Below are 217,500 nucleotides of genomic sequence, written 5' to 3' on the forward strand. Positions count from 1 at the left end.
TTGAACTCCTTATGGGCGACCCATGCATATCATGTGGTCTCAGAAGGATTCATCCCTCAAGAACACCGGCATCGGAAACCTGTCCATCAGGAAGTTGGACAAGTCAATTGACAACATGGTCCTTTATGACACCTTCTCCACCTTTGGGAAAGTCCTTTCCTCCTAGGTTCAGGCTTATAACTGTTTGGTTGCTAATAGCATCTGTATAGCATGATCAGCAGTTTTTCAACACCTTTTAAAACTCGGTTTGAAATAAATTCTGTGGGTTGACATGACGTGTCTCTCCTGAAGGTTGTAGTTAATGAGACCAGTTCAAAAGGGTGCAGCTATGTCCATTTTGAGTCTCTGGAGGCAGCGAATATGGCGATAGAGCGGCTCAACGGCAAACTGCTGAATGGCCACAAAGTGTAAGCCACATGTAAATTACTACATTTTACCTTCCTGGGTTCAGATGACATTTGCTCTTTTGTGCTTAACTAATTGCATTTGTTTGTTGTTTTATCTTTATATTTTTGATACAAAGGTTCTGTTTCTGGTGGTATTTCAGTCAACAACAATTTTGGTGGTGTAGGCATAAAGATTAACAGCAGTGTTTAGATAAAGACTCTAAGAGCAGTGTCTCTGTTGTGTTACAGGTTTATTGAACGCTTCAAGCCCGTGAAGAGCACAAGGCTGAGGTTTGTCCCCACTCCCAAGTCTTCACAAACATCTATATCAGGAACCTGGGTGAAGTCATGGATGACACAAAGCTGAAAGGCAAGTTTGCTAAGGATCCCTAATAGACAGTTTTAAGAGTTATATACACAATTATAGACTCAATTGTGACTCAAAATTTGAGCAGGTAAACACACACACACACACACGAGTGATGACAGAGTAGATGATTAGTGCCTTACTGACTCTGAAGAATGTATCTACTATGAAAGTCTTCCTCAGTGCTAAGTTTTCCTCATGGTTATTATGTTTGGCATGTCCTAATGTGTCTCCACGTTGTCTCCTACAGGTGAAGATGGAAAATGGCCGCTCCAGGGGGTCTGGCTTCATGCACTCCTCATCTTCCCAGAAAGCAATGAAGGACAAGAATGAAATGAACGGCAGGATTTGGAGCAGGAAGCCAGTGTGTGTTGGTGTGGCTCAGTGTAAAGAGGAACTCCCGGCTTGTCTTGCCCATCAGAACATGCAAAGGACGGCGAGCATGCAGGTTAACACCGTATACAATTTCTACCAACCTGTACCACTTAGGGTCCCTGGCTGCAAAAAATTTTAGCAGCCCCTTTAGCCACCCCAAGTTACCACAAGAGGCTATACTGCTAGCTGGATAGCATAACTGCTCCCTGTGATTCTGATCTGAAATAATGTGTATTAACGTGTGTTTGTGTGTGTGTGTGTGTGTGTGTGTGTGTTTGAGTTACAGAGTCAGAACCTGAATCTGCAATGGACTGTGCAGACCATCCAGCCACAATGTGAGTTACAGCTGTTGTAAATCAGTGTTACATTTGTTACACAGTGTGTGTTTGTTCTAGTCTCTCCATGGCTGTGTCACATACTACTGTACTATCACATACTACTGTACTAAATAGTGTCTTAGCTTGATAGATCAGGGTTTAGCAGCCAGGTCACTCTGACTGAACCCCCCTGTGAGGCTACTGAATGCTAGTGTACATAATGTTTTTCAAAACAGTAACTTTTATGTAACAGCTGAACATTTGAGCCAGTTATAGTAGCTAACAGTTTTTACTGATTAGTTTTCACCACAAATGTACTCGCATAGCAGGATATGGTTTAGGACACAGCCTGTAACTATATGTCTTTGTCTGGTGCTTTTTTTCTGTAAGCAGATATCCAGAATATGCCCGATGTGGTTGAACCTGCACCGGTGCATCAGCAGCCCACTGGCACCATCACACCATCAAGCAGTCAGGTGACATGTGTGATGGTAGAGTGTACAAATATAACTACACCAACATCTGTGGATGTTCTAGTGGCAAACTCGGTGTCTGCTGTAGAAAAGTATCTAGTTGTAGACAGTGTCCCAGCTGAGCACCTAGTTCCATCAGTAGAAAGCATCCCAGTTCTATTTCCAGCTGCAGATGGGGCTTCCAGCTCCAACTCAAGCTCTAGATTCAGATGTTACATGTCTGCCTTCTACTTCTATGGTGTATGAAAATGACGTGCAGCAGGACAAGGACACAACAGTAAGAGCAAAACACAGAGCAGTAAACACACACAATATTCTGCATGCTTAATATTACAATATATCATATAAGTGAGTAAAGATATTAGTCTAATTGTGTGATTATAATTTTGATAATAATAATAATAATAATAATAATAATAATAATAATAATATCCTATGTTCCTAGGATATACCCATGTGTCCACCAGCTAAAAAGTGCCTAACCATCTACATGTTGGAGTCCGTGCCGGTAGATGACCAGATCCAGATGGTGCGTGAGTACACGTATATACACACAAACACACACATACATATGGATCATATACACTCCTGCTGTGCAGCTCAATATTTTAATTCCCCATTATGGTTTGGAAAGTGTTTCCTTGTGTTGACTGAAAATTTCTACAAGCACCTGCTTTCAACTGCTCTTGCTTTTTCAATAAGCAGGCATAGAAAGATTCTGGAGCCTGAGCCCCACCCATGTTATGTGATTGGATGGCTGGGACCATTCACTCTATCTCTAGTCTCTCTAACTCTCACACACATCTCACTCTCTTTCTCTGCAGATGATTATATGTTGCCACTGGTCGAGAAAATCCACCCAACTCATAAGATCTAATAAGATCACCTGGGTGCTTTTGGAGGGTGAGAACAATTTCAAGATCATGGACATGATCAGATATTCCGAGCTCCTGCATGCCAGGGTGAGCACACACACACATGCACATTATTATTATTATTATTATTATTATTATTATTAATAATAACATAATTTTTTAGGAATTATTTGTGAAGTGGATATTCAAGCATTATACCGAGTGTTTTATATCTGATTCTTAAAATTTTTTAACAGTGAAATGATGAATTAGCTTGGCCATGTGGAAGCAGAACCGGACACACCAATCCCTCATCCCTCACGTGTTTGTGTTTGTGCTTGTAGGTGGATGAAATAGACATTCTCCTGAAGACAAGAGATCTTTAATGAAAATGATAATAGCTTATTTGATACCCAACAATATTTTGTTTACATGTATCATTACATCACAATTTACACAGTTTACACAGGGATAAAACATTTGAGAGGTACATCAACAAAGTAGACACACACTCACACTTTGTAGTTGTGAAAAAGATACATGCTGTGTAGACTAAAAACGCTCTGCATTTCTCTTTTAGGAAACCCTAAAGATGCTTTATAACAACAATGACAATAGTAAGAGGAAGAAGAAGAGAAAGAACAATAAATAAACATTGTACCCAGCATTACAAATATTATAAAGTGGCCTGGGTCTTGATTATTGTAATTTAAATTAGAATTTAAAGAGAAACTTTGTTTAAAATTGAAATAGAAATAGTAAATTTATTAACTCTAGATTATTAAAATCTTAAGTATAACTGAGAAGAATAATAATAATTGATTGTGGTTTATATGCATTTAAATTTCTCAATGTCCATGAGGAATATTTTCCTGAAGACAACATATTAAAGCCACATGCTGAACCAAAACTTGGCCCAGTAACTCACCAGATAACCCTCCAACCCCTGCCCCAGGAGAAACATAAGTGATACAGTATTTATAGTGCTGTAAATGTTACAGGGGCACACACAACACTCCTGATGAATGAGAACATCAGGAATTCTATTCTCCGACCTGTCTATAATCGTTCAGGGTAAACATATGCCAGGTGGGCCAGGTTTGAGAGAAGGTGACTGTTTACTGCTCTATAGCAAGCTCTCAGTTCCAAGCACTGTCTCCCCTTCAAAACTGCACCCCTAGATGCACAAGCCAAACAGACAGAGGGAGAAACCCCCTGGAACCTATGTCCTGCCCACCCATAATCCCATTAACAGTACAGAGGACTTTGCCCAGTAGAGCCATGTATCAGTGGTTTTTGTGAAGTCCTTCAGCCGTGCATCAGTGGCCTTTGTGAAGACCATAACCTTGACCCTGAACTGCTGGACATGTCCAGGTGTTGCTTCAAAAATAATGTGGGCTTTATAGAGTAGTTTTGAGGGCAAGGCTGGCCATGTTAGGGTGGAACGGTATCCATCCCATTCTGGAAGGTGCTGCTCTCATTTCTTTCAGCATAGCACATAGTTTCAGAAAAGGCCTATTTATTAAGTGACAATCCAGAGACAAGGCGATGGAGCAGACAAGCAGGCTAAACCGACTAACTGCTAGCTGCAATATCGAGACTCTGTCTGTTCCCCAATCTAAAAAAAAACAAACATAGAAATACTCAAAGTTTGTTTTAGTAACGTAATTAACATCAAATTAAATCATACTGAATGCACAGCCAGCACATTTGATCTGAAGCTAGGACTGTTAAATATTACGTCTCTTGCGTCTAAAGTGCTTATTGTTTATGAAACGATTACTAATCAGGAGTGTAATGTACTGTGTTTGACAGAAATGTGCATTAAACCAAATGAGTATGTAGCATTAAATGAAACTAGTCCTCCTGGATAGAGTTATATACATCAGCCCCGTCCTAACTAGCAAAGGAAGAGGTGTTGCAGTTATTTATAATGATAATCTAGGCGTTACACAAAAACCTAGTCATAAATTCAGTGCATTTGAAGTTCTTTATACTAACATATCTAGCCATAAAAAAATAAGTCCACTCATGTAGTAGAATGTAATAGGATCCACTCATAATGGTGGTCACACTCTTGACCTAATACTAACATTCGGACTAAATATAGAAAATATAGTCAAATTTCTCAGATCATTATCTCATCTCACTTATAATGTGTCTTAATCATAATATACAGTCATGTGAGAAAATAAGTGCACCCCATGAAAATTGTTGGCTTTTTTGACATATTTGGATAAGCAAACATTTGATCATCTCTGAAACAGTGCCTATTAATAAAGTTCATATACTTGAACAAAACCACAAGGAAAATTTGCTTTTTCAATCATTTATTCAACAGAAATAGTACACCCTTGGCCTCAGAAGCTAGTATAGCTTCCTTTAGTAGAAATAACTTCTTGTAGGCGTTTTGCATTGTCCACCAGTCTCTGACATCGGCTTGTTGGAATTTCTGTCCACTCTTCCACGCAATATTTTTTCAGTTGCAAGATATTTGAGGGTTAAAATCCCCCCACAATAATTCAATAGGATTCAAATCCAGGCCTTGAGTAGGCTATTCCATAACCCTCAATTTCATCTTTTTGAGCCATTCCTTGGTGGATTTGCTAGTGTGCTTAGGATTATTATCCTGTTGAAAAGTCCACTTTCAGTTCACTTTTCAGAGGCCAACTTTTGGACAGATGGCCTCACATTACCTTCAAGCACTCTAATATGATTCAGAATTCCTAGTTGGATCAATGAATGCAAGCTGTCTAGTCCCAGAGGCAGCAAAGCAACCCCAAACCATAACATTTCTACCACCATTCTTCACAGTTGGTAGGAGGTGCTTCTCCTGAAAAGCTGTCTTTGGTCAGGTCCAAACATGTCTGCTGTTACTGTCGCCAAACAAAACAAATCTTTGATTAGTCTGTCCAGAGCACATTATTCCAAAAGACCTGGTCTTTGCCTATATTGCCTATAATTCACACATTTAAAATCTGTATCCTGTGTTCACATGTTGCTGTAAAGCTGCTTTGAGACATTTTCCACTGTTAAAAGCACTATACAAATAAAATTGAATTGAATACATGCTCATTGGCAAACTGTAGCCTTCTCTAATGTTCTTTTTAGATATCAAAGGCTTTTTCCTGGACATGCAGGTTAAATTTGTGCAATCTCTTTCTGATTGTAGAAGCATGCACTTTGACATCAACAGTTGCAAGACTTCTACCAGATCCTATGATGAAATTTTGGGGTTCTTGGAGACTTCTTTTTGCATCAGATGTTTTGCTCTTGGGCTGAATTTACTGGGACAGCCAGTGCTGGATAAATTGGCAGTCATTTGAAATCTGTGCCAATTGTAGATGATTTTCCTTACAGTGGAAGAATGCATTTAAAATAATTTGGAGATCTTTTTAAATCCCTTGCCAGACTCATAGGCATCCATAACTATTTTTCTGATGGCCTTATAGAACTCTTTAGATCTTGGTATGATGACGCCACACACATCAATAACAAATACCAGACACTAGATGTGAGAGGTTTAAACAAGACAGGTTCCACCTGCACTCCATAAGCAGGTTCTAATCACTGGCACCCGATCTTGAACACCTGTGACTGATCTGTTTTTTGTTAATTTAAATTGTGAAAATGTCAATTGTCATTTGATAGACTATCAGCTGTATTAATAGGCACTGTTTCAAAGAGTATTAAATGTTTGCTTGTCCAAATATGTGTAAAAAAAAAAAAAAAAATTCCATGGGGTGTACTTATTTTTTCACATGACTATGCACCTTGCCACCTTGTCAAATGTACATTCAAATCTGCTACTGCAAAGAGTTATATCAATAATCTAATAGTTATCAACTATGATTGGTTCACTGTCTGATTCTAAAGAAGTTGATCATGTATTTAGCGTTCTGCTACATGTATAGATAAGGTAGCTCCACTTTAAAAAAAAAATTGAGAGAAAAAGCTAACACCCTGGTATAATGATCACACATGCACCTTAAAACAAATCAGTCAAAAAGTAGAACGTAAATGGCGTCAAACTAATTTGTTAGTATTTGAAACAGCATGGATAAAGAGCCTCCTGAACTATAGAAAATCTCTTAGTGCTGCTATATCAATGTATCTTTCCATCCTAATTGAAGATAACAAAAAATAATCCTAGATATTTATTTAATACTGTAGCAAAATTAACTAGGAAAAAGACCACAACACAAACATGCACACAAACATGATATAGCAGTGATGCCTGGCAAAATTTATCAGGCAAAAAAATTCAGACTATTAATTCAAAACAGTTTTATAACTAACCCTGTAGATAATAATATAACAATACAGATTAACTATTGGAATGTTTTACTCCCTTTCAAGAGACCGAACTAATTTCACCAATTTCCTCATCAAAATCAACATGTATACTAGGTCCCTTACCCACATGTTTCTTCAAACAGATAATTCCCGAAGCAATCAAACCTCTTCTAAAAAAATAATCAATTCTTCCCTTAGCACTGGCTATGCACCTAAATCATTTAACCTAGCAGTTATCAAACCCTTAAATAGAAAAAACTGATTTATCCAACTACAGACCAATATAAAATCTCCCCTTTATCTCCAAGATCTTAGAAAAGGTTGTAGCACAGCAGCTATGCTCGTACCTACATAGGAATAACATTCATGAAATGTATCAGTATTTAGGATTTAGGCCTCATCATAGCACAGAGACAGCGCTGGTTAAAGTAGTAAACGACCTTTTATTGGCCTCTGATCGGGGTTGTCTTCTTCCTTGTTTTATTTGACCTTAGTGCAGCTTTTGATGCTATTGATCATACTATCTCCTTGATAGGATAGAAAATTTTGTTGGCATTAAGGGAATGGCTCTCTCCTGGCTCAGGTCTTATTTGACCGATCACTATCAGTTCGTAGTTATAAATGGTGACTACTCCATGCATACCAAGGTTAAATTTGGTGTTCCACGGGGTTCTGTTTTAGGCCCACTGCTTTTTACTTTATATATGCTACCTCTGGGTCAGATTATTCGTAGACATGGAATTAGCTTCCACTGTTATGCTGATGATACAGTTGTATGTTTCAGAAAAGCCAGATGACAGCAGCTTAATAAAGTTGAGGAATGTGTAAAGGGCATTAGACATTGGATGCTTATTAACTTCCTTTTACTTAATCCTGATAAGACAGAAGTACTTGTAGTAGGACCACATGTAGCTAGAAGTAAGCTTTCTGATTACATAGTTAGTCTGGATGGCCTTTCCGTTTCATCATGTGCAGCAGTAAAAGACCTTGGTGTGATTATTGACCCCAGTCTTTCATTTGACGCTCATGTAGATAATATTACTTGGATAGACTTCTTTCATTTCAGATATATAGCTAAGATAAGAAGTATAATGTCACTACATGATGCAGAAATATTATTTCATGCTTTTGTCACTGCTGGACTAGCTCCAGTTAGTCCAGAATGCATCTGCAAGAGCCCTTACTAGAACCAGAAAGTATGACCACATCACCCCTATCTTATCCACACTGCATTGGCTCCCAGTAAAAGTTCACATTTATTATAATATACTACTACTGACCTGTAAAGCACTAAATGGTCTCATGCCAAAAAGCAAACTTTTGGTCTTCTATGATCTGACACGCCTACTTAGATCAAAAGCTGCAGGCTATTTGTTGGTACCTCGAATAGTGAAGGCTACAGCAGGGGGAAGAGTTTTCTCTTACAAAGCCCCACAGTTATGGAACAGCCTTCCAATTAGTGTTCGGGACTCAGACACAGTCTCTGTGTTTAAGTCTAGGCTGAAAACATATTTGATTACTCAAGCTTCCCATAAATATTTTATGGTAATCTTTTATGCAATGTACACAGTCTTATCAATCACGGGATAGTAAGCATACCTAATAATCTCTCCCTCTCTTTACCTCCCTCCCCCTCTCTTCTTCTGTTGAGCCAAACATGATTTTATGGATTTGCCAGTGATCCTGACTCTTTCTGCTCTCCAGACCTGCCTGATCCATCCTGATGTCCTACCTCTGGATGGAGCTCTCATCAACTGGTGGCTCCAGCCTGGAGATTGCTTAAGATGGTACCGCTTGAAGTATCATGAAATGGTTTTGGACCTCAATTCCACATGGACATTCTTGCTGTGGTTGCTGGGACTATGCTTGCTACTGTGGCCTTGGGACTGCAATTACCACATGCAGTTTTGCACTCAGGTCTCCTTTGGTGAACAGTGCACTAGTTCAACAAACAGACTTCATGTAAAAACTGTAAAAACCATAATGAACTTTCTTTTACTTTCACATTATCTGTTGTTACCCAGAAGAGGATGGGTTTCCTTCTGAGTCTGGTTCCTCTCAAGGTTTTTTCCTCATATCATCTTAGGGAGTTTTTAATTGCCACTGTCGCCACTGGTTTGCTCAATAGGGATAAATTCACACACTTAAAATCTGTATCCTGTGTTTATATGTTTCTGTAAAGCTGCTTTGAGACAATGTCCATTGTTAAAAGTGCTATACAAATAAAATTGAGTTGAATTAAATTGAATAGTTTGGTTAGCTACTGCAAATGGACAGAGCAATGTTTGCCAATTACCATAAAAAAGACATAAAAACTAAAAACTGTTGAAAGGGAACAGCTGAGAGTTGTGGGCTCTGTCTAATCAAAGGGCAAGGGAGAGAATCATTTCATGAATCCTCACCTAGGCTCACCATAGGCAAACCCTAACTTCAAATATAAGGAAATGTATTAAATAGTATATTTTATGTATTACATATCAAAGAAATAAAATATATTATAACAGAATATTGGGTTAACACAACTCAGTTTGTATGAGAACTTATCTACTAGTTGCGTTGGCTAGATGACTATACTTATGACTCTTGTGCCTCATCCATAAGACAGTGCATCATGACATCTAATTCCTAACCCTGATTAGCAGTATTACTCTGAAATGTTACTACTGAAATGCTTGATATCCATATCCATATAAGAGGGATCAAAGTCTAGTCACAAAATGTTTTGTGTATGCAGCCAGACGCACATCACCACTTCAACCAGTCAACATTGAAAGCTGGTTGATACAGAGCACATTTTTTTTTAATGATAAGAAAGCTTTTACTTAAAAATTAAAAGCTTTAATCTTTTTCTAATTAAAATGATCCAGATCCTTATCTGTCATGAATAATAATAATAATAATAATAATAATAATAAATTAATGAATAATAATCATATATAGGGTGCACAATCCAGGGTGGGTCATAACGTATCAATTTTTTGGTAGGACACATCACACCATCATGTCAATATTTTCCTATAACAGCATGCACCGCCATGCTTTATTTATTAGATAACTTACAACAATAACCACTGTGATAGTTGTGTCAATAATAATAATAATAATAATAATAATAATAATAATAATATAACATTGTAAAAAAAAAAAAAAAAACCCTTGAGCTGCAAGGCAGTAATGCAATATTGCAAGACTCATAATTGCCACCCATAACTATTTGTAAAAATTTCATTTTTTGTTTCTGCTCTCTGGCCTGCTTCTGAAAATATAGATATACTGTATACTGTCACTAAACACACAAAACAATCACACACGCACACAAACTGTAAGAATAGTTGTGGTAGGCACAGGATGAGGCACTGAAATAATAGCTCCAGTGTCGTGGAAGTTAATGGCCAATCCCTCATCCAACAGCTTCAGCCCACCCAGCAGTGTTGAAACCACCCTCCCTCCCCCCATGTTCCTTAACCTCAAGTCCTGCAGCAGCACAGACCTCTATTGTCCGTTCATGCACAAAGACTGTTTGTACACACGTGCATTTCATTCTGTCGAAGACCTCTAACACAGTCCCACCAGAAAAACTGTATGCATCCTGGTACAAAGAAACAACTTCCTTTAAGGTAGTGTTTTTATTTTTTTATATTAATAAAAACTCTGCTAAGTCACTTTTGGTATGAACATGAGTGTGTATAGTTTGCTAATTGTGCTGTGCAGTTTAACAGCTTTTTGATTCAGCCCTTACACCTTATATAGTCTAACAATCACAGCTATGCCTCATAAGAATGCAGTCACAGTTACATTGATGTTGTTCTTTTCAATGTATGTTCACTGTTACTCTCATTTACAACATAGTGTTTAGAGAAAGATTCAATCTCTTCTTATGCATCTTGGGAGCTACGCCTGAATATTCAACATGGAGGTAAACGAGTCACAACTTGAAATACCAGTCAAACAGCAGTGTCCAGTCACAGTCAAAATTTAGCCTACATTGTATAAACCTAATCAAAACTAGAACATCTAATCCCAAGAAAAATGGATTTACTAATTAGAGACATAGAAAAATTTAGCTCACTGCAGGCCTGTTTGAAATCTCTATCTTAAACTTCCTCTCAAAAAATAATTAAATCTAGCCGAATTATAGTCTCTGAAATGCATCTAATGCTGACTTCAGCTCCATCAACTGGACTGAAATATTTTGCTATTAAACTCTCATTTAACTAACATAATCACCAACAGTAATGATACAAAAAAAAACTCAACTAGATGCAATATGCTCAGGAGCAAGTTTTGGAAGATATCTTTAGGAAGATAATTTTTTAAACAATGACTTTTAGTGTGAGTTAGACTCTGACAGATTCTTCATTATCACAAGTGAGTGGCTCTAGTTTAATGTCTACTTTTTAAACCTAGGTAGTCTCATGTTTACAGCTATAACATGTCGATTCTTTAATTCGACAGACAAGAATTCATAATCACATTAGGTATTGACATGACCTTAGCAGGATGGGCATTCTGACACATCAATACATAGTGTAAAATTGAAATATGCTAAAGAATATTTTTTATATGATAATTGCATTTATTGTGATCAAGCAAGCAAATGGATAAAGATGGAAAGTCTACTGAGATTATGCCAGTCAATAATTGCCTCTATTCAAAGATGCATCAGATCATTTACTCTTTTCTTAGTTTTAAAAGGGCTCAGTTTACCTGGAGTTCTATGAGGAGAGACTTATAGTCATTTCCTTTATCTGAAGTTGCCTCATGTTTTGTATTGTTATATGAACCTGACTCTGCGTGGAATTTGGCTGCATTACCATCAGGTGGTGGTGGTGGAATTCTCTTTCCTCTTCGACTGGCTATTGAAGGAAGGGGAAAGCAGAGGGTGTTGTGGCAAGAGTGACTTTTTTCTGCTGATATGACATGGGTTGGAAAGTAGCCATTCCTCTCTAGGGCTCAGCTTACTTTTTTTATTTATTCTTTTAACTTTTTTATTAATTTATAGGCTCTGTGTATTTAATCTTCAGACCAAAATGACTTTGCTATCTTGACTAGCTCTGCATTGGTGGTCCTTTTAATTATTATATTATTGCTAGACCAGCCAGAGTCCCTGCTTGCTCTCTAATCATAATGTACACCTTTTTAAACCACTCTAGGTAAGCAAATATCTAATAATCCGTTCTGTCTCATACTGCCCGATTTGTGATTTGTGTGGTTTTTAATTTAATTTAATTCTCAACAATGTTACATTATACTGTCCACTTTTTCAATGTTAGCTCAGGGTCTGAGCACTCTTGACTGATGAGTACGAGGATAGTATGTCACACATCATTTGACTCAATAGCATCCAGGTTGGGGTCTGGTTAAGCTTCCACCAGCTCACAGAAAGAATTAGCATGTTACATTAGCCATTATAGCCAATATAGCTTAAAATGGCAGCAGCTAGAATGGGCATCAACCTACGTTGGGGATCATGATCAGGCTTTATCTCATGCACCCTCTACATGCCTGCCTTGTTATCTCTGATGACCAAAGGTGTCCTCCAATATTTGGATAAATGGTTACTATGTGTATCCGCCAGAGAGCAGGCCATTCAGCACATGTACAATCCTCATGCACAGCTCGGATCTGTTGTCAGAACAGAGATCCGTTGTCAATTCAGTGAAAGGCAGCACGTTTGCCCAGGAGACTGGCACTTGCAACCAGAGGTGGTTCAGCAGATTGGGGAAATTTTGGCCGGACACAACTGTTTATAGCTGCCAAAACGTAAGTGTTAACTTGTAATGTGGATGTTCTGCAATATTACACCATCCAAGCATAAATTATTATTATTATTAGCACACCTTAAAGAGTTTTATTCCTTTTATACCACAGCAACTTGCCAAAGATTACAATTTATTGTGTGTCACGGATATGTGAGCTGAGATGGATGCAAGTGCAGTTTGAGTGAATTTTAATAAAAGCCAGCAGAGAACTCCAAAACATAATACAAAATCGTGGTCAAGAAATAGTCAAAGGTGATGTACAAACAGGGCATAGAAGGCAAAACAAAACATCTGAATATATATACAACAGGCAAAAGATCCAGGCAAAAACTGAAATGATCAGTACAGGCTTAAGCACGGCTTGATAAAGCCAGTTGTACTAGACAAAGCTGAGCATTTACTTTGCAGTTGTGAATGAACAAAATTCTCTTTAAATAGTGTGTGTGGTGAGTGTGAAATGGGAAACAGGTGACTGGGAATGTGTTAGCAGCGGTCTTTGGGATGTGTATCTCGTGGAGCCATGTTTGTACGCCACGGTGTGTTCTGGGAAATGGAGATGGTTGATGGTGCAGACCTGACAGAACCTCCCCCAAAGGGCTCACTCCGGGAACACTACTCTTACGGGGTCTACCTCTAGGCCGTGGGCCTGGCTGCTCCGAGATTCTGGCGTGAATTTCACTGATAAGAATTTGATCCAAAATGCAGTGTGTGGTGACCCAGCACTGCTGATTGGGGCTGTACCCCTCCCACTCTTTTAGTATTTTAAATGGCCATTTCTGGTGTGAGAGATCTGAATGTCTTTTACCAGGTACACAGGTTGGCCATCTATGTCTAGTAGAGCGGGAGGGTTGTCAGATGGAATGTTAGAGGCCAGTGGTCCCTGGATGACTGGTTTTAGATGGGAGACATTGAAGATGGGTGCTATGCGGCAGTGTTCGAGGGAGCTCCAGCTTATAGGTGATGGGATTGATCTGTTTGAGTATTTTATATGGCCCAAGTTATCTGTGATTAAGTTTCCTACTGGTCTGGGATTGTCTGAAGTCTTTCGTGGCCAGCCATACTCTATCTCCTGGTTGGTAGTTGGGGTTTTCTCCTCGATGTCAGTTGCCCTGAATCTTCTGGGTTTGGGCTACTTGTTGGAGTCTTTGGTGAGTGCTTTCCCATACCTGTTCGCTTCTTTGAATCCAATTGTCTACAGCCAGTGAGTCAGTGGGATTGGTGTTCCATGGAAATGCCATGGTTCCATGGTTTTGTGCGTACTCTGCCCAGAATAGAATCTAGGCCCAGTCTCCCTGATTCTCTGCACAGAAAGTTCTGAGAAACCAGCTGATTTGCTGATTGACCTTCTCCACTTGACCATTTGACTGGGGATGATAACCGGATGTTAGACTCACAGTTACCCATAACTTGTCCATAAAGCTGGCCCATACCCTGGAGATACTTGGTCACTGACAATGTCCTCAGGGATTCAAAAGTACCGGAAGACATGGGTGAACAACAGTTCAGCAGTTTGGAAGGTAGTAGGCAGATTACAAAATGGGGTGAGACGAAGAGACTTTGAGAAACGGTCCACTATGACCAGGATGGTGGTGTGACCTTGTGATTATGGTAGGTTGGTGACAAATTCAACGGAAATGTGGGACCAGCGTCGTTGGTGTGTGGGCAGTGGTAAAAGCTTGCAGACTGCCGGGGCTCTGGTACTTTGGCCTGTGCGCATGTGGAGCTCGAGGAGACAGCTTGGTGTAGGTCATTTTGCATTTTGGGCCACCAATACGTCTCTGTAACAGGTGGAAAGTACGTCTGGTACCTGGGTGGCCAGTGGCTAAGGAAGTGTGTGCCCATGACATTAGTCGGGCTGAGGTGGGTTGGCACAAATGTCCTGTTCAAGAGACAGGCACATGGACTTAGGCATCTGGGTATGCGGGCGATGGTTTGGTTGACCTCCCATTCCATTTCGCCCATGAGACAGGATGGAGGTAGTATGGGTTCTCCACTGTTCTCTCGTGGTTCGGCTGTGTGGGTGTGGGAAAGAGTGTCAGCCTTAATGTTCTTGGAACTGGATCTGCAGGAGAGGGAGAAGTTGAATTGGGTGACAAAGTATTTTTCAACGGATTCTGCTTATTATTATTATGGCTTGGGTGTCTATGGCAGCCCATAGAACCATGTGGTAAAAAGTTGTGAAATTTGGCACAAGTTCAGGACATATTCAGCTACAAATACACCTAATCTGGGCCCCAAGCTCTCAAAGCTTTAGTGCCACCATCAGGTCAAACTTTGGCCAAATTTCAAAGTAAATTTATGCACATAACTTTTAAAAACGTGTGGCCAGAATTTCAATGGCAATGGTGTCGCTAGATTCCTTGGATCATGCTGAGTTCAGTGGACCCTATGACATCAATTTCTGCCTAATTAGAATTTTGCCCATCTTGGATTTTTTTAAAACCTGTTTTTTTTCTACTCCTATAAATTTTGTCCAAATTTCACTCATAATATCATCAAACCAAAGGTATTGAATGTAATTTTGATTTTCAAAACTGTTCACTTGTAACAAGCCAACAAATCTGAAAATGAAATTGCCAAACAAGCTGTGTCTCATTAATGACTTTACGCATTGTCCTGAACTTACGAATTAAAAAAATTCTTTATTAAGGTAGCAGGGTAGTGATTGAAATAAAAAAACTAAGTTGTGGTAGTATGTTATTTTTGTCACAGTAATTCTTCCAAGAAGTTAAATAGGAAGCAGGTTCCAATCTTCCAAATCTTCCTTAATCTTTTTAAGAAGATGGGGGTAGTTTATATAAAATAAATATTTGAGCTTGGGAGATACATTCACCCCAAGATATCTGAATCCAATCGGAGCCCAAGTAAAGGGCAAAATGTTCTTTAACTTACTGGAAACTGACATATTCAAAGTAAAGGCATTAGACTTACTTAAATTAATTTTATAGCCTGATACCAGCCCCTATGTAGGCCAAATTTATCAGAAAGATTACCATTTACACAGATTTGTGCCTATGGGTCACTGTACATAGATTTTATCCACCCAATACATCTATCACTAAAGTTGAATTTCTTCAGGACTGAGAATAGATATGACCACTCAGCCCTGTCAAATGCTTTTTCTGCATTCAGAGATATTACTAATATTGGTCGATTGTGCAGGGCCGACTGGTCAATTACATTCAATAACCTCCGAATATTATCAGAGGCTTTTCGTGCCTTTATAAAACCAGATTGATCAGGGGTTGATAAGCTGGGGGCATTAAATCTTCCAGCGAGCAAGTAACTTACAAGATATTATCTTAAAGTTGACAGGGAGTAATGAAATTGGAAAGAAGAGGCACATTCAGCATCATCCTTGCCTTTCTTATTTATCAGTGTTATTACGGCTGTCCTCATTGTTTCAGGTAGAGTTCCATTTTGGACAAAATATGCAATCATAGGCATGAACAAAGGTTCAATTTGAGGCCAGAAGGCCTTATAAAATTTGATGGGGTACCCATCTAAGCCTGGTTATTTTCCAGAGGGGAGTGACAAGATTGCTTGAAGCACCTCCTCCAGAGTGAAAGGAGTGTTTAGCTGCTCCCTGTCTTCTACCGATAATGAGGGCAGAGATTTACTCTCTAGAAACGAATGAATATCTCAGAGGTATTTTCTGATGTGTACAACTGTGTATAAAAGCCATGAAAAGAGGACTTGCATGACATATATAACATACTGCTTGCATGTCACATTTTAATCACGCTGTTGCATTACATATACATTTTATTGTACATTCAGCATATTCTGTTTTAAGTTGATAAGCTAAAAGACTGCTTGGTTTGTTACCATATTCATGATAGTGTTGCTTGGTGAAAAATAGGAGTTTTTTGGCATGCCTAATCTGAAGCAAGTTGAGACTGTTCCTGACAGTATTAAGCTTCCTCAGGTTAACTTCCGTCTGTGATTGTTTGTGAAGCTGTTCTAGATAAATAAGCTCCCTTTTCAGGTGCTCAGTCCACTCAGTAATAGACTTTTTTCTTATAGGTGTATATGAAATCAGCTGCCCTCTAATCACCGCTTTGGCTGTGTCCCATATCACTGCAGGAGCGATGGGGAGACAGCATATCCTTCCTATATTGTACCAGCTATTGTCTAATATTGTTACAGGCATCCGTATCCATGAGAAGCTAAGAATTAAATTTCCAGTACCTAGTTGGGTGCATCTGTTGGTGCAGGGATAACCGAAGGTGAACTGGCGCATTGTCTGATATTAGAATCGTACCTATACTGCAGGAGGTTACAGAGGAGAGATATGCCTGAGGTAAGAGGATGAAGTCTAGTCAAGAGTATGTTTTGTGTCTCCCAGAGTAAAAGGTGTAATCTTTCAATGAGGGGTTAAACTCCCTCCATACGTCAACAAAGCCTGCGTCACTGGAGGCTGTCTTTATAGCCTTTGATGCATTGGGATTGGATACAGAGGGTGAAGAGTTATCTAAGCTGCTATCTATGCATCAATTAAAGTTCCCAACAATTATCCCAAATTCCGCATTATATTGCCAAAATAGGGTGATAATTTTCGTCATAAATTTGGGCCAGTCCGCAGTTGGTGCATAGACATTAAGCAATGTGAGTTCTTGACCATAAAGTGTTCCACAAATTAGTACGTACGTACCCTCACAGTCATTATATTGCTCTTTAAATATAAAAGGAAGATTTTTATGGATGAGTATTGCCGCCCCCCTCTTATTACTTGAAAAATAAACCTGTCCTACCCAGTCCCTCTTAAGTTTTCTATGCTCCTCACTAGACAGATGGGTTTCCTGAAGTAGAGATATATCCGCCTTTTCTTTTTTTTAAGAAAAGTAAGGATTCTCTTACGTTTAATCGGGTGACCTAAGCCTCTGACATTAAATGACATCACATTAAGTGTACTAACTATATATAAGTATCATGTTTGTAACATGTAACATGTGACTGAGGAACCCATGAGCTGGTAAGGAAAAATAAAAGTATAAAATATAAAGAACATGAAGACAACCACCTCCCCCTCCCCAAGAACAACAGCCTAGTCCCCAAATGATCAGGCAGACCTATAACAGCAGGTATCCGCTAAGTCCTTAACTAGAACGGCAGATAGTAAGTACCCCCAAAAAACGCACATCAAGTTTACATGTACATAAGGTTTTATATTTACTCAAACAAACAGAAAAAAGGGATTAGCTTAACTCCCATTATGAATATGTGTAAATATATTAAAAGAAAAGAAGAAAACAATTGTAGCATGTCTATGAATGTGCAGCTCACCACGTTTGGGTGCATGGTCCCAGAACATTTATTTTATTTATAGTTGATATATCTCTAACTACTGCTTTTAAACAAATGCTGTTTTTGTATTGTAGACAGCTGTTGAGGTGCTGTCTGCATTCACAGACACTTTAAGTACATTGTGGTCCTGGGAGCTTTCCTACTGGCTTCCAATATATATATATTTGCGCCCCCCCCCACTAATATTGGCACCCTTGGTAAATAAGAGCAAAGACAACTGTGAAAAATTGTCTTTAATGTTTAACCTTTTTATCTTTTGTTAAAACAATTTACAAAAATACACTGCTCTCATGGATATCAAACAATTGCAAACACAACACGGGTTTATCAAAAAAATATATATTTGTTAAATATAGGTGTGCAACAATTATTGGCACCCCTAAGAATTCATATGAGAGAAATATATTTGATGTCTATATCCATTGATATTTTTCACTTTTTTAGTATACCTGGGTGACTAGAAACAGGAAATTGTTCAACCATGACTTCCTGTTTCACAAGGGTATAAATATGAGGTAACACATTGGCCAAATTCCCTTAGCCATTCATAACAATGGGTAAGACCAAGGAATATAGTTGTGATGTGTGACTAAAGGTTGTTGAGCTTCACAAAATGAGAAGTGGCTAAAAGAAAATAGCACAAGCATTGAAAATGCCCATTTACACCATCAGGGCAATAATTAAGAAGTTCCAGTCAACTGGAAATGTTATGAATCAACCTGGAATTGGACATGTGTCTATATTGTCTCAACAGACTGTGAAGAGGAGTGGCCAAAAAATCTCCCAGGATCACAGCTGGAGAATTGCAGAAGATAGTTGCATCTTGGGGTCAGAAAGTCTCCAAAACTACAATCCGAAGTCACCTACATCACAACAAGTTGTTTGGAAGGGTTTCGAGTAAAAAGTCTCTACTCTCATCCAAAAACAAACTCAAGCGTCTTCAGTTTGCCAGACATTAGTGGAACTTCAAATGGGATCGGGTTCTATGGTCAGATGAAACCAAAATAGATGTTTTTGACAATAAACATCAGAGGTGGTTTTGGTGCACACAGAGCAATAGCTATATGGAAAAGTACCTCATACCCACGGTTAAATATGGTGGTGGCTCTTTAATGTTTTGGGGCTGTTTTTCTGCCAGAAAGCTTAAAATGGGCCATGGTTGGATCTTCCAGCAGGACAACGATCCAAAACATACATCAAAATCAACACAAAATGTTTACTGACCACAAAATCAATGTACTGCCATGGCCATCCCAGTCCCCTGACTTGAACACAATAGAAAACCTGTGGGGTGAACTGAAGAGCAGAGTCCACCAGCGTGGACCTCGAAATTTGAAGGATCTGGAGAGAGTCTGTATGGAGGAATGGTCTCAGATCTCTTGCCATATACAGTGGGGGAAATAAGTATTGAACGCGTCAAAAAGTTTTTCAGTACATATATTTCCAATGAGGCTATTCACATGAAATTGTCACCAGACATCAGTATTAACTCAATAAATCCAGAAATATAAAGAGTTCACAACATTAAAGTCTACAAATGAAGTTATGTGTAATAAAGTGGAATGACAAAGGAAAAAGGTATTGAACATGCTAAGTAAAAGCAGTTCTCCAAGGCAAGGTAAGGCAAGGAACCAGCTGAAATCAGTAAGTAATTATACCTCCTATCTATGCAAATTAATATCAGCTGGGTTAGTAAATTGATGCTCTATAAAAAGGCTTTTCATGACCAAGGTTTCACACAAGAAACATCTCATGATGGGTAAAAGCAAAGAGCTCTCCCAAGACCTTCGCAACCTTATTGTTGCAAAACATATTGATGGAATCGGAGACAGACGTATTTCAAAACTTCTGAATCCTCCAGTAAGCACCATTGGGGCCATTATCCGCAAATGGAAGCAACATCACTCCATCATCAACCGGCCATGCATAGGAGCTCCTTGCAAGATTTCTGACCAGTCAGATAAATAGTCAGAAGAGTAGCCCAAGAGCCAAGAACCACTCAGAAAGAGCTCCAGAAACACTTGGAGGCAGCAGGTGCCATTGTCACAGAGAAAGCATTAGGCAATGCACTCCACTGCTCATGCTCACCCCGCAAGAATCCATTAAAGAAAAAGCATGTTGAAGCTTGTTTAAAGTTTGCTACACCTCATTTGGACAATCCTATGAAATACTGGGAAGGTGTAGTCTGGTTCAACTTTTGGTTGTCATACTACACACCATGTTTGGAGAAGAAATGGCACTGCACATCACCCTAAAAATACTATACCAACAGTGAAGTTTGGAGGTGGAAGCATCATGGTGTGGTGCTGTTTTTCATCGCATGGTACTGGCAGACTTCAGATAATTGAAGGAACAATGAATGGAACTCTGTACCGGAAGATTCTTGAGAAGAATCTGCTGCCATCCCCCAGGATGATGAAGATGAGACGTGGGTGGACCTTCCAGCAGGACAATAAAGGAAACTCTCAATTGGTTTCAGAGAAAAAAAAAATCAAGGTGTTAGAATGGCCCAGTCAATCACCTGACTTGAAGCCATTTGAACAGGTTTTAAAGACAATATGTTTAAAAGAATGGGCAAAATGATACGTCTGAATTGCCGATTAATTTCTTCATACAGGAAGCGTCTTGAAGCTGTCAAACAAAGGCTTGTTACAAACAAAGGCTTCTCCAAGTATTAAATAAATTTCAGTTAGCGTGTTCAATACTTTTTTTCCTGTGCCATTCAACTTTATTACACATAACTTAATTTATGGACTTTAATGTTTGGATTTCTTTATATGTGTGGATTTCTTGAGTTAATACCAAAGTTTGGTGAATAGCCAAAGTTTGTAAATACCCTCAATGGAAATATATTTACTGAAAAATATGTTGACGCGTTCAATACTTATTTCCCACACTGAATATATACATACATATGCTCTGTAAATAAAGAGTTTCTGGTAGTTGTTGAATGTTTTTATGTTAATACAAATATTTGCATATGTTAAGAAATTTGATGGAAATAAATGCAGTTGAGTGTGAAAGGACATTTCTTTTTTTGCTGAGTATATATGCATGGTGGCGCTTGAAAGTTTGTGAACCTTTTTTTCATAAATACATCACTAAAACATCATTAGATTTTCATTACATAGATAAAGAGAACCCAATTAAACAAATGAGACAAAAATATTATATTTTTTCATTTATTTACTGAGGAAAATTATCCAATATTACATATTGTGAACCTTTACATTCAGTATCTGGTATGACCCCCTTATGCAGCAATAACTGCAGTTCAGCGTTACAGAATGTTACAGAACAGCTTCAACTCTGGAATGTTGGTGGGTTTCCTCACATGTATTGATTGCTTCAGGTCTTTTCACAGCATTTCTATTGGATTAAGGTCAGGACTTTGAATTGGCCATTCCAAAACATTAAGTTTATTTTTCCTTAACCATTCTTTGGTAGAACGACTTGTTTCCTTAGGATCGTTGTCTAGCTGGATGACTCACTTACTCTTGAGATTCAGTTCACGGACAGATATCCTGAAATTTTCCTTTAGAATTTTATGGTATAATTCAGAATTCATTGTTCCCTCATTGACGGCAAGCCGTCCAGGCCCAGATGCAGCGAAACATGCCTAAACCATGATACTACCACCACCATATTTCACAAATAAGATAAGGTTCTTATTTTCTAATGCAGTGTTTTCTTTTAAAATTCTATTTTGGCCTCATCCATCCACAAAACATTTTTCCAACAGCCTTCTGGCATGTCCACATGATCTTTAGCAAATTGCAGATGGGCAGCAATGTTCTTTTTGGAGATCAGTGACTTTCTCCTTGTAGCCCTGCCATGCACACCATTGTTATTCAGTGTTCTCCTGTTGGTAGACTCATGAACATTAACATTAGCCAATGTGAGAGAGGACTTTAGCTCCTTAGAAGTTACCCTGGGTTCCTTTGTGACTTTGCTGACTATTACATGGCTTGCTCTTGGAGTGATCTTTGTTGGTCGAACACTCCTGGGGAGGTTAGGTCTTGAATTTCCTCCATTTGTACACAATCTGTCTGACTGTAGATTGGTGTCTAAACACTTTAGAGATGGTTTTGTAACTTTTTCCACCTTGCAACAACAACTTTTTCTGAGGTCCTCAGAAATGTCCTTTGTTCATGCCATGATACACTTCCACAAACAAGATTAAACTTTGATAGATTCCTGTTCTTTAAATAAAACAGGGCACTGACTGTCATCCCACTGATTGAAAACAACTGACTCTAATTTCACCTTCAAATTAACTGCTAATTCTAGAGTTTCACATACTTTTGCCACTAACAGATATGTAATATTGGATTATTTTCCTTATTAAATAAATGACCAAGTATAATATTTTTTGTCACATTTGTTTATTTGGTTTCTCTTTGTCTACTTTTGGACTTCAGATGATGTTTTAGGTCATATTTATGCAAATATATAGAAAATTCTAAAGGGTACATAAACTTTCAATCACCACTGTATATATAAAGCCCTCAGAAACAATCCCACAATGTGAAGTATTGTCCAGTGTTCTGTACCTGATATACCAAGCATTTGTTTACAGTATGCGATTCTCTGGATCAGGATCTTGTTTTTGGAGCCCTGGTTTATCGTTTGCCTGCCTGTTTTTTCAATAAATGCATTACTTGCTAATTTGACCGCCAGTTTTCTTTGAGTGTACTAATTTCACGCAATAGCTTGCTCAGGGCATAACGCGCACCCTCACAAACATACTAATTGACATCATTTACTTGCTCTGTGGCAGAACATAGTGCTTAGTGGTCTGTGATTGGATGAATTATTCATATCACTTGTTAATGGTTTCTCCTGCTCACTTGAAAATTACATTCACAAAATACTGTGGGGGGAAAAATTAAGACATTTTTATTTAAATATCTCTTGTACCTGTTGCCAGTTTTGCAACTTTGTGTCATAAATTTCTGTCATCTGCTAGTGTGAATGCAGGGTCAATGTAAGTGATGCATGTGCTCTGTATTTTCAGATATATGTCTTAGGGATTATCATTGCAACATGTGGCAATCTCCTTATCAGTATTTCATTGAACATCCAGGTCAGTGTGGCTCTAAGGTGAAAATGTATATGACTGTCTAGATTATAGCAGATAACTACTAGTATCTGACTGCTAACTACTGTTCTCTGTACAGAAGTACACCCACACACGCCAGTCCCAAGAAGGCACCAAGCCATACTACACCAGTCAACTGTGGTGGTATGGAATCCTACTCATGGGGCTTGGTGAACTTGGTAACTTTGCTGCATATGGATTTGCACCAGCTTCCCTCATTGCTCCTCTCGGCTGTGTGTCTGTCATTGGTAAGCCCTACTGCCACAATCAGCTAACAATGAAATGACTGCAGCAGTGTTGGCCCTCTAGAACATGCGCCAAGCTTTATGTTTTGCTCCTCCTTTTTCACACTGCTTTTGTATTCTTCAAATTAATTAAATTAAATTTTATTTCTATATTGTTTTTAATAGAGATTCACCGATGTATAGGCCAATAAACGGTATCGACCGATAGTTTAGAAACATCGGATGATCAGGGCCGATTATATCCTGTCAATCAAAAGAGGACGGGAAAACACATTGATTTCGTGCTGTGTGTAAAGATGATGTCTCTTGTGTGGAATGACGACAAAACTGCAGTTTGTAAACTCTGCTCAAATTGTACACTGGACACTGCAGCAGTGAAGCAGGAGTTTTGGTGTCGAGTGTAAATAATTTTTTTTGCTGCGCTGCTCCAGCTGCTTGTGCTGAATTAAAGCGCCAGTACACCACTGAAAGATTTAAATGAAGATGAGCTGACAAAAAGGTATATATTGCACAGAAAAAATTTATTTGTAGAGCAGTATGTTTCATATCCAGTTAATGTTAATACGAGTTAATATAATCAAAAAAAAGTTTATATTATATATCACCAGTTTGATGTTCAGTGATGAAATAGAAATGCTTTTGTTTGTGGTGAGTGAATGTGAAGCCTAACAGGAGGGGTTTTTTTGGAATTCAGTTAATGTTAATATGAATTAAAAACATTCAATAAGTTAAGAAATCTCCATTTAATCTTCAGAATTTAGTTAATGTGTTAATGTTAATTTGAGTAATGTGTTTTCTGATTATGAGACCAGTTACTGTAAAACAACTTGTTGAAATGCAGAGAATAAAATTTTTATTTGCATTTTTTTCAGAATTGTGGAATTAACTATCATTGTGACAGAACTATCGGTATAGGCCGATATCACCCTGAATAATTGGTTATCGTATCGGCTGAGAAATTTAGTATCGGTGCATCTCTAGTTTTTAAAAAATGTGACCAATTGTAAAAAATGTATGTACATTTGTACACTACATCGTGCTGTTGTATAAAGCAGGGAGTCAGGAAATTATAATAATAAGCAGTGACCTCAGCCCCGTGCTCTTGTTCTCTATTGGCCCACAGAAAGTTACATTCCCCCTTCAGTTACACGAACACTGCGAGAAAACAGTTATACAGTATCTCACAAAAGTGAGTACACCCCTCACATTTTTGTAAATATTTCATTATATCTTTTCATGTGACAACACTGAAGAAATGACACTTTGCTACAATGTAAAGTAGTGAGTGTACAGCTTGTGTAACAGTGTAAATTTGCTGTCCCCTCAAAATAACTCAACACACAGCCATTAATGTCTAAACCGCTGGCAACAGAAGTGAGTCACCCCTAAATGAAAATGTCATGTGACTTGTTAGTGTTACAAGGTCTCAGGTGTGAATGGGGAGCAGGTATGTTAAATTTGGTGTCATTGCTCTCACACTCCCTCATACTGGTCACTGGAAGTTCAACATGGCACCTCATAGCAAAGAACTCTCTGAGGATCTGAAAAAAAGAATTGTTTCTCTACATGAAGATGGCCTAGGCTATAAGAAGATTGCCAAGACCCTGACACTGAGCTGCAGCACGGTGGCCAAGACCATACAGCAGTTTAACAGGACAGGTTCCACTCAGAACAGGCCTCGTCATGGTCAACCAAAGAAGTTGAGTGCACATGCTCAGCGGCATATCCAGAGGTTGTCTTTGGAAATAGATGTATGAGTGCTGCCAGCATTGCTGCAGAAGTTGAAGCGGTGAGGGGTCAGCCTGTCAGTGCTCAGACCATACGCTGCACACTGCATCAAACTGGTCTCCATGGCTGTCGTTCCAGAAGGAAGCCTCTTCTAAAGATGATGCACAAGAAAGCCCGCAAACAGTTTGCTGAAGACAAGCAGACTAAGGACATGGATTACTGGAACCATGTCCTGTGGTCTGATGAGAACAAGATAAACTTATTTGGTTCAGATGGTGTCAAGCGTGTGTGGCGGCAACCAGGTGAGGAGTACAAAGACAAGTGTGTCTTGCCTACAGTCAAGCATGGTGGTGGGAGTGTCATGGTCTGGGGCTGCATGAGTGCTGCCAGCACTGGGGAGCTTCACTTCACTGAGGGAACCATGAATGCCAACATATACTGTGACATACTGAAGCAGAGCATGATCAGTATGCAGTATTCCAGCATGATAACGACCCCAAACACACCTCCAAGATGACCACTGCCTTGCTAAAGAAGGTGAGGGTGAAGCTGATGGACTGGCCAAGCATGTCTCCAGACCTAAACCCTATTGAGCATCTGTGGGGCATCCTCAAACGGAAGGTGGAGGACCATAAGGTCTCTAACATCCACCAGCTCCGTGATGTCATCATGGAGTAGTGGAAGAAGACTTCAGTGGCAACCTGTGAAGCTCTGGTGAACTCCATGCCCAAGAGCGTTAATGCAGTTCTGGAAAATAATGGTGACCACACAAATATTGACACTTTGGGCCCAATTTAGACATTTTAACTTAGGGGTGTACTCACTTTTGTTGCCAGCGGTTTAGACATTAATGGCTGTGTGTTGAGTTATTTTGAGGGGACAGCAAATTTACATTGTTACACAAGCTGTACACTCACTACTTTACATTGTGGCAAAGTGTCATTTCTTCAGTGTTGTCATATGAAACGATATAATGAAATATTTACAAAAATGTGAGGGGTGTACTCTCTTTTGTGAGATACTGTACATAAGTTTTCAGACAAGTTTGTTTACTTTTTCTTAAAGTTAACAAAAAATATTTTCAATATTAAATTCAAAATATACTTATGACTCTGAATGCTTGTACTTGTTTTTAATCAGTGACTTTCTTGTCTGCTCAATGTGCCTCCAAGTATTAGATTAATTCAATGCTTAAACCAGTGTATTTATTTCTTGCTTCTTAGGGAGTCTTTTTGGCAGGCCATATTATGCTATAAATGGTATTCAGTTTGAATGCATCTACTGAGAAAATCTTTTCTGATTGTGTGTCCTGTATAGAAGTGGCACATTGCCACTGGGGTGTGAAAACTTGCTGTGTGAAAACTGTCAAATAAATAATATTAACTATAATAATAATAATAATAATAATAATTATTATTATTATTATTATTATTATTATTATTGTTGTTGTTGTTGTTGTTTGTTGTTGTTGTTGATATACATTTAATAATAATAATAATAATAATAATAATAATAATAATAATAATAATAATAATGAATCTGATCTGTATCTGATTACAATAGTACTTCTCAGTTCACTCAGCTTTTTACTGGTACATTCTTCAATTGACAAAATATTCACTGTTGCGTTGACTAATAAAGTCAAATTGACCCAACTAATAATAACTTGTTCAGCCACAACTACCGCAGAACCATCCCATTGGCATAGATGAGAAATATACATTTATCAGCTGTAGCTCATTAAGTCAACTTTAAACTGCTTGTTCAGTTCATTAATATACACTGGGGGAAATAAGTATTGGAGGCGTCAATATTTTTTTCAGTAAAAATCTACATCTGTGTATCTACATCTGTGTCATCTGAAAGTTAAATTTTGCTCTCATCTGACCAGACTACACTCTCACAGTAATTCATAGGATTGTCCAAATGAGTTGTAGCAAACATTAAATGAGCTTCGACATGCCTTTTCTTAAGTAATGGAGTATTGCGGGGTGAGCGTGAGCAGTGGAGTGCACTGCCTATTGCTTTCTCTGTGACAATGGCACCTGTTGTCTCCAAGTGTTTCTGGAGCTCTTTCCGAGTGGTCCTTGGCTCTTGGGCTACTCTTCTGACTCCCTGGCCAGAAATATTGCAAGAAGTGTCTGTGCGTGACCAGTTGATGATGGAGTGATGTTGCTTCCACTTGCGGATAATGGCCTCAATGGTGCTTACTGGAGGATTCAGAAGTTTTGAAATACATCTGAATCCGATTCCATCAGTATGTTTTGCAACAGTTAGATTGCGAAAGTCTTGGGAGAGCTCTTTGCTTTTACCCATCATGAGATGTTTCTTGTGTGACACCTTGGTAACGAAAATCCTTTTTATAGACCATCAATTTACAAACCCAGCTGATATTAATTTGCACAGATAGGAGGTATAATTACTTACTGATTTCAGCTGGTTCCTTGCCTTACCTTGCCTTGGAGAACTGCTTTTTCTTAGCATGTTCAATACCTTTTTCCTTTGTCATTCCATTTTATTACACATACAGTAACTTTATTTATGGACTTTAATATTGAGAATATTTTATATTTCCAGATTTCTTGAGTTAATACTGATGTATGGTGAAAATTTCATGTGAATAGCCTCATTGGAAATATATTTACTGAAAAAAATGTTGCCACTTTCACTACTCATTTCCCCCACTGTAATTATATTGTGCAAACACAAAATACCTATTGTCATTGGATTATTTTTATGAAAAGGAAGTTTTAATGCTTAGCGCATTATGTCACCTGAATTTCATGCAATTGTTATTTTGTGAGCATTTTAGTAGAATTTTAGCATACAAACAAATTGCATTTTAGGATAATTAGAGGGGGAAAAGTATAAACAACAAATCTCTGTGTTATTTTTTAACACATCTTTGTGTGGAAATGTACTAACAGACAGCATGTGTTAAATGCACTAACACACTTACACAAAATCTGTTGTCCTTAACTAGACACAGAGGTTTGTTAAAAATGAACTCATGATGTATTAAATATTTCCACACAAAGATGTGTTTAAAAATAATGCACTGCATGTGTTATATGTACTAACACACTGATTGTGTTGAAATTTGAAAACAACACAAAATGTGTTGTCCTTAATTAGACATGCAGGTGTGTTAAAAAATAACCATCATGTGTTAATTTTTAACACATGTTTTAAGAGTGTGGTAAATCAATACTGTGCTATTTTGGTCAAGTCTGACACCTCTGTGAGTCCTATGATACCCTTTATGATCTCGATATAGATGAGATTTGATGGCTGCAAAGTTTTTTTGAATGAACAGGACCAATCAGGTACACGACAGGTGAATGAGTAGTTTGGAACATTACTGTGTAGTTTCATATGCTGAGTAAAACCTAATATGGTATGACTCCTGTTTACACAGTATGCAGTGGTACATTTCGTTGGTGTTGTTGTTGTTAACGTCTAGTTCTAGCCAAGAGAAAAATAATGAGAAATATGATAAAACTTCATAACTGAAACTGTGTAGACATCTTTCTCAACAAACCTCGTCATCTTAGATAGCAAAATCCATTAACACCACAATAAATGCACTCAAATAAGCAAAACCTCAAATCGAATGAGAAACCGGCCACAGCATGTTTACATATTACTAATCAAAGTCTAAATGCATGCACAATACTCTCATCAGAGTTTCTTCTCACCTGAAGTTCAGACAAAATGTTGTGATTCTCTGCACTATGCGCCTTTAAAAAATTCATGAAGTTAGCCAGACACTCCTCCTAACTCTAATAAAGAAAAAAATTGAAGACACTAACACAATATCACAGGATGATAATGCAGATAAATATCATGCTTTTGTTTTAAAATACAAGTCATTAGAATGCAAAACAGTTAAATCTTTAACGGTTCATTTAAATTAGCTCATTACCTACTTTTGTTATGGTTTCTGTTTGAAATATCGTTCGCTGCCTTCCATATGACTCTCATTCAGTAAAATAAGCATTTAATATGACATTTTTATTTTATTTTATTAATTTAAGTTCAATGAACTTACTGTATATACTGAACAGGTCTCGTCATGCATTTTCATGCTCGTCCGTGCTCCCCCAATGATTTCAAATGCACACACAGTCACATAATGCCAAAATCACATTATAGCCTACAGCTGTGCTCATAAACTTACATAGGGCCTACCCATTGCAGAAGCTGCAAAATGGTAATAATATATATATATATATATATATATATATATATATATATATATATATATATATACACACACACACACACACACACACACACACACACACACACACACACACACACACACAAGGGACCATTAAAATTGCATTTTGTTTTTTGTTTTTTTCATTTCATACTGCCCTAAATAAGCTATTTCACATAATGGATGTTTAAATATATTGTCTACAAGACATAATAATATCTGCATTTACACAAATGCACCAGTTCAAAAGTTTACATATGCTTGATTAATACTGTGTTTTGTTATCTGGTTGATCAACAACTGCTTTTTATGTTTTGTGATAGTTCCTGAGTCCCTTGTTTGTCCTGAGCAGTTAAACTGCTCACTATTCTTCAGAAAAATCCTCCGGGTCCTGCACATTCTTTGCTTTTCCAGCATCTTCTGCATATTTGAACAATTTCCAACAGTGGTTACATGATTTTGTGATCCATCTTTTCACATTTAGGACAATTGTGTTCCCTTTCGAGTCTCAAGGTTTCTTTCTCATATCATCTCTGGGAGTTTTTCCTTGCCACCGTTGCCTCTGGCTTGCTCATTAGGGATAAATTCATACATTTAAAATCTATATCTTGACTTTTTTATATTTCTGTAAAGCTGCTTTGGGACAATGACCATTGTTAAAAGCATTATAGAAATAAAACTGAATTGAACTGTTGTGAAAGGGTTTTTCTTCACCCAGGAAAGAATTCTTCTGCACATGGCTTGCATGGTCTTCTGGGCCTTTTTTAATTCATGAGCTCAACAGTGCATTCTTTCTTTTTAAGAATATTTGCTTTGGCTGCACCTATGTTTTTGCTATCCCTCTGATGGATTTATTTAAATTTTTCAGCCAAATGATTGGCTTGCTTCACTGGCAGTGACAGCTCTTTGGACCTCATATTGAGAGTTTACAGCAACAGAATCCAAAAGCAAATTCCACATTCTAGACATTTTATCTGTTTTCTTGTAAATTAAATAATGAGGGAATAGCATACACCTAGCCATGGAACAGCTGAGCAGCCAATTGTCCAATTACAACCCCAATTCCGAAAAAAATTGGGACAGTGTGGAAAATGCAAAAAAAAAAAAAAAAAAAGCAACAAACAAAAAGAGTCAAGTGAAAATTCAGTTCACCCTGTACTATATTGAAAACACATTATTAACACATTATTTGATGTTTTACTTTGTGAACTTAATTCATTTGTTAACTTAAATACTGCAATTTCAGCTCCAATATCCTGTGGTAGACAGCTAATAACAATAACTTTACCAGTGTCCCTATGTACCTGACAAAGAAAGGCCTTATGCTTAATTACTTAACATAATGTCCAAAATAAGCCATTTATACATTTTAAATTTGAAAAGTTAACTAATCTCTCTCTCACACACACACTCTCTCTCTCACACACACACTCTCTCTTTCACTCTCTCTCTCTGTCTTTGACAGCCAGTGCTATAATCTCTGTGGTTTTCCTGAAAGAGGTTTTACGAGCCTCTGATTTACTGGGTAAGTTCTACAAGCTCACTTATCATGGTTCATATTATAGTTAAGGGAGGTATTATGTGTGAGCAGTTATAAATAAAAAAAACTTTGTGGCATGATTTCAGGGCTTCAAAAAAATTCATGCTCTTGTTCATAGGGGGTGTTCTTGCTCTAACTGGTACATTCTTGCTGGTGACCTTTGCTCCGCACTCTGCCCCCCATGTGACAGCCAACATGGTGGAGCGCTGCCTCATCAGCTTGCAGTTCCTCATCTACTTTGTATGTCTCTCTAACTGATCAGGTTCCACTGGATGTAAATATTACAATCACAATGCTCTGTTTGGTCTTGCTTTCAGAATCTTTTCAATTAATTGTACGTAAAGTAAATATTTTTTTAAACAATTCACTTGAAAATGGAACACATTTACTGCATTGTTAAAAGTGGCAAACAGTGAATGTAGGTACTGTATTTTTATATTCCTGTTTTATATTTTAAATTGTTATTTATTTTTGTTGCCATTATATGAGATTACAGTTTTGTGCATAGCATGACAATTTCTTACCACTGTCAGTGTTTTCTGGTAATCTGTTTTTGTTAATCTTTCCTGTAGTTTTTTGAAGTGGTTTTGTTTTGTGTCCTGCTCTACCTGTACAAGTGCAGGAATCTGAAACACATTGTTATTGTGATGCTTCTGGTGGCTCTGCTGGGTAAGAGTATGCACAGCCCATATTGCCAGTAAACTACTGGGTCCTAACATTGCTTTATAAACAGCATTTTGGAAAAATTTGTGTGTACTTCAGCCTCTGTGACTGTGATCACTGTGAAAGCTGTGTCTGGAATGATCACAGAGACAATTCGTGGGAGCTATTTACAGCTCACTTACCCCATCTTCTACATCATGTTTATCATCATGGTAGTCTCATGTGCCTACCAGATTAAGTGAGTTTGCAGGAGTATTTTCCATTCTATTATAAAATGATAATTATTATATTATTAAATTATAGCCACAAGTGTCTTGTGTTAGTCCTTTGACTGACTAATTAGACCTCCAAAATTTTTTAAAATTTATATTATTATTGTGATTTTATTAATTATTTTCTACTTCTTTACAGATTTCTCAATGAAGCTATGAAGATGTTTGATGCCACAGAAATTGTTCCCATCCATTTTGTTTTCTTCACAGCCAGTGCTGTAATAGCAGGTACTACAACATATTTGTTTTAATTTTGAATTAATCAGCATAATTTTAATCCATAGCTGATGGGACTACAGTATGGTATCCAATACTATCTATACTATATAAATACTTTTTCTCATCAGACCCCATTGAAATAAAAATTGCCCATGCTTAATTGCATGGGATGGAATACTTGTCAGTCTAAAGACAACATTCAGCCAGCACACTGCACAGAACCTCATCAAAGCTTTATACCAGCAACCTTATACTGAGTCCAGAAAGTTGCTTATGAAGTACAAAGCAGTCACCAACAGCAGAACCCAAACGGTATAAACTATGGTTTTATAGAGCAACAGAAAACATTGAATATATACACATATTGTATAAGGGTGTTTTCACATATAGTTCTTTTAAAATTAACCATACCCAGTCCTGTTAAAGTGGACCTGAAAGTCAACTAGCTGGAAATGACCTCAGTGCTTTTGGTATTCACAATACAAACGGACTTAGCTCTAGACATTTTTCTAGACATTTTAGCATTGATGAGCTCTTGACCACTTCACAACACAGCTTTACCACAGTTCACAACACAGCTTTACCATAGCATAATAGCTGATTAACACTGATTTATGGATAATGTCATTCAAAATGCCTGCTTTATATCATACTACCATTTGGCTGTAGATGAAAATTAGTGAGAGCAAAACAGAATTGAAGTGTAATACAAGAAACATCTTGGGAAAAGAAGTAACAAAGTTTTTTTTTTCTATTCTGATCCATCAAAACCAATTCATGCTTCATGCCAAATACTGACTGTTTTGCTCATGCAAGTAATTGGCATAGTATATCACAAAAGTAATATACAGTAACTAATGTTCCTGTCTTAGATAATAATAATAATAATAATAATATTAATAATAATAATAATAATAATAATAATAATAATAATAAAATTATTATTATTATTATTATTATTGTTGTTGTTGTTGTTGTTGTTGTTGTTATTATTATTGTTATTATTATTATTGTCTAACTTCTTAAGTGCAGTAACATAGTGCCACAATGCCTCTTATTATCTCTGGTGATGGTCTGGGTTTGTGTGGGTCATTTTAAAGGGGTCTGAGTTCATTTGTTGTGTTAACATATATGCACAAAAAAAAGCTGAGTCATCAATCTGAGACCACATGGAACACTGAAATGAACCTCTTATGAAAACACCCTAAGACGCTCTGATCCATGACACCAGACTTATTAATCATCTCTATTTTGCTCATACACTCCCCAAAATCACATTGTGACTGATTATTCATTCTCTTTCTATATTTGTGCACAGAGACAGTGTTCATCTGAAACAATTATCTAAGTGATGATGTGAAATTGTTCTTTCATGTCAAAAGAGTAAAATATATATATATATATATATATATATATATATATATATATATATATATATATATATATATATATATATATATATATATATATATGATACACCAAACTGATATATTTTGTTTCTTTTTAGGGATTTTATTTTATGAAGAGTTTTATGGTTTATCTCTGATATACATCATCATGTTTGTGCTTGGGTAAGCATTGAATTAAAAGTTACAGTGCATGTGAATATTTTTTGCACATTGTATATGGACAGGATATTCCTGTGTATTGACTATGGATGCTGTTCTTGATCATTATTAGGTGCTTGTTAGCATTTACTGGAGTGTTTCTGATTGCTAGAACACGACCTCAAATCAAAATGGACAGAGTCTTCATCTCTATGGGTAAAATCTCAGGTATGTTTCTAAAGGAATGGCAAAAATCCACTTAGCTACAGTGTTACTCGAGTGCTCTGCAGTAACAGTGTCATGTGTTTTCCAGGTAAAAGCAGCAATGCTAACATTCAGCCAGAGAGAAAGGACAATAAATATGAAGGTCTGGCTTCCAAACTTGTGTGCAACAGTGGAATGCAGCAAGATGACATTTAGATCACTACCTAATGGACTATTGAGCATAGTGAAGTGTGTGTATGTGTAATACAGAGAAGCCTAGTGTGGTAACTGTCTGAATGCCAAATGTGGGCTGTATACTCATGTATTAAGCTTCATAAAGAAGCCATGAATTAGAATTGGTTGTCCTTGTTTACATGATTATTCAAAATGACTGGATCAGCACTCTTCCTCTGACATACACAGTTCTGATTGGAACAAGCTAAAAGATATTTGTCAGATACATGAAATGCATCTGTAAAGGGGGGGCCACTTTAATTCAGAATAATCTATATTAACAGCATTCCTCTAATAGTTTATATAATGGGTGTTTCTAATTTTTATATATATATATATATATATATATATATATATATATATATATATATATATATATATATATATATATATAAAAACATATATATATATATACATATATATATATATATACATATATATATATATATATATATATATATATATATATATATATACACGTGTATATATATATATATATATATATATATATATATATATATATATAATTTTGTTTTATTCTGTAATAAAGTATAGTAGTATAAAGAATGCTTGCCTGGTTATTGCTGAAATGTAACAAAGTTAGAATCACTTTCACTATCACTGTGAAAGATTGAACCACGGTCATCAAATAGGACTTCACTGTATAGACTAATCTTAAATGCACACACACAATTATTTTGTAAATGTTCCTTTGTATTAAAATGTTTATAAAATATCACTATGTGCAAAAAAATGCCCTTGGTAGCTGATAGTAATACATAAGCCAGGATTAACATTTCAAATATTTGCATTTTCTGAGATAATCAACAACATAATACTCATATTAATGTATTTTGATTTATCAAACAGCATGGTTATTGGTAGTACTCCAGTAGTGTTCCCCAGAAGGCAAAAAAAATGTGCAACACACGCCCGGGACATTACACCACCCTTCCCCAGAAAAACTCTTCTTCCACATTCATAACTTCCTGTTAAAGTGGTATTTGGAAGGTGGTGGAAAAGTGATTGGGGAAGAGGTTCAGTTTTAATCAGATCTCAGAACATATAGAATTTTTTTTTTTTTTTACAGAATTGTTACAAAATGAAAAATCTCATGTGAACATGCCAGCCCAGTGTCTGTGCCTCAGAAGAGTGTGTGAGGGGTACTGCTATAAATCAGTTGGGACATATCAGTTGGGATAACATGGAAGTCAAATTAAATGTTGCAATATAATTCATTTTGTGCAGTTTTTGCACATCTAGCACTGAATCTGTGTTTGTGAGATCACATTACATTATGTAATAGCTAAGCTAATCACCAAGCCAACAAGCTAGCTATATTTACATGTAAATTGATAAACAAAATTGAAGATGATGAGGACTTAATTAAAAGGTAAAATTATTGCATGCACTGTATGACATGTACTGTACAAGTTTGGGTTAGATGATATATACATGCATAGTTAACTTACGAGCAGTATTAAAATAAACTTGATTTGAAGCCATTTTGAGCGGTTATATTTCCGCCTCTCACTAGCTTTGTTTACATGCAACCTAATAATTCCACTGATCAATATGAATAAAAAACCTTCAGGTGTACACTTCAAATGAAGGCAATCCAAACTGAATTTCTATCTGATCTAACAAGGTGGGTAATCATTTTAATAATCTGAATGATAGCCATGTACATCTTTTGTGTCTGATTACTTTCGTATCGCAACATGTGTGTCTCTTCTTTATGTGCGCTTGAGTCACAATGTGCTTTTTGTACAATAAAATGGTCAGTTTTGGAGTTTGATATTTACTCACTTTAACCCCTTTGTTAAGTGTATATAAGTACATGGGTCACACTGTTTGAAAAGTCTTGTAGGCTACTAAATTTGTGTAAGTTCTGAGCATTTTTAATTATCTGTTTTATTGTGCACTTTTGCCTTTTTGCCTGTGTTTTGAATTATTCTTTGGATTACTGTTTTGGCCTTATTTTGGATGAAGATTTATTTTGACAGTTACCTGATTGCTTTGTGTTTTGATTTGTAATTGTTAATAAATCTCATTCACCTGGATCCTCAAGTCAAGTGAAGTGGGTTTTTATTGTCATTCCTCTATATAGCTTGTATACATTGGAACAAAATTACATTTCTTGATGACCATGGTGCAACACAGAACAGTACAAAAGACTACATAAAGTGCAATATGCAACAGTGTGACATGAGTACAAAACACTAAATACACAGGACAGTAAATACACAGGACAGTAATTACATATAACATGGACTGTAAACTGTAAACTATTGTGTAATGTAGCAGCACAAATATAGCAGCAATACTGGCAGCAAAAACAAGTTCCATAATATAAAGTGGCTGATGCAGCTATGTAAAGTGCAGTGTGCAGTGGTACTGAGTCTTACTGGGTTAGTGCATGTGCAGTGGTATGAGTCTTACTGGGTTGGTGTTTTGACCAGCCCAGGTGAGCGTTGGGAAGCAGCAAGGTGTTGAATAATCTGACTGCCTCAGGGAAGAAACTGTTGCGGAGTCTGCTGGTGGTGGCACGAATGCTCCTGTACCTTCTTCCAGATGGCAGGAGGGTGAATAGTCCATAAGAGGGGTGACGGGGTCATCCGCAATACTGGTGGCTTTGCGGATGCAGCGGCTGTTGAAGGAAGTGTCAATGATGGGTAGAGAGACCCCAATGATGTTTCAGCTGTTCTTACAATTCACTGTAGGGTCTTGCGGGCGGAGGCTGTGCAGTTCCCATACCGCATGGTGAGACAGTTGGTCAGGCCGCTCTCTATCGTCCCTCTGTGGAAAGAGGTGAGGACGGGAGGGGGAAGTTTGGCTCTCTTCAGCCCGCACAGGAAGTGGAGATACTGCTGGGCCTTCTTGACTAGGCAGGCAGTGTTCAGAGTCCAGGAGAGGTTCTCAATCATGTGCACACAAAGAAACTTGGAGCTTTTGACTCTCTCCAAAGTTGCTCCGTTGATGTGCAGTGGTTAGTGGTCCACTTGGGTTATTCTGAAGTCAACAATCATCTCTTTAGTCTTATCAACATTAAGAGATAGATTGTTGCCGTTACACCATTCTGCGAGCTGGTTCACCTCCTCCCTGTGTGCTGAGTTATCATTGTTTCTGATGAGGCCCATCAGCAAACTTGATATCATTAGAACTGAACTTTGCAGCACAGTCATGAGTCAGCAGGATAAACAGCAGTGGACTGAGCACACAGCCCTGGGGGCACCGGTGTTCAATGTGGTGGTGCTAGAGGTGGAGTTGTCAATCCTGATGGACTGGGTTCTCCCAGTCAGAAGGTCCAGGATCATGTTGCAGAGGGAAGTGTTTAAACCCAGCAGGCTCAGCTTTATTGTCAGTTGTTATGGGATGATTGTGTTGAATGCTGAACTGAAGTCTATGAACAGCATCCTTACGTAATTGTCCATTGGACAATTACGTGGGTCAGAGACAGATGGATGGTAGCAGATATGGTGTCTTCTTGAGTGGTTGGGATGGTATGCATACTAAAATGGGTCCAGTGTGGTGGGAAGACTGCTCTTTATGTGTTTCATGAGTAGCTGCTCAAAGCACTTCATGATGATATGTGTGAGTGCAACATGCCGGTAATCATTCAGGCAGGACACAGATGATTTCTTCGGCAAAGGGATGATGGTGGTCGTCTTGAAACACACGGGGACAACTGCTTGGGTCAGGGAAATGTTGAAGATGTCTGTGAGGACATCTGCAAGCTCATCTGCACATTCCCTGAGCACCTGACCAGGTATGTTGTCAGGATCTGCAGCTTTCCATGGGTTAACATTGGTCAGAGTTTTCCGAACATCTACCGCAGACAGACTAAGTAACTTGGTCAGTGGGAGTTGGGGTGGTCTTCCTTGCTGGCATGTTGTTCTGTACTTCAAACCGTGCATAGAAATTGATCAGTGCATCTGAGAGTGAGGCATCATCAACACAGACAGGTGGTGTAGCTTTGTGGTCTGTGATGGCCTGAATGGCCACATACGCTTTGTGTCCATGGTGTTTATGACGTGACTGGATTCTTTCTGTGTAGTTGTGCTTTGCCTCTCTGAAAGCCTGGGTGAAGTTTTGGTCCTTGCTGTGCAGTTTGCCGCCTTGTCATCCACGGTTTCTGGTTTGCACGTGTGGTGAAGGTCTTGATGGAAGTTACATCATCTATGCACTTGCTGATGTAGCCAGTCAGGGATGCAGTGTATTCTTCTGTTTGTGTTCTTGCGGTATGTAGCAGCCTCCCTGAACGTATTCCAGTCTGTGTGCCTGTCAAAACAGTCCTGAAGTGCTGATATGGCTCCCTCAGGCCAGGTTCTCACCTGTTTCAGAACTGGTTTGGCACATTTAAGAAGTGGTCTGTATACTGGAATTAGCATAACAGAGATGTGGTCTGAACCGCCGAGGTGGGGGCAGGGTGCAGTCTTGTAAGCACCGTGAATGTTGGTGTAAACAAGGTCTAAAGTATTTGTACCACAGGTTGCAAAATCAACATGCAGGTGGAATTTGGCAGCAGTGATTTCAGATTCACGTGGTTAAAATCTCCGTCAACAATGAAAAATCCATCGAGGTGCTCTGTCTGTAGTTTACTGATAGCCCTGTCAAATTCACTTAGTGCTTCCCTTGCATTAGTGCTGTATGGAATGTACACCAAAATAATGAGCATGGTGGTAAACTCTCTGGGCAAGTAATATGGTCAGCATATCACAGTCATGAACTCCACCAGCAACGAACAGTAGCTTGAAAGCACGACGGCAATCCTGCACCATTCATTGTTTATGTAAACACACAGACCACTGCCACGAGTCTTACCGGACAGTGCTGCTTTCCTGTCAGTGCATTGTGCAGTTAGCCTGGCTAGCTGAAAGGCTGTGTCTGGAATGCTGTCATTAAGCCATGTTTCCATAAAAATGAAAACACAGCAGTCCCTGATTTCATGCTGGGTAGTTAGCTGTAGACTGAATAAGTCCAGTTTATTGTCAAGAAAGAAACATTTGATAAGAGCCCAAAGTCATGTAGCTCATCTTTTAGTCCATTGTTTATTCCTCCTGAGCTTTGTGCTTCAATGTTCAGCAGAAATTGTCGATGATAGCACTGATGTCTTCCAAAGTACATCTGTTTAAAATGTCCCCCAATTGGTGTAAGCTACGCCTAACATGCACCATATTAGTGGACCCAAAGTGGCTGCTGTGTTCTACCGCACCGCCATCTTGGACCATGTATCCATCCTCAACACACACTCAAGTTCTGCCTATTACAAAATAACAATAATGGATAGGAGTCTATCACCAACCTGCAGGACAGGTTACTTGTAGTTCTGAATATTCTCACAAGCTGTGAATATTCTCACAAGATGTTTCCATATAGAGTCATGTGAAAAAATAAGCACACCCCATGGAAAGTGTTTTTTTGTTTGTTTGTTTTTACATATTTGCACAAGCAAACATTTGATCATCTTTCAAACAGTGCCTATTAATAAAGTTGATATGCTTGAATAAAACCACAAGTTAGCTTTTAATCACTTATTCAACAGAAATATCAATAGATGTGATATTCCTTTGTGGAAAAAGTAAGTACACCCTCAGAAGCTAGTATTGCCCCCTTTAGCAGAAATAACTTCTTGTACGCACTTTGTATAATCGTTCACCAGGCTTGGGGGAATTTTTGACCACCCTTCCATGCAATATTCTTTCAGTTGCAAGATATTTGAGGGATTTCTTAAATGTACTGCCCGTTTCAAATCCCGAACAACATTTCAATGGGATTCAAATCCAGGCTTTAACTAGACCATTCCATAACCCTCTATTTCTTCTTTTTGAGCCAATCCTTGGTGGATTTGCTACTGTGCTTAGGATCATTATCCTGTTGAAAGGTCCACTTTCATTTCATCTTCAACTTTCGGACAGATGGCCTCACATTATCTTCAAGCACTCTTTGATATAATGCCGAATTCATAGTTGAATCAATAAATGCAATTTGTCCAATTCCTGAGGCAGTGAAGCAACCTCAAACGATAATATTTCCACCAACGTGCTTCTCCTGAAAAGCTGTCTTTGGTCTGTGCCAAACATGCCCACTGTTACTGTGGCCAAACAACTCTTGGATTTGTCTCTCCAGAGCACATTATTCCAAAAGACCTGTTCTTTGCCTATATACTCATTGGCAATTGGCAAACTGTAGTCTTGCAAAGTCTTTTTCCTGGCATGCCTCCCATGCAGGTCAAATTTTTGCAATCTCTTTCTGATTGTAGAAGCATGCACTTTGACACCAACAATTGCAAGACTTACTAGCAGATCCTGTGATGAAATTCTTGGAGACTTCATTTGCATCAGACTTTCTGCTCTTGAGCTGAATTTGCTGGGACAGCCAGTCCTGTACAAGTTGGCAGTCATTTGGAATCTGCGCCATTTGTAGATTATTTTCCATACAGTGGAATGATGCATTTCAAATAATTTGGAGATCTTTTTAAACCCCTTGCCACACTCATAGACATCCACAACCTTTGTTTGAAGGCCTTATAGAACTCTTTAGCTCTTGTCATTATGACACCACACACCTCAGCAGCAAAGGGAACACCAGACACTAGATATGAGAGGGGCTTAAATAAGATAGGTTCCACCTGCACCCCCTAAGCAGGTTCTAATCACTGGCACCCAATCTTGAACACCTGATTCTAATTTTATGGATTTGAAGGTGTGATAAATGTAAGGGTGTACTTTTTCCATGTGACTGATCTGTTTTTTGTCCATTTAAAATGTGAAAATTACTAAAAAAAAATGTCAATTTTATGCGTCATTTGATAGTGTATCAACTTTATTAATAGCCAGTTTCAAAGAGGATCAAATGTTTTCTTGTCCAAATATGTCAAAAAAGCCAACAATTTCCATGGAGTGTATTTATTTTTTCATACACTGTAGTGTACTTGTGACAAGTGTACAAGGAGAGAAGAAGAAAGGGAAAAATATAGGCATAACAGATGTATTATTGTTAAATAGATAGTAGAGAACTCCAGTCCAGATTAATTTCATCTATCACATGTACTGTAGTAATTTGACTGGAGATGTGATACATTTAATTATTTATTTAGTAACCCACAGCAGCTAGTTTACACTTGGACCTGCTCTCATCCTCTGTTGGGTACCAGCAATGAGAGTCCACTGACTCCTGCAACCCTGCAGTGGCTGGGGTTGGTTTGCTGACTGGGAATTGAACCTGGGCTGCAACAGTGAGTGCACCACATGCTAGCCCCCGCTCCACCAGGGAACCTAACTAGGAACACTATTATCACAGAAAATTAAGAGCAACTGAGAGAAAGTGGACAAAATCACAACTTGATACTGATCTTCTCTCATATTGCGCTCCACTGTAAAAAGGTTCTCAGCGAATGTGACAGCTGCTAAGACATTTTTCTACAAGGAAAACCTGGAGGTGGGTTGGAAAATTTGCATACAATCCACACAAGCACCACACCAGTTTTTCCTCACTTCTCAACTCTCCATCTCCTCTTTTACCCTCCTACCTGAGTGCTGATGCCTTTGCCGTTCTTCTTTGATCATAGGTCATGTTAGGTCTTATCATCACATCAGTTTTCTTACCACTGTTATGGTGATGACCCTCAACTCATCCTCTCTTTTTTCCCTCTCAGACACTCATGTGGATCTCAGACTGCCAGGTAACTATTATGCAAGCAGCTCATCAGCTGAAACTAAATCCTAGAAAGACTGAGCTGCTTTCATCAGAGGCACCACTCGCTTCACTATGCATTGTTTTGATACACCCACCAGGTGGTGATGGCACTGTAGTGCTTGGGCCCTTCATCTCTGCTTGCAGCTATAATTTTTTTTTACTGTTATTATTTTTATTATTATTATTGGAGAAGCCACTCAAGCCCTCTAGCACCACCAATAGGGCAAAGTTGGATATACATTTACAACAGTAATTCTGCAATGGAATGTCAAAAATGTTTAACCACGACACCATGATGTTCTGCCTTATTGCATTTTCCACCATTTTGATATATATTCAAAAAGACCTCACCCTAAGGGTTTCAAGGAGGTTTGTCTAAATTAACTTTTACGTGGTGTTACAATTCCCAAATTTTTTAACTTGCTAGTAACTTCTGAACCACTCAACATTCTGTCAAGATTATTAGTCCTCTGAAGGTGCTGATGATGTGGATGTAACAAATTATTGATTTTTCAAACAAAAAGTCAGCCATTTTGAATTATATCAAAAAGTATCCCCCCCCCCAAAAAAAAACATGAAATCAAGATTCTTGTTTCTATTGATTCCCCTGAAGTATTGGTGATTGTTAGAATTTTAACCAAAAATACTTCATTTGTAATACCACAAATTTTGTTGAATAACCGTGAAATATGGAAGAGAGGATTGAGAGACCAACCCAAACAAAAGTTCTTTCTAACATTTTTTATATGATGGGACAGTTTGTCCATAAAGCTCAAATGAATTTGACGGTGAAGTCGCAAAACAGGATGTGAGGGTATATCTCAGCAAAGATGTGACTGATTTTGACCCACCTTTGTAGATAAGTAAATGATGAGTTAAATTCCCTCTGAAAGTATTGGAAAAGCAAAACCACTTGTTTAGTTTTTGATGCACACTGAAGACATTTGGGTTTGAGATCTTAAGATGAATATGAGACAATAGATCAGAATTTCAGTTTTCATTTCCTGGTTTTTACATATAGATGTGTTAAACAAATTAAAACATGGCATACATGTTTTAACCCACCCATTTTTTTTTTTAAGTGATCAACAATATTGGAACCTGTGAGAAGATGACCTTGGGAGCAGAAAGGTAGAGGCCACACCAGAAAGATTATTTAAATATATAACTTACGTCAAGTCTTCTGTCTGTACTTATACTTTTGCTCACCTCACAATTAGGTAGTCTGATACAAAATATTCTATGTTTTATGTTCTTTAACACATCTAGATGTGTTAAAAACCAGCAAATAAACACTGAAATCTTAAACTCTCGTCTCATATCAATCTTTTGATCTCAAACCCAAATGTCTTTGGTGCATAGCACAAACAAATGAATTGGCCTTGACATTCCGATATTTTTGGAGGGGACCGTATCTGAATTTATATTAACACTTTAATTAGTGATTACTATGAATTTAATTTTCAGTGTAAACTTTTTTTCTTTACCCAATTTAGTTTCACCTTTTCACTGCATAATCTGCATGAACTACTTTTAATCTTTAACCTGTTGTGCATTTTTAATCTTCAGTTTCACTCAACAATTGAAAAACTAATATTAGATTTCATAATCAATGCTATATTAAGTAATAAATCATTCATTCACCTGTCATGCCAGTGTAACTTTAATGTGTGCATAAGTCTCCCAGCAGTGTGCATTATAAAATTACATTCAAGTCAAACTTAAGGCCAACCGCATCAAGGGGAATGCCACCACCAATACTAGTTCATCTTGTTACTAATTTGTATGCCATAAAATAATAATAATTTAAAAAATACAATAGAATCAAACATTACACTATAGATGAACTATTTCAGACATTTGTCCTACCGGTGACCTTGACCCTATTTGGATCCATTTCAAAATGTCATCAGTTCATCTGCTGGATACAACCACAGTTCCATATAAATCTTAAACATTCAACCACTCATTCTTGAGGTATCACGCTAGTGCGAATCTTGCCTGGATGCATGGATGGATGTACAACCTAAAAACATCATTCTCAGTGGCAGAAGCATAACAAATGACTGTTTGAAATGTTTTATGAATAAGACCCCAAACCTTCCAAAAGTACAGAACTCTGCTCATAGCCTACAAAACTTTTAATGTGTAGTGTGTGAAGCCCAGTCTAGACTATAAACTTCAGCATCATAAAGTAAACTCTAAATCTAAATTAAAGCTGCAAGCAGTGATGAACGGTCCCTTGCACCCGGGTGCAGGTTGGGGCTGCTCTGCCAGGGGAACGCCATTCCATTTTTTAAATTTTTTTATTTATTTTTTTTTAGCACTTATATGTTGTTAGGCGTGTATCACGATGTAAATATATTAGCATGTATATGTCTTCAGGATAGGATTCATATAAAACATGTTAAGTTTGGTGCAGATTGGGCATTGTATGTATAACAATTTCCACACCCATGCTGTGTAGCAAAAACACAAAAGTTTAGCAATTTAGTATCGTCAAGACCTTTTGATGAGACTGAACGAATATGATATGATGTCAACCCAATTAAAGCTCTAGGAGGGGTTTGTTAAAGTACGATGCCAGGAGATGGCAAAATCTGAGCAAAAATTTAAGAGAAAAATCAAAATGGCTGACTTCCTGTTCACTTTAGGGCATCAGTTCAAGAAACTTTTTTTTGTAAGTATTGGCATGTAACACATGTACCGAATTTCGTGCATGTAGGTCAAACGTAGAGCAAGGCGCACGTCATTGAAATATTATAGGTGGCGCCATCGAGCCATTTTGCCACACTCAATTCTAAAACCTGCATCAGATGTAAATTTTCACCACTTTTGAGGCATGTGCAAAGTCTCATGAGTTTTCTAGCATGTTTAGGCCTCAAAAATGTGATTCGTTTCATATCGAATATTGTCAGGTCGTCACGAACACGCCCTTCAACTCAAAAGCTTTGCAATCCAATATCGCCAAGGTGTTTACATTAGACTGACCAAATATGATGTTGAAAGTATGAAATCTCTAGGATGAGTTCGTTATAGATAAATAGACCCTACTACAATTTATTTTTTATGGTTTTGGCAGAAATGTTATTGACATTACCAGTACTAAACTTTAACTCATGAACCAGAAACTAACAGCCTTTTTATGAAAACAATTTGAACAAATCAGCTGTTTCACTACATTGTTACTTAAGTCCTACTTTAATAAGTGTTTATAAAGAGGATCTCTCTCTCTCTGCTAAGAGCCCCCTCAACTGCAATGCTCCAGATTAGTGAAAATCTTCATTGAGAAAATCCACATCTCAATTGATACTTTATTTAGTATTGCATGATATAAGCTACAGCACGACTGATTATAGCATCGGGATTCGCCAACTACTGTGATAACTATTAAGTCAGACGATTTAATAGTCTGTGGGAACATGTGCTGTCTGGAGTTTTAAGATTGACAAAAATAATGTGTGCTGTATTACATAGTTTCTTTTCACCTATTTTTTCTACTTTATCCAAGCAGAATTTCCAACGGCTTTAATGCAGATCTGTATAAAACAGAAATATGATCTTAGATGTACAACTGTGTTGGAACAGTAAACTGAACTTCAGGTACTGATGCTGATCCATTTGTGCGGTAGTGGTGCAGTGATTACGCAGTGCTTCAGGCTTCTATATGGAGTCTTGCGAAGCGGTACTGGAGGGAGGTGGGATTGCGCAGAAGCACAATGCCTCGCTGATCGGGTGATTGCCCAAGAAGTGTTTGCAGGAGGCCCACCAAACTTACAAATCCTAAAGCCTCCCCCGTTCCTGTTGCCAGGGAGAAATCGCCCTGCACCACCCATCCTAGGGTCATACGGGAACAGTGAGATGACATATTGGGCAGTAGCTTAGTCCACAATCCTTGCACTAAAGTTGAATTACTGCAGCCAGTAAAGGAAAGAGATTCAACACAGGAGTGGCTAGGATCTGCAGTAACTGATGCACTGGGCTTGGGGAGAGGATCTCTGAGCACAACAGAAGGGTCAGAGTGTTGATTAATATGGAAAAGAACACGTTTTTTTTCCATCTTGGAAGCAGAACTAGCATCATCCGTTTCAGGAATGTTGCAGTCTTCCTCTTCCTTAAGAGCAGAACAGCATAGTGCCGCTTCGCCTCTCTTGCCCCTCCTCTTCAGCTGGTGCTTTAGGTGGTCTGTGTGTTGCGGTTCATTGGGGCCACACCACTGGGGGTCTTCACGCAAGCGTAGCAGGTCTTCAGTGGTGGGCACACAAAGCATGGCATGAAGTGCAGGCTGCCCCTTACCCAGAGCACTCAAACGTACCCACAACACACAGCGCTTCCACTCTGCCTGCAGAGATATGATAACGTCAGGGCATAACGGCAGCGCACAGGAACCACCCAGTGCTTTCCGAGTGTATGAAGATGGCCGACACCAGACTGACAGTTGCCTCAGCACCTTTCGGCTCCTACACAGAAAATCCATAACTTCATTGAGAAAATCCACATCTTAATTGATACTTTATTTAGTATTGCATGATATGAGCTACAGCATGACTGATAGTATTGGGATTCGCCAACTACTGTGATGACTAATTCAGACGATTTAAATGTCTGTGGGAAAATGTGCAGTCTGCAGTTTTAAGCTCAACAAAAATAACCAGTGTTGTATTTCATAATATGTTTACTTTTCATCTATTCCTTAGTGCTATATGAACCTATATACACCAATAAGCTATGACATTAAAATCACTGACAGGTGAAGTGATTCCTTGGACCAATTTTGGAAGGTACTAGGGATGCACCGATACCACTTTTTTTCAGACCAAGTACAAGTACTTACATTTGGGTACTTGCCGATACCAAGTGCCGATATGAGTACTTCACACTTTTCGGAATGCCCCATATCTGAAGCATGTCATCAAATGCACCTGCTATGGCTTGGCCAGTGTGCGAACCCGTAAACTGCGTTGCTTGTAAAACGACTCTCTGGGGAGTAAAATCCTCATTAATCCACAGTGCTGTTAAACTTAAGAGACATTGGGCTGACTCTGCTAGTCCAAATATCAGTGGTGAAGCTGAAGGCCGAAATGTCCTACAACACATTCCTGATGTGCTTTTTCACCAAGTCATGCAGCTTTGGTAATGCGGTATCTGTAATGTGGTGACGGCTAGGAATCTCATACTTTGGCTCATGTACACAAAGAAGACGACGAAATCCTGTATTATCTACAACCGACAACGGTTGGTCATCAAGAGCAATGAACTGGGTAAGAGCTTCTGTTAGTTTTACTGCCCGTGGGTTGTCTCTGGACATTTTCTCTCGCTAAGTTGAGAAGCAACCAACTCTCCAAGTTGGTTGCTGCCAAGTTGGTTGTTGCTGTTTCCCACTGCTAGTGTGAGATTTATTGCTCTGTTTTATATTTTGTATAAGAGTTTTAAATGCTTTATTTTATTTTCAATGTTTATGTGCGATTAGGCAAATTTATATTATGAGTCATTTATATTTCAGTATAACTGTGTTGAGTATGAGAAGTAGTGCTGTTGCGCTTGTGCGAGTGACATACTGAGTTCATGTTGGGGTAGGGGGACATGCGCAAGGGGAGAGCGTGAAAAAGTCAGTGATCCATGAGGAAATGTGGCTCTGACAAAGTTAGTAAAAGCTTTATTTGTACGTGTGTATGCCTGCATTATTCGAACCTGGTTAGAGATTGGACTGTCACGAGTTCTCCTTAACCCCTCTTACACTAGCATTAGCAAACTCTTGGCACTCGGTGTTATGTTTGTTCTTTAGATGTCTAATCAAATTGCTTGTGTTAAATTAGCTATTTTTTTTACCCCTACTCTTAACAGTTTAGCAGAGCATAGTTTGCAGTCTGCTCTACTTTTACCATCATCACTTATCTTAAAATATCTCCAAATTGCTGACATTGCTCCTCTTCCGATTACCTGCTCAACTGACGAGAGGTTAGGATATGTCATGTTGTCAAAGTGGTATCGGTGCGGTTGTATCGGGGTAGTTTTACAAGTACGAGTACAGGAGCACAGTATTGGGATCGGTATATCCCTAGTAGGTACTAACCACTACAAGACCAGCTGTTTTGGAGATAATTTGACAGTTTTCCAGCTATCACAACGTGTCCCTTGTCAATCACTCGGATCCTTACGCTTGCCCATCTTTCTGACTTCCAACACATCAACTTCAAGAACTGACTGTTCCCATGACAGGTGCCATTGTAATAAGAAATTTTTTATAATTTTTTTTTATTATTATTTTTAAATGTTATTCACTTCACCAGCCAGTGGTTTTTAAGTTATGGCTGTATATACAAGCATGAATGCATACAGAGTCCTGTGAAAAAAATAAGTACACCCCAAGGAAATTGTTGGCCTTTTTTATTTATTTTTTTTACACCACATATTTGGACAAGCAAACATTTGATCATCTTTGAAACAGTACCTATTAATGAAATTGATATACAGGAACAAGAACACAAGGAAAATTAGCTTTTTAAATTATTTACTCAAGGAAAGTGATATTCTTCTGTAGGAAAAAGTAAGTACACCCTTGGCTTCAGAAGCTATTATTGCCCCCTTTAGCAGAAATAACTCCTTGTAAGCATTTTGCATAATTGTCCACCAGTCTCTGACATCAACTTTCTGGATTTTTTGACCACTTTTACATGCAATATTCTTTCAGTTGCAAGATGTTTGAGGGTTTTCTTGCATGTACTACCTGTTTCAAAACCCACCACAAAATTTGAATGCGATTCAAAGCCGGGCTTTGACTAGCATATTCCATAACCCTCCATTTCTTCTTTTTCTCAGTTGAATCAGTGAATGCAAGCTATCCATTCCCAGAGGCACCGAAATAACACCAAACCATAACACTTCAACCATCATGCTTCACAGTTGGTATGAGGTGCTTCTCCTGAAAAGCAAGCTGTCTTTGGTCAGGCCAAACAACTCTATCTTTGATTAATCTGTACAGAGCAAATTATTCCAAAAGGCCTGGTCTTTGCCTATGTGCTCACTGGCAAACTGTAATCTTGCTTTAATATTCTATTTTGAACGAAGCCTTTTTCCTGGCACGCCACCCATGCAGGTCAAATTTGCGCAATCTCTGATTGGAGATGCACACACTTTGACACCAACAGACTTACTAGCAGATCCTGTGATGAAATTTTGGGATTCTTTGCGACTTCATTTTGCATCAGAGTGTCTGCTCTTGGGCTGAATTTGCTAGAATGGCCAGTCCTGGACAAATTGGCAGTCATTTGAAATCTGTGCCACTTGTAGATTATTTTCCTTACAGTGGAATGATGCATTTCAAATAATTTAGAGATCATTTTAAATCCCTTGCCAGACTCAGAGGCATCCACAACCCTTTTTTCTGAAGGCCTTACAGAAGTCTTTAGATCTTAGCATGAGGACACCATACTCCTAAATAGCAAAGCGAACACCAGACACTAGATGCGAGAGTTTTAAATAACACCTACAGTCCCTAAGCAGTTCTAATCACTGGCACCTAGTCTTGAACACACAATTCTAACTTTATGGATTTGAAGGTGTGATAAACATAGGGTGCACTTACTTTTTCCATGCAACTGATCTGGTTTTTGTTAACTTCAAAATTGTATGTATTATTTGATAGAGTGTATAACCATTATTAATATGCACTGTTTAAAAGAGGATCAAATGTTTGCTTGTCCCAATATGTCTGGATTGGACTGGGAAATTGGTCAGATTTGGGGGCAAGGTGGATAGAGCCAAATACAGGGCTATCCTAGAAGAAAACGAAAACTTCTACAAGAGGCTTGAAACTAAGCATACTGCCAAAGCTACACTGCAGGGGTTCAAAAACAAAACTGTGAATGTGTTACAATGGCCCAATCAAAGCCCAGACCTCAGTCCAATTGAGAATCTGTGGCAAGATTTAAATTGTTTTTCACCAGCTCCAATCTCCATCCAATTCAACAGACCAAATTTACCAACAATAATAGGCATAAATAAAAAAAATTAAATAAATAAAAAAGGACCCAGATGTGCAAAGTCGTTAGAAACAAATTCCAGAATGTATGTTAATTAGTTGACTAGTTGATTTCTCTCCACCTTATTTATTAACACTTATTACATTTTTTAACAAGATTTAAGACCTGAAAGAATTACTATGAAATGTGACAACTACTGTACCTTAGAACAATAAAGGCAGATGCTGGGTTCGGGCCAGCTCCAGAGAGTGATGTCATGTCTTTTATTTTAATTGTCTTGGTGTCTTGGTTGTCTTCATGCTGTTTCACTCCCTTCTCCCATTCCTCTACCAGTTGTTGCCAGGGGCACCGGAAAGGAGTCGCGCAGCCATATTTGATGTAGTTTGTGCGTTTGGAAGGTGGGCGTCTGCGGGTAATCACAAGGTAATGCTAAATGTATCAATCATCACAGGCTAAATTGAACTATTATATCAAGAAAAACATTGACAAGCCAAAATTCTAGTTTTCTGCTAAAACCTGTCAAGCCAAGAATCCCAAAAAGTATTATGTCCTCCTCTTTAGGAAGCTACAAGAAAAGGAATCCTAAGACTTGAGACTCCAGAAGAGATGCACTACACAAGGTTATAACAACAATTCAACAGTAGACAGTGTCGGAAATGACATACTTTAATAAAAGTTTTTGCACCTCTTAAACTTTTCCAGCAGTTCAATCTCCTGCTGCTCCTGGAAGCGGACACCTGCAGGGCAGTCTGGGTAATCATGAGGAAAATGGGGCATCCTTTTATACTGGGAGTGTTTTAAACTCATCTGGAGACCCCCAACACGTACACCACAGTACACCTGACACACAGGGTTACATAAGTCAAGGGCATGACAGTACATACACTATATGGATACCTGAAAGATCCCATTTAATGGCATTTTCCTTATTACCAGAGTTGGGTATAACACATTACAAAGTAACGCATTACTGTATTCTAATTACTTTTTCTGACAGCACAGTAATGTAATGCATTACATTTTAAATTTATGAAATTTGATTACATTTTACTGAGGTCAATAAAATTACTTTACTTGCATTACAAATTTTTGTTTTCTTAACAATAAATAAGTAAAATTATTTTTTTATAATGAATCATGTTTTGCACAGCTGCCAGGGGCGTAACCTGGCTTGGGCATGCTGGGCTGTAGCCCTGAAGATATTTTCTTTAGCCCCGAATAATTTTCCACTTAGGAATGGTTTGTCACTATGTAATAGAATGTGAGTAAAAGAAGACGGTAGTGTTGTAATTTTATATCTTCAGTGAACAGAGGCGAGACCACTCAGACAGGGTTTACAGGAAAATACGTGGAAACACTCGTCTTATTGGGCGACAGCTCTCAATTCTTCCAAACGCTAACTCACACTGTCAGTGTGAGGAAAAATGTATATATATGCAAAATTTTTATTTTACCAGTAAAGGGGTTGAAACTGAGACAGTAACTAGGGCTGTGACTGTTACCATGACCTCGCCACCGCGGTGATGGAGTGCCACCTGTGGTGGTGTCAAATCACACACCACATTAATGTTTCTGCTTGAGTGAGCACTATAACAAGTACAAAGTACAATGTTTTGTATACAATAATAAAACAACAGTTGCTATATTAATTTGTATTGACAGCCTACCATATGGGGGGAGATTTTATATTAATACACAAATTATGTAATCATAACCAAACCTTATATGGTGTCTGTTAGTTTGGAGAGTGTTCGTTTGAGCTCGGCAAAACCCAGTCAGGAGGTTTCTGCAATTTTACTTTGGGTTCTGCCGCCACGATGGATCTTGTTGGGAAACCAAATGTTACATTGGCGATCTGAGAACATTTTGGATACGTGCCTAACAAACAAACTGAACCAATCAATTTGGACGAAGTCATATGTTGGTTAAACGGGCAAACACAGCCTACAAATCTCAGGATCCATCTCCAGGCATGACACTCGGCCGCGTTTTTTTATTTTATTTAATATTTAGCTTTTTAAACATATTTAGGTTACCGTCTTACTGGTATTTCTTTCAAAGTTTCATAGGCTTATGGTATACTACACTTGTAAAAGAAATAAAGTATTTGTCAGTGAAATGTGCATGTTTCACTTCTCTCCTCTGCACCTCAACCACAATAATGTATCCCACAGGCTGTTTCTCAAAGCCTCATTTGATTTTTATATTATATTATTTTATATTATATTATATTATATTATATTATATTATATATATATAAAAAAACATTACACACACATACATATACATACACACACACACACACACACAATCTCACAAAAGTGAGTACACCCCTCACATTTTTGTAAATATTTGATTCTATCTTTTCATATGACAACACTGAAGAAATTACACTTTGCTACAAATGTAGTGAGTGTACAGCTTGTGTAACAGTGTAAATTTGCTGTTCCCTCAAAATAACTCAACACACAGCCATTAACGTCTAAACCACTGGCAACAAAAGTGAGTACACCCCTAAGTGAAAATGTCCAAATTGGGCCCAATTAGCCATTTTCCCTCCCTGGTGTCATGTGACTTGTTAGTGTTACAAGGTCTCAGGTGTGAATGGGGAGCAGGTGTTTTAAATTTGGTGTCATTGCTCACACACTCCCTCATACTGGTCACTGGAAGTTCAACATGGCACCTCATGGCAAAGAACTCTCTGAGGATCTGAAAAAATTATTGTTGCTCTATATAAAGATGGCCTAGGCTATAAGAAGATTGCCAAGACCCTGACACTAAGCTGCAGCACGGTACCAAGACCATACAGCGGTTTAATAGGACAGGTTCCACTCAGAACAGGCCTCGCCATGGTTGACCAAAGAAGTTGAGTGCACTTGCTCAGCATCATATCCAGAGGTTGTGTTTGGGAAATAGACGTATGAGTGCTGCCAGCATTGCTGCAGAGGTTGAAGGGGTGGGGGGTCAGTCTGTCAGTGCTCAGACCATACGCCGCACACTGCATCAAACTGGTCTGCATGGCTGTCATCCCAGAAGGAAGCTTCTTCTAAAGATGATGCACAGGAAAGCCCGCACACAGTTTGCTGAAGACAAGGAGATTAAGGACATGGATTACTGGAACCATGTCCTGTAGTCTGATGAGAACAAGATAAACTTATTTGGTTCAGATGGTGTCAAGCGCGTGTGATGGCAACCAGGTGAGGAGTACAAAGACAAGTGTGTCTTGCCTACAGTCAAGCATGGTGGTGGGAGTGTCATTGTCTGGGGCTGCATGAGTGCTGCCGGCACTGGGGAGCTACAGTTTATTGAGGGAACCATAAATGCCAACATGTACTGTGACATACTGAAGCAGAGCATGATCCCAGCATGTATTCCAGCATGATAACGACCCCAAAACACACCTCCAAGACGACCACTGCCTTGTTAAAAAAGCTGAGGGTGTAGGTGATGGACTGGCCAAGCATGTTTCTAGACCTAAACTCTATTGAGCATCTGTGGGGCATTCTCAAACGGAAGGTGGCAACCTGCAAAGCTCTGGTGAACTCCATGCCCAAGAGGATTAAGGCAGTGTGGGAAAATAATGGTGGCCACACAAAATATTTACACTTTGGGCCCAATTTGGACATTTTCACTTAGGGGTGTACTCACTTTTGTTGCCACAGGTTTAGACATTAATGGCTGTGTGTTGAGTTATTTTGAGGGGACAGCAAATTCACACTGTTACACAAGCTGTACACTCACTACTTTACATTGTAGCAAAGTGTCATTTCTTCAGTGTTGTCACATGAAAAGATATAATCAAATATTTACAAAAATGTGAGGGGTGTATATCACTATATATAATATAATAATAATTTAAAAAAAATATATTTTATATATATATATATATATATATATATATATATATATATATATATATATATATATATATTTTACACACACATTTTTTTAAAATTATTATTATTATATTATATTATATATAGTGATATCAATTTCACACCCAATCTCTAACCCCTGCTCCTCCCCACCACCACTCTCCACAGGGATTAGGTCATTAACCTGGCGGTGGTTAAAAAAAAAATTAATAAAATATAAAAACTGCCACAGCCCTAACAGTAACATCCTCTCATGCTGAGCAGGAAAACAAGGTGTGTAAATGAGTTCCAGTTTACATGAACATCATATGAGCAGAGCATAAAGAAAGATAATGTACTTTGCATGGCAAAGCAGCTAAACCCATAGCTTAGTTGTGCCTCCCCTTGGCTAGTGACACCAAACAAAAAGAGTTTAATATTTTAATCGGTCTGGTAGTCCTACAAACAGTGACAACACCCGAGGCAAGTTTTAGGACAAATCCAACTTTTTCTGATCGTGTCATACATTGACAACCAAGTTACCTGAGTGTACATAAAATAAAACTTTGGCTACTAGCTGAGCTGGGAAAAAAATGCATGGAGAAGAATCTGGGCCCAGCCCTGATGATTACAGTCCAACTAACGCCCCTGGCGGCTGCTTCAGTTAATAAGCAATGAGAATACGCTTTAATGAGTCACCTGAGCATGTGCGCTAAAATTACTGAAAGAACTATTCACTTTGTAGTGTATTTTTGTAGTTTGGTAGGTTTTGAAAGTAACTTGAAAGTAATTAGTAATCTGATTAATGATTACTGCATAAAAAAAGTAATGTAATCAAATTGCAATTTTAAAGTTATCTGTAATGGATTACCTTTTTTGAGTAACTCACCCAACATTGCCTATTACTGAAAAGATTCATCAAAGCTCAAACCACATAACTTCATACCCAGACCTCCTAACAAGTCTGGTACCTGAATGGTTGACATACTGGCATTTAAAAACAATTAGGGGCTGGTAATTAGCAGTCGAGTAGATTAACTGTGTGGGATAATATCAGCTAACCTGCAGTTTATTAAAATTTTTACAGGTCTTTGATCACAAAGTAAACGTTTCCAGGTTGCCAGGTACTTCTAAAGCTTTGTAGGATAAAAAGAAGCTTGTCTTTACCAAAGGTACCCAAAATGCCATGCCCCAACCCTTGGGCAGGAGCAAGTCCCAACCGGATCCCCATCCAAGCCGCTCCTCTCCCAGCTGTTTCCCTGCCTGGTTAACCAGCAGTATTGGCACTCGGCTCTGTGCAGGGGTCAGCAACCTGGACCCTGGAACTAACAACTCCCTCTTCATCCTGTTCAGATCCTGACGCATGCACACACTTTTAGTTCACTCTGAGCACGAGGTTAACAAAGGTAAGCCCTAGTAAACTACAGGCACAACAGAACACCATTTGATATCCAGACACAGAATACATGCATTCAATTTTGTTTTTACTGTGATTAATGTACTGGTGCCATTACAGGCCAACTAATTCACTGATCCACACTCAGTAGCTAATCTTTCGTGTAATCAATCTATAGTACCGTAATTTTCGGACTATTGAGCGCACCTGAATATAAGCCGCACCCACTAACTTTAAAAAGAAAAAAAATTTTGTACATATATAGGCCGCACTAGTCTATAAGCCGCAGGTGTCCACATTGTAACATGAGATATTTACACAGAAAGATGTTACACACAGATTTTTTTTAAACTTTTAATTAAATACGTACCGTAAATGCTTTTTTCCGAACAGTGCCTGTAACACGGCTGGTTAAAAAATTAAAAAATACAGTTGCCTACCAGGAAAAGTCATTGATCGCTATCTTCATCTTCCTCCTGCGCACTAAAACCACTAAAGTCGCCTTCTTCAGTGTCGGAATTGAACAGCCTCAGAATTACCGGTACTTTGTCACACACTTCCTCAGTCTCTCTTTCGTTGTCGCTCTCAATGTCACTTACGTCTCGAGGCAAATTCGCCCTTGAGCTTGTGCTGTCCTCTTCATCACGCAGCAGTCCAGCCTTTCGAAACCCGCTGGTGATGGTAGATTTTATGACACTGCTCGACGCTGTTAGGATCCACCGGCAGACTGGAGCAAAAGTTGCTCTTCGCATGCTATTTCCTTCTTCGACAGCCAGATCGATCGCCTTTAACTTGAAAGCTGCATCATATGCATTTCTTCGTGTGTTTTCCGTGATGAGGGGGTGTGCATGAAGCGCAAAATGACTGATCTGAAGAATTTAGTGTGAGTGCGTTTGATTTAATTTGAACCACTGAATCCACCGTGACCTGTTCAGTAATTTCATTGGTCCGATGTGACGAGGCTAAATGTTTTGGCGGCATGAAGCGCGTTAGCTCGTAAAAATCCATAAATTAGCCGCGTCATTGTTTAAGCCGCAGTGTTCAAAGCGTGTGAAAAGTAGCGGCTTATAGTCCGGAAATTACGGTACACACACTAACATAAAATAAGCCATATGTCAGAGTTGTTTTTTTTACGTTATGTGTAATAGGAAACTTACTGGGACTGTCAAACATTTTGTTAATAGCAACCTCTACAGAACTGAGACTATGTACAATAGGACACAGGTATTCAGCCAAGTTGAACTGAATTGGATATGAAATAGTAACCGTAACGTGGCAATGCACACTGTGTGAAGTAAGCATTTTTTTTTAAGAAACCATGCAGTGCCTTTGTGTGTATACGTGCGTGTGTGTTTGGTTGGTTTTAAGAGGGGGATTAAGAGAGTGGAATTGTGCATCTGTGTGTGGGGTACCTGTTCTGAAATCTTGTTGTTTGTAACATTCTCTCGGACAGATTTCTCCCATAGGGCACTTTGAGCACAGACAGAAGAGACTCCTCTCAGTGCCAAATTTCTTCTTTGTTCCTCAACACCACCTACCACACAAAACCACATCCACACACACAAAAACCAGCCAGCATTGATAAGAAATCTCCATCATGTTTCACATTTCAAAACAAAAACAGGGTTGTGGCAATGACCAGGAATGGCTGATATTTTGGATTGGTGTGCACTGCTCATTAACGAGTATCTGTATTTGTATCTGTACAGGGCTGTGAAAAACTATTTGCTCCACCCTGATTTCTCCTATTTTTGTGCATCTCTCATATTAAATTGTTTCAGAAACTAAAACAAAATCTAAGATAAAACAAAGGCAACCTGAGTAAACAAAATAAAAATTTTAAATGATAATGTTAATTATTGAAGCAAAAAAAGTTATTCAATACCAGCTGGGCCTGTGTGAAAATCTATTTGCCCCCATAGTTACTAATTCCCCAAAAACATCAGTATGGGAAGTGTTACAAAGCTATTTCAAAGGCTCTGGGACTCCAAAGGACCACAGTGAGAGCCTTTATCTCCAAATGGAGAAACTCGGCACAGTAGTGAACCTTCCCAGAAGTAGCCAACCTTCCAAAAGTCCTCCAAGAACACAGCAATTACTCATCCAGCAAGTCAGAAAGTGCCAAGGACAACATCAAAGGAACTACAGGCCTCTCTTGCATTAATAAAGGTCACTGTTCATGACTTCACTATCAGAAAGACACTGGGCAAAAATTGCATCCATGGAAGTGTGGCGACGCAAAAACCACTGCTAACCCAGATGAACATTATTATATATGCAGTGTTATTACATAATTATCCTCTGCTTATCCATCTACCCATCCATCTATCTGTCTAATGTATCTATCTATCCATCACAAGCATTTATAATCAAATGATTATTTGATTAAAACAAATTAACCAAGGCATAATAACAGTCCAAATGAATGCATACTGTAACTGATTAAAACTTACAGATCATTTAATGTGAACAACCTTGTTGTTGATAATGGGAACTATTAAAATAAAATGTAACTAACATAAAACAAGGCTGTTTTTCGCCAACTTGTATTTTGATAGTTATGACTAAATTGCAGTGCATTAGCTAGCTAACTACAATATTTGTGGAGTGTTGTTAGCTAGATTACATCATATTATCCTACTGCAGGTTAAAATTGCATTTCCTTCCGGAGGTAGAGGACGAACTGATATCACCGCCTGGGGCTTCAGTTAACATTACTTTGTCAACAGTCAACTGTTTCAGTCGAAACTTCTGTTTCTGTCACACAGTCTTTTGAAATAATTAATAGGCTTCATACTTTCCGTATGTTATTAGCCAACTTTAGCCATCTATCTAGCTCACTGTGCATTTACGCTAGAGCACCCTGAGAGTGGATCACCGATCACGTGATCTATTTATTTTTCCCAACAGACAGCATTGGTTCAGTGCAGTGACCACATCGTTGTTATATCAACTTGTTGGAAGAAAAATAAATAAATAAATTTGAGGCGGCTTGGGCTGAATTTTCTAATACTTAATCTTATTCACACATATGCTCTTAAATACATTTTACAGTTCGCACAGATCTATTTTTAGTCACAAATGCAAGTGAAATGCTCGCATTGTCGGGCCCTGCCAGGTATGCACTGTTAGATTGATTTGTTTAAACAATAGCTCCGAATGTCTATTCTTGGTTTGAGCCCTGGATTTCTCCTGTGAAGACTGCATAAACCAACATGAAAACCAGAGAGTTGTCTATAGAAGAAAAGCAAACCATTTAACAAGTTAAGAAAAGAGGGAAACTTGATCAGAACCATTGCCTAGTATTGGGCTTAGCCAGTACAACAATTTGGAGGAAAAACAGCCACAGCCAAGGAAAAACAGCAGTTGATGACAGAAAAATTGTGAGTTTTTTTTTTTTTTTTGGGGGGGGGGGGGGGGGGGGTAAAAGTAGGTAGATAGATGGATGGATAAATAAAAGTCAGTGACCTCAACAACCTCCACAGGGCAGGGGTGAAGGTACCATAATCCACCGTTTTAAGAAGAGCAGAAATATAGAGCCTATACCACTAGATGCAAACCACTCAGCAGTAAGAATCGGAAGTTCGCAAAGAAATAGTGAGAAGTTCTGAAACCGGGTACACGGTTTCTTAGTGGTTAGCAGCTCCAGGGTCCAGAGTTTGAGTCCCGCCAGGGCCATGTGTGTGCTGAGTTTTCAAGTTCTCCCCCTGCTGCGGGGGTTTCCTCCGGGTACTCCGGTTTCCTCCCCCAGTCCAAAGACATGCATGGTAGGCTGATTGGCGTGTCTAAAGTGTCCATAGTGTATGAATGGGTGTGTGAGTGTGTATGTGGTTGTGCCAAGATTAACCTCTACCAAAGTGATGGAAAGGTAAAAGTGTAAAGAAAGAACAAAACATACAAGCTAATCAGTCAAGTACGGTGGAGGTAGTGTTATGGCTTGGGGTTGCATACCTTTCTCTGGAACAGGCTCACTATTCTTTACTGATGATGTAACTCATGGAGGTAGCAGCAGAATGAATTCAAAAGTCTACAGAAACATTCTGTCTGCCAATTTACATCCAATCTATTTAGGACAAACTTCCAGCAATAATCCAGCAAGACAATGACCCAAAACACACTGCCAACACAACAGGACTTCATCAGGAGAAAACAGTGGAAGGTTTTAGACTGGCCAAGCCAATCACCAGACCTTAATCCAAATATGCATGCGTCTTATCTCCTGAGAAACCCCCCAAAACAAACAACTGAAAGAAACTGTGGTACAAGACAGGAATAGAACAATGCAATAGTTGATCAGAGGGTCGCTGACTTGATGCAGTTATGGTAAGAAAGGAATATGTACCCAAATATTAAGTGTTACTTTAAGACAATCTGTTCCAATACTTTTGCTCACCTACTACCTGTGTGGTCTGCCACCAAAGATGCCATGTTCCAAGTTGTTTAACACATCTAGATGTAAATATCAGGAAATGAAAGATGAAATTCTGATCTATCATGTCATCTTTCGATCTCAAACCCAAATATCTTCAGCGTATAGCAAATACAAAAAGAACTGACTTTGCCATTCCAATCCTTTTGAAGGGAGCTGCATTTCTGCTGGGCTCTCCACAAAAATAATTTTTAATTAACTACAAATATTGTAAAAGTGGTACATATAATGCATGTTTTCTGTCATTTTTACATGATTGCTCTCGATCGTTATTCATATGGTCATTATAATGAAATGGCACTTCTAGGACTCCATTTTGACTTGCAGAAGCACTGGGAGGGTATCCCAGCTTTATAGTAGTGTCAGATAATGTGACCAGCAAACTTCTCTCATTTGTATGAATGTAACAAACCTAAAAACCATAAATCGGTTAAAATAACACATTCCTGGTTTGAGAAATACATCACTGCTTTGAAAGTGTTAGCCTGCTTACTAAGTCACATTATATAGGAGACAGAAAGCTTGCCAGAAATATCCACATGGCATCCAGTTGACAAGCCGAATAAAGTAACGTTCTGCAAATTGCTTTTTGCCGTAATAGTTTTTTTCAGTGTTTTCCACTGTTTCCAGAACATAATGGTAGGGTTAACGTGACAAATATATACACTGTGTAAACCCGTTTTCATGAGTGTGTTCACCTTGTGTCCGGTGAAGGTCAGGCGTAACTTTTCCCCGTTTCGCAGACAAAGACAGTCTTGGGTCGTCTACAGTCAGCCCCAGAACACACCCTGGTGGGAGCTCAGCCATAGAGTATACACCTTATTTGTAAATAATTTTTAATTATTTATTACACTTTTTATATTCTGCTAAAGGAATCACAACAGTTATATATTTATTTATTGATGAGCTAGATTTGCTGCACCAAGGGAGAGGAGTTTCTGTAATGCTCTTCTTTTATATTAAACTTGTTTGAACAAAAACTGCCACAATAAAGCTAATTATGGCATGTTAGTGATTGGTTCCTGGAAAATAAGAGTGAGATGGCAATAAAAACAGTATACCTCTCAGCAGCTGAAAAACATCTGTTTGTTGGCGATGTAGGGACATGCTCTCCTCTTTCTTACACTCCTCTGGCCACCAGAAAGGGGAAGATGTCATTTTGGTATTACTCTTTAAAAAAAATTTAAAAAAAAAAAAATAAATAAATAAATAAATAAATAAATTAATTAATTAAAATAGTGATTTTTGCAATATGGTAAGACCAGCTTAGACATGAATGCTAACAGCACTAGCATCTGTACTGAGGCATCACAAGGACACCAGCACCTCTGTATTAACAGGACCCAAGTTAGCTGTTTACCGCACAAGCTGGAACTCATCTCACCTCACAGTCAGTTGCTGGTACAAGTATCTCAGTCAGAACCGAGTGGGAGAGCGGACCAATCAGACGATACCGTACGATTTCCATGGTGAGATCACTGTAAGGAAAACCAACATGTAGAACTCACATTTGATTTTTCTTAATATACATGTGATGCCACTAAATTGCTCACCTGATCACAATCTCAGTATTGCAGGAACTCCAACTAACAGGAGTCGTAAGTGATCGCGTGCCATTACCCACAATTTTTCGGACAGGGCAGTCATTCTCATTGTCAGCTTCCAATTTTCTCTTTCTCCTGGTACACTGTGGCTCAGGGCTGAACTCAGAAAGAACAGGTGAAATAAGACTTGCTTCTACCAGGTTCTCTGATGGGACCACTTCTACACCAGCTGGACCCACTGCCTCAAAGCACTGGCACACTGCCTGCAACTCTGGTAGAAGATCCTGAGATACAAATGTACACCAAAACATGCAGTTGCTTTGCCACTTTATTTGATGCACCTACCATATGGCTAAAGTATTTGGACACCTAACAATCATACCCATTTGTGCTTGCTGAATATCCTATACAAGATAAAATAGTGTGTATGAATTTTGGAAAGAAGTTAAGGTTATTAATAATTGTAAAGTACCACTGCCAACTACCATTGATGGGGTTGTTGGGGCAATATTACCTTGTGGAGAAAATATTATGGGGAAATTTTTTATTGTGTTCAGAGTCAAAGTTGGTCATGTTACGAATGATGGTGGTGTGATTATTAGACCTGTTGAGGTCAGTTACGCAATTGAGAAACTGGCAGTGAATAAACCACGTGGTACATATCAAATAACAGCAGAACATTTGAAGCATGCTAGTACAAAGATTTTAGTGTTACTTGCTTTGTGTTTCACAGGATTCTTAATTCATGCTGTGCTACCTGATTCTATGCCAGTAATTAAATATAAAACAGGTAAAATATCTGGTACAGAAAATTATAGGCCAATTGCTTTGGCAAGTATAATTTCTAAAGTATTTAAGCGAATCCTTATGGATAGGCTCAAAGAATATTTAGTAATTACAGATAATCAATTTGATTTTAAAAGTAAGCATGGCACTGATTTATGCATATATTCATTAACCCTTTTACCCCGTATGGCCGAAAAACCGGCTTGCCCGTCTTTGATCTATTCCCGTAATAATAATAATAATAATAATAATAATAATAATAATAATAATGATCATCTTTATCTTAAGGACGATATACCGGCTTGGTCGTCTATGCCAAATCCCCGTAAGGCCGATATAGAGGATTTACAGTGTAAACGTTATCTCCGTAAGGCCGGTGTACCGGCATTACTCCGCTATGATTCCTTACTTATTTAATTATTATTTTTTAACCCGGAAGGTTGATGACGTCATGACATCGGGACGTGATTATGACATTACGCCGGCATTAAGATGAAGATCCAAGCGTGAATATTGGTGTACTAGTAGAAGTGAACTAAAAATGCCAAAGTGAAAAGCTAATCGTGTTCCAGCTAAAGTTAAACGTACAGTGAACACAGGTACATCTAAAACAGTGGGGAAAGAAAAAAAAAGGAAAAAAAAAAAATCATACACAGTTACACAGGCGAGAGCAAGGATTCTAGATAGTGACAGCAGTGAAAGTTCAGGCGATGTTGAAACCGAAAGAGACGCAAACTCTCCTGATTCAGACCCTGATCAGTCTTCATCTTCAGCATCAACCAGTGCGACTGACACTGCAGGGGTCTGGAGTCATAACCCGACCATCTCTGTGCATTCGTGAAAACACTACCTGCTGGTCTGATTAGTACCAGAAACTTGACTTTTGGCGCTAAAAGGCATTTATTTATTTATTATTTACTTGAATTTATTCAAAGGCATTGACTACACTGATGCTCGTATGGTACTTCTGAGTATAAGGATTTTAGCGAGCATTTTTTCGTAATTTCTCTGGTTAAGAATTGTGCTCTAAGTTTAGTAAAAACACTGAACTGCTTCATTTTCAAAGTAATATTACAAAAATACATTATAAGTTGTTTCAAGGCCTAAAAATGTTCAAATTAAAATGTTGATTTTGGCCCAGGAACTCAGGGTTGGCGTGCTGTTTCTCTGGGGAATATAGGGTTATGGGACATAATACTGTGGGAACTTGGGGTAAGAGGGTTAAAGGAAGTGTTTAGTAAATATAATAGACATAACTACAGTATTTGTGTGTTTTTAGATGCACCTAAGGCAGATTGTTATTAAATTTAATACTTTAAAAAAAAAAAAAAAGTGTGATTATGATTGTTAAAACAAAAGATGACCTTAAGCTAAATTTTCCTTCTTTCTATATAGGTGACCAAGTTTTAAACGTGGTAAATAAAGTACTTGGGTCACATCATTAGAAATTATTTAAATGAAATTTAAATTTCACGTGTCAATTAAGTGGGTTAAAAAAAATAGTATCATAATAGTCTTAAATAGTATTACATTAAGTGATTTTTCCTGCTTTTGGAAGCATTGGAATCAAAGTTTGTGTTTAAATAATGTCTGTTGTTCATAAATATATGTTTGCATGTGTTCTTTTTACTTTTTGATATGGACCTATGGGTCTGTAATAAAGAATTAATTGAATAATATATAATAAGAGGTATAGTATTTTTTTAAATAGATGCTGTCATTTTATTCATCAATTTCACTCATTAATTTCGGCAGAATCACTTTCCAGGAATTGCATAAAAGTGGCCTGTTTTCTGTCATCTTTATCTCCCTGTAGGAGGTCGAATGAGTTTCTATGAAGACTGCCCACTCAAGGGGAAAAAAAAAAAAAAAAAAAAAAAGTTATCTACCCTCTTCCTGGATAGATCATAAAATGTTTTTCTGAATGCCATTTTTTGTCTTGTTTATTTTTCACTATTCTATTGTAGGTTAAATTGAGCAGTTGGTCGCATTCATTGATATTCACTTGTTGTGCATGCTTTTGTGGAGGTCTTAACATAAGATAAGATTATGACCATAGAAGCATGAAAAAAAATATGAATACATACATACTGTAAATGTATTCTACATTATGGGAGCAACCCCCTCTTCCTCCAAAAGAGAGAACACAAAAATTGATTAATGCTGTCTCTCAATCACTTCCCAGAAAAAAAAATGCTATTATAAATGTAGTAATAAAAGCACATTATGTAAATATTCACAGAAAATTGATGCAAATATAGTCGTTACTGCTGCCTATCCTGCTTAAACCCATTCCAACAGGTTAGGCGCAGACTTACTCGGAACTATTGAGAGCTACATGGACCACGTGACTGCGTTGCGACAAATTTTGATCTCGCCGCAACTCTCTTTTAATGGCACTGCACTTATCTCTTGCATAGAGACAAGCCCCACCTCCACCTTCTTACTATATTTTTTTCCTTTATATTGTATTTATGGTTGTTTGTGAATGTTTGTCATTTTAGCACTGCTGTAATTTCCCTTGGGATCCATAAAGTTTCTTTATAGCTATCTAAATACAAAATTTCGAGATTATACATCGTCTTTTTCCCCATGCCCAATTTGCCATGGTGTCAAATAGAAGTCCCAGTTACACTACTGCACTTCGAACATTTGTATCAGGTAGTCTTATTGCTCTGCTGAATTTCTACCACCGAAATATCACCCTAGGTGTATCCTAGGCTTGTGACATTAAGAAAAATTATGTTACCAGTTTTCCCCACTAGCAATAGCCGAATGACAGACAGTTTTCTTGATCATCATGGCAGTTTTATTATTAATAATAAATTAAAGAGTTAAGTAGTTAGATATGAGCTAGATTTTTTTCACCTGCTGAACCAAAAGCAGTGGCGAGAGATTTTTGCCCTTTGTGTATTTTTTTAAAACATACAGTATTTGTAATAGAACTGTGGTTTGTATACACATTGTACACTGCTAGTTCCCCTCTTCCAGCGAGTCTAAACAGGTATACTGATCAGTATGTATGGTATTGCAACTATGCAGGAGCAGTGTGCATATTGCATCTGAAATAAAATGGTTTAAAATGAGCTTTACGGTCCTCACATGTAACTGCCTACTATCACTCTTATTAATGGTTTACTGGTAAAGTATAACAAAATCAGATTACCTTTGTTAACATTTTTCTGTCTATAACATCGTGAGATGCAAACACGAGATATGTATGATATGTACATAATGATATAAACATCTTTAGAAACTGCAGTCACAACTTTTCCATGTGCCCACACTTAAATACTAGCAATGTAACAGAATATGATTACATTAGACTGATTGAACAGATAATAGTTAACTAATATAATTGCAAAATAATACAAATGGAGATAAAAATAATTAGTGCAGTATTTGTTTAATAAAGTTTGCATGGCATCTGCATCATTTACTCTCATCAGGGTTCATAACGTTGCTTCATAACGAATTCTCGACAGCATCTGCCCCCTATCCTCCAGACCTGCTCGCACAACACCGTCTAGCCCTTGGCTCTCAGAAGCTCTGCGTAACAACTGGGCCAAACTAAGAGCATCTGAAAGGAAATGGCGTAAATCTAACAATCCAACTGACCTAACCAATTACCAAACACCTCTCTCCTCTTTTTCCAATAGCATCTCCATTGCTAAAGCCACATACTACCAAGAGAAGATTGGCAGCTCTCCCAACACCTACACTCCCTTCAAAACCATTTCTTCTCTACTCTGTCCCCGCCTCCCCATCTCACTGCAGATGACTTTGCAACTTTCTTTTCCAACAAGGTTACATCCATCAGAAACCATTTCTCAACCACAGACATGCATAGACCGACTCTCTAAACTCCTCCTCTCTTGCCATCCCACAACCTGTCCTCTTGACCCTATCCCTTCTCACCTTCGTCAGTCCATCTGTTCCACACGATTACCTGTACTCACACACATCTTTAACACATCCCTCTCTACTGGCACATACCCAACCTCATTTAAGCAGGCCCGGGTTACCCCACTGCTTAAAAAACTGTCACTTAACCCTGCTGTGGTTGACAAGTACAGACCTGTTTCCCCCCTCCCTTTCCTTTCCAAAACTCTTGACAGCGCCGTTTTTAATCAACTCTCCAATTTTCTCACACAGAACAACCTCCTGGACACCAAGTAGTCAGGCTTCAAGAGCAATCACTCCACGGAGACTGCTCTGCTTTCCGTCACTGAAGCCTTACGACTAGCAAGAGCAACCTCTAGATCATCTGCCCTCATCCTACTTGACCTCTCTGCTGCTTTTGACACTGTGAACCATCAGACCCTCCTGTCAACTCTCTCCAGCCTGGGCATCACCGGAACGGCTCTGCACTGGGTGGAATCCTATCTCTCAGACAGATCCTTCAAGGTATCATTTAGGGTAGGTATTTCTGAAACTCAGCAACTCACAACTGGGGTTCCACAGGGGTCAGTTCTGGGTCCACTGCTCTTTTCTATCTACACTACATCTCTAGGGCAGGTGATTGAGTCTCATGGCTTCTCACATCATTGCTATGCTGATGACACCCAGCTCTATTTGTCCTTCCAGCCTGATAATCCACCTGTCTCTGCACGGATCTCTGCTTGCCTGTTGGACATCTCGATCTGGATGAGGGAACACCACCTTAAGCTCAACCTGGCAAAATCTGAGCTTCTCGTCATCCCAGTCTGTCCTTCAAATCAACCACAACCTCACTGTACAGCTTGGCTCGACCACACTCAAGCCAACCAGGACAGCCAGGAACCTTGGGGTGATTCTTGATGACAGCTTGACCTTTACAGACCATATCTCAACAACTGCACGGTCCTGTAGGTTCAACCTGTACAACATCAAGAAAATCAGACCCTACCTCACCGAACAGGCTACACAGATATTAACCCAGGCTCTTGTTCTCAAAACTGGACTACTGCAACTCACTACTCTTGGGCCTCCCGGCCAGCTCCATCAAACCCCTTCAAATGATTCAGAATGCTTGCAGCACACCTCATCTTCAACCAGCCCAAGAGAACCCATGTCACACCCCTCTTCATCTCCCTCCACTGACTTCCTGTAGCCGCCGGCATCAAATTCAAGGCCTTGATGCTCACCTACAAGACCTTGTCTGGAACAGCACCCTCCTACCTCAACTCTCTCCTGAAGGATTACGTTCCCTCATGCAATCTGCGATCAATCAACGACCGATGCTTAGTAGTACTTATTCAGCATGGCTCAAGGTCCATTTCAAGAACAAACAAACTGTTTCTCAGTGGAGGAATGAACTTCCAACCTCAATCCGGACCACAGAATCTCTCACCATCTTCAAAAAACAGCTAAAGACCCACCTCTTCGGTGAACAACTAACCAACCCATAAAAACATAAATAAATAAATAAATTTTTACTCTGGCACTTACACCTCTACTCTGCGCACTTTGCTTCTTCTAGAACTCAATTAACAGATCTTGTATGATAGCACTACTTGTATTGTTCTCTGCTTGATATATTGCTTTGATTGCATTTTCTCATTTGTAAGTTTCTTTGGATAAAAGTGTCTGCTAAATGAATAAATGTAAATTCCAGAACTTTCAAGCACAATTTTTTTTGTTTTAGGATTATACAAGAGAGGTTATTCAAACATATTCTTTATTTCTTTCTTTTTTTAAAAAAAAAAAAAAATATATATATATATATATATATATATATATATATATATATATATATATATATATATATATATATATATATATATATATATATATATATATATATATATATATATATATATATATATATACACACACACACACACACACACACACACAAGGCAGTCAGGTTTTCGTTTAATATCTGTTGATATTTGATAGAGTCCATGATACCATGTATCCTAACAAAATGTCCAGGTCCTCTGGCAGAAAAACAGACCCAAAACATTATTGAGCCACCACCATATTTAACCATGGGCATGAGGTACTTTTCCATATGGCTACCTCTCTGTGTGCACCAAAACCACCTCTGGTGTTTACTGCCAAAAAGCTCCATTTTGGTTTCATCTGACCATAGAACCCGATCCTATTTGAAGTTCCAGTAGTGTCTCACAAACTGAAGACGCTGGAGTTTGTTATAGAATGAGAATAGAGGCAATTTTCTTGAAACCCTTCCAAACAACTTGTGGTGATGTAGGTGAGTTCGGATTGTAGTTTTAGAGACTTTCTGACATCTCTTAATTTACAGTAAATTTTAATAATTTACAACAATAAAAACAGCCAGTATTCATATGGTGCCTGGACTAAATTTTCATTTCCCAGGCATTGCTTTGTCTTCACCATAATGTCAATATACTCCAGGTGAGTGACAGGAGCACTGTTGCCAAAAGCTTTCAATGGAAAGTCGATATATTTCGCTAGATGAGGTCATGCGCTAATAAGCATATTCATTACATCACGTATTTGCATTCTGCCCAGTGTCAGCCCTTTACATTTGTTTGCTTCTTTCCTACTCTGTGCTCACATACTGTATTTTAACACAGCCCAATTCCCAATAAAGCTCATTTACATATTTTTCTGTTTCTGTTGTCAGACAACAGAACAAATATGAAATCCGCTTATGATGTTTGACGTCACGCGTAACTTAAAGCCATTTCCAGGTCCAAATGCTCCTTTAGATCCCAAAAGCAAATAGCAAAAGTTTACAGTTAAAGATGATATGCCATATTCTGGCTGAAGTATTTCTAAAAAACAAAACAAAAATTTATTATATATATATATATATATATATATATATATATATATATATATATATATATATATATATATATATATATATATATATATATATATATATATATATATCACACACACACACACACAGTGAGGGAAAAAAGTATTTCATCCCCTGCTCATTTTGTACGTTTGCCCACTGACAAAGAAATGATCAGTCTATAATTTTAAATGGTAGATTTATTTGAACAGTGAGAGACAGAATGACAACAAAAAATCCAGAAAAACGCATGTCAAAAATGTTATAAATTGATTTGCATTTTAATGAGGGAAATAAGTATTTGACCCCTCTGCAAAACATGACTTAGTACGTGGTAGCAAAACCCTTGTTGGCAATCACAGAGATCAGACATTTCTTGTAGTTGGCCACCAGGTTTGCACACATCTCAGGAGGGATTTTGTCCCACTCCTCTTTGCAGATTTTCTCCAAGTCATTAAGGTTTTGAGGCTGACATTTGGCAACTCGAACCTTCAGCTCCCTCCACAGATTTTCTATGGGATTAAGGTCTGGAGACTGGCTAGGCCACTCCAGGACCTTAACGTGCTTCTTCTTGAGCCACTCCTTTGTTGCCTTGGCCGTGTGTTTTGGGTCACTGTCATGCTGGAATACCCATCCACGACCCATTTTCAATGCCCTGGCTGAGGGAAGGAGGTTCTCACCCAAGATTTGACGGTACATGGCCCCGTCCATCGTGCCTTTGATGCGGTAAAGTTGTCCTGTCCCCTTAGCAGAAAAAGACCTCCAAAGCATAATGTTTCCACCTCCATGTTTGATGGTGGGGATGGTGTTCTTGGGGTCATAGGCAGCATTCCACCTCCTCCAAACACGGCGAGTTGAGTTGATGCCAAAGAGCTCCATTTTGGTCTCATCTGACCACAACACTTTCACCCAGTTGTCCTCTGAATCATTCAGATGTTCATTGGCAAACTTCAGACGGGCATGTATATGTGCTTTCTTGAGTAGGGGGACCTTTCGGGCGCTGCAGGATTTCAGTCCTTCACGGCGTAGTGTGTTACCAATTGTTTTCTTGGTGACTATGGTCCCAGCTGCCTTGAGATCATTGACAATATCCTTCCGTGTAGTTCTGGGCTGATTCCTCACTGTTCTCATAATCATTGCAACTCCACGAGGTGAGATCTTGCATGGAGCCCCAGGCCGAGGGAGATTGACAGTTCTTTTGTGTTTCTTCCATTTGCGAATAATAGCACCAACTGTTGTCACCTTCTCACCAAGCTGCTTGGCAATGGTCTTGTAGCCCATTGCAGACTTGTGTAGGTCTACGCTCTTGTGCCTGACATCCTTGGAGAGCTCTTTGGTCTTGGCCATGGTGGAGAGTTTGGAAGCTGATTGATTGCTTCTGTGGACAGGTGTCTTTTATACAGGTAACAAGCTGAGATTAGGAGCACTCCCTTTAAGAGTGTGCTCCTAATCTCAGCTCGTTACCTGTATAAAAGACACCTGGGAGCCAGAAATCTTTCTGATTGAGAGGGGGTCAAATACTTATTTCCCTCATTAAAATGCAAATCAATTTATAACATTTCTGACATGTGTTTTTCTGGATTTTCTTGTTGTTATTCTGTCTCTCACTGTTCAAATAAACCTACCATTAAAATTATAGACTGATCATTTCTTTGTCAGTGGGCAAACGTACAAAATCAGCAGGGGATCAAATACTTCTTTCCCTCACTGTGTGTGTATATATGTATATTAATATTTATTTTATATACATATATACACACACATACACACACGTGTGTGTATATATGTATATTTATTTATTTTTGAAAAACTAAATATGTACCAGCTAGGTTTTGGAGGAATAGTAGTTATGCGAGTTGACATAAGATCTACCATAACCTGGCTAGCAACAGAAGTATCGCTGGCACTTCCAAGCTACTGCTCTGCACTGCTAAAATCCTGATTTTATAACCGTGATGTTGTCTGACCAAATTACCACACACATAAGTTAAAGACAACGGCTATGCTGTGGGTTTGGCTATATTTACTGTACATGTAAAATGATCATTCAGAGAGAAGGCAACAGAATGTCTTTATGTTTTCTCACACTGCATGTGCTGCTCCTCTCTGCCACCCACTGAACAGAGCCGCCACACACACACAGAGAGAGAGAGAGAGAGAGAGAGAGAGAGAGAGAGAGAGAGAGAGAGAGAGAGAGAGAGAGATTTCTATTTTTAAATCTCCAATACTTGAAGCACCCAATTTAGTCTTATGCTGGTCTCTCTAAATTGATGGAGGGGAGAAAAAAAAACTGGCTCCTCATTACATACACACATATGCATGCGCACATACCCCTACACACTACCTGTTTTAGGGAGGGATGTACCCAGATCCACAGCTGTCTGTGAGGTGATGTAGTACTGCAAGGCCTCCAGAGGAAGCGCACAGGGCCCAGGGGCTGGTGAGGGTACTGATCAGCCTTGTAAAGCATAACTCTCCCCTCTTTCTGCCCTGACACGCACGATGCTGCTGCAAATGTTGGGCCTGCAGGAACATAGAAATATATGCACAACACTGATTCCAGACTATGTCTGACTATTAAATTACAATATTACACTTGTACTGGCAGTAAGAGTAATATAATGTTGCCACATTTCGCATGATACGTTTGGCAATAAGAGACAGAGCTATTCTCTTGGCATTTGATCGCCTTTAAGTAACTCTTCCATAAGTTTTGCTTATTTTTAGTTTAAAGCTGTTCAACGTACGACTTTGAGATTTGTGGGTTATAAGCCCTAATATTGCAAGCTATTTTCATAAAAAGCAAAATATATGTTATCTTCACTCAACATGTGTTTTGGTGAATGTGCATTGGACTAGCAGTAGAACTATATGACGCTTAGTGCTGCATTTAGCTTATTTGTCCTTTTCCACCTCTGAATGTTTCTGGTTCTGAAAAGACTGCATGTCATCCCTGTATCCTAGTACATCCATCTAGAACAAAGAACAGAACAGATCCTACCAACGACCAGATCATGAAACGTTTGTAGCTCAGCACATGGAATTTGGGAACATGAAATGTTTTAATCACAGCATTGAGGTGCATTGTACCACCACGACATACACTATATGACCAAAAGTCTGGACACCTGATCACCACATCCATATGCACTTTTTTTTTTTTAATAAAACATCCCAATACAGATTTACTCCCCTTTTGCTGTTATAATAATATCCACTGTTCTGGTAAGGCTCTCTACTAGAATTTGGAACATAGCTGTGGGAATTTGCCCATTCAGCCTTAAGAGCATTGGACAGATCAGGCAGTGATGTCAGATGAGAAAGCCTTGTAAAGTGAAGTCAAAGTGTAATGCTACAGCATACGAAGACATTCTATATAGTTGTCTGCTTCCAACTTTGTGGCAACAGTTTGGGGGAGGCCCAAATACGGGTATGATTGTCAGGTGTCCACAAACTTTTGGCCATACAGTGTGTATATGAACTGACCAGAGTTGCATTTAAATATAAATATCAAATGAAATTAGCATTTTTTGAAAGTCAATCGGGAATAAAGTAAATCGTTTTTTTCTTTCAGGTTTTTGGATAGCAGGAAAAAACAGGTATTATTACATTAGCAACCTACTAAACCTTATCTGCTTGCCCCATGCATTCAGACTGATTTGTCCACCTCTGAGTATCTCAGACTAGCATATATGAAACTGTAATATACTGTAAAGTTTTCATTCTTCCGTATAGGATGGAGCTTTGAACAGCTGGTAAATATACACCTGCATCTTTGTTGGTGAGCCTGGAGAGTGCATTCAGTAGTTGCTCCTCTGGACCATGGAGCTCCATGCAACAATAGTATGAGAGGTCCTGAACAAAAGAACAAAGAAACATGTAAAAGAAAAAAATTAATGAACCAAGACAGAGGAAAAACAGAAAACATGGATGAATATAGAATAGCATGAGGTGCATAGAATGCAGCATAATAATTGAGTAATACTGTTTAAGAAATGTAACTGTTTATGAAGCCCAAGATGCTTAATGCTACAGCTGAGAGTGATTGGGAGACAAACAACAAACAGCAAGCTAACCTGCAGCAGGCAGCCAGAATTCATGGCCCTATAGCTGGCTCTGTAGCACTTATATGTGGGTCGCTCTCCAAGGCAGTAGCCCCATTTCTTCAGCATGTGAAAACGCTTGGCATGCCAGATGTGAGTCTCTAACCATTTATTCTTACGCTGCCGTCGATTAAACTCCAACAACAAGCTACCATGGCGGCGGCGGGCACGCCGACTTTTGGTCTTTGATTGCTCTTTTTTCTCTTTCTTCCCTGCTTGCTGACTTTTCTCCAACTAGACAACAAAGATAAGTTCACAGCACTACAAGCACAGTTTCTATTCATGTAAACTAGCTCTTAAAATAAAACAATAAGCCACAATAGGGTGTGCGTTACTGTGATTTATCACAAATAAAGTTGTTCTGAGGCATGACATGAAACAGAGTAAAAAAAAAAACCCTTACCTAGGAATAAATCACTGTAGCACAAACCCTTGAATGGCATAATGCCTTAATAGGCATACTAACTTTAACATTGGTGGGTTGTGATTTCAATCACCACCACAAACTTAGAAAATTACAGGCCCTATGTTGAGAACCTAACAAGAAAATTCGTACCATTCTCTGTGCCATCTCTCTCAGTCGGCAAGGCAATCTCTTGGTGTTGTGGCTCATGGCTCTTCTGCGCATATGCTTTGGCAGAGCTCCAAATACATGGGAGCTACCTGTTGTCTTTGAGACAGCCCTCAACATGGCATTGACTTCTGCAGCTCGTGCTCTGGCAAAAAGTGATGCTGGAGAAAAATTATAAAGAGCAGATTTAGCATTAGCATTCAGCAAAGAAAGAGAAAACGTGACTGGCACAGGTAAAGAAAGATAAAGAAGGAAGAGACAGGTAAAGAAGGAAGAGATGGGTAAAGAAGGGTAAAGGAGGAAGAGACGGGTAAAGAAAGGTAAAGAAGCAAGAGACGGGTAAAGAAAGGTAAAAAAGCAAGAGACGGGTAAAGAAAGGTAAAGAAGCAAGAGACGGGTAAAGAAAGGTAAAGAAGCAAGAGACGGGTAAAGAGAAGTTAGATCAAAGCACTTGGTTTAAATGCTGTTTTACTGTTACCATCCATACCGGTAATGTACTTGGGCAGTGCTTGCTCATGTCGAACTCCTCCATCCTGATGCCCCCTCTTCCAACCGCTGGGGTGCTGTAGCGGCCCCCTCATGTGCTGTTGCGGAGAATCGGAACTGCGACCTAAATATGATTAGATTGGTTTCAGTATAAGCTTAAAAACACAAGCTTGCACAGTTTAAAAACAAAAACAACAGCAGCACACAGCTTAAAAACAGAAAAACAGGGGATGTGGATTATTTTACATTTGTTCTTTTAACCCACCTGTGCTGTCACGCCACTGTGAGTAAGTAACGTTACTAGGCTGATTTCTCATTTTCTTATGTCGCATTCTGTCTTTGGCCCCGGACATCTAAAGCAAAAAGAACGAGCAAATATTAATCTTTGCGGGGAATTTGGGCACACATCACGCCTAGTCTTCTACTTGAGTTATTTGGCTGTCCCTGGCTAGCCACTTAAATCGCAAATACAGGCAGAAGCTACAGAAGTTTCCAACTGTAAAACACATTTACTAAATTATAAACTCCGTTTACATAAGACATGAATGTACAATACTTACTGTGTATGTTGGTTTGATCAAGAAAACCTAATTAACTAAGAGTATAGAATGATCCCGGTCCTGATAAACTAAGCATGAGAGCGGCAATACAGCGCTTAAAAAACACGTGCAGCAGCACTTCCGCAACGAAGTGCTCATGGGTAATGTAGTACTGTGTTTGTGGCTCGTGTAAAATACAGGCTTGGAATCATGTGCATTTCATCACAAAATTGTTTAAATTCTTTTAATGATCTATGTGTCACTTTATAGTGTAGCTTATTCAGCAGTTACGTCTTGTACTGTACACTTTGTGCCCTTTTGTGTTATTAAGGGTTTTTTTATTTTGAGTTAGGGGGTGGGTGAATGGGGAGGCCACCTACTGTCAAGAATCGTTGTGTGGTTGGATATAGCAGATGATGACATAAAAATTACAAGCTCTGTGTTATCCAGTGGAAACAAAGTGGTTTAACAAACATTCTCATAATGAAATATGGGAGACAACCAATTAAGAGGGGAAATGTTTGTGTTTTAGCCCAATTAAAATATCCTACAGTGGTTTGAAAAAGTATTTGCCCCATCCCACTTTCTTCTGTTTTTGTATATATGTCATACTAAATAGTTTCAGAAATTAAAACAAAATGTAAGTTAAAACAAAGGCAACCTGAGTAAACACAAAATACAGTTTTAAATTATAATGTTATTTATTGAAGCAAAAAGTTATCCAATACCAACTGGGCCTGTGTGAAAATATATTTGCTGCTGCTTACTAATTCCCCAAAATCTATGAAATTGCATATATAATGGGGTTCTGCTGGATTAGACATATCCAGGCCTGATTACTGGCAGACCTGTTCAATCAAATCAACACTTAAATAGAACTTTTTCAACAGCATGAAGTTCATTAAAAGGTCTTACTCAGTAACACACTATGCCCAAGTTGAAAGAAATTCCAGAAATGATGAGGAAGAAGGTGACTGAAATACATCAGTCTGGGAAGGGATACAAAGCTATTTCAAGGGCTCTGGGACTCCAGAGCCACAGTGAGAGCCACTATCTCCAAATGGAAAAACTCAGCACAGTAGTGAGCCTTCCCAGAAGTGGCCAACCTTCCAAAATTCCAAGAGCACAGCAACTAATCATCCAGCAAGACAAATGAGCAAAGGACAATATCAAAGGAACTACCAGCCTCATTTGCATAAATAAAGATCACTTTTCATGACTTCCATGGAAGAGTGGAGAGGTGAAAACCACTGCTAACCCAGAAGAACATTAAGGCTCAACTGAATTTTGCAAAAACATACCGTGATGAACCTCAAACCTTTTGGAAGAATGTTCTGTGGATTGATGAGTCGAAAAGTGGATCTGTTTGGAAGACAGTGGTCCTGGTACATCTGGCGTGAACCAAACACAGAATTCTGCAAAAAGAACATCAAACCTATGGTCAAACATGGTGGTGGAAGTGTGATGGTGTGGGGAGGCTTTGGGCTTCTGGGCCTGGGCAACTTGCAATAATTGAGGGAAACATGAATTCTGCTCTCTAAAAGATAATCCTTAATGAGAATGTCCTGTCCTCAGTCTGTAAACTGAAACTCAAGCAACTGGATTAGGCAGCAAGACAATGATGCAAAGCATAGGTGTAAGTCCACTGCTGAATGGCTCAAAAAAAGCATAATTAAAGTTTTGGACTTGAACCAACGGAGTTTCAGGACCTTAAATGTTCTTGTTAGAAAACCCTCCGGTGTGGCTGAACTAAAGCAGTTATGCAAATAAGAGTGGGTCAAAATTCCACCACTGGCATGGTCAAGAGGATCGTCATGTACCGCTTCCTGAGGGCTCTGCCGCCTGAAGAATGCAAGGCGGTGGGGATGAGGTATGCCAGAAACACCCAGGGAGATGGTGGAAGCCCTCGAGTGCACCGTAGCCACCATGAGCATTGGCTGGGGCAAGTGGAGAGACAACTTGCTGGGACTCCACTGGGGCCAAACCCCACGGCTGTTGGAGCCCGAGCTACACTGGGAGAGGACACCTCCGGAAAGCCACCCCACCTATGGGACACCCCAGGACGAGCCCATACCAATCGAGCCGGACGTGGCCCCGGCCCGCCCTACTGGATTCGGGAAGTACGGTCACTCTGGCCTGCACGACCATCCTTGATCAACCACCCGAACCAGCAGGTGTCATCCCAGTCTCCTATGTCCACGCAGATGTCAGGGAGGTCCCCGACGCTGAGGTCCTGGTCTAACTCTGTCTCCTCTATATTCCACAAAGTTGCTTGGGAAGGGAACTTCAGATGCAAGCAAAAGGAGATTGCATGACTGAAGAACTGCTGGTGCTGGGTGTGGCTGATTGATGAGGTTGACCAGAATCCCGAGCAATATCTCCCTGCAGCCTACTTTCAAGTGTCTATTGGCCTTTTGTACTTCAGGAATGAATGCTGAGGCCAACCCTGTGATCTTCTGGTTGTGCCGAACCCCAGAACCTGGGCCCTGATCCACCTGGTCCACAACACCCTGGCCAAAGCTGCGTGACAGGTTCCTCTGGCCCGGATTGGATGCCGAAGTCCTGGCCTTCTGCCAGCAGCGTCTCCAGTGCCAGAGGATGGAGCCCTGAAAGCCGCTGCCCACGCCCCTTATCCCACTTCCTATTTCCTATATTGGTTTACCCTTCGAGAGGATAGGCATGGATTTGGTAGGGCCACTCCCAAAGTCTGCCCGGGGTCATGAGTACATCTTAGTGATCCACCAGGTACCCTGAGGCAGTCCTGCTACAGAAAGAAACTTCCTGGAACACTGCCAGAGAACTGGCACTCCTGTTCAGCCACGTGGGGATCCCCAAGGCCATCTTAACAGACCAAAATATGCCTTTTGTCTTTAAATTTATTGGTGATCTGTGTCGGCCGTTGCAGGTGAAACACCTTTGGACTTCTGTCTACCACCCCAAGACAGATGGCATGGTGGAGCGCTTCAATCAAACCCTCAAACAGATGCTCTGATGAGTGGTGGATGAAGAAGGCCAAAACTGGGAACTCCTCCTTCCCTCTGTCGTCTTTGCTATCTGGGAGATGCCCCAAGCCTCTACAGGGTTCACCCCCTTTGAGCTCTTCTTCAGCCAGCAACCTCGAGGACTGTTAGATGCTGAACCACAAAGCTTGGGAGGAGCAACTCTCTCTCCTTTCAGCTCCTTGGTGGAATACGTAAAGGAGATGCAGGAACAGATCGACCAGGTCATGCCAATCATCCGCGAGCGGTGAGGCGGTGCAGCAAGAACAACAGTGGACCTATAAGCAACCAGCCCAGCCCTGGGAATTCCAGCCAGGCGATCAGGTGCTCCTGTTACTCCCGAATGTCTCCTGCAAGTTCCTGGCCCACTGGCCGGGCCCTTATATGGTCCCCGAGATGGTTGGCCCAGTGAACTATTGCCTACAGCAGCCAGGTAAGCAAAAAACACCCAATTGTATCACATAAACCTAGTAAAAAGATGGGTCCAGCCTGCCCCAGCACGGTCCACCTTCTCTACTGTTCCTACATGGTCTGACGAGCATACATTGGTCCAGTGGGGAGAGGACCTCACCCCCACGCAGCACCAAGAGATAACAGAGCTGGTAGACCAGTTCACGGATGTTTTCTCATCCACCCCAGGCCTGACCCACCTGGTCCAACATGAGATTAAAACCCCACCAGGAGTGGTGATCAGACAGGGGCCATACCGTGTCCCAGAGTCTCACCCTCAGGCTATTGAGGAGGAAGTTAGCCAGATGCCACAGGACAGGGTCATCGAGGAGTCTGCCAGCCCCTGGTCTAGCCCCATAGTGCTGGTCCTGAAGCCCAACAGTAGCATCTGCCTTTGTAATGATTTCCAGAGGCTGAATCAAGTGTCGGAGTTTAACAGATACCCCCTTCCCTGAGTCGATGACCTGGTAGAGCATCTTTAACTTGGATCTGACAAAGGGCTACTGGCAGGTCACCCTGGCCACAGAAGCAAGACCCAACAGTTCAGTACCGCCAGCGGCCACTGGCGGTACTGAGTTCTCCCCTTCAGCCTACACGGGGCACCAACAACCTTCCAGTGCCTGATGGACATCGTCTTAAGGCTCCACCACCGGTTTGCACGATGTCATAATCCACCCTCCACTCCTCCACCTTGGCTGACCAATTCTACCAACTCAGGGAGGTACTCAGAAGCCTCTGGAAATCCAGGCTGATGGCCAACTCAAAGCAATGCCATCTGGGGCTGAGAGAGGCTCAGTACCTGGGGTACGGCGTCAGCCGGGGCCTGTTAAAACCACCAGAGAAGAAGTTAGAGGCGGTGAAAGGGTATCCCTGATCCACGTCAAAAAAACAGGTACATGCCTCTTGGGGCTGGTGGGATACTACAGGAGATTTATCCCTAACATCTCCTCTCTAGCTTCCCCCCTCTCAGAGCTCACCAAGAAGTGCCAACTGAACCGGGTGCGATGGACTGAGGATGCAGAGTAGGCGTTTCAGGCTTCTAAGCAGGCTCTCACCAGCTTGCCCATTCTCAGGAATCCCAACTTCTCCCTTCCCTTTGTTGTGCATACAGATACGTCTGAGACAGGGCTGGGAGCCATCCTGTCCAAGACCTACAATGGGGAAGAGCACCTGGTCCACCTGGAGCAGATGTACACTGCCGTGGCACGAGAAGCCCTCGCCATCAAGTGGGTCGTTGAGGAGCTCTGGTATTACCTGGCCGGATGCCACTTCACCCTGGTCACCAACCACGCACCTCAACAATGGATGACCTGGGTGAAAGACACGAATGCCAAGGTAACTCAGTGGTTTCTCTCTCTGCAGGACTTCTCGTTCCAGGTCCAGCACCGAGCAGAAGCCCAACATGGAAATGCTGACAGCCTCTACAGGAGACATGCTCTTTGGGCCCAACTCTCACCAGCAGTGGGCTTGGAGCTGAGGGGGGTACTGTGACAAACATAAACACCGTGCTCCAAAGCAACTGCCGGCCGGGTGCTGAATGGATAGTGCCATTTCATGTTTTGGACAGCAAGCAAGCATGTGGCTGTGAGGTGGGGCAGCAGGAACACACACTGCTGGCGGCCAATGAGTGTAGCAGCTTCTCCTCACCATCTGGCAGAAGACAGCTGGCTATAAAAGGGAGCAGCAGGGACAGTGAGGTGAGTTCGTTCTCTGAATGCATGATTATGGACACATGTCTCTCTCTGCCCTCCAGACGCCGCAGATGATGACGACAGTGGAGAAGAAGCTCCACGGCTATGCTGCACTTCTCACTGGCACCCTCGGCCTGAGATTAGAGATGCACCGATACTAAATTTCTCAGCCGATACTGATAACTGATTATTCAGAGTGATATCCACCGATACCAATACCAATAGTTCTACCTTTTATGCCTTCTTTTAAATTAATAATAATTAATTCCACAATTATGAAAAAAAACGCTAATAAAAACTTTATTCTCTCCATTTCAACAAGTTGCTTCACAGTAACTGGTCTCATAAACACACATTACTCAAATTAACATTAACACTAATTAAATTCTGAAGCTTAAACAAAAATTTCTTAACTTATTGAATGTTACTGATTCATATTAACAGTGACTGAATTCTAAAAAAAACTTCCTATTAGACTTCACATTTACTCACCACAAACAAAAGCATTTCTGCTTCATCACTGACATCAAACTGGTAGTATATAATATAAACTTTTTTTATATATTAACATTAACTGGTTATGAAATATACTACTCTACATATATATTTTTCTGTGCAATCTAATTTTTTTTGTCAACTCATCTTCATTAAAATCTTTCAACGGTGTACTGGCACTTTAATTAAGCGTGAGCAGCGCAGCAAAAAAATTAGACTCGACGCCGAAACTCCCGTTTCGCTGCTGCAGCGTCCGGTGTAAAATTTGAGCAGTGCTCAGCTTACAGACTGCAGTTTTGTCATCATTCCACACAAGAGACATCATCTTTACACACAGCATGAAATTGGTCTTCCTGTCCTCTTTTGATTGACAGGATATAATTGGCCCTAATCGTCGGATGTTTTTAATCTATCGGCCGATGGCCAATACAGGGAAAAATAGCCCGATAAAGGCTATTTTCCTGCTATCAGGAAATTCAACTTCATACAGCGGTGCATCTCTAATATATATACATATATATATATACATATTATATATAAGGGATGCATCGAAATGAAAATTCTTGGCCGAAGCCGAAACAGAATATAATGAAAAACTTGGCCCAAAGCCGAAGGCCGAATACGGGACACGTTTTTCTGAATTTTTTTCCATTTATTTTACCATTTTTTTCACCATTGCATAAATTAAATAGTCAAAATGCACGTTTTACTAATTTGTCTTGCTTTTCAAAGAAAAAAATCAATTACAAAAACTCCAATTTCAAAATATTTATTTAACACTGAACATTTTTTTATATTCCAGCAGGCATAGGCTACCAACAAAGCACAATATAACTTTAAATAAATAAATGAGTAAAATAAAAATATTGTTATGTGGTCATCTTTTAGCCCCCCTTGAATAGCCTACGTTAGGCCTATAACTGACTGCTGAAACAATGTAACACTCTGTAGCCTACAATAAAAAAGCTTTTTTTTGCGATCTTCGGCTGAATAATTTCGGTTGCCGAACATTCGTTGCATCCCTTATATATATATATATATATATATATATATATATATATATATATATATATATATATATATATATATGTGTGTGTGTGTGTGTGTGTGTGTGTGTGTGTGTGTGTGTATACACAGTACTGTGCAAAAGTCTTGCAAAAAAGTCTTGATGCAAAATAATAAATGTAAAATATCTAAAGCAAAGATGCCTTCAAAAATAATTTAATTAAATGTTTCTACATTTTAAAAATACTATAAATAGTTGTAAACAGTACTAAATGAAACAAATATATATTTTTTTAAAATTGTAGTCTCAGGAACAACTTCTGCAGTTTTAAAAATAAATTAGGACATTTTATTGAGCATCTTGCAGAACTAGCCACAGTTCTTCTGGAGACTTTGACTGTTTCACTTGCTTCTTATTTTTGCAGCAAAACCCAGCAGCCACCATTGTGTTTTTTGTCTGAAAACTGGTATCTTACATAATATGTTGCTTTCTTTACTAAAATACATTTTCGGTAACATTGAATTTTGTGCTGGAAAACTAATGTTTGGAAATCTAAAATGATTTTTTTTACTGACACAATAATGTAGAAGTCATAAAATAAAAAAATCTATAACAAAGTTTGTACTTAAAAATAGGGTGCCTAAAACTTTTGCACAGTATTGTGTGTGTGTCTGTGTGTGTGTGTGTGTGTGTGTATACAGTTGTGCCCAAAAGTTTCCATACCAATTGCATAATCTGCTAAATCTTAATACTGTTAACAAAATAAGAGTGATCATAAAAATCCCATGTTGTTTTTTTATTTATTACTGTGCTGAATATGCTATTTCACATAACAGATGTTTACATATATTCCACAAGACAAGATTTATAAAAATTTACCCTGTTCAGAAGTTTACATGCCCTTGAATCTTAACACTGTGTGTTGTTACTTGGATGATCCACAACTGTTTTTATGTTTTGTGATAGTTGTTCATGAGTCCCTTGTTTGTCCTGAACAGTTAAACTGCCCACTGCCCATCCTCCAGGTCCTGCACATTCGTTTCTGCATATTTGACCCCTATCCAACAGTGGCTATATGATGTTGAGATCCATCTTTTCACACTGAGGAGAACTGAGGATACTCATACACAACTATTACATAAGGTACAAACATTCACTGATGCTCAAGAAGGTAACATGATACATTAAGAGCCAAGTACATCTACATCCTTTATAGTCAACACCTTGAGATTTTCATCTATCATGTGTTGGGGGATTTTGTTTTATTAATGGCAAGAAAGCTTAGATGAGGGTGGAAATACAATGTATCTGAATTCACCTTATACACTGTGTCACTGTATGCGCCATAAAATAACAGGCCTTTGGGTGGGGTTAAAAAGAATGCAGCCACTGGAGGGCGTCTGAGGTATTTCGGCTTCACTTTTCAACCTTTCTCTAGTTGTCCATCTACATACGCTCTATGGTTTCCAGTTGGTTTCTTATTTTCGTTGATCTGTTTACATATTTTTTTAAAAAAACAGATCGTGGCATCTGCACAAATTCTACGTTATTAAAACTCATTCCTTAATTCCCAGGAAGTCCTTAACTACAGAGCCGCGACCGCACAGAAGAGTTTAAACTTTGTTTTTGAAGCTGCAGAATGCGACGGAGAACAGGAATTTACCTAAGTGCAACACGAGCTACAAAATAAAATAAAACAACCGAGACCGACGGAAATCGATAGTAAGCTACCTTATCGCATATACTCTGTCTCTATGAGGTGTCATGAAAACATAAAAGTAAGACTACTCTGAAAAGGTCGACGTGAGACTTCCGTGCGGGACAAAGAAAACGTCCGCTCTGTCGAACTTCGCCAGAATTATCAGCAGTAAAAGTCGACCAAGCTAATTCTTGTAAACATGTATAGTTTTGTGTATTTTAAATAGCTAACCCTGTCAATTTAGGCTGATGTAATTCTACATACTGTATATACATCTGACTTAAAGACAACCGACTTCAAGGCGTGGACTGAAAACGAACTTCCCGACATTCCAGCATTAGCAGCATGTCTGAACCAGTATCCTGATAATTATGTTTCATCGCAAATTCTAACGATCAGATTCCCATCAACAAAGATAAATAATCAATACAATTCAATTGAAAGGTTAGTGTTATCACATTTGGCCAAGTTTCACATTTGTCTTATACCGCAAGTCTGCCTATATAAATGGCTGTTTCTGAAAACGTATTTCGTATTAAAGAATTGTGTGCACCTTTGTTGACGTTCGTCAGACTGGAGGATCATCTGACATATGTTTAAATTGTGTAGCATGCTTACTGTATTCTGTCATTTCTGTGACTCTGGTGTGTGAATCTCTGTTTCAGTCTCCCCAGGGTTTTGGAGTGATTAGTACATGAATCTGGCTTGTGGTCATAAAGTCGAGGTGTTGCTTGTCTCCATGGATACAGCCAGACCTTTTGCCCAAAAGCCAATCAACATACTCTTTCAGTTGTGCCCATGTTAAAGGACTGAGCAATTTTGGGTTTGTACAACAGAGCTAAACAGTGTGGATGAGCTATTCACCATGTGGAGTTACACCTGGCTCTGGTTGAGTGTGTGTGTGGTGCTACTGGACACATGCTTGGCACATAGCTTGTTCACCTGTGAACCGGTGCAGGTGCAGTGGTGTCACAACATGCCGTACAACATGACCTTTTTCCCTAACATTCTTGAGCACTACGACCAGGACATTGCCGCCAGCAAGATGAAGGTAGGGTTTCATCTTAATACTAGCTGCAATAAAATGTATGGTATTTGTATTTACTCTGCTCTCAGTAACCCAGCGTTAGGGGCTGAATGACTGTGACATTGTTTCAGCTGTCACATTGGCCAATTCTTCGTGTGACAGGCATAGTAAAGGGCTGACTGAGTTTTAACTTGCTTAACCAAACCGATGGTTTGAAATAATTCGACATACTGCTAAAGAACTTGCACCCTTTGATTGAAGCAGGTGTGGTGGATCATAACATAATATTAATATAATATAATATAATATTAACATAATATTTCAGTCAGATACTGTGGGGCAGGACTAATTAATAATGTTTTGTATGTCAAATTATATTTCATACACTCTGGATAGGGGCAGTGTGGTCCTTCTGGTTCTAATAAGGACTCTAGTTGCTTCAATTTGACTGGAGCATGTTTATTCTCCTACTGGAACAACTAGACTGCAAGGCATTATAATAGCACAATCTAGATGTAACCAAAATATAGTAGTTGTTCTGCATAGTTACTGACATTATATTTCTTAGCTTACCAATGTTTCTGAGATAGAAAAAAAAGCTATCCTAGTAATATTATCTATATGAGCTTCAACTTCAGATACTGGAGTCAATCATCACACTAAGGCATGTAAACTATTTAAACTTTTGGGCTTGCCTCCCAGGTGAGGTGCACTTGAGATTTAAAAAAAATAAATAAATAAAAATACTTGTAGGTATGTACATATTTAGGTTTCATCTGAAAGAGAGAGGAAAAAATGTAAATTCTGACTAAAAATACCTTAAATAAGCCTTCAATAGGTTAATGTATCACGCGGTCGCAGGGGGCCCCTTGTATTCCAGAAAGAATAGGTAACTAACATTAGTAATGTCAGAAGATCACAAAGAAAGGGCGATGATGAAGCATTCATATCCATCTGTGGTGGAAAAACACAAAAAGGAAACAGCAGAAGAGGAGAAATGGACCGAAAACAATAGTAGGGAATTACTGCTAATTGACCAAATTTATTCAATTTGTCTGTTTGTTTGTTTTTTCACTTCTGCTTGCTGATGTAATTGAAATGGAAAAAAGTTAACTAGATAGATCAGAGGTTCTCAACCTTTTGCAACTAAAGCCCCCCCCCCAAGCCTTCCTTATCATGTGGCATGCCCCCCCCCCCCCCCCCCCCCCGAAAAGCACCGAAATGCCGAATACCGATCACGTTTTTTCGCGCTTTTTCCATCTATTTTGCCATTTTTTTCACCATTGCATAAATTAAATAGTCAAAATGTGCTTTTTACTATTTTGTCTTGCTTTTCAAAGAAAAAATCAATTACAAAAACTACAATTTCGAAATATTTATTTAACACTGAACATTTTTTTTTTCATTCCATCAGGCATAGGCTACCAACAAGGCACAATTTAACTTTAAATAAATAAATGAGTAAAATAAAAATATTTTTATGTGGTCATCTTTGAGCCCCCCTTGAATAGCCTATGTTAGTCTATAACTGACTGTAGCCTACAAAAAAAAGTGCATACAAAAGTGCAAAAAATGGTTCTATTCAGCTGATTATATTGGGGATATATACCACTCGCGTCCCTGTACACCTCGCGGAGTATTATAGTAGATATAGTATAGTTAGATACGTTACTAATGTTATGTTCCTTGATAGATTTAGTTAGTTTAAACTATAGATTAGTTCATTTAGTCCCCGCTGGTTTCTCCGCTCCCAGTCCATAGTACTAGTTCATGTTTCTTGTTTTGTGTTTTGACCCTGTGTTCTGTGACCGCGACTTTGATTCCTGCTTTGCCCCGTTTATTCCTGTCTGCCGATCGCCCGACCCTTTGCCTGTCTTGACTAAGTTTTTTTGATTACAATGTGGATGTGTCTCCCTGCCCTTAAATAAATATGTCTTTACCTGCTTCCGTACTCTACTCCCTTACGTCTCGTGACGTGACAGAATACTCCGGAACAGAAACAAACAAACGCACGTTTACTGTCCACAGTAAACATCCAAAGAGCACGTAGCTCGTACATGTGCGCGCCCCGTCATTGAGGTCGTGACATCCACGCGTCTCACTCCGGTTGCTAGGCTATTTGGTCGCGTCATCAAACACGTCACTGTTCGGTCAAATTTATTCGGCCGAACACCGAAAATGCTTTTTTTGCTAATTTCGGTTGCCGGACATTCAGTGCATCCTTAATAAATAAATGTGTGTGTGTGTGTATGTATATATGTATGTGTGTGTGTGTGTGTGTGTGTGTGTATATATATATATATATATATATATATATATATATATATATATATATATATATATATATATATATATATATATATAATGTGTATATATGTATGTGTATATATATATATATATGTATGTATGTATGTATATGTGTGTGTGTATATATATATATATATATATATATATATATATATATATATATATATATATATACACACACATATACATATGTGTGTGTGTGTGTGTGTATATATATATATATATGTGTGTATATATATATATATATATATATATATATATATATATATATGTATGTATGTATGTATGTATGTATGTATGTATATGTATATATGTATAAATACACACATATATACGTACATACATACATATACACACATATACACACACGGTATCTCACAAAAGTGAGTACACCCCTCACATTTTTGTAAATATTTGATTATATCTTTTCATGTGACAACACTGAAGAAATGACACTTTGCTACATTGTAAAGTAGTGAATGCACAGCTTGTGTAACAGTGTAAATTTGCTGTCCCCTCAAAATAACTCAACACACAGCCATTAATGTCTAAACCGCTGGCAACAAAAGTGAGTACACCCCTAAGTGAAAATGTCCAAATTGGGCCCAAAGTGTCAATATTTTGTGTGGCCACCATTATTTTCCAGCACTGCCTTAACCCTCTTGGGCATGGAGTTCACCGGAGCTTCATAGGTTGCCACTGGAGTCCTCTTCCTCTCCTCCATGTGGACATCACGGAGCTGGTGGATGTTCGAGACCTTGTGCTCCTCCATCTTCCATTTGAGGATGCCCCACAGATGATTCATTTTCAATTTTATCCAGATTAATGTGGACGTAGCCTGGTGTGGTGGAGGGACCCCTGAGTTAGTTGTTGCTTAGTGCCCCATAATTTTCAGAAACTGACTTTGCTGTTTGCTTACTTTACTCTCCTGTGCTGCAGTTATGAAATCTACTCTTCAGAATATTTGTGCTATTGTGCATTATGGTTTATGATAGCCTGTTTACGAGGGGATGCAGGAAACACTGTACAGTCTTTCAGCTTCCTATTGAAAACATCTAACTATAAGTGTTCAGAATTATTTATGCTCATTGCACAGAAAACTTTATTAACAAAAACGTGCAGCGCTTAAAAGATTTAAAAGTAATATAGTTGCCCCTCAGAAACTGTTAGCACTGAGCCTATATATAATGCTTACTGCACAGAAAAGTCCTGGTTTTATGGAAAATTTTAATTAATTTATAGTAAATGTTTATTCAATCACATAAACTGGTTGGGGGGCTTGTGCAAGTTCTCAAACAACTGGGAAGTGGAGTTTTTAGGGAAAAAGTTGAATACCTGCTGCAAATGATATAACTGAAAGGCCATCCAGAGAGCAAGATTTCAATTAATAGTAAGAGAACTATATTATTATATAGAAATAAGAATACTTGTGTCTTGTAAGAATTTAGTAGTAGGAAGTTATTCAACATCCAGTGTCAAATGTCCTTTAATGTTTGTCAACAGGCTTTGCTATAATATATACTAGCTGTGTGTCATCAGCATGGCAGTGGAAGCAAAACGCAAAACTATGGAATCGGTTTCAGTAAGGTGCTTTCTTACCAGGTTTAGATGGACTTTGTGGCCTTCACTCTGTGCTTTGAAGCATCAGAGTAAATCAGGCAAATTAATAAAAGGATTTGGTATAATCAGAAATACCACCATGATGAGGATAAGGATAGTTTCCTTTACACCTAAGACATAGTTCAACCTCTGTTTTTTGCATTTGCAGCACTTCATGCCACTGGTTAACCTACACTGCTCGCCAGATGTGCATTTGTTCCTGTGCCAGGCCTTTGTTCCAGAGTGTTCACAGCAGACACAAGTGCGTCGGCCCTGTAGAGAACACTGTCTGCGTGTTCTCTCTGACTGTACACAAGACATGTACACCTTTGACATCACTTGGCCACTGGAGCTATCTTGTGACAGGTCACAAAACACATGCACAGCACATTCTTCTTTTTAAAATATTATTTTCTGTTTAATCATGTAAAATACAGTTACTGTTTCATGGGTACTTTTTTATCCATTTTACTTTTACTGCACATTCTCCAGCTCCATAAAGTAAATTTTCTCTGTGTGTTTTAGGCTAAAGCCCTGTCACACCTCTACAGATGAATCTACTGACGTGCCCCAAAAAGACATAACAACACCCAAAGCATCTTCATCAGCCAGTAGAGATTTGGGCTTCTGGTGTCCCTTACAGCTGAAGACCCGTCCTGGTCAGGGTTCCTCCTTCCTAGGTGCTCAGGACTGTGCTCCTCCATGTGACAACATGTACTTCAAAACACACGAGATTGAGTTTGCCAAGATGTTTATCGGCATCTGCTCTATTATTTGTTTGTGTGCCACACTATTTACTTTCTTTACCTTCCTCATCAATGTCAAGCGTTTCCGCTACCCAGAGCGGCCAATCATTTTCTATGCCATCTGCTACAGCTTTGTGTCTCTCATTTACTTTGTCGGATTCCTGCTGGGTAATGAGTCGGCATGTAACAAGCCCAGCATCCCAGGCACTGTATCCACAGTGGTGCAGGGGAGCCAGAGCAAAGTCTGTACACTGCTCTTCATGATGCTCTACTTTTTCTTCACCGCTGGTATGGTCTGGTGGGTCATTCTCACAATCACCTGGTTTCTTGCAGCAAGGCCCAAGTGGAGCTGTGAGGCCATTGAGAAGAAGGCTGTGTGGTTCCATGCAGTGGCCTGGGGCCTCCCAGGGAGCCTTACTGTCATTCTGCTGGTCCTTAATAAGGTGGAGGGGGATGGTATCAGTGGTGTGTGCTTTATTGGCCTATATGACCTGACAGCCCTGAGATGGTTCGTGCTGGCCCCGCAGGCTCTTGGTGTGCTTGCTGGACTCTCACTCCTCCTTGCTGGCATTGTTTCACTTAACCATGTGCGACAAGTGATCCAGCATGATGAGCACAACCAAGAGAAGCTTAAGAAATTCATGATACGCATAGGTGTTTTTAGTGGCCTGTATCTGCTTCCTTTGCTCACACTGCTGGCCTGCTACCTGTATGAGCAGGCCCTGAGGAACAGCTGGGAGAACACATGGATCAATGAACATTGTCAGGAGTATAGCATCCCCTGCCCCTACAGAGTGAGCACTGATTTACTTGTATTGTACTGAATGATAGATGAGCACATATATTTTTCAGTGAATGTGATTAAGAATGAATAAATGTTGATGCAGGTTTGTCTTGTGTTTTTGTCTGTTTTCTAGAAAGTTGATGCGGCTCGGCCAGACCTGTCTCTCTTCCTGATTAAATACCTGATGAAACTTGTAGTGGGCATCTCAGCTGTTTTTTGGGTTAGCAGTAAGAAGACCTGGTCAGAGTGGGCCTACTTTTTCAACAGAACACGCAAGAAAGAGTGAGGCCACTGTTCACTTTTTACCTCTCTATGACAATCATAATTATGGGTAATTCTAAAGCCATGATTTACAGTACATTACTTTCAAAGAAGTACACTAGTCTGTCCTATTAAATTACAGTGTTTTTGTTAAGCAATAAAAAAGATTATTGAGTCAGCTGAGCCAGTCCATTATGAGAGTTCCTTTGATAACTTGTTTAGACAGGTCTCCAGATGATGTGAGCCAAATTGGATGAGGATGGGACAAAATTTGTAACAACTGATAAAATTGATAATAATCAATTATTTATTATTTTTAAATTTTTATTTTTATATCTAATTATCAATTAGTTGGTCTGCACACTGCACGGGGCACGTATACTTATCTCTTACTTCTGTTCCAAAAATGCATATTGGAGAGTACATTCCAAAGTTGTGTCTCAAATGATGTACTATACACTTACACTATGCACTCTGTACTCTACTGTCTAGTTTATGAATTTTAGAAGGGTAGTATCGTCTCATGTGGAACATTAGCGGGTTTTTACTAACCTGAATATAAACCATTTCCCAGTCGATGGCAAATGGCATCAAACACACATAATGCAACACCACTAGCTTTAACAGAATACCTAGAGTCAACGAAAATTAAATTCTTCAGTTTACTGTTTGTCAACATTATCTTTTATGCCCAACATGACCTCAGTCACTATCAGGCAGAGCCGTAATCGTCAAGTAACAGCAGAAAAAAGTGTGCGACCTCCAAGTCCTCTATGGCATGGGAGCATTTTATATTAAATGCCACAAAGAAGATTGTAAGATGGAAGCTTTGCAGAGCGGAGCTTGTATAGCATGAAAGCACGACAGTGATGCACGAGCACAAACTTATGTTTGTATCCAAAATACTCCACTGTGTAAGGGGTTGGGGAGATGCTTAAAAGGTTTAGTATTGTCATTATATTCTGTATTTGCGAGCTTGCAGTGTAAATTCTGTTGTTTATTATAACACTCATAATATAGATGCGGTGAAAAGAAAGATCTGTAATGTCAAATTAAAATGATGCGATCAAAATAAACATAAGTAAAACAATATGCTGCAAGGCAGTGAGTAACAGAAACCATAAGGTGCAGTGATTATTTACTATGTGTGTGTGTGTATATATATATATATATATATATATATATATATATATATATATATAATATAAAATGTGCATATATATGCACATATATTTATGCATATATATTTTGTTATGGACAATGCAGACTTTTTGTCTGCATTGTCTGAAGATTTCAGTTTTCGTGAAAATCAGTTGAACGATGGAGGAGGAGTGCATTCGACTCGGCACAAGCAAATGAATCGGAGGAAAAAGTCATTTTGCTTCTAGCCATTACAGTTCAAAAGTTATTAGCATAAACATGATGTAGCAACTCCAAATTTGCAATGATAACATTTCAGACTGTCAGCTATCTGTGTGCCAAATTTTAGAACCTTCCTGTGTACAGTTCTATGTGCTGCCATAGATTCAATAGCGGAAGAAGAAGAAGAAGAATATAAAAAGAAAGTTGATGAAAACAATAGGTGCCTATGCACCTGTGGTGCTTGGCCTGCTAATAATAACACTAACAATTACAATAGAGGAAATATAGTAATTTGTTTTGCAGAGATTAAAGTCTCTTTATTGCCAATAATTTATTCTCTCTCTCTCTCTCTCTCTCTCTCTCTCTCTCTCTCGCACTCTGTCTCTCACACATGCCCAGCCCTATCAGTGAGAGTCGGCGTGTCTTGCAGGAGTCTTGCGAATTCTTCCTGAAGCACAACAGCCGTGTGCAGCATAAGAAAAAGCACTACAAGTCCAGCTCACACAAGCTCAAGGTCATCTCCAAGTCAATGGGCACCAACACCAGTGCTCAAACAACCAACACCACTAACCATGACCTAGCTTTCACTACTAGCAACTACTTCAAGGGAACACCTGGTTCAGGGTCTGAGATGCGTGGTTCATCTAAATCATCTGTACAGGAGCACGCTGCCTCGGGAAAGGTGTCTAGCCAGAGCAGCAAAGAGCAAAAGAGTAGCAAAACTGGCAGTTTCATTAGAGTCAGTGGCAATGGGGAGCATCTGCAGAGCCCCTAAAATGTTTGAACAGCAGGGGTGTCAAACATGCAGCCTGTAGGCTGGGACTGGCCTAGTAAATGTTCTAATCTGGCCCTACAAATGATTTTAGGGTCTTGTAGACCCTAACTCAGGGGTGTCCAATCTTATCCGGAAAGGGCCGGTGTGGGTGCAGGTTTTCATTCCAACCAAGCAGAAACCATACCTGAGTCTATTGAAAGCCAAGATCAACTGATGAAACAGATGGAATCAGGTGTGGCTCCTGCTTGGTTGGAATGAAAACCTGCACCCACACCGGCCCTTTGCAGATAAGATTGGACACCCCTGCCTTAACTGAATTGAAAGATTAAAAAGGGAGCTAGTCTCTGTTATTCCACTAGGGGCAAAGTAGAACCAGAAACTCAGAGCCAGAAACTCAGCAATTGAAAAAAGTGATAAAATGATGCTAATTCTTAATTAGCAAGCTAAACATTTGATGCTTTCAACCTTGTCTATTTCCAAAAGAACTAATTCTGTGGGGTTTCAAAGAAATGGGGGTAAATACCTATGCAAAAACACAGCTTTTATGTTCTTCATTTGTAAATAATTCTACAAACTATATTAATTTTTGATTGATATGGATTGAGCTATTTTATTCTATTTTGACTTCAAATCCCCAATTAAGCCCATTTCAGTTGCAGGTTATAACACTACCATATTGGGGGGAAAGTTCATGGGGGTGAATACTTTTGTGATTGGCTGAGCCGCATTATAAGCCGTTGTACAATTGAGTTCTGTATTCTTGCCTCAGGTTTCAACCCAATAAAACTGCTCCATTTAAGCCATTGTTCTGTCCATAGAATACCCTAATCTTTCCCTTTATGTTAAGATTACCATAAACAGACTACATTACATGGTGAAACAATTGCTTTTTTGTTTGTTTTTGTGAATATTATTAATGATAACTTATTTATTTAACACTGGTTTTTATCATATTGTCTTTGTTGCCATTTTATGAAAGCCACACGAGGGCATGCCTTAAAGTAATTTACTCATGGGTAAGGGGGTTTTACTCTGCTTCATGCTGTACCTAAGAACACAAAATCACAGTTATGTGATTACTCTCATGGCTTATAATTAATATTCACAGGCTCTTATATGTTGATGGACTAAGTGTAATGTGATGAGTTTGACACCCCTGCTTTACAGAAAGAGTCCTATTGTTTTAGACTTAACCTTACTGTTTTCAGGATATAGGTTATGTGATGACATGTGATCTTTTCATGCAAGTCAGATTTATTTTGGCCACAAGACACTGTAGCCATCACAACCAGTGCAATGTTTGCCAGACTGCCAACTTAACTGTGTTTGTGCTTCATTTGAAGTATGATGCCAAAATAAGATGCAGCATCCTATTGTTTGTTCTCACTTCAAAAGCACCATTATCTGTTTGCCAGTTCTTGAGAAATGTGCACACACTGCACAGAACTGTTCATTTTACCTCCAGGTTGCACCAGGCCATATCTGATATCTGAAGCATAAAATATGTTGCAATGAATTATGCATGCTCATGGTTACCACACATCCCGAAAAACCTTGGAATATTGTAATGTAGTATTTCAGTCATAGAAAACCCCTGGAAAATGAGAAATTTAATCAAATTTTCCAGAAATATTACTGAGGTGCTGAACAAGAGTAAACTTGGATGATTACTCCACTGTTTTATGTGTGTGTGTGTGTGTGTGTGTATATATATATATATATATATATATATATATATATATATATATATATATATATATATAAATATATATATATATATATATATATATATTATACATACATACACACAACTGATTAGTGGCTGCTTTTTGGGTTGTTTGTTTTTGTTCCTGAAGTCTACATGTAGAATGTACACTGGATAAATAGCACTGTATCTTTTTTTTCCTGTGGCATAATTATGATGTAAGTGGACTGGAAGGGTATTAACACTGTGGAGTTCAAGTCTGTCCTTTGTTAGATATTTAGTTCACAATTTATACTGTATGTTCATGTAAACATTAATTTCCCTCTGTTAACTAACCTGTATAAAAGAATATTGCATTTGTTATAGCTTTGCATTTTAAATTGTAAGTATAACTTAAATCCTTATTGCTTAAATACATTTAAATTCTAGGTTTAACACATTGCATTTATTTATTTCTTGGTATTTTTTTAAGATCAAAATAGGGCACAATGCTTTTCAACAATGATCATATTTTTATTCAGCTCAAATGTTTATTCAAAACAGCCACTGTGTTTGTTGTCAACATTCATATACAAATATAAATTGTGTGGACATTTCTAAGTTGTGTTTTTGTAAATTGAAACACTGGACACAATACACTCTGGATAGGATGCAATTCCATCGCTGGGCATCACACCCGCTAGCACACTCATTCGCACCTAGGGGCAATTTAGAATTACTAATCCACCTAATGACACTATTTTGGGAGTTGGGAAGAAATTGAAACAATGCACATACGGTAAAGGGACCTCAGAATCTTTAATGCAGTGCCACTACCTGGTGTGCCACATAACACAACTTCTGTTTTCTCTTGTAATCAGCTAATTATTATTATGCTAGTTTTTATGTCAGCTTTCTTGTCCATATCTTCTTTCTAGTATCACTATAATGTTACAGTAATCATTTCAGAAATGTCACTGGTTTTTTTGTTGTTTTTTTAATCATAGCAAGTTAATAGCTGTCTGTTCTTTTCAGTTGTTCCTGAGTACGTTAAATGATCTGATGATAATTTTATTAATTTACTGTATTATTTGTGTTAATTGAATGTACTTGTTACTGCAAGCATCTACACTATTTTTTGTCTTAAAGAAAATCAAAGAGTTGTGTTTAATGTGAAAGAATTAGGCAGAATACTGGACATTACCAAATGCTTATTAATATTTAGCAAAACTTTAAAATACATGTCCTGTTAAAACTCTATTCTTTTCAAGGAATTCACAAATTTGAAATTTTAATTTGAAAATGTGATGTGTATTTATGTGGTAGAGGAAAAAACGAGTCCATAATGAGATTGAGCAGCCTACTGGCACTCCGGCTTCATGCCACAGTGTGAAAGGAGAAATGGATTTATCTAATTTTTTATCTTTTTTTTCATAATGTTGGTATTTTGCAAAATATTTTTTTAATCAGTATGTATTCAGTGTAATTTTATATTTTATACTTTGTTCATGCTAAATGTTTTATAATAAAACTGCTTTCAATTAAAAAGTAAGTGCATCCTTTATTGCTCTCCTATTCTTTCTTATACACAAGGCTAAACCATGCAATGTTTTTTTGGTCTGTGTCTTACAATAGAAAATGTCGTTACAAGTGGTGAAAATTAAAATCATGCCCAATTCAAATATTTAAACCTGCGCTCACTTCTCAACACTTAGGTACAAGGTCAGAAAGTAGCTTTGTTTTTAGGCTTGCACAATACACCAAAGTGTCAGTTATGCAGCCTGCATGGTTTCCTTAAATATGTGAAAGGAAACCATGCAGGAGTGGTAAATGTGACTTTTTGTATTAAATACATAACGCCTTCCTGGTGGGTTTAGTAGTCATTAAACTCTGTGCTTCCTTGACTTTATATACAGTTCCCTCGAAATATATTGGAACAGCAAGGCCAATTCTTTTATATATTTTATTACAGGTAACAGTGCTCTTAGGCACGACGAGGAGCGAAGTAAAATTCTGAATATTCTATTTGCATGTTGAAAGCTCAGAGGAAGAAAAGGTTTTGTGCAGTTTACCACAAGCACATGAAAACATTTAGTTCTTGTCTGAAAGTGAATGTCAATGAAGGCCTGTTAACAGGTAGTGTATTATTGTCAGGAGATTTGACAATTATATAAGTTCTGAAATTGCATAATTTGAGTCCGAAAAATGGTCTTAGTTAATGATATATGTCTGCTTCTGCTGTTAAACTCCTTTTAGTGTAAAAGTTTGTATATTTCAATAAAGATACATAAAATAAAGAAATTGAAGAGTATTATACTTAATACATAGTTAGCAAAAACAGATTTGCTGCTTAATAATAATAATAATAATAATAATAATAATAATAATAATAATAGTAGTAGTAGCCTAGTTCTTATTTTTTATTATTATTTTTAATCTTCCATTACCACGTGATCTGCAGGTCTGACTGTCTGTAACTAACGCTGAGGAGAAATTAGATTTATTTCATTAACATTCTGCCTAATCATATGTCGTGAAAAACACTAAAATATCCATGAAGTGGACTACACTTAAATAGGTTTAAAACTAGGTAAAAAGGGTTTATATGTTTAAAACAAGGTCAAAGAGTTTATTACATATCATTCTTATTCAAATAGCGTCATGGATATGTGGGCGTGGTTAAATGACGTCGGTGCATTAATCGTGTACTGTTCGTTTGTATTATTGTTTAACGTTTTTCGATTAAACTTGTATATATTAATTATAAGCTAGTTTTTGTACAGCCAAACTTCTATAACAAGAATGGCGCGTATTATCTTTATGAAGACGTTTGCAAAAGCAAATCTTCCCGTGATGCATTGCGGCATTTACTCGTTGCAATAAATATCTAATTCTGAAAGTAGTATACACGAAAGATGACAGCATTAGGATCAACTATGTGAGTTAAACCTATATATTACAATAAAGCCCAAATTTAATGAACCACTAACTACCATCATGCGGTCAATTGTTAAGATCTCTATCTTTAAAAATGGTGCTGGCGTTTAAAAAACACTGGTTGGTCCGAAGGCAGTAGGTATTTTCAATTGATTGCGATGGTCAGCTTCAGAATCCTCGTTTCTTCTCTCCCCTCTTCCTCTGCCAACCTTGACCAGCCTTTTTGTTGTCAGTTATTTAAGACCGAGAGATCACATAACGAGACAAAAAAGGATATCCGAAACTCTTCCGTGCACACATTTTACTCCGCGTTAGACTCGCCTTCGTAAACAGGGTTCAGGGTTGCCAGGTACGTGTAAAACAAGCAACCAGTGACCTGTTATACCAGCTTAATACCAAAATTCTAAAACTTCCTCCTGCTTTACATTATCAAGCACAAATCAACTGTAATATTTACAAAGTACAAAATACATATTTACAGTATTTTGCAAAAAATACACTTTGATTAAATAATTTTCAAGGTTGTACAGATATTGTCATACACAAATAACAACATTGATAAAATAATACATTCATAAAATAAAAGTTTTTAAAATTAATTTGCTGCATTGTAATTTTTTTATTGACATAACAGATAATAATGATATAAACGGATAATTTAAGAAGTAATCAAACCCTTTCTAAAAAAATAATAACATTTTTCCCTTAACACTGGCTTTGTATATAAATCATTTAAACTAGCATCTGAGCCGGATTATTCAATGGGAATTATGGGAACGGGCCTAGGGGCCCATGCGCATTTGGGGCGGAAAAACATTTTTTCGTTTCTTTTCTTTCTTTTTTTTTTTACATTGTTGAAAACAGAGGCCACACAAGATTAGGTTAAAAAAGAGGTGCCCCATCCACTGTCTACAGCGGTGTAGGCCGTATTGAGTGCAGCACCTGAAAGTAACTTTTCATGCTTTTCGCCTTTTGCCAAATTCACTCTTCTCCCTTTTCCCATCACATATCAGATAGGAAAGACATTTATTATCAATAAAAATGAGGAAAATATTTGAAAAGTGGAAATAAAGTGCCAAACGTCTGTTTATAAATAAAGTGTTTATCGGTTAAGGGTAGGGGTAGGAAGGGCTTTACTGTCCCAATAAGGTGGCATCCATTTAATAATTTAAATAAATATAGTCATTTACAATATATGTTATTACTGCATCCTGTTAATGTACTTTAATTAATTAATTAACTAACCCTAACTCTAACCCTAACCCTAGGCCATCTTATGTGGCCTAAAAAGGGCACTTAAAAATAAAATAAAATATTACTTTAACGTACATAACCAAATGTTCTTTTACAGTAGCCTATTTAAATGTAATTATTTATTAAATAAATAATATATATCTGTAAAATAATATTACCTGTATTCCAAGCAGTACTTCTGGTCTGTCTGTTGTTTTTAAATATTTTAATGACTTATTAACATGGTTAATTGGAAGGTCATGCTTGATTGAGAGTAGCAGTAGGTCAGAGAGCCTCTCTTCATTACATAGACTTAGAAGTCTGGATTTCACAAGTTTTAACTTTGAAAATGACCATTCAGCTATAGATGTGGAGACAGGTAATGTGTCATATTTTTAGGAGTTGAGAAAGGGGGACAACAGTCTTAATCTCATCGTCTTTTAGGTAGTTGAGCATTTACTGGACATGGCTTTTGGGGAAGGAGTAGGATGGGCATTTTCGATGCTTTTGCCACATTTTTATAGCCACTTCCCATTTTGTGAAGCTCAACAACCTTTTGCCTCCCATCACAGCTTTATTCCTTGGTCTTACCCATTGTTATGAATGACTAAGGGAATTTGGCCCACCTTACCTCATATTTATACCCCTGTGAAACAGGAAGTCATGGTTGAATAATTTCCTGTTCCTAGTCAACCAGGTATACTAAAAAAAATTAAATATCACTGGAAATGTACTTAAAATATATTTTTCAAATTTATTCCTGTGTTTTGTTTGGAATTGTTTGATATCCCTGAGAGCAGAGTATTTTTTTTAAAACAAAACATCAAATGGTTAAACAATAAAGACAGTTTTTCAAAGCTTTCTTTGCTCATATTTGCCAAGAGTGCCAATATTAGTTGAGGGCACTCTATGTATGTATGTATGTATGTATGTATGTATGTGTGTGTGTGTGTGTAATTATTTATTATATGAATGAATGATGACAAAATATTCAGAAATTATCAGATAATTTTATTAAATTGAATCTTTTTACTACAAAGTTTGAAAGATGACACAAATAAATATAAGGCATGATATATCTAAACCTTTGTACAACAGATAAAAAGGCCACATCTTCATGCTTCAGATGAAGGTGCAAGTCTCAAAAGACATCAATCTTTGCCACGAAAAACATTTACATTGGTGTTAGACAAAACAGTGTAATATGATAAAAGAATCATCTATGAGTCCCTACATTTTCAGTAGTGAGTTGAGCCTTCTCTTCTCTGTACCCTTTTAGAAGCTGGTTAACCAGATTCAGTTCATCTGTACGTTTAACAGGAAACAAAGGGGGGAATGGGTTGCCCTTATACTCAATAACAGCCATTGCAGCCCGGTCCAGGTTTTCTCTGTTTGGAATACTGGCCAACAGTGTATATCCACTGGACTTGTTTTCAAACCTTGGAGCAAGTACTTTGAAAAGCTTAGGAATCAGGTCTTTCTCCTGGAAAAAAAAAAAAATTAAATCTATTGAAACATATTGTATACTTTTCTTCAAATAATATTTCTGTGCTCTACAGTGCAGCATTTCTCAAACTTATTAAGTTTAAGGTCCCCTTTGTGCAAGTGCCAAGTGCTTTGTGCAAGACAATAAACAAACAGTACCTACCGTAAGCCAAAAATCTGCCATTTCCATTGACTTTTTATTAGTATCTCCTTTTTTGGCATAGTCAATTAACTGGCAACACAAAGAAAAAATACAACAACATTTAAACACAACAATCAAAAGACTTCAAAGTTTGTTACACAACATTTAGTTCACTGTTTAGATTTTTCTGTCAAGTACTGTTCCAAGTGTGCTGATATTTAGTATAACAGCACTGGGACATTGAACTTTTTGCATCATTTGAACCATTTGTCTGTGTTCTATGGTTGCAACAGTATGAGATTTTCACGGTAGGATAACTGTCTCAGAAAATATCATGGTTTCATGGTATACGGTATTACACAATTATTATTATAATTATCATCATCAGTTACAATGTCCCATAAAGGAATGAAAACAGAAGAATTTTTAAACAAAATTAATTATAACAAAATTAACTATAATTAACAAAATTTATTATAATTGAAACCTGAAACCATTTTTTTAAATGGAAGTGTGTTCAAAAGTCTCCCTTTTGAAAATAAATAAAATTAATAAAAAATCTCCCATTTGAACAAAATTAAATAAGAGGAAAAAAGAAGCAGGAACTTCTGTGTCTCTGTTTAGAACTATTTTCATTAGAACAAAAACAGACAACATTGAGACTAAAAAGTCACTTAATATTAATTTATTGTTTACATGTTAGTAAAGCATGTTAAATGAACTACTAAATGAAAAACACCATTAGCTGTGTGAACTTTTAAAACAATTTCCTATGATTATTAACAAATACTGCCGGCATTGCAGCTAGACTGCTCCTGCCTGTACTTTTCTCTCTCTCTCTCTCTCTCTGACTATGTTTACATGGACAGCAATGATCTAATTATTGACCTTATTCTGAATAAGACAATATAGTGATAAGTGATAGGTGTTTACATTAGTCACTTTTAGAATATTCCTTTCATGTTCCCGTTTTACATGTTAAAGAACATAGATCGATAGATGTCCCTACACCACGCCATCCAATGTTCCCTCCAGAATTTCATGCATCTACATACAGTTCGTCTTCGTTATGGTACTGTATACAGTTTTGGGTGTTTCATTTTACGAAAGCTTCAAGTGCAGTTAATTATCTGTCATGCTATACGTGCAAACAGACGACTGCTTGAAGCCATGGGCTGTGTCCGAAACCACCAACTATATAGTAGCTGAGATACATGCATTTCGCCCACTATATAGTAGGTAAGTGCACAGTTTTGGACGCAGGCATGCTCTCTTGTTTACTGTCAAACGGCTGACCACTGCCCTGTGTGTATGTGTCCTGTCGCAAAATGCGGTGAAAACTCCCACACGTCATTCTGAAATGCCTGAGCCAAAGTTTATCAAAATTATTTGGTATAATTACCTCCCAGAACTGTCTCACACGATTCCGTTCCCAAATATCAGGCCTCTGCCTCCGATTGAAGGATATCATGAGGTTTGGGATAGTCTTGTCTGCGCGCCAAAGCCGCAGTGGCTTCCCCAATTTCAGCAACTTCCATTAGTAGATACTTTGTGCCAGTTAATCTCTTGATTATGATTGGTGAGGATTTTTTTAGTAAAGAAGTTTGAATTAAATCCACCTTGTAGCGCTAGCATTATTATTAATTTACTCCGCCCGAAGCTGCTGTGTTTACACGAGCAGGTTCAAGTTCAGGTCATTTTGCGGGATCAATAAAAGATGGCGGTTTGTGAGATCGGGAAGTTGAAGCAGATGATGTAGAGTTACTTGTCATCATAATGGCTTCTCTGGAGTATTTACACACTTGTTTGGTTGACTGAGGAGATGAAAAGCAGTATGAAACTAACTGTTGCTCGGTGTAGATGCATTTTGGAATTGCAGTTTTATCCCAATTGTATTATACAACTCCGAACAGGTCCCTCGCACCGTTGCGAATAAATATTTATTCACAGTCGCACAAAATACTTTTCAGTCACAAATGCAAGTGAAATGTAGAGCCCTGAGTTTATCTGCAAAGTTTTTTCCCGTTCGGCGTGATTAGATTACTGCTATCCATTGACTATGTTTACATGGACAGCAGTAATCTAATTACTGACCTTATTCTGAATAAGACAATATTGTTATCAATATCAATAGTGCAGTTAATTATTCATCATGCTTTACATGCAAATAGATGACTGAGTGAAGCCATGGTATGTGTCCTAAACCGTGTACTTAACTACTAGATACTAGCTGAAATACATGTATCTCGCCTACTATATAGTAGAAAAGTATGCGGTTTCGGACGCAGCCGTGCTCTCTTGATTTCCATCAAACGGTGGGCACTGCCATCTGCGTGTATGTGTCCTGTTGTAAAATGCAGTGAAAACTCCCACACGTTAATAGTGTGATTAAGGTGTGTACATGTCTGTAATGCACGTTGATAATGCGACTAAAACAGGAATACTCCACGTCTTAATTCAATTTGTGTTTACTTCGAGTATGATTTTAGTCGGATTAAGGTAATAAAAAAATGCTGTTTATGTGGTAGTTTCTTAATCAGATCATTGTCTTAATCGGGTTAATATCGGATTATAGTTGTCCATGTAAACGTACTTTACATTTGACTGAAAATGATTTGCATTTTTTGCTTGTTAGTATGTACATTTACTTTTGGTCCATTAAATAGGGGGGTAGGGGCACATATAAAAAGAGCTGTAATACCTAAGTTTGTTTAGATTTATATGTCTGTCTATATAGTATATATACAGGGGCATTATGTTGGGTTATTATCTTGACCGGTCGGACAAGCAATTAGACTAGATTCGTGAGGTCTTACCTTTTCAGCGTAAAATCTAACCTCGTCGGCTCGGGCTCTTGTAGTTTCGATTCTCTCGTGTCGCACTAAACCCGTAAGGATGTTCCGAAGCATATTTATTCGGGACTCTGGACCGAGGCCCATTCGCCGAGCCACGCGCCCGTGCGAGATCAGTGCTCGAATAGTGAGACGCATTTCGCGAAGGTACTATGAAGGACACTGTCTGACAAAATCACAAAGAAACACTTCCTAGATTTGGATATACATATATATATATATGTGTGTGTGTGTGTGTGTGTGTGTGTATTTATATGCAGCAAACAACAAACTTACATATTCACTATCACCAAATAAGTATCAATAAACTTGGGTTTGTCTTAAAACGCTTTACACCAACTTCCTAATCACATACACGATTTTGTGCCGCGCATGCGCACCATTGTATTATTTTCTACGAATTGATTCGGTTCTCATCTAACTGTTCGGTTTATTACCGCCACCTACTGGACTGGAGTTGGGCTACGGCTGTCAATATGCAATTTTTTCTATTTGTTCAATCTCTATCCTATTTACATGTCCTGTAACCCTTAAGCATATAAATCCTGCTATGGCAATCTTTTGTGATTAGTCATGTGGTAGACTTTCAGAGCTGCTCAATACCTATTTCTCTCAAACTACAATTCACTTTCTCTCACAGTCGTACACTGGATGTAATGTTCCTCTGCCCAATACTGCCATCACACCTACCTGTAGGTACCTGTATTTAAACTAGTGTACTACTCACAATCTAGTAAATATATGTTCTTCATTTCCATTCCACCCTGTTACTTTTCCTGGCCCAACTTTCTTCTGGATGTTAAAAAGTTGTCTTCCATTTCTAATTACCCTAATTATCTGTATATTTGTAAGTCCTTCTTTAAAATATCCTGTCTACTGTGTGATGTTTTTGTCTGAGTACTTGCCAATGCAAGTATTTTCCTAATTTGCAATCAAAGCCTATGATTACTTTCCCTTGTTTTGTCCCTTCTACAAACCATAAAGCTCAGACTATCCCAATCATTTCTGCAGTGTATATGTATACTGTAGATCTGTCACTCTCTTTTATTATTTTTATCTTCAATTATTTTATTACAAATGCTTTTATTACCATTGATTCTTCTTCTGGGGTGCACGGTGGCTTAGTGGTTAGCACGTTCGCCTCACACCTCCAGGGTCCGGGATTCGATTCCCGCCGGGGCCGTGTGTGTGGAGTTTGCATGTTCTCCCTGTGCTGCGGGGGTTTCCTCCAAAGACATGCATGGTAAGCTGTTTGGTGTGTCTAAAGTGTCCGTAGTGTATGAATGGGTGTGTGAGTGTGTATGAGATTGTGCCCTGTGATGGACTGGGTGTACCCTGTCCAGGGTGTACCCCGCCTTGTGCCCAATGCTCCCTGGTATAGGCTCCAGGTTCCCCGTGACCCTGAAAAAGAGTAAGTGGTAGAAGATGGATGGATGGATGATTCTTCTTCTTTTTTTGTCTTCTTCTTGTTGTTAGGGGGAAGGCAGTCAGCTTAAAGTGTTGACTTTTTATATATAAAAATATATATATATTTTATATATTATAAATATAATATTTTATATATTTATAGTGCCACCGTAACGAGATAATCAATGTTATTCACTTCACCTATCAGTGGTTTTAAAGTTATGACTGATTGGTGTATATTTATAATAATATTATGGGGGTCCCGCCAGCCCCGGCAAATCGCACCAATGTTATATGTCATATAATGATGCTTAATAGTTTATAAGAGTACTTGTTTCTTTAGATTACATAATATTACAATTATACCTTGTGATATCACACGTTTATTTTGCCTTGTATTTTTTATCCAGTTCTCACTTAAGTACCTGTGCTTTTCGTTTTTATTAGCAAAATGCTGGTCTTAAACGTAATTCCTTCTAATCATCCCTCCAGCACCCCCTATTATTAGTAAGGATATATGACTTTTATTTTGGAAAGAAAAAAAACCATGTCTTTCACCAGGAAGTAAACGAGTTAACTTGTTCATTGTTTCTGATGTAACCTATCTTTTAACTTTACTTAAAATGTGGTTAGATTTACTTAAAGTTTACCTAAACAGGAATCTTGCAAGTGGCCGGTATTTTAAGATGAACGCACGAGCGTCGATGGTGAAGTAATCCAGGAGATTAACGGAGCTCGCAGTTGATTGTGGCAAACTTATTTTGTTCACTAACAGCCAGTTAATTATGTCACGTGGCAACATGTTTTTATTCCAACTAATGAATTTTGGGACACTGCACAGCGTCGCATTTTTTATACGTTTATTTTTGGTTGGCTTTGGGATTTATCAAGACCGAACCATGGTAGTCAAATACACTGACATCGACTTTCACGTCTTTATAGACGCATCCAGACTGGTTACGCTGGTGAGTTCCTCTTTAGGAGACATGACACGTGAGATGTAGTGATGAAACCAGGCCCCATATCGTTATATTTTCGAGCTTATTGCGTCGTTCCTTGGTAAGGGTGTTACGTTTTTAAATGTTCATTTTATGATAGTCTAAAAATATCATGTTTCCTGCTTTCACGGAATTAATCACCTTGCTGGGGGGATAAACAATAGAACCCCTCATAGAATTTCTAATGGTTTTAATGGAAACGGTGATGGTCCCTGTGGTTCTTTACTAGTAGTTTGTTGCCTTCATGTTATGCCTAGTGGATACCATTAATGACCAGTATTTGTTTTAATGGTTTGTAATGGTATTTGAAGTTGAAACCATTAGAATTTCAGTGATGGTTTCTATTGTTTTTTGTTTAAGGGAGACCACTTAAAACACAGACAAACCAGTCAATATATACACCAAACAACAAAAGGAAAAAGTTTTTATTTACTAATAGTTTTTTTTTCCTAGAAATATATTTTAGAAAATGATTTCCATAAAATCTCTCTTATCACTGTATTTATTACTGCACGCTGACCTAGTGCCACAGTGTACAGCAGTGCATAGCCAAAAATAGTTTGGTTTAGTTTTGTACAGCAATGCCATGTTCTTCTGTGTTTGATTGCTATCATTTATAATAAAGTTAGGAATTAGGAGTGGCAGCAATGTAATATTTTTACATCAGTAATGGATCAAACAGAGCTCAGACAAAGAGTTTCAGTGCAGTTATGGGTAGTCCAGAGTATGGAGAAGATTCCATGCCAGATATCGAATTGTTTTTCATTCGTGACCAAGGCCAACATGCCCCAGTGCAAATTTTGCAAAGCAAAATTTTTATAAATGTTAAGCGCGTTATCTTCCACTTGTGTTGCTTGATCTCTTCAATGAAAAATAATCTGCAAATTGGACTGTTGAATCATTTTTAAAAGGTGAATATTATCCACCATTAAAAGCAGTTTGTGCCATTGTATTTTACTGCATGGTTCTGTTTATGTGAATTATGATGCACTAGGTGTATTGCTTTTCATCAGTGGCATACAGAAAATGTTCCACAGTGAAAAACAAAATCAGTAGGGGATTGTGTTTTATAACTTAAATGGCAACTTTTTGTTCAGATGTGAATGTAATAATTCCCCTGTGCATTGCATTTCACCTTGCTGTGCACATGGGGCTAGTGCCATTTTGTAATCCAATTATTGCCCAATCAGTGCCCTCTGATGTATTCGGGGAAGTGCCTATAATCTGAGAATGGAAGAAGGACCCAGATGTGTCATTTTCCAGGAGGTTTTGCTTTCCATATGAAGGAACAAACTTTCCTGTATAGAAATTTAAAATAGAAATTTCTTATAGGTGCATTGTTTCTTCATTCTTACTGCAGTGAACCCTTAATCAAGAATCTTGTCAGAATTCCTAACACAAGTGTTCATATGACTTTGTGGATCTGGTGTACTTGTCTGCGATCAATGATCAATATGTATGTGCCTTGTCTGCAAGTGCTCAGGTAGAGTGCACACCTCTTTGTCCACCAACAAGCGATCGCAAGCAGTTCAAGTAGTGTATTTGCGGAGTAATTCTGAGATTTTGAAACCCGGGTATTATGTATTCTGTTCTCCAACTCGCATTCGATTTGACACCCCCAGCTAGTTAATATACATTAAGAAAACCTTGAACTTTATCATTAATATATATCTCGCTAATAGATTTCTCAGTACAAGTAAATTATTTCCAGCTGCTAATGTCTCCATACTTGTTCCATGGTAATTTCAAAATGGTTTCATCACTCACACCCTAAATGAAGTTTCTGAGCACAAGTACAAACGTTTTTCCTCTCCATTTATGTTTTACTGATGTTTAAGAAATTAAATGATTTTAGTAAATGATTTGAAACAGTCTTTTGATTGTAACCTTCTTGCTTTCATAGGGTGAGTCTCCATACAACAGGTCCACATACCGGTATACACCACTCCTGGCGTGGATGTTATCACCTAGCATCTACTTGACCTCTCATTTTGGGAAGCTGCTGTTTGTGATTTGTGATGTACTCTCTGGTGTCCTCTTATACCACATATTGACTCTTCGAGGTTTATCCAGTGATGCAGCCTGTCATTTCTCAGCTCTCTGGCTCCTTAATCCTTTACCAATTGGTGTATCAACGCGTGGGAATGCTGAAGCACTGTTGGCTATTTTGGTTCTGTCCACTCTCCTGTGTTTACAACTGAAGAGACATTTTACAGCAGCGTTTCTCTATGGTCTCTCTGTCCATATGAAAATCTATACAGTAATATATGCCCTTCCTATCGCCCTCTTTATATCAAATCACAAGGACTTGAAGAACCATTACAAAGGTGTTTTTAGGATTATCCAAAGCCTTTTCAGTAAGGATCTGGCTCTATTTGCTGCTGTTGCAGGAGCTATGTTTCTTGGACTGACTTTGACTTTTTATTGCATGTAAGTTACAATAAGGTGAAGGGAGCCAATTCATAGTTTGATTAAAAATACAGTTGCAATCAAAATTATTCCACCCCCATTGCAAATCAGGTCTATTGTCGAAATTTACAGACTTGCACCTGTTTGCAATGAACAGATCAAACAAAAGCAATTGAAGTAGTTCAACACAACGAATGCTTCAAGTGGTTTCCCCAAATTCAAATGAAAATGCAACTTATAATGATTTCTCTGGTTTCAAAATTATTCAACCCCTTTATGTCAAGTACTTAGAAGAGCACCCTTTTGCTGTTATGACCTGCTGCAAACGAGATGCATAGCTTCTGGCAGCATTCCTGAGGAATCTTAGCTCATTCCTCATGAACAATGGCCTCCAGTTCAGTAATATTCTTGGGTTTGTGTGCTGCAGCCCTCTTCTTCAAATCGCACCAGAGATTTTCTATGGGGTTTAAATCAGGTGACTGTGATGGCCCTGTAGAATCTTCCAGGATTTCTTCTGCAACCAATCCTTGGGGGAATTTAAGCTATGGTTGGGATCATTGTCCTGTTGGAAGGTCCAATGATGCCCAAGCTTCGGCTTCCTCACAGACAGCATGATGTTTTCTCCTAGGATTTTCTGATACTGCAATGAATTCATCTTGCCTTCTATACGCGGCAGGTTTCCAGTGCCAGAGTAGGCAAAGCAGCCCCCGAGCACCACCGAGCCACCACCATACTTGACTGTGGACAGTGTGTTCTTTCTTCATTCTTCTTTCTCCAGACATACCGCTGATCCATCGTGCAAAAAAGTTCCAGTTTTGTTTAATCGCTCCACAGAACAGAATCCCAAAACTTCTGTGGCTTATTTATGATTTTGAGCTGACTTTCTAGCATGGAAACCTTCTGCATTTAGTACGTGCCTTACTGTTCACTGAAACCTCAGTGCCTGTTTCCACCAAGTCTCGCTGCAGGTCTTTTGCGGTTTCTCTAGTGTTGTCTTCAGAAATATGGTTGCAGCTGTTGATGGCTTCCTTTTTCTGCCCCGTCCAGGTATTTCATGTATTTTCTGCCCCTAGGCAGTTCAGGTGTTTCTTGTGTTCCAGCTCAAGCACAACTGGTGCAACTAATGAAGCCCTTAGTTGCATCAGGTGTGCTTGAGACAACACTTGTTTTGCGTATTTGTACTGTTATGAGGGATTCTGTTCAGAGGGTTGAATTATTTTGAAACTGGAGAAATCATTATAAGTTGCATTTTCAGTTAAATTTGGGGAAACCACTCGGTGTGCATTCGTTGTGTTGAACAATTTTAATTGCTTTTGTTTGTTCATTGTAAACAGCTGAAAGTCTGTAAATTTTGACAATAAACCTGATTTGCAATGGCAGCTGAATAATCTTGATTGCAACTGTATAAGATTACATAATTTCTAGTGTGAAAATTTTTACGTTTTCCATTCTTTAAGTGGCAGCAACCAAAGTTGGAATAGAATATATCATACAAGTTCAACGCAATTAGTTTTACATCTCCCATTGTTTCATGAATAGAGAATAAAGTAAAGTGTATAAAATAAAAAGGAAATGTACATTATACAGTCCTGTATCTGCAAGTTCTAAAAGGCAAAATTTGTCAGTACAAATAATACAATAGTGACTTTACAGTCAGTAGTACAATATTGCAACGGAACAGTAGAAAAACAACATTAAAACTGTTTTTACATGTCAGGAGCATTTTCGGAGTGGCAGAAACAAGCTTTGTTGTAATCTCCATGTATTTAATTGGTGTGATTGAACAGAATGTGGAGTGGACAGTTATAGAGGATGCAATTCTAGTGGGTCAGTCCGATACATTATGATGGTAGCTCTGTTTTTTAGTCTGAAAGTGCCTGAGTAGATGGTCCTGTACCCACCTGCTGGATGGCAAGGTTGAGTGGGATCCATGCAGGGGTTTGTTTTATATAGGCAGTGTGACCTGTAAAACATGAAGGTTGGAATTTGGGTCCTGATGACCCTCTAAGAACAGCTGATAGCCTGCTACAGAATTTTTTTTTTGGCTTCTATGCAACTGGAATACCATGCCAGAATTGAATAGAGTATGCTTTCTGTGGTGCAGTAGTAGGAGGTGACCAGTGGCTGTTGGAGCACCTTGGCTTTCTTGAACCTTCTCAGAAAGTACAGACTCTGCTGGTATTAACTGCCCATGAGATTCCTCAGAGATGTGGACCCAAGAAACAAAAGCTGATCTCTCTCTGGTCTCCAGTGATGGACTAACATAGTAGTCACATCTAGACTACCTGAAGTCAATGGCGAGCTCCTTGGTCTTGCTGGTGTTAAGTCAGTTGTTCTCTGAGCATCCCTCTCTGTAAGCCGATTTTTTCATTGCCAGAAATAAGTTAAATTTCCATTGCATTTTCTGCAGACTTAATGATGTATGTGCAGAGACAAATAAAGATGTAAGATTAGTCAAAACTTATGCCACCCATTTAGCACTGTACTGTGCCATCAGAGCCTCTATCCCTGATGGTCCCTCTGGAGGGACAGGCATAACTGATATTCTTATCAGTAATGGACTAAATACAGCAAATGGACACCTTCACACTCATCGCACCCATATGTGAACATCGCATTCCAAATCCATGGGCATTAATATGGACTTGGTCCCCTCTTTGTTGCTATAACGGCCTCTATTCTTCTGGGAAGGTTTTTCACAAGATTTTGGAACGTGGCTGTGGGGATTTGTCCTTTCAGCCACAAGAGCGTTAATGAGGATGAGGCATGTTGAGTGAGAAGGCCTGGTACTCTGTCAGTGTTCTAATTAGGGCTGTGCAAAAACTTCACAATGTGCATCCTGGGAATGTGTGATTCACATTGTGGGACTCTTCATTATACATCTAATGTCATTGTACTGTTTGAACACCATAGGTCATGATCTGCAGAACCCATAAAATGTATAGAGAGCATGCTGGGCCCGATAGTTCCAGATTGCGATGACCAACACACATTGAGTTTATATGATTACACAACCACACTGTAACAGTTAAAAAGAGCTCTCCAGTAAAATTCTAATCACACCAGCCCCTCACCGCTGCGATCTACAGTGCCCAAGAACAAGTCAGTGGAATTCAACCATTTTAGCGGACTTTGAAGCACCGTTTCCGGTTAAAATGATGCCTCAGGTGCTACAGAGCTCATTATGTTTGTCAGTCATTTTCCCCAGGTCAGAGACTTTGTTTATTCAATAAAATTATTGGGAGAATTGATAAATTAATGTATGTATTCATTTATTTTTAAGATATGGTGAACCTGTAGTAGTAATTTGTTTTTGTTTTTTTTTTACAGACACAATTTTTTGTCTCTTCAGTCCAGAATTCTTTCATTTAAATTTTGTAAAAAATTTTCTGAGAATAGTCTTGAATTGTGAAGCCAGTATGGTGAATAAAATCGAATTGAATAGGGGAGTTACACCCCTAGTCCCAATTCAACCCAAAGGTGTGCAGTGAGGTAGAGGTCAGGGTTCTGTGGAGGCTGCTTGAGTTCTTCCACACCAACCTTGGGAAACCATGTTTTTATGGACCTTGTTTTGTGTTCAGGGGCATTGTCATGTTGGAATGGATTTGGGATCCTTAGTCCCATTGAAGAGAAATCTTACTGATCCAGCGTACAAAGACATTCTAGACAATTGTGTCCAAATTATGGCAGCAGTTTGGGCAAGACCCAGATATGGGTGTGATCGGCAGGTGTCCACATACTTTTGGCCATATAGTTTACCTTGCCACATGTGCTGGGTGTCTGTATACTGTATTCTTTTTAGGCTGGATGTGGCAACATTCATTATATGCTTCTGATTTGTAAGTGCTTTTATGTGTCAGTTGATAGTAATGTCAGTGCAGCTCCACAGCACAAGAGGATGTAAATTCCTCCAAGTTAATTTTTGCCTCATGTTTTGTCCATCTTGCAGTCCTGTGTCCTGAGTGGGCTAAATTTATTGATCATTGCTCAAAGATAAGCCTGTAAAATGTCTGGTGAAATCTGATTGGACAAATGTTGCCTTGTTTTTCCATTTATCATGTTAACCTTGAACTTGCACTTATAGACTTGCACAAAGTTGGAGGGGGAAAAAAATGTTAGCTCCATTAATATTTAGCAACCATTAGTTGTTAAATATTACCCCCTAGTGATCAGATTTATGTGACTCTTGCAGTATGTGCTCAGATGGTTATAATCGACATTTCCACCAGTATTTCTGTAAAAAAATTTTGTATGTAACACACACACACTTTCACAGACAATGTACAGTCCCCTCCAAACGTAGTGGAACAGCAAGGCCAATTCTATTGTTTTTCCTATACATTGAAGACATTTGGGTTTGAGATCAAAAGATGAATGAGATGATTGATCAGAATTTCAGCTTTCATTTCCTCATATTTACATCTAGATGTGTTAAAGAACTTAGAACATGCCAGCTTTTGTTTGAACCCACACATTTTTTTCCAAGTGATCAAAAATATTGGAACATGTGACTGATAGGTGTGCCCTGTTATATTGAATGTTTAAAGAATGAATAGCTCTGAATGTCTACTCGGATTGTGCCCTAGGTTTGCATCTGCTCATGATCCAAAAACATATGCGCTCATCAGTCAAGCATGGTGGAGGTTGTGTCATGGCTTGGGCTTGCATGGCTGCTTCTGGAATGGTTTATCATCTTTATTGATGATGTAACCCATGATGGTAGCAGCAGAAGAAATTCAGAAGTGTACAGAATCAATCTGTCTTCCAGTTTACAGAGAAATGCATCCAAATTCATTGGGAAGAACTTCACTATGCAGCAAGATAATGACCCAAAACAAAGGATTTCATTTGGGGGGAGTGGAAGATTTTAGACTGGCCAAGTTGATCACCAGACCTTAATCCATTTGAGCATGCATTTCTCTTCCTGAAGAGGAGACTGGTTCAGTACATATAACCACAATCATGGGGAAGATGAAAGTAAATTTTGCATTTCATTTGGAAATCAAGGTCCCAGAGTCTGGAGGAATAGTGGAGAGGCACAGAATCCAAGTTGCTTGAAGTCAAGTGTGAAGTTGCATGGTGGCTCATTAGGAGGTAGTTTATAACATTGCAATGTGTTAGCGTCGTTAACAAATAACTGTCTATCGCAAACATTACATGGAGCATAACGTTAGCTGGTTTCATGGCCACAATGCCAGCTACCTCAGGCAAACATAATATAGGACTGTCTTTCTGGTGTTTCATCAAATTCTAGGTGTTTCCTCGTTTGTTTGAAATGAACGCACACCGGCAACCGATGCTAGCTTTCCTCCCTTTTCCTCTCAACGAGTCGGGGCGGAGCTAAACTTGTTACGCTAAGCTAATCTTTTGTAGTGTTTCCCATGTGCTTGTAGGTGTTCTTCTTCTTCACCACTTGTGGACCAACTAAAACACTTGTGCATATTTGCTGCCCCATCAGTTCCGGAAGAATTGCAACCTCAGTACCTTCATTAGCACCAGTACCGATGCTACTGCAGAAAAACAAGTACAGTCACGTTTTAAGAATCTTGGTACCGAAGTATCGGTTCTCGTGACATCCCTACACCAGACCCAACAATACATATGAGCTGAAGGCCGCTTTCAAAGCAACCTGGGCTTTGCAACACCTCAGAAGTGCAACAGGCTGACTGCCTCCATACCACGCCACGTGGATGCAGTAATTTGTGCAAAAAGAGCCCTGACCAAGTATTGAGTGCATTAATTCACATACTTCTCAGAAGGTCGACATTTCTGTATTATAAATTTTGTATTCTAATATTTTGACATGCTGGATTTTTGTTTTCCATGTGCTGTAAGCCGTAAGCAAGATTAAAACAAAAAAAGGCTAAACATATTTCATTTTGTTTAATGAATCTAGAATATATAAAAGTTCTACTTTTTTAAGTTAAATTACAGGAAAAAAAATAAACGTTTCCACAATATTCCAAAAAAATTTTATTATTTATTTATTTATTTTTTTTACATGCACCTGTATAGTGAAAACAGTAGAATTGGCCTTGCTGTTCCAATAGTTTAGGAGGGGATTGTAGATCATTGATTCTTTTGTTAAAATCTGAGCATTAAAATTCTGTAAATTCTCTTTACATTCTTTAGGTATGGCTGGGACTTCCTCCAAGAAACCTACCTCTACCACTTAACCAGGCGGGACATTCGTCATAATTTCTCCCCATACTTCTACATGTTTTACTTAACAGTGGAGAGTGAATTTTGTTTTGTTCTGGGTCTAGTGACTTTTCTTCCCCAGGTTATATTGTTGCTTCTTACATCTCTAGCCTTCTATGCTGACTTACCTCTTTGCTGCTTCCTCAACACAGCCCTTTTTGTCAGCTTCAACAAAGTCTGCACATCGCAGGTAACACATGATAAAGTATCATTCTCATTAGCTTTGCACAGCATAATGTTTTATTCTCTTTTTGCTCTCATTCTTTACTCTCCTGAAACAATTAGTGACTATACAGTGGTGCTTGAAAGTTTGTGAACCCTTTAGAATTTTCTGTATAACTGCATAAATACGACCTAAAATAACATCAGATTTTCAAACTAGTCCTAAAAATAAATAAAGATAACCCAATTAAACAAATGAGCCAAAAATATTATACTCGGTCATTGATTTATCGAGAAAATGATCCAATATTACATATCTGTGAGTGGAAAAAGTATGTGAACCTTTGCTTTGAGTATCTGGTGTGACCCCCTTGTGCAGCAATAACTTCAACTAAACTTTCCAGCAACAGTTGTTAAGTCCTGCACATTGGCTTGGAGGAATTTTAGATCATTCCTCAGTACAGAACAGCTTCAACTCTGGGATGTTGGTGGGTTTCCTCACATGAAATGCTTGCTTTAGGTCCTTCCACAACATTTCTTTTGGGTTAAGGTCAGGACTTTGACTTGGCTATTCCAAAACATTAACTTTATTCTTCTTTAACCATTTTTGGTAGAATGACACGCATGCTTAAGGTGGTTGTCTTTCTGCATTACCCACTTTCTCTCGAGATTCAGTTCTTGGATAGATGTCCTGACATTTTCCTTTAGAATTCACTGATATAATTCAGAATTCATTGTTTCATCAATGATAAGTTGTTTTGGCCCAGATGCAGCAACACAGGCCCAAACCATGATACTACCACCACCATATTTCACAGATGGGATAAGGTTCTTCTGCTGGAATGCAGTGTTTTCCTTTCTCCAAACATAACACTTCTCATATATTTAGTTATATTTTGGTCTCATCTGTACACAAAACATTTTTCCAAAAGCCTTCTGGCTTGTCTACATGATCTTTGAACTGCAGACAGGCAACAATGTTCTTTTTGGAGAGCAGTGGCTGTCTCCTTGCAAGCCTGCTATGCACAGCATTATTGTTTAGTGTTCTCCTGATGGTGGACTCATGAACATTAGCCAATGTGAGAGTGGCCTTTAATTGCTTAAAAGATACCCTGGCTTCTTTGTGACCTCACAGACTATTGCACGTCTTGCTCTTGGAGTCATCTTTGTTGGTCGACCACTCCTGGGGAGGGTAACAATGGTCTTGAATTTTATCCATTTGTACACAATCTGTCTGACTGTGGATTGGTGGAATCCAAATGATTTACAGATGGTTTTGTAACCTTTTCCAGCTTGATGAGCATCAACTCTTTTTCTGAGGTCCTCAGAAATCTAATTTGTTCATGCCAAGATACACTTCCACAAACATGTGTTGTGAAAATCAGACTTTGATAGATCCCTGTTCTTTAAATAACAGTGGGTGTTCATTCACACCTGATTGTCATCCCATTGATTGAAATCACCTGACTCTAATTTCACCTTCAAATTTACTGCTAATCATAGAGGTTCACATACTTTGGCCACTCCCAGATATGTAATCATTACATATATGATCATTTTCCTCAATAAATAAATGACCAAGTATAATATTTGTCTCATTTGTTTAATTGGGTTCTTTTTTTTTTTTTTTTTCACTTTTAGGACTTGTGAAAATCTGATGTTTTAGATCATATTTATGCAGATTATACAGTATCTCAAAGTGAGTACACCCCTCACTTTTTTGTAAATATTTGATTATATCTTTTCATGTGACAACACTGAATAAATTACACTTTGCTACAATGTAAAGTAGTGAGTGCTTGTTACAGCTTGTGTAACAGTGTAAATTTGCTGTCCCCTCAAAATAACTTTGCACACAGCCATTAATGTCTAAACCGCTGGCAACAAAAGTGAGTACACCCCTAAGTGAAAATGGAAGATATTAGATTGGCCAAGTTGATCACCAGACCTTAATCCAGTTGAGCATGCATTTCTCTTCCTGAAGAGGAGACTGGAGGGAGGAATAAAAATTTAAATAAATAAAAACCACAAGAACTGAAATAAGCTGCAGTGCAAGCCTGGACATGCAACACAAAAGAAAAATGCAGCAGTTTGGTGATGTCCATGGGTGGATGCAGTTATTGCAACTGAATCTTAAGTGTTATTTAATTTACTTTAGTTAATATTTAATAAAGACTGTCTGTTCCTATACTTTTGCTCACCTAACCTTTGAGTGCAAGGTTTCAAGTTATTTAACACATCTAGATGTAAATATTAGGAAATGCAAGCTGAAATTCTGATCTATGATCTCACATTCATCTTTTGATCTCAAACCCAAATATCATCAATGGATAGGTGCATCTCAAAAAATTAGAATATTGTGGAAAAGTTCTCTTTTTTTTTTTTTTTTTTTTTTTTTTTTTTTTTCTCCATAATTTTATTCAAAACGTGGAACTTTAGATTCATTACACATAAATATTTCAAGCCTTTTTTTGTTTTAATCTTGTTGATTACAGCTTACAGCTCAGGGAAATCAAAAATCCAGTATCTCAAAATGTATGAATAAAGACTTTTTAATACAGAAATGTCGACCTGAGAAGAGCTCTAATCAGCTAATTAACTCAAAACGCCTGCAAAGATTTCCTGAGCCTTTAATCTCTCAGTCTGGTTCAGTACACACAACCACAATCATGGGGAAGATGAAAGTATATTTTGCATTTCATTTGGAAATCAAGGTCCCAGAGTCTGGAGGAATAGTGGAGAGGCACAGAATCCAAGTTGCTTGAAGTCCAGTGTGAAGTTTCTACAGTCAGTGATGATTTGGATTGGCATGTCATCTGCTGGTGTTGGTCAACTTTGTTTTCTCAAGTTGAGAGTCAATGCAGCATCTACCAGGAGATTTTCGAGCACTTCATGCTTCCATCTGCAATGAAGCCGACAAGCTAATTTTCTTTTCCAGCAGGACTTGGCACCTGCCCACAGTGCCAAAACTTCTAGTAACTGGTTTGACCATGGTATTACTGTGCTTGATTGGCCAGCCAACTCGCCTGACCTGAACCCCATAGAGAATCTAGGAGAGACACCAGACCCAACAATACAGATGAGCTGAAGGCCGCTATCAAAGCAACCTGGGCTTGCATAACGCCTCAGCAGTGCCATAGGCTGATTGCCTCCATGCCACACCGCATTGATGCAGTAATTCGTGCAAAATGAGCTCCGACCAAGTATTGGGTGCATAAATTAACATTTCTCAGAAGGTCAACATTTCGGTATGATAAATTATTTATTCTAATATTTTGAGATACTGGATTTTTGATTTCCATGAGCTGTAAGCCATAATCATCAAGATTAAACAAAAAAAAGGCTTGAAATATTTCACAATATGTGTAATGAATCGAGAATCTATGAAAGTTCCACTTTTTGAATTAAATTACAGAAAAAAACGATTTTCAATTTTTTGGACACGTGTGTATGTACGTGTATCTCTCTCTCTCTCTCTCTCTCTCTCTCTCTCTCTCTCTAGCTATCTATCTATCTCTCAGGTTTGTGTTGGATCTGGAGCCTTTTCCAGTAACACTATGCAAGACAGAAAATTCACCTAGATTAAATCCAGATGAATTTAAATATTAAACCTTTTGTAATTAAAGTTTGAATCTAAATGATAAAGCCATTGGAAACAGAATTTAATGTCAAACTTTTTGCGATACTAAATCTGACATTAAATAAATTCAAGATCCATCTATCTCCAACTATGAAATAAAACCCACAGAATACATTTTCATTGTAAAATTATTCAAAAGAAAACATCAGTGCATCTAACAATCCATGATTACCACCAATACCCATATAACAGATTTTCTATTGTTATCTCAGCTACGTTTACAGAAGCTTTTCTTTATGCTATTTTGTTGCAGTATTTTCTGTGGTACTTGTGTTTGCTTCCTCTGGTCCTGCCACACCTGAGACTCACAGTAAAGCAAGGGATTGGGCTACTGCTGTTGTGGTTCACTGGCCAGGTATGAAATATGTTTATACTTTAAAAATTATGGAAATTATTATTAAAAATTATGGAAAATGACATGCAGGTATTTTTCTCAGTTTTGATGAATTCATTCTGATTACAGATTCTGAATAATCTGTTTGCACCACGTGTTAGCCTTAACCCTCCCTGGTTGGTAGCAGTTGTGTGATGGGGAGAGCAGGCTAATGGTGTAAAATAAAAAAATAAAAACTTTGAGTTATTGAAAAATTTAAAAGACTTGCATATTACATGCAATGTGAATCTAATTTATAGCCATGAGCAGTGTTGAGCTTCAGTTTTGTTGCTTGTGTTTTAATAAGTCTACCGTATTTCCACTAATTTTCTGCCAAAATACTTTATTAAACATGAGGCAAAAAAGCTTTTGTGTCCAATATAATTCTGCTCCTAAATATTAAATATATTATTAAATATAAGCAACCATAATTAAGAGTGGAGAGGTGGTAGTATTATCTACCGAGAATTACTGAGGAATGCATTTTTCATTTACAGCTCTTTAAAGCTGTTAAATATGCGGATCATGAAACTTGTTTCCACACAGAACCAGTTTGTTGCACCCAGCATGCCTTTTAAATGCACACAAAAGCTTTACACTTTGTTCAGTTTGATAGAAATGTCATTTGGATTAGCCTCAATTAGTTTATTCTGATTATCATTTGGATTATTAACAGATTATTTGGCTGCATATAAACATAACTACTGAGAGAAATAGACAAAAGTTTAATTATTTGTGCTTAAAATGTTTCAGTTTTGTGTGTTATACTTCCTTTGCCAAAATAATATCACTGAAAAAATTGACACCATTCCTTCATGCAGATCGCTATATCTCAGTGTTCCTGCTAATATGTAGCCTCTTTAGATCAACCCACAGTTTTAGCAGGATTCAGGGCAAGATACTAAGATTAAAGCCATTAAAAATTTGATTTATGCATTTGGGAATGTTTTTTTTTGTTTGTTTTTTTTAAATTATGTTTTTAAATATCCTGATATTTGAACAATTGTAACTTAAGGTTACTCTGATACTTTAGTGGTAATATCTTTAAACTAGAGCCCTGTCTTCCTAAAACAGATTACTCGGTTCACAATAATAAGAAAAATAAGTCCCCATAGTGCTCATTAATGAAAATTTGTGTGCACTTGTAATAAGACAGTTGTGTTTGTTTTCAAGTGGCTTAACAATGGTATTTTGCATACACTAAAATGTGGTGAGTTTTACATTTTCTTTCTTCACATTTACCTTCACAGGGCTTGTGGTTGGCACCGGCTTACTACTTAGAATTTGAAGGACGCAACACATTTGTGATTATATGGTTTGCTGGCCTGCTATTCCTAATAATCAACTCGGTGGTAATGGTCCAGATCATAAACAATTACATACCAAAAACAATTGTTCAACAAAAAAAGAAAATGAAATAAAGGCTGGAAGAAAGATGAATGAATGAGCAAATAATTGTATGTAAGTGTTTTTAAGGTGTGTGTGTTCATTTTCTTAATTCTACCTCTACTGTCTGACAAAATGGCCTTAAACAGAATAGGTACTTTATTAGTCGGCAGCTTTACAGTTTCTTATTTATCTGTGTTATAAGCTAGTAGCACATAGGCTACAAAGATGAACTTTCCATTTGTTCTCATTCTGTTTTTAATGTCTACTCCTACTTTTATTTGTATTTTTTTTAATGGTATGGAGCATAGAGATAACCGTGAAAAGAGGGTGTTTTCTTTTTGTAAAAAAAAAAAAAAAAAGTGCAGTGTGTAATTTTTCAGGAAACATGTACTATTTTTGGATATATAAAAGGTTTGGCTTAATCAATGTGGAATAAAAATCTATACAGTCATTGCTCCATAAAATCTACCCCATAAAACAATGCCATTCATTTTGGAAATTTTCTGTGAAGACGAGGAATTATGTACTCTAATGATAATAATGAAGTGTATTGACTGGTTTGTGCTCTTGAAATAGAATTGAATATTTATATTTAAAACACATGGAGGTGATAAACATATCCATGAATTTTATGCTGGCAGTGATGTTCGTACAGGAGCTGCGGACCTGGTATTCTGCATGGCCCGACTCTCTGGAGCTGATATGATGGATTATGTGTGTGACTTACAGTCCAGGATGGAGATTGTACACTCCCTCACACAGCAGCAACAGGTGGCAAGCAGCCACCAAATGCAGATTTGTGACAAACACTGCAAATGGAAGCTTATGTGTAGAGGGGTACTGGGTATGGCTGTTCAAACTGCGATGGCACAAGTGCTGATTCCCCAAGCTTCAGAGCAACTGGAAGTGGCCCTGTGTAGTTGGGAACAGGCTCAGAAGAGGTGTGCTGGGTTTTTTTGCCTCATGCCTAACAAAGAAACACAGTACAATAAATAGTACTTTTTCACAATTTCAATTTCCAGAATTCTGTTTTGCATCATAAGGCGCATATTCATTAGGGCCAACAAACATGCAAAATGGGGCAAAAAAGATTCTCCATAGATCCTGTTCATAGATCAGGTTGATAACTCCCAAAAACTTGCAAATATAGATTTGTTTTACACAATGTAACCTTTAGTAATTTAGGTCCAAAATTGTAGTAAAATGACAGTATGTGTTATGCAAGAGTTTACTGCATACTGCCACATTTGATAAATTAATGATTTTTAAAAAGGGAGTGAGCAGTTTGAGTCTCCACAGTTTCCCAATAATCAGATAACTGTAGGTCATGAGTATTTTTAAAAGAGATAGTAAAGCGTAAATCCTACTTTTAAATATTGACTGGAATAATGGGTTATAATTATGGTATGATAAATATAAATGGTTAGATTTTAAACAATAGGACAGAAATGTTAAAAAAAAAAATGCAACAAAAAAAATTGAGATTACGTAGGTAGTTGCTTTAGGGTGATATCGTCCTTACAGTCAAATTAGTTCAAACAAAGTCGCATTAAGTAAAACAGTTTCTCATTCAATAAATATAAAAGTTATGGTCTAGAAATTTCATGTTTGTGTAGCAGTCCTACTAGTCTAGGGATCATCAATTAGATTTGGCCTGGGGCCCAAACCAATTAGTAACTATAGAAACACAAAGAAATGTGTTTGGAATATTTGACCTTTGATATTTGAAATAATTTTAAGCCCTTTTAAATAAATAACATCTGTACCTAATTGCTTATAACTACATGTTTTTATGAATTCTGAATTCATTCAACTTCAGTAAATGCGTTATCCTTGTCAAGGTTGTGTAAGGCAGTAATACACTCTGGATGGAGCACCAGCAACCACCAGTTGCTCCCGATGGCAAGTTAGCGCCTTGCATGGCAGCTCTGCTACCATTGGTGTGTGTGAATGGGTGAATGAGTCACAGTGTAAAGTGCTTTGGACAAAAGCGCTATATAAGTGTGGCATTTACCATTTTACCATTGCAGGACATCATGCACACATACACATTCACACCTAGGAGCAATTTAGCATGGCCAAGCCACATATCGGCATGTTTTTGGGAGGTGTGGGGAAACATAAGAACATGTAGGAAACCCACATGGACAACGCTACCTGCTGCACTACTATGTCAATTAAATGCTTTTAGTACCATTTAAAATTTTGTTGGAAATCTGTTACGATTAAAAGTGAGCATGCAATAAATAGTAATTAAATCATTTCACTTGACAGCTAACATTAGTTAGTGCATCAATCAAAAGGGCATAAAAAACAAACACGAAAACACGATTAAAATACAAATTTAATACATTTATTTAATACAAAATAATCCTGCCCCATTTCCTGAAATGTAAAGAACCTGTGTAATTATCCTGGAAAAGTTGACCTTTAAAAAAAAAGAACCACAAGTGTTTGCTAAAAGTTTAATTAAGCATCTTTGATCTTTGGTTCATTAATGATAACAGAAGTAGCCATCATATGGCAGACTGTCATGTTACATTATTGCATAAAGACATATGGATTAGCTTTGGGCTCCCCTAGATTCAATCTGCAATTTGGCATCATATTCCATTGCCCAACTATCTGTTCATATTCATTTACATGCCAGGGTGGAGAATCCATAGGCTCGCGCTTGATGGAATGAAGCAGTCCTTGTCCTTTGAGCTGATAGCCAAGTTTGTAATTTTGATGTATGGAGCCCTTGTGTTCCATAGTCCCATCATTGTAGCTGTCCATACAGTTAGCACTTTGGCTACTGTTGAGTGGGTGTACATGTCCCAACCTCTGGGGACGGAGATATTCTGGATCTTTATCAAGGATGCACTTTAGAGGTTGTGTAGTTGCTCCAAAGGCATTTGGGTACTGGTTATTGTACAATTGTCCATTACTCCCTGTGCTTTTTTGGCAAGGTATGTACTGTTCATAGTAACTATCTTCTGCTTTCATTTGTAGGCCATCATAAGAGCTGTTATTATGCTCTTGGGCTGTCCAGGCCTGGTCATAAAAGTCACGTTCGTTTTCAGCATCAGAGTCATGCTCTACCTTGATTGGTAACTCAGCTATCAGATGTGCATCATAGACTTGTCTTTGTTCCTCATGACAGGCATTTTCACTTTTGTTGCTGTCCACATAATTACCTTCCACCACTTCTTGGGGTGGAAGACTCCCATAGATCTTTGGAATATAAAGCTCCGTTGTGCTGTTGTAATACATTGGGGATATTTTGTAGGGCTTCCCATAGTGACCATGCTTGCTTACTCTACCACCAAGCAACAAGTTGACTCCATGACCAGTGCAGAAGGGCCCATAAGAGCCTCTGGGAGGCCATGTTGTGTCCAAATGAGGGACTTTCTGGCTACCTAAAGAGTCCTTGCAGATGTTAAGAGGCTCTTCCTTACCATAGTAGTCTTCAATCTTGAATTTGACATTTTCTTTGGAAAATGGTGCCCAGGGTGTATGGTGGAGTAAGGTGGCTACTGGAGTGGAAGAATTCAGAAAGAGTGTGTCTCTGCCTTCATTCATCACTGAGTGCCTTCTTGAGTGCTGTTCTCTGTCACTGCAGGCAGGAAAGTATTTAAGCATTTTAAAATGGAGATTTGTTTACATTATAAGGCATACTGTTTAGTAATAACACATCTGTGTATAATAGCAATTTTCCTGAATTAATCAAAAATCAAAATGAATTAAAAAATGTCACTAAATTATTTCTAAATTATGCAATAACTCAAGACAGTTAGACATACCTATGATCTATGATCATGTTATTGCCTGTGATTTTGTGCTTGCCCCTTATTGTGTTTTTCATCTTCATGTCTGTGATGGAGGAAAAGCACAGAGGCATGGCCACACAGAACAGAGCAAGCTGTGGGGGTAAGGAAGTGCCAGATGCCGTCTTCTTCTGTCCATACAAGAACTTTAGATGACCCTGGAATTGCATAGTCTTAAAAGACCGAAAAACAAAAAAAAAAAAAAAAACAAATATTGATAAAGATAGGTCAAATGTTCAGAGAACAAGAACAACCTCAGAAACATGTTCATTCAGACCCACCCATATTGCTTTCTGCATATTACTTAAAGTAGATTCATGTTAACTGATTTATACATTTCTCTTAGTCAACAACCAATCATAATCAGCAAATTACACTATAAATGGTGCAGGATTATTTTTTTCACATTTGTGATATAGTTTTCTCTAAGGATTCAAATCACACCTAAAGTACTCTGATTTAGTTGTAGAGTGGACTAAACATACAATAAAAGCATATGCTAATGCCATCCTGTGTTGTTTTTAAGAACAATCTATTTTGTAAAACTGAGAGATTAAGTAACTCTTCCATCTTTACCAACATCAAACACAACTATTTAAATTCTAGATTAAATCTAGATTAAAATGAAAGAAAAATCTCTAAGGGCTAAGATGACCATCACTTACAAGAAATCCTGAGGTGCTGTCCAGCAGACAGCGCACTCTCGAGATGAAACACCGGTTAAGGAAGGAAGAAAACTCTGGAGGAACACCAGCTGCATTCTGGGAGTGGAATAAACTGCTAAGCACAAAGTCCTCACCTGTGATACACACATTTGAGTAATTAAAAGTTATTACGAAGGGTCAGCCACTGGTGTATAAATTGTGTAACATATTGCCTTTGTGACATACAGTACAGTCCCCTCTGAAGTATTGGAACAGCAAGGTCATTTGGGTTTGAGATGATAGATCAGAATTTCAGCTTTCATTTGATGTTTGAGCCTGATATTTACATCTAGATATGTTAAACAACTTAGAACATGGCACTTTTGGTGGCAGACCGGCCAATGTTTTGGTGAGCAAAAGTATTGGAACAGATAGTCTGAACATAAAATAAGACTTAATATTTGGTTGCATATCCCTTGCTTGCAATGACTACATCAAACTGGTGACCCACTGATGACATTTTACTGTTGCATTCTTCTTTTGTGATGCTTTTCCAGGCTTGTACCACAGCTTATTTTAGTTGTTGTTGTTGTTGTTTTTTAAGGTGTGTGGGGGCGTTGCTTCAGTTTCCTCTTCAGAAGGTAAAATGCATGCTCAGTTAGGTTAATGTCTAAACCTAGAAGTCTCAAAGCTTCAGCTTTTTCCCCCTGTTGAAGTCCTTTTGTTGTGTGGGGCATGGTCTTGCATGATGAAATTGGCCCCAATTAGATTGGATGCATTTCTCTGTAAATTGTCAGGCAGAATGTTTCAGTAGACTTCTGAATTTATTCTGCTGTTACCATCATGAGTTCCATCATCAATAAAGATTAGTGAGCCTGTTCCTGAAAAAGCCATGCAAGCCCAAGCCAGGGCTTGGGCTGTGTGTGTGGTTCACCATTCTTGACTGATTAGAGCATGTGTTTTGGAACATGTGCAGATCCTTTCTTTCCCCACACTTTGGCCTTTCCATCTCTTTGGTACAGGTTAATCTTGGCTCCAGAACATTTGTGGCTCATCTCTGTGTCTTTGATCCGATTCTTACTGCTGATGAGTGGTTTGCATCTTGTGGTGTGCTGTCTATATTTCTGATCTCTAAGTCTATTTTAAACAATGGATTGTGATACCTTCACCCCTGCCCTGTGGAGGTTGTTATTAATGTCACTGACTGTGGTTTTTGGGTTTTTCTTCACAGCTCTCACAATGTTTTTGTGATCAACTGCTATTGTTTTCATTGACAGACCTTTTTCATGTCTGGTCCTTAGTCCACCAGTGGTTTGTTTCTTTTTCAAGACATTCAGGACAAATTGTTTTATTGGCTCTGCCCAATGCATTTGCAATGCATCTGATCAATTTTCACTCCTTTCTCAGCTTCAAAATGGTTTGCATTTCTGCCATAGCCAGCTCTCTGGACTTCATGTTGGCTTATATATTTTACCAAAAAATACTCTTCACAGGTGAAACTGAAGGCTAAAACCAAGAGTTGATGTTCAGAACTATTTATTGTTTGAACAATAAATCTAACAGGGCACAACTTGGCAACAAGAAATACCTGTCAGTCACATGTTCCACTATTTTTGATCACTTGGAAAATGGGTGGGTTCAAACAAATGGTGCCATGTTCTAAGTTGTTTAACACATCTAGATGTGCATAGCAGAAACTGATAGCTGAAATTCTGATCTATCGTCTCATTCATCTTTTGATCTCAACCCCAATGGTCTGTGTGTGGCAAAAATAAATCCTAACCCTAGGAGAGGACTGTGAATAGATAATAATCACACTATGCATTAAATACAAAATAGTATAAATACATTACAAAATTACTGCAGGTTACTTTTGATCTAATGAATTACAACATACCATTTCCTGTGGCTGAATCCTGATCAGAGGTCATTGAGGGATTCATGGACCAGTGGAGCTGTTGCCTGAACTCCTGCCTATCATCTACGTGAATGTAGTCAAAGAAGTTCTGGTGCATCACATCAGTCTATAAATAGGAGAAAACAGAAAGAACATTAGAAATGAAGACAGTAGGAATTAGACCGACAGTAGAGGAGAGAGAAAAGGCTTGAGAGAGAGGAAGTATTATGATGACAACTGACCCCCAAATGTACTGGATAACCTCATCTAAATACCCAAAAGCCCTTAATTTCCAAAGAACTGCTGCCATACTTATAAACCGTGTCTTATATTTCAGGATTCCTAGTCACACTGTGCTCATACCTGATATTTTGCATCTCTGTAGCACATTACTTATGTTTCCAGTGAATATATCCGTAAGGCAAGCAATGAAATGAAAATGTCATATAATGACATCACTGCCTGCAGCAGCCTGCTGTCACATAAATTTTGCCTTGTCCATAAAAGTTGTTTGACATATTTCCATCAAGATTTTGTATAACACTAACTTTTTTCACAAGCATATTCTTTATATGTACAGTCATTTTCATAAGTATTTGGACAGAGTCACAATTGTCATAATTTTTAAGAAAAACATTGCATTAACCGTTGAAGAATTATAGCCATTTTTTACCCTCAAAAATGAGTCCCTCCATTTTCACAGGCGCAAAAGTATCTGGACAATTTACTGATAAGCAGTTTCATGGCCAGGCGTGACCTGTTTCCTTGCTATTTCATGACAGTTTAAGATGACTAAAGGTCTGGAGTCCATTCCAAGTGTTGAATTTGCATTTGATAGCTGTTCATGGGAAGTCTCAATATGTGGTCCAAAGAGGTGTTGATGCAAGTGAAGAAGGCCATCAGTCTTCAGCAATGTAAATACAGAGGGTTTACCTCAAGATGCAAACCACTAGTAACACTCAAGAACAGAAAGGCCAGATTAGACACTGCTAGATCTGATGAAAGATTAACTTTTAGCAGAATGATGGGAAGAGTATGAAGAAAGAAAAGAAGAGCTCATGACATCATTATGTCATATTATTATTACAAACATGTGGAGGGAGTGTTATGGTATGGGCATGTATATTGGGTTTCTTCTGTCAAAGCAAATCTCCACAGTAAAAAAACATCAAGATAATATGACCCATGGCAAAAATTACAGAATCACCACACTTAGAGGATGTTCAACAAGCTTTTTTACTTTGTAGAAAATAAAGAAATAAGAAATAGGACACAATTTTTTTTATTTAATAGCTAAACATTCTGGCTTTGTGAAACATACCTCAAACAAATTCAATTCAATTATTCTAATTAATGGCATATGTTTTTTTCCAGATCAAGTAGGGGAAATAAATTAAGGAATCACTCAATATTGAGGGAAAACTTATGGAATCACCTTGTCATTTGCATTTCTAAAACAAATACCGGCACACTTCTAGTTAAAAGAGAGTGCTTACACACGAGTTGTTGGACTTGGCTAATTGAAAGGAAATATGGCCCCAATGAGAGATGTCAGCTGTGTCTAAAATATGGTGCAAGTACAGTATAAAGAAAATGGGAAGGTTATAAAAGGAAAACAAACAGGTACACCAAGGAAGTCATCAAAGCATCAGGATAGAAAACTCAAAGAGATATGCCTTGAAAATAGAAAATTCACAACAAAACAAATTAAAAACAAATGGGCGGAAACTGGAGTCAATGTTTGTGACAGAATTGTAAGAAATCGGCTAAACGAAATGGGATTTACATATAGAAAAGCCAAAAGAAAACCAGCACTAACACCTGAACAGAAGAAAACAAGGTTACAGTGGGCTAAAGAGAAGCAATCATGGAGTGTGGATTGGATTGGATTCGATGAAAGTGATATTCAGTGATGAATCATGAATCTGCATTGGCCACGGAGATGATGCTGGAACTTTAGTCTGGTGTCGTTCTAATGAAACATATAAAGATGATGCACGGGTGTACATTGAAATTTTGGACACTTTTCTCATTCCATCAATAGGTTTGGTGATGCCTGTCATTTTTCAGGATGATAATGCATCTTGCCTGTTCTTCAGGAAAGGTAAATCAACTCAATCACATGTCCAGCAAACAGTCCAGATCTCAATCTGACTGAAAATGTATGGTGGAAATTAAAAAAAATAATAATAATGGTCCATGACAAGGCACCATCCTGCAAAGCTGAAGCTATTCAAGAAAACTGGAACCAGCTTGATGGAGAATTTGTTTTTCATGAAGTCCATGCCTCACAGAATTCAGGCCATCATAAAAAACCAGAGGAGCTAATTACTAATTGTGATTTTTTTCTCGATGATTCCATCATTTTTTCCTCAACATTGAGTGAGTCCATATTTTTTTCCTCTTCATGATCTGGACAAAATATGCCATTAATTAAAATATTAATTTCATTTGTTTGAGTGATGTTTCACAAAGCCAAAATGTTCAGCTATTAAACAAAAATTGTTTCATCATATCTGTGATTTGTTTATTTGCTACAAAGTAATCAAGCTTATTGAACATCCAAGTGTGGTGATTCCATCATTTTGCCAGGGGCTGTATTATCTTGATGTTGTTTACTGTGGAGATAAAACCCAAAAAAAAAAGCTGGGTGAAGCTCCTCTAAGTGTGGTGATTCCATAATTTTTTGCCAGGGGTTATATCAACACACAAGGCATGATCTGGTAAGCTTATGAAAATCACATTCACAATTATAAAAAATAATAAAACAAAGGATTCAGGCAGATGTGTGTGTAATAGAGAAAAAGAATATGTAACAGCTATCTGAAACACTTACCAAAATTACATATTCTTAATTTTCTTCTTCTTATATAAGTTCTAGTATCAGAGTTTAGGTTTCTCAGGTTTAGTATCAGATAATAAGTGAGACTCCTGAGCAAAATTTACAGTATTATAAAATATAAAACTTACCTGATGGAAGCCCAGATAGTCCACTATAGTAGAGGAAGCATAGAAGACCATTCCATCACTGCTCACAACAAGAGCAAAGCCTGTTAGGGACTGAACAAAAGCAAAAAAAATAAATATTTTACACCATTTTACAGCTTGTATGTTTAAAATATGGTATTTAAAAGTTATTGTAGGATAATAAATAAGCATGATTCTAAAAACCCAAATTTCGAGGCCAAAAAACACTTCTGAATGCACGTGATCTCCGATCCCTCAGAACGCCACTGTCTTAAAAACCGTCATGAGTCTGTAATGGATATACTGACATGGGCTCGGGAATACTTTGGTAAACCTTTTGTCGGTCAACACCATTCTCCGCTGCATCCGCAGATGCAAGTTAAGGTTCACTTAACCAGAATCATTGCCGACTTCTCTGGGTTCGGTCTCATCTGAGATGGACAGTAGCACAGTGGAATCGTGTTTTGTGGTCCTACGAGTCAACATTTCAAATAGTTTTTGGACAAAACAGCCATCATGTTCTCCAGGCCAAAGAGGAAAAGGACCATCCAAGCTGTTATCAGCGTCAGGTCCAAAAGCCAGCATCTGTCCTGGTATGGGTGTATGTCAGTGCCCATGGCATGGGTACCTTGCACATCTGTGAATGCAATTATGAAACATAATGTACACATTTTGGAGCAACATATGCTACCATCCAGACATCGTCTTTTCCAGGGATGTCCCTGCATTTTCCAGCAGGACAACGCCAGACCACATTCTGCCCGGATTACAAGTGCATGGTTGTGTAAGCAGAGTGTGCGGGTGCTAGCATGGCCTGCCTTCAGTCCTGACCTGTCTCCGATTGAGAATGTGTGGTGCATTATGAAGCGCAAAATAAGGCAACGAAGACCCCGTACAGTTGCACAGCTGAAGAAATGCATATTGGATGAATGGGGGAAAATTTCGCTTGCTAAACTTAACCAACTGGTGTCTTCAGTGCCCAATAGCTTAATAAGTGTTATTAAAAGAAAAGGTGATGTTACACAGTGGTAAACACAGTGGTCAACTGTCCTGACTTCTTTGGCGTGTGTTGCAGTCATCAGATTTGAAACGAGTGTATATTTTCAAAAATAAATCAAATTAACATCAAATAATGCGTTAATAATCTATTTTCAATATAGTAAATGGTGAACTGAATTTTCAAATGACTCCTTTTGTTTGTTTGTTTTTTTTGCATTTTCAATACTGTCCCAACTTTTTCGGAATTGGGGTTGTAGTTACTTTTGTAACTATGATTCTGTGAACCCAGAATAACTGCCAGGAGCAGTCAGAATCACCTGGATACCTTCTTGTGTGTGCATGCATGCCAAGGCCTTCAACAAAGTCTACTAGTTTGAAACATCAGTGCTATGCTAATTTGTGTTATTATGTGCATAGATGTACTGTATTTAAAGCGATATTGTCACTATAATTGATACAGTTCTTCACTTTTTTTTTATCCTGATGAAACATTTCTATCCTAAAGGGAGTGGTTACTTTCTGGATCACTGGGTAACTTAATGCATGACTGAGTCACTTCTTGGTGACAAGTGCTCACTGAATGGTTTGATGAATATGAAAATGATATAAGTCTCATGCAAAGACCTTTACAACCACCATCGCTCAGCTCAACTGAACACTTAATAAGAGTTTTTCAAGTGGTGGTTAGACAGCCCTCTTCATTACCATTGTTAAAACAATGAGGCTCATTTATAAATCTTATATTAAAGTTGCTTGTAAATGTTTGTGTAAGCCAAACCAAACAAAAATTTTGGATGGTTTTCTTCGTACTCGCATGTGTATGTTGTGATACCCACAAAACTCCAAAAAAGGTCAAGTGCAAATAAACGATCAGTGTAAAGGCTGAAAGAAGGAAAGTGACCTTATTTCGAAATGAACAATGAGGATAAGACTGAATAATTCTAAATGTAGAATAATAATACACTCACATAGCACTTTATTAGGAACACTATACTAATACTGGATAGGACAATTCCTGCAGATTTTTCAGGTGCACTTTCATGCTGCAAATCTCCCATCCTACCACACCCCAAAGGTCTTCTATTGGATTCAGAGCCAATGACTGGGAAGGCCACTGAAGAACAATGAACTCATTGTCATGTTCGTAAAACAAGTTTGAGATGATGTTTGTTTTGTGACATGGTGCATTATCATGCTGGAATTAGCCATTAGAAGGTGGATAAATTTTGGCCATGAAGGGATGCACATAGTCATCAATAATATTCAAATAGGCTGTGGCATTCAAGTGATGATTGATTGGTATTAACAAACCCAATGTTTGCCAAGAGAACATGCCATTATACAACCTCCACCAGCCTGAACTGTTGAAACAAGGTAGGTTGGGTCCATGCATTCATGCTGTTGGAACCCAAGTCTGCTGCTACTATCTGTGTGCCTCAGCAGAAATTGAGATTCATCAGACCAGGCTTCAGTCTTCAACTGTCCAGTATTGATGAGCCTGTGCCCACTGCAGCCTCAGATTTCTGTTCTTGGCTGACGTAAGTGGAATCCAACGTGGTCTTCTGCTGTTGTAGCCCATCCGCCTCAAGGGCCAACATGTTGTGCATTATGAGATGCTTTTCTGCTCACTACAATTGTACAGAGTGGTTATCTGAGTTACTGTAGACTCTCTGTCAGCTCAAACCAGTCTGGCCATTCTCTTCTGCCATCTATCATCAACAACATGTTTCCATCCACAGAACTGCTGCTCACCGGATGTTTTTTCTTTATTGCAGCATTCTGAGTAAACTCTGCTGGCCCACATCTGCATGGATTTTATGCAATGCATTGCTGCCCCATGATTGGCTGATTAGATAATTGCACAAATTAGTAGGTGTACAATTGTTCTTAAGAAAGTGTTTGGCGAGTGGATATAATAATAATAATAAAATAATAATAATAATAATTATTATTATTATTATTATAAAATGCAAGCACCATATCATTTATGCACAGACAGACCTCCATTTATACGGTGGCATTTAATTTATCATAATTGAATTATTAATTTTATTTGTCTTAATTTATGAGTTTGTGTTGGCTTGCTTTCTTTATTTTTTAACATTCCTTAATTGATCCCAATAATACAAAATAACTGGTTTTCACAAAAGTTTCAATAGTATTTTTAGTCCATGTCCTAGTGAACTAGGACATGAACATGTGTTTTTGATAGAAACTCCAAAGCACTTCTGTAAGTCTCTCTGGAAAAGGGCATCTGTGAACATGCTGTGAAGACAATAAGCTATACTTGACAGTATATTCCATATTTAAAAGTCCAGTAATCCAAATGATATGATTTGAAGACGATCAAGTCAAGGTTTCCATTAGTTAAGTAGTAAGTTGCGTAAATGTACACACACTCAGGTGCATGAGTAGAATATGGATGTTTTTTCAGAATTTAGGGGATTTTCAAGAATATCAAATATCTTATGTAAACACTCACATTAATTATTTATGAGTAACTCCATTCATGTTCATTGTGATATTCATATTCAATATGATCAAAAAAAATAAGCTGGATGTCTTCTGAATAGCACAAAGGGACTACCACCAGCCTCTTCTCACTGTAAGAGCAGCTTATTTTTTTAGGATGTTGAAACGTCTTTAAAACAAGTACAGTAGATAGTGGAGGAGAAAATGAAACTTGGCCTCTGAGTATTGTCATCTGTTACCAGCATTTGTTTCTACTGTGAGATGATTATCGCGTGAGTTGAAGTGTACTGTGGGCCAAGCCTTGTCACCTCCACTTCAATATGAGACAGAGCAGATCAGCAGTGTGCTGAAAGCCAGAAACTGTGAAGACAAAAGTCTAATAACACTGTCTGTTGTGATCATCTTGTTGCGCTGTACACATCACTTTATTGTTGTGTGCATTTAGAGAATTTAGCTCATTCAGTGTGTGCATTGTGTTACTTTAGTAGCTGCTGGAATAAGCACACAAAGGAACACATTTGACTGAGTATTGTTCTAATGTTGAAATTATACATCAGTCTTAACTTTACTCAGTTATTCATCAGATAGCCTTTGGTTCAGTAATGTCTGAGTGTGAAACTATTAAGAAAGGTAATAGAAAAGTGAGGATTTGTAAGTTTGGCCTGAAAACCCTGGACTTTAAGAGTTTATTATGCCATCACTATCTTAGATTCCACTACAGGGGTTTTTGATTTAAAAAAAAAAAAAAAAGAAAAAGAAATTAAATGTTTTTATTGGTATTTGGTTATATGATTTAAAAATAACATTCTTCTCTTCAGTTGTTAATAATACCAAAGTTTGAAAAACTTCTCTTCTCTTTCACCAGTTGAGCTGACATCTTGCTTTCTTCTTCACATTGTTGGTGAGACATCAACAAAGCATCATCAGACTTTACAGGCATTTCATCCATGTTATCCAAGGAAAAGGGTCGGGTGACTGTTAGGGATAGTTTTCTGGAGGCTGAGTAATCTTGACTCCCAGGAGGCCCACAACAAGGGGCAAAACTTTACCAAAGCCAACAGAACGTCTGCTCAGATCTAAATATCACCTGGTCTGTGAGCAGCAAACATTTTTATGGTATTGTAGGGTTTGTTTGAAGGAGAAAAAGCCTTATACTGGATGCAACACATGAAGGGTCAGCCAAACTTTACCATTCATCATCAAGAAGATGAATAGCAGAATGCATGATAATATGGCCTCTAGAGGTATATACTGTAGAACAGACCCCTGATTATTGATGCCCTTTTATAACTTCAGAAAGACTGCTTGGAATACAATTAAAACAATGAAATAATAATTGATCATTATGAAGACCTGATGAAGTCCGCCATCACAACAACTAATGATAAGTGAAACACATGTTCAATGCAGTTTAGTCTTTCAAAATCACAGTAATTTCACTAGCTAAAAAACAGACTCCCATCACTGAGCTCATTCCAAGATATATCTAAAGAAAACAATTATGATGTCCACATAATTAATTGATTTGGCTCCTGAAGTACTGTGCAATGTCCATTTGTTGAGAAACCAATCCATACACCAAATGTAAAGGCCATGGCGTTTTCCTAAAACTGTCATATACAGGGCCCTCCACTAATATTGGCACCCTTGGTAAATATAAGCAAAGAAGGCTGTAAAAATTTGTATTTATTGTTTAACCTTTTGATCTTTTGTTTTTAAAAAAAATCACAAAATACTCTGCTGTCATAGATATCAGTCAATTGCAAACAAAACACAGGTTTACCAAAAAAAAACACTTTGTTAAATAAAGGTGTGCAACCTGTTAGTCAATACTTTGTGCTACCTCCCTTTGCCAAGATAACAGCTCTTCTCCTATAAAGGCAGATGAGGTTGGAGAATACATGGCAAGGGATCTGAGACCATTTCTCCATACAGAATCTCTCCAGATCCTTCAAATTTTGAGGTCCATGCTGGTGGACTCTCCTCTTCAGTTCACCCTACAGGTCAGGGAACTTGGATGGCCATGATTTTGTGGTCAGTAAAGTATTTTTTGTTGATTTTAATGTATGTTTTGGATCATTGTCCTGCTGGAAGATCCAACCATGGCCCATTTTAAGCTTTCTGGCAGAGGCAATCAGGTTTTCATTTCATATCTGTTGATATTTGACAGAGTCCAAGTGTACAAAACAAAAGTAAAATATCAATGGGAATATACTTCAAATATATTTTTCACATATGAATTCATAGGGGTGCCAATAATTGTTCCACACCTATATTTAACAAAGATATCATTTTTTTGATAAACCTGTATTGTGTTTACAATTGTTTGATACCCATGAGAGCAGAGTATTTTTTAATTAATTTTTTTTAAATAAAAGATCAAAAGGTTAAACAATAAAGACATTTTTTCACAGCCTTCTTCGCTCATATTTACCAAGGGGGCCAATATTAGTGAAGGACCCTGTATACATAAAATTAGCCTCCTAATAATCTAGTTATTCTACATATCTCTAGGCCTGTAATTATAAGCATCCATCCATCCATCTTCTCTACCGCTTAATCCTTTTCAGGGTCACGGGGAACCTGGAGCCTATCCCATGGAGCATCGGGCACGAGGCGGGGTACACCCTGGACAGGGTGCCATCGCAGGGCACAATCACATAAACATTCACACACCCATATATACACTATGGACACTTTGGACATTCCAATCAACCTACCATGCATGTCTTTGGACTGAGGAGGAAACCAGAGTACCCGGAGGAAACCCCCACAGCATGGGGAGAACATGCAAACTCCACACACACAGGGCCACGGTGGGAATCGAACCCCCGACCCTGGAGGTGTCCATTATAAACATATATTGTTTATATATGTTGTGAATAACAAAATTAATATGTGGAGGTACTGTCAATGAAGTAAAGTTATCGATAAATGAGTTCAGTTCTAGGTTATAGGAAGATGGACACAGGAGACACACACCTCCAGCAGCAGCTCACTCTCAGATGTACAAGGCACAGGTGACATAGTTTCAACCATGATGTCATTAATGGACGGAGGGCTGAGGTGCTTCATCAACTGCTTCTCTTGACTGGCTGTAGAGAAAATATAGAGAAAAAGAATAATCCATACAGAAAATCTTTCTTGAATATCTTATGCTGTCGCAATAAATCTAGTATGTTTTGTAAAGTTCAGCTTACTCCTAAATGTAAATTAGAGGATGCTAAGAAAGAAAGTGCTGTTATTGAGAAAATAGCTTGTTTTAAGCATTTTCTGTTTTTACATGGAGCTTTGAAGAAGCACAGCTCCTGTTGAGCAGGTTGAAAAGAGGATGTAATGAGCAAATCTGAAGTTGTTTACCTGCATGCTCAATACTGATAAGTGCACTTAAATTCTGTAGTTACAAGCGCAGATCACTGGTCTCCTCTCAAATTGTAAAATTCTAATTTATAAAAATTTCTGCACAACAAAAGACTTGCTACAATAAAATAAATAAATAAATAAATAAAATTAAAGGTAGTTTGTGCTCAATATTAATATGACTGCGTATTTTTAGTCATAATGTCACTTTAATTCCTAAAAGGTACTGTACTATAACATAAATAACATTCACCATGTTTGGTGTATTGAGCTGCTGAGTATTGTGCACTGTGGTGTTTTGAGCATTCAAATGATCATAGTAGCAAGTTACTATCAGTATGGAACAGAATCATTTTTAAACAAATCATTGGAGGGAGCAAATACCTATACAAAAATTCAGTATAATCATGGTTTTATTTTTGCAGTTTATGAAAAATTTGGTTGTACGTCTTTCATTCTGGGGGCGCCTTTTCGGTTTCCTTCTGAACCATTAGCTTGTTTCCTTGCTGAATACAACTAGCAAAGTTGTCTATGACTGTGACCCAATTGACTATGACTCATGTCTATGACTGTGACCCAATGTGAGTTCCCTACAAAGATACCCACTACATCACATGGCCGCTTCCCATCCTTGTCTTGTGGCAAAGTGGAAGTAGATTCAAAGATGCTGAGTATAACACTATCCCTTGTTTGTTCTTACAAGCCTAATATTGTTACTGTTAAATCTATACCATTGGAGTATACAGTGAGGGAAAAAAGTATTTGATCCCCTGCTCATTTTGTACGTTTGCCCACTGACAAAGAAATGATCAGTCTATAATTTTAATGGTAGATTTATTTGAACAGTGAGAGACAGAATAACAACAAAAAAATCCAGAAAAACGCATGTCAAAAATGTTATAAATTGATTTGCATTTTAATGAGGGAAATATGTATTTGACCCCTCTGCAAAACATGGCTTAGTACTTGGTGGCAAAACCCTTGTTGGCAATCACAGAGGTCAGATGTTTCTTGTAGTTGGCTTCCAGGTTTGCACACATCTCAGGAGGGATTTTGTCCCACTCCTTTTTGCAGATCTTCTCCAAGTCATTAAGGTTTCGAGGCTGACGTTTGGCAACTCGAACCTTCAGCTCCCTCCACAGATTTTCTATGGGATTAAGGTCTAGAGACTGGCTAGGCCACTCCAGGACCTTAATGTGCTTCTTCTTGAGCCACTCCTTTGTTGCCTTGGCCGTGTGTTTTGGGTCATTGTCATGCTGGAATACCCATCCACGACCCATTTTCAATGCCCTGGATGAGGGAAGGAGGTTCTCACCCAACATTTGACGGTACATGGCCCCGTCCATCGTCCCTTTGATGCGGTGAAGTTGTCCTGTCCCCTTAGCAGAAAAACACCCCCAAAGCATAATGTTTCCACCTCCATGTTTGATGGTGGGGATGGTGTTCTTGGGGTCATAGGCAGCATTCCTACTCCTCCAAACACGGCGAGTTCAGTTGATGCCAAAGAGCTCCATTTTGGTCTCATCTGACCACAACACTTTCACCCAGTTGTCCTCTGAATCATTCAGATGATCATTGACAAACTTCAGACGGGCATGTACATGTGCTTTCTTGAGCAGGGGGACCTTGCGGGCGCTGCAGGATTTCAGTCCTTCACGGCATAGTGTGTTACCAATTGTTTTCTTGGTGACTATGGTCCCAGCTGCCTTGAGATCATTGACAAGATCCTTCCGTGTAGTTCTGGGCTGATTCCTCACTGTTCTCATGATCATTGCAACTCCACGAGGTGAGATCTTGCATGGAGCCCCAGGCCGAGGGAGATTGACAGTTCTTTTGTGTTTCTTCCATTTGCGAATAATCGCACCAACTGTTGTCACCTTCTCACCAAGCTGCTTGGCAATGGTCTTGTAGCCCATTCCAGACCTGTGTAGGTCTACAATCTTGTCCCTGACATTCTTGGAGAGCTTTTTGGTCTTGGCCATGGTGGAGAGTTTGGAATCTGATTGATTGATTGCTTCTGTGGACAGGTGTCTTTTATACAGGTAACAAGCTGAGATTAGGAGCACTCCCTTTAAGAGTGTGCTCCTAATCTCAGCTCGTTACTTGTATAAAAGACACCTGGGAGCCAGAAATCTTTCTGATTGAGAGGGGGTCAAATACTTATTTCCTCATATAAATGCAAATCAATTTATAACATTTTTAACATGCGTTTTTCTGGATTTTCTTGTTGTTATTCTGTCTCTCATTGTTCAAATAAATCTACCATTAAAATTATAGACTGATCATTTCTTTGTCAGTGGGCAAACGTACAAAATCAGCAGGGGGTCAAATACTTCTTTCCCTCACTGTACTGATGTCCACCTTGGTGACAGTAATTCTTTTATTTCAATTCAATTCAATTCAATTTTATTTGTATAGCGCTTTTTACAATAGACATTGTCTCAAAGCAGCTTTACAGAAATATCAACATGGTATACAGATATTAAAGGTGCAACTTTATCCCAACTGAGCAAGCCACTGAGTGGCGATGGTGGCAAGGAAAAACTCCCTAAGATGTTTTAAGAGGAAGAAACCTTGAGAGGAACCCGACTCAGAAGGGAACCCATCCTCATCTGGGTAACAACAGATATTGTGAAAAAGTTCATTATGGATTTATATGAAGTCTGTATGGCGTTAAGAGCAGCCGTAGTCCCAGCAGTCTGGAATTAAAGAAGATTTGAGCTCCATCCAGAGGCAGAAAGGATCTGGATCTCTAGTATCTCCATAAATTCGTGTGGGGCTCGGCGAATAGTATTTGACTATTTACTATTTTTTAACATAGCTGTGTCACTGAAAAAGATACCTGGGCTATTATTTGAGCTTTGTGAGAGCAGCGGGAAAAGAGTTTATAATAACATTAATATGCCCATACATTTAAAACTTTTTTGAATCATTGACCTTGTCAAGTTTCCCAACCACTTACAAAGCTTTGCCTGAACTGCAGCTTAATACTGATAGCAATACCCGATGCATGCCTAGCAGGCTATGGAAATACTGCTGGCTATTCATTACATTCCTCTGATGCAGCAAGGAGTGATGCAAACAGCAGTTATGGCTGCAGAGCTTGTTGGGAATGACAGTTTTCTCAATTGCTTCAACACTCTTCATTGAACATTAGCCTATTTTCTCAAAACCTAAAACACAATCCCCAAACCCCTCAAAGCAACCACTAAACCCAAAACCATTCACTCTTCCAGTTAAACCAAACATTTAACTCAGATAACACACAAGCAAGCAAAAAACACACAGACAGTATGTCTACTGCACACTATCAGGAGAAAATTCAGAACACTACTCCAAAAACACATTACTGCAGTGAACCAGGAAGAACTTGCTAATAAGTGTAATTATAGATGTGTTGAACAACATTATACTACAGCCCTCAAAATAAAATGTGGAATTATACAGATATTAAATGCTGCAAGTCAAAGTACAGTCAATTGCAGAACAAACATACCCACACTAATTAATGGACGATCAAAATATAACATCACCAACTACCAGAGACAAAAACTGGCTATTGCCTGGAGGTCACATGACCTCACCTACATCACACAAGATGTTTCCATCCCAAAGCAGTGAAGGAAATAAGCTATGACTCTGCTCTGATTTTCTCAAAGGTGAATAATGATGTTCACCATGATCATGTTTACAATTGATGTTTACTGCTCATCTGACAAAAGTCATTGTCTGCCTCTATTATGATTTCTCAATGCTCAATTAAGCAAAAACACAGAATGACAAGTACTGTTATTGTATCAAGACTGCAATCATATATATTTTTTTTATTAATGAACTAATACTATAAGTCATATAGGGCCATTAAGTACATACATTAAGTACATTCACCTCATAGTAAAAATATATAGTCCCTAGTGTTCCTCCATGTAGTACACTGACCTACAGTATTACAGTACATTACATTGAATATAAACAGCAAGTTACACTACAGTATAATACATAAATGAGAACAGAGTGAAACACTAGGGTGTTACAGTTGTGTAGAGTAGTGTACTGTGATCTACTGTTCCTGTAATCAGTAGATTGCAGTAAATTACTTGTTCTCCTGCCTGAAGTTATGAACTATACAAGCAATCGTGGAGCTGCTCAGATTTGGTTGGATTCATTGCTCAGCTGTCACTTTGAGTACATGGACAAGGACATGATTAATTGCAGTGGCCCAAAATTTCATTTTATAAAGCTTCTGTCCCTGCCTCTTCCTCCTTGCACTCTTTGTTGTCTTCTGCCATTGTTTTGATCCACTGTTGACCAGACATATGGCTCTTTTTATACATCCTGAAGCTCTGATTTGTGTGTGAACCATTTTGCTGCTTAGTGTTTACACCAGTAGAGCTTTAGGAGTGGGATTTGTGTGTAAAGTTCTGATCAAATAGTGCAATCGATCTGTAGCATGAGTGAAAACACATGAATAGTGTTTATAGTTCTGGGAAAGGTATGATGAGTTTATTATGTGCTCAGGACAGACTATGGACTATTTCCACACTAGAACTGTGTACTGGTCCGTGCTGTACTGTTTCTTACTGTCCCTATGGTTCTGTTTTAGTAATTATTGTACTGTCTTGTGCTGTTTGCACATGGTTGCACACATGCACTTTATATGGTCCTGTGTAGGTCTTATTTAGTTCTGTGTAGTCTCATGTAGCTCTGTGGTGTTTTATGTAGCATCCTGGTCGTGGAGAAATGTTGTTTCGTTTCACTGTGTACTGAACCAGCTGTATATGGTTGAATGACAATAAAGCCACTTGACTTAACTTGGAAAATAAGTGAGTACTTGGGCAGAGCAAATTTATGTAGTCATAATTTTTATCCTCTTCTGAAAATATCTTTGGGGATGAAGCATATGTTTGTGCGTTAGAGAAAAAAGTAGAATGTGTCTGGCTAAAATTCTGGCTTTGAGCTGTGGTATTCTCTCTTCAAACATAATGATGTTATTTAAGCTAGCATGGATCTGTTTGACTCATTAAAGTGAATAAACATGAGGTGTGACTGTGTGTTGTGGTATATTTCCAATTATTCATAGACATACTGATTATGACCCTTATCCTCATTAAGTGTTCCAAAATGTATAGTTACACTACATTTGAACAACTAAAGAGTGCTATTTATATTTTTCAGTTTTTATTCCATTTAATCCATTTGAGGAGAGTCATGCAGGTCTAGCTACAGTATGTGTTATATTTGAATTTTGCAATGTGGGCCAAGACATTAAAAAATTATTAATATTTACATACCATTTTGAATGCAGATTATTTTCCTTTTGATGTACATACACTCTCATGTTTGAGTAGGCCTATGTCTCAGGGCAGCAGAGGAGGTTTACCCGCTGTGAGCCATCTCTTTTGATGACATGTCACTCGCTAAAAATCCTTCATTCAGAGTGGCTGGGAGGATTAGAGCAGAGAGAGACAGAGACATAGCTAGGCACTGTTTTTAGAGCCTGGAGTTGGCTGACCGAAGTACTGTTGTCACGCGAACAAGCCTTCTGTCAATCTCCTGGTGTCCCTGACAGACTGTTGGCACTTAGCCAAGCCCTTGCGTGCAAGCCTGTTAAACCACATTAGCAGTAAAAAAAAAAAAAAGTTCATAACAACAGCAGCTGTTAAATATTGATGACTACTGGCAAAGAGTGCGCTTTGCAACCGGTTAGGTCTGCAATGTAATGCAAACTAATTCTTTGACATTTGATAAAGAATGTGTGTGGGTGTTTTTTCTTTCTTTCACAATTCAAACTAAAGACATTCTTAGCACAAGAGAAAGATCTTTTTCCATGTTATTTTAAATAGGTAACTGTAGTTCTTTCTCCCAATACTGTTACAGAAGACACATTTCTCACAATTTCTCTGCTCTTCTCTGCCCTTCTTTGCTCTTTAAAAGACAAAAATGTATTATTGATATGTGGCATTAAATTATTGTATACGCTTTTGAAATTATACAACGATTCGAGATATCTACACATGTACACTTTTAAGTGGTATTTGGTCACTTAAATTCAAAACCTTGTGTTTTGTATTCTGGCATCTTGAGAGAATAATCACATGACACATCTAATGGATGGATGAATTAACAGCCTGAAAACCTAGTGACAGAGGCATAAAAAAGGGAGAATGATCTAAGACTAATCCAACATAAAATATATTTCACAGTAAAGTATCATATATGGTTTGAGTGATAATAAATATAGTAGGTGATAATATAATAATAAATATAGTAAAGTGCAGCAAATGGGTAGTTGCATACAGAGGCATGATATGACTCTATATATCAATATATCTGTAGTGTTTTTGTAGAATTCACTATTGGTGAACAACTTCAGTTTTCATGACAGTGGCTATGTGTGAAATGTACAATCTGGCCCTCTCACCTCTTGCACATGCTCTTAATTCACAGGCTCCAAACTCCCTGCAAAGCTTCTGGGTAGGTGCTACAGTGAAACACTAGGCTTAGGGTCTGACTTCTGGCTGTGTCTATGCAGCTGTATCCTGAGACATTATGGAAAGCACAATGAAGCCTGACCTTGATGTGTAAATGAAATGACCACCTGCATATTCATAACAAAGCACTGGAAACCTGGCAAAGGCTCACATTCCCAATGCCTATGGTTTGTGCCTGCTCTGACAGACAAAACAGTGCTTCCAGTTCAATTATCAGGTACTGGCAGTCTCTCACAGTTTATAATATTGTTATGTGTTAGCTGAAATATTAAATGCAAAGTTTAAAAGAAGCATAAGCATGAGTAAAAGTCTACTGGTGAATCTGAAAAGGTGTTCAGGTGACATTCATAGGTTCAATTTAAATAACAAAAATGAAACAAAAGCAAAAACTATTAATTAAAAATAGCAGCAATTTCAAATAAATAGACAAATAAAACAATAGACAACATAATGCAAATATGAAGTTGCAAACTATTTACAATCCAAATTCCAGAAAAGTTGGGATGCTGTGTAAAATGTAAATAAAAACAGAATGCAATGATTTGAAAACCTCATAAACCCATATGTTATTCACAACAGAACATAGAAACATATAAAATTTTTAAACTGAGTAAATGTACTATTTTAAGGAAAAAAATAAGTAATTTTGAATTTGATGGCTGCAACATGTCTCAAAAAAGTTGGGACGGGGCAACAAAATACTGGAAGAGTAAGTGTTAATAAAAAGAAACAGCTGGAGGTTAATTGGCAACAGGTCAGTAACATGATTGGGTATAAAAAGAGTATCTTAGAGAGGCAGAGTCTTTCAGAAATAAAGATGGGCAGAGGTTCACCAATCTGTGAAAAACTACGTCTACAATTTATGGAACAATTTCAGAATAATGTTCCGTAACGTAAAATTGCTAAGACTATGAATATCTCATCATTTACAGTACATAATATCATCAAAAGATTCAGAGAATCTGGATAAATCTCTGTGCGCAATGGACAAGGCTGAAAAACTATATTGCATGCCCGTGATCTTTGGGCCCTCAGACGGCATTGTATTAAAAACAGGCATGATTCTGTAATGGAAATCACTGCATGGGCTCAGAAACACCTCCAGGACTCATTGTGAACACAGTTTGCCGTGCCATCCACCAATGCTGGTTAACGCTCCATCATCCAAAGAAGAAGCCATATGTGAACATGATCCAGAAATGCCACCATCCTCTCTGGGCCAAAGCTTATTTAAAATGGACTGAGGCAAAGTGGAAAACTGTTCTGTGGTCAGACGAATCAAAATTGAAATTGTTTTTGGAAACCATGGACGCCGCATCCTCTAAACTAAAGAGCACTAAAGAGGAGAGGGACCATCCGGCTTTTTATCAGCACTCAGTTCAAAAGTCTGCATATCTGATGATATGGGGGTGCATTAGTGCCTATGGAATGGGCAGCTTGCACATCTGGAAAGGCAGCATCAATGCTGAAAGGTATATACAGGTTTTAGAGGCAACATATGCTTCCATCCAGATTCCATCCCATATTTACTTCTGAGAGACTCTGTCTCTCATGTTACTGATCTGTTGCCAATTAACCTAATTAGTTGCAAAATGTTCCTCCAGCTGTTGCTTTTCAGTAACACTTACTTTTCCAGATGTGTTGCAGCCATCAAATTCAAAATTACCTTATTTTTTCCTTAAAAAGGTACATTTCCTCAGTTTAAACATTTCATAAGTTTACTATGTTCTATTTTGAATAACATACGGGTTTAGGAGATTTGTAAATAATTGCATTCTGTTTTTATTTACATTTTACACAGCGTCCCAACTTTTTTGGAATTGAGGTTGTAAGAAACAACTATGAGCAAGTACTAGAAGCATTAAAAGACTTATGAACACAGCACAATTTTTGATGAGCACTTTCATAATTTTTCAAACCTGTTACCGCAGCTTCACAGAAGACTGATTGAATGCGACATGTTAAATAAGCTAAATAAGCAGACTAATGTTGCATTCGACTAGAGCAGGGGTGAATTCTACAGATCAGAAAAACAATTTCGTTTTATTTGGTATATTTCCTCATTCCACTGAAATTAATTTCTGGTTATAGCACTGCCAGCACAACACATAAAGTGCTTCTGGTTCATTTTAGATGTGAGTGCACCGCACACAGGTGTCGATTTTAACCCACATTTCAGACCAGTAATTGACATCAAATCAACATGGCTGCACAGCTAGTAAACACAGTAGCACTTCTTAGCTTTAAATGAGTTATGCTGTATATACAGTGGTGCTTGAAAGTTTGTGAACCCTTTAGAGTTGTCTATATTTCTGCATAAATATGACCTAAAACATCCTCAGATTTTCACACAAGTCCTTAAAGTAGAAAAGAACCCAGTTAAAACAATTAGACAAAAATATTATACTTCGTCATTTATATATTGAGGTCAATTATCCAACATTTCATATCTGTGAGTGGCAAAAAGTATGTGAACCTTTGCTGTCAGTATCTAGTCTGAACCTTTTGTGCAGCTATAACTGCAATTAAAAGTTTCCAGAAACTGTTCATCAGTCCTGCACATCGACTTGGAGGAATTTTAGATCATTCCTCAGTACAGAACAGCTTCAACTCTGGGATGTTGGTGGGTTTCCTCACATGAACTGCTTGCTTCTGGTTCGTCCACAACATTTCTATTGGATTAAGTTCAGGACTTTGACTTGGCCATTCCAAAACATTAACTTTATTCTTCTTTAACCGTTCTTTGGTAGAATGACTTGTGTGCTTAGAGTCGTTGTCTTGCTGCATTACCCACTTTCTCTTGAGATTCAGTTCATGACCAGATGTCCTGACATTTTCCTTTAGAATTTGCTGGTATAATTCAGAATTCATTGTTTCATCAATGATGGCAATCTGGCCAGGTCCAGATGCAGCAAATCTGGCCCAAACCATGATACTACCACCACCATATTTCACAAATGAGATAAGATTCTTATGCTGGAATGCAGTGTTTTCCTTTCTCCAAACATAACACTTCTCATTTAAACCAAAAATTCTATTTTGGTCTCATCTATCCACAAAACATTTTTCCAATAGCATACTGGCTTGTCCATATGCTCTTGATCAAATGCAGATGAGCAACAGTGTTCTTTTTGGAGAGCAGTGACTTTCTCCTTGCAATCCTGCCATGCACACCACTGTTGTTCAGTCTTCTCCTGAAGGTGGACTCATGAACATTAACATTAGCCAATGTGAGAGAGTCCTTTAGCTGCTTAGAATTTACCCTGGGTTCCTTTGTGACTTTGTGGACTATTACACGTCTTGCTCTTGGAGTGATCTTTGTTGGTTGAACACTCCTGGGGAGGGTAACAGTGGTCTGGAATTTCCTCTGTTTGTACACAATCTGTCTGACTGTGGATTGATGGAATCCAAACTCTTTAGAGATGGTTTAGTAACCTTTTCCAGCCTGATGAGCATCAAAAATTCTTTTTATGAAATCAGAAATCTCCTTTGTTCATGCCATGATACACTTCCACAAACATGTGTTGTGAAGATCAGAGTCTGATAGATCACTCACACCTGATTGTCATCCCATTGATTGAAATCACCTGACTCTAATTTCACCTTCAAATTTACTGCTATTCCTAGAGGTTCACATACATTTGCCATTCACAGATATGTAATATTGGATCTTTTTTTTTCAATGAATAAATGACCAATTATAAGATTTTTTGTCTAATTTGTTTAATTGGGTTCTCTTTGTCTACTTTTAGGACTTGTTTAAAAATCTGATGTTGTTTTAGGTAGTATTTATGCAGAAATAATGAAAATTCACAAACTTTCAAGCACTACTGTACAAGTATTTGCTTTAGATCAGTCAACATGTAGACATATTAGCTTGTTAAATCTATAACACTGACTATACAGTTGTCTGTTTTGAGGAAGAAAATATACATCACTCATCACAGTTAGATGCCTAGCTTATTGCTAACAAACAAATAACATGAAGGTGAGCAGTTGGGTTCAAATATGACACCTAGATTGTGGTAGAGGAATTTTCTAATTGATACCTCCCTGCTCACTAAAATGTATTGAGGACTTTTTGTCCAGGTTTATGGCCAGTCACTACATATATAGAATCTGCCTGCACAGCAGGGTGTGATTAAAAACTGGATGAACATCAGTTATTGCATTTGTACTGTATATCACAGCTTATATTTTTATGTCTATCCTAATATTGATTTATTTTATTGTTATTATTAACTTCCCAATTGTTGTCCTTTTATCCTTATGCTTGTCTCTAGAAGCCTCCACAACTGCTTGATTTGACGAATTAAAAAATCCTTAAAGATGGTGGATTTTGGTCTATTTCTGGGTCATGAAAAATTGAGAAGTCAAGAAGGGACTGATTAGGATCAAGGCAAAAAATGGAACCGTGTGGGAAATCTTTTCTGAAATTTATGTACATTATTAGGCGTCACTGAACATTGTCAAGAAACAAACTCCTTCCCTTGACTCCATTAAATAGAACAAATACCATTCACAAGCAGCTATTCACAGAGATGTCATGTTAATTTTACCAGTGAAATGGATAGTTAAACTAAACAGTTACTAGCAAACAAACCAAATATTTGGGGAAAATGAGAATAATTCAAAAGAAGAAATTTTGTAAATGCATTTCTTTTAGTTGTAATTCATGTCATTGCATTCCACACTGCTGACCCACAAAACTGAATTATGTTCAATAAAAATGTTAAATATCAGATTTAAGTGTATTATTTAAGTATGCTATTCAAGTATGTTATTACCCCAAATGTGTAATTGGTGATCCTTTATCTCTATTAATATTGTCTCTTGTCTGTTGTGGTCATTTCTCAGAGATGATGTGATTCTTAAATTTAACATCATTCTATCTTCTGGTCATAAATATCGAAGTACATAAGTTACAGTATAAAATATACAGATAATCACTACTGACACTAAAGACACTAACCACTTCTGTATTTACATGATTATCCTCACCTTTTAAACATTATGTTCCACTTCTTTCTCTCTACACTGGGCTCTGATTGGAAGCATCCCGGTCTCTCTTCCTAGTTCACATGCCTGTAACTAACCAGATGTCAGAAGTCCTTTATTTGTGAAACAGTACTTTCAGGCCTGATGTCTGAGTACAAGCCAAAACTCACAAATGTACCAAGTTCAAACATGATGACACATATAGTGAAAGTACATACGTAGGGGGGATTTTCTATTTTTATATGATGACCTCTCCACTTAAATTCAATCTGGCTTTGCACCACGGAGAGCATCTTACCAGTGGCTCAAGTCTCTCCACTGAGTGGTCAAGACAGCAGAGCCAATCACAGATAGAGCTCTCTCAGGGCTGATGGACATTTATCACACCAATCCCTCATAAAGGGCCTATAATATCTTTCCACATCACTAAACTGTAGTGTGATCTGCAAAAATCTGTCAGATGTTGTTGCAGCTAAATTCTGAAAAACAGCTTTTTACTAAAATGACATGGAAATGTTTTATTTAGGTTCATTTTCTAACCTTTCCATAGATGAGGTCTGTCTGTAGATAATATATTAGGTAAAGAGCCTGTTTAACAAACACAGATGTGGTCAGTCTGCCTCAAGTTCATAGATACTTTGCAAGCTAAATGTGGTTTTCTCAGATTTTACAGGCCATAGTGAAACGTACATAAGTCTAATAAATCAATCAATCTTCTTTTACTTTGATAACCATGGAAGGGCACGGAAAGTGAAGATTCCAATGTTCAGTTCAACCTGCTTCCTTATGCATATAGTACACGAACAACAGATAATTTACTGCACTACAGAAATAAATCTCTAACTGACACTAACAGGAGTGTGTAACTATGTGGAATGAGTAGAATGTAGTAGAATAGAAAGGCCGTAGGTGAATGTTCAGAAACATTTACCTTAAGTTACCTTTAGTTACCACTGTCCTGTGAATGCTGAATGTCAGCAACAATTTCCTTTTATTTTGCTTAATGACTGTCTTAATGTGTTACATGCAGTTTTATCTCTTGGTTCATCTACATGCTCTATGACATTGTTTTTGGGCTTCCTCAATGGACTGCTAGAGTAGTGAGATCAAATTAAGCAACCACTTAACAGAATATCTTGATCTCCTTGCAGAATTCTTTATTCTTTTTGTGCATATTTGGAAAGGAACACAGTACACAACTTCTTTTTAAAGCTGTCTTTTTCTTCTAAGCCTCAGTACATACTCTGTGTGTGTGTGTGTGTGTGTGTGTGTGTGTGTGTGTGTGTGTGTGTGTGTGTGTGTGTGTGTGTACACAGAGGAAGTACCCTGTCATTTCTGCAGGGCTGGTCTCCTGCACATGATTCGTCAGATCGTTTTCATAACCACTTCTCTGAGGTCAGCTTCTAGTCAGCTGCAGTCACGCAATCCCCCCCCCCCCTCCACTAATACTACACACACACACATACACACTCACACACTCTCTCTCTCTCTCTCTCTCTCTCTCTCTCTTAAAGAGACAAAGCACAAATTTTTACAGCCTCCCACTGCAGGCCATTAATTCTCTGTTCCCATTGATGTCTCTCTCACTCAAAAGGAGTTTTGCAGCCGCACAACCAATGATCCTTCTTCTTAGATTTATTATCTAGATACACAACGTATGTTCTAAATACCTTACATTTATCTAGCACGATCAATTGCAGGAAACACTGAAATTAGATTAATAACTAGTTATTTATGGCTGTATTCATGGTAAAAGTGCAAAGGGAAATACAAGGTGGAAGAAGTAATCTGAGAGAGTTGCGTGTGAGCATGGAGGCTAATGTCACATCTGGCTGAGTAAAGTCTCTTAATTTATTCCAAACTCTCCAACCACAGCAGATTCAAAAGCCTCACAACGTATGCACCACCATGGTGGCTACAGATGGTTGAAGTATTTTTGTACAAATTCTGTTGATTTCCCCTAACAACAACATGTCTTGGTTACAATAATATCCAGTGTGCAAAATCCCCTTTTCAAATTATATTTATGTGAAAAGAGCCAAATGTGGTGAAACTTTAAATACATTTGTTATTGAGTTTAATTAATTAATTTGTTTATTCTAGTTATTTAATTATTTTATAAGAAATAATTAGTTTTGTGTTATTGACAGCAAATTTGTACAAGACTAAAAACAATTATTAGGGTCATTAGATGTGGATGCTGTGTTATTTGTGGAGATTGGTTAAACCTCTTTTACCTCCTTACTTTGCCATTCAGTATAGTTATTTCAGCAAATCATGTGTAAAACTATGCCTATATGTGGCAGGAGCACAGTGCATAAAGTCATGCAGATACAGATCGAGCTTCAGTTAATGGTCACAGAGTACATCAAAATGTGGAAAAAATGTGACCTCAGTGACTTTGATCGTGGTTATGGTTGTTAGTGCCTGACAGACTGGTTGAGTATTTCAGAAACTGCTGATCTCATTTAATTTTTATGCACAATAGTTTCTATAGTTCGCATAGAATCGTGCAAAAAGCAAAAGACATCCAGTGGGCGGAAGTTCTGTAGGTGGAAATGCCTAGGTGGTGAGAGAGGAGAATGGCCAGACTGGTTCAAGCTGACAAGAAAGTAACTCAAATAACCACTCATTACATAAGTGTGTAACTCCTTAATTGTATTGTGCTCATATGTTGCTACAGAGTGCACAACATTTTGCTTATCATCTACTGTAGAACATAAGTCTCCAGTGACTATCAATTTCCACTTGCATTTTTCAGTGCATTTTCATTTTTCATTGGCGTGAATGCAAAACAACAAAATAGAATAATGTTTTTGTGTGGATTTGTTGTTGTGTTGTTGCTCTCTGTTGGAGATTTGAGTTTGTTTGAGTGGGTTAGTCTACTAGTGACGAATGTAAAAAAATAATAAATAAATAAATAAATAAATAAATAAAACAAAAACACTGGAAAAAAAAACTGCAGAAGCAAAGGTGAATAGTGGTTGCAAATTCATGTTCACTGACTTGCAAACATACAGCAACCAAATAGTTACTAATAGCTGTAAAGCATCCCTATGGTACATTCATAAACAGCCAAGAGATGCATTCAGATTGACTATTGCTACTGTTAAACATGGTGGTAGATCCATAATGGCATGGTAGTCATTAAGTTCAATGATTGCACTACAAGGTTAAATAACAAGGAATATGAATCATATTTTTAAAAAAAAGATAGGTTTGTCTTATGACACATAGTGACCAGATGCAGGCATCATTGACCAATTCTGAAAAGTGGTACAATGCAATGTTTAAAATGTTTACGTTAACTACATAACATGTTTACTACGTTCAAATTGATCTGACTTACTCCTCACACCATTCTGGAGAGAAATATTTCCCATATTTACAGATATTATGAGGTGAGCCAGGGAACTGAGTGTAGCATGAGATGTAACAGCTTGACAGTAATTTTCTCAGCAAACTTTAAAAAGCTGACTAACGGCTCCACCTGATAAAAGTGATGCACTACTCAAAAAGTAAAGGATGAATAAGTATTTCAAATAATGGGCCTATAATTTCTTACGTGTTGTAATACTTCAAACCAGATCAAATACAGAAATAAAACAGTGCACATATTACATTGCTGTGGTTCACCAGTGTAGCTCCACTGTCTTATTTGACAAGAAAAAAAGGCCATTATATATTTAGACCACACTGAAGTCTGGGACCTAAAGTCAAAACATTGCGTGCAAAGGACTGGCTAACATGGAGATCTGGTGACCAGCTAGAAGGGAAGATGCGTCTTCATGAATGTGTCCTTTGAGTGGCGCCAACCATGGACTGGCTGCATTTATATTCTAATGGAGGGTAATGAAACTTCAAACAGGCCCCTTCACTGTGAGTTGTGTTATTATGGTCTAACATAATAGGCTAGCTTAGTCATATCCATGGTCTCTGCTATTTGTGTCCCTAAATTAGTGTTACAGTGAATGAGTGCAAAGGTTACAGTGGAGACAGAACAGACAGAAGAGAGAAAGGAGAAATATAAAAAGAACTCCACACAAATCTCATGCTTACTCTCCCCATCTGGGAAGCATCCAATCTTCATTGGGAAAAAACATGTAGTGTGTGAGACTGAATCTGTAATACGTTTTTAAAATGGGGCATTAGGTGAAACAAACATAGCATTTAGAAAGTATTTAAACCCCTTCGCTTTTCCTCATTTTGTTATGTTACACCCTTAATATGAATTGGAATAAATTTCTTATATAGCAAAAAATACATCATAAAAAAACATATACATATTCATAAAGTTTTGTAAATGTTTCATGTTTCTTGCTATTCTGCCTCCCAATTTCACAATTCCTGTTGTGGACAAACATCCCCACTGTGACATGCTGCCACCACTTTGCTTCACTGTAGGGGTGCAGGTGGCCAATTGATGAGTGGTGGAGGTGTGTGTGTGTGTGTGGGGGGGGGGGGGGGGGGTTCATTAGAACAATTCTAATGGCCCTGGTCAGACAGGATATGATTCCTGTATGATTTTAGCCTCTTTGCACAATAATCTATTAAGTATCAGTTACTCACCCCAATGTTTATCCTTGGAAGTTGGAACACAATATTTCTAAGAATGCATGTTTTTCCATTCATTCAAGATATAGGAATGGAGCATTGAGCTTCAAAAAGTACGGAAAAGCACCAAGTGACAATAAAAATAGTCCAGTGTTGTATATATTCAAGCTTTCTGAAGCCTTGCAAAAGTTTTCTGTGAGGAATCGATCGAAATTGAATGTATTCATAGAAATCTGCTTTAATTGTCCCGAGTGAGTTTATGAGAGAAGTGTTATAATGATGTCCAATTCGTGAGTGAATCGATGTTTGAGTCAATTCATTTAAATGAATTGGAGAATCCCGTTGATAAACCCAGTCTGAATGATTAATTCACGAATAGCACCGATTTGATTCTCAAGTTCAACTCACTGATTCAATGATCCTGTCACTGTTTTAGCTCATTTCCACATTTCTTTCTGGAGCTGCTAGTGTGTGAACCTTATTATTTACTCAATGAATAATAATAATAATAATAATAATAATAATAGTAAAGTTCATTGTTCTTGGTACTTTGGGAATAAGAAAGTATAAGTCGACAGCTTATAAAGACATCCAGACAGAGTTTCTATAGTGTCTGTGTATGAGAGAGAGAGTGTACAATGCTGTTAATTACTTGTACTGATATATAGTTATTTGTATATAGTTATAAATGCATAATTACAGTTAATTTAATAAACTGTTCAAACTTAGTTCTTAATAGTCTCTTATTGAATATGCAATAATTGTTATGCTTACTGATAATGATGGCAATCACGTGGCAATAAGAAAAGATAATTGGGAGTGGGGGCTTGGGGCCTGAAGTACAAATTAGCCAGGGGGCCCAGAAACCCTAGGGGCACCCCTGTCTACAGACAGTGATCTATTTTTGCTCTGACTGTTAATAAAGTTTAAGTTAATCAATCTCAAGGGTGATCAATGGAAATCACATGTACCTAAGCTCTATTTTAAGCATAATAGGAAATAATTATTTAAATGTGATATTACAAACCCTCCCAAAACCTTCTTATGTGTTTAATACGTTTTAGAGTATGACTGTAATGTAATAAAAATGAGGAATGAATCAAGGGCTCTGAATACTTTCTGAATGCACTTTACCTTCAGATTATTAACAAAGACAGTTTCTTATCTGCATGCAAACAATATAATGGTAAGCCAGATATTGACAGCTTCAGAATAGGCACAATAATCCTCCAACATCAAATCAGCATTTAAACATAGCCCTCAAGGCCATAACACAAAGTCTGTACATAGCAAGACATTGATTCTATGTATCAGGCATAAAAGTCACCATTCGCCATTTGCCATTTATGATTTAGGTTAACAGATGGGTGAAGAAATGACTTGGTTCATTTATTGATTCATTCATGAGATACTGACTACACTCCTCTTTAATTCAAAGAGTCACACTATAATTAATATATATACACATACTGCACCATTAAAATTTATTTCCAATTTACACCTTATTTGATATTGACACTGACATTGTCATGGCCCCCAGGGATAATTCCACCTTTGGCCACTAGAGGGTACCCTGATTGCCTTTGCAGAACAACTTCTTCAGTTGTCTCCTTCCATTTTGTGTCTTAACCATTCTCATGTGTTTTCATTTTCCTGATTGATTAGTGCTCTATTTAAGTTGCTTGTTTTTTCCTGCACAGTTGCTGGAGCATTAATTCTAGTCAGGTCATGTTTGTGTTTGGTCCTCACATGGTTATTGTTTTTATGCACTCTATTTTGATTATTTAGCACTTTTTCTTAGGGTTTATTTTTCTAGTTTCTATGTTTCTGATAACGCTGGTTCCTAGTGTCTTTCCTCGTGTTTGTTTTCTTGAACCTGTTTCCTGTGTCTGTCTACAATAAAAGAAGTTCTGGATTTGCATCCGTCTCCATGGACTCACTCCATAGCAGAATACTCCAGCGCCCTTGGTCCCATATAGCCACAGACTTTGTGGATTCCCTTCCCAGTTCCCAGGGACACACCACCATATTTACCATTATAGACTGCTTTTCCAAGGCCTGCTGTCTCATTCCATTACCCACTACCCACCGCCTTTGAAACAACAGAGCACCTATGTAACTATGTATTCCGATTCTATGGCCTACCAGAAGACATTGTTTCCGACCGAGGACCCCAGTTTACTCCCTGCCTATGGGCAGCGTTCTTCCAGCAGCTCAACGTCAGCCTAACCTCCAAATACCACCCACAGTCTAATGTCCAGACCAAGCACATGAACGAAGAACTCGCTTTCCAGCCTCCCCTATTCCACTGGTCAGGAGAACCCATAGAGCTACCAGCAGTCAATGACTGGCTCCAAAGGAGCGAAGCAACCTGGAACCAGGCCCACGTTCATCTCCAACGAGCACTCAGAAGACAGAAAGCCAGACCACAAAATGGATGCAGCAGAATTTTTTGCAACCCAAGAAGCAATCCTGAAGTTCCTGAGGATGAATCCAGAGGGGAAAGAGGTTTGGATCAGGGCCACAGAGGAATGGATGGAGGTCAGGTGTAAGATCTGGGCCCACCCACCCGGGCCCACCCACCCTAAGATCTGGGCCCACCCGGCCCACCCGGCCCACCCACCCTAGGATCTGGGTCGGCCCACCCACCCTAAGATCTGGGCCCACCTCGCTTGGCCTCCCTGTTCAGCTGAGGACGTTGCTCCGTCTCCTGGTTTGGTCGAGAGCTCCGCTTCACTTGCCTGCTCCGCCTTGGATGTCACTACACCAGGCTCCTCTTCAGACGTCACTCCGCCTTCCTACTCCAGAGAGGGCGTTGCTCTGCCTCCATGCTCCGCTGAAGATGTCGCTCCTTTGTTCTGCTTCGTCCCATGTGCCGCTCCCCTTTCCTGCTCCACGAAGGACATCGCTTCTCCCTCATACTTCACGGAAAGCGTCCCTCCCCCCTCCGGCCTCACTGAGAACTTTGCTCCCCCCTCTGATCTCGTGGAGAGCATTGCTTCCCCCTCTAGCAACATGGTTAACGTCGCTCCCCGCTCGGGCTCCACCTTGAGCTTCGCTCTCCCCGCTGGCTGCGTGTTGGCAATCTCTCTGTGCCCAAGCCTGGCCAGGGAAATCGCGTCATATTTCTGAGGTACAGAAGACACTGGCCCGCATCTGTACCCCAGGAAACACATCAAGCGTCCTTGTTATGGCCCTGTGAGAGATGACACTCAGGGGAACTTTGAGACATTTAAGTACCTCTGGTCTGGGTATCCAGGACTCCCTCTCAAACTTTTTTATGCACTTCAGAAGCCACGCCTGAAGGGGGGGGGCTCTGTTATGAATCTCCAGAGGGAGCTATGGACTTCAATTCCCAGCAGCCACTGCACCTCTGCATCACGGTCACATGACCATCCACACCTGACTTTCATTCCAGTGAGCACCAGTCTGTATATAGCCACTCTTTGCACCTCACTCTTTGTCTGGCTTTGTTTGTCTCACACTGTCACGTTATGCTCTCTCGCCTCATCTGTATTGTTTTGTGTATGTTTGCTTTATTAAACTTTAATCTGCATGTGCATCCGTTTCCGCCGTCTCCATAATTGTGACAGACATATCACCCACTGATATAATTTAATACTTTTTTCAGCTAAAGGTTCTGATGTTAAAAGTTAGAAATGAGTAATTATTATATATTTAGAACCTATTCTGGATTTTTGTTCCTTCAAAGTAATGAACTAATAATCTTTTGAATATGACTAATATGTCGTAACAATTAAGCCACTTTTTAGTGCATACGTAAAGGTTGATAATTTTACATTTGTTTTTAAAACTTCTGAATGAATTAGCCTATATAGTTCATTGCACCAAAAAAAGCTATTTGTTAAAAAAAATCTGATTTTATACATTTTCACCATATTACTTTCATGTAAATGTCAAAATGCCCTGAACATGATTAAGACATTTACAAGCTATTTATCCATTTACAACTAAAGGTTAGTGTTGTATATCACCAGCTGCATTTAGTATAATCTACACACAACAACAACATCTAGAGTTTAAGTTACTGGGAACAGGTAAATCACTCATACATGATACTCCAGCTTCTTACTAGAACCAGACATTTTGAACATTGAACACATCATATCTAGTATATAGGCTACCAGTTGGGTTGATATTTTATATAAGTGTGTTATATAAAATATCTAAAAATTAAAATGGTTCAGCTCCTAGCTGGTCTTTGCTTTCTATATACCCTATATACAGGTCTCCCGATGTGAAGAAAAACTCATATAAACAGCTAGTTAAATACTTAGCTGGCCAGGCTGCAAATATAAACATGTAAAGTAATAATAACGAAACATTAAATATGGTGCCTCAGTTGGACTGGCATCCCATCCAGGGTTAATTCCCACCTCATGCCCAGTGTTCCTGGAATAGGCTTCATGATAAATCGGATACTGAAGGTGATAATGACTGAAAATTAAATATTAATTGATCACTGCATATTTGTTACTGGTTATTATACCTGTTTTTCCTTTTGAAGAAAATCCATAGATCTTCTTGTATGGCTTGTCTAATGGTTGAAACTATGGTGCACTATTAAACATAAACATAATAATAATAATAATAATAATAATAATAATAACATGGCCACTTTAATAGGAACATCTGTACCCCTAGTCATTCAAGAAATTATCCAATTAGACAATCCTGTGGCAGCAGTGCAATGCATAAATTCCCACAGATACAGACCAAGAGCTCCAGTTAATATCAAACATCAGAATGAAGAAAAATGTGATTTCAGTTACTTTGACTGTGGCATGGTTGTTGGTGCCAGACGGTCTAGTTTGGGTATTTCAGAAATTGCTGATTTCCTGGGATTTTTATGCACAACAGTCTCTGATTAGACCTTGTTGAGAGAGGTCAGATGAGAATGGCCAGACTGACAGGAAGGCAGAAAAGCCTCACAAAAACTGTGTGCAAAGATGACAGGGCACAATACACATACACATACACATTCATACACTGATTCACACCTAGTGGCAACCAAGTGTAGCCATTTCTCCTACTTGCATTTGGACCATGGGTAGAAACCAGAGAACCCTTAGGAAACCAATGGTTACAACCATGGTGAGCAGAAAAGGCTCTCAGAGTGCACAACACATCAAACATTGATTCAGATGGGCTACAACAGCAGAAGACCACATCGAGTTCCTCTCCTGTTGGCCAAGAACAGGAATCTGAAGGCTGCAGTGGGCATGGGCTCATTGAAAATATCACCTGAAAACATCAATTGTCCAATTTCAGTGAGCCTGTTTCTTTATCTCAGCTGCATTTAAGTATATGCAAATATTTTCCTTTAAATGATTCTATTAATAAAAGTAATAACTGTCATAACGGAACGGCACTGATGATTATATAGTTTTCAGAATAAGATTAAGTAATTGAAGGAAAATCTTAACTTTTTTTTATAGTTTTGGTGAGCATTGGAATACACCAACAGATGTGTTAATAAATTATTACTAATATGAGTATGTATACATACCAGGACAGTTTTATTATAGAATATATGATTAATCCTTTAATATGATTTATTTTTATGGTGTTATACTGATTCCTTTTTGGAAAATGTTCATAATCCACTGCGGTAATGAACAAATGAGCAAAACATTTTAGCTATTTTTCCTTCATCACTAGGGATACTTTTACGGGTAAGAAGGGTAGAGTAACAGATTAAAAATGAACATCTTAATGAGTTCACATCTGAATGTTATGATAACTACATATACAGTCCCTTCAGAAACTATTGGAACGTAAAGGCCAATTAATTTGTTTTTTGCTGCAGAGGACATTTGGGTTTGAGATCACAAGATGGATATGAGAAGAGAGTTTAGAATTTCAGCTTTCATTTCCTGGTATTTATATGTAGATGTGTTAAACGACATAGAATATAGCACATTTTGTATCAGACCACCCAATTTGTAGGTTAGCAAAAAAAATATTGGAACAAGTGACTGAAAGTTGTTTCTTGTTACCCAGGCGTGCCCTATTAGATTTATTGTTTAAGCAATAAACAGCTCTGAACATCTACTTTTGGTTTTAGAGCTGTCTATAGGAGAAAAGCAAGCCATATTGAAGCTGAAAAAGAGGGAAAATCAATCAGAGGCATTGCACTCATCAGGCATAGCCAATACAACAATTTGGAATGTCCTGAGTAAGACGGAAACCACTGGAGTACTGAGTAATAGTCATTGAATAGGTCAGCCAAGGAAAACAACAGTTGATGACAGAAACATTGTGAGGGCTGTGAAGAAAAACCCAAAAACAACAGTCAGTGACATCACCAACAACCTCCACACAGCGGTGGGGGTATCACAATCCACTGTTCGAAGAAGACTTTGAGAACATCAATATAGAGGCCCTACCACCTGATGCAAACACTCATCAGCAGTAAGACTCCAAATAGATTTGGCAAAGAAATACAGAAATGAGCCACAAACATTATGGAACCAAGATTAACCTGTACCAAAGTGATGGAAATGCCAAAGTGTGGAGAAAGAACGGATCTGCTCATGATTCAAAACATATGAGCACATCTGTGAAACATTCAATTCAGTTCAGTTTTATTTGTATAGCGCTTTTAACAATGGACATCGTCTTAAAGCAGCTTTAGCGAAATATATAAATTCAGGATATAAATTTTAAATGTATGAATTTATCCCTAATGAGCAAGCCAGAGGTGATTGTGGCAAGGAAAAACTCCCTGAGATGATATGAAGAAGAAACCTCGAGAGGAACCAGACTCAAAAGGGAACACATCCCCATCTGGGTGACACCTGATAGTACAATTATAAATAAGTAAATCCCTTCTATAAATGTGGTAATACTACATGGTCAAATAGTGCAATTGTGTAACCAGGAAAATTCATTACAATTTTTACATGAAGTCTGTTTTGCTGAACTGTTAACTGATGGAGACTTTATTGCAAAACTGTTTGTGGCAACTGTTCAGGTGAATTAAGGTCCAAAGCCATCTTATGATTTTAAGTGGTACCATCCTCAGCAATATCAATGATCTTTAGGCTGCACCATGTGGGGCCATCCTCAGCAGCAGCATGTGAGACATACTATGATATGTGAAATTAAATGTTCACATATCATAGTTTTTATCTACTTTGACAAAACTTACTTAGACTGAGTTGACTTTCACAGGATATAGTTCAAACTAAGTAGCACAACGCCTGGTAGTGCCTACTCAGCGAGGCACGAGGTCCCTTTCCAGAACCTTCAAACTGACTGTCCCTCAATGGTGGAATGAACGTCCAACCTTAATCCGGACAGCAGAATCTGTCACTATCTTCAAAAAACCTCTTCCGTGAACACTTAACTAACCCCTAACTTACACCTTCCCCTTATTTAAAAAAAATCATTCTGCACTTTTACTGGCTCTCACACCTCTACTCTACACCTCTACTCACTTAAGAATCTTGTATGTAGAACGCTATTAAGAATCTTGTACGGTAGCACTATTTATATTGTTCTCTGCTTGATATATCGCTTTGCATGTATTTCCTCATTTGTAAGTCGCTTTGGATAAAAGCATCTCTTAAATGAATAAATGTAAATGTATTAGTAAACATAACCCACACCAAGTGTTATAGGGAGTGATATCTGTGGAGGCACTGTAACATATTATCATGATAAGGATTACCCAGAAATCATGGTATGCTTCTAATTCACTAGGATTACCAAAGACAATGTGTTTTAACATTTTTATAAAATTTTCTAGTTACAGTACATAACTAATAATGTATATATAACATTCATGGAGTTATAGTATGCAGCATTCATCCTGGCAAATGTTCAACTAAAAATGTACTAACTTTTTACTGTCCTGAGTGTGCTTAATGGTATTGTTTTATATTTCATGAATTTTTACCCAACAAAAGTATGTGTGCCAACTATGTTATATATTATTTAGGGTTCACCCAAACTGTACCAGCCAGTATTTGTACAAGAATGAAACATTCTGAGCGGGCCCATTTTATGGAATATGCCTTGGCTAATTACTGTATATTAAGCAATTAGGTTACATTAATGTTGTAAAAGTCACATTTTCCTCTAACTGTAAATGTAGCCCTCGTCAATGTCTAGTATAGCAAAAAACACATTAATCCTTTTATATATGGCTCTTGAAATCACCTTCCTCCCCGTGTGTCACTGTTTCCTTTATCTATCCATAATCTTTATTTATTTCTTGTACAAGGAGTTTAGAGATAACTAGAATATCAATATTATTAATAATTAACTTTTATTCATATAAACTAGGATTCTACCACTAAAAAAAATTATTACTCACAGTGTTGGCCATAAATATTTGACACCATATTGGAGCTTGGAAAACATGATTAGGTTACTGGGTGCATCAAGTTCAAAAGATATTATATAGTCTATTACAGACATCATTCTGCTGTTTATTAATGTTGAAATTAAACACCAATTAACATGTATATATTTGGAAAACCTTTATACAAAACTATTTATACTCTAAGGGCGATTTGACCTCACAACATTTCAGTCACAACTTTATGACCTCAATCTTTACAACCTTGAACTCCCAAACTCAATCCGCACCACAGAATCTGTCACTATCTTCAAAATACAGCTAAAGACATACCTCTTCCGTGAACACATAACCAACCCCTAAAAAAAAAAAAAACCTTGACTCTGCACACTTTGCTTCTTCTAGAACTCAGTTAATAGATCTTGTATGGTAGCACTACTTGTATTGTTCTCTGCTTGATATATCGCTTTGCTTGTATTTCCTCATTTGTAAGTTGCTTTGGATAAAAGCGTCTGCTAAATGAATAAATGTAAATGTACAAGGACCAGCTTCTCAGTACCACTTATTATCTGATAAAGGTGTAGAGGATGACACTAAAAGGCACTAAAAGACATGGCTGACAGAAAAACAGACATACGATAAGCAAATAAATAAATAAATCACTGTAATAATGTAAAATTAGATAATAATCACCAAATGCACCTGAGCAGAAAAACAGAGATTCCGTTAATAATCACTCAAATATTAGACATTACCCAACCTGCATATGGTTTGATTACCACTGCTTTTATAACTATGCAGAAATAAATATGACACATCTGACACATCTGACACATGACAAGCTGTGAGCTTGATGTTGGCCTTTTGCCTACTGCCAACCAATATCATACCCTTTATATTTTCATACACTGAAAACAGAAATTCTGTGATAGAGATGGTAGAATCTGAAAAACTTCTACTCTGGACATTACTCTGAAACTTCTTTTAAGACCCTATAAACTAATAATAATTATATATATATATATATATATATATATATATATATATATATATATATATATATATATATATATATACACACACATATAAACACACACACACACACACACGCACGCACACACACACAAACATATCAGAATTTTAATAGAGAATCTGAAATAAAAAACACATACGGATTAATAACAAACAAGAAAAGACCACAATGGAAGTTGGACAAATGCATGTTAGATAGTTTCAAATTCATCATGCTGTATATTATATGTTCTTTATAAAATAAAATCTTTCACACAATGGATACATTGTGTCCTAAGCAATGCTTTAAAAAGGAACTGTGCATGTACAGCTAAGCATGAACTGCACACCCTTGTAACCTTAGAAGCTTTTTCCAGTTTATAAGGACAGAATACAAGTAAAAATTGCTGCGTTCTGAATGTCAGCACTGTAGCATACTTGGAACGAGCAGTACTGTAGAGTACCACTTAGAGAACATCGAAATGAATAATTATCCTGTTTCATGGAAGTCATTCAAACAATATATAATGTAATACAAATCTACCTTAATTAATTAATATTAGAACATAAAATATGAAAACATAAACAGAACATAAAATGCATACTGCAGCGTTAAGTTTATGTGGAATAAAACTGAAACTTCTAATGAATGATAAAAATAAATTTGTCATAAAACTAATGACAAAGTGGTTTTGCTTATTAGATTACAGTTGTGTTAAATATTAAATACAGCACAAAGTTGATCCCACACAAACACTAGTGCAAAGCAGTTTTGAAAGTCAACTGGAACAACAAAATCAAATATTTTTCTGAGTGTAAAATTTATAGTGCACATTTTACCCCATATTAACAGCTGATTTTATAACACTGCAATGTAAACTGAATGGTCACCTCTCAAACTTCACTTCAAACATCACCCCGCAAACTAACTGGTCATGAGAAAAATCGCATAATCAATCCTCTTGTAGGCATATACTGGAAAAAGTTTTACAGAAGATGTGTTTCCTTCAAACCTTTAAAGAAAATAGGTTCCCAAAGAGCAATAAAAAAGCCACTTTCATGTGTGTCACTAATTTTCTTCTTTAGCCCTTTTTTCAGATTTTTCGGTCTTTGCATTACAATTATATTTAAAAGTAGGTATCTTACCATTGAAGTAGCTCTTGACACGAAGATAACTGACACTGAGACGCAGCACAGAAAGCTTGTCCAGTTTGGAGATGATCTCAGGTGGGAAAGGTAGCAGACTGGCCAGCCGATCTAGCTCTGTATTCAGCCGGTCTCTGTGCCGTTTTGACGGGTTGGACTTCTCGCTTACAGGTGCAGGCTTTCTACTAGAAAGAATAATATACAATATACAATACAGTCAGTTGATGTAACCCTGCAACCTTTAGGTTGGATGTTGACATTGATCGTAGAAGAAAGTGTAAATGTCTAGGCTACATATTAAAAATAATTCCACGATTTATTGGCCCAACAACAGGTGTTTCACATATTCTCATGTGCCCATGTGCAACACATGAACTATATGAACTTAATAATTGGCCATTTCAAAAATGTCAAAAAATAATCATGTACATTACTTTGATCAGAAATTGAATAGACAGAAATGACCAACAGAGTACTTCTCACACTCATTACCACCAATCTAATAAAGACTTCAGCACAAGCCAACTGACAGTAACACACGTATAGCCTCAATTATTCACCCATAAATAGCAAATACATTACAATATTATACTTAACTGCTTCTGTATGGGCTTCCTCCGTTTCCGACCTGCATACATGCAGTCTCCCGGTGGTATCATCTCGCAGTCGGTGTGCTAGAGGATTGATATCCAAAGGGTTTCATCTCCAAAAAGTAAGTTTATAAAGTTTTAAGACTCGTTTAAAAACGGTATCAACTTCAATATGTGCAACATCCATATTATTTGTCGGTAGGGATGTTCAGGCTGCAGATTTATCTCGAGTTTTAAAAAAATAAATAAAAAGAGTTGCCTATTAAATGTGTGTAAAATTCATAGCTAGTTATTTTGTTCCAAATGGTACAGTATGTCATCATCTAATCACCATATATATGTTTACACACACAAGCTAACATGGTCGAAATGACAAGAATATTACGCTCGTTCCATCTTGTAATAAAATATGACTTATATCTGGTTAAAATACTTACCAATGTACTCGGCCAGGTCCCAAATATGAGAAGTATCAATCAAAGAATGATTCTAGCAATGTTATATTCCATGGACTTAATTACATGGAAGTAAAATGTAATTATTCTGTAAGAATAACGTTCATCAGCTTGTAAAGCTCCAGGCAGATGACTTTTATACCCGACTTTACTTCCTCGCGTTTCAGGTGGCGGATTCCTCTGAATGACAAGCTGCTCTCTTCGCACGCAATGCTGAGCCTCAGCGTACACACACACACACACACACACACACGCACGCACACACGCGCGCGCGCGCTCAGTTACTCTCACTCCCACTTTCTCTCATGTCGTTCAAGGCACAATTTGCAATGTAAAGGAAAATAAATTATTGCTTTAATCGATGTTGACGGTGCAGTGTATCGAATATTTAAGATTTCTTTAATGTAGGCTATTTCTAACACCAATATGCGGTAAACAGGTCACTTATACACTAATATAACTCTAATATATGTCTTACGGCATTTTAAACCCAAAGACTCGCTGCTTTTGTTTCACTAATCGAGTTAAAGACATTTTCTCATCCAGTACATCAGTGCAACTGTATACTGCAGTTTGCAGTTTCCTAACTGTTCTTATGACATTTTCCTGGGACCTGAAATGAGTTTGGGTCTAATACAGATTGTTTAAAATCGTAAAATTTCTTTCTAGGGTTGGTTGGTGTTATAGTAAACCTTAAAGTAAAAACAATATTGATTTTACTTTTTCTTGCCCATACAGTATGTATGCTATTTGTATATTGCAGGGGCCTGCATTTCCATCAGTGCAATCTGATTGCAGTGAACTTCCAGAAACAGCAAGGGGAAGAGGAAACCACAGTCATTCAATTAAAACCACACTAAAATGTTATAAGCCACATATTTATGATTTACATAAACGTTTGGCCTCACTATGAATTTTAGGCCTAGCTGACAACACTCGTTTACTTCTTCAGCGGGGGAGAGAGGAGGCTTTATAGCACCAGTAAACCCTGGCAGTTAGAGTCAAGTTGCAAGATTTTGCACACAACCTGGCTACTTTTTAGTGTATGATCCACGATACTGGCATATTGACAAATGACTTCCATTTCATGGGTACTAAACAAATTACTCACTTTCAGTAACCACGGTATCCTGGTCAGGGTTACGGTGAATCCAGAGCCTAACACTGGGTGTGAGGCAGGAATACATCTTGAATGGGATGCCAGTCCATCTCAGGGCACCATGCACACACATTCATACACTCAGTCACACCTAGGGGGAATTTATCTTGGCTAATCCACCCACTGCCATGTTTTTGGGAGGTGGGAGGAAACACAAGAACCTGCACTATTAAAAATAAAAGTTCCAATTAGAACCAAAAAAAGGGTTTTTCAGCCTGATGCCATATGAGAACTCTTTGAAGTTGCACAAAGAACCTTTTACTCTCAAGTTCTTTAGAGAGCAATCTATTTACTGTTGCTTTAAAGAACCCAGAAATGGTTCTTCACAGCAGTGCTACAAGGAACCATGTTATAAGATGATCTCTAAAATATATATATATAATAACTTTAGTTAGCACTTTAAGGAACCAAAGTAAGGTTCTTAAGAGTGATGCCAGGAGAACCTTTCGCAGTCCCACAAAGAACCTTATATGGTTCGCCTTGAAGAACCATTACACTGCTCTGAAGCATGTATAACAAACCATAAAAAACATATTTAATCTCCAAAGAACCATACAGCTGAACTCAGGAACACTATACAATGAAAATGGTTCTTGACAAGAAGAGTCTTTGCAAAACCTCTGGTACTGTAAAAAACATTAAAGAACCTATATTTTTAAGAATGTGGTGGAAACCCATGCAGACATGGGGAGAATATGAACAGAATCTAAACACAGACAATAACTCAAGCTCATGACACTTATATTATGCTATAGGCTACTATCTAGTGATTTTTTTAGAGCAATACTTTAATGGACAGTTGACAGTCGACAACATACAGTCATCCAGAATACGGGCCATCAGTTTAGTCTGAAAGAGTTTTATACATCCCTTTGTTCAACGGTATTTAATACAGCAGGTGTGTTTCCCATAGAAGTGTGTGAGGCAATCACAGAAGCGCTAATATTATTAACCAGGTTTCAGCAAAATTTCCAGCTCAAAAACCATACAAAAAACCCAAAACTAGTCCATAAAAAGAAAAGGAAGACATATAATTCTTTCTTTTCTAAGCCTTTGCATGGGAAACAAGGTCACTGCAGTGCATGCACATTTCTGATATTTGGACAGTATTTGTAAAGATTGCAAGAGGAAAAGGGAGATTAAACTCAACCCTCTTGCAATCATTACAGTATCTTACAAACTAAATGTACATCACACACTGTCTGCACTTACAGAGTGATTCCTTTATTTGTGCTTGATCCAGTTCCCATTTTTTTTTTAGCACTAGATGTAATAACTCTCTGGAGCTAAATGGTGCAGCATACCATGCATGTTTTTGGACTGCGGGAGGAAACCGGCATACCCAGAGGAAACCCCTGCAGCATGGGGATAACATGCAAACTCCGCACACACAGGGCCATGGCGGGAATCGAACCCAACAACCCTGGAGGTATGAAACGAACATGCTAAGCACTAAGCCACGGTGCGCCCATTTGCAGTGATTATATATGAAACTATATGTATGTAAACACTGTTAGCGGTAAGGAAAAGACATTTTCTTATTTCTCATTATTTTACAGCAAGACATAATACAAAAACTATAAAATATGTAGAAACACCACATACAACAGCACTCTTGCTTGACGTCGCTGTGTTAAAAAAAGGGGGGGGGGGGGGGGGGAGTCTGTTCTGTCTAAGCAGAAACCCTGCTCTTAAATTCCACCAAATTGTTTTACCTGTTCCTGCCGGCTCCATCCATGGACACAATCAATGGTTGTATATATGAGTGGACAACATGGTGCTATTCACTCCCATTGTGCATTTTTGAAGCCTTTTTAGGCAATGGGTCTGCCTCTCACCCACCCATGTTAATGTACACGTGTGTCCATGATTCATTACCTAAAATGCATCTTAAAATGGTGCATTGGCTAACTCTTGTGGTAAGTACAGTTATTAATTAGCTGAGCTACTGTTTGCTAGCCAGTTGATCATTTTAATCAAAGTAATATAAGAATAAGTAGTGCCTGTAAGGTACCAACTGAAAATATACTGGTAAAGAGCAGTCAACATTTACACTCGACAACACCTATTTTTCAAGGAAAAAGATTGTAGTTCTCCATGATTTTCATCTAGCTGACACCTGCAGTCAGTAAGTACCCATGTGCATGAAGTGCTCTTATTTTCTCTGCTATTTCGGTCAGTGGATTTAGGTTTAAAAGGAATGACTAGATAACCTTACCAAGATATTTCGAGTGTCCACTGAGGTCATGTAGTAAATTGTAGATTATTATGACATTTAGCTAGTATTAGCTGCCTTGCTTCACTTTATTCACTCACTTTGATTTTCTAGTTATAATATCAGAACAATGAGCCAGCTTAGACATCAAAATGAGCAACATACCAGGAAAAACAGCAAAGAACAAAAAAGAACCCTGCTGAGGGTCTATTAGAACAGTTTACAGCAGAACAAGACACGGCTTTGCTACAAAACTGTCCAGAGCTTCAGGTCTGTGTGTGCATGTGTGTCAGTGAGGCTCGACTGTGATCAAACACTTCATCAAACACTTGATTTTATTTATTGCAAAATCCTATAAATGTATTTATCATAAGGAAAAACATTGGGGGGAGATATTAAGGTCAGCTGAACTCTTAAGATGTAACTTATCATGGAAGTTTACCCTGGGTCCCATTTCCTAACATGGGAATAAGTGAGGTTAGAAACTGTACTGCAGACAGCCACAAGAGGGCCTCGGAGACATTTTGGCTTCACATTTGACTCGCTAGGACGCCCACCCTTACATACAGTGATTGGATCGAACACACTCCTATGAATAAGAATGAATGCACATCAGAAAATATCCCTGAGGTCTACTGCCAATCACAAGTCAACTTAGGAACAGTAATAATCTTCATTTTACAACAAAACAGCAAATGTTATTAATAATCAATGCAGGAACCTTTTCTGAACTGAACCCCCCCCCCCCCCCCAAAAAAAAACGCTATCATTGTTTAATCAACAGACTTGGCCCTATTTAAATAGTTTATAGAAAGTGTGTGTGTGTGTGGTTGAGGGGTAATTAAACTATTTAAAATAAAATGCTGAATCCTGAGTCGTTAAATGGCCCAGAACCTGCGACCTATAATACTGCACTCAATCCAGTAACATGTGAACATCTAGTTGTTTTGTTTTTGGTTCAATTCAATCTCTACATATCATTGAGCTCTGCCATATGTGATCTCTTATCCATTCCGCACAGAAAAGTCTGCACTAACTCTGAATTTTGGAACATTGCTTTAATAAATACATATATACAATATCATAGGTTCTCTTATTTTATCTCTCACTCTGCATTTGCGATTTAACTGCATTTATTCCCACTGTACAAAGTTTAAAAGTTTTATGGCATAGTATGCATTGGGCTTCAAAGTCACTAGCGGACACTGGTCTTGCAGAACAAGTATTAGCTGTTCTCCAGCTTTGGGTTAAATTTACATTTATCCATGTTGATGGTGCCTCTGCACACTAGCATGAGCTTATCTGCACACCCCTGCATCATGAGAGCAACCAACCAGAATAATGTGTGTGCAACATTATAATAAAATTTTAATATATTTGTCCAAAAACTGAATAAATGAGAACAGAACACTAACATTTGTAACCGATTGAAGAGACTGACAGATATAGTCCCCCTCCTTTGGTGGCAGACCACCCAAATTTTTTGATAAATAAGTAAATATGTAAAAGTAAATAACAATTAAGATTGATTGCATATCCCTTGCTTGGAATAACTGCATCAATCCAGCAACCCACTGACATCACCAAGTTGTTGCTTTCTTCTTCTGTGATGCGTGTGCCACAGCTGCTGTTAGTTGTGTCATTTGGGGGGGGGGGGGGGGGGGGGGCACTGCATTAGTGGAGGGCACTGGACATCCACCATAACGACAGTCCTACATTGCCATGGCCAAAAGGCTGTCGTGCAAGGAAGTAGCCCCTACTCCAAAACTGACATTAAAAATCCAGACTGAAGTTTGCAGGTGATCACCAGGACAAAGTCCTAGCCTTTTGGAGGAATGTTCTCTGGTGAGATGAAACAAAAATTTAACTGTGGGCTATAATGATAAGGGCTATGGATGGAGGTACAAGGTTGAGGCTTTTAATCCAAAAAAACATCCCAATGTGAAGCATGGGGGTGTCAGCGTTGTCATGTGGGGTTTTTGCTGGAAAAGGGACTGGTGGACTTCTAAAAAAAAATATTTGTTAACAATACTGAAGCAAAACCTCAAGACATCAGGCAGAAAGTTAAAACTTGTCGCAACTAAATCTACCATTAGGACAATGATCTCAATCATAAAGTTGTAACAAAAAAAATGGCTTAAAGACACAAAAGTGAAAGTATTGGAGTGTCCATCACAAAGAGCTGACCTGAGTCCCATAGAAAATTTGTGGACTGAACAAGCATGCCTGATCAAAAGAGGCCTACAAACCTGATTGAGTTACACGAGTTCTGTTTAGAGGAATGAGCAAAAAGTCTGGCAAAGTAATGCGAGGCGCTTATGGAAGGCTACCACAAGCATTTGATTTATGTTACAGTAAGCAATAAACTTTAAAAAAAAAAAAAAAAAAAAATAGTACTCTTACTGTTCATCAGTTCAGCACTTGTTAGGTGAATGGTTAATAGTTGAATGGTAACACTCATGAACCAGTTGATGGTAAATGTTCTTTACAACCACAAACTGGTCAGATGCAAGGTTAAACGATCTGATGACATGCTTGCTCATTTTTCATTTGTAGCTTGGAAAAACACATTTAGATGGCAAAATGTCAGACTATAAATTAAGTGAAGATATTTATGTTATTTGACAGTGTACAAGAATATAGTTATATAAAATGATTGAAATTTAGGTAAAATACACAGTTAACATCAGTTAACCATATTTACTTGAGATGGTCAAAAACACTTTGGCCAAAAATAGTCAGAAATGGTAGAATTTCAGTAGTATCCTAATAAAATATACTGTAGTTTATACACTATACATCAGCCATAACATTAAAACCACTGACAATGAAGTGAATAACACTGATTATCTCATTACAATGGCACCTGTCAAAGGGTGGGATATATTAGGCAGCAAGTGAACAGTCAGTTCACAAAGTGTAGTGGTTAGTACCAATCAAAATTGGTCCAAGGTAGGACAACCAGTGAACCAGCAACAGGGTCACGGGTGCCCAAGACCGTGGGGAGCAAAGGCTAGTCGGGCTGGTCTGATCCAAGAGGACAGCTATAGTAGCCAAATTGTGGAAAAACCTAATGCTGGCTATGATAGAAAGGTGTAAGTATACACTGTGCATTGCACTGCTGCGTATGGGGCTTCGTACCTGGAGACTGGTGAGAGTGCTGACCCCTTTCTACCGCCGAAAGCACCTACAATAGACACGCGAGCATTAGAACTGGACCATGGAGCAATGGAAGAGGGTGGCCTGGTCTGATGAATCACGTCTTCTTTTACATCATGTAGATGGCCAGTGAATGCTTATCTGGGGAAGATATAGCATCAGAATGCACTATGGGAAGAAGGCAAGCTGGTGGAGGAAGTGTGATGCTCTGTGCAATGTTCTGCTGTGAAACCTTGGGTCCTGGCATTCATGTGGATGTTACTTTGACACATACCACCTACTTAAACAATGTTGCAGACCAAGTACACCCGTTCATGGAAATGGTATTCCCTAATGGCAGTGACCTCTGCAGCAGGATAATGCATCCTACCATACTGCAAAAAATTGTTCAGGAATGGTTTGGGGAACATGACGAAAAGTTCAAGGTGTTGACATGGCCTACAAACTCCACAGACCTCAATACGATCAAGCATCTGTGGGATGTGCTGGACAAACAAGTCCAATCCATGGAGGCCCCACCTCACAACTTACAGGATTTAAAGGATCAGCTGCTAAAGTCTTGGTGCCAAAAACCACAGCACAAATTCAGAGGTCTTGTGGAGTCCATGCCTCGATGGGTCAGAGCTGTTTTGGCGGAACATGGGGGACACAATATTAGGCAAGTGGTTTTAATATTATGGCTGATCAATGTACCTCATATGTCATCTGAGATATATTATCTTTGATCATATCCCAACTTAGTTGAACACAATAGCAATGGCTGGAGAACACGAATTGGATGGAAAAAAACACACATCAGATAAGAAAAATACAAACCAAAGGCAGTTATAAACAGTTATGACCTTTCACATTTGCCTTGTATTGTGCTTGTATGTATTATACTAAGATGTGACCATTTATGCAGAATAATGTGTGAGGTCCTTTAAGATTTCTCGTTTGCTTTGGGTACGATGATGCAATCAGTCTTGGCTGTAATGAGGATGTTCTTTGTCTTAGTGGTGGACAGATCTTCCAGCAGCTCATTAGAAACTGAACTACAGAGTTTCTTGAAAAAAGTTAAAACACTAAATAGAAGTTCTAGAATCATAGAAGGCACCATTCTCCAATCCCTCATCTGGCCAAACGTGTTACCTTTTGTTAAGGGTGTGCAGCTGATGTCTTGGCCAAACTGGATTTAAAAAAAAATAAAGAGAATGTGAATGTATAGTAGAATATCCAGATACACTGAAATGGTAGTAAGTACACAAAGATTCTGCAAAAACTGTAAAAATATACAGAATATCGCTAAAGGCTGAGATTTGTGTAATATTCAAAATGTGAATAACCTGTAGGATGCTGGTTACTTGCACTACTCCCAAAAGACGACTGGAAATTGTGGATAGTTTCCTGCAGTATCTGTCTTTCTCTTCCCTGAAATTAATAAATAATAATAAATAATTACTTTGAATATTGACAGGAAGAGGTATCAAAATTAAGACAAAGTTGACTACCAGTTTTTAACAGAAAAAAAACAACACCTTTCCAGCATTAAGTTCAGAAATGGCTGCCAGAATCTGTTGTCTGGGCCCATCTGTTTTAATCCCCAGCTCCTGCAGATCTCTGTCAGTCAGAGTCAAAAAGGCCTCCATGTCTACCTGCAGATAAAACAATAAGGTAATATACATACGAATAAATGCAGGCATGTAATAATAGTGTTTGGTAATAGGCGTACCTTAGTCAAAGAGGAAATAAAACTATATTCATTTGTTAAATCCACTGCAAATACAAGAAAAAGTTACAGACTGTACAAATATCCATGTCTATACCTCCTGTTCTTCAAAGATCGGCTGATATTTCTCCAGGGAAAGTTTTCTTAGTATACCTGAAAGTTCATCTGTAAAAAGGGATAAGGATAAAGGTAAAAATCACAACATTGACAGTGGGTTTGGAAACAATTCAGACAACTTCACACACAGGATTTGTGCACACTTTTCTGTGTATATAATTGCTACAGGCTACAACTGTCTGAACTGCAATTTTCAGGTCTCTCCACACAAGTCTCATGGCAGTCCATACAAATTTTCACAGAGTATTTTTGTGATTGTTGCAGCTAAAAATGCTTGATTTTGCTGCAGATTTTTTCAGAATTTGTGTTGCAATTTGGGGAGTTTTTTGGTACTTTTTTGCATGAATTGGCAAAATGGCAGTTGCACGAAATTGTTTTGCACGGTCTTTCACAGCGAAGTTTGTTGGAAAATAAGACCTTTTAGCTGTTCATGTTCGACACACATGAATCAAGGAGGGCTTTGGCTGAATATGCGTTTTGATTACATCACATGATGCATTTTGGCCCCATTCTGCAGAAAATCTATGGTTATTTTGAAAAATTGCAAACTCCTGCAAATATTGAGGTGTTTCCTTGATTTTGTGTTAATTTCTATGATCGCAAAATTGCAAAATCTAGGAGGGACTGCCATGGGATTCAAGTCTGAATTTGGCTGGGCAACTGATGGACATTCAGAGACTTGTCCCAAAGCCAATCCAGTGTTGTCTTTGCTGTATTCCTCAAGTCGCTGTCATGCTGAAAGGTTAAACCTCGCCACAGTCTGAGGTTGTGTCCACTCTGCAGCAGGTTTTCTTCAAGAATCTCTCTGTATTTGGCTACATTCATCCGTCCCTCAATTCTGACCAATCTCCTGTTCCTGCCGCTCCGAAGTACTCCCATATCGTGATGCTGTTACCACCATACATCGCCATAGTGTATGAGCCACTTGATGAGCGGTATTTTTACACAGCAGTGGATTTTATGTAGGCACTCTACCATAAAGCCCTGACTGCTGGAGTATTTCTGAGATGACGGCTCTTCCAGCAGGTCTCCCTTCTCTGTTGACTTCTAAAGCTCTGTTAAAGTGGCCCTTGCCCAGATCTATGTCTGGACACAATTTGATCAGCGTGTTCTATGAAGAGTGCCTTGGACTTCATGGCTTGGTTTTTGCTCTGACATGCACTGTGAATACACGCCTTATACAGACAGATATGTGCCTTTCTAAATACCCTCTCTACATCCTTGGTCCAGTATAACACCAAATAGTCCATACTGGTAAGGAGCTCAAGCTCCAGACACAACTGTACCAGGTAATACAGGCTGATGGTACTGGCTCAGGTATGTTAGGAATTGCTACACACACACACAAAAAAAAAAAAAAAAAAGCCTGATAGCTCTAGCATACCTAGTCAAATCACAGTATGGTGAATGACAGTGCATTCCTAAACTGAAACTAAGTCTGATCATTTTTATATGCACTGACCTTCGTCAGTGATGGTGCCACTGCTGGATCCACCACTACTTTTAGAACATGGCTGGGAGGAAGCAGAAGATAGGGTTTCACCAATGAGAGGTTTAGGAGTTGGGGACGGCGATGGAGTCAGGGTGGGGGATGTACTCTTAGATGTGGAAGAATTCCCAGACTGTGGCCTCTTCTTTAGATCAACCTTCTGTGGAGATTGGAGGCTAATGTTAGAATTATGGAATTCAAAAATACTCATGAAACTCTTACCCGGTGTAGCTAATATGGTTTCCGAAAGAGCTACACCCTCACTGTCCTCATTATTAAGAAAACCTGTACAGTCCCCTCCAAAAGCACAGTGTTGTGAAAAAGTATTTGCCTCATCCTGATTTCTTCTGTTTTTGTGTACATCTCATGCTAAATTGTTTCAGAAATTAAAACAATATCTAAAATAAAACAAAGGCAACCTGAATAAACACAAAATACAGGTTTTAACTGATAATGTTAATTATTGAAGCAAAAAAAGTTATCCAATACCAACTGGGCCTGTGTGAATGTATTTGCCCCTGTAGTTACTAATTAAGTTGGTTAAAAGGTCTTACCCAGTAACACACTATGCCAAAATGGAAAAACATTCCAAAAATGATGAAAGAAGGTGATTGAAATACATCAGTCTGGGAAGGGTTACAAAGCTTTTTCAAAGGCTCAGGGATTCCAAAGGACCACAGCAAATGGAAAAACTTGGCACGATAGTGAACCTTCCTAGAAGTGTCCAACCTTCCAAAATTCCTCCAAGAGCAGAGCAACTACCCATCCAGCAAATCACAAAAGAGTCAAGGACAACATCAAAGGAACTACAGGACTCTCTTGCATCAATAAAGGTCACTGTTCATGACTCCACTATCAGAAAGACACTGGGCAAAAATGGCATCCATGGAAGAGTGGTGAGGTGAAAACCACTGCTAACCCAGAAGAACATTAAGGCTTGTCTGAATTTTGCCAAAAACACACATTAATGTTCCTCAAACCTTTTGGGAGAATGTTCTGTGGATTAATGAGTCAAAAGTGGAACTGCTTGGAAGACAGGGGTCCCATTACATCTGGTGTAAACCAGATACAGAATTTCACAAAAAGAACATCATACCTACAGTCAAGCATGGCGGTGGTAGTGTGATGGTGTGGGGATGCTTTGCTGCTTCAGAGCCTGGGCAACTTGCAGAATTTATGTTTCCAACAAATAATTGAGGGAAACATGAATTCTGCTCTCTACCAGAAAATCCTAAAGGAGAATGTCTGGTCCTTAATCTGTAATTTATTGCTGCTAAAGGTGGCACAACCAAATTGGAAGTTTAAGGGGGCAATTAGTTTTTCACATTGGTGATAGGTGTTGTACAACTTTTTTTTGCTTCATTAAAATAAATAAATAAATAAAAACTGTATTGTGTGTTTACTCAGGCTGCATTGTTTTATGTTGCATTTCATTTGAGGATCTAAAACTATTTACTATGAGATGTACACAAAAACAGAAGAAATCAGGATGGGCAAATACTTTTTCAGAACACTGTATTGGAATGGCAAGAACAATTCTTTTTTTTGGCAATACATTGAAGACAATTTGGGTTTGAAATCAAAAGATGAATATGAGATAACAGATCAGAATTTTAGCTTTCATCTGCTGTTATTTACATATAGATGTGCTAAACAACTTAGAACATAGCACCTTTCATGTGAAGTCACAAATTTCTCAGATGATCAAACATACTGAACATGTGACAGATGGGTGTTTCTTGTTGCCCAGGTGTGTCCTGTTATATTGATTGTTTAAAGAATTAATAGGTCTGAATGTGTACTCTTGGTTTGAGCCCTGGGTTTCTCCTGTGAAAACTGCATTTGTTGTTGCCAAGGGAAAAAACTGCAGTTTATGACACAAACATTGTGAGAGATATGAAGGAAAAACAGCAGTCAGTGACATCAACAACCTCCACGGGGCAGCGGTGAAGGTATCATAATCCACAAATTTAAGAGCAGGAATATAGAGGCCATACCACAAGATGCAAAACACTCCACAGTAGTAAGAATCGGAAAGCCAGATTAGAATTCGCAAAGAAATACAGAGATGAACCACAAAGGTTCTAGAACCAAGATTAACCTCTACCAAAGTGTTGGAAAGGCCAAAATGTGGAGAAAGAAAAAGATCTGCTCATGATCCAAAACATACGAGCTCATCTGTCAAGCATGGTGGAGGTAGCGTCATGACTTGGGCTTGATGGCAGTTTCTGGAATGGGCTCACTAATCTTTATTGAAGATGTAGCTCATGATGGTAGCAGAATTAAATCAGAAGTCTACAGAAACATTCTTCCCGCCAGTTTACAGAGATGCATCCAATCTTATTGGGAATTTCATCATGAGGCAAGACAATGACCCAAATCACATTACTAACACAGCAAAGGACTTCACCAGGGGGGGGGGAATGGAAGGCTTTAGACTGGTATCACCAGACCTCACCAGACCTTAACCCAATTGAGCATGAATTTCACCTCCTAAAGAGAGACTGAACAGAAACCCCCCCAAAACAAACAGCAACTGAACTAAGCTGTGGTACTAGCCTGGAAAAGCATCACAAAAGAAAAATGCGACATTTTGGTGACATTGGGCTTGATGCAGTTATTGCAAGCAAGAGATATGCAACCAAAGTGTTACCGACTTTACTTTAATATTATATGTTCCAATACTTTTGTTCACCAAAAATTTGGTGGTGCCATGTTCTAAGTTGTTTAACACAACTAGATGTAAATATCAGGAAATGAAAGTTGAAATTCTGATCTCTCGTCTCAAATTTATCTTTTGATCTTAAACCAAAATGTCTTCAGTGTATAGCAAAAATAAAGAAATGGCCTTTCAGAGGGGACTGTATATCTGCACATACATGCAAATGCAATAAATCAGCTAATCTGACAGCAGTGCAGTTCATAAAAATCATGCAGACACAGGTCAAGAGCTTCAGTTAAAGTTCACATCAAACAACAGAACTGTTGTGGTTGATCTCTTTGACGTACACAATCAGCTACAATAATCAGATAAACTGTGGCATTCAAATGATACTTGATTGGTATTGAGAGGTATTGAGTGTGCCAAGAAAACATTCCTCACATCATTACACCACCACACCAGTCAAAAAAGGTAGGCTAGTTCCGCATGTCACAATAAAAATAGAGATTCATCTGACCAGTTGATGTTTTTTTCAATCTTGAATTGTCCAGTTTCATTCAGCCTGTGGCCACCTCAGATTCCTGTTTTTGGCAGGAGTGACAGGAGTGGAACTCGATGTGGTCTTCTGTAGCCCATCTGATTCAACGTTTAATGTGTTGTGCACTCTGAGATGCATTTCTGTTCACCATGGTTGTAACCACTGGTTTCTATGGGTTCTCTGTTTTTTCCCCCCAAGGTCCAGATTGAAGTAGGAGAACTAGCTACACTAGATTGACACTAAGTGTGAATGAGTGTGTGAATGGTGCCCTGTGACTGTGTGACAGAGTGGTTTCTCATCCAGTGTGAAATGTCCAGCTTTGCACATAGTTTTATTTGTTAAGTTCCACCACCACCCTGCTCCGGATAAAACATTTACTGAAGATAAATGAATGAATGGTTGTGTAAAAAGACTACTTCATATTCATCAGAAATAGATCCAATAATGTACGGCTATTTAACGATCTCAATCTAACCTTAACTATTGCAAACATCTATTATAGCCACTGCTTTATCATAAACATACAGCACAAGAATAATCCTAAACCATATCCACAAACTAATTTTAACATTAACAAATCTTAGCTAATAATCTCAATCCAGTTAAACAGTAGCCTAAAATCTAAATTAGCAAACACCCTCATCGTAACTTCTCTAAAGTCCATCATAAAATGAAAACACACATATTGTCAGAGAGCTCACCTGTGATAAGTGATTCAGTGAAGTGACCATGGTGAAGTGTCTCCATGATTCTTACATCCAAACGTTGCACAAATCTTTTTTCACATTTCATCTACCTGCCTAAAAGCCATCTACTTTTTCATATCTGTGGTTAGCAACTTGTAAATTATTTAAAGGCAATATAAAAATATTTTTGCATCTCGTGATAAGGAAAAACATGTCAACAGGACTATACCCATCTGGAATGCAAGTCACTTGTCACCAGGCTTGGGTTGCTTTGAATGCTGGGCAGGCTACTATCAGGCACGGTGGGCAGGGGTGTAGAGGTTGATGCCTCATGAGTTGGTGCTTTGACATCAAGCAGGCCTGCGGCCCTCTTCCTTTGGGCAGCAATTTGAGACAGTACGCTGTCAGATGCACTGCCTCCTGAGGAGAGAGTTGAATGAGATAAAATGGGTAAGACGATTAGTTCCCACGTGCTTGCTTCAAGGATACTAGTATTAGTATTCCTGATGTAAAACAAGATGCATTATGTGTCAAACAAGGTAAATTGAGTCCAAACACTGAGCTTTTTCCAACAGAATCTATTAAACCCTATTAATCAGAAAGATTTTCTTTTAGTAAATTGGGATGATTTAATGTTTCATCAAAATCCAATCTCCTGCAAAATGGGTGAGCTTAGCTAAAGTTAACTGGTTTCTTCATTAAACCACATTCTCCAGAGTCCTATCTTTTAAAGTGACTTTTTGATTAGGTTAAAGGTTGCAAACTATTATATGGCATCTGTACCTCTTAAGAGACTCATTTTGTATATATTTAGCTTTTAAAAGAGTCATCAAATTAATTACACAGGAGCAGTTTTATACATGTTAACAATTACAGGCATATAATATGGCTCAAAATGTGATCCACATAAACATGTAAAATTTAACCCAATTTCTCACAGGAATATTGACATAGTTAGGCTAATTCCCAAATGGCTTCCTATTCACTGTTTACACTCACTACTTGATGTATAACAATGATGCTGTAGGACATTTGTCCATCTGGAAGCCATATGAAATTCGCAACTCAGATAATGCCCATTGAGAATTAAAAATGCAGCCTAATATTACTTTAATATAACTACATCAAACTGTACATAATTTATAGACTTTAGAATGTAGACTTGTGCACAGGAAAGAACATGTAGCAAGCACCTGAGCACACATACCAGCCTGCTCTTACTTCTGCCACATAACATAGCATTAATGCATTAACCACGCAGCACAGAGGACATGCAGGCAGTACCAATTTGCACAGCGGATGTATTCAAACCAGGTGTGGCATTGTGGTACACATATTCAACGAGTGCCTTAAGTTCCGTGAAATCTGAGCTCATAGAGATATGCATGGTGACAATATGTGGCCGGGGCAGAGCATGACTCCGGCTTGAAAACAGCTGTGGCTGTCAAGCACCTCTGTGGCCAGGAGGATGCAACGAGGTTGTGTGACATTGGTTAGAAATTTAAGACAAAAACGCATTTACACAGACCCTCAAATCCTTCTGCAGCTCTTTAAAAACACTACCAGAATTTCTTCTACTAATAATAATAATTGTAATAATAATAATAAAAAGCAAATAATATTTATTTTGGGAAAATTCCATTTATGCATTTCATTTTCTGACTACATTGTTGGCTATAATCAATAAAAGCAAAAATTAGCAAAAGTTTTCTTTTTACATCAATGTGTGTTTGGATATACCTGAACGATTATGCAAGTCTGATGTATGGCGATTGACCCCTCCTACTCCGTTGGAACCCCCTGATGAGTGAGGTGAATTATAGTTGCCCGAGTTGGAGGGGGAGGAGGATGGGATCTTACTGATACTGGGAAACTTCATGGATCTGCTCACTACTCGACTTATGGATGTCTAAAACATCAGTGGAAAAAATCAGGTACAGATGATCAGAAAAAAAAAAAAGCTCACGCACAACTATGGCACCAATATTACTGCAGCTATTTTGTATGAATCTCTGCTCCTTAAATAAGATTGCAACTATTTACATTTTAAAACACTGACTGAAATGTGTTCCTTCTTCATGGTCCATTGATTCTATACAGCCTATGTGGAAAAACATCTTAATGCTGAACTCACACTACACAATTTTAGCCCTGATTTCCCTTTTGAAGACTAATTTGATTTAATTTGCCGTGCGCAGCAGATCCCTGAACCCAGGTCTATCATCCATCTATGTTTGTGGAAGGACAAAAGCAAAATATAAGCACAATAATATTGCTTATATATACAATAATGTGTCATATCATACCCTAATTGGTTGTTAGGAACAACAAAAAATACAGGAAAAAAAATAAAATAAATAATGAATAAAATAGCTAAATGGCATAATGAAAATCAAGTGGTGTCAGCAGTAATGCAATTCTGAAATAATGAACGCTAGGTAGCTATGTACAAATTTTGTGTCCACCTGGCATAAATCATACCACAGACAAGGCCATATCAGACACTTACAATATCAGAGTTTCCACTGGTGTTGAAGTTGGCTTTGCTTGGCCTCTGAGGCATAGTCAGACGAGACTGCTCACTTGTCTTGCCTCCCTCCTTCAAAACCCGTGAGCGGTCGGAGTTCCATGGCTCAAAGTTGGATGGAGGTAGGAAGGGTGGGATAACAGCTTTAAGCTTGTCATTGGGCAAGCGAGTCAGAGGTGCACCATTTCTCAGCTAAAAGGAGAGATCATTATACTTATTACAGAAGAAGCTTTCAAATCCATGAGAGGTCATGAAAATGCTTACCATTGTGGTAATGAGAAAGTCATCTTTGTCACTGCTGTTTCTGCCAAGACCTTCAGAAATCATAGAACAGCATAACTGACATATATTCTTCATATATCTTATACATTCTGTGATAATTTGAGAAAGTTAATATTGTTTTTAATCATGTTTTAAATCATCCAGCAGTTTCCACATATACTGATTAAATATTGTGTCCCTTTAAAGAATCTTAAATTAAACAAAGATTCTAATCAAATCATTAGATTATTTTTATCTGCATAATTTTTCAGGGCTGAGTAAAAACAAGAGATAATCTGTATAAGTATTACACTGACAAAGAGTGGCAGTACATAAATTCATAAATAGCATCTTACCACTCTCTTTGCTCTTATCAGTCCATGCAATGGTGAAGTCATCCATAGGTGCTCCAGAAGGTGAAACCATTGCACCACTTGGTTCAGAGTTGTTTGTGTCTTTTCTGTTCTCTGCTTTCATGGTAGCATCCAGCAGAACCCCTGGGTTATCATGAAATGGAGCTAAACGATTGGGGGGGAGCCCATGCCTTAGTGTGTGTGTTAGCTTCAGTCTACGAAAGCGATTAGACATGCGATTCCACCAGGACTGGAGAGGAAGAGAGGAGAAGAAGTGTATGAAAGCCGGTCTGTAAACCTATGAAATATCTGGTTTGTAAGGGGATATGTCCCAGCAAAGCAAGAACATATGTACATCACTTACCTTGTGGTGAGGAAATTTTTACATGGATCTACTACCCATAAGACTTAGAGACAATAAATTATGTATGATACTGTGTACACAGAGCCCCACCTTTAGGCCTCCTTTATCATCTGGTGGTAAAAGTACACTGGGAGACAGGTGTTTCTTGGTGGAGATTTTGTCTCTGTGCCTACTCTTGTCTTTATCTACCATCATGCACACAGCAGCCAACAGTCTCACTAATTCAGTGTCTTGAGTAAGATAGAGAAGAATCAGGAAAGAATGACAATTAGATATTTTTATTAATTTACTACATGGAAAAAAACAGTGTGAGATAATGATAAGTAGTTTTCACTCTACCTGGGTCATTTAATAGCATGACTAGGTCAAAGGCTGTGTATCCATTCTTTGCCCTTAGATTTACATCAGCTCCCTGACTCAGCAGATATTTCACCACATCCTTATTCCTGCAAAAGGAAAAAAAGAGGAGGACATCTAAACACTCTGTGTGTCTAATAAGTGCAGCATGTATTATAAAAAAATATTTTATGGCAAAATGTTGTTAGAGCAATTGTGTTTTTATTTTTTAAACAGAAAATAACCAGTATTAGTGAAAATTCCGAGATGCAAGCATTACCCATGATATGTTGCCTGCATAAGAGCTGTCCAGCCATGGACCCCATCCTGTTTGTCTATGTCTGCATTCCTCTCAACCAGAAGCTGCACCACTTCCAACAGACCGCTCACAGCTGCAATCATCAGAGGCGATGCCCCATCTGCATTAGCCATGTTCACCTGAGATGGATCCTCCTCTAGTATCTCCTTCACCAGTTGCGCATTTCCTATTACATACACACACACACACAAATAAAAAAAAAAGCCTGGGGCATCAGTACATATCATTTACTGTTTATACATTCATCCAGATCATATTATTGCATTATCAGATTTTAAAGCATTCATTATCCTGAGTGGCACTCACCTAGCTTTAGAGCACTGAAAACATCAGGTCTTTTCTTCTCATCATCTAGTGGACAGAAAGAAAAACAGCAAGTAAATATTTATAGGATTAAATTTATTTATAATCACCCCGATCTCTCTATTCCAAATACATATGTCTCCATTTCAAACAGCTGAAATAGCTGGGGTTATATTTACCAGTTCCAATAGATACTGATCCATGTTCGTGATGAACTGCACTGCTATTTAATTATGTACTCTGAATATATCCCTGCATGTTGCCTATTTTATAGATCGGAATAATTGGATAATATGGTAAAACAATGGTAACATACAGTGAAAAACAAAAAACAGAAGCTTGGTTTCAAAGACGTTATCAGTTTAATATGGATGTACTTATTATGTAACATAACTGGTACATACAACTGGTTCATTGATATTTCTATGCATTTCTTTTCATGGCTGAGTGTCTCGGGTCATCGTCATGTTGGAATGTGAACATTTGTGCTATTCTGAGGTCCTGAGTAGGTCTTCCTCAAGGATGTCTCTTTATTATGATCCATCATCTTTCCATCAATCCTGACAAAATTCCCAGTTCTTGCACCATGCTTCACCATAGGGAAGAAATTGGCCAGGTGTGAAGAAATCTCTGGTTAACCTCCAGATGTCCTTGGCATACTTGCCAAAGAATTTAATCTTGGTTTGCTCAGACCATAGAATCTTTTTTCTCATGACATGAGAGTCCATTTGGTGCCTTTTAACAAACTCCAAGCAAGCAGTCATGTGCCTTTGACATGGCACATGGGGGGGTAGTTTTGAATGATTTCCTTTTAAACAATAATGGATGCCACTGTTTTCAATGGAAAAGTTTACACTGCTCGTTCCCAGATCTGTAAACAGATGAGGAAGAGAGAGCTTAGCAAGCTTTCAAATGTACCACAGAGTTTGTCAAAAGGCCCAAAGTACTCTATATATTATAAAATATATAGATATTTTAGCCAGAAAACTGCTCATCTCTGGTGTATTAGCACAGTTGGTAAAAGTTGCTTGTCTGTAATTTTGCCTAAATACTTTTCTAGTTTACAGTAGGTTGCCTTTTTAATCATAGATGTTATACCTGCTTAGTAGGGCTAGGTAAAAAAATATCGATGCTCCGATTTTAATCGATCTTCAATTTAACGAAATGATATAGATTTGGGAAATCCCCGAATCGATTCTTAATGCGCGTGCTTTACTTGAGAGGATGTGAATATTATCTGTAGTTCGCCTCTCGTCCTGAAGATGTCGCCAGCTTTCATGTTTTGAATTTTGAAAACGGTTTTATTTCTGTTTCAAGCTGTTAATGAATTTCACTGTTGCACTGTTTCAGTTTTGTTGTTGTTTTTTTACAGTAATGTGCAGTGCGCAGTTTGTGCTTACCTTGTGTGCACTGTATACACATATTTATGATTTCTTGTTACAATGTTTGTTACTCAAAGTAAAAGTAAAAAGTTATTCAACATAATTGTGTAAGCCCTATTGTTAAAGTAAATGTGTATTTCAGTACTATAGCTAAGTAGGAGGGTTTCTGTTACCAGCATTTATATTAAAATATGGATTCCACATCTGCAAAACTAACATTTTAAATTAAATATTGATAGCTAATCCAAATTGAAATCGAATTGAAACCATATAGATAAGAATCGAATAGGCAAATTGGTCGCAACACCTAGCCCTACTGCTTGGTACAAATGTTTTGTTCACAGACAATTGTGTCTTTTTTCTTTTAAACAAACCACTAAAGTGAACAACTCAATAGAGGTCACTGCCATGGACTGAATCATTCTTTTTGTCCGTCTGCTACAAACAGACTTCGCACTTGCACTCAGTGGATCCAAGACTGACTTATTTAGCATGAGCAAATAGCCTTATAAAGGTGGGCTGTATTTATTAAAGGACTCTGACAATGGCTGGCAAAAAATAATGTATACTCCCTGCTCCTGGGAACGAGTGAAGGATTCACTGATCTGATCAAAAATGCAGAATTCCTTATGAGCTAAATTACCCAACTGGCTGACTCACACACTGGATAATACCAGGGTGAAGGAAATAATCTAAGGACTCTAAAGGACTCACTCCAAGTTATTTTTATTTGTTTCATGTATTGTAATAGCAAATGAAACATGGTAACATAAAGCAAAATCAAGTTGATAAATAGATTAACATTACACAGTTCTGTAAAAATAAATAAATATTGTTGTAATATTCAATTAATACATTTGTTTATTTACTGTTTGCGGTTTATTTACTTTCATGAATTGTAATTAATTTCACCTTCATCAGGTTCATCATACATCTGCACTCAAGTCAGTAAACACTAAGTTATAAACAAGGTTCCCACCTTCCTAATTCAGCAAGCCAGTGCTTGAGTCAGTGAATTTGCTCATCTGCAAATAAAGTTCCCTTGTTTAAGCATCTTTGTTATGTTTTTTCCCAGTATAGCAACAATAAATTACACAAAAGACACAAAGATGTTTTAGTAGATTGTAAAAAATAAATAAATAAATAATACATAACTTAGCTATGATGATTACCTAATTTTTTTTATTCTTACAGAAGAGCCATGCTTATGTGCTGTAATATGAGCAAAAGAAGGTTGTGAAAAATTGTCTTTATTGTTTAACCTTTTGTTCAAAAAAATTCACAAAAACATTCTGCTCTCGTGGATATCAAACAACCGTAAATAAAACAGTTTTATTAAAAAACAAAAAAATCTTTGTTAAATACAACAATTATTGGAACCCTTTTAGTCAATGCTTTGTGCTACCTCCCTTTGCCAAATATTCTGATGAGGTTGGAGAATACATGGTAAGGGATCTGAGACCATTCCTCCATACAGAATCTCTCCAGATCCTTCAGATTTCAAGGACCATTCTGGTGGACTCTTCAGTTCACCCCACAGTTTTTCTATGGATTTCAAGTCAGGGGACTGGGACAGCCATTGCAGGACCTTGATTTTGTGGTCAGTAAACATTTTTGTGTTGATTTGGATGCATGTTTTGGATCATTGTCCTGCTGGAAGATCCAACCATGGCCCATTTTAAGCTTTCTGGCAGGGGCAGTCAGGTTTTAATTTAATATCTGTTGATATCTGATAGAGTCCATGATGCCATGTATCCTAACAAAATGACCAGGTCCTCTGGCAGAAAAACAACCCCAAAACATTAAAGAGCCACCACCATATTTAACCATAGGCATGAGGTACTTTTCCATATGGCTACCTCTCTGTGTACACCAAAACCATCTCTGGTGTTTATTGCTAAAAAGCTCAATTTTGGTTTCATCTGACCATAGAACCCGATTCCATTTGAAGTTCCTGTAGCGTCTGGTAAACTGAGATGCTCGAGTTTGTTTTTGGATGAGAGTAGAGGCTTTTTTCTTGAAACCCTTCCAAACAACTTGTGGTGATATAGGTGACTTCGGATTGTAGTTTTGGAGACTTTCTGACCCCAACTAACTTCTGCAATTCTCCAGCTGTGATCCATGGAGATTTTTTGGCCACTCGAACCATCCTCTTCACAGTGCGTTGAGACGATATAGACACACGTACTCTTCCATAACATTTCCAGTTGACTGGAACTTCTTAATTATTGCCTGATGGTGGAAATGGACATTGTAATTGCTTTTGCTATTTTCTTATAGCCACTTCCCATTTTGTTAAGCTCAACAACCTTTTGCTGTACATCACAGCTATATTCCTTGGTCTTACCCATTGTGATGAATGACTAAGGGAATTTGGCCTATGTGTTACCTCATATGTATACCAGTGTGAAACAAGAAGTCATGGGTTGAACAATTTCCTGTTCCTAGTCACCCAGATGTACTAAAAAAAATATATATATATATATATATATATATATATATATATATATATATATATATATATATATATATATATATATATATATTTAAATGGGAATATACTTCAAATATATTTTTCAATTTTCCAATAATTGTTGCACACCTATATTTAACAAAGACTTTTTTTTTTGCATAAACCTGTGTTTTGTTTACAATTGTTTGATATCAATGAGAGCAGAGTATGTTTGTGAACTTTCTAAACAAAATATCAAAAGGTTAAACAATTAAGACAATTTTTCACAGCTTTCTTTGCTCAAAGGTGCCAATATTAGTGGAGGGCACTGTATGTATATATTAGAAATTTTTTGTGCGCATATTAGACTTCCCCAGACTATGTCTTGGTTGGGAGGCCAGTATAATTTCAGTCTGCAAACTTGAGATGGATCTACTAACACACTCTAGGTCTAACACCCTTCTGTACATATATATAGTATATCTGATCATGCATCATTGCAATTATTTATTTATAAGTAATCTGTTCTCACCCAGAAGACAATGGGTTCCCTTTTGAGTCTGGTACCACTCTTCCTCATATAGTCTCAGTGAGTTTTTCCTTGCCACCGTGGCCTCTGCCTTGCTCATTAGTGATAAATTCATCCATTTAAAATGTATATCCTGAATTTATATATTTCTGTAAAGCTGCTTTGGGACAATGTTCATTGTTAAAAGTAGGGATGCACCAAAATTAAAATTATTGGCCGAAGCCGAATATAATGAAAAACTTGGCCGAAAGCCGAAGGCCGAATACCGAACACGTTTTCTCGCGTTTTTTCCATTTATTTTGCCATTTTTTTTCACCATTGCATAAATTAAATAGTCAAAATGTGCTTTCTACTATTTTGTCTTGCTTTTCAAAGAAAAAAATCAATTACAAAAACTACAATTTCAAAATATTTATTCAACACTGAACATTTTTTTTCATTCCAGCAGGCATAGGCTACCAACAAGGCACAATATAACTTTAAACAAATAAATTAGTTAAATAAAAATATTTTGATGTGGTCATCTTTGATCCCCCATTGAATAGCCAATGTTAGGCCTATAACTGACTGCTGAAAGAATGCAACACTCTGTAGCTTACAACAAAAAAAAAATGCATTAAAAAGTGCATTAACAAGAGTGCAAAAAATGGTTCTATTCAGTTCTATACAGCTGATTAAATTGGGGATATATACCGCTCGCGTCCCTGTACACCTCGCGGAGTATTATGGTAGATATAGGATTTATCTGCCTGCCCTTAAATAAATACGTCTTTACCTGCTTCCGTACTCTACTCCCTTACGACGTGACAGAAACATGCTCCGGAACAGAAACAAAACAAACGCACGTGTGTCCACAGTAAACATCCGAAGAGCATGTAGCTCATGCATGTGCACGCCCCCTTATCGAGGTCGTGACATTCACGTGTCTCACTCTGTTTGCTAGGCTATTTGGTCGCGTCATCAAACAGGTCATTGTTCGGTCAAATTTATTCGGCCTTTTCACTTATTTCACTTATTTCGGCCGAACACAGAAAATACTTTTTTGCTATTTTCGGCCGAATAATTTCGGTTGCCAATCATTCGGTGCATCCCTAGTAAAAAGCCCACTTTTAGGCCCACATCTTTTCTTTATATACTGTATACTACCTCTGGGTAAAATTATTACATGGTATAAACATGGTATTAGCTTCCACTGTTATGCTGATGATACACAGTGGTGTGTTTCAGCAAAGCCAGATGACAGACACCAGCTTAATAAAGTTGAGGAATGTGTAAAGGACATTAGACACTGGATGCTTATTAATACTTGTACTAGGACCACATACATAGCTAGAAGTAAACTTTCTGATGACATAGTTACTCTGGATGGCCTTTCTGTTTCATCATGGGCAGCATTAAAAGACTTTTGTGTGATTATTGACCCCAGTCTTTCATTTGACACTCATGTAGTTAATATTACTAGGATAACCTTCTTTCATCTCAGAAATGAAACGACAGGAAGTTGAGCTTTCTCCTACAAAGCCCCACAGTTATAGAACAGCCTTCCAATTAGTGTTCAGGACTCAGATACAGTCTTAGTGTTTATGTCTAGGCTGAAAAGATATTTGTTTAGGCAAGCCTTTTGTGAATAGTTTTTTTTCATAGGTAAAGGAGTAGATCTATAGGACTCACGGGCAAAGAGTGTTGTGGTGAACTATGAGGTTTGGATGGTGTGTCGTGTCCCCCCCCCTTTGCACTCCCTGTTTGCACTCTGCATGCAAGTACTTTGTCCTTAATCATTATTGGACAATAAGCATACCAATAATCTCTCCCCCTCGCTCTCTCTGTCAATCTCTGTCTCTCTCTGTCTGTCGAGCTACACGTTACTCCTGAGAGATCAGTGATCCTGACCCCTTCTGCTCTCCAGACCTGCCCAATCCATCCTGATGCCCTACTTCTGGTTGGAATTCTCATCAATTGGATGTCACATGCTGCTGCTGAGGATGGCCCCACATAACACAGCCTAAAGGTCATTGAGATTACTGAGGATGATACAAATTTAAAAAACATAAAGATGGCTTTGGACCTCAATACATATGAACAGTTATGCTATGATAGCTTTACGACTGCAATTGTCACAAACAGTTTTGCAATCAAATCTTCATCAGTAAACAGAGGATAAGTTCAACAAAACAGACTTCATGTAAAAATTATAATGAATTTCCTGGTTACACAATTGCACTATTTAACCATGTAGTATTAGCACAATTATAGAAGGAATTTATTTATAATCACACTATCAGGTTTCACCCAGATGAGGATGGGTTCCCTTTTGAGTCTGGTTCCTCTCAAGATTTCTTCCTCATGTTGTCTCAAGGAGTTTTTCCTTGCCACCGTCACCTCTGGCTTTCTCATTAGGAATAAATTCATACATTTAAAATCTCTATTCTGAATTTATTTATTTCTGTAAAGCTGCTTTGGGACAATGTCCATTGTTAAAAGCGCTATACAAATAAAACCCAATTGAATTGAAAAAGTGCTATACTAATAAAACTGAACTGAATGGAATGTTTGCTTTGGTCAGTATCATAGCTCCTCACTAGCCACTGAAACTATGTTGACCAGAGATCTCTACTCTCTATTTCCTGCATTTAATATTATTCCTAAGAGTCAATAGTCAATATACATACTGCACATGTGGTGTCTGTCTGAATGTTGATGTCAAATATATAGATTAGGTTGACAGCTACCCAGAACATTCAATAACATATGAGCAAAGATAATGTCATCCATCATCCCATTCCCCTTCCATCTAACCGATCTTACCTGGTTGTGGACGAACTGTGGTGATGGAATCCAGATAACTTTTCACCTCTTTCTGCTTAAGATGCAGTGCCACTTCAAAAGCTGTTTTGGACAGAACGTTAAGCTGATCAGGATCAGCACCCCTCTCGACTAGCTGCTGAGCTATACTAGCCTTCCCACTCAATGTGGCTAACATTAGTGCACTCCAACCTGTGGTCTTCTGTGAAAAGTTCACATCAGCTCCCCACTCCAAAAGCAGTCTGACCATAGCCTCATGACCCTGCTGAGCACTAACCAATAAAGATGTGATATCCAAGAAGTTCTTCCCATTATCACTGTGGTTACTGTTATTCCCATTAGCATTTCTTTCAGCTGCAGAAAGGTGGTCAAAGTCATCCACAAATGCTCCATGCTCAAGGAGGAGTTTGGCAACATGTGTGTGGCCCCCACGGGCTGCCATAGTGAGTACACTAGCTCCCATGCGATTCCTGCCATTGATCTCTGCCCCGTTCTCAAGCAAGATGTGAGACACATTCAAATGGCCAAACCTGTACAAAAAAAAAAAAAAAAAAAAAAAAAAAAAAAAAAAAAAAAAAAAAAACACACAACAGAGAATGTCAATTCACGGAAGTCTGAGTTCTTATACTGTAAACTCATTGTAAAATAATTTCCCATAGTATTTAAGAAATAGTGTACATTTATATGTAGCTAGCCATCTATACCTTGGAAAAACATTTTAAAAAATACAATAGGCTCTTGATTTTATATGTGTCTGTATCAAACAATACATGCAAGAGCCTGCAGAATAAAGCAGGTTATTGATCATGGAATACCACTTATATTATGCAAGGTGTAATAAATATTTACATTTAATCAAGTTCACATTGCCTCCTCTGAAAAAGTATCTTCCTCTGTATCTCACATCAGGAAAGGCTACTTGGGTTTAAAAAGGGGGGAAACCACTCTTCTACTAAGCACACAGTTTTTCACAAGCCAATACACTAGCACAGGGGTTCTAAACCTTTTGAAATTAAAACTCCCCCATGAAGTACTTTCTAGCATATGGAGCCCCCCGCTCCACACACCCCACTCTACTCCCATTCGACAAGCAGATGATCAGAAAACCATGGGAACAGAACGCTTAGCACTTGAACCGTAAGCTGTTTTAACATTTACTTGTTTGTTTTAGTGTAGGCTACATATAGGTATAAGCTAATTGATTGCAATTAAAAGGAAACTGCATTGTCAGCAGTGTGAAACAGAACAGTGACAAATTTGACAATAGAACGCTAGGCAACAGGGCACTTTCTGGGAACATTCCCTATTGACTAGCATATTATTGTCAAATTTATTAGTGAGACACCTGTGCTTGATTCTCAATGTCAGTAAGTGCAAGTCTGACATCATTTTCTACCTGGAGGAGATTTCAATACTTGGCTTTCAGCGCTGCCAATTTAGAAAAACCTACCTCACACAGGTATGTTGACGCGAATGGAATGAAAAATCAGACTGCAGAATCTGACAATTGAGGGTATTCTTTCATCATCAACAACCAAAATATGGACAGTGAGCAAGTGACAAAGAGATCTCAATTTGATGTCACTCTCTAATTCAATTAATTGCACCTCCATTTCGACATCTTGGTCTTTGCCTGGGTAACTGAAGGGGTCCCGGACCCATGGAAATGAAGTGTAATCATCACTGAAATAGCCAAATTGCTGTTTCAGTCCAACATTTATGGTGTGTATCAAAGAAAAGATATTCACCATCCCTGTCTCTTGCGCACAGTTGGAAAAGGTTGCAAACATGTCAACATTTTTGTTTACTAGCCAATCATGCCAAAGATCCAATTTGCCAGTGAATGCACAAACTTTGTCTGCCAGCGGCCAGATATTTGCATCTCTCCCTTGCATCGATGTATTGAGCGAGTTCAGTCGATCAAAAATGTCCATTAGATATGACAGCTGTACTATCCACAGGGTTCATCAACGTAACATGCAAGCCAGTGCACCTCCATGTGAAAGAATAGCTGCTAATGCTCGACACCATAACCCAACAGAGTAGCAAAAACTGGCGCGAGTTTAAAGTTCATGCTTCTATATAATTCGCCATTAACACTGCCTGCTTTATAACAGTCTCAAGAGACTCTGACATTGTCTTTGCAGTGAGAACTTTGTGATGGATCATGCAATGGGTCCACTTTTTTAAAGGGGCTATCTGCTGGACGCATGTGACGAACCCGCTCACACTCCCAGGCATTGAATGGGTGCAGTTTGTGCATATCCCAACACGTTTATCCCATGCCATACCTGCATCTTGAACAAACCCACCCAGCATATCAAATAATATGTCGCCAGTTGTGCAGGCTGGAAGAGGCTGACAAAAAAAAAGAAAAAAGAAAGAAAGTCCTCCTCTTTCACGTACCGGACACAACTCGGCAATTGTGCTAGCCCTGCCACATCTGTAGCCCTGCCACATCCAGCTGCAACACAGTCATATCACTTGCCAGATCTGATGCAGTGAATAACTGACATTTGAAAGGGGGATGCAAGTAATCTGGTGGGAGACATTCCTCCAAACATGATTTTACAGATGTCTTTCACAGCAGGCAGAACATAAGCTAGACATTCGCTAGCCACAGTGGTGTGTTACTTTCCCTTTGAACAAAGTGGCTTGTCTGAGTATCAATTGTTTCATTTCTAAATGCCATGGTTTCAAGCTATCATTTGCAAGCACATCTGCGCACACACCGGGGAAGCAGCTCTGCATCTGTTTCAGCAACAGAAAACCTAAACTGGAGATAACTACAGTCAAATTTTCCTATTTAAACTTTTATGGGGGTAGATGGCAAGGCAGAGAAAGCATTGTCATGTAAACCCCTTTAGGCACGTGTCGCTTTTCCTAACTACCTACGAAGCCCTGTGCACTGCATAAACCCAGACTGCATAAATATTTCTCATGCTTAATTGGGCCATACATGGTTTGCAAGTACTTAGATGCTTTTGCAGTTGCTCCATTTGCTAACAACATGAAGAATTCACTTCAGTACACCAGTATAGATGAGCTTATTGTGTCCCAATTCTCAAAGACCTAACGTTCTTTTAGATACAATAAATGCAGCAATGACTACTGCTCTCACATCTATCCAAGAAGCCACTGCGGAAACTTGTGAAGAGTTTTTGAAGCTTTTAATTTCGAAGTTTTCATTGACAACATTAAGGTCACTTACTTGACGACCAGACCATGAGCCCTCTGATCAACTGTTATATTCTGCCCTCCTACGCCAGTTTGAGCCTGAGTCACTCTCCTACCTGACAGATTTAATCTTGCATATGAGGTTTACTACCTCTGTACTGTTCCATCTTGTTTTAAACATGCAGTTCTACACAATTTTAGACCAATCTCAGAACTATCTTTCTTTTAAAGGTTTCAGAGAAGGTAATTTTATTGTAGATTTCCTCATTGTTAACCAGGAACAAAATTTTTGAACATTTCCAGTCAGCCTTTAAACAACAGCATGGAATCTGCCCTCCTCAAGGTAGCTAATTATTTATTGCTGACTGTTGATTCTGGAACATGCACTGTTTTAATATAGTGCAGCTTTTGAAAACGGTTGACCACAGAATTCTTCTGGATCATCTAAAATGTGGTGTAGCCATCCAGATCATAGCTTTAAAGTGGTTTGTCTCCTACCTTAATAACAGGACTTTTAGTTAGGATTGGTAACTTCTCCTATTCTTTATCTAGTAATAACTCTGGGGTACCCCAGAGCTCTATCCTGGACCCAGTTTTGTTTTACTTTAAGTGTCTCCCAATTGTTTTAATTAATATATTGGATTTCTTAATTGTGTTTATTTTATTCTGTCTTAATCTTATACTGATTTGATTTTTCTGTGCAGCACTAAGCCAATATATAATACTTCATACTGCTATTAAGGTAAAGACAAAGGAATGCACTAGTAAATATGCCTTAATGTCAAAGGGTTAATGAGCTCCTATGCATAGAATATGATAGTGTAGCACCACCAGAAAATATGGTAAGACTGACCAATTAGAATCTGCCAGAACCACATGTGAGCAGTGCAATGCACAGCAGTGCCTCAAGAGATTTGCCAAGCAGTGACTCCAAAAACTAAAGTGCTCTTTCATATTGGGAAAAAAAAACTAATTTGCCTAAGATTACAGAAAAAAGAAGCCAAAGTGGAAGAGAACCAATAACTACCCCAATACAGTAATTTCACCTTCACCACATTTTACAGCTGTGCTGAACAGAAAAACATCTCAGTGTGCATAACATGTCAAACCAAATATTTGGAGCACTAAACACACAAACCTGTTTTACATGGACACTCACTAATATAATTAAATGTGTTTGTTAGTAACAATTCTTCTCCTTTCTGTGATTTTTATGATGATTGCACAATCTGCATATGGTCATGCCAATAACTGCATATGGCCATGCCAGTACAATTATTTAATTGAACTGACGTGCCTGAACTTATTTAGCTTGCTCCCAATAATACATTAATGGCCACGAGTTATTTTTATTAAGTAGGTCCCAACAGGGCTCCGTATAAATTTAATCTGCTTGCAAAAGTGATATACATAACAGCCCATGAAGGTGAAGAACTCAGGTGGACTGTTTTTGAAGGAAGAATGGTCTTACATTAATGCCCAATCTCCAGTACTTTCAACTCCTATGCTGGTTTTGTACCCAAGACCGAACTAAAAAGAAGTTAGGCTGAATACTTCTTCCTCTTGTCGTTCTACTGAAATATGCATGTACCGAAATCGACCTAAAAGGTATTACATCGTTTTGTGGGGTTTTTTTGTTGCTGTTGTTTAACAACAGTTAGGGCGCACAGTGGCTTAGTGGTTAGAACATCTGCCTCACACTCCAGGGTTGGGGGTTCAATTCCCACCTCTGTCCTGGGGTACTCTGGTTTCCTCCCAAGTCTAAAGACATGGATGGTAGGCTAACTGGCATGTAAAAAGTGTCTGTAGTGTATGAATGGTTGTGTGAAGGTGTATGCGATTGTGCCCTGCCCCTATCCCACCTTGTGCCCGATGCTCCCTGGGATGGGTTCCAGGTTCCCCGCGACCCTGTAGATTAAGCTTATACGGATGGATTTAAACAACAGTTATTTCTGTTCCACTAACTTCATTGGACAAGCGCTGTATCAAGAGTGCTAATATTTAGTATAACTGCCCTGGGACATTTCCCTGTTTGTATCACTACATTTAATTAAAATTAGAGCAATAGTTCGTTTCAATGAAACCGCTACTCCACTTACTATGGGCTGTTAATCGGTCTGTGCGTTGGCATGGCAACACGGAACGCTATATCCAGCTGTGGCTTCTTTCGGAACGATTTTCGTTGACGGAGCAAAAATAACAACATATTTGTCAAATACTGTGTCAGAAATATCAGTTACTCGATCTTAATGTCTTGTTTACGGAAGTGTTGTATAAAAGCCTCACATTCGCAATCTTGTCGTACTGAATATTAGCACAGCTGTGATTAGTTGTGAAACTCGGCCTACAGCCTCGCGCCTACAGCCGAATCAGAGCTGTGCTGATATTCACTACAGCAGTACTGTTGCTCGTGATATGTACCCTACTGATACTGAAATACTGATACTACGCGAGGTAGCGTCAAGTAAATAAAGAGTCATTGTCATACCTCGCTGCCTGCATGAGCGGTGTCCAGCCATAATTATTCCGACTATCCACAGACGCCCCTTTTCTCAGTAAGAATCTAACTAAATGCTCGTGTCCACTTGCAGCCGCGAAGTGTAACGCGGTGTTCCCTTCTTCGTCGGTACAATCGACGGGTACAAGTGGCAGTCCTCCCCGCACGATGTCCACACTGCACTCCGACACCGAATCCAGGCGTGTTTTGGACTGTCTCCCTGAGTCGGTCCCAGCAGGCTCGAGAATGCTTTTTGCACTCTCATAGTCGCCCTCATCGCAAGCACGGAACAACAGGAGGGAATTTGCTGGAACGCCGAAATTCATTTCGGAATTTTCAGTACAACGGCAATTTTTTCCTCGTTCTACGTATCGGCGCGTACATTAAGAACATCATCGGCGTACAGTGATGCTGTTAACCGCAGGCGCAGGAAAAACACATTACTCAACAACCAGCAGGCTACTTGTTAGAGTATTTGGAAACTTTTTTCCTTGCAACGTTTGCGCGCGCACGCTCGTGGCTGCGCATGCTCACTGAAGGGTCATTCAGCTTCCACCAACGGCCACGAGCCTGTTCCGTTTGTTGAAATACATATTGTGTAAACCTTTTCTAGGTATCATTCCTTGTCATATCAAACATCCAAAAGAGTATAGAACGTAATTAGTGAGGCTTAGTTGGGAGATGCAACAATTAGTAGATTTGTATGATAATCGCACAAACATTAAAAATGTTAAAGTGCACCGATTATAGTTTTGAAACGTGCCTACTTTTGTTTTAGAGGTCTCATACAATAGATTTACATGCATCCAAGGTCAAAAAAAAAAACTTTAATTTGCTCATAATTTAAACTGCAGCATTATCTTTTTTTTCCAGTCCAGTGTCAAAAATGACTAAATTATCTGTTCTAAAGGATTCATTCTAAACTCCTCCTTTCAGAGAGCATACTCTGCTCTGATTGGTCAGATGCCCTAGTCTCGTCTCTTTCAGCGAGCAGCCAATGAAGACTAGAGGCATGGTTTTTTGTTACAAACCTACTTATGTTAGTGCAGGAAATAAGTCTGACTACTGATTGGAAGGTTGTAAATTCAAATCCCAACGCTGCCAAGCTGCCCCTGCTGGGCTCATGAGCCCAAATGCCAAACCCTCAAATGCTTAATTGTATAAATGAGATAAATATAAGTTGTGCTGGATAAGGACATCTGCCAAATGTCATAAAATGTTAAAGTCTGGAATTACTAATGACTTGTTTCAGCTGTTCAGAATTGGTTCCTTCTTTTGGCAGTCAATGACTCCATTTGTCATGCACTTTGATTTTTGAAACTTTGCAGATGTTTTTACATTCACAAACAACTATATAACACTACATGAAAGGTAATATTTGAAAAACCATAATAGGTGCACTTTAATAATAGAGCAGTGGGGCTTGGATTAACAGGGACACTACAATGCCTAAAAATGTAGTTGACACGAATGTTATGGAATGTTTGTGGTCCAGCTGTATGATATTAAATTTCAGTTTACTGAAATTTCAGCACAGTTACTCCTACAGTTGATGGCTTGTAAAGACCAGAGAAATGCAAGAGGTAGGCTACATGTCCACTGCACACAAATTCGACACCTGAAATTTCGTTCCTGTTCATTTCAAACGGGGAGTACCGAACTAATGACACTAATGACACCTACACTATATGGCCAAAAGTTTGTTGACACCTTACTATCACATTTAAATGTGGTTTTTGAAAATCCCATTCCAGATTTAGTCCCCCTGTGTTGTTATAATAACCTCCACTCTTCTGGGAAGGCTTTGCACTAGATTTTGGAGTGTTGCTGTGAGGGACATAACACATTCAGTCACAAAAGCGGAAGAGATTGGACACTGATATGGGGCGAGGAGGCCTGGGGTGTGGTCAGTGTTCCAATTTATCCCAGAGGTGTTCAGTGCAGTTGCAATCAGGAGTCAGTGCAGGCCACTCGAGTTCTTCCACAGCAACCTTGGCAAACCATGTCTTTTGGATCTCACTTTGTGCACAGGGGCACTGTCATGCTGAAACAGGTTTGGGCCCCTTAGTTCCAGTGAAGGGAAACTGTAATGCTGCAGCATACCTAGACATTCATGACAGTTGTGTGCTTCCACCAGACAAAGGTCTACATATGGGTGTTTATCTTCAGGTGTCCACAAACCTTTTTTTGGGGGGGGGGGGGGGGGGGGGGGGCATAACATGGTGCACATGTGGATAAACAGTTACTGAAAGTGAGTGTGAGTGAGAATAGATAACAGTGCATTTAATAGCCTTTAGTTTATGGCTGTTTCAAAAGCTTGGCCTGATATGGCCTGGTCAGAAAGTGAGGTGGCCCCCATGACCTAGATCATACAATATGATTTTGTAAGTTACGCAATGTGCAGTGTAGTATGACTTTATTCTGAAGAACTATGCATGTGTTTAATAACCACAGAAACAGCTTTTCAAGGCAAAAACTTTATTTACTTGTCATACAGTCATTGTCATCTTGAAGATCACCTCCATCTCTTATTCCCAGTTTCTTTTGGGCTTTTAAAAGGAACTTTCTGGAACTTAAAGGGGTCATATGATGCTTTTTAAACGTTTTTAAAAGTTCATTATTTTGTTTATTGGGTGTAATAATAGGTTAACATGCTTTAATGTTCAAAAAACACATTATTTTTCACATACTGTACATTACTGCAGTACCTCTATTCCCAGTCTGCCTGAAATGAGTTACGGTTTCTCCAAAGCCCCTCCTTCTGAAAAGCCCAGACTGCTCTGAGACTGCTCTGATTGGCTAGCTGACCCATTGGGTTGTGAGTGGACAAAAACCTCAAGCGTCTGTCAGAAATGTAACACCACTTATCATAATGGCGAGTGTCAGCTTCCAAGGCTTCTAATGCAATTCTAAGCTTTTAAGCAACACAGTTAATAATGTCGTCAGTTCGAGCCCAAGTCAGATTCAGAAAATGCGGATGATCGAGATCAGCCGGAACCAACATTGCAAGCAGGACTTGAGCAGAACGTTTCACAGTTGTACGTTTTTATTTTGAAACTCTTACTTTTCAGATGCGATGTTATAACAGTTTGATTTGGCTTATGAAATCAACAGACAAAAAGACACAAAATACAGACAGGTAACTGTGTCACAGGAATGTGCGTTACTCTGCACGTTTATAAGTAAAAATTCACACAGCTGAATATCAAAACTACTTCAAAACAATCATTTTAGCTAGCATGTTAGCAGAGGTGTACAACTGAGCCCTGGGCCACAAAACAAAACTCATCATTTGAATTTTATGAAGTAGATGCTTCATAAAATAATCAAACATACTTATTTTATGGTTTTGATTCAGACACACAAGATTGGGGTTTTGCTTTCACATCGAAACACACAGCGTCTCCACGACATACCGCCAACACAAATCACTGAAGCCTCACCTTCTTTCTTCTGCCTGCCTCTGGACAGGATTATGCTTATATTTCGAATAGTGACATAGACGTTTGCAGAAGTAATATCTGGACTTCGATTGATGAGTTTTAGGCAGGTCTGGAGCAGTGTTCTCTGTTAGATAGTCTCTAACAAAGGGATTTATTCTATGAGCTTTGTAACTTTGCAGATCTTTACAGATCTTATACAACTTTGCAAGTCACAAAATGAAAAGGAAAACATTAAAAAGCATCATATGTCCCCTACCCTGTCCAGGGTGTACCCCGCCTTGTGCCTGATGCTCCCTGGGATAGGCTCCAGGTTTCCCCGTGACCCTGAAAGAAGGATAAGCGGTATAGAAGATGGATGGATGGATGGATGGATATGACCCCTTTAAATGGTCCAGTAGTTATGTTCTTGTGCCTGTAGATGGCGGAATTAAACACTAATACACTTCAATCATATACACAAGACTGTACCAGTTTCTTCTTTCTTCTGCCATTTCTCCTCATTCACAAAGCATCTCACAAATTTGAGACTAGGTGTAGCACACTGCCAAAATACTCAATAAGAAGAAGTTTTATTCTAGGTTTTTGTTTATTTGTGTGTATTAACGGCCCATGTGAATGGCATGAGAGAAATTAAATGATATAGACAAGTTTTCAGGCACAATGTAACAGCCTGCTACAATCCATAAGTCTCAGATATTTTATCATAGTCTTTTTTTTATTGTGAAACCCTGGTATGTAGAAGTATATGGTCAACCACTTTTATAGGTTAGTGAGTTTTCAGCATTGTCAAGTCAAGTGGGTTTTTATTGTTGTTCCTCTATATAGCTTGTATACTGCTATATGTACAATATGTATAATGTTTATTGCTGTCCATCCTTTTCACTGTTGAGGAATTAAAAAAGACAGCCATAAAAGGCAGCATAATAATTTGAAGAAAAAAATCTAAGTGAAAAATATAAAGTTTAAAATATGTTAGCATGTTAGATGTTATTGATGAACAGTGAAATTGGACATTTTACATGCCATAGCCCATGCTCCACTCAAGAAGCTGAATTTATGAATACTCATTGAAAAAAAAAGATCTAAGTGAAAAATATACTGTAAAAGATTTATATATAAATAATAATAATATATATTGTAAAATATGTTAGTTGTTGTTGATGAAAGATTAAATGATAATACGCTCTATTAATTCAAACTGTTTATTTCATTATAAAAATAATTTTAAAAATAATATTACTTAAACATAACATAAATTATAACTTATTTTACCATTGAAAATTTGTTTCAAACATCAATCAATTCTATTCACTCAATCAATTTCAAGCAGTGAGTGTATATGTAGCAAATGTCAAATCATTACTTTAAGAATTGTAATAGTATCATCCATCCATCCATCCACCTTTAACCGCTTACTCCTTTTCAGGGTCACAGGGGAGTAATAGTATCATATTGTATGGAACTCTGAGGTTTACACTCTTATACAGTACAACACTGCCTTGGATGTGGAACCCAATTCCATATTGAATGAAGTGCACCTATTTAGGGAGTAGGGAGCCAGTACAATCCAATTTTGGTTTAGATCATTTGGCTGTTGTAATATTAATTGTACACGTGGTAAATGAAAAAAAAAACCACATGCATGCTGCAATCTATTTATAGAAATAACTCGCTCATAAAATATTTATCACGTCATCATCTCTGACAGGATGAGATCTACCGGGTCAGAGAGAAGTGCTCTACACGAATGCTCAGGGCAACAGCATTGGTGTATCCTTCCCACAAGCCTGCATCAGATAACAGGAAAGAAAAGCGGTCACTGGGTGATATGAGGATATCATGATGATAGAATATGTTAGAATACACTTTTCTGAGATATTGTGATATGTTTATTATAACCAGGTTCATCCACTTTATAAGGTCTCCCAATCATCATATGGAAAAGCCGTGCATCCGGGCAGGATAACTGAAGAGTTCTTGTCCAATAAACATAGAGATTTTTTTTTTCTATAAAAAGTTCAGGAGGAGACGATAAACACCATGCTTCACCATGGAGCTCGTTGGTGGTGTGTCAGGGGATTTATAAAAGATTTACATGCAGGTGGTGCTGTCCACTGAAACAGTTTGATTAAAACAAACAAATAATGTGATGTCATAATGAGATATTTGATCATTTGATTTGCTAAAATATTTCATTTCACCAAACCATCAGTGATGAATAATATAGACACATTTAACATAGAACCATTTCATCGCCACATTTTAGTAAACTGGTAGTTTCCCATGTAGTCAATAAGCAGTCCACTGTGATTGGTAAGACCACAGATGTTATCATTACAATTTTCAATAGGGATTTAAAATTTTCAAAGTTTAGCACTGCTCTTTTGTTCTCCCCATGCTGCGGGGGTTTCCTCCAGGTATTCCGGTTTCCTCCCCCAGTCCAAAGACATGCATGGTAGGCTGATTGGCGTGTCCAAAGCATCCGTAGTGTATGAATGGGTGTGTGAGTGTGTATGTGATTGTGCCCTGCAATGATTGGCACCCTGTCCAGGGTGTACCCCGCCTTGTGCCTGATGCTCCCTGGGATAGGCTCCAGGTTCACCGTGGAGGATAAGCGTGAAGGATAAGAAGGAAGGATAAGCGTTATAGAGGATGGATGGATAGCACTGCTCTTTAGGAGATTGACCAAACAGAGCACAGATCACACTAAATTGTGTTTATATTGTGTTTATTTCTCACAGTGCAACATACAGCTTTAAAATAAGCTAAGATATGTGCTCAGCTTATCTTGGTGCTATTCAAAGTTAAACTTGGAATCAGCAGTTTGGGATTTAATGGATAAATAGGAAATTATTGCCTGATGCTTTCATTGCATAAAAAAAAATCTTTGGAAATGGGTTCTCATATTAACGGCATGTTGCTGCAACAACTTATTCTAACATTTCAGCCAACACTGTACAATGTTGTATGACAGAAAATACATCATAGAAAATGAACTTATACATCATGCAGCAGAACAACAATATTTCATCAGAAAATTAGGTATTTGTAACCCTGCACATATTTTTGTACCATAAAGATTATTGTAAGATAGTAATGTGAGCATAGCACTGAACCCCCTCTTTTGGAAAGCCAGGACCAAATTTGAAATGTTTAGCTTAATATTCATCATAAAACATTGTGACTTGTTTTAAATGGTTAATGATTGAGTATAAATGCTGTGTCATTCACCGCACTGAAAAATAATTAAAGTCATGAGGTTTTATTTATAGTATAGGTCCTGTAACCCTGGGGGTTGGGAATATGTCTGTGTGGATGTGCCATATCTGTTGCAGTAATATGGACAAGGAAGGCAGGAAGGCCAGTGGGGGTTGACATCCTGTTTGGATTGTCTGCTTGTGAGTGTGGGAAAAGGGTACAAATTGATGTTAGTGGGAAAGAGACAGAGCAGAAAAGGATAAAGAGATTAACAAGCTATATGCCATGTGCATATAGAGTATCTTTATGTTTATGTTGTACCCTCAGTTCACACATACACTATAATATACTTCTTTCTATTCTATTCTATTCAATGTATATGACAATAGTGTATATAGTTATCAAAACATGTCACAACATGATCACATTTTGGCACCAGGTACAATAATGTATATATGATTCAAGAAATTGTGACAGTTTTTGTACCTCAAGTCAGCGTATTTCCACTGTTTCACTGCTGACTGTGGGAAAGATTTTTATGTCCTTCTCAGAGTTTAGTTTGAAGGACCAGTGCTTCATATTACATTCTTTAAGGGCATGAGGCAACAGAGTTGGGAATAATTTACTCCATTTTACTCCAGTTTGTGTCTTAAGGTCCCTCACAATACAAATATCTTCCTTGCCATGCACCCTGTCATACTTTATTTACTGTACATAAAATAATCTTTATACTCTCAATTTAGTACACAATTAAGTACACAGTTAGGGCTATATCCTAATCATGTCCATGAACCTGTTTACATGGCAAATTCAAGCCAATACTTAGTAGATTCAAGGTTTATCCATTTTCTGTTCTCTTCGAATTGTACTGTTTTATGGTTGTTTATTCTCTGTCCCATTCCTTGTTATGAACTATTTTCCTTCGGAAGAAAGCAAATGGGGGAAAACACTGTAGGATGTATACCAAATGTCTATAATTTTAGGCAAGGTTATTTAATAAATCACTGTAACATTAAAATCCCAGTATCACCAAGCTGCCAGTATTGGGTCCTTGAGCAAGGCATTTAGGCCTCAATTGCTCTCATTTGTTAGTCACTTTGGTTAAAGGCATCAGCCAAATGATTTAAATACAAATACAAAACTCATAGAGCCAAGTTTAATGTGTAAGTGGTGAAACAGGTCTTGTATATAGTATACATAACATTTTAGCCTATAGGTACTATCTTTTCTTGCTGCACCATACCACTGATGTGACCATGGCCAGTGTTAGAAAGACTGGAACTATGATAAGAATATCTATGGTTAAGGTCAAAGTGTCTTCTTGATTGTCACTCCAGACCACGAGTGTAGAAGTGCAGTTGAAAAAAAATTGTTTGTGGATAAGGATAATATAGTGCTCTACGACTGGGTGAGGCCAAAAGCAGCCGATTTTCACTGCATTGTTCTCTGTGCAGGATGTAAAGTAGTGGTACTGTCTGTAGAGAGAAACAACAGATGTCAGAGTGACATTGCATTCAGTCACTAATTCAGACACACTATACACATTACTGATATAGTCATATTTACAACTGATCAAATGAGCAATAAATACATTTGCATATGTAATATATCATACATTCAGAGTTATCTGCAGAATAGTTATCTATTGGAAGCATTCATAACATTTAAATAAGGCTTATTTCATGTAAAGGAAACCTATTCAGATGCACACGATTTGTTTAAACTGTACTGAATGTACCTTGATGTGGAACCATAGGTTTCTGCCCTATATCACCCACATTTATTGAAGCTACCTCTCAGTGGCTTTTTGGGATCAATAGTTGAGTCACAGTCCAGGGTGTAGCATAGATTACAGCAGCTTTTTCCAACATGAATAGCCAGTCTCCTCTGGAAACAGACTGACCTTCTCATGTATGGTTCATCTAAGTATGGCATAATCTTACAGGTTCATGGGTGTCAGACTATGGGCCACCAGCTGGGCCTCTCCAGTCAGAAAAGCCTGGATACAGAGCCTGCATACACTTTAGTCAGGCAAGGTGGTGCTGTCGAACATATCCATCATTGCCTCAGGATCTTCCTGGGGTGTCATAGGACAACTTCATCCATGGCTTGCTCGTCCATGATATATACATGTTATATACACAACATTGATACTATTATATAATAGTCAGAACACCTCACTTTTAAAGCATTTTCAAAATAATCAATCATTTTATTAAATGATAAGTCACAAACAACTAATTTCCTATTAAAATCTCACCCTAGGTTCAACCCCAAAGTCTAAGGAAAAAACAACTTTCTTTATCTTGTTAGGTTTATGCCAATTTATCACTCTTTCTTTCAGGTTTTTCAGTGTGAAAGCTATAGCTCAAATGGCTAATGTAGAGAGTAGTATGACTGCACAGTGCATAAGCTGCTGCTTATTTAGATGACATAATAAACTGTAGTACAAATTGGCAGTGGCATATGCAACATGTGAGGGCAGTCCTAAAATCTTTGTTGATAAGCCGAGCTCACAGTGAACCCAGCTAAGTGTGTGATTGTATGTGTGGAGGTATTATATCTGGGCTTTCACTTGGATCATGAGCAGATGCATCCCAAAATTGACTGCTGGGATTGTGGCCAGTAGCTCAAGACCAAAAGAAAGAGGTGAGACTTTGATAGCACTAAAAGACAGATCCAGTCTAGAGGGCCAGGAGCAGAGCGAGAGGATCTTTATGAGTGTTAAGGAGGCTCTTTGTGGGGGGCTCTGCTTCACTTGCCTTTCACTTGACTACTCACTAAAAATATTAAAATGGAATATTATTTAAGATTATTTATTGTAATCCAGCATGTCGTAAAAATATAAATCTGATTAAAGTGGTTACCTAATAAAATGTGTTAAGTTGCACCAATTCTGGGGGTCTAACTCAGCCATATCAGTCTTGAAGCGTCCTCCACACTCCTCCATCTCAAGGTGAAGAGCTGTCTTATTACACTCCAGAACTCCAGGACTGCATGTGACTTTCAATTCAATGTTCTCTTTTGCTATAAAGAAGAGATTTGTCAGAAACATGGCATCTGCACATCAAAAGTTTTTACTACACGTCTAGAATACATACCTGTAGTTAATATATATATATATATATATATATATATATATATATATATATATATATATATATATATATATATATAATTCTTACTGCCTCCAATAGTACCATTTTTTTTGACTGTAAGAAAATAATTTGGGAGTGGTCAGAGGATAACCTGCTGTAGGTTTCACTTACAAAAGGATACAGTATTTATACTATGCAGAAAAAAATAAATGTCCCTTTTTCAGGAGACTGCATTTTAAAGATAATTTTATAAAATCCATATAAGCTTTACAGAACTTGATTGGAAAGGGTTTAAACAATGTTTTTCATGCTTGTTCAATAACCATAAACAATTATTGCACATACACCTGTGGAACAGTCCTTAAGACACTAATAGTTTACAGATGGTAGGCAATTAAAGTTACACACAGTTACAATAACTTAGGATATTAAAGAGACCTTTCTACTGACTCTGAAAAACACCACAAGAAAAATGTCTAGGGTTCCTGCTCACCTGCATGAACATGACAAAGGATTGCTGCAGAGAGGCATGAGGACTGCACATGTGACCAGAGCAATAAACTGCAATGTCTGTAATGTAAGATGCATAAGACAGTGCTACAGGGAGACAGGAAGGACAGCTGATCATCCTTGAAGTGGAAAATTACATGTAACCATGTGTCCCCCCAGACACGATCGAGTACTTGCAAATGCCTTGGTGGAATAGTGGGGTAACATCTCACAGCAAGAACTGTCAAATCTGGTGCAGTCCATGAGGATGAGATGCTCTGTAGTGCTTAAAGCAGCTGGTGGCCATCAGATACTGACTGTTACTTTTGATATGGACCCCCTTTATTCAGGGACTCATTATTCTATTTCTGTTCATCAAATGTCTGTGAAACTTGTTTATGTCTCAGTTGTTGAATGTTTTTATCTTAATACAAATATTTACACATGTTAAGAAATTTGCTGGAAATAAAAGCAGTTGAATGTGAGAGGATGTTTCTTTTTTTGCTGAGCATATATGGTGCAATTTTACCTATTATGCACTTCAGTTAGTAATAATGTTTGAAGCCAATGGATGACAACTTAAAAAGAAAAAAACAGCTGTTGAGGGCAATTTGTTTGGATGGTTTGGGTCCACTTCTCCCCTTAGAGAAGGTCACTGCAAATCCGTTTTTCTGAGCACTACCTTTAGCTTATGATGAATCCCTCTTATCCAGGTTATTATTATTGTTCTTCATTATAATAATAATAATAATTATTATTATTATTATCATTATTATTATTAGCAGTAGTAGTAGTAGTCGTAGTAGTAGTACTAGTAATAATAATAATAATAATAATAATAATAATAATAGGCCTAATGAAGTTTACCTGTCCAATACCACACTGAAAAAAATATATTGGTGTGAAATTTACTCAAGAAAAGTGTGATCATTTCCACACAAAAAAAGGTCAATTTAACTAAGAATATTTTAGTTAAGCTTCACATGGCACCAAGGATTTCGCTTCTAAAAAATTGTAAGTGAATTTAACTAGCAATTTTCTTGTTTAATAAATACATTTTACTCAAAATTGAGGAACTGCATAAATCTCAATACTGCAAAAAGTACCCATCAGCATTACTAGTTACTGGTTACTAACACCTTTAATAGTTCCAACCTAAATTAGCACACTTATGTGTAAGCACAGTCATATCAGCCTTTCTAAATTTGATTGGACCCGAGATGATTAATTAACTATAAGATGTAGAGTCGCACGCACACCATACACCTGACTGAAAAACACAACTTTACCAAAACACTTGATCTTTCATAACATTTCATAATGCAATAAGCCTTAGGCCTTATTAAGAAATATTGAAAACAACCTATCTATGGCAGTGGTGGCTTAGTGGTTAAGGCTCTGGGTTACTGATCAGAAGGGTGGGGGTTCAAGCCCCAGCTGTCAAGCTGCCACTGTCAAGCTGCCACTGTCAAGCTGCCACTGTCAAGCTGCCACTGTCAAGCTGCCACTGTCAAGCTGCCACTGTCAAGCTGCCACTGTCAAGCTGCCACTGTTGGGCTCTTGAGCAACGCCCTTAACCCTCTCTGCTCCAGGGGTGCTGTATCATGGCTGACCCTGTGCTCTGACCCCAGCTTCCTGACAGGCTGGGGTATGTGAAGAAAACAATTTCACTGTGCTCTACTGTATATGTGACCAGTAAAGACTCATTATTATAATGCTCGAAATTAAATCCATTTAAAGTTATATGAACACCTAACTGCGTTCAAAATCCACGCCAACATTTGACTATGAAATCATCTCAAGTAAACATTACTTCTTTTTTTTTCTAGTTTTGAAAGCACTTACAAAATAATAGTAAATTTATCCCAGTAAACATAGGCTATACTTTGGGTTTTAGTCACATATTTACATGAATTAATTTAGTAGGCTACAGAACTTGAAGCAAGTAATAATTGTAATAATTTTAATAATATTCAATTAATAATTTTGTGTAAAAATCACAGATTGGTTTTTGTTATATCCCTATCTACTGTATGATATTTTTAGTACTTTATAGAGGCCTAGGCTATATAACTATATCTGTTAAAATAATCAAGGAATCACATTCAGGTGAGACAAATGATGATATTCTTAGTGTTAAATAATGTATTCTACTGATAAATAATATATACAGTATACTACTAGACTTAAATAATCTGTAGTAATTAAGCCGCCTGTGGCAGAGACTCTAAACTATAAAACTGTTCAGTTCCTTTCAGTGATATTTCACAGCTGAACTGCACATGAGAATGATGTGTAATTAAATACTTATTTTTTCTATAGATATTTTCAGAGAACTTTTTAAATCTACACTGGCGCTGTATGCATTTATAAAGAGGACGGTTGATTGTTCAAGCACCAAATAAATAAAAACAATCAATTCAGTCCTGCATTTTATTCTCAGTGCAAATGGCAATAAAGAGAGACTTCACCAGGAGCAAATCTTTTTTTTTTTTTTTTTTTTTTTTTTTTTTTACAACAGACAGTAAATGTTGCAAAATAGGAATAGGCTTCTGCTGTTTAAAAAATCAACAAACAAATAAACAAACAAACAAAAAACATTGGTTTTAATTTTACTCACCTAAAATTCCAAATACAAAAAATAACAGCAGCTTTGTGGTATTAATATCCATTCGGAAGAAATTTCGAGTCCTACAATGTGTTTCCTTAATCCTCAGTTTGTGGACAAAAGTTCATTAAAAACCATAAATCGATCATAAGCTAATAATAATAATAATAATAATAATAATAATAATAATAATAATAATAATAATAATCAGAGCACTCTAAAACCACACGTTTGGAGAACGTGTAGAAAAGAAAGGAGACAGCAGGAAAACGACAGATAGCGAACAATTCGGTGGTCTTTTAAACAAAAGCTCCTCCTCATCCTCCTCCTCTTCTTCTGTAGGAACTTCTGCAGGTCAAACCATCCGCGCTTCAAATTCCGCTCGCATGTATACAGCACATTACGGTAGTGATCGCGCAAAAACACTCTCAAACCATGGCTACGACAAACAGTAGCTGCGTTTGAGTTTGGAGATGTATTCCTGAAAAAAAGGACAAGAAAAAAATTAGACAGTAAGGATTAAAATACATGGGGTGTGCAGTTATCAAACACATTTATATGACATAAAAATGAAATATTTTTAAGTTTTTAATTTTTGAGTTATCAGTGTCCCAAAGCGTGAGGCATGGTCCTTACCAGTACCCAAACTCATGTACAATATATACTGATTCAAGACCTGGGGAGCTGAACAAAACACACCCTTAGCCTATAGTGATGTGTCGTTCATGAATGATTCGTTCATTTTGAACGAATCTTTAATATGACACTTGAACAAGAACAACAAGTCTCAGAAAGTGATTAGTTAATTTTTGACCACGCATGCGCTGGAACATCCCCCCTGGTTCTGTACATTAAACAGAAATTATAAGTTCACCTCTGAAGTCTTTGGGTTTGAGTCGAACGAACAACTCGAACCCAAAGTCTGGAGAGGTGAACTAATCACTTCTGTTTCCGATACTGCATTGTGTATTGCCAATGGGGTGGTCACAGGATGAACAAATGACTCATACCTGAAGACTCGAGCGATGAACTAATAATTTCTGTTTCGGGGAACAGACGTGACAAATGTGACGTGACAAAAAACGACTCGGATCTGGAGGTGAGGTGAACTAACAGACTGCACAGCCTAAAAACCCAGCTAAGCAATTAATTAATCATTTCTGTTTCTCATAATTCAGCCTTGGCTACATTAGCCTATAGTTTATTTTTTATTCCAAATGTGATCAATGTTTGCTTAAGTACTAGAGGTGTTGGGTTAATTCACAGGTAACATTTTAATTATATTCTGCTGAAATGAACGAAATGACTCGAAAAAAGATTTGTTCATTTTGCTGAACGAGATTCAAAGATCCGAGTCAGTAAAATGATCCGAACTTCCCATCGCTGCATCTACAGTAACAGTATAAACTCTCGTTTTTCCCCACTCGCTCTTTAGCTCTCTTGAAGTTAATAACACAAAAATACACAGCTTACCAAGTTACCAAAAAACTATCAAACAAAAACTCTTCTATCCTGAAGACTGTTCCATGTCTGAAAACTTATAGTTATAGCTTTACCTCTGACTGTTACAAATCATAGACACTGGTGACTCCTTTCACAAATGTTAAATAAACATCTCCTTACAGAAAACTTTATCATATCAATGACATCATTGTTTTTCTTTTTTAAATAACCACACGTTTTTCTATTTATTTTTAGGTTTAGATTATGTGGTGCATCCACCATACAAGTTCCTGTAAATGAGCTGCTACTATAGAAACAATAACATATTAAACAATGTAATAGACATGCAGTCTTAATTTGTAAAATGTGAGGTACCGGAATACCAAAACGGAGGTGATCCAGCAAGTGAATACACAACAAGCGACTCCACAACAAGTGTTCAACCTCACAACAAACATTTTACTCAGGACAACGGGTCTTATAAAAGTACATTATGCATAACAACATAACAGACAAATAACTACATGAATACCAATATCAATGTTCTGAAGTAGTGCAGGGTGTGAGATACTGTATGTGTACAGTGGTGCTTGAAAGTTTGTGAATTTTCTAGCGATCCCAATTAAATAAATGAGACAAAAAAGTTATACTTGGTCATTATTGGTTACTTGGTTAACTATTGAGGTAAATGATCCAATATTACATATCTGTGAGTGACAAAAGTGCATGAACCTTTCAGTATCTGGTGTGATCCAATCGTGCAACCTGGCCGGGTGCCAACCCATCAAAGGGCACAAGCACAGTCACACACACATTCATATGTATTGTGTTTGACTGTGGATTGTTGGAGTTCATTTGGAAATTCCAATCAGCCTTTGTTTATTTGGAAATGCCAATCAGCCTACAAAACATATCTTTGGACTGGGGGAGGAAACCGTAGTACCCAGAGGAGAAAATGCAAACCCCACACACACACACACACACACACACACACACACACACACACACACACACACACACACACACACACACACACACACACACACACACACACACACACACACACACAGTGGCTGGAATCAAACCCCCAACTTTGGAGATGTGTGGCAAACCTCCTAACCACTAAAACACCATGCTTGGAGGGTAACAAGGTCTTGAATTTCCTCCATGGGTACACAGTCTGTCTGACTGTGACTTGGTGGAATCCAAACTTTAGAGAGATTTTTTTATTATTATTATTATTATTTTAACTTTTCTAGCCTAATGACCATTACCAATTCTTCTCCTGAGGTCCTCAGAAATCTCCTTTGTCTGTGCCATAATCCTAGATGTTCACATACTTTTGCCACTCAAAGATATGTAATATTGGATCTTTTCCCTCTATAAATAAATGACCAGCTATAATATTGTCTCTTTTTTTTATTAGGTTCTCTTTGTCTACTTTAGTACTTGGGAATGTTATCTAGGCCATCAAAAGCTACTCCAAGTTAGGGAGAACCGGGTGGCAGGAAGGTTCCTGCCCCAGCAACATCCCTGGTATTTCACCTTGGAGTAGTTGTGAGAGTTTCCCGCTGTTATTATATCTTGGGAAATTCAAGATGCTGCCGTTGCTATCCACAATTCCTTGCGGACTGAGCGTGCGCACATATCTACCTTCAGTGGTTTTTTTTGAATAAGTAAAAAAAAGGACTGTAAAAAAAAAAAAAAAAAAAAAAAAAATGCTGGTACAGCTGTAAGTCGCATTGCCCTTGCCCAATTTTACAGTAATTATAACAGAAAAATTTATCTTTGTATTTGCTGTCTTTTTCATATTTTAAATGACCTTTGTATTGCTAACTGGTACTAACCTCCCACCCTACAATTTTTGGTTCTTGTAAATTCAGTGTGTTGATTGAATCAAAGTAGGCAAAGGAACTAATAAGAGAGAAATTATTTGTGGTTTAAAAAAATAAAGATTAATTGGTAAAAATGTGTTTTTATCAATCAATTTTATCAGTAAATTTTTGTTACCGTCACATTTCACAAGAAAAATAGAATCGTTGCTATAGTAGGACTCATGTAGAGCCGGAACCTTTAAAAAAAATACATTTGTTTCTACACGGAGCATTAGCTTGTGTGCATCGGTGGCGCGAGATTATTTATCATTGTTACACAGTGACAGTTGAAATGAATGATTAAGTAAACTTTATTTAAAGTAATTTAGAAGCAGTAGAAAGTAGTCGCCCATTGTTAAAGTGCAATTTTACCAGCTGAAGTGACCATGAAGTTCCGAGCGAAGATAAATGACGTGGGATGTCTCAATCATTTCACACGTAGGTAAACTGAAAAGTAGGTAAGGTATCCGACAAGCTGTTTTCTCCTGTTTCCGTTATTTTACACGTGACGGTAACATGGAATTGCGGCTCTTGGTCTATAGTAATAGAATTGCCTGTTTAAATAAATTCAAGTATTTGTGATGTGATAAAAGTGTGCAGAATGTAAATTATTCTAGCCGTATTGAATTTGTACATCCTTCCCCGCATTATGATGTTAGAACAGTGCCGATATCTTGCCTGTGGTCATTCTCAGCGCTTTAAGAGGTGTCTTAATTCTACACTGATCAGCCTTAACATTAAATCCACCTGCCTGGTAATTTACGGTTATGTGCTTGTGCTCCCTTGTGCTCTGACCCGTCAAGGCATGGATTCTACAAGATCTCTGAAGCTGTGCTGTGGTCTCCGGCACCAAGACTTTACATAGGGCCTCTGTGGATTGGACTTGTTTTTCCAGCAAATCCCACAGATGATCGATCAGATTGAGATCGGAAGAATTTGGAGGCCAAGTCAGCGCCTTGAACTCTTTGTCATGTTCCTCAAACCATTCCAGTTTTTGCAGTGAAGCAGAGCACATTATCCTGCTGAAAGAGGCCACTGTCATTAGAGAATACTGCTGCCATGGAGGGGTGTACATGATCTGCAGCACTGTTTAGGTAGGTGGTATGTGTCAAGTAACATCCACATGAATGCCAGGACCCACCCAAGTTTCCCAACAGAACATTACCCAGAGCATCACACTTCCTCCACCGGCTTCTTCCCATAGTGTGCCCTGGTGCCATCTCTTCCCCAGGTAAGCGATGCACATGCATCTGTCCGTCCATGTGATGCAAAAGAAAACCAAAAGGTGATTCAACAGACCAGGCCAACATCTTCCATTGCTCCCTGGTCTAGTTCTTATGCTCACATGCCCATTGTAAGCATTTTCGGTTGTGGACAGGGGTCAGCATGGGCCCTCTGATCAGTCTTTGGCTACGCAACCCCATACGCAGTAAGCTGTGATGCACTGTGTGTTCTGACACCTTTCTATCATCTCCAGCATGAACTTTTTCAGCAATTTGTGCTACAGTAGCTCTTCTGTGGGATAGGACCAGACAAGTCAATGAGTCTTGGGCGCCCATGACCCTGTTCACCAGTTGTCCTTCGTTGGACCACTTTTGGTAGGTACTAACCACTGCATACCGGGAACACCACAAAAGACCTGCCGTTTTGGAAATGCTCTGACCCCGTCTTCCAGCCATCACAGTTTGGTCCTTGTCAAAGTTGCTCAGATCCTTACGCTTGTCCATTTTTTTCTGCTTCCAACACATTTACTTGCTGCCTAATATATCCCACCCCTTGACAGGTGCCATTGTAACAAGATAAACAATATTATTCACTACACTGTCAGTGGTTTTAGTGTTATGGCTGATTCGAGTATATGCTCATGTATCATTAATGAGGGTTCTTATTTCAGACTCTTATTTTTTATGGCCACATGTCAGGGTTTAGTTAGGAATAGTTCTAACTGTAACAGTAAATGGGGTGGGAACTTCTTTGTATAGCGATTGACTTGTCATGATCATATACATATCAAAACGTTACATGAGATTTAACGTAAGATTTCGGATGAAGAATCAAATAGAATAGAGTTCAATCAGAATAGAACATTTAGATTATTATAGATTATAACATTTCTTATAGTAAGAAGAGGTCATCTTTGACCTATCACTTATGAGCCCAATGACCTATATATGTATTTGCAAAACAGTCAAACCAACTGTTTACAGAAATTTCTATTCCATGTCTATCAAGAAACAGTTACGGATGGAATAACTAATGTTTACTGTAAATATCGGTAAGAAGATAGAAGTGATGGGTGGGATGGTGATCAGCCATTGGCTGTTGGGAACAATGGTGATTAGTCACTGGTCCTTTACACACTGATGGTGAGTCAAGCAAACCTGTCCTCAGGTATGCAACCCACATGGGAAGGTGCTGTTCTTAATTCTTGTAGCATATCTGTTTTAAGACAGGCCTAGTTAATCACTGACGATTCAGATCTGGACCAGGCAGCAGACACAAAGGCTAAACCTTTTTCCTTATTCTAGTAATCTATTCAACATATAATTAGATAATGGTAAGCACACCGACTGTACCCATAATCTGTAGGTAGGACTGCTCGATATAATATTTCTTGCATGTAATGAGGAATTTCATGTACTTTATTTAACAGAGACTTGGATGAGAAAAAATGAGCTTGTAGCTTTGAATGTAGGTAATGTCCCCGGGTAAAGCTACAGTATATACACCACCCTCATCTAACTGTCAGAGGATGAGGCATCGCAACTATTTACAAACCTAAGCATTATCCAGAAACCTAGTACAAAATTAACTAATATGAAGTAGTTTTATTAATATAATTGATGTTAGCACAAAAAGGGAGTCTATGCAGTCATCTTCAGTAATTAGTATTTACAGGCCATTAGTGCCCTATTCTGAATGAGATACACTTCGGATCCACCATCCTGAGCATTATAAAGAGCTTTCTGAAAATGAGCAAATGAATGTGTCAGTAAAAATATTCAACATTCATTGGAGACTTCAGTATTCACATTCATATTCCACATGACCCTCTGACCCTACTTTCACACCTGTCTCTTGTGGGTCTGTAGAGACTGAAACTGTTGTCACTTATGGCCTGTCCAGCAGCTTAACCGATTAGCAAAGCAAACTAACTGTAGGAGCTATGCACACTTACCAGAGCCACCATTGATTTCTGCTAGTTGCAATTCAAATGTTGCTGTCACTGAAACGGCAGGTCCGTGTCATGCACACACAGAACATAAATGGTCGTCTGTTGCAGTGTTGCTTGCTAGTGTGAACCTAGGGTTAGAGCTGTGGGGGTTTTATTCTTTGACTTAGTGGGTGTCATTATATACAGTGATGGAAAATGAGTATTAAGACATTTGTGTTTTTGTTATTATTCTCCTTTCACATATTTACAAACACTCTCTTTTGACTTTGTACTTCTAACTATGAACAAAAACGTGCATTCATAAGCAGAAATAATATAGCCTATTAATGACGTTATAAAAGATACAATATAATATAGTTCAATAACAAAAAGTATTTAGGCACTATACTAATTTATATTATGCATGTAAAAGTTACATAGAAATAAATAAAGGTGCAGATTGCACCTGTCATTTTACAAGACAATGCAATTGGTTGGGAAGTTTTCATACAACAAGTAGCAATCATGGTGAAGGTCAAATGGCAAAAGCTGTAGAACCATAGCAAAGACCTTAAACATCCCTGTCAGTACAATTATTTTTTAATATGCAGGTGTAAACTTTGTGCACGGATAGGTCCGCCACACAAGATTTCACAACAAGGAGAAGCCAGCAGCGATTCAAAGAGTTGCAGCATGGACAACAGTTACACAGAGAACAATAAACAGTGAACTGCACTGCAGTCATCTCTATTCCAACACCTCATACAAAACTCTTCTGCTAAAGAAAGAAGCACAGAGATGTATTTCTAAAAGCATTTAGACAAATCAGAGCTCATGGAATGATATACACCGGTCAGACAAACAAAACAGAACTCCTTGAGCTCCTCGTGTTTGAAGAAAGAAGGGTTGTATGTATGATCCCAAGAACTCCATACCCAAAGTGAAGTACAGAGATGGGAGGATCATGATGCTGCTTCTCTGCAGGTAGTGGGACATAATCCTGACTTGAATCCCACTGACATTTTATGGAGGTTTTTGAAATTATGGGCCTTTATCAAGTTCTGAAATAAGCATATCTTTTTTATGAATATATATTTTTTTCATATTTATAAGTACAAAGTCAAAAGATATTTGAAGTGGATATTTGCACTGAAGGTACAGTATATAAAAATAACAAAAACAAAAGTGTCCGAGTACTTATTTCATTTCATTATATATAAAACAAAAAACTTGTGTGTGCAAGTTGTGGTCAAAGTAGTCATAACTACCTATGAGTGTTTAAGCATGAGCAATAGAGTAGTCAACCACACATGATTTTAGGGCTTATGTAGCTTCTTTATTCCTCACAAAGGAATGTAAATGTTTATCAGGATCATTGTGTCTACAGGCGTGGTGAATACTATTACAAAACTCACAAAGACCTGTGTCGTACGACTTACTGTCGACAACATTTTCTTCGTCCTTTCTGGAAAAGTCGCCAATGGAGGGGTTAGTATGTGGTGTGAGTTACTGCAGGTACGGCCCTATTCATTCTTTCACTGTTTTGGTTATGTCAAAAACAAACAAGTGACATGTTAAAGTAAAATCCAACATAAAATGGGCCACCATGAGCTGCCAGAACAGCTTTAACATGCCTTGGCCTCGAGTCTATACCTCTTTGGAACTGTAGTGGAGCGATGAACTATTTCTTCCAAAACATATTACCTCATTTGGTGTTTTAATGATGATGGTGGAAAGGGCTATCTAACACATCGGTCCAAAATCTCCCCAAGGTGACTGTGAAGGGCATAGCATTGATTTACATTATTTTCACCCTCATCAAAACTTTTATAGATTTGGCAGTGAACCTTCCGTCAAGGTCAGATGTATTTATACTGTGGGGCAATGTTATATTTAAATTACTACCAGATCTATTACTATCAGACCTGCCAACCTTCATGCAGTTTGCATAAGGAGCTCCTCATTTTATCATCTGACTCTGGTGGAACGCAAAAATACAGCAAAAGAGTCTTCCTTTTTTTCCTTAGAAAAAAGGTAGGTGATCCAATTGACATGAATCTGGAACTATTGACCGCTGCACAGTTCCGATATTAACTAACACTGTCTAGAAGCCCCTCCCCTTCTCCAGTGGAAAATGTTTTGAGTTTATTAATGTGAAATAAAATGTAGCAATATGTTTGACTCAGCTAGCGATAAGTACATTGTTAACATCAGTTAATTACAACCCCAAGTTCAAAAAAGTTGGGACGCTGTGTAAAATGTAAATAAAAACAATAGAATGATTTGGAAATCTCATAAACCCATATGTTATTCACAATAAAACATTGAAAACATCAAATGTTTAAGCTGAGGAATTGTACCATTTTAATTAAAAAAAAAGGTAATTTTTAATTTGATGGCTGCAACTTGTCTCAAAAAAGTTGGCACGGGGCAACAAAAGGCTGGAAAAGTATGTTTTATTCAAAAGAAACAGCTGCAGGAAACTAATTAGGTTAATTGGCAACAGGGCAGAAAGATGATTGGGTCTAAAAAGAGTATCTTAGAGAGGCAGAGTCTCCCAGAAGTAAAGATGGGATGCAATCTGGATTGAAGCATATATTGCTCTAAAACCTGTATATACCTTTCAGCATTGATGGTGCCTTTCCAGATGTGCAAGCTGCCCATTCCATAGGCACTAATGCACCCCCATACAATCAGAGATGCAGGCTTTTGAACTGTGCACTGATAAAAAGCCGGATGGTCCCTCTCCTCTTTAGTCCTCTTTTGTTTAGAGGATGCGGCGTCCATGGTTTCCAAATAGAATTTCAAATTTTAATTCGTCTGACCACAGAACAGTTTTCCACTTTGCCTCAGTCCATTTTAAATAAGCTTTAGCTCAGAGAAGACAGCGGTGTTTCTGGATCATGTTCACATATGGCTTCTTCTTTGCATGATAGAGCTTTAACCAGCATGTGTGGATGGCACGGCAAACTATATTAACAGACAATGAGTTCTGGAGGTCTTTCTGAGCCCATGCAGTGATTGTTCTACAAATTGTAGACACAGTTTTTCACAGATTGGTGAACCTCTACCCATCTTTATTTCTGAAAGACTCTGCCTCTCTAAGATACCCAATCATGTTACTGACCTGTTGCACATTAACCTCCAGCTGTTTTTTTTTTTAAGTAAGACTTACTTTTCCAGCCTTTTGTTGGCTTTTTTGATACGTGTTGCGGCCATCAAATTAATAATTACCTTATTTTTTTTATTAAAATGGTACATTTCCTCAGTTTAAACATTTGATATGTTTTCTATGTTCTATTGTGTATAACACATGGGTTTATGAGATTTGCAAATCATTGTATTCTGTTTTTATTTACATTTTACACAGCATCCCAAATTTTTTGGAATTGTATATTTATTAGGGATACACTGGTTGAGGAAAAAAATGGTTGAATATTGCACATTTTTCGTGTGTTTGGAGGCGCAAATTTTCAAAAAAATAGGAAGTGGGCTTCATGGGGAGAAGTTTGAATATGTTTGCACAAACCAAAGCATCCCATCAAAATGCCTCCCTCAGCATAACAGAGCCCCTGGTTTTCCCTTTAATTTGTCACCTGTCTGTATATATATCACATGTTTAATTTTTAGTTGATTAGTTGCCTTACAAGCACATTTTGCATTCTTGAGTACTAATCTTCCATTTTATTCTCTCAAAGGTAAATTTTTTTGATGAATATCAACTGGAAGGTGTGTCAGAAGACGCTAATGAAATATGTTTAGAAGTAAATCCAGAGAACCTATCCAGAGCTTTAAAAACTGCACAGAACGCCAAGTCCGTCAAAATAAAACTGACAAAGAAGCACTATCCATGCCTCACTCTGGCTGCAGAACTGGTAAGGGTCTTTAAAAATATATATTAGCATTATTTTTTATGATCTTTTACTTTGAAGTGGTTTTAGAGAGTTAAAATATTCATGGTTCAATGGATATAGTGATGTCAAGTACTTTGAATGGCCTCGAAGTAAAGCAGCAGCTCAAGATTCATAAAAATCATATGTTTAAGAAATTTTGATTTGTAAGCTTATGGCTAAAATGTGCAGTCCTTGTTAAACAGAACCGATTTATTATTGTCGTATGTAGACAAAAATGTGGATTGCATCACTGATTTTCTCTGGTTCTATTATTTACCTGAGTGTAGTTGCAAAATGTATGCATACTCTATAGGAAATTCACCCCTGACTAACACCTGTGATCTAGAACAGTGGTTCTCAAACTGGGGGGCCACCAGATGGCGCCAGAGCGGCTGCATAGAAATTCTAGAACATTATTAAAAACAAATTGATTTTACCTGTATGTAAGTCAAGATTGTCATCCTTTGAATTATGATGTGTATATAAAAATGTTAATAAATGAAATCAATTATACACATCACACACCAAACAGAGACATCCGTTGATATACTAGTGTACTGTTTGACAAACGCTGACAAAAACCTAAGACTATTTAAAATGGCTGTTTTTAAATTGAGGACATAGTCTCTTAGCTGAGAAAGTTAAAACAGAAGAGCCTAGTGTGAAAAAAAACATGAAATTGCACAAATTTGATGACTCTGGGGGGTCACAAAGGCATGCACTCTACACAAAGGGGGGGGGGGTTTGAATCTCTTGTTGATGACTCAGTTTTATTACTTTTCTCTCTCTTTTCCAAGCCTTCCCTCTCATCCATTAGTCGCATTGTCACCCATGACATTCCCGTGGACGTCATTCCCAGAAGGCTTTGGCATGACTTTAAAGAGCCCAGTATGCCAGACTTTGATGTAAGTGAAATCTCCTCTGACATAGGTGCCAAGGTACCAGGTAAGAGGAAGTTTGGATGCTGGTAAAAATTTTTGCTTGACATGTAGTCATATATTATAGCTGGTATAAATGATCATTCTGAGGCATTTAAATGTATCAAATGAGTTTTAATTTTTAAAGTAATGTAGACTCTGAAAAAGGTAAAATATTGAATATGGTCCTACAATCAAGACCTATTATAATGCATAGTTACAGTGGAGTCCAAAAGTCTGA

The 217,500-nt window shown here is 38.1% G+C and overlaps 10 protein-coding genes and 1 long non-coding RNA gene across 25 annotated transcripts in view; 6 read left to right on the forward strand and 5 right to left on the reverse strand.

Moving 5' to 3' along the window:
- Nucleotides 1-751, forward strand: part of LOC124626034 (polyadenylate-binding protein 1-like 2) — a 1,238-nt gene extending 487 nt beyond the window's left edge. The window contains 3 exon segments of the mRNA XM_053674987.1: nt 1-9; nt 12-407; nt 636-751. The exon segment at nt 1-9 is cut by the window's left edge and continues 27 nt beyond it. Of these exon segments, the coding sequence (XP_053530962.1) occupies nt 1-9; nt 12-166 (164 nt within the window). The 3' untranslated portion in view covers nt 167-407; nt 636-751.
- Nucleotides 752-1,007: 256 nt separating this feature from the next.
- On the forward strand, nt 1,008-9,483 carry LOC108256140 (uncharacterized). Of its 2 annotated transcripts, XR_006980930.2 has the most exons (7): nt 1,008-1,201; nt 1,415-1,463; nt 1,839-2,195; nt 2,364-2,451; nt 2,743-2,880; nt 3,030-3,112; nt 3,353-5,973. It is a non-coding gene; the product is annotated as an uncharacterized LOC108256140 (long non-coding RNA). The 2 variants fall into 2 exon arrangements; XR_006980931.2 differs by lacking the exons at nt 3,030-3,112; nt 3,353-5,973 and adding an exon at nt 8,773-9,483.
- Nucleotides 9,484-10,553: 1,070 nt separating this feature from the next.
- On the forward strand, nt 10,554-34,442 carry LOC108256115 (NIPA-like protein 2). Of its 2 annotated transcripts, none has more exons than XM_017452672.3 (12): nt 10,554-10,685; nt 10,918-10,984; nt 23,155-23,223; nt 23,318-23,486; nt 30,899-30,958; nt 31,092-31,213; nt 31,546-31,642; nt 31,736-31,874; nt 32,048-32,136; nt 33,635-33,698; nt 33,808-33,902; nt 33,988-34,442. In XM_017452672.3, the coding sequence occupies exons 2-12, from the start codon at nt 10,979-10,981 to the stop codon at nt 34,092-34,094; spliced, it is 1,017 nt and encodes a 338-aa protein (XP_017308161.1). In that variant the 5' UTR covers nt 10,554-10,685; nt 10,918-10,978; the 3' UTR covers nt 34,095-34,442. The 2 variants fall into 2 exon arrangements, with proteins under 2 accessions (XP_017308161.1, XP_053530932.1); XM_053674957.1 differs by lacking the exon at nt 10,918-10,984 and adding an exon at nt 18,892-18,965 and having other exon boundaries at nt 10,597-10,685.
- Nucleotides 34,443-45,106: 10,664 nt separating this feature from the next.
- Nucleotides 45,107-74,421, reverse strand: pop1 (POP1 homolog, ribonuclease P/MRP subunit). Of its 2 annotated transcripts, XM_017453735.3 has the most exons (16): nt 74,294-74,421; nt 73,999-74,086; nt 73,735-73,857; nt 73,233-73,408; nt 72,650-72,910; nt 72,341-72,428; nt 70,918-71,096; nt 61,025-61,299; nt 60,856-60,949; nt 60,533-60,641; nt 60,170-60,289; nt 56,455-56,576; nt 54,814-55,002; nt 50,478-50,632; nt 49,995-50,198; nt 45,107-46,270 (listed from the first exon to the last, which is right to left on the reverse strand). In XM_017453735.3, exons 2-16 carry the CDS (start codon nt 74,084-74,086, stop codon nt 45,466-45,468), a joined length of 2,988 nt encoding a protein of 995 aa, XP_017309224.1. In that variant the 5' UTR covers nt 74,294-74,421; the 3' UTR covers nt 45,107-45,465. The 2 variants fall into 2 exon arrangements, with proteins under 2 accessions (XP_017309224.1, XP_017309225.1); XM_017453736.3 differs by lacking the exon at nt 54,814-55,002.
- A 7,904-nt stretch (nt 74,422-82,325) lies between these two features.
- fzd6 (frizzled class receptor 6) lies at nt 82,326-94,719 on the forward strand. 2 transcript variants are annotated; one of them, XM_017453638.3, is made up of 7 exons: nt 82,326-82,635; nt 82,899-83,056; nt 83,278-83,663; nt 87,715-87,911; nt 88,071-89,085; nt 89,209-89,357; nt 91,098-94,719. In XM_017453638.3, the coding sequence occupies exons 3-7, from the start codon at nt 83,478-83,480 to the stop codon at nt 91,471-91,473; spliced, it is 1,923 nt and encodes a 640-aa protein (XP_017309127.1). In that variant the 5' UTR covers nt 82,326-82,635; nt 82,899-83,056; nt 83,278-83,477; the 3' UTR covers nt 91,474-94,719. The 2 variants fall into 2 exon arrangements, with proteins under 2 accessions (XP_017309127.1, XP_017309126.1); XM_017453637.3 differs by lacking the exon at nt 82,899-83,056.
- Nucleotides 94,720-98,317: 3,598 nt separating this feature from the next.
- Nucleotides 98,318-102,213, reverse strand: mrpl17 (mitochondrial ribosomal protein L17). 3 transcript variants are annotated; one of them, XM_017452645.2, is made up of 4 exons: nt 102,083-102,213; nt 101,771-101,968; nt 98,976-99,044; nt 98,318-98,810 (listed from the first exon to the last, which is right to left on the reverse strand). In XM_017452645.2, exons 2-4 carry the CDS (start codon nt 101,942-101,944, stop codon nt 98,544-98,546), a joined length of 510 nt encoding a protein of 169 aa, XP_017308134.1. In that variant the 5' UTR covers nt 101,945-101,968; nt 102,083-102,213; the 3' UTR covers nt 98,318-98,543. The 3 variants fall into 3 exon arrangements, with proteins under 3 accessions (XP_017308134.1, XP_017308132.1, XP_017308133.1); XM_017452643.3 differs by having other exon boundaries at nt 101,771-101,972; nt 102,083-102,212; XM_017452644.2 differs by having other exon boundaries at nt 101,771-102,187.
- Nucleotides 102,214-103,758: 1,545 nt separating this feature from the next.
- On the forward strand, nt 103,759-119,394 carry pigm (phosphatidylinositol glycan anchor biosynthesis, class M). Of its 3 annotated transcripts, XM_053674993.1 has the most exons (6): nt 103,759-104,178; nt 106,115-106,641; nt 112,753-113,011; nt 116,877-116,978; nt 118,247-118,457; nt 119,027-119,394. In XM_053674993.1, exons 1-5 carry the CDS (start codon nt 103,999-104,001, stop codon nt 118,415-118,417), a joined length of 1,239 nt encoding a protein of 412 aa, XP_053530968.1. In that variant the 5' UTR covers nt 103,759-103,998; the 3' UTR covers nt 118,418-118,457; nt 119,027-119,394. The 3 variants fall into 3 exon arrangements, with proteins under 3 accessions (XP_053530968.1, XP_047006122.1, XP_017309138.1); XM_047150166.2 differs by having other exon boundaries at nt 103,759-104,272; nt 118,247-119,394; XM_017453649.3 differs by having other exon boundaries at nt 118,247-119,394.
- Nucleotides 119,395-120,716: 1,322 nt separating this feature from the next.
- On the reverse strand, nt 120,717-164,904 carry ahrr (Aryl hydrocarbon receptor repressor). Of its 4 annotated transcripts, none has more exons than XM_017452628.3 (9): nt 162,090-164,904; nt 161,660-161,736; nt 161,063-161,244; nt 134,156-134,268; nt 127,706-127,795; nt 124,736-124,862; nt 122,860-122,993; nt 122,171-122,367; nt 120,717-121,983 (listed from the first exon to the last, which is right to left on the reverse strand). In XM_017452628.3, exons 2-9 carry the CDS (start codon nt 161,719-161,721, stop codon nt 120,927-120,929), a joined length of 1,962 nt encoding a protein of 653 aa, XP_017308117.1. In that variant the 5' UTR covers nt 161,722-161,736; nt 162,090-164,904; the 3' UTR covers nt 120,717-120,926. The 4 variants fall into 4 exon arrangements, with proteins under 4 accessions (XP_017308117.1, XP_047006152.1, XP_017308116.1 ...); XM_047150196.2 differs by having other exon boundaries at nt 161,660-161,765; XM_017452627.3 differs by having other exon boundaries at nt 161,063-161,247; nt 161,660-161,765.
- A 1,616-nt stretch (nt 164,905-166,520) lies between these two features.
- On the reverse strand, nt 166,521-193,668 carry LOC108256662 (ankyrin repeat and SAM domain-containing protein 6). The gene is made up of 16 exons (XM_017453743.3): nt 193,134-193,668; nt 187,472-187,998; nt 180,307-180,351; nt 179,962-180,166; nt 179,685-179,791; nt 179,436-179,575; nt 178,985-179,231; nt 178,632-178,681; nt 178,350-178,559; nt 177,581-177,749; nt 176,070-176,260; nt 171,928-172,114; nt 170,446-170,513; nt 170,158-170,274; nt 169,966-170,050; nt 166,521-169,808 (listed from the first exon to the last, which is right to left on the reverse strand). The coding sequence occupies exons 1-16, from the start codon at nt 193,466-193,468 to the stop codon at nt 169,768-169,770; spliced, it is 2,724 nt and encodes a 907-aa protein (XP_017309232.1). The 5' UTR covers nt 193,469-193,668; the 3' UTR covers nt 166,521-169,767.
- Nucleotides 193,669-200,925: 7,257 nt separating this feature from the next.
- Nucleotides 200,926-206,445, reverse strand: LOC108256701 (receptor activity-modifying protein 3). The gene is made up of 3 exons (XM_017453841.3): nt 205,991-206,445; nt 202,651-202,810; nt 200,926-201,258 (listed from the first exon to the last, which is right to left on the reverse strand). The coding sequence occupies exons 1-3, from the start codon at nt 206,040-206,042 to the stop codon at nt 201,003-201,005; spliced, it is 468 nt and encodes a 155-aa protein (XP_017309330.1). The 5' UTR covers nt 206,043-206,445; the 3' UTR covers nt 200,926-201,002.
- A 3,072-nt stretch (nt 206,446-209,517) lies between these two features.
- hus1 (HUS1 checkpoint clamp component) overlaps nt 209,518-217,500 on the forward strand; it is a 19,149-nt gene continuing 11,166 nt past the window's right edge. For 2 of the 4 annotated variants that reach the window (XM_053674926.1, XM_053674924.1), the window contains exons 1-4: nt 209,518-209,733; nt 213,837-213,964; nt 216,148-216,324; nt 217,140-217,247. In XM_053674926.1, coding sequence (XP_053530901.1) covers nt 209,682-209,733; nt 213,837-213,964; nt 216,148-216,324; nt 217,140-217,247 — 465 coding nt within the window. In that variant the 5' untranslated portion in view covers nt 209,518-209,681. Of the gene's footprint in view, nt 209,754-213,836; nt 213,965-216,147; nt 216,325-217,139; nt 217,248-217,500 lie in introns of all 4 variants that reach the window. The other 2 variants (XM_053674927.1, XM_053674925.1) reach the window with 2 other exon arrangements.

Source organism: Ictalurus punctatus, chromosome 23 (assembly GCF_001660625.3).
Source record: "Ictalurus punctatus breed USDA103 chromosome 23, Coco_2.0, whole genome shotgun sequence".
Classification (NCBI taxonomy): domain Eukaryota; kingdom Metazoa; phylum Chordata; class Actinopteri; order Siluriformes; family Ictaluridae; genus Ictalurus; species Ictalurus punctatus.

What these genes read in the sequence shown, in the direction of transcription:
- LOC108256115 (XM_017452672.3), top strand. An exon ending in CGGCTGTGTGTCTGTCATTG is followed by an intron (nt 23,487 to 30,898) that starts GTAAGCCCTACT and finishes TGTCTTTGACAG; the next exon opens with CCAGTGCTATAATCTCTGTG. An exon ending in ATCATCATGTTTGTGCTTGG is followed by an intron (nt 33,699 to 33,807) that starts GTAAGCATTGAA and finishes GATCATTATTAG; the next exon opens with GTGCTTGTTAGCATTTACTG.
- pop1 (XM_017453735.3), bottom strand. Translation starts at nt 74,086, where the DNA reads ATGTCCGGGGCCAAAGACAGAATGCGACATAAGAAAATGAGAAATCAG. An exon ending in GCTCACCAACAAAGATGCAG is followed by an intron (nt 71,097 to 72,340) that starts GTGTATATTTAC and finishes ATGTTCCTGCAG; the next exon opens with GCCCAACATTTGCAGCAGCA. An exon ending in TACCAGCAACTGACTGTGAG is followed by an intron (nt 60,642 to 60,855) that starts GTGAGATGAGTT and finishes TTTTTTTTAAAG; the next exon opens with AGTAATACCAAAATGACATC.
- fzd6 (XM_017453638.3), top strand. Translation starts at nt 83,478, where the DNA reads ATGTGGAGTTACACCTGGCTCTGGTTGAGTGTGTGTGTGGTGCTACTG. An exon ending in TTGCCGCCAGCAAGATGAAG is followed by an intron (nt 83,664 to 87,714) that starts GTAGGGTTTCAT and finishes TTGCATTTGCAG; the next exon opens with CACTTCATGCCACTGGTTAA. An exon ending in GCATCCCCTGCCCCTACAGA is followed by an intron (nt 89,086 to 89,208) that starts GTGAGCACTGAT and finishes TCTGTTTTCTAG; the next exon opens with AAAGTTGATGCGGCTCGGCC.
- mrpl17 (XM_017452645.2), bottom strand. Translation starts at nt 101,944, where the DNA reads ATGCGTCTCACTATTCGAGCACTGATCTCGCACGGGCGCGTGGCTCGG. An exon ending in TTAGATTTTACGCTGAAAAG is followed by an intron (nt 99,045 to 101,770) that starts GTAAGACCTCAC and finishes TTGTGTTGCCAG; the next exon opens with TTAATTGACTATGCCAAAAA. An exon ending in TGGCAGATTTTTGGCTTACG is followed by an intron (nt 98,811 to 98,975) that starts GTAGGTACTGTT and finishes TTTTTTTTCCAG; the next exon opens with GAGAAAGACCTGATTCCTAA.
- pigm (XM_017453649.3), top strand. Translation starts at nt 103,999, where the DNA reads ATGTCACGTGGCAACATGTTTTTATTCCAACTAATGAATTTTGGGACA. An exon ending in CATCCAGACTGGTTACGCTG is followed by an intron (nt 104,179 to 106,114) that starts GTGAGTTCCTCT and finishes TTGCTTTCATAG; the next exon opens with GGTGAGTCTCCATACAACAG. An exon ending in TGTTGTGGTTCACTGGCCAG is followed by an intron (nt 116,979 to 118,246) that starts GTATGAAATATG and finishes TTACCTTCACAG; the next exon opens with GGCTTGTGGTTGGCACCGGC.
- ahrr (XM_017452627.3), bottom strand. Translation starts at nt 161,721, where the DNA reads ATGATACCACCGGGAGACTGCATGTATGCAGGTCGGAAACGGAGGAAG. An exon ending in ACTATCTGGGCTTCCATCAG is followed by an intron (nt 124,863 to 127,705) that starts GTAAGTTTTATA and finishes TCCTATTTATAG; the next exon opens with ACTGATGTGATGCACCAGAA. An exon ending in GGATTCAGCCACAGGAAATG is followed by an intron (nt 122,994 to 124,735) that starts GTATGTTGTAAT and finishes TGTGTATCACAG; the next exon opens with GTGAGGACTTTGTGCTTAGC.
- LOC108256662 (XM_017453743.3), bottom strand. Translation starts at nt 193,468, where the DNA reads ATGAATTTCGGCGTTCCAGCAAATTCCCTCCTGTTGTTCCGTGCTTGC. An exon ending in TGATAAGAGCAAAGAGAGTG is followed by an intron (nt 178,682 to 178,984) that starts GTAAGATGCTAT and finishes TGATTTCTGAAG; the next exon opens with GTCTTGGCAGAAACAGCAGT. An exon ending in CGATCTTTGAAGAACAGGAG is followed by an intron (nt 170,275 to 170,445) that starts GTATAGACATGG and finishes TTTTATCTGCAG; the next exon opens with GTAGACATGGAGGCCTTTTT.
- LOC108256701 (XM_017453841.3), bottom strand. Translation starts at nt 206,042, where the DNA reads ATGGATATTAATACCACAAAGCTGCTGTTATTTTTTGTATTTGGAATT. An exon ending in TTTTGTATTTGGAATTTTAG is followed by an intron (nt 202,811 to 205,990) that starts GTGAGTAAAATT and finishes TCTTCTTTATAG; the next exon opens with CAAAAGAGAACATTGAATTG. An exon ending in AACTTAACACATTTTATTAG is followed by an intron (nt 201,259 to 202,650) that starts GTAACCACTTTA and finishes TTCTCTCTACAG; the next exon opens with ACAGTACCACTACTTTACAT.